This window comes from Balaenoptera musculus, chromosome 5 (assembly GCF_009873245.2).
Source record: "Balaenoptera musculus isolate JJ_BM4_2016_0621 chromosome 5, mBalMus1.pri.v3, whole genome shotgun sequence".
Taxonomy (NCBI): domain Eukaryota; kingdom Metazoa; phylum Chordata; class Mammalia; order Artiodactyla; family Balaenopteridae; genus Balaenoptera; species Balaenoptera musculus.
Genome location: NC_045789.1, coordinates 54,085,164 through 54,373,521, shown reverse-complemented (window position 1 = coordinate 54,373,521; position 288,358 = coordinate 54,085,164). Strand labels below are relative to the sequence as shown.

Below are 288,358 nucleotides of genomic sequence, written 5' to 3'. Positions count from 1 at the left end.
ACTTACTGAAAGATGTACCTCAGATGTAACATTTTTTAAATGCTGGTAAAATATTAAATATTTTTAAAATCTGGTGATTTTCAAAATCTTTCATTTTCAAATTCAAAATGCAAAAATTATCTGATATAAATACAATGTTATAGGGGCGTGTGTCTCCAATGAGAAAGAGACAGAGAGACAGACTCAGAGAAGAGAGACTCACCTTGAGTCTCATTATAACTTCAGCCAATAATACTGCTATATACAGTAATATATTCTTTAATACTTATTGAAGCAACTAGCTCCCAGTCCTCAATCTGCTGTTACACTTAATCTCAATAATCCCCTCCAGCTCTAAAATTCTAATGATTTGTTTGCAAACCTAATTTCAAGGATTCTTTTAAGTAAAGACCGTTCCCTAAACTTCTGAATCTCAAGGCTACACTGCTATGCACAGAACAAGTACTTTTATACAGCCATTGGTTGACTGACTTTAAACAGATGAAAACAACTAAAAAATTATCTGTGCACTATAGTAATCATATATCATTTCTGAGGAAATAGCATTTTTAATGCTTCATCAAGTCCAACAAATCAGAGTTGTGTCAAGAGCAAAACATAAATATATGGAAAAATACACTCACCAATGTGTCTAGGCCTACATGCTGCTTTCCCTTTTCTTGATGTGGTCCTAATATCAATTTTCCAGTAGAAAAAAATGGTGTATCCAATGTTTTATATACTTTCAACTCACCATGTTCAACACAAAATTGGTATGTATCTCGTGGCCTTACAAGATCTAAGGGAAAAAAATTAATATAAGTACAAAGTAATAGCAATGACATTTCTCTGATACAGCATATACACACATATATAGACATAAACCTGCCTCAGAAAGATAGATGTGATTAATATCACTGACTCTGGAGCTAGAATGCCACAGGTCAGATCCTATCTCTGTCTTACAAGCTGTGTGACCATAGCCAAGTTGCTTATCCTCTCTATTTGTGCCTACATTTTCTTTTCTATAAAATGGGATAATAATACTTCAACTATGTTAGAGTTGTGAATATCAAATGACTTAAAGTGTGTAAAGTATTTAAAACACTGGCACAAAGTAAGCATTAGGTAAGTTTTGGCTATTAATAATAACAATGGTAGTATTACTATTTTTCCCATAATAGCTCAGACAGAAAACAAAATCAGCTAAGAGACAAGAAAGGATTCCTATCTTTAAAAAGTTTAACATAGCCACAATACAAATGTATCATCATCATGTCAATAAATTCCTTTGTGCTTGCTTGACTGATTATTAAATAACAAGATTTTTATTTATTTATCAGGTAAAGCCTCTAAGTAACCGGAGTTCTAACTGTAGCTCACAAATTACTATATCACTTTTTAATTTCCCTTTTACTTACAATCTTTTCCAGACCTATAATTAATACATTTTTCTATCATCAGCTTCTGACTGTACTCCCACAGACTACAGGATATAGAAAATACATAGGCTCAAGAAACAAAAAGTGATGAATTCGTGACAACACTCACAACTTTTTTAACCTGATACAGTATAGCAATGTTTTTAGTTAAGACACTTCACTAAACAAAATTCTCTGTGCTTCTACCTCTGTTGCCAAATAAACAATCTGGAATATAGAAATAACTCTGCTACTTAAGATATCAAATGGAACCTATGCCACAGTCAAAATTTTAAGTGTAAATACTGCCTCTCTGGTTTGAGATATCTGTCCTCTCACTTGGGATAAATAGTCCCAAGTACTCACTGGTACAGTCATAACAGTTGTTAAAACATTTAAATATTTCCTGTATGTATATACTCCCTGGTTGGTAAATAGCTGAGTGTCCCCTACTTAACCCCACCACTCTATAGCCCATCCCTTGGGACCTCCCATGTTGTCCTAGACACTAAATGTTTAATGCCTATTAAGTACAGGAGGAGGCTTCTAGGACCCTGTACCAGCCTTAAGGTTCAGCGTAGCATTTGTTTGGCTGACTGATGCCCTTGCTAGTCATCTCCAGAAAGGTTTTATGCCCCAGATACCAATATTGGCATCTCACAGCACCAAAGGCTGTCTAAATCCTGCCACAATCCCCATCTGGTCTCACAGTAAGATTGTATCCGGGAGTCTGCCAGGTAACTTGCTACAGTTCCCCATGAACAGCCCCTGTCTGCTTGTGTCCTCCTGGTCAAAGAAGGCCTGGACCCTATTGGTGGAGGCAACACTCCTGATGGTAGCACTTGTATCACAGAGGACAAATGCATGGTACTGTATGTACCCTGGAGGTTATCTGCCATCAATTCCCCTAGTGTAGTCCTCATACAGGCTGCTTATTTGAATTAGACTCTCTACTAGACTTTGGCTCTGAAAGATCTGGGGAGAGAAAGGGAAAGCAGACAAGCCAGACTTCAAACAAACAGTTTGTCCTTACTAGTTGTTAAATTAAGTATTCTCAATATCAACCCTGATCTTACCCATAAGAATAATCTCTCGTGTTTCTGGGTCCTTTACCCTCGTTGGCTGCAAAGGATCTCCCAGAGGTGTATTCAGATTTACCATGAATTTATTCTCTGTAAAAGAAATACCACTGAAATACTAACTACTTAGTTAAAATTCTTTTCCATTAAAAAAAATCTAGTATGAAATAGAGCTATGGACAAGTTGTAAAGGAAAACTGCCAGAGGCATATCTTTTTTCCTGTTTATCAATGACCACTTTGATAAACAAAAATTCAAAAATCACAATGATTTACCACAGAGGCAAACATCCTAAACTTCTTATTTTCTGACAACTTTTGAACTCTTGCATCATCAAGAAGTTAAATGGTGTTTTGCATATTCTCTAAGAGAACTGAAGTACATAATACCCTTTAAAAAGAATTCTTTAAAATGTTTATTTTAACCATAATTCGAGCATGGAAAAGATAAGCTTCATTTGACAGGGCAATTTACTCAGGTGGAAATGTTTTACACGCTGCTATTAATGATTTTTTTAAAAGAATAAAATTAGTTTACTTTCAAAATCTGAAAAAAAAAGGGGACGTTAAAAAGATAATTCACCCTGAAGTAGTAGTATATCTGAAGCTTTTAGAGATATATTTCAAAATTTGCAAAGAGCTACTTCTCAAAGCACTGTTATTTAAAATAAGGAATAAGTTCATACTTCTTTCATCATTATCAAGACAGATCCTTTTCCTATTAACTATTGTATTGACTCTTCCCAAGTTTCCTTTTGCTTTCCTTTTAGATGATACTTTGTCTGGGGACAGTATTCCACCAATCACAAATCCTCCTGAAATTTAACCAAAAAAAAAAAAAGGTAAATTATCATACCTGGCAAAGTGAAAATCTTGAAACAAAACTCATTAAATTAATACAGCACATTTCCTTTCAAAGTACCAAAGAATGTTAGTTTTACCACACTCTACAGTTAAAAATTCAAACAACACAAATAGCAACCAATTTCACTTATGTCTCTAACTGTCCTAAATCTAGAAGCACTGATGAAACACGACTGAATGATCTCTGTTGCTTGAAATCAAGTCATCAGTGGAAGTGTAAAAAACAAAGACCACAAAGATCAGCAATGAACTATTTATAGTAATCCACATCAGTTTAGTCCTTTGGCTCAGAAATATACATCAAAAGAAAGGAAATAACTTTAAGATAACACTCACTATACTTTCTTTCCCACCCTCTACAATTTTTGTAGAAAAATATAAGAAAATGGAATGAGAATAATAATGGGGAATACTTAATCTTTGACAGTTATAATTTTCTCATGTTCTGATCTAATGCTTCATTTTATGCAATTAAAAACCTTGCTAGGTAGTATAAAAATAATAACACTCTATCAAGCCACATGCTCACCTCAAATTGCTACCAAAAAGAAAACAAATCAGCATCTCTATAGTAATCAGAGAAATCTGGACTTGAATCTATTCTTGTCACATTTTTGGAGGATGATGATTAAATAAAGTAATGTATGTAAATACATAAGACAGTACTTGGCACGTAATGTACCTAAATAAATTGTAGCAATTATCATTATTATTATTTTGAGACACTAAAGCATAAATTTTACCAGATGGCCTTCCTTGATAATCTATTCGCTCCCCTCGCCAGTATTCCAAAGGTTTTGATCGTGTTCTCACGGTCCTGCGAACATTTGGTGTGTTGGAGGGCAATACTGTAAAAAGACATCAGACAAAAAATGCACATATATGTTTAGTTGGATGATACTCTGCAGTGAAAAGATTGATATTACTTTCTAGAACACAAATGTTTCTAGACAAAACACTAGAAAAACAAATTTTAAGACATATTTGTGCTATTAAAGAAATGCCAAGCTACTAGATTGGAAAAGATTTAAAAACATGGTAACATTCATGGTTAATGATGTTAAAGGTATACTGGAATTCTCATATATTGTAGGTGGAAATGTAAACTGATTGATGACAATTTGACAATACCTATAATTGTAATACTCTTTGACGTAGAAATTTCATTTTTAGAAAATGAGTTTGCAAAATATTCACAAAAATGGGCAAAGATATAGGTGTTAAGAACATTCATGGCAGTACTGTTCATAATAGAAACAGACAAGAAAAAGCAAAAAGCAAATTGAAAACCACCTAAATGCTCCACAATAGTAAATTTATAAATCAGGGGTGGTTATGTATACATGTGTTTGTGTGTATACACACATATCTACCCATTTTATCTGAACAATGCAAAGTTCTATATACTAAGTTTGTTGGCTACATAATCAACTTCCTATGTTCTTACTTACTTCTGGTTTGCTGGAGTTGTCCAATTCTGAAAGTGGTTTAACAAAATCTCCCAGTCTAACTCTATTGTTAAAATTAAAATCTCCTTGCTTTTTCTTAGTTTTTTTCCTTTATACATTTTAGTTGCTAGGTTGTTTGGTACATAATAGTTTATGATTTTTCTATCTTCTTCATAAAGTGCTAATTTTATTATTACAAGTCCTTCATCCTGTTCGCACTTTTAACCTTAAATTTCAATTCACCTAATATTAAAAATACACTACTATTTTCTTTCTGTTTATATTAGCCTACTTAATTCTTTGATAATCTTCTATTTTAAAACCTGTTTTAAGTGTTTCTTATAAACACATAGGTAAGTTTGTATTGTTTACCCAAATCTGATAGTCTCTATCTTACTAGAGGAATTCAATCCATTCACACTTATTTAGTATAACAAGTAATATACATCTATTTATTTCTTCTATTTTACTTTATATTTACAGGTTATTTTACATCAGTGATTCTTTTTTTCTCTCATTCTCACTGGTTTAGTCAGAATACCATTTCTTCCCCCACACCCCAAACCTTGGTCATTTCAAAGTTTACTGTGCTTTTTCACTCTAATATTGGTTACCTTCCCATTCCTGACACTCAACAGTCATACTCATTTCTCCATCATTATATTAAAAACTATATCCCCTACCAAGATGTTATCTTCTCCTTTTTCTCATTTAGTAAAATGAAACTTTTAGACTACTTTTATTACCCCTCTTCCACTCCTACTCTCCTCCCCACCACACCAAGTTTTGTTAAGATAGTGTGGATTTCAAGCTATCATTGCAAAAATCCTTACTTAGTACTTATAAATCCCCAATCATATTAGCACTAAGTAGTAGACACATCCTAAGGTGTGAGCAATGAGACACACCTTTATATAATCCCCTTCCCTAGGATACATGTGGAACCTATGACACACTCAACAGAATATGGCAAAAGCAATGGGAAGTCACTTCTGTGATTACATCATGATTATACATATAAGACACTATCTAGCAGAAGGAGAGAAAAATTCTTCCTTGCTCACTTTGGAGAAGCAAGCTGCCATACTGTTAAGGGTCTACGAAAAGGGTCATGCGACAAGGAACTGCAGGTGACCCCTAGAAGTCAAGAGTAGTGGCCCATGGCTCACAGCCACCAAGAAAACATGTACCTCAGTCCTACAATTCCAAGGAACTGAATTCTGCTAATAACTACATGAGCTTGTGGTGGTTAACAGGACCTAGAGCCTCCGGTAAGACCATGGCCCAGGGTGAAACTTTCAACTGCAGCCTGTGAAACCCTTGAACAGAGGACCCAGCTAATTTGTGCCTGAGCTCCTGACCCACGGAAACCAAGGGATAATAATGTGTGTTGTCTAAACAACTAAATTTGTAGTAATCTGGTACACAGCAACAGAAAACAAATATACATTGTTTAAATTTAACCACATATATTGAGAAGCATTCCTCAGCACTGTTTCCTCTCTTTGAACTCAGTTCTGACTTATATGATACTTGGTTAGATTACCTTACATGGATATTTTACAGAGGATGCTAAACTTAATCTTGCATTATCTGCAAAATAAATTCAGTTATCAGAAAGATATCCTGGCTAGTTAAAACAAAGGATTTTAATACATTTCTTTTTTTTTTAACCATCTTTATTGGAGTATAACTGCTTTACAATGTTGTGTTAGTACCTACTGTATAACAAGGTGAATTAGCTATATGTATACATATATCCCCATATCCCCTCCCTCTTGCGCCTCCCTCCCACCCTCCCTATCCCACCCATCAAGGTGGTCACAAAGCACTGAGCTGATTTCGCTGTGCTATGCAGCTGCTTCCCACTAGCTATCTATTTTACATTTCGTAGTGTATATATGTTAATGTTACCCTCTCACTTCGTCCCAGCTTACCCTTCTCCCTCCCCGTGTCCTCAAGTCCATTCTCTACGTCTGCGTCAATATTCCTGTCCTGCCTCTACATTCATCAAAATCATTTTTTTTTAGATTCAATATATGTGTGTTAGCATATGGTATTTGTTTTTCTCTTTCTGACTTACTTCATTCTGTATGACAGACTCTAAGTCCATCCACCTCACTACAAATAACTCAATTTCATTTCTTTTTAATGGCTGAGTAATATTCCATTGTGTGTACATATATATATAAATATATATATGCCACATCTTCTTTATCCGTTCATCTCTTGATGGACACTTAGGTTGCTTCCATATCCTGGCTATTGTAAATAATGCAGCAATGAACACTGGTACATGACTCTTTTTGAATTGTGGTTTTCTCAGGTATGTGACCAGTAGTGGGATTGCTGGGTCATATGGTAGTTCTATTTTTAGTTTTTTAAGGAACCTCCATTCTGTTCACGATAGTGGCTGTATCAATTTACACTCCCACCAACAGTGCAAGAGGGTTCCCTTTTCTCCACACCCTCTCCAGCATTTTATGTTTGTAGATTTTGTGATGATGGCCATTCTGACTGGTGTGAGGTGATATCTCATTGTAGCTTTGATTTGCATTTCTCTATGATTAGTGATGTTGGGCATCTTTCCATGTGTTTGTTGGCAATCTGTATATCTTATTTGGAGAAATATCCATTTAGGTCTTCTGCCCATTTTTGGACTGGGTTTTTTGTTGATATTGAGCTGCATGAGCTGCTTGTATATTTTGGAGAGTAATCCTTTGTCAGTTGCTTCGTTTGCAAATATTTTCTCCCATTCTTAGGATTGTCTTTTCGTCTGGTTTATGGTTTCCTTTGCTGTGCAAAAGCTTTTTTTTTTTTTTTTTTTTTAAATGACTGCTTATATTTATTTATTTATTTATGACTGTGTTGAGTCTTCGTTTCTGCGCGAGGGCTTTCTCTAGTTGCGGCAAGTGGGGACCACTCTTCATCGCGGTGCGTGGGCCTCTCACCATCGTGGCCTCTCTTGTTGTGGAGCACAGGCTCCAGACGCGCAGGCTCAGTAATTGTGGCTCACGGGCCCAGTTGCTCCGTGGCATGTGGGATCTTCCCAGACCAGGGCTCGAACCCGTGTCCCCTGCATTGGCAGGCAGATTCTCAACCACTGCGCCACCAGGGAAGCCCCCTGTGCAAAAGCTTTTAAGTTTCATTAGGTCCAATTGTTTACTTTTGTTTTCATTCCCTTTACTCTAGGAGGTGGGTCAAAAAGGATCTTGCTGTGATTTTTGTCATGGAATGTTCTGCCTATGTTTTCCTCTAAGAGTTTTACAGTGTCTGGCCTTACATTTAGGCCTGTAATCCATTTTGAGTTTATTTTTGTGTATGGTGTTAGGAAGTGTTCTAATATCATTCTTTTACACGTAGGCTGTCCAGTTTTCCCAGCACCACTTATTGAAGAGGCTGTCTTTTCTCCATTGTATATTCTTGCCTCCTTTATCAAAGATAAGGTGACCATATGTGCATGGCTTTACCTCTGGGCCTTCTATCCTGTTCCATTGATCTATATTTCTGTTTTTGTGCCAGTACCATACTGCCTTGATTACTGTACCTTTGTAGTGCAGTCTGAAGTCCGGGAGCCTGATTCCTCCAGCTCTGTTTTTCTTTCTCAAGATTGCTTTGGCTATTCGGGGTCTTTTGTGTTTCCATACAAATTGTGAAATATTTTGTTCTGGTTCTGTGAAAAATGCCATTGGTAGTTTCACAGGGATTGCACTGAATCTGTAGACTGCTTTGCGTAGTATAGTCATTTTCGCAATGTTGATTCTTCCGACCCAAGAACATGATATATCTCTCCATCTGTTTGTATCATCTTTAATTTCTTTCATTAGTGTCTTATATTTTTCTGCATACAGGTCTTTTGTATCCTTAGGTAGGTTTATTCCTAGGTATTTTATTCTTTTTGTTGCAACGGTAAATTGGAGTGTTTCCTTCTCTTTCAGATTTTTCATCATCAGTGTTTAGGAAAACAGGAGATTTCTGTGCATTAATTTTGTATCTTGCTACTCTACCAAATTCATTGATTAGCTCTAGTAGTCTTCTGGTAGCATCTTCAGGATTCTCTGTGTATAGTATCATATCATCTGCAAACAGTGACAGTTTTACTACTTCTTTTCCGCTTTGGATTCCTTTTATTTCTTTTTCTTCTCTGATGGCTGTGGCTAAAGCTTACAAAACTATGTTGAATAACAGTGGTGAGAGTGGGCAACCTTGTCTTGTTCCTGATCTTAGAGGACATGTTTTCAGTTTTTCACCATTGAGAACGATGTTGGCTGTGGATTTGTCATATATAGCTTTTATTATGTTGAGGTAGGTTCCCTCTATGCCTACTTTCCGGAGAGTTTTTGCATAAATGGGTGTTTAATTTTGTCAAAAGCTTTTTCTTCATCTATTGAGATGATCACATGCTTTTATCATTCAGTTTGTTAATATGGTGTATCACATTGATTGATTTGCGTATACTGAAGAATCCTTGCATTCCTGGGGTAAACCCCACTTGATCATGGTGTATGATCCTTTTAATGTGCTGTTGGATTCTGTTTGCTAGTATTTTGTTGAGGATCTTTGCATCTATGTTCATCAGAGATATTGGCCTGTAGTTTTCTTTTTTTGTGACATCTTTGGTTTTGGCATCAGGGTGACGGTAGCTTTGTAGAATGAGTTTGGGAGTATTCCTCCCTCTGCTATATTTTGGAAGAGTCTGAGAAGGATGGGTGTTAGCTCTTATCTAAATGATATAATTTACCTGTGAATCCATCTGGTTCTGGGCTGTTTATTGGAAGATTGTTAATCACAGTTTCAATTTCAGTGCTTGTGATTGTTCTGTTTATATTTTCTATTTCTTCCTGGTTCAGTTTCAGAAGGCTGTACTTTTCTAAGAATGTGTCCATTTCTTCCAGGTTGTCCATTTTATTGGCACAGAGTTGCTTGTAGTAATCTCTCATGATCCTTTGTATTTCTGCAGTGTCAGCTGTTACTTCTCCGTTTTCATTCCTAATTCTGTTGATTTGAGTCTTCTCCCTTTTTTCTTCGTAAGTCTAGCTAACGGTTTATCAATTTTGTTTATCTTCTCAAAGAACCAGCTTTTAGTTTTATTGATCTTTGCTATCGTTTCCTTCATTTCTTTTTCACTTATTTCTGATCTGATCTTTATGAATTCTTTCCTTCTGCTAACTTTGGGTTTTTTTGTCCTTCTTTCTCTAATTGCTTTAGGTGTAAGGTTAGGTTGTTTATTTAAGATGTTTCTTGTTTCTTGAGGTAGGATTGTATTGCTATAAACTTCCCTCATAGAACTGCTTTTACTGCATCTCACAGGTTTTGGGTCATCGTGTTTCCATTGTCATTTGTTTCTAGGTATTTTTTGATTTCCTCTTTGATTTCTTCAGTGACCTCTTGGTTATTTAGCGTATTGTTTAGCCTCCATGTGTTTGTATATTTTACAGTTTTTTTCCCTGTAAATGATATCTAGTCTCACAGCCTTGTGATGAGAAAAGATACTTGATACAATTTCAATTTTCTTAAATTTACCAAGGCTTGATTTGTGACCCAACATATGGTCTATCCTGGAGAATGTTCCATGAGCACTTGAGAAGAAAGTGTATTCTGTTGTTTTTGGATGGAATGTCCTATAAATATCAATTAAGTCAATCTTGTTTATTGTGTCATTTAAAGCTTCTGTTTCCTTATTTATTTTCATTTTGGATAATCTGTCCATTGGTGAAAGTGGGGTGTTAAAGTCCCCTACTATGATTGTGTTACTGTCAATTTCCCCTTTTATGGCTGTTAGCATTTGCCTTATGTATTGAGGAGCTCCTATGTTGGGTGCATATATAGTTACAACTGTTTTATCTTCTTCTTGGATTGATGCCTTGATCATTCTGTAGTGTCCTTCTTTGTCTCCTGTAATAGTCTTTATTTTGAAGTCTATTTTGATATGAGAATTGCTACTCCAGCTTTCCTTTGATTTCCATTTGCATGGAATATCTTTTTCCATCCCCTCACTTTGTCTGTATGTGTCCATAGGTCTGAAGTGGGTCTCTTGTAGACAGCATATACATGGGTATTGTTTTTGTATCCATTCAGCCAGTCTGTGTCTTTTGGTGGGAGCATTTAATCCATTTACATTTAAGGTAATTATCGATATGTATGTTCCTATGACCATTTTCTTAATTGTTGTGGGGTTTTGTAGGTCTTTTCCTTCTCTTGTGTTTCCTGCCTAGAGAAGTTCCTTTAGCATTTGTTGTAAAGCTGGTTTGGTGGTGCTGAATTCTCGTAACTTTTGCTTAGCTGTAAAGGTTTTAATTTCTCCATCGAATCTGAATTAGATCCTTGCTGGGTAGAGTAATCTCGGTTGTAGGTTTTTCCCTTTCATCACTTTAAATATGTCTTGCCACTCCCTTCTGGCTTGCAGAGTTTCTGCTGAAAGATCAGCTATTAACTTTATGGGGATTCCCTTGTATGTTATTTGCTGCTTTTCCCTTGCTGCTTTTAATACTTTTTCTTTGTATTTAATTTTTGATAGTTTAATATGTGTCTTGGCGTGTTTCTCTTTGGGTTTATCCTGTATGGTACTCTCTGTGCTTCCTGGACTTGATTGACTATTTCCTTTCTCATGTTAGGGAAGTTTACAACTATAGTCTCTTAAAATATTTTCTCAGACCCTTTCTTTTTCTCTTCTTCTTCTGGGACCCCTATAATTTGAATGTTGGTGTGTTTAATGTTGTCCCAGAGGTCTCTGAGACTGTCCTCAATTCTTTTCATTCTTTTTTCTTTATTATGCTGACAGTTATTTCCACCATTTTATCTTCTAGCTCACTTGTCTGTTTTTCTGTCTCAGTTATTCTGCTACTGATTCCTTCTACAGTATTTTTAATTTCAGTAATTGTGTTGTTCGTCACTGTTTGTTTGCTCTTTAGTTCTTCTAGATCCTTGTTAAATGTTTCTTGCATTTTCTCCATTCTGTTTCCAAGATTTTAGATCATCTTTACTATCATTACTCTGAATTCTTTTTCAGGTAGACTGCCTATTTCCTCTTCATTTGTTTGGTTTGGTGGGTTTTTACCTTGCTCCTACATCTGTAACATACTTTTTTGTCGTTTTTTTTTTTTGATGGGTGGGGCTGTATTCCTGTCTTACTGGTTGTTTGGCCTGAGACGTCCAGCACTGGAGTTTGCAGGCAGTTGGATAGAGCCAGGTCTTGGTGCTGAGATGAGGACCTCTGGGATGCCTCACTCCGACTGATATTCCGTGGGGGCTGAGGTTCTCTGTTAGTCCAGCGATTTTGACTTGCAGCTCCCACCACAGGAGCTCGGGCATGACCTCTGGCCTGATGACCAAGATCCCACAAGCTTCCTGGTGCATATAAAAAAAAAAGAAAGAAAGAAAAAAGGAGCAGTACAATATCAAAGAATAAAAAACAAAATAAAATTAGAAAGATAAAAAATATATCAGGAAAAATAAAACTATAATCGAAACAACCAGTCGCTGGGGGTTCATCCTGTCCCCTTAGGTGTCCGTGGTCCCCCACCAGTGCCTGGTAGGTGCCCTAGTTGTGAGGAGACATGAATTCCACATGCTCCTAGTATGCCATCTTGACCACGCCCGCCTCTGTAATACATTTCTGAAAGTAGGCTATATATATTATTTTATTCTTCCAGAGTTACATACATGAGTTGTGGTAGTCAGGTTTTTTTTTTTTTTTTTTTTCCTCCTTTATATGTAACTTTTCTGTCTGGAAGCTTTCCTCTATCCTTGAAATTCAGGAATTTTATTCACTTATGTTTAGAGATGTATCTTTTTCATTAATTCTCTCTGGCAGTTGGTAAACTTTCTCAAATTGCAGATCAAGCCTATCTTTATTCCAGGGAAGTTTTAACTAGTACTTTCTTTAACTGTTTTCATTCCTCCATCTGTTTCTTTTTTCTGGAAATCCTGTTATTTGCATGTTTTATCTGCTGTCTCCATGTTATTTCCACTGTGTATTTTTTTCTTCATCGTTTCCATCTTTTTTTATATTTCTGTTCTGATGAATTTCTTCAATGTCAATACCAGCTACTAATTCAGCTCTCAACAGAAAATATCTTTACTTTCAGTTCATGTACTGACTTTTTAAACTGAAAAATTATGCTTTAGCAACCAGAAAGCCTTCTATGATATAACTAGATCTCTGACAGTACTCATATTTCCTTCATTGTTAAAACTGTTATCCATCTACTACAACGGTTCTAGCACACCAGAAGCTGCCTACTGTTGCTAGGCATAATTCTTGATTTTGCTCTCTTGGGTTGCTGGAGCCCCTGCTCAGGGACACTTTTATTTCTCTTTGCCTACTCTGACTCTAGGCATATTCCACTCCAAGACAAGCATTAAGCACCTAGAAGTATAGCAGTCTCTCTTCACATGGGTCTACAAAGTACTAACTGACAAGATGTGAGGTTTTGGTTGAAGCAATTAGAAAAAGCTTCATTCCTACAGGTTCTCTTCAGGTACAAGTGTAGAAGCCTCAAGTATAGGGAGAGAAATAAAAAGTCACTCCAGTTCCACAAAGGTGAGAGGTCCCATGAATCTTGACCGGCAAACATCTTTTTGAAAACCATAGTTTTAATCCTCATGTGAGCCTCTCCGTGGGTTCCTTAGCTCCCAGCTTACTTATCCTAGTTACTGCTTTGTTTAGGTGTGAACTGGAAAAAACGGGAGAAGTTGTCAGGGATGCCATCTACCTAGCAGTTACATTTTATAGAATTCTCCACCCTAGCTTCTTAGCTTATCAGCTCCCTACTATAGAGCAATGAGTGAGAGGATTACAGGCTTCATAAATGGACAATAAAGAAACTCAGTGGCCTGTGATGATTTACCATGAAATTCATGAAAACTAAATACAAGTTTTACTTTCTCTAACAATTAATCCAAATAATATTTTCCCCCTGCCTGAGAAAAAATTAAGTTATATTTAGAAATAAAGGTTTTATAATATGAAAATATTAAGAGAAAAGTAATCTTACCTAATTTGTGATGCACCTTGTTCTCTGGCGTTGAGTTAGACCTTTTTACTCTTGAATCATCTGCAAATTGCAGAAGCAATATCATGAGCAATGGCCGCTAATTTCACGTTGAGTTAAAGTGTGTTACTCGGTCAACTTCAGTATAAATATTTTAAAATAAAATTCAACCTGACAATACATTTTTTTTTCTTAGAAAATAATAGTTCTTTACTTGGATACATACTCCTTTTTTTTTTTATAACATCTTTATTGGAGTATAATTGCTTTACAATGTTGTGTTAGTTTCTGCTATATAACAAAGTGAGTCAGCTATATGCATACATATATCCCCATATCCTCTCCCTCTTGTGTCTGCCTCCCACCCTCCTTATCCCACACATCTAGGTGGTCAAAAAGCACTGAGCTGATCTCGCTGTGCTATGCAGCTGCTTCCCACTAGCTATCTATTTTACATTTCGTAGTATATATATGTCAATGTTACTCTCTCACTTCATCCCAGCTTACCCTTCTCCCTCCCTATATCCTCAAGTCCATTCTCTACGTCTGTGTCTTTATTCCTGTCCTGCCCCTAGGTTTATCAGAACCATTTTTTTTTTTAGATTCAATGTATATGTGTTAGCATACGGTATTTGTTTCTCTCTTTCTGACTTACTTCACTCTGTAGGACAGACTCTAGGTCCATCCACCTCACCACAAATAACTCAATTTCGTTTCTTTTTATGGCTGAGTAATATTCCATTGTATACATGTGCCACATCTTCTTTATCCATTCATGTCAACCTGACAATACATTTTATTACTCCCTTTGCTTTTCACTGCTGAGAAATGAAGGCTAGTGAAAAACAGTATGTCTCTAGATTTTGCTACAGTGAGTATAACTGACGACGATAACAGTTACAAGTAACAAAAAACAAACAGGTTTTCTATTGCTTGTGAACTTTAAGTGAAATAAGCCACTGGTGGATAAAAATGCAAGGTGTGATAATGAATAATTACTGTGTTGATAATGTAATCTATGATTCTTAAAGTTGTAAATAGTGCAACTGTACTGAATTTACTTAGCAGTGTGACAATTAGGTCAAGAGTTCTCAACTTTAGTGTGATAAATAGCATCTAAACATAGCAACCATCAATTCTTTCCCTTCCTATGCACAAACGCTGTTCTTTATCAAGAGGCAAAGTTTAATTGCCTTCTCCTTGAATCACCACTGGCCTTAGTGAGTTGCTTGACTAATGGAATGCGCAGAAATGACATTCTGGGACTTTGAAAGCTAATTCCTCAGAAGACATGCAGGTGCCACCTGGATCTCTTGGAACTTCAGTCTGAGGAAAGAAAGCCATCATTATGAAGACTGATTACCCCAAGACTGCCATGCTGTGAGGAAACCCAAGATAACCAAGTGGAAAGGCCATGTGGAGGAAAAGAGATGCCTGGCCAGCCCCCAATTATTTCAGCCACCCTGGCAGGGTACCAAATATATGAGTAAATAAGTCACCGTGGATTTCCAGTCCAGCTGATATTTCAAAAGACTCCAGCCCCAGCGGCTTGCATCTAACTACAAATGCATGAGAAAGCCAAAATGAGAACTGCCCAGCTAATAAGCTAAGTCAACCCACAGAACCATAAGAGATAAATCGACTGTTGTATTAAGCCACTAAGTTTGGGATGGTAAGTTATGCAGCAATATGAAACTAGAACACTTAATATCCATGAACCACCTTAGATTTTTGATACAATTTTGTGTGTAATATACATTTCCTGAAAAGCAGGTCTAAGTTTTCATTACACTCTCAGCTAAAGAGTAGAAGGTTTCTTTTTTGGGATCATGAAATTATTCTAAAGTTTACTGTGGTGATAATTATAAAGTAGTGAATTATATACTATAAATGGGTTAATTTTATGGTATGTGAAGTACATCCCAATAAAGCTATTCCAAAAAAAAAAAAAAATACAATTTCCCTTGTACTTCCCACTGTAACAAGTAGAGGGCTAGTCGTTCTTGGAAATTTTCCTATAGCAGTGGGCTCTGGAGGGAACTGTTGGAGCCGAGAGAAGGAACAAAGCAAATGAGTAAATATACTGAGGATAATGGGAGCCAGGCTTCTCACTATCCTTGAGAAAGGGTTTATTAAAATGAAAAAGGGAAAGTCGAACATGTTGGACTGGAGTTGGAGGTACCGATGTGAACTCATGGTTTCTAAATACAGACACAACTCAGAGATATTGAGAGTTTGGTTCCAGACCACTGCAATAAAACAAGTTTGGCAATAAAGTGAGTCACATGAATATTTTTGTTTCCCAATACATATAAAAGTTATGTTTACACTATAGTCTGTTAAGTGTGCAAAAGCATTATGCCTAAAAATCAATGTATCTTAAATACTTTATGCTAAAAAATGTTACATATCATCTGCGCCTTCTGCAAGTCGTAATTTTTTTTACAATAGTAACAAAGATCACTGATCACAGATTACCATAATATAATAATAACGAAATATTGTGTGAATTACCAAAATGTGACACAGAGATACTAAGTGAGCAAATGCCATTGGAAAATGGTGCCAAGTGACTTGTTTGATCAGGGCTGCCTGCCACAAAACTTCAATTTGTAAAAAATGCAAAATCTGTGACACACATTAAAGCAAAGAGCAATAAAGCAAGGGATGCCTGAATAAGTACAGAAAGAAGATACAGATGCTTGTGTATGTACAGTGCACATATATATGTATGTGTGTGTTTATCTATTTCCTATCTCAGCCCACTGAGAGAACCTAAAAGCAGTGACATCCCAGTAACAATGAGTACACCAAGCACCCGGATCTAAGTTTCTAAATGTCATCCCTCCACTAGGTTCCTTTGGAGAAATAACTGATTCCAGAGTAGGGGCAGGGGAAGGAGCCTAGAACATCTTCTGCCAAAAAATAAGACAGTATTCAAAAAATGACAGAAACATGACAAAAGGTCTCAGGAACCAGTTGAAAGGATATCTCCTCCTGGCCAAATCTGGCACAATTTGAGTATCAGAATAAATGATAAAGATTATAACCCAGTGAATAAAATAGGAACCCAGTAGTAGTCCATAATAATATAGATAAATGAATAATGAATAAATAAATGGGGAAGGAGTAAGTAAAACTATTTCTTATAGAATGCCAACTAATTAATAGAGAAGAAATTAGGGAAATAGAAAATAGTAATTTGGTACCACCATTAGTGGATTCAGGTGGGAATATTCAAAAGATGCTAATATTGGTGCAGAGGTTTGAAAAGGAACAAGTTATTAAAATAGGATATCGTTCCACAAAATACTTATCAATTACCAAAGAGAAAAACCCTGAGTGGAGAAACCTGGCAGACAATAACTTGAACAGGTGATGAAGATTAAAATCACTAGTAGAGGGGCTTCCCTGGTGACACAGTGGTTAAGAATCCACCTGCCAATGCAGGGGACACTGGTTCGAGCCCTGGTCTGGGAAGATCCCACATGCCGCGGGGCAACTAAGCCTGTGTGCCACAGCTACTGAAGCCCACACACCTAGAGCCCATGCTCTGAAACAAGAGAAGCCACCGCAATGAGAAGCCTGCACACCGCAATGAAGAGTAGCTTCCACTCGCTGCAACTAGAGAAAGCTAGCACACAGCAACAAAGACCCAACACAGCCAAAAATAAATAAATAAAATAAATTTATTTTAAAATTAAATAAATAAATAAATAAAATCACTAGTAGAAGATGAGTCAGCACTGTGTGCCTCCTAATGTGATGCACAAAGAACACAGCATCATCTCTGTAGTATTTCTGTCAAATATGCATGGCTCGCATCTGATCATGAGGAAATATTAGAGACACCCAGGTTGAAGGTCATTCTAAAGAATGAAAAGCTTGTACTCTTTAAAAAAGTGTCAAGGTCAGGAAAGTTAGAAGAAGACTAAAGAACTATTCCTTACTGAAGGAAACTGAAGGGACATGAGACCCAAACACAATCCATGATCCTAGATTGGATCCTGAACCAGAGAGAAAAAGGAACACTGATGGAACTGCTGGTGAAATCTGCATGGAGTCAGTGAAGGAAGACTAGTGTTATATTAATGCTGATTTCCTGACGTGGATGGATGAAGAGTGATTATGTTCTTGTCTTGCATCATGTCTGCACATACTCACACATAATAATATGTATGCGACTTCCACTCGAACAGTCAAAAAAAAAGACTAACAAACATGTATAAACATTTATGTAGAGACGGCAGGGAGGGAAATGAAACAAATATTGTAAAATGTTGACAATTATGGAAACTGGATGAAGGGGATATGGTATTTGAGTAAATTTAAAATTATTTCCCAGAAAAGTATAAAACAAAACAAAGCAAAACACAGAGACAACTCCAGAATTTCAAAGACTAACAAAGCCTAATAAGCATGAAAATGGAAGAAACAGGTTATTTACAAAGGAAAAAAGAAGTAAGGCTGGCTTACAATATCTACTCATAAGCATTAGCTACCATGAGATAAAAGAGCAATAGCCAAATAGTTTAAAGGAAAAAAAGATTGTGACTCAAAAGACTTTTACTATTTGACTAGTTGTTCATTGTGATAAAAAAGAAAGTTCCTGAGTCCTTGCTAGCATATGTGAGACTATCTACCAACTTTACAAAGAAGTAACAAAGCATATCTGTTAAACATTTATTAAAGGAAAAAAATACTAACAGAGCAAATCAAAAATAAAAATTCAATCATGCTGTTTGAAGCCACTCTGCTTTAGTTTGGTAAAAAAAGGTTAAGTAAAAGGAAGAAAAGAAATATAAGAAACAACAACAAACCAAAAGAAAGCAGGGAGTCACAATGTTAATATTAGACAAAAAAAGACTACAAAGTAAAAGCGTTGTAACATGATCAAGAAGATAAATTTGACCAAAACAGGTACATTCCATATGCAAACTTACATGCTCAGTAAGAGCGCTGAAATGTACATAGTAAAGACTGCAGGAAATAGGAGAGACAGACCACTGCAAAGCAAACACTTTACTTCAACTCTGGCAGTCCTTAACAGACCTCACAAACGATAAGGATACAAAGGATAAGAATAATATGAAACACAGAATGTCCAAATCTAAGATTCTGTTCTTTTCCCCCAAATCTGCCCTTCTCTAGTAGTCTCCAAATCAAGAAATGACAACGCCATTCTTCCAGGTGCTCAGGCCAAAAACTTTAAAGTCCATTATCCTTGACACCTCACTTTCTTTTACACCCTACATCCCATCCATCAAGAAATCATGTTGACTCTACCAACAAAAAAACACAAAATCCTACTACTGCTCTCCACCTTCCGCTGCTAACCCCCTAGTCCAAGCTACCACCTCACAAAGGGATTACTAATGTCTCGCCAACTGGTCTCCCTGCTTCCAACCTTTCACCTGCCCCCTTCAAACTTACCAGTCCACCCCTAATGTGTATTCTACAGCAGCCGCAATGATTCTGTTTATAGGTTAGTCATGTCTCTCCTCTGCTCAAAATCCTCCAATGGCTTCCCATCTCTCTCAGTAAAGCCCGAAATCCTTATAGTAGCCTTTAACATCCTATATGATCTTTCATTCTTGTTAGCTCTGTGACATCATCTCCTACTACCCTCTCCCTCTCTTCCTCAACTCCAGCCTTCCCAGCCTCCTTGGTGTTTCTTGATCAAAACCTTTGCCCTTATCTTCCCTCTGCATGAGGCACTATTTCCCCATACAGCTGCATGATTTGATTTCTCACCTCTCTCATATCTTTGCTCAAATTATCACTTCTTCAGTAAGACCTTTTCTGCCCATCTACCTAAAAATGTAACTCCCATTTCCCACTCTAAAAATCCCTGCTTTATTTTTCTACTCTCAACATCCAACAAACCACAAGTTTTGATATCTTTTTCCCTTAGAAGAATGCACAGTAAGTATTCCATAATATTCCATAAATATTTAAGAATTTCATAAATATTCAAAGTATATTAAAAACATATACCCACTTACATTAACAAAATGAGTGTATATATATTTTTAATCCATATCTGTACACAAAAAGTAATATTCTCTTTTTCAAGCATCCATGGAAGAATTATAAAATTCTTCCATGAATTTTATGTGTTTTAAGCATACTCTAGAACACAAAGAAAATTCAAAGAATTAATAATACAGGGCAAAGTTATCAAGAACAATGAAATGAAACTATAAATTATTAACAAAAGAACAAAACAAAACACAACTTCTTAGGATAACAGCCAACAGTGCATAACTAACATATACCGGGTATTAAAACTAAGCAAAGAATGTGTATTCATCTTTGTATCAATCTATGCAATTAGAATTGATATCGCCAGTTTACCAATAAGGAAGTTGAAGCTAAGAACACTGAAATTTCTTACTCAAGATAACATAGCTAATAAGTGGTAAAGCTAGATTCAATCCCAGGTTCCTGACTCTGGAGACCAAACTCTTGACTAATGTACTCTTTTAAATAACACCTGGGTCAAAGAAAAATCACCAATATAATTCAGAGTGTACAACAATAAGAACACTCTATTGAAAAAAAAGACCTTTAATTTTAAACTAAAACTATACTCCAGAAAATTCAGCTTTTTCTTTACCAAATAAAAAGCAGAAAAATAAATATAAAAAGCATTCCACTTACAGGAGAAAAATAATAAAGTAAATCTAAACACAAGGGGAAGAAACTACTTAAATGGAAAAAAAATTAGTGAATTAGGAAAGAAAAAAACAGTATAAGAGATTATATTTCAAGCACATTCTTCAGGGACATAAAAAATTATAAAACTCTCTATTAAGAGGCATTTTAAAAACTTCAACACTTAGTTTCAGTAATCATCAATATATGTCTAATCTTGCTTCATTTATACCCTTATCAGCTTTAAAATACTGTAGTATGTGTCTTAAGTGCCAATTATATTATTATGCCCTACTTCAAAGAAAGGACGGTCATTCATCTCTCTCATTCTTTCTCCCTCTCTCTCTTCTCCCTCCCTCCCTCTCTCACCCAGGTATAAGGTCTTAGAAATCTCTAACCATAAAGTAAGGCTCTTAAGGGTAGGTACTCAATACATATTTGCCACAAAAATGTCACTGGTGATAATTTAAATAAAACATAGCACACCTTACTCCACATGCATAACACTATAAAAATCAAGACAGTAGAAAATAAATCATAACTTACTCGAACTTTCCTGAACTTCATTATCATCCACATCTGAATTACTCATTTCAGACGTTAAATAATTCTTGAGCCTAGAAGGTCCACTTAAGAAAAAAAGATAAACCACAAAATTTGTGCATTTATATCTAATATATCTACCTTAATGGTCATTTTTATCCTAAAACTGCCAAAAGTTTTTTTCTTACAAAATATTAATAGTATACTTATTTGCTGCATAAAACAAAAAATCTACAATTAAAAAAAAAATCTACAATTTAATCCCACATTTGACTTGTCAAACATGATAATACTGAATTTTATAACCTTTTAAACTAACTCATGAATCAGAGTTACAAATTTAAGTCAACTCAAATAACACTCTTTGATAAAAATCAAATCATAAGAAATAAAATTAGAAATAAATCAGCTTATCTTAATTTTTTTTTAAACTACAGGCAAAAACAAGCAATTTAAAATATAGTTCAGAAATTGTTCAGAGATGATTCAGTTTATGCCAGTCCTAGATCCTCTTCCTCCTATTATGAGCCCAAGACAGGCCTAGTGGTCACACGTTCCCAAAGAGTAAAGAAATCTTAGCCATCCCTTCAAAGTCTGAGAATCTGCTATAATTTACCATTCCTTCATTTTGAAAAAGGGTGTATGACTTCAGATATTATGAGACTAGGTTAATTTGGTTTGCTCACTGAGTATGCTCTCTTTAAACTTATATCCACAAATTCTTAGATGATGCCCCTTTCAAAAGGTACAGGCTAATTAATTCTAACTCCCCTATTCTGAGTGTGGTATGGACTTAGTGACTTGTTTCTAGTGAACAGAATAAAGTGGAATACTTCAAAGACTATGTCATCAAAAGACACTATGGCCTCCATCATAGTCACACTTTCTCTTGGATCACCTGCTTTGTGGGAAGCCAGCTAGCTACCATACTGAATACCCCTATGGGGAGAGCAACATGACACGAAACTGTGGCCTCCAGCTACCTTATAAGTGGATCCTCCAAGTTCTAGTCAAACCTTCAAAGGACTGCAAACCAGACAGATATCTTGACTGCTATACCTCATGAGATTCCCTGAGCCAGAACTAGCCAGCTAATTCTCTCCCAGATTTCTACCCACAGAAACTGTGAAATAATGTTTGCAAGGCACTAACAAAATTAAAATTAAGCTTTGAGAGTAATTTGTTACACGGCAATTGATAACAAATACAGTGAGTAAATCCTATTATCCTTAGAACACATGCATACCTTCCTTCCAAAACTGAACTCCCAGGCTCTCTAGAATCCAAGTTTGACTCTGCTGGTGTCTTGCATGTATATCCACTGATCTGAGACTTTTGATGAACATTCTGTACAGCCATACTATCTTGATTCTTTGAGCTTCCTGTACCTCTATGAAAATGAAAAGTTTGTAATTGTTTACATTTCTTCAAAAAATATTTCTTCTAGAAACATTACATAAGGTGGGTAGACAATATAACATTGGCTATAACAAATATCAGATAACCTTGTTCAGGTCCTAATAAAACTTACAACTAGTCCAGGAAGGAAATTTGACTTTAGAACCTACCAAGAGCTCTAATTTGAAAAATTCTGATAAAAGAAATGGTACAGACCTGGCCTAACTAAGATAGACATGATGACAGGAGGGCACTGGGAGACATTACCTACAGGCAGCTTATGATGTATACTACACAGTTAAATCTATCTTTTTGTTGAAAATCCACAAACAACTTAAATTGTTTTATATGATACCTCTACTCAGCCTACTAAGGAACAGCAGAGTGCTCAGAAGGACCTAGGCTCATCTCTATGGTAGCTGCCAGCTAACTAGCTTACCCCAAATATATGCAAACAAGATACATTATTTCTAGACTGCATAATTCTCTCTCCACTCTCACATCTTACAAGTCCTATGTTTTAATTTGTTTCTTGACTCAGTCTACCAGCCTATTCTTATCATTCGTGAAAAAAAAATGTTATGTTTGCAACATAACTAAAGAGCATCCAAACTTCTTAGTATTCTTTGATAGTTCTGGAGTTTCTAGTCTCCCTCTAGGTCCTACCATCAGAGTCAAAAGAAAAAAAAAAGGATTATTAGAGAATATTATAAACAACTGTATGCCAACAAATTAGATAACCTAGATGGAATGGACAAATTCCTAGAACACACAAATTACCAAAACTGATTCAAGAGAAAAATAAACAATTTCAAAAGACTTATAATGAGAATAAATCAGTAATCAAAAAACTACCCAGAAAGAAAAGCCCAGGCCCAGATGGTTTCACCACTGAATTCTACCGTCATTCAAAGACTTAATACGAATGCTTCACAAACTCTTCCAAAAAAGAAAAGAGCACTTCCCAACTCATTTTATGAAGTCAGTGTTACTCTGATAACAAAACTAGACAAAGACATCACGAGAAAACTACAGCCAAAAAAAAAAACCCAAAACAAAACAAAAAACCCTCAAAAAAACTAGCAACATTTTATCAACAACAACAAAAATGTATCACATGATCACCTCAATAGATGCAAAACAGACAAAAAAAAAGCATTTGACAAAACGCATCTTTTCACTACAAAAACACTCAACAAACTAGGAATAAAAAGGAACTTTCTCAACCTGACAAAAGGACATCTATGAAAAACCCACAGCTAATAACATACTGAATGGTGAAAAGACTTGATGCTTTCCCCCTAAAATTAAGAACAAGACAAGGAAGTCTGCTATTGTCACTTCTATTTAGCATAGTACTAAAGATTTCAGCCAGGGCAATAGTGCAAGAAAAAGAAAGAAAAAGCATCCCGATTGGAAAGGGAGAAATAAAACTATCACTATTCACAAATGACATGATCTTGTACTTAGAAAGTCCTACAAATACATGAGTTCAACAAGATTGCAGGATAAAGATCAAAATACAAAGATCAATTGTATGTCTATACATTTGCAATGATCAATCGAAAAAATTTAAAAAGCAATTCCATTCACAACAGCATCAAAAGGGATACTTAGGAATGAACTTAACAAAAGAAGTGTAAAACATATTCTGAAAATACTGTTGAGAGAAATTAAAGATCTAAATAATAGGACAAACACCCCTGTTCATGGATCAATAGACACTGTTAAGATGGAAATATTCCTCAAACCAATAGATTCAATGCAATCCACTTCAGAATTCTAACTGACAGCTTTGCAGAAATTGACATACTGATTCTAAAACTTATATGGAATTGCAAGGGACTTAGAATAGCCAAAATATTCCTGAAAAAGAAAAATCACACTTCCTGACTTCAAAACTTACCTCTAAGCAATGGTAATCAAGACAGTGTGGTTCTAGAACAACAACTGATATATAGACAACAGAATAAAACTGAGAATCCAGAAATAAGCTTATACATCTATGGTCAGCTGATTTTCAAAAATGGTGCTAAGACCATTCAACAAACAGTTATGGGAAAACTGGATAGTCACATGCAAAAGAATGAAGTTGGACTTTTCACAGCATACACAAAAATTAACTCAAAATGGATCAAAGAATTAAATTTAAGAGCTAAAACTACAAAACTCCTAGGAAAAAAACAGGAGTAAATCTTCATGAACTTGGATTGGGCAAAGGATTCTCAGATATGACACCAAAAGTACAAGCAACAATGGACAAAACAGATCAATGGGACTTTATCAAAATTAAAAACTTTTGTGCTTCAAAGGACACCATCAAGAAAGTGAGACAATCCAAAGAATGAGAGAGAAGATTATCAAATATCATTTATTTGATGAGACTTGTATCTAGAATATATTAAAACCTCATACAATTCAATTAAAGAAAAAGACAATCCCAAAAAAATCAGGCAAAGGATCTGAGTAAATCTTTCTCTAAAGATTGGCAAATGGCCAATAAGCACATGAAAAGATGCTCAACATCATTAGTCTTTAAAGAAATGAAAATAAAAACCACAATGAGATGCCATTTCATACCAACCAGGATGGCTAGAATCAAAAAATCAGATAAAAACAAATGTTGGCCAAGGATGTGGAGACATTGGAAGCCTTAAACACTGCTGGTAGGAATATAAAATGGTGCAGATGCTTTGGAAAACAGTCTTACAGCTCCTCAAAGGATTAATGTAAAGTTACCATATGACTCAGCAATTCCATTTGTACACAAATGTTTATACCAGCATTATTCATAATAGCCAAAAGGTAGAAACAACCCAAATGTCCGGCAATGGATGAATGATACAAAACATAATGTAACAGAATGAAATAGCACTCAATCATAAAAAGGGATGATTTACTGATACATGGTACAACATGGATAAAACTTGAAAATACACAAACTGAAAGAAGTCAATGCAAAAAACCTCGTACTATATGATTTCACTCATATGAAAGTCCAGGATAGAGAAATCTGTAGACAGAAAGTAGGTTAGTGGTTCCTTAGAGTTGCTGTGGAGGGGAACAGGGAGATGATAGCTAAAGGACCCTAATGATGAAAATGTTCTAAAACTGACTATTTTGACGGTTTGCACTATCTGTGAATACAATAAAAACCAAAGAATTCTATACATGTCATGAGTGAACTGTATATGAGTTATACCTCAATAAAGCTGTTAAAAAATCTAATGTAGTAAATTTCTGTTCCAAATGGCTTATAGAAATAATATAAAAATTAAGTGCTTATACAAATTTAAAATGAGAGAAATTCAAAGATTTCTAGAGAGTAATTGCTTCTTATACTTTAAATGCACTAGCTCTTTAAGATTTTTTTTTTTTCTAAACGCTTTAAGAGGGGAATAAGGGTGTTAGCTTGTAGTTTAATTAATGACCATGGTTACTAGGTTATAAGAAGCAAAAAATATCACTTTAGACAAGTTAAAATTTTAATATCTGTTACTTGTATAAAGGAGAAGTTCACGTAATATTTTTTTCCACGTAATATTTCTAATCAGGAAGACTCCTTAGACAAATTAGACATATTCATATTTTAATGTAATAATGTCTCTTTTTTTTGCCTTTCCTAAATACAGAACAATAATACTGTAACATGCTTTTTAAATCTAAATTATCTTTGAAGTTTCCATGAGAGCCACTGAGTAACCACAAAGATTTATCTTCCCACCTTATGGCAAGTAGAATACCAAAATAATTACATATTTGATCTTTTATTTATAGTAAGTAGCTTAATGACTATACAGGTTAACTAAACAAATGTCTCAAAGATCTTCCTTTCTATGAATCCAGATACCCAACAGGCTTTCTTAAGCAGATACTGTAGCAACTATCAACTTGTAATATTTCTCATTAGACTAACTCCTTCTCACTGTGCATAAGATAAGATTTGTTTTAGGGGTACTAGCTCAAATTCAGAAACTCAACATAAAAACTCAATTTTTATACCTTAGTATTTCTCTCAACCCATAGCTAAGGCTTATCTGCTTTGTTTAATAAAACAGTGATTTATTATTATTAATACATTCAAGTAAAAACAGTTGGACTAATAAAAGACCTACATATCCAATGACACACTATTTATTTAACCTAAGTGTACCTTCTTCATATGTAAAAATAGAGCTAACACCTGTCCTATCGACCTCTTAAGATTCTTAATGAAAACCAAATGATATTAAGGAACAAGCTAATATAAATATGGAAGTCTGATATAAGACAGAGAGGGCATTACAAATCAGTGGGGGGAAATTCACTACTCAATGAACTGTTTAGATAGTATGCACTATAATGACATACACTAATGTATTTTAGAGCACTCTATCATTTATTTCAATACATCCCCACCACCTGCAGTTTCTCACAAATATGTATTAAGTATTTTTTTAATGAATGAATGAGTGAATGCTCTATCAAAAGGCAAAAATGCATAAGAACAATACTTACCTCAGTAGGCTGTCAGGACTGATGAGAATTCATTGAAAGCATCTAGTGAATACTTGATACATAGTAAGCACTAAAATATGTTAACTATTATCATCTCATGGGGAAAAGAATTAAGATGTATTCCTGATTATTGTAATTATATTAACCTCATTTAAAAGAAAGCAACTCAAACGATACACTTAAAAATGATTAAGATGATAAATTTTATGTTATATGTTTTTATCACAATTTTAAAAAAGGAAGGGATTGTTAGGCAACAATAATGTTTACCTTATTAAATTTATCACTCACACCCCATGTGCTATATATTATTCCCCATTTTAATATGAGGAAACATTCAGAGTACTATTTTGCCTGAGGTGTCACCCAGCTAATGGCAGAGCGTGGATTTACTAGCAGGTCTGTCAGACTGCAGACTCGTTTATGCTAACATTGCCTCTATATACATGATTAAATAACATAGACAAATTATTAAATGCCAAACAAAAATAACTACATTGTACACATAAGAGACATTATTACCCAGAAGGATTAAGGTTTTTCTTCTCAGCTGGGTCTGCCTCACCGCTTTCCAATGGCTCATTCTGGGAACAACCGGAATCTTTAGCATTTAAAACCTTCTGTGCTCTTGAGCTGCCTTCATTAGCTCTCTTCTGCCTTTTAAATGGAATCGTTTTTTTCCCAGTATTCTGAGATGATTGGTTTGTTTTTTCAGCAGGTTTTTGTCTACTGTTATGATACAATGACAATTCATTTCTTACTGAAGAATTGCTAGAAAAAGGACCTAAAGGATTAAATGATAACCTAAAGTTAGTATAATGTTTGATTATTTGGCTCACTAAAATACCAACATGATTTATATTTTACATGTAAACACACACACCCCAATCTCATAGGCTATATTTGTTTTCTTTTTTTTAAGATTTTTTTTGATGTGGACCATTTTTAAAGTCTTTATTGAATTTGTTACAATATTGCTTCTGTTTTATGTTTTGGTTTTTTTGGCCCCGAAGCACGTGGGATCTTAGCTCCCCGACCAGGGATCGAACCTGCACCCCCTACGCTGGAAGGCAAAGTCTCAACCACTGGACTGCCAGGGAAGTCCCTCACAGGCTATATTTGTTTTCAAGTTAAATTCATAAACTATGCAGCTCTTCAGTTTATAGATACATGTACCAAACCTTTTAAATTTATCACGAGTTTCCAAAACCATCCTCTCTGGCTCTGCCCACTACTCTTCTAGTCATCCTTAAGATCCTGGTATTTCCCCAGGGTCCCAGCTTCATCTTCTCACTCTATGTACCTTCTCTGAGGGACCTATCAACCCATAACTTTAATTACTATCTACATGCTGATATCTATAATATTCACCTACCACTCTCCCCCAGATCTGCCACTCTGGTTTTATTTCCTATCTTAATGAAAAGTATAACTAACTACCCAGATGCCTAAATCAGAAATCTGAGTCATCCAAGACTCCTGTCCCTATCCACAAGCAATCCCTAAATCCTGTCATTTTACTTTTTTTAAATGTCTCTCAAATCCTCTTCTTTTAAGCTCTGCTGCCTGTCATTAGCAGGGACTTTTATCATTTCTTATCTGGATCATTAAAACAGCCTCTTAACTGATCTCCTTTCTCTAGCCTTGCCATTCTTCAATCCATCTTTCACACTGCTTCAAGAATCATCCTTGGAAAACACAAACTGAATCATTACAATCCTGGTTAAAATCTTTTTGTGATTACCTATAGTTTAAGGATCAAGTCTAAATATTTTCAATTCTAATTTATTACTACATCTAGAGTGCTTATTTCATTAATCATAACTCTCAACACTCTCCTCCAAACAGACAAATCAAAAAAAAGGCAGCAGTACTGAACTATCTGCATTTCTCCAAAACACTGATCTTAAATAGTCCCTAGACCAGCAGATCACCATCACTTGGGAATTTGTTTGAAATGCAAGTTCTCAGGCCTTACCTCAGACCTACTAACTCAAAACTTTCAGAGTAGGGTCCTATAATTTGTGTTTTAACAACTCCTCCAGATAATTCTAATGAAACAACTTAAAAGATCAAGCTCTCAGCTCCAGATCTCTACACATGCTATTTCTGCTTGAAACATTCCATCTTTTTTCCTCACCACACCCAATCACTTAGCTGACTCCTAATCCAATCTTCAGGAAGCCTTCACTAATTCCCAAGGTTAAATTAGGTAGCTTTCTCTCAGTCCTTTGACAATGTTTATCATACATCTGATTGTTTACTTATCACTCTCTTCCAGCAAACTGGCAATCCTTAAGACCAAGATTGATGTTTTACCTATCTTTATATTCCTCATGCCTAACAGCAAGGGCAGGATTATGGTGAAGCAAGAGTAGCCTAGGGTAGAAAAAAAATTTTTCCCAGTCTTACTGGGAAAAAATTGACATATAACACTGTACAAGTTTAACGTACAGAATACAATAATTAATATATGTATATATTGCAAAATGATTATCAGAGAGTATATCTTAAAAGTTCTCATAAGGAAAAAATAAAAATTCTAACTAGGGTGTAAAATTTAAAAAGGTGTTTACTCCAAGTCACTCACACAACCCTAAGACCAATTGTCTCCTTAAATTTCCCATTCTAGGTTGCTCGTTTGCCTCATCTAGACCTGGCCCAGCCTAACACCATTCCTGCCTCACAGTGGAAACTCAATAAATGTTTCTCGACATATATGAAAAAGCAGGAGGGTCACATGTACACTACAGGTAGTAGATCAAGAGTCAAGAAATCTCGGTTCCATTATTTTCCAATTCTAGCACAAAGGTCTATAACCTTAGGGGGAACTTATGTTGCTTTTCTATGCTTCAGACTTAGTTTCTTCTTCCATCAGATGAAGGAGTTTGGTGATCTGTAAGCATTCCTCCACTTTTGTGACTCCCTACTTGATCAGCAACCCAACACGTCTCAGGACTGATACATTTCAGGTCTTTTTTGGTAAATTTTGGAGTTCCAGCATGCTTATCCAAGCTCTGTAAGATTTTTATTAATCCATATATTTACACGTTCACTGACCACAGTAGTTTCCAGCAACGTGGGGCAAAAAGATGAGTTCTCCATAGGAGTAACAGTAACAGTAGTAGTTAACATTTTAATACTAAGTATATGCCATTTAATACTTATAACAACTTAATGAGGTGGAAGTATTGGTAATCACATTTTACAGAGTGAGAAACTGAAAAAAGTAATCTCCTCAAAGAGGAGGAATCATAATTTGAACTCAGATCTAACTCAAAAATCCAAGAAGAGCTGCACCAGAATAAACATTTCTTACTGGATTACAATTCAATAATTCGTAGCAACAAGACCTCACAGATACAGTGCCACATATGTACTAGTCTCTCACTTACTGATCTAAATGCCCCAGTCGACAGTACCTGCATATGTAAACATTACCTGACCATATACCAATCTTTCCATGATCATCTCCTTTAAAAAATTCTACCAAAACAATAAATGTTTCATATTATACAGAAAAGAGCTGGCATAGCAGGCCTAAGAATGCTATCCTTTGAAAGGCCTGCTTGCAAAGTTAGCCCTTAGCCCTTGGGTAGCGTGTAGGCACTTGAATTTCAGGAGGGTTCCCATCATTTCATAACTGGTAAATGTGGTTTAGTGTGCCTAAACTGCTTGTGCAAAAAATATGGTTTATGACGAATACTTGCTTTTTCTTCAGGGAGCCTGGAATTTTAGGACATGCTAGGCAGGGGGTACCTAGGTGACCATCGCCAATAAAAATCTTGGGAACTAAATCTCTAATGAGCTTCCCTGATAAACATTTTACACACTTGTCAAAACTCATCGCTGTGATACCAAAACCAGACAAAGATGTCACAAAGAAAGAAAACTACAGGCCAATATCACTGATGAACATAGATGCAAAAATCCTCAACAAAATACTAGCAAACAGAATCCAACAGCACATTAAAAGGATCATACACCATGATCAAGTGGGGTTTATCCCAGGAATGCAAGGATTCTTCAACATACGCAAATCAATCAATGTGATACACCATATTAACAAATTGAAGGAGAAAAACCATATGATCATCTCAATAGATGCAGAGAAAGCTTTCGACAAAATTCAACACCCATTTATGATAAAAGCCCTGCAGAAAGTAGGCATAGAGGGAACTTTCCTCAACATAATAAAGGCCATATATGACAAACCCACAGCCAACATTGTCCTCAATGGTGAAAAACTGAAACCATTTCCACTAAGATCAGGAACAAGACAAGGTTGCCCACTCTCACCACTGTTATTCAACATAGTTTTGGAAGTGTTAGCCACAGCAATCAGAGAAGACAAAGAAATAAAAGGAATCCAAATCGGAAAAGAAGAAGTAAAGCTGTCACTATTTGCAGATGACATGATACTATACATAGAGAATCCTAAAGATGCTACCAGAAAACTCCTAGAGCTAATCAATGAATTTGGTAAAGTAGCAGGATACAAAATTAATGCACAGAAATCTCTTGCATTTCTATACACTAATGACGAAAAATCTGAAAGTGAAATTAAGAAAACACTCCCGTTTACCATTGCAACAAAAAGAATAAAATATCTAGGAATAAACCTACCTAAGGAGACAAAAGACCTGTATGCAGAAAATTATAAGACACTGATGAAAGAACTTAAAGATGATACAAATAGATGGAGAGATATACCATGTTCCTGGATTGGAAGAATCAACATTGTGAAAATGACTCTACTACCCAAAGCAATCTACAGATTCAATGCAATCCCTATCAAACTACCACTGGCATTTTTCACAGAACTAGAACAAAAAATTTCACAATTTGTATGGAAACACAAAAGACCCCGAATAGCCAAAGCAATCTTGAGAACGAAAAATGGAGCTGGGGAAATCAGGCTCCCTGACTTCAGACTATATTACAAAGCTACAGTAATCAAGACAGTTTGGTACTGGCACAAAAACAGAAATATAGATCAATGGAACAGGATAGAAAGCCCAGAGATAAACCCACACACGTATGGTCACCTTATCTTTGATAAAGGAGGCAAGCATATACAGTGGAGAAAAGACAGCCTCTTCAATAAGTGGTGCTGGGAAAATTGGACAGATACATGTAAAAGTATGAAATTAGAACACTCCCTGACACCATGCACAAAAATAAACTCAAAATGGATTAAAGACCTAAGTGTAAGGCCAGACACTATCAAACTCTTAGAGGAAAACATAGGCAGAACACTCTATGACATACATCACAGCAAGATTCTTTATGACCCAGCTCCCAGAGAAATGGAAATAAGAACACAAATAAACAAATGGGACCTAATGAAACTTAAAAGCTTTTGCACAGCAAAGGAAACCATAAACAAGACCAAAAGACAACCCTCAGAATGGGAGAAAATATTTGCAAATGAAGCAACTGACAAAGGATTAATCTCCAAGATCTATAAGCAGCTCATGCAGCTCAATAACAAAAAAACGAACAACCCAATCCAAAAATGGGCAGAAGACCTAAATAGACATTTCTCCAAAGAAGATATACAGATTGCCAACAGACACATGAAAGAATGCTCAACATCATTAATCATTAGAGAAATGCAAATCAAAACTACAATGAGATATCATCTCACACCGATCAGAATGGCCATCATCAAAAAATCTAGAAACAATAAATGCTGGAGAGGGTGTGGAGGAAAGGGAACACTCTTGCACTGTTGGTGGGAATGTAAATTGATACAGCCACTATGGAGAACGGTATGGAGGTTCCTTAAAAAACTACAAATAGAACTACCATACGACCCAGCAATCCCACTACTGGGCATATACCCTGAGAAAACCATAGTTCAAAAAGAGTCATGTACCAAAATGTTCATTGCAGCTCTATTTACAATAGCCAGGACATGGAAGCAACCTAAATGTCCATCAACAGATGAATGGATAAAGAAGATGTGGCACATATATACAATGGAATATTACACAGCCATAAAAAGAAATGAAATGGAGGTATTTGTAATGAGGTGGATGGAGTTAGAGTCTGTCATACAGAGTGAAGTAAGTCAGAAAGAGAAAAACAAATACAGTATGCTAACACATATATACGGAATCTAAGGGGAAAAAAAAAAAAAAAAGGCCATGAAGAACCTAGTGGCAAGACGGGAATAAAGACACAGACCTACTAGAGAATGGACTTGAGGATATGGGGAGGGGGTGGGGTGAGATGTGACAGGGTAAGAGAGTGTCATGGACATATATACACTACCAAATGTAAAACAGATAGCTAGTGGGAAGCAGCCACATAGCACAGGGAGATCAGCTCGGTGCTTTGTGACCACCTAGAGGGGTGGGATAGGGAGGGTGGGAGGGAGGGAGATGCAAGAGGGAAGAGATATGGGAACATATTGTATGTGTATAACTGATTCACTTTCTTATAAAGCAGAAGCTAACACACCATTGTAAGGCAATTATACTTCAATAAACATGTTATAAAAAAAAAAAAAACTCATCGCTAGAGGAACTAAGTGCCTCCTGTATGAATGCACTGGGAGAAGACTCTTGGAAGCTTGCACACGATTTCCTTCAGACTTTGTCCATGTAACTTTTTCTCTGCTGATTTTGCTTTGTATCCTATCACTACAAGGTAACTTCAGACTTCCATTATCACCTTTCCCACTTCACTTTTACCTGATGACCCTGCTTACTATTCCACTGAGAAAACAAAAATGTTCAGAAGAGTACATCTTCACTGTGTGGCTGAACTACACTGACTCCATTTTGTCAGCTCCTTCTTAGTCCCACCCCCTTCCCCTCAGTGTGAATGAGCTTTAGCCTCCTCAAAAGGAATGTGCCCAAGCCAGATATGTTCCCTATCAACTTTTATCCTTGCCTTAATCTGATATGAAAACTGGAAGAATGCCTTTACTGACTCAGATGGTTAATGGTCATGAGACCAGCGGAGGGGAGGAAAAGCCCTGGTTCCTATCTGTGCAGATGTGCTTCTTGCTAGTAGTCAGAATCTATTTTTAGCTTTGGCCCCTTTAAATCCCCCTGTACCCCTTTTGGCTGTGCGGAGTGCAGCTGCGAATGCCTCTGGATCATCAACCACCTGATCCTGCCTTTACACCCAAAATAAACTTCATAATTGCACTTTATGGAGTTGCCTGGTTTTTCAGTCTCAAAGTTCCTTCTCAGTTTGGAGGATATTATTCAATGTCTCCACTGCCCAACATTTACCTTCGCACCATCAACTCTACCAACCTACTTCTAAGTGTCGCCATATACCCTGCCTTTCCTCTTTTATATGATATACTGTCCTTGCTCCTGTCTAGAGCTAACCCTTTTACGATGGACTGGACCACACCCTACTCCTTGCCTACACAAGGACTGTGATCCTATATTTACCCTCTACCTTTCTACAAGGTCGTTTTAATGAGCAGATAAGCTGATGTAGTATCTTGCATATTAAAAGAGAGACACCTTCCCTTGACCCCATATCTGCTGTGTCCCTTTATCCTACTGTCTTTCCTACCTCACTTCCTACACTCCCTTGAACCCCACCTCCAAATCAGGCTTTTGGTCTCATCATTCTACAGAAACAATTTTTATCAAGGTGACCAACAAACTCCAGTTGCCCAAACCATACTGTCAAGTCTTAGCTCTCATCTAATTCAGGCCATGAGCAGTATTTAAAATAGTTCATCACCCAATACTTAAAATGTTTTCATTACTTCACTTCCATAACCCTAAGTTCTCCTCATTTTCCTTTAATCTCACTAACTGCTCCTTTTCAGTCCTTTTGATGGATCTTCCTTTCTCTTCCCTACTCCTAACATTGGAGTCTCCCAGGACTCAATTATTAGCTTTCTTTCTTCTCCAAGTATAGTCTATTACTAGATGATTTCAAGTAGTCCTGAAGTTTTAACGATCACCTCTATATTGATAACTCCCTAATTACATGTCCTCCCAGATCTTTCCCCCCAACTTTAGACTCATTTTATCAAGCTATCTCCTCAGTATATCTACTTCGATATCTAATTAACATATTACAACCTAAAATCGTGATATTCTTCCCAAATCTGCCTCTCTCATCTCAGTAAACCTTTCCTTACCTCAGCAAACAGTAGATCCATTCTTCTGCTTGTCCAGGCAGAAAAATCTGAATCATCCTTGATGCCAGCTCTCACTCCAATTCATCAGTACTTTCTGTGAGTTACCTTCAAAAATATCCTGAATACAACCATTTCCATTCTCTTCCCTCCAACCACCTCCTAACTACCCTCCATGCTTCCACTTTTGCCCAGTCCTAGTTCCCTCCCTACATTGCAGTAAAAATAATCCTTTTAAAAGATAAGTCAATCAGGTCACTTTATTGCTTAAAATTGTCCAGTAGCTTCCCAATACACTTTTGTCTAAACTCATTATCACAGCCTGCTTCTCTGACTTCATCTGCCCTAGCTTACTCTCTTCTTCAGCCATACTGACTTTTTGACATTCCTCAAGCTTTTCCAGCATGGTCCATCAGTACTTTTATTATACTAATACTGTTCCCTTGGTCTGGAATGCTCCACACCAAATTATTTACATGGCTCCCTCCTTCACTTTATTCATATATGTGCTCTGAAAGATCCTAATCAACTCTTACTGCTACCTTTTACAAAAACAATATTCTGCTCCATCTCCTATCTACTCCCAGTTCTGCCATTTACTTCCCAACTCTAATCTTTATGTGCCTTGTTTTTCTCAATTACCCATCACTGAATGAATTATATATCTATATTGTTGATCTTCCTCCAGTAGAATGTAAGTCCTATAAGAGCAGCAATTTTTCATTTTTGGTTTTATTCTTCCACAGCTGTATCCTTGTATCTAGAATACTGTATATGGTAAAGCCTCATAAATATCTTTATAATTAATTGATTTAATATTTCTATTGATGATCCAATTTAAATTTTTCCTCATGAGATTTTTCTCGAGAATGGGAGTATAAATCAAACACAGAGGCTCTTATAGAATGAACATAATTTAAATAAAAATACTTACTCTGCTCTGATTTTACCACCCACCAATTAGATGGATGTCTGGAAATTCTTCGACTTCTTGTGACAGTTGAAGTCAATTCTTCAGGTACAATTTTGTTCTTCTTGGACCCATCTGAAAAACGCTTCTTTTTGCATTTCTTATCTTTCTTCTGATTCTCTGCATGAGGAACATTGGTGCTACCTTTCTTGCTTCCTAAAATAAAGAATAAAAACAATTCAAAATCTACCGCACCAAAGAATATTCAGAAAACCAGAGCAGATTATAAAAAAAACCCTCTCAATTATAGGAACTTCTTGAATTTATTCTGTGGGCTTCTTTTCATCTCTATTTTTTAAAAGTCACATGTTCTCAATAAAATCTACAACTTTCTGTCAGTTAAATGCAAACTTTTCACATTGCTTGATAACTAACATATACTCCTGAATCAAAAAAAAAAAAAGTATACTCTGAAAAGGAAAAATGAAATATATGACTCCTTCCACTACTAAAGTCCCATGTAAAAAAAGGTTAACTACTGCTTTTCTTTTTTAAAATAATTCATGATTTTTGTCAATCTAATTTATGGAAGAGAATATTTTAAGGAAGTTTTCAATAAAGAGATCTTTCCTATATGAAGGAAAAAAGATTGTTTCTTTAAACAGAATTTAAAGAGGAAAAAGAATTTTTAAAACAATGAATATGGCAAGCAACAAAAAGCTAATGAAAAGGTTTGGCGCCAGTAGTAACTTCATTTTACTACAAAAGCAGGTAGATAAGAAAAGATCTAAGAAAAGGGACAGGTAAATTCTAGTTTTGTTTTTGAGACTGACAACCAGGAAGAAAGGGAAATCAGAGAAATAGAAGCTATTTTAATACAAATATTGCATCTAAAAAATGTACAACCACCAAAATGAGTTTAAAAATGGGAAATTTTCAAAAAAAAATAAAAAAAAAAATAAAAAAAAAAAAAAAAAAAAAAATGGAAATTTTCTTTTTTTCAGAAGGAGATTTAAACATTAGATGTTAGTAGATGTAATGAAAAATTTTCTTGACCAATGAGTAAATCAAGAAACCAGCATTTTTAAGTTTCTGACACAAAGATTTCTATGAGATCCAAAGGAGTTAAAATCATATCAAGTAGGAAACTCAGAGTAAATGAACTGCATAAAAGTATATAAGACCAGGGGCAGTGGCCAAGATGGTGGAGTAGGAAGACCCTGAGCTCACCTCCTCCCACAGGCACACTAAAATTACAACTATTTACAGAGCAACTATTGATGAGAACAATGTGAAGGCTAGCAGAAAAGACCTTCCACAACAAAAGATATAAAGAAGGAACCACAATAAGACAGGCAGAGATAAGGGAGAGTCAAGACCCAGGGTGGGCAACCTACAAACAGGAGGATAATTACAATTGCATGGTTTTTTCCAGGCAGCCACAGGCCTGAGCCCCACACTGGGCTCCCCTGACTAGGGTTCCTGTACCAGGAAGACAAGCCCCCCAAAGTTTGGCTTTGAAGGCCAGTGAGGCTTACTTTCACAAGAACCTGAGGGCTACAGGAAATACATACTCCACTCTTAACAGGCAAAGGCACTGTAATTAAAATGGCAAAATCTCAAATACTCCAAGGCCCAGGGCAGAAGCAGTAATTTGAAAGAAGGCTGTGTCAGAACCACCCGCTGATCTTGGAGACCCTCCCAGAGAGGCAGGAGGCAACTGGAGCTCACCCTGGGGACACAGACACTGGTTGCAGTCATTTTGGGGAGCTTGTTCTATCACAAGGACACTGCTGTTGGCAAGCACAATTTTGGAATCCTCTCTCTAGCTTATTAGTGCCAGAACCCAGATCCTCCCACCAGCTGGTTGGCACCGGTCCTGGGACGCCCGAGGCCAAGAAGCTAGCCTAGTGGGGACCCAGCCCTACTCACCAGTGAGCCACAACTATCCCCTGGACCCCTGGGACCCCACAGCCAACCACCAGGACTCAGCCCTACCCACCATCAGGCTGACACCAGCTCCAGGAATCCCAGGGCCCTACAGCCAAAAATCCCAGGACCCAGATCTGCTCACCAGTGAATTTACACCAGCTCCAGGACACCCTGGGCCTCATAGCCACCCATGTCAGGAACAGGTCCTGCCCACCAGCAGACAACATCAACCCCAGGAACCACCTCCCCAGGCCACAGCCCTGCACACCAGCAGGCCAACACTAGCTCCAAGACCGCCAGCACCACATCCAGCCTCCCCAGGACCTGGCTCTGCCCACCAGCAGCCAGCAGCCTCCACATTATGCAGGGCCAGAAAACCAACCAGATGGGGGCAAGCCTGCCTACCAGTGCACCCACAGTAATCAACCTGCCACAAATGAAGGGCCAACTCAGCCCACACAGGGCACCCCGAGAGCATATAGCTTTGATGACCAGAGGGCAGGTCACTGCTGGGCACCCACTGGACATCTCATAAGGAAGGCCACTTCCCCAAGATTGGAACTGTAACCAACCTACTAAACACATAGAAATAAAAAGAGAATTAGGCAAAATGAGGTGACAGAGGAATATGTTCCAAACAAAGGAACAAGATAAAGCCCTAGAAGAACTAAATGAAATGGAGTTAACCCATTTACCCAATAAAAAGTTCAAGCTTAATAAAGATGCTCAAAGAACTAGGGAGAATGGATGAACACAGTGAGAAATTAGAAGTTTCTAACAAAGACTTAGAAATTATAAAGAAGAACCAAACAGAGCTGAAGAAATACAATAACTAAAACTAAAAATACACTGGAAAGAATCAACAGCAGACAGATGCTACAGAGGTATGGATCAGTGAACTGTAAGACAGAGTAGTGGAAATCATTCAAGCTGAAGAGAAAAAAGAAAAAATAAAAAGAAATGAGAACAGTTTAAGAGATATGTGGGACAAAAACATCAAGCGTACTACCATTCACATTATAAAGGTCCCAGAAAAAGAGAGAGAAAAGGGGCGGAGAACATATTTGAAGACATAATAACTGAAAAGTTCCCTACTGAGGTAAAAGAAACAAACGGTCAGGTTCAGGAAGCACAGAGAGTCCCAAACAAGATCAACCCAAAGAGGACCACAGTAACACACAATGAAATTAAAATGGCATATGACCCAGCAATACCACTCCTGGGCATATACCCAAACAATTATAGTTTAATTAGAAAAGATACATGAACCCCTATGTTCACAGCAGCACTATTTACAATAGCCAAGGCATGGAAACAACCTAAATGTTCACTGAAAGATGAATGGATAAAGATGTTATATATATATGGAATAGAATATTAGTCATAAAAAAGAATGAAATAATGCCATCTGCAGCAACATGGATGGACCTAGAGATTATCATACTAAGTGAAGTCAGAAAGAGAAAGACAAATACCACATGATATCACTTCTATGTGAATCTAAAATACAACACAAATGAACTATCTATGAAACAGAAATAGACTCACAGACATAGCGAACAGACTTGTGGTTGCCAAGGGGGAGGGGGAGGGGGAGTGGGGAGGGAAGGACTGGGAGCTTGGGATTAGCAGATGCAACCTATTATATATAGGATTGATAAACAAGGACCTACTGTATAGCACAGGGAACTATATTCAATATCCTGTGATAAACCATAATAGAAAAGAATATGAAAAGAATGTATATATGTATAACTGAGTCACTGTGCTGTACAGCAGAAAGTAACACAACATTGTAAATCAACTATACGTCAATAAATTTTTTTTTAAAATAAGTTAAAATGGCAAAAAAAAAAAAGATTAAAAAGAGAATATTAAGAGCAGCAAGGGAAAAGCAACTAGTTACATACAAGGGCACTTCCATAAGGCTACTGGCTGACTTTTCAGCAGAAATTCTGCAGGCCAGAAGGGAGTAGCACAATATATTTAAAGTGACAAAAGGGAAAAAACCTACAAACAAGACTATCCGGCAAGGCTATCATTCAGATTTGAAAGAGAGATCAAAAGTTTTATAGACAAGCAAAATCTAAAAGAGTTCAGCACCATGAAACCAGGTTTATAAAAAGTGTTAAAGGGACTTTAAGTAGAAAAGGCCACAACTAGGAATATAAAAATCATGAAAGGAAAAATCTCATTGGTAAAGGCAAATATACAGCAAAGGTAGTAGATCAACCACGTATAAACTTAGTAGAAAGGTTAAAGGACAAAAGTAGTAAGTCGTCTATATCCACAACGAGTAGTTAAGGGATAAATAAAACATGATGTATATACGATGTCAAAAAATTTTAAGCATGGTAAATAGGGGGTAAAATGCAGGGTTGTTAAAATGCGTTCAAACTTAAGAGACGAGCAACTTAAAATAATCATGTAATACATATAGATTGCTATATATAAACTCCATGCTAACCACAAGCCAAAAAGCCATAACAGACATATACACAAAAAGGAAGAAAGAATCCAAACATAACACTAAAGGTAGACATCAAATCACAAGGAAAGAGAGCAAAAGAAGGAACAAAAAATAACTACAAAACTATTAACAGAAAGGCAATAAATAAATACCTATTAATAATTACTTTAAATGTAAATAGACTAAATGCTCCAATCAAAAGAAATAAGAGTGACTGAAAAATAAGACCCATATAGATGCTACCTACAAGAGACTCACTTCAGATCTAAAGACACACACAGACTGAAAGTGAGGGAATGGTATTCCATGCAAATCAAAAGGAAGCTGGGGTAGCAATACTTATTTCAGACAAAACAGACTTTAAAACAAAAACTCTAACAAGAAACAAAGAAGGACATTATATAATAATTAAGGGATCAATCCAAGGAGAAGATATAACAATTGTAAATATATATGCATCCAACATTGGAGCACTTAAATATATAAAGCAAATACTAACAGATATAAAGGGAGAAACTGACAGTAAAAATAATAGTAGGGAACTGTAAACCCCACTTACATCAATGGACAGATCATCCAGACAGAAAATCAACAAGAAAACACTGGCCTTAAATGACATATTAAATCAGATGGAATTAAAAGATATATACAGAACATTCCATCCAAATTTTGCGTGCCCATGGAACATTCTGCAGGCTGGATCACACAGTAGGCCACAAAACAAGTCTCAGTAAATGTAAGAAGACTGCAATCATATTAAGCAACATTTCTGACCACAGTGCTATGAGACTAGAAAACAAGTATAAAAACACAAACATGTGGAGGGGATATGGAAGAAAAGAAATAGGGGAGGGAAATTAAGAGGTACAAAGTTCCAGCTGCAAATAAATGAGTCATGGGTATGAAACATATGGTGTTGGAATATAATCAATAACTATGTAACATCTTTGTATGGTGACAGATCTTAACTAGATGTGTCATGGCAATCAGCTTGAAATGTACAGAAATACTAAATCACTATGTTGTGTAACAAGAACACAGTGTTGTAGTCAATTATACTTCAAAAACAAATAACCTCATAGAAAAACAGATCAGATCTGTGGTTATCAGAGGTTGCGGGGGTGGAAGGAGAATTGTATGAAGGTAGTCAAAAGGTACAAACTTCCAATTATAACAGAAATAATTACTAGGAATGTAATGTACAACATGATAAATATAATTAATACTGCTGTACATTATGTATGATAGTTGTTAAGAGAGTAAATCCAAAGAGTTCTCATCACAAGGAAAATAATTTTTTTCTACTTCCTTAATTCTGTATCTGTATGAGATGATAGATGTTCACTAAACTTGTTGTGGTAATCATTTCATGATGTATGTAAGTGAAATCATTATACTGTATACTTTAAACTTATATAGTGTTGTATGTCAATGATATCTCAATAAAACTGGAAGCAAAAAACAAACAGAAAATAGTATATAAGGCCAACAGAGCAGGCTATATATATAAAACCACATAATTAAGTATTAAATTATACAGAATAAAAAGAAGAAAGGACAGCATAATAGGGGTTGAAATCTGGACATACAAGACTAGAGCTATCACTAAGAAGGTAAATTTGGGGAACTAATTCAGACAGAGTTGATATCTAATGCAAAGAAAAAATGTTCTCAAGGTATGAATGTAACGGAAGAACAGAAGGAAAACTATTAAACTTGGGAAATATAGAGACAGTCATCAAAATTTATAGATGAACTGAGAAAAAGTAATCAATAAAAAGACACAGAAGGAAATCAAACAAAGAACATGCAGAACCAGAATATTATAGTATCAGAAGTTAGCTAGTGCTTAATTAGGCTAGAATGAAAACTACACCTTAGTCATCTTTATTACCTATAACATATAACATTATGTTTGGTACACAGGCTCTCAATAAATAGGCATCAAAATAATGAATTCAGGTTGAAGCCTATATTTCACTAGGCAGTGATACTGGCAAAACTGCTACCCAGCATGAGCTATTTTAGATATTATCTAAATTTTGATACTCAAAATGTGGTTCACAAACCAGCTACACCAGCATCACCTGGAATAGACTGTTTAGAAATACAGAATCTTGGGTCCCACCCCAGACCTACTAAATCAGTTTATTAATCAGTATTTTAACAAGACCCTCAGTGAATTCAAATGCACATGCAAATATGAAAAGCACTGTTCTAGGTGCTTTAGTCATTCTCCCAGTTAAATCTGACTGGGGAGTAGAGGGATAAAGGATAAAATGACCCAAATTCTGTCATGAACCCTTACAGCAGTATCACTCTCTGATTCTACTTTAAGAATAAGTTACAGGATTTGGCAATACTTTAAATTTGGGATAAAATGCTGATAAGAGAGAACTGATTCATGCTTATAAGGTATATTCACCTTAATTATACTGAACCAGGCACAAAATTTTTAATTAAAAAAAGAAAATAATCTATTTTACCAATATTATGCTTAATAGTATCAACCAATACTTTTGAAGTGATGAGAACGGAAAACATTAGAAGAGTTACCACAAAGTAAACCTTGTCAGTAAATAAGATCTTTTAGGGAGTAGATATAGAAAATAATAAAGAGTCAATTTACAAAACACTAAAGCAAGAATGAGAACTTTCAACATGGTTGACAGTGATTAGTAGTTTAAGGAATTATTTGTACAAACAGCAAGAATCCTCACTGATGAGCATCATTTTCCAGCCCCTCTCCAATCTCATCTCTCTTCTCCAACTTATTTTCTTCTATTTCTTCCCTTCTTGTTCTTCCCTTATGCTTCTCAAAAATATCCTCAGGAACTGCTCTAACAAATGAGAGGTGCTTATGATGTCAGAGATTATGGTCCATGTTCATGAATTGACTCAAACAAACACTAATGTGAATAATGATTTAAAGCAAAAGAATGTGAGGGGGAAAATGCTATCATCAAAGATTTATTCAGACAGTGATACAGGAAAAAAAAAATCATACAAAGTAAAAAACAAACCAATTAAGAACATCATTTCAGAATCCAGTTCCAGATCAGGAAAGGTTAAAAACTGAATGACAACAAATTTAGAAAACTAATAAAAAGGAACATATACAGAAAATAAAGCTGATATATCAAACAGCTGGTAATGTGAAGAGAGATGACTTAGAACTGAGGAGACATATGTCATAAGCAGGGAAACAACTAGAAAAGAGGTGACTACTGTAGAAAATTTTGCATATTTACATGTACAGGAATAGTATTCTGAAGGTGGGCATTTTTAAATAAACACTGCAAAAGTATTCATTCAAAACAGAGTAATACTTCTGTCACTGTTGATAATATATTCCAGTGACCCACAGAAATGCTAAGGCTAAGATATGGGGGCTTTTTAGGAATAGGATAGATATAGTCCCTGTTCTCATGGAGCTTTCAGTCCAGATTCTAGAGTACAAGACAAATTCAGCAAGTAATTATATGTCTGAAAATGAAGAGTGATATTAGAGCAAATATAGCAACATACTGGGTTGAGGGATAATTATCAAGGAAAGTGATATTTAAACTGAGTACAAAGCTTGGTAAGGAACCCAGAGTATATTTAGGAAAAATTGTCTAAGTAAAAGGAAGAGGGCTTCCCTGGTGGTGCAGTGGTTAAGAATCCGCCTGCCAATGCAGGGGAAACGGGTTCGAGCCCTGGTCTGGGAAGATCCCACATGCCACAGAGCAACTAAGCCCGTGCGCCACAACTACTGAGCCTGCACTCTAGACCCCGTGAGCCACAACTACTGAAGCCTATGCACCTAGAGCCCGTGCTCCGCAACAAGAAGCCACAGCAGTGAGAAGCCCATGCACTGCAACGAAGAGTAGCTCCCGCTCGCCACAACTAGAGAAAGCGCGTGCACAGCAACGAAGACCCAGTGCAGCCAAAAATTAATTAATTAATTAATTTTTTTAAAAAAAAGGAAGAGCATATTTAAAGGCCCACAGTTGTGAAAGTGGTCTGTTCATGGAACTGGAAAAATAAATAAAATAAATTACTCTAGCTTCGCTAAGGGGAGTAGCAGGAGCAATGGAGAGAAATAACAGATTTGAAAGCTACTTAGGAAGAAGTCAAAAGACTTACTGACTTTATATGGTTTGCTAGGTAAAGAAAACAGGAGCTAAAGATGAATCAGATTTCTTTCTTGAGCTAATAGATTTATTATGGCTCCATTTATGAAGATACTGAAAACGAGAGGAGGAAGAAGTTTGAAGGAATTTAGTTCCCAGCATGTTCAGCTTGAGAAGCCTGTGAGACAACAAAAGTAGAAGAGTTAATTTGCTCAATCCAGGTCATCAGTTTAGGCATTACGAGAGTATGTCAAGTGCTTGTGAACTAAAGGAAAATTATCTTCTGAGTAAAATATCTTTGGAATTAAATTATCTCAATATTTTAGTCTTTGAAAACTGATGTGGTTGGCAGAATAATAGCCTCCTAAAGATGCACCCACCCTAATCACAAAATCTGTGAAAATATTATCTTACATGGCAAGAGACTTTAGAGATATGATTAAGGTTATAAACCTTAAAATAGTGAGATTATCCTGGATTATCCAGGTTGGCCCAATCTAATGACATGTGTCCCTAAAAGCTGTGGTAAGAGGGAGAGAGATGGGATGATGGAAGAGAGGCAAGAGAAATTTGAAACAGTAAAAAGGCTGGCATTGCGGGTTTTGAAGATATAAAAGGAGAACCATGATTTAAGGAACACAGGCGATTTCAAGAAGGCAGAAAAAGCAAGGAAACAGATCCTCTCCTAGAACCACCAAAAAGGAACAAAAAACCTTGTCAACACCTGGATTTTGCCCCAGTAAAATCCATTTCAGACTCCTGACTCACAGAATGGTAAGATAATAAATGTGTGTTGTTTTAAGCCACTAAGTATGTAGTAAGTTGTTATGAGAGCAAAAGAAAAGTAATACAGAATGCTATATTCACTAATGAACCTAGATAAGAAAATTTTAATATACATGGAAATTAGTGTACAACATATAGCAGGTACTCAATAAGTCTTTAACATTTATAATTTCAGAGAGTATCTTGCAAGTACACTTTCTTGATGTAATGTTTTTTCCTAAGAAATTACAGATAAATCAAAATTTTGTACCTTCAAATTTTGTGAATTCACATTCTACTTAAAGAACTAGTAAGAAAAATGCTTTCTTGTAATGTTAACTATCACCTTCAGTTTAGTCAGATTCTCCATGTTGTATTTCCTTAAAATGAACAACTGCTAATAAGAAACTGAAATAAGCAAAAAAATAAAGAATAATTCCAATAAAAAAGATGTGGTACACATCTGACATTTATAAGAGGAGCACAAAATAGGTCACTTTTCCTCCTATTCTAAGCAGAATTTTTCAAATATGCAAAGGCACATACAGGCAAAATTGAAGTCTGACAACTATTATTTCAGGTGATATAAAGTCTATGTTATAGACTATACAAAAAGAAAGCTAAAATAACTGAGTGGTAACTATATTAAAGTGAAACTTTTTATATTAAAAACTAGCTTAAATATTGTGCTTTAATATACTCTCTCTTCCCTTTATATCCACAGTAGAGTATAGTATATTTAGAACCTTCAGGCGCAAAACCATTTTTGGTCAAGAAAATTTCCCCATTAAATAACAGTTTTTCCATTTGAACATCAAAAACGTTTTCACTTATTTCAAAACTTCTTGACACAGCTGAGAAAATATGGGCTCTATGTTGGGACAGATCCTGGACCAATATTTAACTTCTTTTGAGTGTTATCTCCTACCATATAGGATTGTCGAGAAGGATTAAATTATATTATGCACACATAAAGTGCAATTACATTTGGTAAGTGTTTTCTATTCCATTAACTATTCCGGAGAAAATTCTTTCTGTAAGAAATACCTTTTCTCTCTATTACTTAAAAAGTGATATATTTCAACACCATTTATGATAAAAACTCTCCAGAAAGTGGGCACAGAGGGAACATTCCTCAACATAACAAAGGCCATATATGACAAACCCACAGCCAACACCATACTCAACAGTGAAAAGCTGAAAGCACTTCCTCTAAAATCAGGAACAAGACAAGGATGCCAATTCTCACCACTTTTATTCAACATAGTTTTGGAAGTCATAGCCACAGCAATCAGGAAACAAAAAGAAATAAAAGGAATCCAAATTGGAAAGAAAGAAAGAAAACTGTCACTGTCTGCAGATGACATGATACTATATATAGAAAATCCTAAAGATGCTACCAGAAAACTACTAGAGCTCATCAATGAATTCAGTAAAGTTGCAGGATACAAAATTAAAACACAAACCTGTTGCATTTCTATACATTAACAACAAAAGATCAGAAAGAGAAATTAAGGAAACAATCCCATTTACCATTGCATCAAAAAGAATAAAATACCTAGCAATAAACCACCTAAGGAGACAGAAGACCTGTACTCCAAAAACTATAAGATGCTGACGAAAGAAATCGAAGATGACACAAACAGATGGAAAGATATACCATGTTCTTGGATTGGAAGAATCAGTATTGTCAAAATGACTATCCTACCCAAGGCAATCTACAGAGTCAATGCAATCCCTATCAAATTACCAATGGCATTTTTCACAGAACCAGAACAAAAAATTTTACAATTTGTATGGAAACACAGAAGACCCCGAATAGCCAAAGCAATCTTGAGAAAGAAAAACAGAGCTGGAGGAATCAGGCTCCTTGACTTCAGACTATACTACAAAGCTACAGTAATCAAAACAGTATGGTACTGGAACAAAAACAGACATACAGATAAATGGAACAAGACAAAAATCCCAGAAATAAACCCACACACCTATGGTCAATTAATTTTACAAAGAAGGCAAGAATATACAACAGAGAAAAGACAATCTCTTCAATAAGTGGTGCTGGGAAAACTTGTCAGCCACAGATAGAGAATGTTCTAATTTCATTCTTTTAACACTATACACAAAAATAAACTCAAAAGAGATTACAGACCTAAATGTAAGACTGGATACTATGAAACTCCTAGAGGAAAACATAGGCAGGCACTCTTTGACATAAATCACAGCAATATCTTTTTGGATCCACCTCCTAGAGTAATGAAAATAAAAACAAAAATAAACAAATAGGACCTAATTAAACTTAAAAGCTTTTGCACAGTAAAGGAAACCATAAACAAAACAAAAAGACAACCCACAGAATGGAAGAAAATATTTCCCCATTGGAAATATTTGGTTGGAAACGAAGCAACCAACAAGAGATTAATCTCCAAAATATACAAACACTTCATGAAGCTCAGTATCAAAAAAACAAACAACTTCAATCAAAAAATGGGCAGAAGATCTAAACAGACGTTTCTCCAAGGAAGACATACAGATGGCCAAGAGGCACATGAAAAGATGTTCAACACTGTTAATTATCAGAGAAATGCAAATCAAAACTACAATGAGGTATCACCTCACACCAGTGTGAATGGCCATCATCAAAAAGTCTACAAATAGCAAATGCTGGAGAGGGTGTGGAGGAAAAGGAACCCTCCTACCCTGTTGGTGGGAATGTAAATTGGTGCAGCCACTGTGGAGTACAGTATGGAAGTTCCTTAAAAAACTAAAGACAGCAATAATACTCCAATAAAGATGTTAAAAAAAAAAAAAAAACTAAAGATAGTGTTACCATATGATCTGCAATCCCACTCTTGGGCATATATCCAGAGAAAACTGTAATTGGAAAAGATACATGCACCCCAATGTTCACTGCAGCACTATTTACTATAGCCAAGACATGGAAGCAACCTAAATGTCCATCCACAGATGAATGGATAAAGAAGGTGTGATGTATAAATATGTGTGTGTGTGTGTATTATATATATATATATATATATATATATATACACACACACACACACACATATACATACACACATACACTATGGAATATTACTCAGCCATAAAAAAAGAATGAAATAATGCCATTTGCAGCAACATGGATGGACCTAGAGATTATCATACTAAGCAAAGTAAGCCAGACAAAGACAAATATCATATAACATCCCTTATACGTGGATCTACAAAAAAAAAAAAAAAAGATACAAATGAACTTATTTTCAAAACAGAAATAGACTCACAGACATACAAAACAAACTTATGGTTATCAAAGGGGAAAGGTGGGGGGAAGGGTGGATAAATTAGGAGTTTGGAATTAACATATACACACTACTATATATGAAATAGATAACCAACAAGTACCTATTATATAGCACAGGGAACTATACTCAATATTTTGTAATATTTTGTAATAACCTATAAGGGAAAAGAACATGAAAAAGAATATATATGTGTGTGTGTGTGCATGTATAACTGATTCACTTTGCTGTACACCTGAAACACGACTATACTTCAATAAAAAAAAGTGATACAAAAAGCACAAATTGATCTTTTCTTCATGATAGTGTCAACATTAAAAATCTTAATCACTATACAGTGATGACATAAGGAGAATGGCCATATTTCAGGTTTGACGGGACAATCCCAGTTTATGCTTACTGTCCTGACCTCCTCTCCCATTCTCAAATGTCCCAGTTTGTATAATAAATAAATAATGAGTAAATAATGGAATAGAAGAGTATTAATTTTTATCTACAAGAACTAGCCCCACTAGCTTAATTTTTTCCCAATTTATATTTTAATAAGCCTCAAGAATATATGATGCTGTCTTATTTGTGTTCTGGTAACTACCTGGTTTACTAAGCCTTTACCTTTTACTTTTCCCTTTATATATGCTGCCATTTTAGAAGCTACACAAAAGTCAAGTGACCTGGAGTTGACCTGGAGTTGAATTATATGTAAAATAAAGAGATTCTAGAAAAGAGTTTGTAGGCTTTTGAGGCCCTGTATAGATTTAAGTTTACTTTGCCTACTTTCCAAAGCTAAATAGGAGTATCACAAAAACACAAAGTGGTAGAATAATATTCTACCACTTTACATTACATATAAATACTCACATTATAAGTATTTATACATATAAATTAAATATAAACACTTACCCAGAGGTAGCAACTGTTTTTTGGAAGTGTGAACACTTATCTCTTCACTCTCATCCATATTTCGGTCTGAATTTCTTTGTAACCTGTCTTGAGCAATATGTGATATATTTATATTTTTACCTTTAGATTGTTCCATGTCAACTTCTTCTTCAACTACACTGGCCTTAAATTTTGTTCCCCGTTTTTGTTTTAAAGTCCTTTTGTTTCCAGATGACTTTTTTGCATTCTCAGAATACATTTCATATTTTGAAGATTCACAATTATTTTCCATTTCATCTGTCAAAGCACAACTCCCACCCAGTATTTTTTGTTCAGAGGACTGAGATTTCTCTACTGGGTGAGCTTTGCCAGGATGTTTGTCACTTTTCGAACTTGTAGATGATACACTGTCATGTTTTTCTCTGGACTTCTTCCTTTGAAGGAGTACAGTGCTCTCATTAGGAGATACTGTGCATTGTTTCAGAGGCCCAGTCTTTCTTGGTATAGTAATCCATGGTTGATTGGCGAAACTTTTATCTGATTCATCAATTATAAATTCATCTTCTAATAACTTCATATTATTTGCAGGAGATAAATGAGGTGGAGCAGTTGCTATATGCCTAACAACAGAACTAAAACAGAATGTTACAATAAATAACAGCTCAAAAAGTAAAGCTTTTACCTTTGCTTTAAATAGCAGTTCACATGTCTCCTCAATTTTTCCTTCTCCATTAAAATCCTTCCTGGGACTTCCCCGGTGGTCCAGTGGTTAAGAATCCGCCTTTCAACGCAGGGGATGTGGATTCGGTCCCTGGTTGGGAAACTAAGATCTCACATGCCATGGGGCAACTAAGCCTGCACGCCACAACTACTGAGCCCATGTGCTGCAACTACTGAGCCCGCACGCCACAACTAGAGAGAAGCCCATGCACCACAATGAAGAGCCCGCGCGCCACAACGAATGATCCCGTTTGCCGCAACTAAGACCCAACTCAGCCAAATATAAATAAGTAAATAAATATTTTTTTTAAAAACCCTTCCCTCCTTTTACATTTCTATAATATCTGAGCATACTCATTTATTACAATAATGGGATCATAGAAATTTAGAGCTGGAAGGAATCTCTACTGCATCAACTAATTTGATGTTCCCCCATTCATTACATACATTAAACAGATAAAACCCAGAGATGTATAAATACAGCCCAGATACATTGACTTACAGTACAAAAATGCATGCCATTATTATATATAATGTTATATTAAATTTTGTTTATATAGATGTCTCTTGGGGCCTGAATCTCTTAACATCCAAAACAAGATTATTTCTGAGATACCTTCTAGTCTAATAGTCTAAGAAAATGCTACAAAATTACAGACTAAATTATATTATGTAAAAATTCACTCCAAGTTGGATAATTCACACATTTTCATATGTGTTTTAATACTGTAATCAGAGTATAGAAATAAATGAAGTGTATCTAGAAAGGTAAGCACACTGGGATTACACAGCATCTCTTCCAATTAGTTGGAAAAGTTTTCTAAAGAAGGATGGAATTATTCAAAAGACGGTAATCTGATGGAGTCATTTTGCATTTCCCTCCTTTTTATGACAACAGCCTTGAGCAAACCACATATTGGAGTGAATATGCAAAAATAAACACCTAGGGTAAACATCTAAATTCCAAAGCCAGCATATACACTCCTGTTTCTGCCTTTTTCACTTGAGTAAGGATGCTTAACTATTTTTATACACAGTAGAAGAAAAGGAAGAATGGAAGAACTGGATTATCATGTCTAGTTTTTTTCTCATTTTTAAGATATAAAAAAAGATTATAAAATGAAAATGCCTTCTCTACTTCTCTAATCTCAAACCCCTGATAAATCTTATAATGTAAAAAATATATACACATATATGCTAAGAAATATACTGTCTTCTAATAGGTAGAGTCTTACAAGTATATATAATTAGAAAACTCTACAAAATCTAATAAAAAAGCAAAGTCAATATAAATAGACCACATAATATATAAATAGAAGACCATGTTTAAACAGAAATATTTTTCAGCACTTAAAGAAAAAGCCAATCTGATATAAATATGTTTAATTTGCTTTATTGTATGTTATCTGTAATATCTATTAATTCTATATATTAAAGAAGTAATGCTAAGTATTTAAAAATAAAGCCTTCCCAAACCGCCAACAAGAACTCTCTAAATCTACTCCTCTATTCAAGAGACTTCCATAACTTCAAGGTTATTCAAACCAAAGATATCCTTAGGAAACAACTTTGATACTTACTATAGATCAAATGTTTATACCCTTCAAAAATTCATAAATTGAAACCTAATCCCCAATGTGATGGTATTTGAGGGTGGGGACTTTAGGAAGTGATTAGGTCATTAGGGTGGAATGGCTCATGAATGAATTAGTATCTTTATAAAAGAGACCCCAGAAAGTCCCCTCACTACCTTCTACCATTTGAGGTTTTAACAATAAGATAGACATACATGAACCAGGAAGCAAGTCTCACCAGACAGTGAATCTACCTGAGCCATGATCTTGGACTTCCCAGCCTCCAGCACTGTGAAATGTAAGTTTCTGTTGTTTGTAAGCCACCCAGACTGTGATGGTCTGTTTAGCAGCCCAAATGGACTAAGACAACACTTTGAGACTAGAGAAAGATGATTTCTGGCTAGGTGGAAAAAATCAAGACTCTGTGGCATTTGAGTTGGATCTTGAAGAATGGATATGATTTGGTCATGAGGAAATACAAGAAAGACAATCATAAGGAAGAGCATAAGCAAAGAAAAGGAGCAGGAAAGCACAAGTAATAGTGAGTAGTTACATCTGGCTACATCAATTAAACATACACTTTACTCACTAGTTTATCAAAAAAAAAAAAAAACCAGCACATTAAAAAATACTTAATTACTTTTTTGGACATAGATATAATTAGCCCCTAAGTGTAACATATTTCTATCAGATTATGGGGACAACAGCCATACAAGGGATAAAAGATGCCACATATATATATGTATATATATACTGTATATATATATACACACACACACAGAAAGGCGAGGGGAGAGGGAGGAAGACTGGAGGGGTGGGGGGAGGGAGGAGTCAACTATGGAACACAGACTGAACCAAAGAGGAATTTCATTCATTCAATATGTTTTTTATAAAACCTTCCTAATATATTCACTAGCATTCTGATAGATCTCACAGAAAATACAAAAGAAACTAAACTCCTGGAAAGAAGGGCTTATGTCCTAACCTACTAAGAAAGATATATAAAATAGCTAAACTATAATACAAGGCAAGAAACTATTTTAAAAAACACTGGAGTGGGACTTGGAAAAAATCAGAAGCCTACCATGGACCTTAGAAGAAAATATAAATTGGCATACGACAAGGGGAAAAGGTGTGCCAAAGCCAGGACAACTGCAAATATGTATGACAAGTTAGCAGAAACAGTTCACTAGTGACAGTGAAGGCCTTAAATACCAGCTGACAAATCTCAAGTTTATTCTATAGACCAGTGGTTCTCAACCCTATCTGCTATTAATTCTAGTTAACTCTAATGTGCAGCCAGTTCAGAATCACTGTATGGATACTGTAGAACCACTGAAGGTTTTTAAGTAGGCAAGAACAGATTAAAACTTATTTTAGGACTATCCTTTTACTAACACAATCAAAAGAAATAGAACAAATATTTAAAACACTTAATATTGAAATACAGGCACCCTGACATAATTTTATTTCTAAATACGGTCTTTATTCTTTGATCTCATACATACTAGAAAGTGCTGATGAACAGAAGCAATGAAAGCTGAATAAACTTTTCTTTCACATCTAATGCAATATCCCTTAAATGATGGCTTTGGGATTAATTTACTGGTAAGAAACTACTCTCTCCTTATGGGTTAGACATAATTTCAATTAAAAATTGTGTCAATTAAGATTAACTTCTAGTTAAATATCATTAAGAATCCTTAGATACTATTCAAAGAATGTGAAAGAAAAATGTGGACCATTTCTTAATAACTCACCTGGATTCACTTTTTCTTTTTACAGTTTCTAAAAACAATGTTGAAAAACTCTTTCTATCTTGTGGGTGATCTTCACATTCTGAATCTTGTATTCTTTTTTGAGATGTTCCTAACTGTTTCCTCTCTTGTGGTCCTTCTGATACTTTATCCTCTATTTCTGATACTTTATTCGTTACTTCTACTTTCTTCAAATCATCTTTATCTTCAAAGTTTAACCTAAAAGGTTAAAAGGAAGACATGATGAATGTTCCCACCATTTGTTGAGTTATGAGTGTTCCTGAACTCCCTTACAGTGACAATACAACTGCTTACAAAATTTTCCAGTGGGCCTTTATTTAAAATTTATAAATGCTGATGTGTTTCTCTTACACAAAATACACAAGGCAAATTGCTCAGAAAAATTAAATTTTATATTTGTTGATAGAAAAAAATGAGAGAAAAAGAATGGCTAAATCATATAACAAGGAAATGTGTAGCTTAGAACACTAGTTCTCAAACATTTAATATGAATTTGAATCATCTGGAGAATCTTATTAAAATGTAGATTCTGATTCAGTAGGTCTAGCATAGGGTTTGAGATTCTATATTTCTAACAGGCTTCCAGATAATGCCACTGCTCTCGATCCTGAGCTGCAGAGCACACTGTGAATAGCAAAATCTTAGAAGGTACTTAACTCCTCAGCTCCAAGAACCACACAAGACCCTAGAAAGATATTACACTCATGGCAGAGGTTCCCAATAGCAAAGGACCTTGAACAATCTGTTTTGCTTCTTAAAGGCCAAAGGGAAAGCCCCAAGAAATGGATGTGGGTTTACCACAACTCATCCTCAACAAATCTTACTCTTTGCTACCCTCAGATGACCTGATATATACCTACCCTTATAATTAGAAATAACATAGAGAAAATACAAATTGTTTCTCTTAGGAAGTTATAGAAAACTTATTATAAGGAAAAAAAACACATCCTGTGATAAACCATAAAGGAAAAGAATATGAAAAAGAATGTATATATGTATAACTGAGACACTATGCTGTACAGCAGTAATTAACACAACATTGTAATTCAACTATACTTCAATTAAAAAAATTTGTTTAAAAAGAGAAAGATCTGAATATAACAAAATATTCACATATGTCAAATCTGAATACGTGAGTGCCTATTGTGTTATCTTCTGTATGTCTACAGTATTTTAAAATATAAATCTTAAAGAAAAGAAAAAAGAAAAAAACATGCTTTTCCATAGACCATAGAAAAGTTTACCCCCAAACTTCTCTGAAGAACACTTTAAGGCCTTCCATATTAAATATAAACTGAATGTATACTGAATGCATGTTATGTTTTTCTCAAAACATGTTAATATTCCTCAATACTTACTATAAAATACCTAAAGACTAAATTACCCACTTTTTAACATAAAAGATAAAATAGCTACAGTAAGATTAGTATCTTTTAAATAAACAAAAATTCACCTTTTTTTGGTTTTATGAGAAATCTCTGTACTTGAAGGCAGCATATTTACTGAATTTTCAGAAGTATAGGTTTCTCTCTTTTGGGCAACAGATGGAATAGTCTTTTGCAATGAAGATGCTTTTGCATCCAGAAGATCAGAAGGTAAGCCAATAGATAAGTAAAATTCCTCATCAGCTTCATTGTGATGATCTTTTAGTTTTTTACTTGACATTTTTCTCGAGTCAGATGTATTGTTAGAATGAACATCAGTTGCCAAAATTTTCTGATGAACCTCATGGGCCTGAACTAGAAGAAAATTACATGAAGATATTAAAAACTCTTTAAATAATAATACTAGAACGAAATGTGCTTTTTAAAATTCAGCAACAATTTAATTAGAAAGTTTCCAGAAGACTCACAGGTCATTAAGTTTATAATCAAAGATCCAGGATTAAAATACACAAGTACTTTAAGAGTTCTAATTTATGAAATTAATAAACTGAAAGGTGTATTTGGTCCATGCTCCACAGTTCTAAAATGAATAAAATCCTCAAACAGAAAATTCACAGTTTTATTGATATAGTAAATTTATTCAAGATTTGAATATAGTCAAACTCAGAGAAGGAGAGATTTGAATAATGGTTGCCAGGGACTAGGAGAAGGGAGAAATTCGGAGTTGTTAATTAACAGGTATAAAGTTTCAGTTATACAAGATAAATAAGTTTTAGAGATCTAGAGTACAACATTGTGCCTATACATAACAATACTCTATTGTACACTTAAAAATCTGTTGAGAGGGAAGATCTCATGTAAAAATGTTCTTACTGGGACTTCCCAGGTGGTGCAGTGGTTAAGAGTCCACCTGCCAATGCAGAGGACACAGGTTCGAGCCCTGGTCTAGGAAGATCCCACATGCCGCAGAGCAACTAAGCCCATGCACCACAACTAGAGCCCACAAGCCACAACTACTGAGGCCATGTGCCACAACTCCTGAGCCCGCGTGCTGCAACTACTGAAGCCCGTGAGCTCTACGGCCCATGCGCCACAACTCCTGAGCCCGCGTGCTGCAACTACTGAAGCCCGCGTGCCTAGAGCCCATGCTCTGCAACAAGAGAAGCCACCGCAATGAGAACACTGCAACGAAGAGTAGCCCCCGCCTGCCGCAACTAGAGAAAGCCCATGCACAGCAACAAAGACCCAATGCAGCCAAAAATAAATAAAATTTTAAAAAATAAATAAATAAAATAAAATGTTCTTAGCACAATAAAGTAAAAATTCTTTTAAAGATTTAAATAAATCTTTACATAGCTAAAATAAGTAACAGGTAATCCTAGAGAAATTATGAGATTCAATCTTTAGGTTAAGAGTTGGGTAAACTAGGGCAGCTAGATGAGCACACTTGTATACATATACATATAGAACAGATACATATATAGATATATAAAATATATGTATATATAGGGAGAATATTTATATACACATACATCTTTATATCTATACAAAGAGAATATATATCATACACATATGTCTTTATATCTATATAAAGAGAAATATATATTCTTTTAACCCTTAACCTTTAAATATCAAAGAAAAAGTAGAATGGCTGGGTAGTAATCATACTGATTCATACTCTCAAAAAGAAAAGATTAAAAATTTAAAATAAGTCAAAATGGGCTTTTGGTTCTGGAACAAAATTACATAGACTCACTTTTTCCTGCTTCTCCCTTTAAGTACAACTTAAACAAACAAACAGAACTCTGAAAGCTGGAAGAAGGTATATTTGCTAGGAACCTCAAACCTTAAGCAACAACGGATAATGTGGTGAATCCCCTGTAGCATCAGATAATGAAACAAACCAAAATACCACTGCTAGAACTCTAAACACTTAATGTCATTGGAAATAAACTCCACAAAAATAGGCAAGAGCCTTCACATTAAACCAAAACAGGGCAACTATAACAAAAGACTGAAATACAATGAAGAGTCCCTTAACATAATAACCAAAATGTTGAGGATACAATCAAAATGACTCATCATAATAAAAATTTTAAAAAAAGAAAAAACACAATCTGAAGAAGAAAATACGATCAATGGATGCAAATGGACAAGATGAATCAGATGCTGGAATTATTTAACGAGAATTTATTTAAAGCAACCACCATAAAAATGTCTTAACGTTCAATTATAAATTCTCTTGAAACAAATGAAAAGACAGAAACTCTCAAAGAAATAGGAGTTACAAAAAGAGACCCAGCATTTGGATCTTAGCCATTATAGTTGTGTAGTGGTATCTAACTGTTGTTTTAATTTAAAATTCCCTAATGACGATAACGATGAACAAATCAAAACCACAATGAGATACTACTTCACACCCATTAGGATGGGAAGGGAGGGAGGGAGGGAGGGAGAAAATAACAAGTTAACAAGTGTTGGTGAGGATATAGAAAAACTGGAACCCTTGCGCACAGCTGATGGGAATGTAAAATGATGCAGCCACTATGGAAGATAGCTTGGTCATTCCTCAGGAAATTAAAAATGCAATTACCATATGATCTAGTAATTCCTCTTTTGCCTATATATCCAAAAAGATTGAAAGCAGGGGCTGCAAGAGGTACTTGTACATCTGTGCTCACAGCAACATTATTCACAAAAGACAAAAGGTGGAAACCACCTAAATGTCCATCAATGGATAAATGGACAAAACAAAATATTGTATACATACGGTGAAATATTATTCAGCTTTATAAAGGAAGGAAAACGTGACACACGCTACAAGCTGGCTGACACTTGAGGACATTATGCTAAGTGAAATAAGCCAGTTGCAAAAGGACAAAAGCTGCACAATTCCACTCATATGAGGTATTTAGAGTAGTCAAATTCAAAAACAGAATGTAGAAGCGTGGTTACCAGAGGCTGGGGGGTAGAGGGAGACTGTTTAATGGGTTCAGTTTTGCAAGATGAATAAGTTCTGTGGATGGATGGTGGTGACAGTTGGACAACCTGACTGTCCTTAATGCCAAAGAACTGTACACTTAAAAATGTTTAAAATGGTAAATTTTATGTTATATTATTTTACCGTAATTTTTTTAAATCATTTTTTAAAAAGGAATAAAGAGCACAAACAGTGATGTATGTGTAAATATAAACACTGACTGATTAAAGCAAAAATAAAGTCTTATAGAGATAAAAGATACCAAAATACACAGCAGAATTACAATACAGGATAACAGGAATAAAATATATGACAACAGTATGTCAGTTGGGAATTAGGGAGTTGTTCTAGTTACTCTGTCTGCATAATAAGTAACTCCATGCCTTGGCTGCATAAAACAACCATATATTATGTTCATGAATTCTGTGGGGCCAGAATTTGGCAGGGCACAGCAGGGATGACTTGTCTCTACTCCATGAAGTCTGGGGCCTGGAATGATTTGAAAACTTGCTTACTCGCATGTCTAACATCTGAGGCTGGCTGCAGGCCGAAGGAATATTGCTGTCTATGTATGTCTGCAAGTAGGCTAGTTTGGGCTTTCTCACAGCATGATGTCTGGGTTATAAGGTAGAGTATCCTAAGAGGGAAACAAGGAGAAAGGGAGGGAGCCAAGCAGAAGCCTTTTATGTCCTAACCTTGGAAGTCACACAGTATTACATATACCACATTCTATGATATATCATATGATACAATATATGATGTGATATATGATATGATATGTACAAACAACCTCACTTACGGGGGTGAGGAAAAATGCTGACCTAAGTAAGGTTAGAAATGAATGGAGTCTGTAAAACTAAAAGCTAAAGAAATTGTACATTACATTGTCATACTAAGTGAAGTAAGTCAGATAGACAAAGACAAATATTATATGATATCACTTATATGTGAAATCTGAAAAATAAAACAAAACAGAAACAGACTCACAGACACAGAAAACAAACTTATGGTTACCGAAGAGGCAGGAGGGTGAGGGATAAATTAGGAGTACGGGATTAACAGATATACATTACCATATATAAAATAGATAAACAACAAGGATTTGTTGTATAGCACAGGGACTATATTCAATATCTTATAATAACCTATAATGGAAAAGAATCAAGAAAAAAGTATATGTATGTGTACATATATACATATTTATATAACCAAATCACTTTGCTGTACACCTGAAACTAACACAATATTGTAAATTAAGTACAATAAAGAAATTGTACATAAGCACTGTACTCCAGTAGATAAAATTGTTTTCCACGGGTTTAAGTCAACAATTCTGATACTGTTATACATGTATATAGGAATAAAAAGTTAAGTAGGTGGATGGTGAATGGTAAGTGCCAAGTTTCTTACACACAGAGTGGACGTTTACAGATAAGCAAGGCAAAGAAACAAGAGTAATCCATGTGGTAATAAATTACAGTTGGAAACATCAATATGAATTCATGTTTAACTTAATACAGATACAGTTACACAGAAAAATATTTATAGATATGTGTATATATACCGGTTACCATACACACATATATTTCCTTGCTCTGTCAGTTGAGACAGTCTTGAAGCATTAACACCCCAGGAGTAACAGCACACCTAGCACCCAGATCTTGGTTCCTAATACCATTCTCCAGTAAAAGGAACCACTGGTTCCTTGGAGAAATGGCTGATTCTAGGGTAAGTTGAGCCTGGAGCATCCTGTAGTTCCAGAAGGTAAGGAAGTGTTCAAAAACAACAGCAATAACAACAAAGATGGGGTCCATCAAAGGGGCACAGGAGCCAGTGAAAGAGCTTTCTAATGGCCAAAGCTGGAACAGTTTGAGTAACAAATTTAATAAAATAGTACTGGATTATAAACCAAAGTATAAAATAAAGTTTCTACCTCAAAAACTAAAAAAAAGAGCAAAATAAACCCAAACCAAGGACAAGAATGGAAAAAATAGAGCAGAAATCAATGAAACTAAAAACAGGAAAACAACACAAAAACTTACTGAAACAAGAAGCTAGTTCATTTAAAACAGTGAATAAAAATGATAATCCTGTAACAAAATTAACAAAGGCAAAAAGACAAGACACAAATCAACAATATCCAGAATAAAATGGTATATCACAACAGATCCTGCAGCCATTAAAAGGATAACAAAGTAATACTATGTACAACTTTATGCTGATAAACTCAACAACTTAGAAGAAATGGACCAATTCTTCAAAAACCATAAACAAAAATGTGCCAAGATAAAATAAATAACCTAAATAGTCCTATAACTATTAAAGAATTGAATTTGTAACTTAAAAGCTCTTGAAAAAGAAATGCCACAGACCAGATGATATCACTGGAGAATATTATACCAAAAAATCAGAGAATTAAAATCAATTTTACATAATCCCTTCTAGGAATTAGAAGGGGGAATAATTTCCAACTCATTTTATAAGGTTGGTGAGCATTACCTTGATACCAAAACCATACAAATACAGCATAAAAAAGAAAACTACAGATCACTATCTCTCATTAACTTAGATGCAAAAAATTCTCAAAATTTTAGCAAACTGCATCAAACAATGTATAAAAATTAGTAATACAACATAATTGACATTTATGGTCAACTGCACTCAACAACGGAATACTTGTTTTTCAAGTGCCCATGAAGCATGCATAAAGGCAGACAATATCTTGGGTCATAAAACAAATAAAACAAATCTTCACAAATTTAAAAGAACTAAAATGACATAGTGTATATATGCTATGCCATAAAGAAATCAAGACTAGAAATCACTAAGGGAAAGACAACAGGAAAGTCCAGAAGTATATTCATTTAGCATAATGTTTCTAAGGTTCTTTCATGTTGTAGCATGTATCAGAACTTCATTCCTTTTTTTGGTTGAATAATATTCCACTCTACACATGTACCACATGTTGTTTGTCCATTCACTTGTTCATGGGACACTTTGGTTGTTTCCACCTTTTGGGTATTATGAATCATACTGCTATGAACATTGGGGTATAAGTATCTGTTTGAGTCCCTGTTTTCAATTCTTTTGAATATAAACCTAGGAGTAGAAATGCTACTTAATACCTAATTTTTTGAGGAACCACCAAACTGTTTTCCACTGGCTGCATAATACATGTGGGTTTCTATAAATTCCACATCCTCAACATGTTTTATTTTATTTAAAAAATAATAATATCCATCCTAATATGCATAAAGTGGTATCTCTGTGGGGTTTTGATTTGTATTTCTCTAATGACTAACAATGTTGAACAACTTTTCATGCAGTTGTTATCAGCTTGCCAGATGCATAGCAAGCCAAAACGCTGAGACAACAAGGTTTGCAGCAAAGAGAGGGTTTATTTGCAAGGCAGCCAAGCAAGATGGTCTGAGGCGTGGGGAGCTTGGGGAAAGGTGACTGAAAAAAAGTTGCAATAATCATCACTCTGCACAGGCCTCTGCATGGTCAAAAGGTTACTGGAGTGGACCCTTAAGCATAACCAGTTGAAGGGTGGTCCTATTCAGTCTTAACCAGCTCAGCACAAACTAGATGCAGCTGACTTCAAGTTCCCAGAAAACAACTCAGGCAAGTATCTTGTTCAGGTTACATGCCACTTGAAGGACATGCAAGTCTGAAAGCAAACTCAATTAGTGAAGGCAGGTAAAACACATTCACTGGCCAACTGGAGAAATGTCTATTCAAGTCCTTTGCCCTTTTCAGTTGGGATGTTTATTTTTGTTGTTGTTGAGTTACAGGAAGTCTTTATGTATTCTGGATATAAATCCCGTATTACAGGGGTCCCCAACTCCCAGGCCACGGACCGGTACCGGTCCACGGCCTGTTAGGAACCGGGCCACACAGCAGGAGGTGAGCAGTAGGTGAGTGAGCAACGCTTCACCTGTATTTACAGCCGCTCCCCATCGCTCGCATTACCACCTGAGCCCCACCTCCTGTCAGATCATCGGTGGCATTAGATTCTCATAGGAGCACAAACCCTACTGTGAACTGCACATGCAAGGGATCTAGCCTGCATGCTCCTTATGAGAATCTAATGTGAGGTAGAACAGAGGTGGTGACTCTAGCGCTGGGGAGCAGATGCAAATACAGATTATCATTAGCAGAGAGGTCTGACTGCACAGAGACCATAATAAATCAATTGCTTGCAGACTCATATCAAAACCCTATTAGTGACTGGCAAGTGAAAACAAGCTCAGGGCTCCCACTGATGCTGCATTATGGTGAGTTGTATAATTATTTCATTATATCTTACAATGTAATAATAACAGAAATAAAGTGCACAATGAATGTAATGCGCTTGAATCATACCAAAACCACCCGCCCCCCCCCCCCGCCCCCAGTCCATGGTAAAATTGTCTTCCACAAAACCTCTCCTTGGTACCAAAAAGGTTGGAGCCCACTGCCTTATGAGATATACTATATGCAATTATTTTCCCCCATTTTGTGGGTTATCCTTTCATGCTCTTGATAGTACCCTTCACACACTTTTGAAGGACATAAATATGTAAGACATATTTGTTCTTAAGTAGAAAACCTAAATGATGCAAAAATATGAATTTTCACAAAATTACTATACAAATTAAATGCAACTTTAGTTAAAATCACAACAAAATTTTATTGGAAACTGAACAAACAAAATTCATAGAAATTAAAAAGGTCTAAGAACAGCAGAATAGTGGCATGTATCAGAACTAGATATATATAAATAGATACCTTTATATCAGCATATGCTATAAAACTACAATTAGTAAAAAACAGTATTGTGTTGACATTAAGAATAAACAAATAGACCAAAATTCAAAAGCATATTGAATGATATATGAGATTTAATACATGATAAAAGTAGCACATTCATATGAGAATGGATTATATAATTAATAAAAGGAACTAGCACAACTGACCATAAGGAAGAAAATAAAATTATAACTTTATGCCACATTATACACCGAAGCACATTCCAGATAGATTAAAAATTTAAATTAAAAAGAAAAAAAGATGTTAAGATGAAAATCTAAGATATTACATATACCATTAGGATAAAACAGACCTTTTAACCAAAACAGGACACTCAAAAGCTATTTTAAAAAAAAACCACACACACATTTGACAATTAAAATAAAAAATGTTATCCATCATATAAGATACTATAACCAAAATCTGTAATAGTCTAGGGATCATTTGGAAAAATATCTGATAAATGACAGATAAATTACACAAATTACAGATAAACAGTTACAGATACTCAATTTAAAGATCTCTCATAAACTAGAAAAAACAAATGTGCAAAGGATATGAAAAGATAAAAAAGGAATTTCAAATAGCCAGTAAACTTATGAAAAGGTGTTCAAACTCAGTGGTAATCACTAAAGTAACACTGAGATCATTTAATACTGATCAAATTGGCAAAAAGTTCAATAGAATAGTAAATACTCTATCAGGTGAAAGGCACTTTCTTACATTGCTGGTATAAAAGGAAATTGTAAAAGCCTCTTCTGAAAACATGTGCACACACACACACGTTTATATATGTGTTCGTTCAGGAGCACCAATGAAGATATGGAAGGATTCAAGGCTACCTCAGCAGGATGAGGGGAGTAATGATTAGTAGCTTTTTCTTTTAAATCTTTGACTCACCTCAAATGAAGGACTTTTCTAATTTGAAAAATGCAAAAAAATTTAAAAACTGGCAGCACATATAAAATGACTGAAGGAAATGCAACAAAATGCAACAGAGAGAAAAAGAACATTGACCACATATATTCAAATATCAAATCATTATGCTGTATTCCTGAAACTAATATTATGTAAATTATACCTTAGTTAAAAAAAAAATGCTCAAGGAGTCCATGGAGGGGCCCACATGGGAGGAAATTAAGGTTTCCTGCCAGCAACCAGACCCACATGAGTGTCAACTTGGAAATACATCCTTAGCCCCAGTCAAGCCTTCAGATGACTGCAACCCTGGCCATCATCTTGACTACCACCTCATGAGAGATTACAAGCCAGCACCACCTAACTAAGCTGCTTCTGAATTCCTGACCCATAGAAACTGTATGAGATAATAAATATTTTTTTAAAAAAAAGAAGAAAGAAAAGAAAAGAAGAAAAATGTATTTGAAAACTCTTAAAGCTATGGTCCCTATAATAATTCTTAAGTTAATGTCTCTTACCACATGCTATTAACAACGCTCCTACCACTAAAACAAAAAACCATATAATAATCAGATAAAACTTATTATTCCACAAATCAAAACAATAACGAGGTACCACCTCACACCGGTCGGAATGGCCATCATTAAAAAGTCTACAAATAATAAATGCTGGAGAGGGTGTGGAGAAAGGGAACCCTCTTACACTGTTGGTAGGAATGTAGATTGGTGAAGCCACTATAGAAAACAGTATGAAGGTTCCTCAAAAAACTAAAAATAGAGTTGCCAAATGATCCAGCAATCCCACTCCTGGTCACATACCCAGACAAAAAGATAATTCGAAAAGATACATGCACCCCTATGTTCATAGCAGCACTATTTACAATAGCCAAGACATGGAAACAACCTAAATGTCCACTGTCGGATGAATGGATAAAGAAGATGTGCCACATATATACAATGGAATATTACTCAGCCATTAAGAAGAAAGAAGTAATGCCACTTGCAGCAACATGGATAGACCTAGAGATTATCAGACTAAGTGAAGTAAGTCAGAAAGACAAATACCATATATCACTTATACGTGGAATCTAAAATACAACATGAATGAACATATCTATGAAACAAAAATGAACTCACAGATATAAAGAACACACTTGTGGTTGCCGGGGGGTGGGGGGGGAGGGAAGGATTGGGAGCTTGGGATTAGCAGATGCAAACTATTATATATGGAACGGATAAACAACGAGGTCCTACTATATAGCACAGGGAACTATATTCAATATCCTATGATAAACCATAATGGAAAAGAATATATATGTATAACTGAGTCACTCTGCTGTGCAGCAGAAATTAAACACAACATTGTAAATCAACTATACTTCAATAAAATTAAAAAAAAAAAACTTATTCATGTTTTGTTAAAAAAAAATACACTGACAGTGGACTTGAGAGGGACTCAAAAACAACTTCATCCATTTCACAATTCTGCCTAGGCTGACCCTGACCTTGTCACTCAAGCCGACATATGTGCTACCTTCAGCATTTCTAACTCTTTAAATATATGTAGGCAAATATCACCCATGGGGATGCTACCAACCTGATTTGTTGACAGCTTCACTTGGTTCCACAATTAACTGCAGAGGGGTTTCTTTCTTCCTTGAAGAAACTGTACCTGACTTTGGATGTGATTTCTGGCACTGAGTCTAAAAGAGATACAACATTAGATCTATTCTATTAAATTACCAATTTTGATTAAATACATTTGTTTTTAAATTGAAAAAAAAAAGTATCTTTAAAAACAATAAACCAGCTGGTAAAGTTGCATACTTAACTCCTTAGAAACCAATTTCATATTATCTAGCAAAGCTGAAATTTCATATAACCTACCACAGAAACAATGCTGCTCTGAACAGCTTTTAAAAGCCTATTCTCCCAGAAGATTGGATAAGTAAATTACCGTATAGTCATATATCACAATATCACAAATACAACAGTGAAAGGAATAAACTACAGCATACATGAATGATTATGTTAATAAAAGCAAGTCACACGAGTATATAATCTCATTTATGTAAAGTTCAGAATAGATGCAAAAACATGTAAAACACTAAATATATATAGTATTTAGAGATTCACTCTATGCAGGAAAGAGTTAATGCACCCGGCCTGATCACTTAAAAACCTGCTTACAGGGCTTCCCTGGTGGCGCAGTGGTTGAGAATCTGCCTGCTAATGCAGGGGACATGGGTTCAAGCCCTGGTCTGGGAAGATCCCACATGCCGCGGAGCAACTAGGCCCGTGAGCCACAACTGCTGAGCTTGCGCGTCTGGAGCCTGTGCTCCGCAACAAGAGAGGCCGTGACAGTGAGAGGCCCGCGCACCGCGATGAAGAGTGGCCCCCACTTGCCACAACTAGAGAAAGCCCTCGCACAGAAACGAAGACCCAACACAGCCAAAAATAAATAAATAAAATTAAAAAAAAAAAAAAAAAGCCTGCTTACAAGACTAGCCCTTGGCTGGCACACAGAGTCTTGGCTTTCAGAATGTTTCCTCCATTACCAACTGGAACCTGCTATGCCAGCCTGCCTAGACTGTTTGTATAAACAATGTGATTTATGGTGAACATCTTCCTTCTTTCCTTCAGGGAATACAGAATTTTGGTGGGCAGAGGGTACCAATATAACCAGCTCCCAATAAAAACAGGCTAAATCTCAAAAGGCTTCCCAGGGCAGAAAGACTGTACATGTTTTATAGCATTTTACTGCTGGATGCAAAGAGTGCACTCTGTGTGGCCCCTCTGGAGAGCCTGACATAGATTCCACCATACTCTGCCTGATGCGTACTTTTCTCTTACTGATCTGGCTGTGCATCCTGACTATACGCCTATAACAAATCTCAGTCATGAGTACAACTAACTACAAGTGGAGTCTCATGAGTCCTATTTAGTGAAGCACCCAACATGTGAATGGTAGTAGGACCTATGTCTTAAGTAGTGAAAGAAATACTGACACAAATGTCAGCACACGCCCACATGTGGTAAAGCTATAAAGCAAAGGATGGGAATGATGAACGTGAAATTCAACACAGTGGTTACCTCTGTGCAGGGAGGAGAGGCAAAAGAATAAGATCACAAAGGGGCATATAGGTGCTTCAAAGGTACTGGTATTTCTGACATTGAGAAATGGGCACATGGGTGTTCCTTTATGTTATTTTTAATACCTTATGTACATAACATGCTTTCTTTTGAAAATTTGAAATATATCAAGTCATAATTTTTTAATTCTAGAAAAGAGAAAACTCATTCACACATTACAGGTGGGAAAGTGAACTAATAGACCATTCTGCAGAAAAGATTGACAATACTTAACAATTTCGTTTCAAAAATACATATCCTAGAGAAATTCAATTTACAAATGCAAACAAGGAGGCATAAACAAAGGTTGTTCACTACATCACTGTTATAATGAATAGAGGGAAAAAATCTAAAAATCTACCAATAGGGAAATATGTAAATAATGGAGCCACTACATTGCTAGTTCAGCGGATATACTATGGAACTCAATTACGTGAAGTAACAAAAGCAAGTTTTCATTATATTCTACTCCCTCTTGAAACCTCACCAAGGATTTTTTTAATGCATTCTTTTTTTTTTAATTTTTTTTTTATTTATTTATTTTTGTCTGCATTGGGTCTTTGCTGCTGTGCGCAGGCTTTCTCTAGTTGTGGCGAGCGGGGGCTACTCTTCATTGCAGTGTGCAGGCTTCTCATTGAAGTGGTTCTCTTGTTGCGGAGCACAAGCTCTAGGCGCACAGGCTTCAGTAGTTGTGGCTTGCGGGATCTAGAGTGCAGGTTCAGTAGCTGTGGCACACAGGCTTAGTTGCTCCACGGCATGTGGGATCTTCCCGGACCAGGGATCAAACTCGTGTCCCCTGCACTGGCAGGCAGATTCTTAAGCAATGCATCACCAGGGAAGTCCCACTAAGGATTTTTTTAAATGTATAAACCCAGAAGGATGAAAAGAAAGAGAAGAGAGTAGATGAGAGACATCAATAAACTTTTTTAGGTTGGAAAGCAGATCAGTAGCAACTAAGCAGCCCAGAAAGACCAGAAACATGCTAACAATGAAATAAGCCCAGAAGCAGACAGATTTATGTTTAAGGAGAAACCCATAAGTTCAGTTTTTCAAGGTACAATGCACCTCTAAAAGAGGGGCTCCAGGTAGGGCCTGCCAACAGAAGAGTTGTTAAAGGATGTATGGGGGGAGCAGAGTCAAGATGGCGGAGTAGGAGAACATGGAATTCGTGTCTCCACACAGCTAGAGCACCTACCAGGCACTAGTGGGGGACCTCAGACAGCTATGGGGACAGGAGGAACCCCCAAGTGACCCAGTAGGACATGTGGGGAGGAAAGGTAGAGCCTAGACGGGACCAGTGCCCCTGAGGTGTGGCTGTGGGAGGGGAGGAGTTCCAATGCTCAGGAGGGGCCCACCCACAGTGAGGGGATTGGCAGGACAAGGAGAGACCTTCAGGGGACTGGGGAATCAGAGGGGAACATGGCCAGGGTTTCCCCCAACCTCTCCGCCCCCAGCTAGTCTGCTGGGGTCCCAGGCCAAAACCTCTACACTCAAGGTCCCCTCAGGGACTTTTCCAGCCGCATGGGTCTTGAACCTAGGTCCTGCCACCCCACAGCAAAGGCCTTCTCTGGTTTGTTTTTTTTTTCTTTTTTCCTGTTCTGGTTCTGTTTTACCTTGTTGTTGCTGTTTCATTTATATATATTTTTTCTAATAAATTTTTTACTTTTCTAATTTTATTTTATTTTTTATTCTTTGTTATACTTTTGCCTTTTGGGTTTTTTTTTTTTGTTTTTCTGCCACACCGTGCAGCTTGCAGGATCTTGGCTCCCAAGCTGGGGGTCAGGCATGAGCTCCTGTAGTGGGAGCACCGAGTCCAAACTGCTAGACTAACAGAGAACCTCATACCCCAGGGATTATTAATCAGAGTGAGGTTTCCCAGAAGTCCTCATCTTGGCACCAAGACCCAGCTCCACCCAACTGCTTGCAAGCTCCAGTGCTGGACGCCTCAGGCCAAACAACCAGTAAGACAGGAACACAGCCCCACCCACCAAAAAAATAAAAAGATGAGACAACAAAAAAATATGTTACAGATGAAGAAGCAAGGTAAAAACCTACAAGACCAAATAAATGAAGAAGAAATAGGCAACCAACCTGAAAAAGAATTCAGAGAAATGATGGTAAAGATGTTCCAAAATCTCAGAAATAGGATGGAGGCATGGATCAAGAAAATACAAGAAATATATAACAAAGACCTAGAAGAACTAAAAAACAAACAGTGATGAACAACACAATAACTAGAATGAAAAATACTCTAGAAGGAATCAATAGCGGAATAGCTGAGGCAGAAGAACAAATAAATGAGCTGAAAGATAGAATGGTGGAAATAACTGCCGAACAGCAGAATAAAGAAAAAAGAAAGAAGAGAATTGAGAAGAGGCTCAGAGACCTCTGGGACAACATTAACTGCACCAACATCTGAATTATAGGGGTCCCAGAAGAAGAAAACAAAGAGAAAGGGTCGGAAAAAATATTTGAAGAGATTATAGTTAAAAACTTCCCTAACATGGGAAAGGAAATAGCCACCCAAGACCAGGAAGCACAGAGAGTCCTATACAGGATAAACCCTAGGAGAAACACACCAAGACACATATTAATCAAACTAACAAAAATTAAATTTAAAGAAAAAATACTAAAAGCAGCAAGGGTAAAGCAACAAATAACATACAAAGGAATCCCCATACAGTTATCAGCTTATTTTTCAGCAGAAACTCTGCAGGCCAGAAGGGAGTGGCAGGATATATTTCAAGTGATAAAAGGGAAAAACCTACAACCAAGATTACTCTACCCAGCAATGATCTCATTCAAATTTGATGGACAAATCAAAAGCTTTATAGATAAGCAAAAGTTAAGAGAATTCAGCACCACCAAACCAGCTTTATGACAAATGTGAAACGAACTTCTCTAGGAGGAAAAGAAAAAGACTCACAAAAACAAACCAGGACAATTAAGAAAATGGTAATAGGAACATAGGTATCAATAATTACCTTGAATGTAAATGGATTAAATGCTCCAACCAAAATACACAGACTGGCTGAATGGATACAAAAACAAGACCCATATATATGCTGTCTACAAGAGACCCACTTCAGACCTAGGGACACACACAGACTGAAAGTGAGGGGATGAAAAAAGACATTCCATGAAGATGGAAGTCAAAAGAAAGCTGAAGTAGCAATACTCATATAAGACAAAACAGACTTTAAAATGAAGACTGTTGGGGCTTCCCTGGTGGCGCAGTGGTTGAGAATCTGCCTGCTAATGCAGGGGACACGGGTTCGAGCCCTGGTCTGGGAAGATCCCACATGCCGCGGAGCAACTGGGCCCATGAGCCACAACTACTGAGCCTGCGTGTCTGGAGCCTGTGCTCCGCAACAGGAGAGGCCGCGATAGTGAGAGGCCCGCGCACCGCGATGAAGAGCGGTCCCCGCACCGCGAAGAAGAGTGGCCCCCACTTGCTGCAACTAGAGAAAGCCCTCGCACAGAAACGAAGACCCAACACAGCCAAAAAAATAAATAAATAAGTAAATAATAATTAAAAAAAAAAAATGAAGACTGTTACAAGAGATAAGGAAGGAAACTACATAACGATCAAGAGATCAATCCAAGAAAAAGATATAACAATTATAAATATTTATGTACCCAACATAGGAGCACCTCAAAACATAAGGCAGGGCTTCCCTGGTGGTGCAGTGGTTGAGAGTCTGCCTGCCAATGCAGGGGACACAGGTTTGGGACCTGGTCTGGGAGGATCCCACGTGCCGCGGAGCAACTGGGCCCATGATCCACAACTACTGAGCCTGCGCGTCTGGAGCCTGTGCTCCGCAACAAGAGAGGCCGCGACAGTGAGAGGCCTGCGCACTGCGATGAGGAGTGGCCCCCGCTTGCCGCAACTGGAGGAAGCCCTCGCACAGAAACGAAGACCCAACACAGCCATAAATAAACAAATAAATAAATAAATTTAAAAAAAAAACAGAAACCTTATTTAAAATACAGTCAGGAGGAGGGCTTCCCTGCTGGTGCAGTGGTTGGGAATCTGCCTGCTAATGCAGGGGACACGGGTTCGAGCCCTGGTCTGGGAAGAACCCACATGCCGCGGAGCAACTGGGCCCGTGATCCACAACTACTGAGACTGCGCATCTGGAGCCTGTGCTCCGCAACAAGAGAGGCCGCAATAGTGAGAGGCCCGCGCACCGCGATGAAGAGTGGCCCCCACTTGCCGCAACTAGAGAAAGCCCTCGCACAGAAACGAAGACCCAACACAGCCAAAAATAAATTAATTAATTAATTAATTAATTAATTTAAAAAAAAAGAAAAAATACAGTCAGGAGGCCACAAGGGGGAGACCTCACCCCCTACTGTGCAGCCTCAATTAAAAAAAAAAAAAAAACATAAGGCAAATGCTAACAGCCATAAAAGGGGAAAACAACAGTAACACAATAATAGTGGGGGACTTAAAACACCCCACTCACACCAGAGGACAGATCGTCCAGACAGAAAATAAGTAATGAAATACCAGCTTTAAATGACACAACAGAACAGACAGATTTAACTGATATTTATAGGACATTCCACCCAAAAGCAGCAGAATACACTTTCTTCTCAAGTGCACATGGAACATTCTCCAGGATAGATCACATCTTGGGTCACAAATCAAGCCTCAGATTATTTAAGAAAATTGAAATCGTATCAAGCATCTTTTCCGACCACAATGCTATGAGATTAGAAATCAATTACAGGAAAAAAACTGTAAAAAAAAAAAAACAAAAAACATATGGAAGATAAACAGTGTGCTGCTAAATAACCAACAGATCACTGAAGAAATGAAAGAGAAAATAAAAAATACATAGAAACAAATGACAATGAAAACACAATGGCCCCAAACCTATGGGACGCAGCAAAAGCAGTTCCAAGAGGGAAGTTTATACCAATTCAATGTCATCTCAAGAAACAAAAAAACTCTCAAATAAATGATCTAATCTTACACCTAAAGCAACAAGAGAAAGAAGAACAAAGAAAACCCAAAATTAGTAGAAGGAAAGAAGTCATAAAGATCAGACCAGAAATAAATGAAATAGAAATGAAGAAAACAATAGCAAAGATCAATAAAACTAAAAGTTGGTTCCTTAAGAAGATAAACAAAATTGATAAACCTTTAGCCAGGATCATCAAGAAAAAAAGGGAGAGAACTCAAATCAATAAAATTAGAAATGAGGGACTTCCCTGGTGGCACAGTGGTTAAGAATCACGCCTGCCAACGCAGGGGACACAGGTACAAGCCCTGGTCCAGGAATATCCCACATGCTGCGGAGCAACTAAGCCCGTGCGCCACAACTACTGAGCCTGCACTCCAGAGCTCGTGAGTCACAACTACTGAGCCCGTGAATCACAACTACTGAAGCCACTCATTCTAGGGCCTGTGCTTCGCAACAAAAGAAGCCATCGCAATGAAAAGCATGTGCAGCGCAATGAAGAGTAGCCCCCGCTCACCAAAACTAGAGAAAGCCCACGTGCAGCAATGAAGACCCAATGCAGACAAAAATAAATAAATTAAATAAATAAATTTGTAAAAAAAAAATGAGAAATGAAAAAGGAGCAATTACAACTGACACCACAGAAATACAAAGAATCATAAGACACTACTACAAGCAACTATATGCCAATAAAATGGAAAACCCAGAAGAAATGGACAAATGCTTGGACAGGTGCAAACTTCCAAGACTGAACCAAGAAGAAATAGAAAATATAAACAGACCAATCACAAGTAATGAAATCAAAACTGTAATTAAAAATCTTCCAACAAACAAAAGTCCAGGACAAGATGGCTTCACAGGTGAATTCTACCCAGCGTTTACAGAAGAGTTAACACCTATCATTCTCAAACTCTTCCAAAAAATTGCACAGAGATGAACACTCCCAAACTCATTCTGTGAGGCCACCATCACCCTGATACCAAAACCAGACAAAGATATCACAAAAAAAGAAAATTACAGACCAATATCACTGCTGAACATAGATGCAAAAATCCTCAACAAAATACTAGCAAACAGAATCTAACAACACATTAAAAGGATCATACACCATGACCAAGTGGGATTTATCCCAGGGATGCAAGGATTCTTCAATATATGCAAATCAATCAAGGTGATACACCACATTAACAAACTGAAGAATAAAAACCATATGGTCATCTCAATAGATGCAGAAAAAGCTTTTGACAAAATTCAATACCCATTTATGATAAAAACCCTCCAGAAAGTGGACATAGAGGGAACCTACCTCAACATAATAAAGGCCATATATGACAAACCCACAGCAAACATCATTCTCAATGGTGAAAAACTGAAAGCATTTCCTCTAAGATCAGGAACGAGACAAGGATGTCTACTCTCACCACTATTATTCAACATAGTTTTGGAAGTCCTAGCCACAGAAATCAGAGAAGAAAAATAAATAAGAGGAATCCAAATTGGAAAAGAAGAAGTAAAACTGTCACTGTTTGCAGATGACATGATACTATACATAGAGAATCCTAAAGATGCCACCAGAAAACTACTAGAGCTAATCAATGAATTTGGTAAAGTTGCAGGATACAAAAGTAAGGCACAGAAATCTCTTGCATTCCTATACACTAACAACGAAAGATCAGAAAGAGAAATTAAGGAAACAATCCCATTCAGCATTGCAACAAAAAGAATAAAATACCTAGGAATAAACCTACCTAAGGAGGCAAAAGACCTGTACGCAGAAAACTGTAAAACACTGATGAAAGAAATCAAAGATGACACAAACAGATGGAGATATATACCATGTTCTTGGATGGGAAGCATCAATACTGTGAAAATGACTGTACTACACAAAGCAATCTACAGATTCAATGCAATCCCTATCAAATTACCAATGACATTTTTCACAGAACTAGAACAAAAAAATTTTTAATTTGTATGGAAGCACAAAAGACCCCAAATAGCCAGAGCAATCTTGAGAAAGAAAGATGGAGATGGAGGAATCAGGCTCCCTGACTTCAGACTGTACTACATAGCTAGAGTCATCAAGACAGTATGGTACTGGCACAAAAACAGAAATACAGATCAATGGTACACGATAGAAAACTCAGAGATAAACCCACGCACTTATGGTCAACTAATTTATGACAAAGGAGGCAAGAATATACAATGGAGAAAAGACAGCCTCTTCAATAAGTGGTGTTGGGAAAACTGGACAGCTACATATAAAAGAATGAAATTAGAACACTCCCTAACACCATACACAAAAATAAACTCAAAATGGATTACAGACCTAAACGTAAGGCCAGACACTATAAAACTCTTAGAGGAAAACATAGGAAGAACACTCTATGACATAAATCACAGCAAGGTCCTTTTTGACCCACCTCCTAGAGTAATGAAAATAAAAACAAAAATAAACAAATGGTACCTAATTAAACTTAAAAGCTTTTACACAGCAAAGGAAACCATAAACAAGATGAAAAGACAACCTTCAAAATGGGAGAAAATATTTGCAATGAAACAACAGACAAAGGATTAATCTCCAAAATATACAAATAGCTCAGGCAGCTCAATATCAAAAAAAACCCAACCCAATCAAAAAATGAGCAGAAGACCTAAATAGACATTTCTCAGAAGAAGATATACAGATAGCCAACAAACATATGAAAAGATGCTCAACATCACTAATCATTAGAGAAATGCACATCAAAACTATAATGAGGTATCATCTCACACCAGTCAGAATGGCCATCATCAAAAAATCTACAAACAATAAATGCTGGAAAGGGTGAGGAGAAAAGGGAACCCTCCTGCACTGTTGGTGGGAATGTAAATTGATACAGCCACTGTGGAGAACAGTATGGAGGTTCCTTAAAAAACTAAAAATAGAACTACCATATAACCCAGCAATCCCACTACCGGGCATATACCCTGAGAACCCATAATTCAAAAAGACACATGTACCCCAATGTTCACTGCAGCACTATTTACAATAGCCAGGTCATGGAAACAACCTAAATGTCCACTGACAGATGAATGGATAAAGAAGATGTGGTACATATATATACATACAATGGAATATTACTTAGCCATAAAAAGGAATGAAATTGGGTCATTTGTGGAAATGTGGATGGAACTAGAGTCTGTCATACAGAGTGAAGTAAGTCAGAAAGAGAAAAACAAATTTCATATATTAATGCATATATGTGGAATCTAGAAAAAATAGTACAGATGAACCTATTTCCAGGGCAGGAATAGAGACGAAGATGTAGAGGATGGACGTGTAACATAGAGGCGGAAGGGGAGGGTGGGATGAATTGGGAGATTAGGTTTGATATAAATACACTACCACGTGTAAAATAGACAGCTAGTGGGAACCTGCAGTATAGCACAGGGAGGACAGCTTGGTGCTCTGTGATGACCTAGAAGGGCGGGATGGTGGGGGATGCGAGGGAGGTCCAAGAGGCAGGGGATATATGTATACATATAGCTGATTCACTTTGTTGTACAGCAGAAACTAACACAACATTGTAAAGCAATTATACTCCAATAGGAACTTGCCTGGTGGCGCAGTGGTTAAGAATCCGCCTGCCAATGCAGGGGACATGGGTTTAAGCCCTGGTCCGGGAAAATCCCACATGCCGCAGAGCAACTAAGCCCATGCACCACAACTACTGAGCCTGAGCTCTAGAGCCCGCGAGCCACAACTACTGAAGCCCACGTGCCTAGAGCCCATGCTCTGCAACAAGAAAAGCCACCGCAATGAGAAGCCTGCACACTGCAATGAAGAGTAACCCCAGCTCGCCACAACTAGAGAAAGCCCGCACGCAGCAATGAAGACCCAACGCAGCCAAAAATAAAAATAATAAAATTAAATAAAAATTTTAAAAATTATACTCCAATAAAAAAAATTTCTGTAATAAAAATTTTTTTAAATGTAAGTATAGGAAGCAGTCAGTCACTGAGTCCCTCCTCTTCCTACCCAAAGAGAAGATTAGATGTTTACTCCCTTGAGTTTTGAATCAGAGAGACTGTGAGCTCAAAGTCAGGAAACATAACTGAAGGTAAGAGTAACACATTGAAAACAGAAATATTAAGTGCAAGTATTCAAATTGCACCTTTCCCCTTGCCCACCTGGCTGAGAACACTCACAGTTAGAATCAGACCCCTAAGCAGGAAAGAAGATTTCTTTGTCAGAAAAACTTATCAAGTCAAGAGAAAAAAACCTGCAGATATTAACAACTGGACATCCACAATGATGTGGCCCAGACAAATCATACCATGGTGAAATCTACCAATGTACAACTCTAACTCTGCAAATACAGCTTCCAATCACCATTTTAGTTTTTCATCCTTAAAAGTGAGACCGATAAGGATCACTGGACCACTGGACATTTGACAAAAAGCTCTAGTGTAAAAAGTAATGAGCAAAGTAAGCAAAAAAGGTACTTGTATGAAACAGAAACTCTAAGAAGAAATCTTAATTAAAAGAATTAGAAGAACCTAACATCGAGGAATATCATGAAATTTCAAATCAATAAAGACAGATGACAAGATTCTAAAAGCCTGCAAACATGAAAAAATAGTGGCTCACAAAGGATCAAGGAATCAGAGCAATATTCTCAACAACACAAGAAGCTTTAAAAAAAATAGAGCATGTCTTTAGAAGTCTGAAAGAGAATCATTTCCAGCCTAGAATTCTATACACATAATTACCCATCATGAGGGTAAAGTCATGGTATTTTCAAACATTTAAGGTCTTAAATTCTCAGGAAGCTACTAAAGGATGAGCCCCACCAAAAAAAAAAAAAAAAGAGCGCAAGAAATATGAGCTACAGAAAAGGACAAAAGAGAAGGGACTTCCCTGGATGATAAAGGGAAATCACATTGGCAACACTTACGTGACAGGCCTAAAGGTGGACAGAAACAAAAAATAGAGAAGAGAGATCTAGGAAGGATAGTTCCAGAAAAAAACTGAAAATGATAAATTACTTGATGTGTCTACATACACTGAGGAAACATTGATAACTCTGTCACAGAAATTGGTGATAAATTAGTCAGAGGTGCACAGAATATCAACAAATTTAAAAACCAAGACAACTAAATCAAGAGAAAACTAAGAGATAAGCAAATGGCTAAGCAAACTGTGGTATATCCATACCATGAAATACCACTCAGCAATAAAAAGAAACAAATTATTGATACACACAAAAACCTGGATGAATCACCAGAGAATTATCCTGAGTGAAAAAGACAATTCCAAAAAGTTATATACTATATGACTCCATTTAAACAACATTCTTGAAATGACAAAACTGTAAAAATGAAGAACAGTTAGGGGTTTTAGGAGTTGAGGGAGTAAGGGTGAGAGAGAAGTAACTTGTTATAAAAGGATAAGAGGGATCCTATAGTGGTGGAATTTTTCTGTATCCTGTCTGTATCAATGTCAGTATCCTGGTTGTAATGTTGTACTATAGTTTTGTGAGATGTTACCTTTAGAGGAAACTAGGTAAATCATACACAGTCCTGAACTCTATTTGTTACAGCTGCTATAAATCTACAATTATCTCAAAACAAAAGGCTTGATATAAAAAAAAAAAAGTAGAAGCTCCCAGTAATATCTCTCTATAGAGAAGGTTCTCCTTTTCTCCTTTTAAACAGATTGGATTGAAATGATTAGATCCTCACTCTCAAGGACTGAGCTGGGTCTGATATGACATTTTAGTAAGACTCAGTCCACTCGTAACCTGCCCTGTTCTTCAGAATGCCCTCTCCTGGGTTACTGAGAGCCTAGTGAGCCTATTTAGCCCTTAAAGGTTGTGAGATATTCAATTCAGCCCTTTAGAGATTTTTGCTCAACTTTTTAGCCTCTGGCCTCAAATTGTTCAAAATGTGTCAAATGCCTATTTGTGGTGGGCCACTTTCCTGCAGTAGGACTTTACCTTCTTAGCATAGCAAGACTACATGTTTCACTCCACCATTCTGGCCTAAAGTTCTTCACTACCTCAGAACTTACAAATGTTCTTTAAGGAAAAGTGGCTATCCATTTGAGGCGCCTCCAGAATTCCAATTTGTCATGCCATCCCTGCACAAGTGACAAAATCTCTGCTTTCCCTCAGTGGACTCACACTGTCTGGACCAACCTAAAATCCTCAGCTTTTGCCCAAAATTAACAGATACTCTCAGGGAAGAAAATGACCAACAGTCATCAACTCATATTCTAAGGATTCCACTCTCTTTGAAATTTTAGTTCATCTAGTCCTTGTTGCTTCCACAGCTCCACATGTCTCTAAAAACATGATTTGTTTGCATTTTATTATTTTGTTTTTAACCAGCTCTTCAGCAGGAGTGTTGACCTAATGCAATCTGTTACATCCTTCCTAAAAGTGGAACCTCTACCATAACCTTGATACCAAAGCTCAACAAGAACATTTTGAGAAAAGAAAAAAAAAAGACAATATTGTTCATGAACATAGATGCAAACATCTTAAATATTGGCAAACCAAATCAAAACAGGTTAATACTTTTTGACCAAGTCAGGATTATCCCAGGAAACTTAGTTGATTTAACTTTCAAAAATCAATATAATTTATCACATTAAAGAAGGTCTCTCAATTCTGACAGAAATGGATGTCTTCATTTCTTGGAACAAAAAGGCTGTATGTGTTTATTTGTTTATACAAGTTTCTAGTGAATGTTATTTCTATAACTACAGGTATTCCTCAGAGATATTGCAGGGTCAGTTCCAGACCACCCCAATAAAGCGAGTACTGCAATAAAGCAAGTCACATGAATTTTTTGATTTCCCAGTGCATATAAAAGTTATGTTTACACTATACTGTAGTATATTAAGTGTACAATAGCATTATGTCTAAAAAAAAGTACATACCTTAATTTAAAAATATTTAATGTTAACCATCATCTGAGCCTTCTGGAAGTCATAATTTTTTTGCAATGGTAACATCAAAGATCTCTGATCACAGATCATCATAACAAATATAATTATAATGAAAATGTCTGAAATATTGTAAGAATTACCAAAATATGACATAGAAACATGAAGTGAGCAAATGCTGTCGGAATAATGGCGCTGACAGAATTGCTTGACACAGGGTTGCCACAAACCTTCAATTTGTAAAAAATGCACTATCTGTGAAGGGCAATAAAGCAAAGCACAATAAAACAAGGTATGTCTACATACAATTCTTCTCTCCAATTAGTATTGTGCTTTTGAATAATTTGTCTTTAATCATTAGCTTCAAAAACTCTATTCCAAAGTCTGCTATTTTGTAGAGTTAGATCAACCTATCCTCTTAAGATACATAATCAATAAAAGATTGATTCCCCTGTTTAGCAAATTGCCTTCAGTTTTCAGAAAATAACCAAACTTGCCAACCTGGATTAGGAACTTCAGTAGTTGCCCACTTTCCTAAAAACCTAATTTAGGCATCATTTAAGTAAGAGTGAAAAATAATTGTGTTAAAATTTGATAATTCTAATTCTCAGACCTCCAATTTCAAACACAGGAAATGTCAGACCAAAATTTTCACCAAGTACCTCTAAATTTTATATAAACTCAATGGGAATATAGGGTTCCTTTTTAAGAATAAGACTTACAAACAACTAAAATGTATCTAACTATATATTGTGTATTGTTCACTCACTAAATTATTAAATTTGTACCATTTCTCCTTTTTGACTTACCTCTTCACTTGGAGACTGAACACAAATGTCTTTTATTTTAGGTGTTGAATAAAGCACTGATTTTGTGGAATTTGTGCTAAAATCATTGGCAAGACCTAAAAAAAGTTAAAACAAAACATGTATAAAATTTTTTGGTTACAATTAAAAGAAGCCCCACATGATATGTGAAGAAGTCTTTTGACTCTTTTAAGCGCAATTAGTTTAACTGTAGTACAGACATCAATTCAATATTCAAATGTTCCTAGAAGGCATCAGGACTGAAAAAGACAAACAAGATTCCTGAAGAAATATGTGCCAGTTTTTCTTTCAGAACTTGTAAAGAAAAGATACTTTTCCACTATCTGTGTTTTTCTTTGGTTGGCCTATTCTTTTATTCCAATACCTTCTGACGCCAACCAGCACTAGGAAAAGTTTTTGCCATTATACATCTTTTCTTTAGAAAGGGGTGCAAATCACCAAACATTATCTCAAGCTCTCCAGTGATCCCAAGAATTCTGCACATTTATTTCCATTAATGAAATACTTTCTCTTGTGTATGATAATTATTTATGGAATTCCAGACTATAGGAATCTAGTGTGAACTAAAGGGAATAACAAATTATTCTCATTTTTGCCAGTATTATCTTCAGTATACCAGAAGGTACATGAAGGACTGCACTTGTACTCAAAATTCCTGGGAAAATATTTTATATATTGAAATGCTAGAACAAATTTGCTGAATTTGGTATTAATGGACAAATTTACATTTTCATCCATCCCAACCCTCAAAGTCCATCTATAAATGAAACCTTACTTTTTTCTTCAAAACAGTCTAGTAAGATTTCCAGTATATTCTGGCCTTGCTCCGTATTAATGTCAGGTGCCCTAATAAGAAGGAAAGAAGGGAAAATGTTAACATATCATCTCCAAAAGATATTTGCTACTTATTAACATCTACCTTGAAAATTCCATCTCTTTATTATAAAATCTTAAGTTTTACTTAATGAAAAATATCACCTTTACTATCTGAGAACAAAACAAGTATTTGACAGTCCAAGAGTTCCCAGAAAAGTATGTGAAGTAGTATGTCATTGTCTACATTAACAATTATATACCCTGCCTGAATAGCCATGTCTAAAGCTGTTTTAGACTACTGCTCTATCTAAACAAGAACATAAACTTTTTTGAAGATATTCAATCAATCCTGAAATGCTTCTTTAATAAAGACTCTATGGTCACAAGTCCTATCAGCTCCAAGTAACACAGTCTTCCCTACAAGATCTCAAATGCACTTCTGATTCAATACCTTTAATCTTAAGGAGCTAATGAATCAGTAAAAATTTTTTAATTAATATTTGTATTGAGATAATTGTAGATTCACATACAGTTGTAAGAAATAATATAGAAGAGACCCCTTGTTCACTTTATCCAGTTTCCTGCAATGGTAACATTTCACAAAGCCATATAGTATACTATCACAACCAGGATACTGATGTTGACAGAATCCACTAATCTTATTCAGATTCCTCCAGTTCTACATGTACTCATTTGCGTGTTTATGTTTGTGTATACAGTTAGTTCTATACACTTTATTACATTTGAAGGTTCAGATATGACCACCATAGTCAAAATACTGAACAGTTCCATCACCACGAAGATCCTTCTATTGCCCTTTTAGAACCACACCCACCTTTTCTTTTAGCCCCATGGAATAAACTGCATCTTTCTATTATTTCCATTCAATCCACTCTAGAGTGCTTTCCCCATAGCTGTCATTTAGTCAGAATTGAAACTGCCTCTTCCTGGTCCATCATTTATCAGGCGAATTTCTTTTCTCACTTCCATTAAGTCATTGAACTGTCTGCATTAATATTTCTCTGTTAATATAAAATAACTAAGATGACTATACTTAACCAGTGGGTATATAAATCATTATTTTAGTCAGAGGTAATAGTTCTTCCTTTCTTCATTTAAAAATTCCACTTTCCAAAGACGCAAATAAAAATCATCTTAAAAGTTTAAGTACAGGGGCTTCCCTGGTGGCGCAGTGGTTGAGAATCCGCCTGCTAATGCAGGGGACACGGGTTCGAGCCCTGGTCTGGGAAGATCCCACATGCCATGGAGCAACTGGGCCCATGAGCCACAACTACTGAGCCTGCGCGTCTGGAGCTTGGGCTCCGCAACAAGAGAGGCCGCGATAGTGAGAGGCCCGCGCACCGCGATGAAGAGTGGCCCCCGCTTGCCGCAACTAGAGAAAGCCCTCGCACAGAAACGAAGACCCAACACAGCCAAAAATAAATAAATAAATAAATTTAAAAAAAAAAAAAAGTTTAAGTACATAAATCACCTGGAAGGTCGGCAAAATCTTCTTCTATAGTCATTTTTGAGATGATCCTGAAAGAAAAGTAAATCATCAATTTGGTGAAAGTTTAAGTTCTTTATTTATTCATTCAGCAAGTATTTGCTGACTGCCTATTATAATATTACAAAGAGGAATATCTTCTGGATCAAGTGAAAAAGAACTTGTCTCATATCCATTATTTCCAAGTGTTTGTTTATACTATTCCTTACTCTGGATTTATTCCATCTTCTTCCTCCTCTTCCTCCTCTTCTTCCTCCTCCTCCACCTCCCCCCATACCTCTTCCGTCATCAAAATCACACTATCTGGGCTTCCAATAATTCAAGTTGGTTGACCAACAATATCTATTTATCTCCTTTTCCTGCAAGGAGATCCCTCTGAAGTAATAGTAAAGGACTAAACTGGCATAAAACGACAATGAAAAAAGAGAATGGAAAAAAGGGCCATCTGTGGACAAACAAATATAACAGATTTCTGGAAGATGGAAAACAAATGAAACATGATAATTGATGAAACAGAAGAAAAGCAGCAGCCTAAAGTAAGCTCAGAGGATATTGTCCTGGATGAGGAGTGAATGGCCAGCATAAGATAAATACCTAGGAAGTTAAGAATGAAATATCAGAAAAACTGAGGATAAAAAGATGTTAGAATGTTTCCAGAAAGAGAAAAGAGGTAACCCCAACAAAGAAGCAGCCCCAATAAATGGAAGCAACAGGAAAAATAAAACACACAAACATGCTGAAATTGGAGGTGGAGAGCATATTTGAGATACTTTGGGTCCTATCTTTTAATTGTAAAACCTATAAAGTTAAATTTTCTAGTTGAAAATTTGGTGGTAATAGGAAGAACAGTATGCTTTTTAAAATAAATAAATTACTATCAATACAAAATGTTTAGTAAGCTGCACTCTGCCTTGGCCCAATGGGATATAAATGACCCCACCCCATGTGAACACTCTCTTTACCCCACTCATGCTCTGACATCCTGAGCTGAGCCTCGCTCTTGACTCTACTAAGGCTCCTACACACAACTCTGGACCACTGTAGTTTCCCACCCACGTGGACTGCTGCTACCTTGCTTCACTTTTGGATTGAATTATTCAGAAAGATGAAGACCTCTATTAGATTTTAAGAAACTTGAGAGCAGAAACTTTGTCTTAAGCTAGCTTATATTCTTCCCAGAGCCTTGCCTAGTGCATTGTATACCACACAAACACCATTTTTTGTTATCTTTTTGACGTGCCAAATAAATAAGACCAAAAATTTATGAGATAAAAGTGTCTTTCTTTAAAGAAGGTGAGAGTGTTTCACATAGCCTGTTATCTTCAGGAGGTACCTAAGGAGCAAAAGATTAAATCTATTTTATAGATAGCAAACTAAGGAACAAAGACACCTAACAAGTCTGCATTTTATCACAAGTCATTTGATGGAAAATTAACTCAAGCACTTAGGTCTCTCATCAGTACTCAGCATTCTGAAACACTTAGGTAAACCCCTGAGAATGTTAGTTAACTCCCTTCTAAGACCTCATTTAAGGTCACTCTTCTCCTAATTTAATACAATAAAATGATAGTCATCATATTTGCACACTAAATGTTTTTGAACATTAAATAACACCTGTAAAGTACTCTGTTCCTCTTTTAAATAGAAAAATTTTAAGGCTAAGACAGTTCTTTCCTTCAGCAAACATGAAATTGAGCACCTACTACAAGGCCAAATGCTATTTAGGCACACTAGAAAACAAGTGGTGAATAAGACAAAAGAGGTCTCTTAATTCTAAAAAGTTAGAACACAAAATTTTTTGATTTTCAAAATAAATACACATTCAAAAACTTGCCATTTCAACTCATTTTTCACTCAATTTCAATTTTAGTTTCTTCCATTCACTGTGAGATTCTTCTTCTCAAAGAAAATAATATACAATACAGCAGGGTTTCTCAACCCTAGCACTAATGACATTTTGGGCTGAGTGACTCTCTTTGTTGTGAGGGCCTGTCCTGTGCATTGGGAGGATGCTTGCAGCATCCCTGGCCTCCACCTAGATGCCCTTAGCACCCCCTCACCCATGCTTTCTCAGGACAACCAGAACTTTTTCCAGACAACACCAAACGTCTCCTACAGGGCAAAATCACACCCAGTTAGAAACCACTTAAGTACAGGAATGACTGAGGATAATCTTTCAACTCCCTTCTCCCCTTGTCTTTTAAATGAGTTATGACGCAAAGTCAGATGTTAGAACTAAAAGGCTCAAAACAATTCTAAGGTTATGATAGGTATTTTAAAAGTGAACTGTGGGAATTTGCTCCTAGCCATGTCTTCTCACCAGACTTTAAAGATCAAGTGATTCCTGGCCAAGGAACAAAAGCAGAATCAACCCATTCCCCGGTGGATCTGAATGAAAACTGGTAATAAAATCAGGTACAACTCCAAGAGAAGACACCGGAGAAGAACCAAGCTGGGTCTATAAGGAGCCCTGCACATGAGGTGGCACACATATTTATGCTGTGTCAAGGACACTTGCACCTTACCATATCACTCTGAAGAATCACTACTATCTGAACAGCTGGATGTGTTTTATCGGGAAAATGATTTTTCTCTTTGTGTCAGTGTGTCTGCACTAGTGCTCTGGTGAGACCTTTTGTTGTAAAATAAAATAAAATAAAAGTGAACTGTGGTCAAAAGAATGAGAACACAGCAGAGTGGACCAGCAGCTGCTCTTCCAGCTTCAGTTTTGTCTATCTCTCTCCTGCTCAGTCTGAAAAGCCAAGTGCAATAGCCCGGGAGAAGGAAAGAGAACTTTGAAATAAGGAGACACAAGGGCAATGATTACAGAAGGTTGACTGGAGGCATGAAAAGCAGGAAAAGCAGTCAATGTGAGAACTAAGACAAGCTTCAACCAGTCTAAGCTTCCCATATTCTGAAGGGCATCATCTTAAAGATAGGAGAAATTCATAACAGAAAGGTAGAGATCACAGTGAGAAAATAAGTTGTTTATTAATAATATCATTAATATTATTATTATTAATCATATATTTTAAACACATACCAACACTGATACAAATAAAACACAGATCATGGTTTTAAAAAAGAGAGAGAAAGATAAAGAATGAGAAGACAAGCCACAGACCAGGAGAAAATAGTTGCAAAAGGCACATCTGATAAGGACTGTTATCCAAAATACAAAAGAACACTTAAAACTCAACAAAAAGAAAACCCAATTAAAAAATAAATGGTTCAAAGACCTTAACAGACACCTCACTTAAGAAAATATACAGATGACAAATAAGCATAAGAAAAGATGCTCCACATTGTATGTCAAGCAGTAATGCAAATTAAAACCAGATACCACTACCCATCTGGCTGTGTGACCAAACTCTGGAACAATGACAACTCCAAATGTGGAACAACGGGAACTCTCATGTTAGAAGGCAAAACAGTACAGCCACTTTGGAGGACAGCTTGGTGGTTTCTTACAAAAGTAAACATACTCTTACCATATGACCCAGCAATCATGCATTTTTCTTTAGTCAACAGTATGAAAGGGTGGTATAGGAGTCCTTTTTACTATGAGCACCTGCATTGTTTACATTATATATAACTGTCAACTGAAAAAAAATGGACAACTTAAAATTTGCAAGTTAAGTTTTATTCGGGGACCTTACTTAGGACTACAGCCCAGGAGACAGGGTCTCAGCGAGCTCTGAGGAACTGCTCCAAAGAGGTAAGGGGGGGACCAGGATATATAGGAGTTTGGGCTGGGAAAAAAAAGGTAGTCAAACATCAAAATCAGACACCTCAAGTTAATGATTTTTAGTGCTGCTCTATAAATGGGAAGATGCAAGAGTCTCGGCTCATTGAAGTTATTCCTTATATAAGTCTCTTAACTATCTAGGGCCAGTGTCCTGTTTTTCTCCATTCTGAATTCCCCTTAGGCACACCCTGCAGGCAGCTGCAGTTGCTGGTGGCTTGAAGGTGGGTAACATTCGTTGTTTACTGAAATGGCAGGTAACAGTTTTTCTCCACAATACATCTTTTTATGCACACAAGCATACATATATAACTTTATTATAACTGGGAAGATCTTATTCATCCATGCTGAAGATCTTAAAAGGGGAGATAAAGTAGAAAACACAAGTTTAGGATAGGGGCTGCTATGGGTTGTATAAGGTATAGTAACCATAAGCGAAGTCTTAAATCTACAACAGTGAATACCAAGGAAGTCCAGAAATAGGCCAACAAAAAAATGAGTTCCCGCCCACTTCAGCCATTCACAGCTTGCACTTTTTTTTAACTAGTAGCTGCCTCTCAGAAAACTGTCAATAACAGACGTCTCTCTACACTAGCAACTCTGAAGCAAAGGCACACTTTCAAGGCGTTTCAATACCTCTAAGGACAGAAAATTATTTGGAGGACTAGGAACTGGAGTTAGGCTAAAAAGTAGAAATCACAAGATTCTCTGAAGAGAAAGACGAGTTAGGCTAAAAAGTAGAAATCACAAGATTCTCTGAAGAGAAAGACGCCGTCACGCCCGGGATTACAAAAAGACTTGAGGAAACACGACAAGTAAATTAACTCTAGCTATCGGCACCCGATCACTCCCGAGCTCAAAAAACTCGCGCGGCTTCCCCACTGAAACCCCCCAGAAGCCACAACACCGGCCCAACGCTTCACTCTCCCCGCCTCGCGGGGTCCGCGGCCTGCACTTACCAGCCCCCACGCGGCCATGTTCCGGCCCGGCTCAGCCCGCGCAGGGGTTGGGGGCGGAAGTCCACACGGACCGCAGCTCCAGGCAGCCCAGCGAGGACGGAGTCACCCGAAGAGCAGCCAGGCGGAAACCCAGTAGCACCTTAAGCGAAAGACGGCGGGAGATGGCGGGAACTAAGGAGCCGCGACCCAGCGAGCGCACCCAGGAGCGCGCCCACTGCCGCGCATCCACCTACGCAATTTAAAAAGGGCTGCACATGCGCAAAATGGGCCCTTCGACTCCACAGGAAGAAAGCCGTTAGGGGCCCGCCCCCTCACTGGTACTCTCCCACAGTCCGGCCTTCCTCCTCCCAAGAGCCCCGCCCCATCACGTGGTAGCCCTGCCACCATCTCACGCGTCCGCTAGTCCCTTACTCCCACAGCTTCATAGTCTCTCTCTCCCTCCCTCCCTCCCTCTCCTTCCCTCCCTCCCTCCCTCTCCCTCTCTCTCTCTCTCTCCCTCCCTCCCTCCCACAGCTTCATTCTTTCCCTCTCTCTCTCTCTCTCCTTCCCACGCAGAGAAGGTGTAAAACTTCCTGACGGTTCTCTTATAAAGTAAAAAGTAACACTTGGAAGGATAAGAGGCAGAAATTGCAGAAGACGTTTGAAGAGTAATGTTTTACTGTGTAGGCTCGTCACCCACACCCCAGCCCGTTTATGCACCATCTCTGAAAGCAATAATGGTATAGTAAAAATGGTGATGGACGATGTATTCTTTTTTCCCAATATGTGGGTAATGTGGGTAATATTTTTGTGAGGCATTGCCAACAAAATGATCTGTGTAAGTATATATCATTTAAGTATGACATCCTGAAAGGAGCCGTAAATCAGGAGTCTGGAAACCTGCTCAGTGGACCAGCTAGGTCATGTAGGACAAGCTCTGGCACCGTTCTGGCAGTTTCCTGAATTACATAATAGGAAAGTTAAGTTAGATGCTCTGAAGACTAGACCTGACCATTTTATGATTCTAAGAAACTATGACCTATTTTTATGATTTAATAAAAATTCGCAAGGGAGTTTTCATCAGAAAATGGATTACTTTCTCCTCAGGCAAAGGAGACAAAAGCAAAAATAAATAAATGGGACCACATCAAGCTAAAAACTTTTGCACAGCGAAGGAAATTATAAACTAAATGAAAAGGCCACCTACTGATTGGGAGAAGATATTTACAAGTGATATATGCAATAAGAAGTAAATATCCAAAATGTACAAAGAACTCATACAACTCAACATCAAAGAAACAACCCAATTAAAAAATGAGCAGAGGAACTGAATACACATTTTTCCAAAGAAGCCATACAGATGGCTAATAGGCACATTAAAAGATGCTCAACATCACTAATCATCAGGGAAGTGCAAATCAAAACCATAAGGAGATATCACTTCAGGATATCACTTGCAGACAAACTGCAAGCACATGTCAGAATGGCTATTATCAAAAAGACAACAAAAATCATGTGTTGGCAAAGATGTGGAGAAAAGGGAACTCTGGCGCACAGTTGGTGGGACTGTAAATTGGTACAGCCACTATGGAAAACAGAATGGATATTCCTCAAAAAATTAAAAATAGAACTATCATATGATCCAGCAATTCCACTCCTGGGTATTTAATCCAAGGAAAAGAAAAACACTAATTCAAAAAGATTTATGCATCTCAATATTCATAGCAGCATTGTTTACAATAGCCAAGATATGGAAGCTGCCTAAGTGCCCATCGACAGATGAATGAATGAAGAAGATGGCATATATATATATTTATTTATTTATATATATTTATATACATATATAAATAATGGAATACTACTGGACCATAAAAAAGAATGAAATTTTACCTTTTCCAACAACAGGGATGGACCTAGAGGGTATTATGCTATATGAAATAAGTCAGACAAGAGAAGAATGCTGTATGATTTCACTTATATGTGGAATCTAAGAAACAAAACAAATGAGCAAACTTAAGACATAAAAAGTTATAGATACAGAGAACAAAGAGGTGGTTGCCAGAGGGGAGGGGTGTGGGAGGAGGAGAGAAATAGGTGACGAAGATTAAGAGGTACAAACTTCCAGTTGCAAAGTAAATGTCACAGGTATGAAATGTACAGTGTAGGGAATATAGTCAATAACTAGGTAAAAAAAATGCATCACTTGTTGAATAAATTCATTAACCAAGAGTTGAGCAAATAAATTTTTTAAAACTTGTAATGCTTTAACAAATGTTATCACCTGCTAAGACCTGTTTTTCTTTTTCCTTTTTTTTTTTTTTTTTTGGAAAGAGGAATCGAGAATTAACTCTGAAATCAGACAAGCCCGAGTTCCACTCTCCTCCACTAATTCTGCCATAATGGGCAAGTTAATTAAACTATAAGTTTCTCAACTCTCTTGTCTGTAAAATGGGAACAATGTTAAAGTTGTTGAGATATGGATTAATTCCTTTTAAGATCTAGTTGAAATGCCTAGAACATAGTGAGAATTCAATAAATAATGCTATTGGTGTTATCAATATTATGGATATTTTTAGACTTGGTCTAGGAGAAGTTTTGCCAACCAGACTACATTATTTAATTTGGTCTCACATTTGGAATAGTTAATAATATACACTATCATTTATTGAGTGCATACTGTATGGCAAGTTCTGTCATAAATGCTCTCCATGAAGTAACCTATTTCATTCTGAGAACATTCCTATGAGAAAAGACGACTAAGATCCACATTTTACAGACAACAGAACTGGGACAGTCTTCAAGTAACTTGCCCAAGATCACACTACCGTTAAACAGCAGAGCTGGGGATGAACCCCAGCATTCTGACTCCAGAACTGAGCACTTAATCACTATACTCTCAGTGAGAAATTTTAGCAAGCATGATCATAGATGTAAAGTTCCACGTGTAAAATTGTATCCCCCAGCTTCCACTGGAAACAGTAACTCTCAGAGGTATTTTGAGAAACTTGAAATGAAATGACATACCGGTATAAAATGCAGGGGGGTGTAGGTAATGAACTGGTCTGTTCTAGAGAGAAATTGGAGCTGCACCCTTATGAAAACAAAAAGTTATGCAGACTCCACAGTTCCCAAACTTTTCAGTTCCCTCTGCATCTGTCCTAGTATTTAATAGCCCCTCCATAATTTTAGCATCATAAAATAGGGTTGCTAGCTGATGGAGTAATGTTTATAAAATCCAGATTTGTCATTACAGGCCCCTACCCTCCAAAAAAAAACATTAAGATCAATCCCTATGAATTGCTATGACAGCTGACTAAAATCTTGAAGTTTTCCATCACAACTACTTACCTATGTAAGGGGTGTGTGTGTGTGTGTGTTTATGTATCCATGGAACTATGTGTATTAGATGTGTATATGGAGAAAAAGGTATACAGAAATTTAGCTTGAAGGAGAAGTAGAAACTTTTAGTTACTTATGATTTTATGTTGCAGATAATTTCAAATTTGTAATTGTTAAAATTATCTTAAAGAATAGACCTTAAAAATGACACTCCAAAAATCAATTAGTTCTAGAAATTATAACATAGTTGCAATTACAACTTAAAATTTTCTTTATTCATAATGGACCCAAACTGGCAACGTGCCCATCAACTGGTGAATGAATAAATAAATTGCGATGCATCCATACTGTGGAATACTCCTCAGCAGTAAAAACAAACTACTGAGGCGTGCAACAACACAGATGAATCTCAGAACATACTGAGGGCTTCCTTGGTGGTCCAGTGGTTAAGACTGTGAGCTCCCAATGATAAAGAAGATGTGGTACATATATACAATGGAATATTACTCAGCCATAAAAAGGAATGAAATTGGGTCATTTGTAGAGACGTGGATGGATCCTGAGACTGTCATACAGAGTGAAGTAAGTCAGAAAGAGAAAAACAAATATCATATATTAACGCATATATGTGGAACCTAGAAAAATGGTACAGATGAACCGGTTTGCAGGGCAGAAATAGAGACACAGATGTGGAGAACAAATGTATGGACACTAAGCGGGGAAAGTGGCGGGGGGGGGGGGGGTGGGGGGGGGATGAATTAGGAGATTGGGATTGACATATATACAGTAATATGTATAAAATAGATAACTAATAAGAACCTGCTGTATAAAAAAATAAAATTTAAAAAATTTAAAAAAAAAAAAAAGACTGCGCTCCCAATGCAGGGGGCCCGGGTTTGATCCCTGGTCAGGAAACTAGATCCTGCATGCCACAACCAAGAGCACGCATGCCACAACTGAGACCCGGCGCAGCCAAATAAATAAATAAATAAATATTTAAAAAACAAAAAAATCATGCTAAGTGAAAGAAGCCAGACATCAAAGGCCATCTGCTGTATGAGTCCATGTACATGACTATATAAAACTGTATGAACAGAAATGAGATCACTGGTTACCAGACGATGATGTCATAGCGGAAGAAGACGCTGACTGCAAAGAGCCAGGAGGGAACTTTTTGCAGTGGTGGAAATAACTTATGTCTTGATTATGGTGGTGGTTACATGACTATATGTATTTGTCAGAACTCTTAGGACTGTGCTCCTCAAAAAATGGTAACTTTTGCTGTAAATTATACCTCAATTAACTTGACTTGAAAAATTAAAACATGAGAGAGAGAGACAGAGAGAGAGAGAAAAACGTAGCAACCAAATGCAATGTGTGAGTTTTGATCAGAGTCTGGTTCAGATCAAAGAAGCTATACAGAGCTTTAAGCAACAGTGGGAAACTAAAATATTGATTATCGCATGACAGGGAATTGTAAATTTTCTTAGATATTACAATGCTATTGTTGATGTAAGAGAATGTCCTTACTCTTCATGTTCTTACTCCATCTGTTAAGTACAATCACTTTAGTAGCCCTTTCTGACAAAATTATTCTCGGAGTCAAAGTTCTACTGGACTGTAATTGCCAAGTTAATAAAATATGCTTGCAATATGCAGATAGGTGGCAGCAACGTTCACAAAAAAACAAAAACAAACAAACCAAAAAAAAAACAATGTTATGCACAGGGTCTTAAAGGTCTGCAATGAGTTGGTAATTTTAAAGTGCTGAATAAACTGACCAGCTTTAAGTTTCCTAAGTTACCTTGGCACCAACCATTTGATTCTTAGTTGCAATTATACTTTATTTTATATACATTGTTTCTCTTAACAGGAACACGGGGGGACAACAAATCTCTATTCTTTAGGTTTCCATTCTGTAGCCTCTAGTTTACTTCTAGTCAATGTAATTCTTATCTCATAAAAAGGAGCTTTTGTAATTTAACACATACTTACATTTTCAAAAGTTTAATATAGTTCTGCATTATAATTTTAACCTTGCAAAGACTTAAATTACTTTGATAGTACTAGGCAAAAATTTAAATAATGTACCTTCATACTTATTGACATAGAAATGTGCTCTGGATACACTATTTGAAAAATGCAGTTTATCAAGTATCATTACGGTATTTACTTGATTACATACATATATACAAATAGAGAAAAAGTGCCCAAAAAGTGATTGGTACCCATCCAAACAGTGCTAATGGTGTGGATGGTGAAATAACATGTGATTTTCATTGTTTCTCTATTTTGTCTGAGACATATATAAGTTTGCCACTTATAATTAGAAAAAAATAAGAAATTATTTTAAGCTAAGTATGCATAGGAAATGATATATAAGATATTTGTAAATTCAAGTGCCTATAGAAATTTGTAAACAATAAAATGCCAAAACTGTAGCTTGCTGGCAATACCTAACAGAAAGAGATTTACAAGATGAAAGAAATAGGAAGACAAACTGCAAGCAAAGATGTGAGGCAGAAATGATGTGCTGTTGACACAGAGAAAATTTGTGCGATATTGAAAAAGTGCTTATGTTTGCAAAATGGAACTAGATTATGGAGCACCTCCAATGTTAGGATAACTTTTCACCTCTTCCTATAGACACTGGAAAACTGTATTGATCTGGGTAAGTTACATAAATTCATGATAGCTAATTTAGGCATTTATCTGCTTACAGAATTGTTGGGAGGGATGGAGAAATAATGTATTTGGGGCTTTCAGGAATGATTCCCAAAGATACACTGCAGAACTGACCCACCAAGAGCCAGCTGCATGAAGCAAACTGAAAACTGGGAAGTTGGTCCTAATGCTAGAGTCTGCAGAACCATATTGACATGGCATAATCAGAAAGCCACCATGATTACAAAATTGCCATGTCAAGGAAGCCACCACAGATAAGAAGACTCCTGAGCAAGAAGCCTCCTTACTGCTTCTGGCTTCAGAACCACACTGTACTTCACACCGATCATTATCACAAAACCAATGTTCCATGCCTTGACTATCAACACCCATGAAACTAGTGATCAGACACTGGGACTTCTTATAACATTGCCACAGAAAAATCAGATGCCTACAGACCGTGATCGTCTATAGAAAAACCAAAGGCTGGGAAAGAATGAATTCTGTCTCTCCTCTGCCTTGCCAACATTGAATGCATGCCCCCTCTAGCTGCAAAGAAGTCTGGAAAATGTAGTTTTTAGCTTTTCAGTCTTTGTGGTAAAGAATGGCACACTAGAAGGGGTTGGAATGGAGGTAAGGCACCAACCTACAGTTAATAAGATTAGCGAGTTAAACCACTCTGACGGCTACTAATGTCACTTCACTAACAGTGATTCTTTACCTTTTTTTTTTCTGTCCCAAAAGACCTAGCAGAAACATTTTCTGAGTAATAATGACTCACTATGGCACAAAGTTTTCACATAATCATTAAAATTAAAGCTGTGTTTTCACTTATGGATTGTAAACATAAATGTATACAGTTCACATATCTTCAAAATTTACTGCAATGAATTGTGATGCAAATGACAATAAATTATCAATAAACATTAAGTAAAACAAAGGTCAGAAATTTAGAAGTACTGGAAAGGGATTGGAGGCTCCTATTCACATTTACTTATTTAATCAAATGGAAAGTAAAGTATTTTAGAGATCCTTAAATATTATAAAAAATGTGCATTCATTCACTTTAATTGTATTATAACATAGATGGCTCAAAAGAGCACTGAGATTTTGATTTTATATGAGTTAATCCATTATACTTCACTCAAAGTTTTCAGTTATATTTTTCATATATCCTGATGTATAGCAAATTCCTGTGACACAGATGCTGATGATGGCTATAATAGTTGGATTTTGGTGTATTTTCAAGAATTTGATAATAACATGATTGTTATACATGGCAACAAAAGAATCATATGTCAACCAATGTTCACACATATCAGAAAAAAGAAACTCCTGTCACAGTGGAGGCTAAGAACTCTCCAAATTAGAATCATAAAACTTTTCAGCTGGAAGTTATTCATTTAATAAATGGTTACTGCAATCTACTTCTTATCAACCTTGACTTCAACACAATCCCTGTATTTGAAAACCTCCGTTTCCTATTGATGCAGAGGCTATACCAATAACTAAAATACAATGGGGCAAACATTGTAATAAAAAATGCATAAAATGCTATGGGAATGCAGGGTAAGAGTGATAAACATTCCTCTTGGGAATGGGGAAGGCTTCAGGAAATCTTCATAGACAAGGATATATTCAATCTGGGTCTTCAAGGATAAGTAGCGAGTTGTACTAACAAGAAGAAGGAAGGGCACTGAAGCAAGGTGTACAGTGATTGGAAAGGTATGAGGTGAGATGGGAAAGACCATGAGGTATTAAGACAACTGGGAGTAACCAAATTTACTAGAAGAGAGAGTATTTTTAAGGAGTCTCGATTTAAAAGGGCCCTATTACAAATGACCTTGTGATGCTTGAGCACGTTGTTAGTACTCAATAAATATTTAGTGCTGATGAAAAAATAAAAGAATGAATCTGAAAGCACTGAGAATTCATTAAAATGTTTGAAACCGGGGAATAACTTGACTACACTACATTTTAAATGAATCAGAGAGAAAAAGAGTGGAAAGTAAGAGGCTGCTTGGAAAGAAGCCTATTGCAGCTCTTCAGACAAGAAGTGAAGAAGCTGTTGTCCCAGAGAAGTTAACTGGTTTGTTCAAGGTCTAGAGCTGGTTACCAGCAAAATTGGCTTCTCTCCCTCTGCCCAAACACTTTTTCTGCTACATTTTCTTGCCTATAAATTCATTATTCACCACCTAAAACTTGAGATCTCTATAAGAGGATTTCTATTGTAATGGTGCAGTGGTACAATGATGTTGGAAGTTGTGGACAGGTCTAACTGGATAATAATATTTCAGCAGGATTTTTGCCATTTTGTAGGTTTGGGGCTGGGGGGAGACATAATTTGAACATTGGTATATTAAGGATTAATTTGACTTGCAAACTGACAAACCAAAGCAACTTACAGTGGCTGTTGAACTGGTTTTCCATTAATTTGGTTTATTTATTTGTATTTTTGTTTATTTTTTATTTTTTGGTCGTGCCACGTGGCTTACCGGATCCTAGTTCCCTGACCAGGAATCGAACCCATGCCCTCAGCAGTGAAAGCGTGCAGTCCTAACTATTGGACTGCCAGGGAATTCCCTAATTTGATTTATTTTTTTAAAAGGTAAGAAAGCCATAATTAACTAGATGATTATTTCTCAAAAATATTCCTATCTTTACATTTTTCTAGAGACATTCTTTTCTCCCATGAAACTCTGTGGCCATAAAGCCAGTGACTACTTTTTTCCTATTCCAACCACTGATGATTCCCAGCATCCTGAATCCTGCTCCCCTTCTTTTCATTTCTCAGTTCTCATCCCTCCGTTCACTGCCCCCGTTTTACGCCAGCTACCAGCTACCAAGAAGGTGGATTAGGCCATTTATCAAATCAGAAGGTTTTCCTTTGTCATTCAAATCACTTTCTTAGTACACTGAGACTAGGAATTAATTCAGGTTTTGTCTCAAAAAATTAACTTGGACTTATATTTTATCATTTAAAGTTTGGGGTAGCAGGGAACAGGTCTCAACTTAATATAAAGGCAAGGCAGCAATTCAGAATCTTCTCCCAATTTCAGTTTCAAACTGTTTTTATTTTGATAATGCACCTGAACACTCTTCTCTAGTTTACTAATCATCAGTCTGTATTGTTCTACCTGAGCAGAATTTACTTGAAATTCTATGCAATTGCAATGAGGTTCTCTATAGGACCGCTACATATCACAATGATTAATCCTCAGACATTTCCACTAAGTTCTCAGTCACCTGAGAAGACCTTGTGGCCAGAAGGAACAAATGTCCCTTGTTCTTTTTTTTTTTAAATAAATTTATTTATTTGTTTATTTATTTTTGGCTGCGTTGGGTCTTTGTTGCTGTGACGGGCTTTCTCTGGTTGCAGCAATCAGGGGCTACTCTTCGTTGTGGTGCTCGGGCTTCTCATTGCGGTGGTTTCTCTTGTTGCAGGGCACGGGCTCTAGGCACGTGGGCTTCAGTAGTTGTAGCGTGTGGGCTTCAGTAGTTGTGGCTCGTGGGCTCTAGAGCACAGGCTCAGTAGTTGTGGCACACGGGCTTAGTTGCTCTACGGCATGTGGAATCTTCCCAGACCAGGGATCGAACCCGTGTCCCCTGTGTTGGCAGGTGGATTCTTAACCACTGCGCCACCAGGGAAGTCCCTCCCTTGTTCTTTAGAGCTGAATAATTCAGTCTCTCATTTCACTAGCAAAAGTTTCGTTCAGACCATGTATCAACTTGTTTTTGTTTTTGTTTTTTCCAATTTAAGCCAAATTTAACAAAAAACCAACCACTCATGTTTCCCTGGGCCTCCTGCCCAGATTCCCGTAGGTCCTTGCCTAGGAAATGCACCAGTGTCCCTTAAGACTCCAAGTCTTAAGTAAAACTAGCTCAAATAAAATTTTTAGGCTCATCACTTAAAAGCAATGAGATCCAGATATCAGGAGAACTCACTGGAACACCTGAGGAGTACGGAGAAGCCAGTGGGGCTCGATGGGCTCATACTAGTGCAGCGTGCTGGTCAGGGAAGAATTCAGGTGTCCTCTAGTGGGTTATCTCTTATATCTTGCCAATTAAACCTGCATGTGGATGAAAAAACTTAATCAATAGTCTATCTAAGAAAGAAATGGAAAATTTTATTTGAGCCAACCTGAGGATAATAACCTGGGAGACAGTCTTTCAGAAAGTTCTGAGGACTGTTCTGCCTATTAGAGATCAAAGCGCAGTTATATAAGTTCTTGAGACAAAGATTTTTAGGTCAAATGACATTGACAGTTTGCACAAGCCAGATCTGCATGCACAAAGCTAGTAGTGGGTCATCATGTCCCCTTACAAGATTAAGAAGGAAGGTTATCTCCTAAGGAGGTCTTGTTAATGCAGATGCACAATACACACTAAAGGGGAAGGAAGAGGCCCAAATGGGCGGAGAAAATTTTTGTTTAAATTTTTCTTGTCTTGCTATAAAATATGAATTTTATTCATCATACCTCACTTTGTAGACAATTTGACTCCTCACATCTACAGCTGCAGATCCAATAGAACCAAACTGGTGGGAAAACCACATGGCCTTTCCATTAAGAAAGGAGGATCAGACTGGAGATTCGTGGCTTGCTTTGACTGATGAGAATATGCTAGTGTAACAGGGGAGAATGCCCAGGCCTGGGTCATAGACCTAGAGTAATTCTGAAATCTTAAGGGTGAAATAGCAAATGGTGGAACCTCTCAGGACCCCTGCAGAACAAATCAGAATTCCTTCCAATGTTCCCTTCCCCCATCATTCTTTGCACAGTGCGGCACCAAATCCAGTCTCTCAAGGACCATTTCCTGCATGCAACTATTGAATGCATTTTGGCCCCAGTGTATCTGTATAAATCTCACTAGATAGCTGTACCCCATCTGTGCATCATAGCTTCAGTGATCCAGTGCTTAGAAAGCATAAAAGAACAAAATGAAAGTTTGAAAATTTACAGCTTTCTCTGCCAGGCATATTTTGCCATATACACAGTGGTAAACTACCAACTCAAAATACTGACAAAAAAGTTTAAAAATCGCATGTTCCCGTAACTATAGTTTACATTTAGTGAACCATCAAAATGGGCATGGAATAAATTTCCCATTTTTCTTTTTTTAAATTTATTTATTTATTTATTTATTTATCTGGCTGCACCTGGTCTTAGTTGCAGCACGCGGGATCTTCATTGCTGCATGCAGGATCTTTCAGTTGCAGTATGTGGGGATCTAGTTCCCTGACCAGGGATCGAACCCAGGCCCCTTACATTGGGAGCTCTTAACCACTGGACCACCAGGGAAGTCCCAATAGCTCCATTTTTCTAAAAAATTTAAACGAAGCTCAATTCTGAAATACAGTTGTCCCTTGCTATCAGTAGAGGATCAGTTCCAGGGACCCCACAGATACCAAAATCCTTGAATGCTCAACTTTCTTAGATAAAATGACATAGCATTTGCATATAACATACAAAATCCTCCTGTATACTTTAAATCATCTCTAGATTATTTATTACACCTAATACAATGTAGATGCTATGAAAATCGTTTTCAGCAAGTGGAAAATTCAAGTTTTGCTTTTTGGAACTTTTTGAATTTTTTTTCTAATATTTTCTATGTATAGTTGGCTGAACCACAGATGTGGAATCTGTTGATACAGAGGGCCAACTGTACTTAAAACAGAAATAGTATTTATAAGATTATCCTATGAAGTAATTTTTAATGAAGTGGAGTTAATTCAAGTCATGTCTTCTGGGGATAAAAATGGACACCAACAAACAAACAAAAAAAAAGGTGGAAGAAAAGAAATGTGACCTTGATGTCTCCTCAAATGTCCATAATCTCCACAGCTGTTCCTTTCATCCTCTGGTGATATTAATCTTCTGTTTATTTTGCTACTGTAATTCTAAACACACATTGTTTCCTCAGAGCTTACCCTCTCCAAGTTGGTCTATGCCTGTTCTTTCTTACCACAGAAAAAGTAAAGAAAAAAAAGTGCGTGTGTGTGTCCTGTTGGTGGTTTAAAATCGAGTTGGGACTTCCTCTTTGAACAGTTAGTTGCCTTTTCCTCTCACACAAGGGAGATCTCATCTTGTCTGAGACTAGATTCAGTTGAAACAAACCACACACCAACGAGAGGGTATGATGGCTGAGAAGCCCCCAAAACCAGCCCCTCGCAGGATCTTCCAAGAAAGGTCAAAGATTACTGCTCTACCCTTGTACTTTGAAGGTTTTTTATTAGTCAAGCGGTCAGAATACCAGGTAAGTCCACAGATGATAATGTTAAACTAGAAACTTCTGTCTTAATATAAAATTTATTTTATGGTGATATGATGTGACAAGGGCCTTCTTGTCTCTGCTGGGACTGAACCCTCTTCCCTGAGGTCAGAAATATGATTCCAATTTGCATAATTTAAATACAACGTATGGCTTAAACACATATATGTGTATATATAAGCTTCTAATGTTGAGTCACTAATGTAAAAAAATTCCTAAATTTCTAAAGAATTTATTTAAACATCACAGAAGAGTTTAGCTTAGAAGATAAAATGTTTCCTATATATTTTCTCTGCAATTTACTACTATGATGACAAGTACTATTAAGATGAAATGATACTATGATTGAAATTAAACCTTCTGCTCCCATTTGCAGTTGATTGAAGCTTACAAATAATGATCAGAAAATGATAAAATTGATACTGTTTAACATTGTATATAGTTAGTTATATGTTCTAAGACACTGTTCAAGATAGTGATTTTAAAAGATACTACTTAGGGTGCTCTATGGGTACATGTACATTAAGCTACATAAATACATTCACTCTAAGAAAATTCACAAAGCATTCTTTATTTTTTAAACATAAAAATAAAAACTTATAATTAGTTAAAATCAGTGCTTTTGAAATACTAATTGTGGATACTTTGAAATGAATGAGAGAAATAAACTTGGAAGTGTCTGTTACTAAAGAAAAAAGAAATCATTAACTTAGGTCAAATTTTATGAAATGCTAATATGAATTGAAACTAGAAAAAAATAGTGTTTTGAGAAATGCCTTAAGGAATGTTTAATAACAATTACAAAAATATTTTTTCTGAGGATTTATTAATGCTTATAGAAAATGTGTGCATGTAAAAATATCTGTAATAGCACATTCATATTTCTTGCATATATAATCAGATCATTTACTATTGGAGAGTAAAGACATGGTAATTTGTATTCTGTTATGGGTGTTAAACATGTATTAGTAATATCTGTCAGTTACATTGGAACATTTTTTAGTTGATCCTATATGCTTTTAAAATGAATTCAATCTTATTACTATGGGTTAGCTACATTATTACACTTTGCCAGGAAAGGGGAGTGGGAAAAAGAAATTTCTAGATTGTAATTTAAATTTGTCTATTCACTGAATTTTTTCCAAAGTGTTTATAATAACTGTTTCTGATACTGGGTTCCTTTTAATGTTTAAAAAAGGCAATCCCTTGGTATGGTTAGCAGAAAAAGAAAAGGATTTTAGGGTGTCAGTAAAACATGCCTTTACCTGATGGTTTTGCCACTTATAGCCTGGAGTTAATACAAGTTACTCAATCTCCTTGAGGCTAAATTTCCTCAACTGTAAAATGGAGAGAATATGAGTCACCTCTCAAGGTATAAAGCCTGGGATACAGCGGTGCTTAATCAATTCATTCATTTAAGCAGTGTATATTTCGTGTTTCCTATGTACCACGTAACACACTCAGTTCTGGAGAATATGAATAAAATACAAAAACCCTACCTTCATGAGGTTTAGTTTAGTAAGGAGTGATGACTCACTTACCCGAATGCTAGTCTAATTTTTCTTGGAAAGCATGCCTTGAAATGGAAAGAAAAAACTACAGGTGTAAAAATTTCAGATGAAATCATAGCAAAGTATCTTTTACTTATATGTCAGGGAGAAGAGATCAAGAGGATGACAGTAATGTCTACTAACAAGGTGATTTCAAGGATTAAAGGGATAACATGTAAACCACCTGGCTCATACTAGAGATTAGATTCATTCTCCTTCCATTTTATTATTCATCACATTCTTATTAACATACTAAAATCAGTTTTGAATCCACAAGTAATCCGGCTCAAAGGAGAGCCACAGTGATAATTAGAGTGCTGGAAAACAGAAGCAATGAGAAAAAGCTAAGGAAAAATAGTCAGGTTTCTAGGCAAGTGGTAACAAAGTACCAGGGAACCTTTGAAAGGGAGGTGAGCCAAGAGTATCAAGAATGTCACCTTTCGATCTGAGGGACAGGAGGAAGTTGGGAGCCTCTACAGAATATTAAGTGAGGTCTCTGCTGAAGGAATTCAAGCTAGAAAAAATATAACTGAGGAGTAACATGTTCTATAAGGAGATTACATGCTGAGAGGTGTTTCTTAGCTATTTTTGTGACAGGGACACTTTTAAGAATTAAGGTGCTTTGCCCCCAGGAAAATGTTCCAATATACACCATTTTAAATGCAATTCCAAGAGGTCCATGGATCCCAGGTCAAGACCCATTAAAAGCACGTAATCTTTATGGAAAAAATGTGGGAAGATTTACTTAACCCACAGTACTAGAATTCTGGATGATTAGGAAGATTTACTAGATAATAAAAGCTATTCAGTGCTACAGTGAGATACCAATGGCATCGCAGTTCTTACAAATGGGGAAAATTCTCAGTTTTCTGGAACTATTTGAACTAAGAGAGCATTTGGGCAACATCTCACAGTCTTCAAACTGTGATGTGCTATAATTAAAAACACTGTATATAATATGTCTTCTAATTATCCTGAACACAGAATATGATCATCATAATAGCATCAAAATAACATTTCTCTGACTAGTCCTCTAACTGCCACTAATTCATCTAGAAAAATTTTAGGGTTCAGTTGTGCTCTCAAACAGTTCTCTATGCTAGTAATCTCCAAATTTTTAAAGTAACACACTCTTTTCAAGAAAACATTTTTGAACACAGATCTCTAAGAAGATTAATTTATTTAGAAATTATATGTATGTACTCCTGTACTACTAGTCCAAACAAATTACTCACTATATGCAGAAAGGGAATTAAGAAAGATGAAATATAATTAGACATTCTAAAAGTTTCTTCCCCAGAGGGATCATCTTGCATGCCTCCGAGGTTTAAGTGCCCCACTTTGGAGACCACTATATAACATCCTTCTTTAAGCAAAGGCACTTTATTCACTCACAAGAAAAAAAAATGGGAGCTTTTTATTGGGGACAGGGGCTGGAGAGGAACTTAACTGGATTTGCACTGTAACCCAGTTTTACTAGTTACATCAAAGAGAAAGAGCCCTGGGAGCCAGGAGATATTAAGTATCAGTCCTACTTTAGAACTTGGGCAAGTCCTTCAGAACTTTTCATCTGTTTCCTGTTTTGTAAAATGGGTAATTACTCTCTTGCATAACTGAACGGGTTGCTGTGATGATCAAACAGACTCTATTAAAATGGGTATATTTTCTTGAGGTGTTGCCATATGGAAGACATGCTAGGTTCTTAATGTCCTATCAGTCTGATCCTTACAGTAATTCTTCTGGGTAGAAATTATTTTATCTACTTCAAGTATTTTATCTACTTCAATGAGTGCATTGTTGCTCACAGAGTTTAAGCTCGAGGTGCCTCACCATTACGGGGCCTAACTTGGATTTTATTGCAAAGCACTTGACATCATGCTGCCTTTCAAACTAAAGTTCTAATTCCATTTGGTGATGGGTTTCTAAAGGTTGGGGATGTCTAATCACTAGATTCTTTATCACATTGAGCTCAACAGTAAGCTCAGTAGACTTTCAAAAACATTTGTTTAATTGAATGAAAATGAGATAGTGACCTTAAACTCTACATACAAGGTCATCTAACGATTATGAAGCTTAGCGAGAAATTCAAGAGGCCTATGTCGGTACCTTTTTTTACTTCAGCAATTGAATGCAAATGATTGCTTAAAAATAAGAAATTTTGTGTTCAGTGTATTTAATCCAAAAATCTGCCCTTCAAAATTAATTTTTAAAATAGGTATGTATCTCTGTAGATATAAATATATACCTAGATGTTGGTCATTGAGATTGATATTGATAGATGACTCCGATTATACCGGTTTTCAGGAGCGCTTATCAGAAACTAAATCAAGCCTGTGACCCGCAGGTCTCTGCGTACTAAATATAAGTTTGATCTGTCCTTGGGTTTGTGGCTCTGGTTCGTGTCCACAGGGTCTACTGACATTTGTAATCTTCCTTTTCCTCCAGGCTGCCTTTTCTTCAACTCAGTGCCTTTATACTTGCTTCTTCCCCCATTTAATAAACCCTCCTTAATCCTTTCTATGAATATATATGTTTGTTTACCAGTAATGCTCCCATTTTTCCCTCATTAACTCTAGGCAATTCATACTATTCGCTCATGGCTGAACACGTCTGTAATTTTTCACAGGAGCACAGATGCATGTCTGCATGTACATAAAGAGCAAATGCAATAAACCTTGACTGCTATTAGTGATTTTAGTTTTCTATCTTGTGGCAGGTTAATACTAATGAGGCTAATTAAGAAGATGAACAGGGTGGTAGACTTTGCAGGCTTTTCTCTTGTTTTCTTTTCCTCTAAGAATCATAGAATCTCGGGTTTGGACTTTATCTTAGACGCCATACTTCAATAAAACTACACAACCCGTGACTAAGTTCTCGAACCAATACGCCTACATTCCAATCTCCTCCCCACTCTCCCTCACTCCCATCCTAGTTCCAAAATACTGTATAATCTTGACTTCCTCCTTGCATTGAGAGACTTACCATTAGAGAAGGATGTGAAAGCCTTTAAAAGAGAGAGATGATTTTTTAAAAGCTCCAAGATAAAATTGAATTGTTTTGGGCTTCCCTGGTGGCGCAGTGGTTGACAATCTGCCTGCCAATGCAGGGCACACGGGTTCGAGCCCTGGTCTGGGAAGATCCCACATACCGTGGAGCAACTAGGCCCGTGAGCCACAGTTACTGAGCCTGCGCGTCTGGAGCCTGTGCTCCGCAACAAGAGAGGCCGCGACAGTGAGAGGCCCGCGCACTGCGATGAAGAGTGGCCCCCACTTGCCCCAACTAGAGAAAGCCCTCGCACAGAAACGAAGACCCAACACAGCCATAAATAAATAAATTTAAAAAAAAAAATTGAATTGTTTTATTATTTCATCTCAAGTCAATTCTCAGAAAGTTCAAGTACTTTTCAACAGAGTGACTATACACTTTCATGGTTTTTATAGAACACCTGCCTAATCATAGTATAGGTTAGCAACTTTTTCAAGCCAAATTTCTCAATGCAGTTTTCTATCTTTTTACTTAAGACAATATGAAAGGGTGATTTTATATAGGAATGACAATGGATTTCATTATTCTAGTTTACAAAATATCTTCTCCTACTTGTACATAATCCCATTGAAAGAGATCTATTTTAGAGATTTTTAGTGGGCATCACCTTCACACACACATACAAATTACCATGTGGAAAGAGTATTATTATATGGATAATAAAATATGCGAAGTACCTGTTAATAATGTGAGTGATGAGGTAATGCTTCCCCACCGCCACTGGCCAATATTGATGGAACCCTTGCTATGTCCCAGGTCCTATGTGCTTTACATACATCATTATTCCATTCAATCCTTCAACAACTCTGAGGATTTGCTACTTATATAGTAAGAGGCTGGTTTCCCTACTTCCATTCTTGGTGCCTTAACACTGAACTCTCACACAGGAGACACATAATAATTATTATTATTATTACAATTCAGTGGTTTTTAATATAGTCACAAAGCTGTGCAACCATCACCACTATCTAGTTCTAGAACATTGAAAATGTTTAAGTTTAATGTTTTAAGTTTTAAGTTTAATGTTTAAGTTTCTGAAAAGAAACGCCGTTAGCTGTTACTCCCAGTTTCCCTACCCTGTACATTTTTTATACCCATTTGTTGGGATTTTTCCTCCCCCAAGTTTGAAAGCAAGTGAAAATTAAGACACAGGAATCACACAAATGAAGATCAATTCATTACTTTCATTATTAATAAAATCTATTGATAGTAGTTTAGATTTAAGGCCAAAACTGTGCTGACACTTTACCCCAGATTTAGGTAGGCTTGACCTACCGTGAGTCACTGACGCAGTTTGAGAGTCACAGCCTGCCTCTTGGAGGCCCTTTGCCACATGGCAGGGAACAGAGCAGAACACCCACTCTGTCCTGGCAGGCTGCTGAGAGAGGACAAGAAGGCGTTGAGTTGAGCTTCCTGCCTCGCAGACTTACCTCTTAGATATTCAGTCCTACCCTCTGCAGAGGCGGTAGTTCTCTCTAGCAGCACCCTGCAGGATAGATTGGAGGGAGAAAGAAAGTAGTGGAGAGACCAGGCAAAGGGCTATTTCAATGCCATTAACATTTTGTATCCTATGTGAAAATAAGGAAAGAAAAGACTTCTGCTGGGGCTGAAATTAAGGTTTGTTCCCTTGCCTTATTGAACTGCTTGACTCAGAGATGTGTCAAGTATATACTGGCATCTGGATTTCAGACAAAAGGAAGAATCTCTTTGCCCAGTTTTACAATTGCTTCTTTGGGGACCATCTGTTGGCTGATCCTTCAATCCTATGCCCTTTTGAATTGTTCTCTTCTTTGGTAATCCATTTTTGATTCAGGAGGCATCAGCATGTTCGTTACGTTACATTATAGCCAGTTCTCTGTTGGGAGGTAGAATGAAGTGGAAAGATCACAGGGCTTGGACAGAGAAACTGTGCTCCAAGTTCCAACTCTACCCCTGAGGTAGACTGCTGCAGGACTACTATCAGTTTGTTCAAGTCTCACTATATACACTCCCCTTGGAAATGTGACTTTTCTGCTCCTGCCATAAAGAGGCTGAGTCTGTTTTTCTGCTCCTTGAATCTGGACTGGGTCATGCTTTGGTAAATGTGACAAAAGCAGAAGATTAGACAGTACTTGCACATTGGGTTTTGCCCTCTCTTACCCCTGAGCATTCTTCTGCTAGCATGTGAACAAGTCTAGGCCAGCTGACTGGAAGATGAGACTGCATGGAGTGTGATTCCAGTTGTCTCAGTAGAGTGGTTTCCAACACCAACAACCACTTCTCTGATTCTCTGGACATCAACTAGGCATTCAACACTTCAGTTCAATTCTGATACTAACTACCTACCCAAATTTAGTGCAGACCCCACAGCTTAATTAAGAGCTGAGTCCCACGAGACTACCCCCTACTTCAGTCACTAGACACAAGTCCCAGATCTCCTGTCCTTCTGACTGACTGGTGATAAATCAGGGGTTCCCATGACCCTCTCCCAAGATTTCATAATTTACTAGAATGGCTCGCAGAACTCAGGAAAACACTTTGCTTACATTTACTGGTAAGGGATACAAATGAACAGCCAGATGAAGAGGGCAAGGTCTGGAAGGATCCCAAGCACGGGTGCTACTGTCTTTGTGGAGATGGGGTACACCACCCTTTTGGCATGTGGAAACTTATCAAATCTTGTTGTTCAAGAGTTTTTACAAAGCATAATCTCCAGGCCCACCTCCTCCTTCCTGGAGGTTGGTAGGTAGGGCTGAAAGTTCCAACCCTCTTAATCATCTGTTCTTTTGGTGACCAGACCCATCCTGAAGATATCTAGGGGTCCCATCCTAAGTTACCTCATTAGTAAAAATTCAGGTATGATGTAAAAGGGTTCACTATGAATAACAAAAGCACTCCTATTACTTAGGAAATTCCAAGTGTTTTAGGATCTCTATGCCAGGAACTAGGAGACAAAGACTAAATATATTTCTTGTTATACCACACCCAGTCATTCTGCATTCCCAGCTAATACCCCAAGCAAGTGAATGAGAGTACCCTAGACCATTAAGTCACAGCCAAGTATACCCAGATCCAAAGAATCATCCGCCAGCCACAGAATGAGGAGAAATATAAAATGCTTGCTGTTTTAGTCCACTAAGTTTTAGGGTGGCTTGTAATACAGCAAAAGCTAATATAGCACCTTATTAGCCATGAAGACAAAGGGAGAAAATAGTTCTATTAAGAACATGAGAAAGATGGTTGCTGTAATTCAGAATGAATTTAATCTTGAACTTCCTGAGAGCCAAGGAAAATAAAAGAAAGATGGGTTATAGAGTTCCCATTATTTGAGAAAATAAGTATATAAATTCTAAAGAGGTGACAAACATTTTGGTGGTTAAAAAAAGAATAAGTGATATGTCATTATCAAAGAGACACAAAATACCATAACATATGAGTGTCTTCACATTTATAAGCAAAAGAAAAAATTTCTTCACCTGATTTTCTTACATTAACCCTCAATATAAATCAAGATAATCCAACATGTTGTGAAAATTCAGCTTATTAAACCCTAAAGGAAGGAATGTTCAACAAGTCTATGAAACTGACTGGAATTTTTAAAAACACACTTTTGCAAAGAACTGGGTATGAAGGTAAGTCTTCAGATATGAAGGATTTTTTTTTTTTATGTTTTAACCACACCCCCTTGCCATTCTTTTGTAATACAGCCAATCTTCATAAAATGTAAGTTCTTATCTAAATAGACTTTCACTTGATTGAGTCTTACTAGGTTATTTAAATATTTTAAACTTAAAAAATTATATTTCTATAGAACTCATAATAATGTGAACATATTAATTATGAAATGTTCAGCACATGAATGAAATTTGAATTCAAAGTTCAGCTTTGATTGTGTTATTTTTATCATTAGCAATTGCTCATATTTCCTTGATCTATATAAATATATTCTATTTATTGAACCTAAACTATGAGCCATGTACTATTCTAAGTGATTTATGTGTATTAATTCATTCAATCTTTTCAACTGTCTTGGAAGGTAGATATTAAATGCTTGTCCCAACCTGGCCCCTTATATGGCCCCTCTTACAGGTGCAAGTTTCCACTGAAAGTGCACAAAAAGTCAAGCATCTTAAATCAATGAGGAAAGTTTTGGAAAATAATTTGCTTAAACACAAATCAAATTACATCCCTACCACACACCTCATACTAAAATTTGTGAAGGATTTAACCAGGAATTAAATGTAAAATTAAGCGATAAAAAAGTAGGTGATTTATCCCAGGAGAAAGAAGAATATTATATCACACAGCAATTAAGAAAGTTACAGAGGGAAATATCAATAGGAAAATAGTTGAATATACATAATGAAATGATGCTTACAATTTCTTTCCCGCAGGATTATAAACATTACTGGACAGAGCTGAGAGGAACTACACTTTTCTTTTATACTGATAAAAAAAGTACAACAGTAAGTAAACGTGTTCAGCTGATTTAATTTTTTCCCGATAAACACTTGTCATATAGTTTATTATTCACTTCTGTCTTCCGAAAGTAAAGATATTCCAGTACAACCAATTTAAATAAGAACATTTATATCTGTGAGGGCTATCAATTACAAGACCTATGGTAAAATTTCCTGGGAAACTCAGAAGGTGTTAACTGATACCCGAAATCTCATAACATACAATATGTCACAATTTAATTTTTCTAGAAAGTACAAACATACTTCATGAGATAAGACTTCTAAGAGTTCAAGCATGAGAATAACAATAAAGAAATTCTGAGATTATTTATTTGTATTAATTTTAAATGATTGATATTTCACTTTAACCACAAAAAAAAATGAAAATGGTGTATTTCATTTTTTCCACAAATAAAATGTAGCATTTTAGTAGCAAATGCATGTCTACCTTGGAATGCTATGCTTATGAGATTTTATGATCCAGTAATTTGTTTAAATATAAACATTTCAGACCATGGATGTAGTAGCCCACACTGCTTAGAACATTGTTATTACATGACCAGATCTAATGAAAGATACAGAAAAAGAGCCTGTGTGATGTATTCTACCTGGAGGTATTTCAGCACCATTAGTGGTAAACTAACCAGAGGTCATTTAAAAAACCAAACAGAAAACAAACTTAAAATGGTCATCTTTGAGGTCAAGGGTTCAAGATGGCGGAGTAGAAGGACGACTCCCTCTTCCGAGAGCATGGGAATCACAACTAACTGCTGAACTATCATCAACAGGAAGACACTGGAACTCACCAAAAAAGATACCCCACATCCAAAGACAAAGGAGAAGCCACAATGAGATGGTAGGAGGGGCGCAATCACAATAAAATCAAATCCCATAACTGTTGGGTGGGTGACTCACAAACTGGAGAACACTTATACCACAGAAGTCCACCCACTGGAGTGAAGGTTCTGAGCCCCACGTCAGGCTTCCCAACCTGGGGGTCCGGCAACAGGAGGAGGCATTCCTTAGAGAATCAGACTTTGAAGACTAGCAGGATTTGACTGCAGGACTTCGACAGGACTGGGGGAAACAGAGACTCCACTCTTGGAGGGCACACACAAAGTGGTGTGCGCATCGGGACCCAGGGGAAGGAGCAGTGACCCCAGGGGAGACTGAACCAGACCTACCTGCTAGTGTTGGAGGGTCTCCTGCAGAGGCGGGGGGTGGCTGTATCTCACCGTGAGGACAAGGACACTGGCAGCAGAAGTTCTGGGAAGTACTCCTTGGCGTGAGCCCTCCCAGAGTCTGCCATTAGCCCCACCAAAGAGCCTGGGTAGGCTCCAGTGTTGGGTCGCCTCAGGTCAAACATTTCAGACCATGGATGTAGTAGCCCACACTACTGTGTGGCTAATACCCCCTTGCTTGGGGTATTAGCTGGGAATGCAGAATGACTGGGTGTGGTATAACCAACAAAGAGGGGACCCAGCCCCACCCATCAGCAGACAAGTGGATTAAAGTTTTACTGAGCTCTGCCCACCAGAGCAACAGCCAGCTCTACCCACCACCAGTCCCTCCCATCAGGAAACTTGCACAAGCCTCTTAGATAGCCTCAACCAGAGGGCAGACAGCAGAAGCAGGAAGACCTACAATCCTGCAGCCTGTGGAACAAAAAACACATTCACAGAAAGATAGACAAGATGAAAAGGCAGAGGCCTATGTACCAGATGAAGGAACAAGATAAAACCTCAGAAAAACAACTAAATGAAGTGGAGATAGGCAACCTTCCAGAAAAAGAATTCAGAATAATGATAGTGAAGATGATCCAGGACCTCGGAAAAAGAATGGAGGCAAAGATCGAGAAGATGCAAGAAATGTTTTAAAAAGACCAAGAAGAATTAAAGAACAAACAGAGATGAACAATACAATAACTGAAACAAAAAATACACTAGAAGGAATCAATAGCAGAATAACTGAGGCAGAAGAACGGATAAGTGACCTGGAAGACAGCATAGTGGAATTCACTGCTGCAGAACAGAATAAAGAAAAAAGAATGAAAAGAAATGAAGACAGCCTAAGAGACCTCTGAGACAACACTAAATGCAACAACATTCGCATTATAGGGGTCCCAGAAGGAGAAGAGAGAGAGAAAGGACCCGAGAAAATATTTGAAGAGATTACAGTTGAAAAATTCCCCAACATGGGAAAGGAAATAGGCACCCAAGTCCAGGAAGCACAGAGAGTCCCATATAGGATAAACCCAAGGAGAAACAAGCCGAGACACATAGCAATCAAATTGACAAAAATTAAAGGCAAAGAAAAATTATTAAAAGCAACAAAGGGAAAATGACAACATACAACAGAACTCCCATAAGGTTAACAGCTGATCTCTCAGAAGAAACTCTATGAGCCAGAAGGGAGTGGCATGACATATTTAAAGTGATGAAAGGGAATAAACTACAACCAAGATTACTCTAGCCAGCAAGGATCTCATTCAGATTTGATGGAGAAATCAAAAGCTTTACAGACAAGCAAAAGCTAAGAGAATTCAGCACCACCAAACAAGCTCTACAACAAATGCTAAAGGAACTTCTTTAAGTGGAAAACACAAGGGAAGAAAAGGACCTACAAAAACAAACCCAAAACAATTAAGAAAATGGTCATAGGAACATACATATCGATAATTACCTTAAACGTGAATGGATTAAATGCTCCAACCAAAAGATACAGGCTCTCTGAATGGATACATAAACAAAACCCATATATATGCTGTCTACAAGAGACCCACTTCAGACCTAGGGACACATACAGACTGAAAGTGAGGGGATGGAAAAAGATATTCCATGAAAATTGAAATCAAAAGAAAGCTGGAGTAGCAATACTCGTATCAGATAAAATAGACTTTAAAATAAAGAATGTTACAAGAGACAAGGAAGGACACTACATAATGATCAAGGGATCAATCCAAGAAGAAGATATAACAATTATAAATATATATGCACCCAACATAGGAGCACCTCAATACATAAGGCAACTGCTAACAGCTGTAAGAAAGGAAATCGACAGTAACACAATAATAGTGGGGGATTTTAACACCTCACTTACACCAATGGGCAGATCATCCAAACAGAAAATTAATAAGGAAACACAAGCTTTAAATGACACAATAGACCAGATAGATTTAATTGATATTTATAGAATATTCCATTCAAAAAGATCAGATTACACTTTCTTCTCAAATGCACACAGAACATTCTGCAGGATAGATCACATCTTAGATCACAAATCAAGCCTCAGTAAATTTAAGAAAATGAAATCATATCAAGCATCTTTTCTGACCACAATGCTCTTCTCAAACTCTTCCAAAAAATTGCAGAGGAAGGAACACTCCCAAATTCATTCTATGAGGCCACCATCACCCTGATACCAAAACCAGAAAAAGATACTACAAAAAAAGAAAACTACAGACCAATATCACCAATGAATATAGATTCAAAAATCCTCAACAGAATACTAGCAAACAGAATCCAACAGCACATTAAAAGGATCATATACCATGAGAAGTGGGATTTATCCCACGGATGCAACGATTCTTCAATATATGCAAATCAATCAATGTGATACACCATATTAACAAATTGAAGAAGGAAAACCATATGATCATCTCAATAGACGCAGAAAAAGCTTTTGACAAAATTCAACACCCATTTATGATAAAAACTCTCCAGAAAGTGGACATAGAGGGAACCTACCTCAACATAATAAAGGCCATATACGACAAACCCACAGCAAACATCATTCTCAATGGTGAAAAACTGAAAGCATTTCCTCTGAGATCAGGAACAAGACAAGGATGTCCACTCTCACCACTATTATTCAACATAGTTTTGGAAGTCCTAGCCACAGAAATCAGAGAAGAAAAATAAATAAAAGGGATCCAAATTGGAAAAGAAGATGTAAAACTGTCACTGTTTGCAGATGGCATGATACTATACATAGAGAATCCTAAAGAGGCCACCAGAAAACTACTAGAGCTAATCAATGAATTTGGTAAAGTTGCAGGATACAAAAGTAAGGCACAGAAATCTCTTGCAGTCCTATACACTAACAACGAAAGATCAGAAAGAGAAATTAAGGAAACAATCCCATTCAGCATTGCAACAAAAAGAATAAAATACCTAGGAATAAACCTACCTAAGGAGGCAAAAGACCTGTACACAGAAAAGTATAAGACACTGATGAAAGAAATTAAAGATGATACCAACAGATGGAGAGATATACCTAGGTATAAACCTACCTAAGGAGGCAAAAGACCTGTATGCAGAAAAGTATAAGACACTGATGAAAGAAATTAAAGATGATACCAACAGATGGAGAGATATACCATGTTCTTGGATTGGAAGAATCAATATTGTGAAAATGACTATACCACACAAAGCATTCTACAGATTCAATGCCATCCCTATGAAACTACCAATGGCATTTTTCACAGAACGAGAAGAAAAAATTTCACAATTTGTACGGAGACACAAATGACCCCAAATAGCCAAAGCAGTCTTGAGGGAAAAAAGCGGAGGTGGAGGAATCAGACTCCCTGAGTTCAGACTTTACTACAAAGCTACAGTAATCACGACAGTATGGTACTGGCACAGAAACAGAAATATAGATCAATGGAACAGGATAGAAAGCCCAGAGATAAACCCATGCACCTATGGTCAACTAATCTATGACAAAGGAGGCAAGGATATACAATGGAGAAAAGACAGTCTCTTCAATAAGTGGTGCTGGGAGAACTGGACAGCTACATGTAAAAGAATGACATTAGAACACTCCCTAACACCATACACAAAAATAAACTCAAAATGGATTAGAGACCTAAATGTAAGACTGGACACTATAAAACTCTTAGAGGAAAACATAGGAAGAACACTCTTTGACATAAATCACAGCAAGATCTTTTGGATCCACCTCTTAGAGTAATGAAAATAAAAACAAAAATAAACAAATGGGACCTAATGAAACTTCAAAGCTTTTGCACAGCAAAGGAAACTACAAACAAGACAAAAAGACAACCCTCAGAATGGGAGAAATATTTGCAAATGAATCAACGGACAAAGGCTTAATCTCCAAAATATATAAACAGCTCATGCAGCTCAACATTAAAAAAACAAACAACCCAATCCAAAAATGTGCAGAAGACGTATATAGACATTTCTCCAAAGAAGACATACAGATGGCCAAGAAGTACATGAAAAGCTGCTCAACATCACTAATTATTAGAGAAATGGAAATCAGAACTACAATGAGGTATCACCTCACACCAGTTAGAATGGGCATCACCAGAAAATCTACAAACAACAAATGCTGGATAGGGTGTGGAGAAAAGGGAACCCTCTTGCACTGTTGGTCGGAATGTAAACTGATACAGCCACTATGGAGAACAGTATGGAGGTTCCTTAAAAAACTAAAAATAGAATTACCATATGACCCAGCAATCCCACTACTGGGCATATACCCAGAGAAAACCATAATTCCAAAAGACACATGCACCCCAATGTTCACTGCAGCACTATTTACAATAGCCAGGAGATGGAAGCAACCTAAATGCCCATCAACAGACGAATGGGTAAAGAAGATTTGGTACATATATACAGAGGAATATTACTCAGCCATAAAAAGGAACGAAATTGGGTCATTTGTAGAGACGTGGATGGATCTAGAGACTTCATACAGAGTGAAGTAAGTCAGAAAAAGAAAACAAATATCGTATATTAACACATATATATGGAATCTGGAAAAATGGTACAGATGAACCTGTTTGCAGGGCAGAAATTGAGACACAGACGTAGAGGACAAACGTATGGACACCAAGGGGGGAAAGTGGGGGGGGATGGTGGTGTGATGAATTGGGAGATAAGGACTGACATGTATACACTAATATGTATAAAATGGATAACTAGTAAGAAACTGCTGTATAAAAAAATAAATAAAATTCAAAAAAATAAACTAAAAAACAAAAACAAAAAACAACAAAAAAAGAAAGTAAATGACAGCCTAAATTGCCAACTGTAAGCAGTTATCTGACTTCATTTCTTCAAGGCCTCTGACAATTTCTGGCCTCATCTCCTGCCATTTCCCACTTGAGCATAATGCTTTTACCCATTCCTCTATTACATCAGACTCTTGCCTGAAGATGGACTTCCCATTTGCTTTTCTTTAGGCCTGGAAGGCTCTCCTCTCTTCAATACCATCTTCTGAGAGAGGGCTTCACTTTTCACCCACTGTAAGTTAGGTTTCTGCAACCCTTTCTTACCAGTTACTATCTCTCTCTCTATTCTGTCATGCTTTTGGAAAATTACCTTCTGATATTTTCGCTCAATTCAGCATTAATATTTTTTTGCTTTATCTCCACTCTACTAAAATAATAACCTAATCTGGGTTCTTTACCTTCAATCTTTCTTATGCTTAATTCATCTTACAGCTAGAATGCACTGATCCCAACACCTTGTTTGGCCATGTCATTCCCCCATTCTCCTACCAAAATATGTCACCCCAATATTTGATAAACACCCCATGCCTAGAAGATAAAAGTCTGTAGCCTTTTGTTCAAGGTCACCCTGTACAGCCTCTACCTACAGCCCTAAACCATAACTTCTACTACTCCTTTAGAAGGAATGCTCTGCCTCATGGAATAAAAAATCATGTTTACATACATTCCTGCCTGTTCAGTTCAGTTTCACATCATTTCTCTTGTGTGTTTCATTCTCTCATTCACCCTTCTACACTTCTAAATCTTTGTTCTTTATTTCAGGCCTACGTCAAGTTCTAGCACTTCAGTGAACACTTCTCCAACTCCTACAGAATTTAATGACCATTCCCTTTTTCTTCATACTTATTCAGATCTAAGCAGAGTTTTATGTTCCTGACTATGAATTTAAAATAGTCTTACAAATTGTTGCATGAAAGAAATGTCTTATAAGTACTGTTTATGTTTGATATAATAAAGTTGCAAAATAAAAAGCCAGGAAAAAAATGGTCATCTTTCACCAGATCTCTGGGTAGACAAGATTATATAAAGGTGTTTTCAAATACCATAAAATAAATTTTAACATAATTAACTTCTCTGTTGTGTCCCTAGCTTCCCACTGATGTCAGTGAAAATACAAAAGACCCTGGCCTAAACCTTGTATAATACACATATGTGAGAGAGTTAATAGTTACTATTCACCTACTACATGGCAAGGGAGGTACAACTTAGTGATTGGGAGCCTGGTCCTTAGGTAGACTACCTGGATTTTTGTCCTGGCCCTGCCACTGTTCACTGTGCCATTTTGGGATCTTGGGCTATTTACCTAACCTCTCTGTGTCTCAGTGTATCAGTTAGGGTACTGGTAGGAAACAGATGACCTCTCAAATTAGGTAATTTGAAGACAGTTTAGTGAAGATATTATATTCAAAGCAGTGGACAGGATGTAGGAAAACCACAAAGGATAGTACAGAACCCTGAGGCTTTGTAACAGTGCCCCATTACCATACCTAGGAGTAAAGGAAAGAGAGGGAGAATAGTGGGAGAGCTGTGTGAAGATGACTGCCTTGAAAAGAGTATGATCTTTGACAGAGGAAGCAATTGCATAGAGTAATAAATACCTGACCTCACTCTCCTCGCTCTTCTGATCTCCTGCCAGTGTTCACCAGCGGTCCAACCCAACAGAAGTCAGAGGTTAAGGAAGCCCTTCATGTTGTCCATATAGTTCCCACTCCTGGTGCACAGTGTTGGATGGTGAAGGGATAAAAGTGAATCTAGAGGAGCAAATATCAATAAAAGATCTCCAACACAATCAGTTTCAAAAAAAAATTAGGATGAAAACAGTAGCCCATCTCATAAACTTATCAAAAAGATTAAATGCAATAGTAAGTAAAAGGACTTAAGATTGAGTCTAAAGACTTAAGAGAGCAGCTGGCACATAGTAAGCATTTAAGCATTTTACACGTATTATCTCATTTAATTCTCACAACATCCCTGCAGAGTGGGTACTATTTTAATGCCTACTTTATAGATGAGAATAGTCAAGTTTAAGATTAAAAAATTGTACAAGATCAGAAAGCTAATGATCTTGTTCCTGAGCCAGCATTCTTAACCACTACGTCATGAAGAGACTGTTACAACAAAATGCTGTGGAATTGCCCATCTACCAATTTTGTTAAAAGAGGATGCAGACTTTGGGGGAATTTTTTTCGGTGATAGTCTTAGGAGAAAGCACAGGGATGGAACAAGCAACAACTGTAGATACTTAGCCTATAAGTAGGGAAGAATTTAAAGCTGTCTTTAAACATTTGAAAGGCTGTCAGGAGGTCATGTGAAAGAGTCACTGAATTTGTTTAGTGTTATTCCAGGGGAAGGGGACTAGGACCATGGATGGAAATTGCCTGGAGAAAAACTGTAGCTTTAAGACAAGAGAGATCTTGCCACAGGCACAGCTGTATAGGATGTATGAGTTCCATGTTGTTCGAGATGTTCCAGCATAGGCTGGATGACTGCATGCAGGAGTACCCCGGGGGGAGATTCAGGCATCAGAGGGCAGCTAGATTAGGCAGATGACTTTTAAGGCTCTTTCAATACTACAATTAAAACTAAAAAGATATGACTTCCTTTCTTCTAATCAACAGATCAGCTTACAGCACTCTAATTCCACCATTTCTTCCTCTGTTGCTTCCTCCTTTAGCTTGATCTAGACAAGTTATCAAAAAAAGATCCCTGTGTAATTTAAAATTTTGTCCTCCTTCCCTTATACTTCCCCTTCCATTTTTAATTGCTCTTTGTTCATTGAAAATAAATAGGTCAACCCAAACTTACCCTCAACCCCATCAATATAAGAATAGCTCTGGAAAAAAATGTGCTATTTTTACACCTTACCTTATTCATAAAACTAGAATAAGCACACTTATAAGAATACAGTAAAATAAGTTGTATTGGGCATAACAGAGAGAGGAAAATAAAAGGAGATTAAAAAGAAGTCAACAATGAGGCTGATTTAGCAAAAAATTATACCATTAAAAACTCTACTATACTTAGAGTTGGTCCTAATCTTTCTAATACTGCAGAGCAAGTCTGGTCAGTTGTATGCAGATCAGTTCATATAGACCAACTGCTCAGAAGAAATATTTTTATTATACTGGAATAAGATAGAAATTTCCTAATAGGATCCTCATAACCAGTAGCATGTGGTACATGCTGAACAATGGCTTTCTAGAAAAAATTTATGTATGTATATATATATTATATATATATATTACAAATATTACTGATATAAAGAATGTGTAGTACACAGTTAAAAAAATAAAATACACAATACTCTTTACTGTAACTTCCATAAAGGCAATTGATTCTCATAGAATACTTTCACTGATTTTTCTGAACCTGTATCCGTAGCCAACTATGATTTGACAAACTGAGTTGTTTTCCAATCTGCTGTTTCCCTAATAACTTTATTGACATTAAATATCATATTTGACATGAATGTTGGCCAATGTTTTTGTTTACATTAACGAGTAAGAGGAAAGTAAAGCAACAATTATGTATGTTGGAACGTCACCCATTTGTCAATGACATGAACAACTTCTCTGTTAAATGAGATAATGATTTTTGAATTAGGAAAGAATATTTTGTCATTTTTTGTTCTGTTTATGATGAAAAAGCTTCAGACACAGCAAACTTTAAAATTTCACCTGCATTGCCACATAGCACAGGGAGATCAACTCGGTGCTTTGTGACCACCTAGAGGGGTGGGGTAGGGAGGGTGGGAGGGAGACACAAGAGGGAGGGAATATGGGGATATATGTATACGTATAGCTGATTCACTTTGTTATACAGCAGAAACTAACACACCATTGTAAAGCAATTATACTCCAATAAAGATGTTAAAAAAAAAAAATTTCACCTGCATTATTGACATTTTCCCCTTCACTTTCTGAAGTCTAGACCAGAGGCCAGCAAGCTGTGGCTCTTGAGCCAAATTTAGCCTGTGGCCTGATCTGGTACAGTATATGAGCTAAGAATATTTTTTACATTTTTAAAGTGTTAAAAACAAACAAACAAGCAAGAATTTGCAACAAAGACTGTATGTGGTCCACAAAGCCTAAAACATTTACTATCTAGCCTTTGTAGAAGAAGTTTGATGACCCTTTGGACAATTAACAAAACAATAAATCAACTTGTAATTTATAGGATTTGCCAATTTCCATGATGTAAAAACTCCCACCATGACCAATTTCAACCTATCAGTGTTACCTCACTGTACATGGAGTTGGAAAGAAAGGAACAGCAGCACACCATCACAGTATATATACAGCATTTTCACCACACAGAAATGAAGATGTAAATAAACACAAGAGCATAGAGAATGCTATGTAGTAATATAACCAGAAAATGATGTTTTGAATTTTAATTCCCTTTGTTGTTAATATAATTTATTTAATTGTATGTTCATATAATTTAATTTTTAATAATGGCTATGTTTAACAAGTGGCTTGCAAAATTCCTGAAAATTTCTCAATTGACTTTTGCAAAATATGAGCCAGTCAAGCCCACCACCATGTAATACATTTCCCAGTGCCCTCTGGGTTGGGAAGGGGTGCCATGTCCACCTGAAAAGCAGAATATCATGCCAAGTACAAATAAGTTGAAAGGAAGATATTATGTATTTTCCTTCCTGCTAGAACTAATATATATTACCCATGAAATAATTTAATGAGATTTTCCTTTACCTTTTCAGTATGTTGACAAGTTAGACATAATAGACCTCACATGCCTTACTGACCAGAATTCAACTGAAAAGAATTGTGCAAAATTCACCCTTGTTTTGCCAAAAGAGGAAGTGCAATTGAAGGTGAGTGAAGAGAAGAAATTAGTCTGAAACTAGTCGTGGTTATAAATAGCGTTCACCTCTTCAAAGCCTAGTGGCTGAGGTAAAAAGGAATTATAAGAGGAGTGCCAAGTCTTATATTTTGTTAATATTTCTTGCCTTTTGCCAAGAGCCATGGTTTTCTAAATAGGGATTTAAAAGGGCACGTTCACTGTTTAGTATCCAAGCACATTGAAACCGTATACTTCTGTCCTCTGACAAAGTCAGAGATCCATCCCACCTGGTGTTTTTAGAAAGTTGTTTTTGAATTGGCATCCAAGAACTTGGCATTCACTGAGTTCCCAGATGATTCTGAGACATGTCCAACATGATATATGTTTGGAACCACTGAATTAGACAAACTCATATTTCACAAATTGAGAGACATTCTGTAAAGCAATTGGCCTATGCTCATCAAAAATACCAGCGTAAGAAAAGACAAAGAAAGACTGGACACCTGCTCCCATTTATGGAGACTATGGGGTCAAGACAACTGAATGCAATGTGTGATCCTGGACTGAATACTGGATCAGAAAACAAAACAAAACAAAAGCTTTAAAGAACAATTAGAAAATTTGAATAAGAATTGTATATTAGATATACACAATTTGTGAAATATGGAATTAATCTCAAAAAACGCTAAATTCCACACAGGCAGAGATCTGTTTGTTAAACTCACCACTGTATACCCAGCACCTATATAGGAAAAGATTTTTTTCTTGGATTGGCATTGAAAGTGAGCCAAGGAAAGTCAACCAACAACTACAACATAAAGAGAATAACTTGCAACTGAATAAGATATAGTTGGATTTAACCTTGAAAGCAGTGGTCATAAAGCTTTAGTGTACTAGGAATCACTTGTAGGTAGGAAATATAAGGCCCCATCCCCAAACCTGGGCCTCTGAATCTGCGTTTTAAGCAAGCTCCCTGGATGATTCCGATGTGGTGGTTTAGAGCACAGGATTGGAATCAAATGCCTAGATTTGAACTCTGGCTGTTTTGTTTGTTAGTATGTAATTGTAGACAACTTACTTAACCTCTTTATTGACTTGGTGTCTTCATCCAGAAGTAAGTCTTTACTCAGATGTAACCCTCTTACTGAGGCCTACATGGACCACTTTATTAAAATTGCAACTCTTTTCCCCTCCCCAAACCGTTAATGGCATTCCCAATCTCTATTAACCCTGCTCTACATTTTCTCATTTATTTCCATCTGACACTATAACATTTACTCACTATTATGTTTATTATTTATTGCCCCTTGCTAGACCCTAAACCCTATGAGAATAAGGATTTTTGTTTTATTCTCTGACGTAAACCAGCACATAGAATAGTGCCCAGAACTTAAAGACACTCAATGAGTATCTGCTAAATGAATAAATCTATAAAATGAAATTTTAAAAAGAGTACTTTTTGCAAAAATGTCATGATTAAATCAGCTAATATATGTGAAGCACTTAGAACAGTGCCACTTGTAAGCACTTAATAAATGTTGGCTGTATTAGTAATATTTAGAGCTAAGAATTGGAAGTTTTTAAGGTAACTTACTAACTACTAAGGTAATGGGAAGTAACTACATTGGTCCTACCTGGTTGCCTCAAACTTAAAGCCAGTTAGTGTTAAATACCAATGGGGGGAGTAACCATGAACTGACATACTAAAGAAATAAGTGTGCTAACATTTAAATTTTTTCGAGCTAAGTAAATATGTAAAATTTTACTTGTTTAATAAGCAAACAGATTAAAGCTATGTACTTCCTACAAAAGAAAATATTATTGAAATATTTCATAACAAATACACATTAATAATTCTAAGCATAAAGAAAAATGAATTATTTCTTCCTTTTAACTGTAAGTGGTTTAAAAAATACAATTGACTTTTTAAAACAATGTGCTTCAATAGAAGAATATGCATTTTGTCAATCTTGCCGGGTTTTGACGGCTTACACTATTTCGAGACTTATAAAACAATCATATGAAATTCTAAAGTTATTTGAAGTTAATAAAAGTATTAATGTTCATAGTCATTCATGTCTTTTTTTTGTCTTTATCTGTTTTTGTCTACATCTTTAGACAGAGAACACAGAAAGTGGGGCAGAATGGAGAGGCTTCATTCTCACAATAACAGAGGTAGGAAGGACATTATTTTTTATTGATTCACTCATTCAACAAATATTTACTGCCTGAACACTTACTATGAACCATGCTGAGTGAAGGGGGTTGAAGTTATAGCAGTTGAAAAGGACAGATATAAACCCTTATACTTACTCATGAAATTTATATTTTTATTGGGTGAATGAAAAGGAGAAAGAAAATAAACAAGAAAACAAATAAGATAATTTAAAATTGTGATAATTGTTTTGAAGAAAATCAACAGGGTAATGATTCTAGCTAGTCAATAACAGGTGGTCAGGGAGACCTACTTTTTGGTTTCATCCTTTAGACGCAGTGGTCTTTTGTGTATTCTGATATTTGTAGCTTACAGAGCATCTTATAAAAGCTTTCCAATTCCTTTTTTATTCATTTGATACATATTTATAAAATGCTGAGATGGATTTTATGAATAACATAGACAATATAACAGGAAGAGACCATCAAAATGAAGTCAGCTTTCAACATTTGTTTAGTGAGTCTTAAGACAAAGGGATGCTTATCTGTTCAACTCTGTGGCATCTTACCTGAGACAAATCGTAAGATCTACTTACTAACAGTTATAGTTAACTGTTGCAGCAAGATAACTACCATTATTTTAAATAAAACTACTGTAGCAACTGTCTAATAAACATGAGGTGCTTTGATAACCAGCTCCCTAAGGAGCACCATGTTTTCTAATACTCTTAGAGGACATGAAAACTTCCTATGTTTGTTAGGGACAGTTAAATACAGACTTTATCCAAAGCTAGTTTCTAAGTAAAGGCTTTGCATTCACATGAAATAAGGACTGCACTTTACCAAGATGATGGATGCTGGTTCTTTCTCTCAGCCAAAAACAAGTAAAAGTTGGAGGGTCAACTACCATGTAGGAAAGTCATAGGAAGGTAGAAGAGTGGGCCCGTTAGAGATGTGAAAGGCATATTGACTGAAGGGGAGGGAGAAACGCATTCCCTCCCTCTGTTGTGGAAAGGCATTGTTGTGTGTTTGGCCTGGCACTTCTTACACTGGGATACAGATATACCAAGTGTATGTGATTAGGTGTCAAGGAATACACTAAAACCACCGGAAAAAACTTGGGGTGCATCTTCCTAGAACACTAATTATACTTGACATTTTGGCCAAAAAGATTTGTTCTTAGTTTTTTCCTTGAGGTAAGGATAAAAAGCATTATTTTTTAAATTAAAATGTACATAGATATGGTACAGAATTAAAATAAAATTCATGTGAATTATCAAAAGATAACAATTTGCTTCTAATGTTGTGCTCTATAAATATTGTCTTTTACTACGTTCCCAGATCACTCTGTATATACATTCATACCATGCTGTTGTTAGGGCAACTTTAGTAGAAGTTTGAGAAGCACAGGCTATAGTTCAAAGTGCAGAGACATTGCTTTTGAATTAATTAAACTGGAGTTTGAGTCCTGGTTCCACAACTTTCTAGCTATGTGACTCTGGACTAGTTATTTAATCTTTCTGAGCCTGTTTTTTACATTTGTAAAGTAGGGATAACAATACCTATCTTGTAGCATTGCTGTGAGGATTTGCAATAGCATAATGCTTGGGACATAATAGGTAACTAATAAGGAACAGCTGCTTCATTAGTTTTTCCTCATTCTATTATTTTTTTCAGGATTGGTATATAAGGGAAATAGACTTACTGATTATTAGTTATGCAGAAGGATAGTCTCAAATTTCATATATATACACACATGTGATAAAATATAAACAATAATAGGAATTAATAAGATAATGTGTAAATAGAAAATGAAGTTCTAGAGTTTTCTTCCCAGACTCCAAAGGACTTTCTTATACACCCCCTGGAAAGCATGCACCCCACTCTGGAGATCAAGATGATATTCAGACACAGCTGCCTCAAAATATAGGCTAGGTTGTGTCACATGAAGAAAAATATTCTACCATTTAGATTATAACTTCTAAGAGTACATAGCTGGTCATAATGAAGTCTAAATTAGGGGTATAAATATAGATCAGGAGAATATAGGTGACTCAATCCAAACACATTTCTAGAAGAGATTTTTTAAAAACTTGATAGAGCAGTATCATAATCCTAATGTGTGAGTGAAAATTCAAAATACAAACACAAACACACGAAAATATAGACCTCTCATTGCTGATTCTCAGTCATCTAACGGATAGTTCCATCTCGACCCCATGTTGCCATATGGTTGGTGGAGCTTATTCCAGGTTATCTGTGGGATAGCTGGGCAACTTGCAGGCACTCTAGGACTTCCCTGGCAGTGAGATCCAGCGAGCTCAGAATAAAAAATGAGAGGTTTGATGTTACTTGAATCAGCTTGTGGTGCCAGGTGCGTGTACTTAGCTTTGGACCAGATCAAAAGGAATGTTTCTTGGAAGAAAGTCAGGCGCCCTGTGCAGGTTCTAGCTGGTTTAGAGGCAGTTCTAAAACACCAAGATCGTCTGTCATACAGAGTGAAGTAAGTCAGAAAGAGAAAAACAAATACAGTATGCTAACACATATATATGGAATCTAAGGAAAAAAAAAAAAAAAGGTCATGAAGAACCTAGTGGCAAGATGGGAATAAAGACACAGACCTACTAGAGAATGGACTTGAGGATATGGGGGGGGGAAGGGTAAGCTGTGACAAAGTGAGTGGCATGGACATATATACACTACCAAATGTAAAATAGATAGCTACTGGGAAGCAGCCGCATAGCACAGGGAGATCAGCTCCGTGCTTTGTGACCACCTAGAGGGGTGGGATAGGGAGGGTGGGAGGGAGGGAGATGCAAGAGGGAAGAGATATGGGAACATATGTATATGTATAACTGATTCACTTTGTTATACAGCAGAAACTAACACACCGTTGTAAAGCAATTATACTCCAATAAAGATGTTAAAGAAAAAAAAAAGCAAAGAGGAAAAATAAAAAAATAAAAAAAATAAAAAATAAAACACCAAGACCCTCTCTTCATGATACTATCCATCCACCTCTGTCAGGTAACAGAAGCTCCTTAGGACCAGCACAGGCTCATCTTTGCTAAAACCAGTTACTCTGCTGTCTTTCTTGTTTGCCTGCTGCTTTAATTGGTTTCAGCTGTCAGTTCCCCTACATGGGTCACTCCCTCCTGGGCAAGTAATTAGACTGCATGAAGTCCTAGAGAGAGAAAAGAAAAGGAGGATTGAGACAGAGCGGACATCGAGTTCATTTCCGGAAAAAGGGAAGGAACCAATTGAAGATTATGTGGATGTATTGAACCCTATGCCAGCGTAAGTGCACCATGAACTTCAGTTTACTTATTAGATTGTTAAAATTAATTTCTAATTATCAAGGAGAGTTGGTCACTGGACTCGTTAAACCAGGGACAATAAGCTGTCTTGTGGATATACAGTATATCTATGAGTACATGTCACATTTCCTCTTCTATGTCATATCACGAAATGCAAAATGCAGATTTGAACCAAGCCTCTTACCACACAGGAAATCTCCCTCCACCCACACAGTTAGACTAAATAGATTTTTTTCCAAAGAACAAACCTAAATAAAACTGCTATGTAGAAGGAAGGAAAGAGGTTTTTTCACCATGCAACTCTATGATTGACTGAGTTTCTATCAGGAAATTATACCAAAGATTTAAAATACCTGAATGCTTTATTCAATTGATCAATCAATGATTAGTCTTGGGCTCGTACTTTGAGGAAGACATGTGCAAAGTGGTAAGGTGTTGTTGGAAATGAAGAGGCACAGAACATCCTGAAGTCAGCAACAGCCTACATTTGTTTTTTAACTCTTATATTGTTGAAAAATGTGACTAAGACTGTGAACCCTGGAATCTTCATCTTCTTGTCAATGAAACTTGTCCTGGTACCATCTTTGACATCAGGTTCTGATGTGTATTCTCTCTGTACTATAATCACTGAAACCTGCTAGCCATCACTCAACTGAAACCAGGGACAACTGATGGACTGATAGGCACCTAGACTACTTCTTTTTCTTTTTTTTTTGCTCAGTAAAAAAGTAATGCATATTTATTACAGATAAATAAAAGAAAATTAAAATCATTCCTTGTCCCACCACTCAGAGATATTCTCTTTCAACATCTTGGTATACTGTATATACTGCCAAATATTTTTCTGCTGAAAAAACAGACTTTTCATTGACTATAATATTTACTATAAAATAAGAAGTGCAAAAAAAATGAGATGTGCTTTCTTAAAAATTTTACACATAAAAATGCCACCAATGCCATTAGAAAGCCATATTATACCAAAAGGAGTGAATTCAGACATACCCTTAAATATGTTATTTAAAACAGAGATCATACAAGAGAAGCATATATATATACATATATGTGTGTGTGTATATATATATATATATATATATATATATATATATATATATATATATATATATAGTATCCCTGAAAAGAAACCACCAACAAATATTATTTATCCAAGAGACTATTATAAACTGAGACTGGGATATATTGTAAATTCTTGTCTTAGATTTTCAAGTGGTAATGGTAAATATATACTGATCAGTAGATAACTTTTCAGGTCTTCACTGTTTAAAAAGAAAGAGGCTTTGGAGGAATGAGGGAAGGAGGGCCTTAAGTATAAGCATACTCATAGTGGCACAGGCTTGTAATAATAGTAATTATAATTATATCAAATTAACTGTAATAATAAAGCTGGAAATTTTAAGAAAACTTAATAACTGTAGCTGTAGGAGTTATTTTAGTAGCATTTTTTCAAGTAATGATCTTCATCAGTTAAAAAAAATTCTGTTTTTTATCTCACCTCTGTAGATGTTTTTATACAGTATCCCGGAAAGAAGCAACAGAGATGCTTGAGACGAACCCTTCCTTGGGAAATATGATCCTGAGGCCTGGTAGTGACAGCAGAAACTATTCTATCACCATCCGGCAGGAGACAGCGTATGTTTAATTTAAAAATGTATGGAATTGTTAAAAGCATGATATCACTTTAGAAAGCAAAGTCACACAAGTTCCGATCAGCATCTGCTATTTGTTTCATTGGGGATAAAAATGTGAACACAAGAATAGGGAGGGAATGTTATATAAACAATGCTAAAGACAGCCAAAGCTAACACTTGTAGTAGGGAAGAAGAAGAATGAGCAGATTACTTGGTCCTGGATATAGTTCTATTATTCATTCACTCATTCATTTCAACAAATATTTATTGAGCAGCTATGAGCTCAAGTAATACTCTAGGTACTGAGGATACAGCAGTGAACAAAACAACATCCCTGGTTTAAGGCGTCTACATTCTAGTAAGGTCACACATACTATAAATACATAACTAAAAATATCATGTATATGATGATAAGGTCTATGGAAGTAATAAAGCAGGATGACAGAGATGGGAACTCTCAGAGGTGATATAGAGGGAAATTTTTTCTGGTTGCTGTTGTTGTTTATTTCATATAGAGTGGTCAAGGAAATCCTCCTTTGTTAACTGACATTTAAGCAGAGACCTGAAGGAAGTGAGGGAACAAACCATACCAATATGTAGGACAAGAGCATTCCAGGCAGCCAGTGCATAAGGCTAGAGGTAGGAGAAGACTTGGGTTGTTCAAAAACAAGAGGCCACTGGGACTACAGTGGAGTGAGCAAGGAGAAAGGGTTAGGAGATGAGATTCCAGAGGTGGGGGAAGGGCTGACAGCTCTAAGCCCTACTGGTCATTGTAGGGAAAGGGGTTATACTGTGAATGATAATGAGAGGCCATTGGCCTCTGATGAATAAAGAAGTGACATGATCTGACTTTTCTATAAAAAGAATCACTTAGGAGCCTCTTGTTAAGGTTAATAATTTCTTTCTAGTGAAATGGTTTACCTTTGATAGTCAGTAACATTTACATGCAAAAGTTGATTTTTCTGTGTAGCCACGGTGGTTGTATCTTTTAAAGTCTACTCCTTCCCTCAGAGTCTATAAAAACTTGCATTTCAATAGGGACTCTGGCTTAGTTAACATTTTTACAACTGATAATATAATTGAAATATAGTGATTTTTGTCCTAAATGAAAATATTCAGTACATGATTATCTTTCATATAAGAGCTTAAACAGAACTTTGATTCTTGAATTTGACATTCTTTCTGTGGATAATATTCTATTTTTTTTTTTTTTTTTTTTTTTAGCTATAACACATCTATCTAGGAATCTAGCTACTGATCCATATATAAATATCAATAATTCTGAATAGATTAAATATGAAGACACTGGCAAGTGAATAAAGGCAGTAAAAAGAAAATAGTCACTTGGGCTTCCCTGGTGGTGCAGTGGTTGAGAATCTGCCTGCCAATGCAGGGGACACGGGTTCGAGCCCTGGTCTGGGAAGATCCCACATGCCACGGAGCAACTGGGCCCGTGAGCCACAATTACTGAGCCTGCGTATCTGAAGCCTGTGCTCCGCAACAAGAGAGGCCGCGATAGTGAGAGGCCCGCGCACCGCGATGAAGAGTGGTCCCCGCTTGCCGCAACTAGAGAAAGCCCTCGCACAGAAACGAAGACCCAACACAGCCATAAATAAATTAATTAATTAATTAAAAAATAAAAGAAAATAGTCACTTACAGGACAAAATTAAAATTATGGCATGTGGCTGCAATGCTAGTATGAGCTACAACCCAAGAAGCTTCATTCACTTGCCAATTACTTCATATAAAGAGACTTGTCTTTATACACTAGCCATGTGGCAAGAACGTTAGATGGTAAATCAGATCCTGAGTCTGTGTGTGAAGTAAGAGAATCTGTGTGTGTGTGTGTGTGTGTGTGTGTGTGTGTGTGTGTATTTTTCCACAATATGAATATCTATGTCAGCTTAATCATCTTGTGGTTTCATTATTTTTTCTGTTTATCATAGGCTAACATTTGGAATTAAAGGATTTTCAACTAATATGGTAGAATATCATGGATTACTCATGATAATTTACTTGATTTATAATTTAATTGGCTACCTTGAAACCAATCCAAAATAAATAAAAGTTATGACTGGCATTAAATCTCAGTGAGCTTGTAAGAACTCCTGGGAGAAAAGTGAAATTTTCTATTTAGTATATCCTGGTCAAGGAGTCTGTCCTTTTTTGGGTTTAGGAAATTGAATATCACATAAAATACAGAATGTCTTTAACTGTTTACTTCCACTTTAAAAAATAAGAGTATACAAAACTGAATTCAAATTTATTCCACATACCATCCCATTTTACACAATGAGACAATGAAACCTGTGGAGGGCAGCAGCCTGCCCGAAGTCACACAGCTGAACCCAGGTCCACTGCGAGGTGGCTCCTGAGCCCGCCTCTTACCTGCAGAGCATCTGATCAGGGCAGTGACAGGATGGGGCCGGTCTCAGCTAGGAGCTGGCTCGAGGGCGGCGGTAGGGGTCGGGGTGGGAGGCAGGTGGAGGCAGGTACCCTGAGCCTCTGGCCCTTCTCCACCAGCAGTCCACGAACTTGGCATGGAGCCTAGAGGAATTGTTAGCGTCAGATCTGAAGCTGAGACTGCCGTGTTTCAAATCCTAGCTGTGACAAACCAAACACTCCATATCTGCCCGACTCCCGCCAAACGCATTCCCCACCCCCAACCACTGTCCTGGGAAGGTACACACTTTGGGTTACTTTCTCCTTTTTCTACATATGTTTGTCCCACAGTTATTGTATAGCATTGTTTTATGTTTTTAAGTTTTATGGAAGTGATATATTGTACTCACCAACCCACAACTTCATGTTTACCCTGAGGACATGCTTTTGGATTAGTCCATATTGTTACCTGGAGATCTTGTCCTCTTGTGTGTCAATATTTAACTCTTCTTTAATGCCCTTCAATGACGTTTTACATATTTTTTAATAATGTACTGCATATCTTTTGGATTTTATTCTGAGCCACTTTAAGGTTTTGTAAATGAAATTTTAAAAAATTTTAATAAAATAATTCTTAATTAGCAAAAAAATTTATCTCACAGATTTTTTTTTAAGATCTTTATTGCAGTATAATTGCTTTACAATTGTGTGTTATCAGCTATACATATACATATATTCCCATATCTCCTCCCTCTTGCATCTCCCTCCCACCATCCCTATCCCACCACTCTAGGTGGTCACAAAGCACCAAGCTGATCTCCCTGTGCTATGCAGCTCTCACAGATTTTTAAAAAAAGGAATTTAATCTAACTGATTGAAAGTTAAATTAGATCACACAAGAAAGTGACTTTTTTCTTTCATACTTTTCTTTTCTTGGTTGGATTGAGTGTTTGATCCATTTGTATGTGAACCCTGTGCTACTGTTCTGCATGAAATGAACAAAATCCTGAGATCTAATGGCTCTTTAAAGACTGTATATTTCCTGCACAATAGCAGCAAGATCTCTTTTAAGGTGGTCTAAATTAGTCCAACTTTTGATTTGCATTTTCCGAACGAGTGAGCTATGAGAAATAACAGCGTTTTCTGTTGTAAATATGGGTTGTGACCAAATGCAATGAGTTTCTATACTTAGGATATAGATCTGATGTCACAGTTTTTATTCATATTGTATTTGTTATATTTAACCTCATTAGAAAGAGTCTGGCAAAGGAGTTCATATCAAAATTACATAAGTCTATTTTTAGTAAACATACTTCCAGTTTAAATTCACATAGAAATTCATGCTTGTACAGCTAATGGTCATAAAAGTTTATGACATTTCATAAAACTGATCATCCCTCCACTCTCAAGAAAAGTTTATATTTAGAAAGCAAGGAGTGAGGTAGAGTGGTCAAACTAGAGCATTCTAACACTGGAGTCAGTATGTGCTTATTTAGGCTTTGGGGAATAGTTTATACCTGAAAGTGGCTAGGAAAAATTTTAACTGTTTTTGCACAAATATTCCTTATGAGCCAGATATATCTATGATGTTAAGGATTATCATATGTGTTCTCTAATGCCTCAAAATAGGTCTTTTGGAATGCCTGGATTTAATATATTCTGTTTAACAGGTCACAATTTTAAAGAATAGCAATTGTAGAGAGTAGTAGAAGTTTAGCTGGTTAGACTGTATCGCAGTAGTCTGTAAAGACTTTGGCAGAAGTCTAGACCATTAGGAAGCACCTGTGTTGCCCACAAAACCAATTCACTCTCTTACAGGTTGTAGGAGAAATGTTCAGCCATGCAAGTTTAGACCAGTGTGCCTGGTAAAACACTAGCTAAAAAGGATAAGTTGGTTTACAAAGCAGTACTTGAAAGTAAAATTATCTCCATCTGTTAACAAATCAACTGTGGGAGAAAAGATTTTAGTTCTCAGGAAGAAGCAAAAGTCCTTCAATGACAAATTATCAGGTGACTCCTCTCTTGATGTAAAATATCATCCACTTTTACCCAGCCCAGTGGTGTGTGACTTCATAAGACATAAAGCTATTCTTACACCAAACTTCATAATTTGGTTTTGTTTTCTTAAAATTGTTATGAGTACGTGGCAAGCTAGATGTATAAACACTTTGGAAAGCCATTAGCCAAGAAAGCAATAGAAAATATTTACCCAAAATTCATTCCTCTGCAAAAATCGGGGTCAGGAGCTAAGAACAGTATTTATAACCATATTTAAAGCCACATATATTTTTTTAAAGACAGGTTACTTCTTTTATGAGGTGGTAATCAGGAAACCTCAATATAGCAAATTTTATCAATCTAGATTTTTCCCCTCTCTCTTTATTCTTTTGGGAAAAAAAATATGAAAGAAAAACACAGGTCTGAAATGAGAGTCAAAACCTAAGTGACTTCAATGGAATTTTTTTTCTACCTTATTTTCTGCCTTAGCACTTAGTCCTATTAGTCAAAAGTTCCAAGAGACTCTGTTAACTATTGCTGCTTTTCCTCCCACAGCTTTGCCATGGATGATGATGATGATGATGATGATGATGATGATGATGATATGATGGCTATTATTAACAACAACAATCACTGTCCCCACTTATGGGGTACTTTTGTGGGTCCTCTGTTAAGTGCTTGACAAACATTTCCTTCAGGCACAATAAAAACTGAGACAGACAGTATTTTCCATGTTTCACAAGTGAAGAAACTGAGAATTACAGAAACTACTAAAAAACTGCATTTAAAAAGTAGTAAAACATAGTTATAATTTACTGTCTACATGTGACAGACATTGTACAATACTAAGGATTTTTCAAACATTAATTCACAACAGCACTGTGAAACAGGCATCACCATTTCCATTTTATAGATGAAGAAATGAGGCTCAGAGAGTTCATACAGCAGAACCAGAATTTGAACCTAGATCTTTCTGGTTATAAAGGCCATGCCTTTCAAGCTTTCTATCAGTCTTCCAAGGAATAATAATCACTTACGTCATAGGAATAAAAAAAATCTAATGGGAATTGGTGAGAGTTTTCAAAAGTATGATTATAAAGGTCTTTTCATGTAGGGACAAAGACAAAGACAAAGCCAGAGTCAGCCACCCCAAAAAAGGGTAGTTGTAGGATTTCCTCCATCCAAAGTTTTCCTTCACCAGCCCGTGACTGATTCCTGAAGGTTCAGCACTAGGAAATAATTTTTGGTTTTCCTTAGGAGGGAAGAGGGTAGGTTAGGTTTTATCCCACGTTTTGAGAATAAAGCTCTAAAGTGATTGGAAAAAATTGTTAGCTGTTTTCCAATGTGATATCCAATTAAGAGAAGATTTGGATATTACAGTAGATGATGAGAGTCCCTTAAGTAGAACTGTAGTTCAGTCCCAGAGGAATGTGACCTGGAAATGGAGAGAGGAGTGATGAAAAAGAACGTGGGAGGCCTTGTAGACAAACTTAACCTGATAAACAATTTTGCTTAGGCAGCTTCTGTAAACTGGACAGATGTTGAATTAGTTTGTCTTTCAAGCAATGGAGGCGTAATAAATGCTATTAACTTTTCAACATTAGAAAAAGTCTTGGTCCTGACACTACTGCCATATGAATCAAGGCAAACATACTGACTTCTGCTCTCAGTATAAATTAGTTCTAGCAAACAGCACTATTAGATGGGTTCCTAATATTTTTTAAAAAAAATAAATTTATTTATTTATTTTGGCTGTGTTGGGTCTTTGTTGCTGCACGTGGGCTTTCTCTAGTTGTGGCGAGTGGGGGCTACTCTTCGTTGCAGTGTGTAGGCTTCTCGTTGTGGTGGCTTCTCTTGTTGCAGAGCGCGGGCTCTAGGCGCGCGGGCTTCAGTAGTTGTGGCGTGTGGGCTTCAGTAGTTGTGGCTCACGGGCTCTAGAGCACAGGCTCAGTAGTTGTGGTGCACAGGCTCAGTTGCTCCGCAGCATGTGGGATCTTCCCGGAGCAGGGCTTGAACCTGTGTCCCCTGCATTGGCAGGTGGATCCTTAACCACTGCGCCACCAGGGAAGTCCCCCAAATATTTTTTAAAATTCAGTTTTATAAATATTTACTGTGTGCCTAACGCTGGAGTACAAAAGGGAATTGAATGTGCTCCTTATTCTTAAGCAGTTCTAGTCAAAAAATACCATATATCTAGGGTGGTAATAATTTAGTGCTGTGTCACTACAGAAGAGGAAGACATTAGGATTCATCTACTATACTTACATTCTCACCTACATGTTCGTATAATATTTAACACCTACCATTTTCCATATCTCTAAGTCAGCCCTGAAGTTAGCAGATTATCCACGGTGGTATACGGCTAGCAGGAAGAACAGCTACTGAGGGCATTCTCATAGGAATAGTGATGAAGAAAGGAATTTGCTTTCAGTTAATTCTTTCTACTTCCCTTTTAATATAGAGAATATAGATTTGACGTGTATATGCCTACATAGGATTTTATAATATTGTCTATTTTATATCTTGGTTATTCTTTCTCATTCACCCACTCAATGACCCAGGTTTCCTATATCCCTAGTGTATAAACCCCCAAAACGAGACATAGAAAACTAGAGTAATGGGAACATAGTTTTACTGTACAGGTGATATTTTATACTCACTTTAGTTTGATTTGACCCAATAGTAAGTATACTTAAATGAAGATGAACTTTTTTTTTTAGCCTGCCAAGAATCAAGCACTACAAAGTGCTGAGTGTAGGAAAAAACTACACGATTGAATTGGAAAAACCTGTAAGTAACTATTTCTTTTTTGTTGATTAATTTTCTCCTGCTTCCTCCCAAACCTACCTTATAGAATTCAAAGTAAGGTGGAAAAGCAGACTCCTTGCCTAGGAACATAGTGCTGGCGAAAAACAGCCATGTTAAGGGGTCCTGAAGGTAGCAGACATCCAGGGTGAGAAACGAGATGCAAGAGCAGGTGGGGGAGGCAGAGTAGAAGATCATCTGCTATCAATTCTTTCCACTTCTTTCTTTCTCTGAAGATCTTTATCAATATAATTGTCTCAGGGAGAGAAAAATATTTTTGTTAAGCATCTATTTTACATACTCCAATTAGAAGTATGTAAGTATTCCAATGTACTTATTTATTTATTTATAAATTTATTTATTTTTGGCTGCGTTGGGTCTTCGTTGTTGTGCGCAGGCTTTCTCTAGTTGCAGAGAGCAGGGGCTACTCTTCGTTGCGGTGCACAGGCTTCTCATTGCGGTGGCTTCTCTTGTTGCGGAGTATGGGCTCTAGGCGCGCGGGGCTTCAGTAGTTGTGGCTCACAGGCTCGGTAGTTTGTGGCGCAAGGGTTTTAGTTGCTCCGTGGCACGTGGGATCTTCCCGGACCAGGGCTCGAACCTGTGTCCCCTGCATTGGCAGGCGGATTCCTAACCACTGTGCCACCAGGGAAGCCCCTGGGAAGCCCCCAATGTGCTTATTTCTAATGGGAAAAAAAATCTTTAAATGCCTGGTCCTTTAATACCCACCATCCAGAAGTTCAGAAATTCCCCTCTTAATAGTAACAAGTAGTGAAGAGAGGATTTCTTCCTTGTCTTCAACCCCTCTCCTACCCCAGCTGACTTGTAGTCATAACTATTCGATACTATGTTAGGCACAGAGCCAAATACTTCACACACGCCATCTAATTTAATCTTTATCATTACCCTGAGGTAACACCTATTATACAGGTGGAAAAACTGGTATTTACACTGGTTTCAGCCAATGACAATGAAGTAATGTGGCCTGTGGTCCAGGATGCTGGGGAAAGGAAGCATCTGTAATCTCAGGCTGCAGTGGTGGGAAGACTGGGTCAGGAAAGTGCTATCACTTAAATGGATTCGATGGGTCTTGAAGATGTTTATGATATCTTCTCTAAAACTGAGCTCCTATTTCCTCTGCCTCTCTAGGCCCATTGTACTGACCAGAGAAAGGGAGTGTAGTGTTGAATTTCTTATGGTCTGGCCATAACCCTTAGAGTGCAGACCTTTACCAAGAGCAAGACAGCTGCTGCTTCATATACCCCACTTACATCTTTGCCATAAATGCCTCCCAGAGATTTTCAGTTCTCATGTCCACGCCTGACTGGGCTTTTTCAGAAATTCTAATGAAGGAAACAGAGAATTAGATTGCTGAAGGATAATCCAAATAACCAAGTGACTGGAAGCAATGGCTGGGGAGGAAGAATGTGCCTCTGCAACCGGTGAACTGGGGCTCATTTATCTGTCATTAGCCCCAACAGTCCCTAGTGTACACAAAGTGAACAGCCTGGATTATTCTTTCACCTTTCATACTCCCCAATCCTACCCTTCAACCAGGTTGTCATTCCGTGAATTCTTTTTCCTCTTTAAGTTTACCAGGGATATTCAGGTTTAACCTGGTTTTACTTGTCAAAAAATATTGGCTTAGGGGGTAGCAAGACATTTTAGTTACTCCTAGCCAAGTAAATTAGCCTGTTACAATGAGATATTAAAATGCTAAGTTCTCTGGCTTTAAAGGGGTCTTTAGTTTCAAGCAGAAGAAAGCAATTATGGTTAACAAGCAAAAAAAAAGAATTTAAGAACATAGGAAGCCCACAGAATGACTGGAAGGCAAGAAAACCTTCAGGGACTAGGAAGCAGTTACTTGTACTAAGCATCATCTGATTAGGAATCTGCTTTCTTGATCCTCTACTCAAGTTCAAATTTCAGGAAGGGAGCTTTTTTGGGCCTAACTTGAATCACATTCTCATACAGTAACTGGGAAAGAGCAGAGTAACTAATTATTATCCACCAAATTGTATACAATAGGAAAGGGGTAATTTCTTAATAGGGAATTAGATACGGTTATAAAGGAGAAAGAAAATGCATGGGTAGGTAAAACCTTGGCCATTTAGCAAGCTGTTAAAGTGAGGAATTGACACGATTTTCTGGAGGATAGGAAATACACAGTAATCTCCATTAAATTTCATTTGAGCTTTCTCTTACTCTATCTTTACACAGGTGACACTGAGCCTTCTCTCATTCTCTGTATACAGGTAACACTCCAAATCTTTTCAGCGTCATTGATTATTTCGTGAAGGAGACTCGAGGAAATTTACGGCCATTTATATATCAACTGATGAAACCCTTGGTATGTTCTTCATTTCATTGCTATATTAAGAAAAGGAAAACAAAACAACACCAAAAAAACCTATATATGATTTGTAATACCAACCAGGTAGGATTATATAGTTCAGCCTTTAAATTTATCCATTTGGAAATCATTTTGTCATTGACCCTGTGAAAATAAGGGAAGTACCAATAATTCCTGGTGGATAGAGTATATGCCCACTCTAGAGAAACAAATCTTGAGGCATGTATTGTGACTATTAACTTCATTCCATCATTCTACTCAATTTTATCAACTTTATCAAACAAATTTGATGAGAAGAAAGCCATACAGAGTCACGGAAACCAAACAGGGAATTTAAAGGTATGGTCCTGTCACAAGGTCAGATGCTTGAGACATGAAAATGGACGAGGATTAAGGGGACACTATGGGGATTGGTCATTAGGCAATAGATGACTTGAGAGTGCGATCTTATTCCACTGTAAAGGCAGAAGGCAGAGTGCAAGATAACAAGTAGTGGGTGGGTAGTGAGGAACTACAGATGAAGATCGTAGTTAGGATTGGCTGTGGGGCCCCTTGTTCATAAGTTATGAAGAATTTCAAAACAGTGGTAGCAGACCATTAAACCAAGCATGAGACCCAGTGCAAGTACACAGTTCACATGACCACAAAGCTGGCCCTGTTTGTAGTCCAGTTTTTGGCAAAGCAGGGCAGGCTGGACGTGACAGTTTCTTTCCATCCTTTGAAACAATCCCTGGTGCACATGGTCACTGACAAGCTGTAAGCAGGAGAGAAAAAAATATCTACAGATTATGAGGCAAAACAACTTGGTTTGGTTACCGGCATCAGGGCATATCTGGAAAGTCTCACTAATTAAAAGGACGGCAAGCTTTAAAGGTCCAAGTTTTAAAACATGGGTATGACTCTTGTGATGCCAAATAATTTTAGTAACTCAGATGTCTGAAGGAACTTAGAAATTATCTAGTATAGTGTCTCATTCTGTATAGGAATCACCTGCACACTCAATACAGAAAACATCTCTAAGACGTGACCAGTTTGTAAATTCTTAATGACAGCCACCTCACTGATTTTTGACGCAGCATTGTTCACTTTTGGTCAGCTCTCATTTTAGATAATTATTCTACTTCTGAGTCTGAAACATTCTTCCTTTAACTTATACATATTAATCCAACTTTTGGCTTAAAACAACACATGGTTTTAAAAAGCCATCAAATATTTAAAAACTGCCACCATGTCCCCCCTTAGTCTCACTTTGTCAACTACAGATTATTGGTCCCGTCAGCTCTCTTCTTCTCATGTTTGACCTTCTCTATCTTAAAATATAACCACAAAGGATGAACATGTTATTATAGATATGTCAGCATAATTACATTGCCTGGGCTTTATGCAGGAAAATACACCTAATAGAAAATCTCTGGGAATGTGCTATTAATGTGGTTTTCTTTTTTTTCCCCCCAGAGATGAAAGGATTTCCTTGTAACATCTCTAAAATAATAATAATAAAAAAAAAAACAGGGGTGAGGGATCCAATATAATTTGCCTCCTCTATGGATGATATTGTGTCAGTTATCTAATGCTGTGTAACAAACCGCCCCTAAACCATGGTGGTTAAATCAACAACCGCTTTATTTGCTCATGACTCTGCACATCAGCAGTTTGGACTGGATTCAGTTGGGCAGTTCTTCTGCTAGTCTCACCTGGTGTCATTCACAGGACTATAACCAGCTGGTGGCTTGACTGGAGCTGCAGGGTCCAAGTTGGGCTCATTCACACATCTGGTGCTGGTGGTCATCTGGGGCTGGCTGAACCTCTCTCTTCATGTGGTCTCTAATCCTGGAGGAGGTTAGCCCATGTTCTCTCACATGAGAACTCGGAGTAGTTAAGGAGGGAAGGGTAGCTGCATGTACTTGGGCTAGGAATTCTTAGTGTTGAGAACAAAGTATGGCCCTCTTGGAGCTTTTCATATAGAAGCTGTGAACTGAATGATTCCAATGATTATGTTCCTACCCTTTTGCCAACAGCACACTATCTTGATTACTGTATCTTATGTACAGGGGTTATTTTTCTTCCTTTCTTTTAAAAAATTATCTAATTTGTATAAATAAAATTCTTTTTGGTGTATAGTTCTGAGTTTTGACAACTATCACCACAATCAAGGCACAGAAAGTTGCATCATCTCAAAAAAAGCCCTAATGTTCTTCCTTTTTAGTCAACCCTTCTTCTCACACACAATCCCTGGCAACCACTGATCTGTTTCCATTCCTATAGTTTAGCATTTTTCCAGAATGTCATATAAATGGAATCACAGTATGGAACCTTCTGAGATTGATTTCTTTCACTCATTATAATGTATAGATTCACACAAGTGTTGTGTATTAGAGCTCACTCTTTTTTATTTATGAACAGTATTTTTCTGTAGGGAGGTACCAGTTTGTTTATCCATTCACCAATTTAAATATATTAGGGTTGTTTCCAGTTTTGTGAAATTATTAAGCTATATAAATATTCATATGCAGATTTTTGTGTGAAAATAAGTCTTCATTTCACTTTGGTAAAATATCTAGGAATGAGATTACTGGGTCATAAGTATATGTCTAACTTTTTATAAGAAACTGTAAAACTCTTCTCACAGGTGGTCCCACCTTTTTACATCTCTACCATCAATGTCTGAAAGCTCTGGTTGCATCCTTGCCAGCACTTCATATTATCTTTAAAAAAGTTATTCTAGACGCAGATGTAGAGAATGGACTTGAGGACATGGGGAGGGGGAAGGGTAAGCTGGGACAGACTGAGAGAGTGGCATGGACATATATACACTACCAAATGTAAAATAGATAGCTAGTGGGAAGCACCTGCATAGCACAGGGAGATCAGCTCGGTGTTTTGTGACCACCTAGAGGGTGGGATGGGGGGGGGGGGGAGGCGCAAGAGGGAAGGGATATGGGTATATATGTATACATATAGCTGAGTCACTTTGTTATACAGCAGAAACTAACACAACATTGTAAAGCAATTATACTCCTATAAAGATGTTTAAAAAAAAGTTATTCTAGTAAGTTTGTAGTGGTATCTCTGTAATTTTAATATGCATTTCCCTAACAATTAAGGACACTGAGCATCTTTTCATGTGCTATTTGCCATTCATATATCTAATTTGGTAAAATATCGGCCTAAATATCTTGCCCATATTTTTATTGGGTTGTTTTCTTATGGTGGAATTTTGACAGTTCTGTTCATATTCTGAATACAAGTCCTTTGTCAGATATGTGATTAACAATTTTTTTTTCATTCTTTTAACAGCATCTTTTGCAAAGCAGAGTCTTAAATTTTGACGAAGTACAATTTATCAATTTTTGCTTCTATGGATTGAACTTTTGGTGTTGTAGCTGAGAATTCTTTGCCTAACCCAAGATCATGAAGACTTTTTTCTTATGTTTTCTTTTAGAAGTGTTACAGTTTTATTTATTTTTGGCCATACCATGCAGCTTGTGGGATCTTAGTTCCCCGACCAGTGATCGAACCCAGGCCCTGGCAGTGAAAGTGCTGAGTCCTAACCACTGGATTGCCAGGGAATTCCTAGTTTTATGTTTTAATTTAGGTCTATGATCCATTTGGAATTTTTGTTTAAGGTGTGAGGGATGAGTCAAGGTTCATTTGCATTTAGATATGTAATTGTTCTAGGACCATTTGTTTATAAAGATCATCCTTTCTTCATTAAATAGCCTCTACGCCTTCATAAAAAATCGATTCAACATATTTTTTGTGAATCAGTTTCCAATGATTATGTTCCTACCCTTGTGCCAACAGCACACTATCTTGATTACTGTAGCTTTACAGTAATTCTTGAAATCAAGAGGTATAAGTCTAACTTTTTTCTTCTTAAAATTGTTTGGACCAATCTAGTTTCTTTGCCTTTTAGTATAAGTTTTAGAATCAGCTTGTTGTTATCTACAGAAAAATTCTCCTGGGTTTTGATTTGGATTTTGTTGAATCTTATAAATCATTCAGGGAGAAGTGACATCTTGCGAATACTGAGTCTTCCAATCGAGAAAGAAGTATATCCCTCCATTTATTTATGTTGTCTTTCTTTTACAATGCTTTTGTAGTTTTCAGCATACAGAGCCTGCACATATTTCGTTACATTAATAGCTAAGTATTTAATTTTTTGGTGCTACTCTAAATGGTACTGTTGAAAAATTCTGAACTCCAATTGTTCATTGGTATTATATAGAAATATAATTTTGTATATTGATCTTATATTCCAAGATTTTGCTAATATCACTTATTCATTCTAAAAGCTTTTTTTTGGTTGTTGATTCCTTGGAATTTTATATGTAGAAATCATGTTATCTGTGACTAGAGACAGTTTCAGTTCATGTTGTCCAATCTGGATACCTTTTATTTATTTTTCTTGTATTATTGTACTTACTGGCTGGACTGTCTAGAACAATGATGAATTGAAATGGTAAGAGTGGACATCCTTGTCTTTCTCCCAGTTTTAAAGGAAAAACATTCCACCTTTTACTAATAAGTATGATGTTGGCTATAGTTTTTTTTTATTATTATTATTTTTAAAATGCCCTTTATCAAACTGAGGAAGTTTCCTTCAATTCCTGGTTTGCTGAAGTAGTTTTATTTTTGTTTTTGAATCATGAAAGGATGTTGAATTTTGCCAAATGATTTTTCTGTACCTATTGAGATGATCATGATTTTTCCTTTTATTTGATTAATATGGTGAATTGATAGATTTTCCATTTTTGAACCAGCCTTGCATATACCCACTTGATCATATGTATTATCTGTTTTTCAAAACAATTTTGTCTAGTTTTGGTATTAATGCAATGCTGGCATCAAAAAATGAGCTGAGAAGTATTCTCTTTTCTTTATAGTCTGTAAGATGTGTGTAGAATTGGTATTATTTCTTCCTTAAATATTTGGTAGAATTCACCCTATAGGCCTGAAGATTTCTTTGCTGGAAGGTTTTAAACTATGAATTCAGTTTCTTTAATTGAATTTAGATGTAGGACAATTCAGGTTATCTATTTTTTTCTGAGAGTATTTTGGTAGTGTCTTTCAAGGAACTGGTTCATTTTTTCTGAGTCTTCAATAAATAGTCCTTCTGACCCAGGGCCTGGTACAGAGTGGAAACTGATGGATGTTGGTGGAATAACTGGATGACTGAATGCCTAAGCATAGCATTGGGGAAGGAGGGAAGCAATATTCTCTGTTTCCAGAGGAAAACTGTCACTCTCAGAAACACAAAAGGACCATCACAATTATCTGTACATGTCCTACATTCCAGGCTCTATGTGAAGAGCCAGGATTACATGAATCATCTCGCCTTACTGCTCCCAAGAATCTTATGAGGAAGATATACTATCTATCTCCATTTTATAATCAAGAAAAGCAACACTTTAGTTTTCACATACATTTAAGAAGTCACACACGAAGCTAGTAAGTGAAGCTTAAATCCAAATCCATGTTCATTTCTGAAACCTCTTTAAAAAACCTTCTTAGTGGTTCTGCAGCTCCAGTGATAAATATTTGTGTATATTCATATTCTCTCTCCCCTCACTCCATCCTTTCCTGTGTCTGTGGGTTAGGAGTCTGGACCTGGCTTAGCTGGGCTTTTGCAAGTTGCGATCAAGGTGTTGGCTAGGACTGGGTTTTCATCTGAGACTTGACCTGGAAGGATCCATTTCAAATCAGGTTGTTTGGAGAATTCACTTCTTGCAGCTCTAGGATTCATAGCAGCCAGCTTCTTCAAAGATACCAATGGAGGTGGAGGTAGGGAGAAGGAAGTAGGGACTATTGAGCAAATCTACTAGCAAGGCGGAGTCTTATGCAATGTACGTAACGATGGTATTGACATCCCATCACCTTTGCCATATTCTATTGGTTACCACGATTCCCATTTCTGGTATTCACACACTGTGTAAACCCTGTATCTTGAGGGTGGGTTGCAACTGTAACTTGTTTGTAACCAATAGTGACTTGCAACCATATAGGTCCCTTTACTCTCCCCTCCATGTATAGTTGTCATATATATTACGTCTACCTAACACTGAAAACCCCAATAAGCATTATAATTTTGCTTTCAATTGTTATAAACATATTAAAGAATGTGAGAAAGTAGTCTATTATTACCTAGATAACTCCTACCTATGCTCTTTCTTTTTCCTGTGGTATCATTTATCTTCAACTTGAAGAACTTTTACTGAATCTATCCAGTGATCTTTTTAATTTCAGTTTTATTTTGAAAATTTCTGCTTGGTATAATTTTTCTTCCTTTGTAGAGAACATCTATCCTACTGTTTGTTTCAAGAATATTTATCACCACCTCATGGAGCATAGCTCTTCAAAATCTTTGACAATTTCAATATCTTGGTTATTTTAGTGTTGGCATCTGTTGTCTTTTCCCTTAAGAAGTGGTCTCGTTTTTTTGCCTCTTTGTTTACCAAGTAATTTTGAATTGTATCTTGGATATTTTAATTTGAATATTATGTCATGAGCCTCTGGGTCCTATTAAAATCCTCCGGAGATTTTTCTTTTAAGCAGGCAATCATCCTGATTAGACTGAATTAATTTTGCCTTACTTTCTCTGGGAAGTGTTCCAATATCAGTTCAGTTTCAAAACCTTTGGTACGTTGCTTTGGGGCTCTCTTACGCATGTATATCTCAGGAATTAGCCTGGGACTTAGGCAGTGGTTTCTTTAGTTTAGTTCTCTGCTATTACTATTATTCTGGTGGCTCAACTGGTTCAGCTTGCTTTGTGATCAGGAACAAATTATCAACCTCCCTGCATTTTAGATTCCCTTGTTATAGGAGTAGGGAATGACAGATGAACAGAGTTAGAAGGAAACATGAAGAGAGACTTCAGATAGTCACACTGTCTTCTGTAGAGTAATATATTTTCTTTCAAAAGCAGAATGATGATGGAAGAGTAAACTGGAAGAGTAAATGACAGTGGAAATAGGACTTTCTAAGAAAAACTACAAAAAGGTAAAAATCCACTCTGACATATACTGCTGAAGCTTTCAAGTACAAGCAGGAAAAATTGTTCATGTTGAAAAATAAAGAACTACCTCTCCAATTGGTTCAATCAAGCTTTCCCACCCACAATTTCTAGGCCAAGAACCCACCACAGAAGGGAGGAGAGGTTGAAGAAAAATCTACATATTGCATAAAATAAAATGGTAAAACTATTATACTTTCATGTATCTTGGTAATTTATTATTTTCAAAAGGAAGATATTACTTTAAAGAAAATTATCTCTATCTTCCTGATCCTGATTACAAAGTCACTTACTTGGATACCAGAATTAAACACTGCAGCATACAATTTCATTATCTTATCAGAATGAAAACAATTTACTAGAAACCATAGTATATGGCTGTGAGGGTAACTCATAGATATATGCATTCCCATGCACTGATATAAGTTGAAAACATATGGTTCTTTCTAAATGGAGTTTTTATTTCCCAGGGCTTCAGTTTAATACATTTACCTCTATACAATCTCCACAGCAGATTCTCTAGTTCTCATAAATTCTAGCAAGTCCAAAAAAGCCTCATAAGATTTTGTTAAAATCTGATTTGACCAATTTATGAAATGTTAAGTTATTTTAATTACCCAGCTAAAAAACTAGAGACATGAAAAGTACTAGGAGAAGTCCTTTCCCAACGGAAATACTCTATGCCACACTTTTTGGTTATTGGCAATAAGTGAAATTTATCATTTTCCATGTTTCCCTCAAGTTGTCTCTTCGCTGGCTCAAAGTCAACCCATACCTCCTTTTGTAAAAAACATTAATTTATAAGGATGGTAAAAGGCTACATAATCACCCATTCACAAATACAACACAGTATGAGACTAATCCACTTAGAATTCCTTAAAAATACTAATTCTTCAGCCCCACACAAGATCTACTGAACTAAAATCTCAGGGACATTTTTTCATAAACTTTTTTTTTCTTGAAAAACAGGCTTCTAAATTGATGGTCATTCAAATTGGGAATCAACTAAGAATCAAAAGATATGGCTTATATTCTTCTACTTCCTGGTTCTAATTATTTCAATGTTTGGCTTCTTTGGTTCTTCATCTGAAAAAATGAAGGGGTTAGCAATGGATTCTTAAGGTCCTCTTAGCTCCAACACCTTATAAAGATGTATCTTTATAAGAAGAAGAGAGTAGATCACAAACACACACAGAAGAAAGACTACGTGAGACAGAGGGAGAAGATGACCATCAACAAAGCCAACCAGAAAGGCCTCAGAAGAAATCCAACTCTACTGAACACATCAATCTTGGACTTTTAGCCCTCTGCAACTGAAGAAATATATTTCTGTTGTTTAAGCCACTCAGTCTGTGGTATTTGTTACGGCAGCCCTAGCAAACTCATTCAATGAGTTATCTAGGATGCCTAAAAATATGCAGACTCCTAAGCTGCCCTCAGACTGAGTGAATTAATTTCTGGGGGTTGGTCCAATAATCTGCTCTTTTAAAAACACATCACAATAAAGTTTACTACACACAATAAAGTTTGTGAAACTACTTCTCTGAAATCTACCATAATATCAACTGTTAATTGATGCATAGATTACAAAAGATCGACCTATCTATCTCTTATTCTCAAGGGCCTCACAATTAAGTTAGTCCAAATATAGATAAGCAACAAGAGACTCAAGAGCTCCAATTTGTTACCATCTCAAATGTTAAGAATGAATTCTTGCAATCTAAAAGAAATGCAGTTCTTAATATAGGACGCTTAAAAAAAATGGACTCGAAGATAGTGAGGCAAAGTGGTTGACTGCAATAAAGTGAAAGGAATGGACAGGGAGAAAGAAATCAAAGCCCAGGGCCTGACCAAGGTGGAGAGTCTAATAGAAGGCCACCAACACATTAAGCTGGGAGAAACAACAGGAAAAGAGCCACAAAAACTGCAGAAATTGAAATTGACGAAACCATAAAATGGCCCTCATAGTTTTAAATACATGTTAGACAATATCTGCAGAGGATGCGAAACTATAAAAAGTGTTCTAGCAGTTTTAAAAAAGAGAACCAAATAGAACTTATAGGACTGAAAAATACAACCAAAATTAAAAACAAAATGGATGGATTTAATAGTATGTATGAAACAGATGAAGAGAAGTAAAGTAGAATATGTCAGAAGAAATTATACAGTATAAATCCTGACAAGACAAAAACAATTGGTAAATACAGAAGAGAGGGTGATAAATATATGGAAGGCAGAGTAAGTCTGCCACGTGTAATGAGAATCCTCATATAAGAAAAGAGAATGGGGATATAGGCAATATGTGAAGGAGTAATGAACTAACAAAACACACAAATCTAGATTCAAAGAGCTGAACAAATCCTAAACAGGATTAACAAAAGAAATCCATACCCAGACACATAATTATACCACATACAATGAAAGCAGATATTTGTTTTCGAGATGTAATATTTTAGCTTGACAGTTGACTCAAGAGCCAAAGAGGAAGTCGTAAGAGAGTTAGAAAAATATTTCCAACGTGTTGAAAGATAATAAAGGCCAAATTAGAATTTTTACATTCAGCAAACATACCTCTGCAGAATGAGAGCAAAATAAAGATATTTTCAGACAAAGAAATCATGAGCAAGTATGCTACCAGTGGACTGTCACAATATGAAATTCTAGAGGAAATATTTCAGGTAGAAAGAAATTGATCCCAGATGGTAAGCCTGAGGCACAAAGAGAATAAAGAGTAAAGAAAGTGATATATATGTGTGTGTATAAATATAAACATTGACTATATAAGAAAATAATAAAGTCTATAGAATTAAAAGACGTTGAAGTACTTGACAATGGAATTAAAATACAAACAAATAAAATACATGACCATAGTATGCAAGCTGCTAGTTAGACAGTTGTTCTAGTTATTACGTCTGGGTAACAAATAATCCCCAAACTAAGTTGCATGAACAATCCATGTCACAGATTCTGTGGGGCAGGAATCAGCTGGGCACAGCAGGGATGGCTTGTCTCTGCTCCATGAAGTCTGGGGCCTGGAATCACTTGAAAACTTGCTTACTCATATGTCTGACACCTGATGCTGACTGTAGGTTAGGGGTCTCAGTTTCTCTCCTGGGGGCTAGTTTAGGCTTCCTCACAACATGGTATCTGGATTACAAGGGTGAGCTTTCCAAGAGGGAAAGAGCAAGCAAAAGAGATTGAGAGCCAGCCATGCAGATGCCATATAATCTTTTATGATCTAACCTTGAAGTTGTGCAATAACATATGCTGCATTCTGTTGTATTAGTTGAGGTAGTCATAAATTCTTGTTTCAAAGTAAGTGGAAACATTCTGTTGCTTGATGGTGATTGGGGGTGGCAAGCTTCTAGAAAAGCATGTGAGACTACAAATATCGCTGTGGCTATCTTTGGAAATTATAATCTTCCCAAATGTAAAGATAATGATTAACTTTGGTCTGACTTAATCTGAATATGCATGTTGTAATATAGGGTAATCATCAAAAAATAAAAGCCACTAAAGTAGTAAAGAAAAAAATGTGTATAGTTCAGGAAAAGAGAAACCGTATTATTTATATTAAGAAAGAATTTAACATAAGGAATTGGTTAAACAGGTTTTGTGAGAAGTCAAAATGTCGGCAAGGGACACAACTATTAAAGGGAAGAAAGTAGGATTATTAGAACCTGGAAACCTAGAACAGATACCCTGCAGAGAGCCAGAAAAAAGGTAGACCCTGGGAACCAACCACAACTACTGGGAGAAAAGCCATTGCTGAGGTGATGCTGATGATCAGGAAGCAAATGGCAATGGTCAAAGTCTCTTCTCCCATTCTCCAGCTTTCCAGTCTCCTTCTAGTGCCCCCTATTTGTGGAACCTAAAGGAAGCTAGATGGTGAAGGAGAAATATAGTTTGCAAAGTTCCAGAATACAGAAGGGTGTCTAGAATTGAGAGACAGTTAATAATTGGCATAAATGGAATTAAAAAACAAAAGTAAATACAAATTTTAAAAGGCAAGAAAATAGAGAAAAAGAATCATAGAACAAGCTAGACAAAAAACAAACCCCCATAAAATAAAATGGCAGACATAAATCTATTAGTCATGATATTAAATGTAAATGGCTTTAGTGTTCCAGTTAAAAGACAAAGAATATCAAATTGGATTTAAAAAAAAACCCCAAATCCAAACTCTATGTCAGTAGTGAAGGAACACTCTCCTAAAAAACCAAGAGTTGAAGAGGAACAACCTCTAATGAAAAAATGGAAATAAAGGCTGAAAATGAATGAGGTAAGCATCTACCGCAAGAAATTAGAAACAAGAACAATAAAAAACTCCAAACAAATAGAAAAAATAAGTAATATTGATAAAGCAGAAATAATGAAACAGAAAACAAACATAGAGAGGATTAATAAAACCAAAATTTGGATCTCAGAAAAAAACAAATCACTGTCCCCATTTAAAGATGATGTAGACTATCCAAAAGAATTTGCAAATAACTTACAAGCATCATTAGAGTTTAGTAAGTTTCTAGATACAGAAGCAATACAAAGATATCAATTACACTTTACACATAATCAACAGGAAATAAAGTGGGCTGAGTAATTTGGATTTAACATTCTCACTTGAGAATATTTAGAAATATTTCAAATATATTTGAAAAAGTATTGGATGATATTAGAAAGCTAAGTTAGTGAATAATTATCAAGTTAATATCTGGGAGACATAGAAATTCATACAGGAAATGAATTCTCATTTGTGACCACTTGTACCCTGGGAGATTTCGCAGATTTTTAAGAGGCTACTGAGAAGCTGAGCAGAGCTAAGGGACTTGGGATTCAAAGGTAGAATGTAGTGCCAGCCAAGAGGTGGGGCACTAGCTCTGGTAACCCAATCCACACTTAGTAAGCCTGAAGAGTTTCTGAAGTAAGGATTAACAGGAAGTAAGGGCACTAGTACAGTTAGCTCAGCTCTGAGTCACATGGATGACTCAGAAAATCTCAGTTTCTGAAATTGGGTCAAAATGATCCTGAATTACTAGTGCCCAAGTGCCTAGTAGAGCACATAAAAAAACTCTGTGGAGGATGAAAATATCTTATTGGGCATCAAATTGCAGTTGATCTTTGAACAACGCGGGAATTAGGACACTAACCCTCTGCACAGTTGAAAATCTGCTTATGACTTTACAGTCAGTCCTCTGTAACCAAAGTTCCATTTCCACAAATCATATAATACTGTAGTATGTAGTATTTAGTGAAAAAAAAATCCACACATAAGTGGACCCAGGCAGTTCAAATTTGTGTTGTTCAAGGGTCAACTATATTTCTACAAGCAAGCTTTCAAATATAATATTGGCATACAATTAAAGATAACCACACAGACTTTCTGTTTGAATTAAAAAAAAAAAATCCCACAAGGACTCAGAGGCAAAGAATATACAAATCAATTTTCACTGCAAAGTAAAGGAGCTGTTACAGTGGAGGATTACTGGACTGAATGTCAATATTATGACCTAGTATGAGTGTGTTTCATGTTTGGTAATTGCAATCATTGTTGCTTTTGTTGTGGTCATCCATGTACAATGCTTGGTGTCAGTCTATTTTTCTCTTGTAAAAATAAAATACAGTGTGTGTGTGTGTGAAAAAAAAAAAAAAGATAACCACACATACAAGGATACAAGATAAATAAGAATTAACAGAAACAAAAATATAAAAAGAGACCCCAGGAGAGCTTCAGATTTGGGAATTATTAAACACAGACTATAAAATAATCATGCTTTTCATGTCCAGGTAGATAAAAGATATAAAATTTCAGCAGGACAATTAGAAACTGCTAAGTGATAGATTTACATGTTTGAAATTAGAAATTTGAGAACTGAAAATACAAAGGGCTAAAAATAACCAAGACACTTTTACAGAACTATAAGTTGGGAGGACTTGTTCTGCCAAATATCAAAAACAATGTATCAGCTATTGTGATGAAGAAGTATACCATCACAGGGATAGAAAAGAAGGAACAAGAAATCCAGCAAGAGACGTATACATATATGGATATGACATAAGACTTTGGTGGCACTGCAGAAAAGAACAGACTTCAGTAAATGGTGGTGAGACACTTCCTAGCATACACAAAATTAATTACTCTTGAATTAAAAACTTAAAATGGGGAAGTCAAAATTAAAGCTTTAGAAGACAATATAGAGGAGTATCTTCATGACTTTGTGGCTCTAGAGAACAGTTTTTTTAAAACTCACAAAAAAATCTAGCCTTAAAACAAAAAATTGACACTTCGCAGTACCTGACCATTAACAAATTCTTTTTAACAAAGAGCATCATAAAGAGAGGGAAAGGCAAGCCAGAGTGGGAAAAAATATTTGCAATTATATAGCCAACTAAGAACAGGATTTATAAAGATCTTTTATGAATCAAGGAGGAAGAAAAACCTGCCAACACAACCAAAAAATGGACAAAAGAATTGAAAAGTCACTTCACAAAAAAGAAAGAGTGGCCAACAAACATATAAAAAGGTGCTTAATTTCAAGAGTAATTAGGGAAATGCAGAGTAAAACTTCAACGAGATATAACTGCACAGCCAACAGATTGGCAAAATTAAAAAAAAAATCTGTTAACACCAGAGATGAGTAAAGTGGGAAAACACGACATCTCTATTGCTCAGGAAAAACTTTGTTATTATCTAATAAAATTTAAGACGTGAATATCCTATGACCAAGGAATTCCATTCCTAGGCACATATACCTTAGTTACACTAGGCAATACATAAAATAATGTTCATTGTGGAACTGTGATTACCCACCCCCCAAACATCCCAATTGTCCACAGTCAATAGAATGAATAAATAAATAGTTGTATATTAACACAAAGGTAAAATTATACATCAATGACGATGAATGAAGTATTGTTACAAGCAACCACATGGATGAATCCCATGTTGAATGAAAGAAGCAGCCACAAATGAATGTATTGATTCTATTTACATAAAGTTCAAAAACAACAAAAGTAAACTGTATGTATTGTTTAGGTACATACATAGGTGGTAACACTATAAATAAAAACAAAGACACAGTTATCACAAAAGGTAGAAAAGTGCTAACTGCTAGAGAGTATGTGTGGGGAAGCTGGTTGTGATTGGGAAGGGACCACAAGGGGAGTTTCTGGGCTGCTGCCAATGTTCTATTGATTTGAGAGCTGGTTATGCAAGTAGTTACTTCAAAGTTATTCCTTAAACTGTGTATTTGTATTTTATATACTCTTTTGAATAGATGTATATACACACACACACATACATATATGTATATATATATGAATATATATTTCTTAAATAAACAAAGCTAAGACAAGGCAAGACAAAAATGAACAAATTACCTACTGATTACTTCCTGTGACCCCCAAGATTGCAACTTCCTGATTTATGTTTTGAATTTGTTAAAAGTAAAATAGTTAAGCCCATACCTAATGATTGTATACTAAATGGTTATATATTTACAATCACAATGAATTTTTGATAATATTCATTGCAGTTGAAAGGATTATTAGGTAAAGAGAATATTTCCCTCAAGATCTCAAGAGAACAATTTTCTTTCTGTCTTCATTTTACTAATTATAAAAATAGTGGACTCTAAACACTGCTGACGTTTTTATGTCTTGTCACTGGCACCACCAGGAGTGCCATGATACATAAAAAATAAAAATAAGATACACATCTACATCCAAGTTCTTTGGGACAATTTAGAGGAACTTATAGATGTGTAACATACTGCTGTGAACTCTAAAAAGGAATGGACTTCGGAAATCCCCAACCAACAGTCTGGGATTTACCAGATCTTCTAGGTTTTACAATTTCTCAATTGTTTTAAAAGAATTTCCAGGAGCTAAAAGCACTTTGAAGTAATGTCTCTCCATATCCAGTGAGTGTTCTATCTCCATGATTGCAAAACTTGAAAACTAGGAAACACCAAAGCAACACTACTCACAAAATGAATAATAAAATTGGAATCTCTGGAGTCAACTACGGAACAGAATTTACAAAGATATCGTCAAATTTCTTAATTTATTTTTAATAAGTAAAAAATCACTCAGTGGTACCATACAAAATCAAATCATTAATTTTTGTACCTGGTATTTCAATCACCAGCACTGATCTCATGGTACAGAAATAAAACAGATAATGAAAAAGAACTGTCATTAAATTCACGCTGGCTTTCCAGCCTACTAGAACTATACAGAAGAAACTAATGGCAATAACCGTTACAGAAAAAAAAGCAATGACAAAATGGTTTCAGATTTAATCACAAAATGAACTTAATCCTTACTGATTTTATTTATATCTGCTAAAGCTCTGATCTCTATAAATAAGAATTGATAGCACGGTTTTGTTCTAAATTTACTTCTGAAGAGATGTGGAGATTTAGATCAAATATAAGCAAGCTACTAGATCATAGTTGAGAATTACTGAATGGCTACCTGGAAAATATCAGTTATTGTCATAGAGCACAAAACAAAAAAGTGGGAACAGACTTCTTATAGGAAAGTGCTTTTACTGCTGCTGGCCTCTAAAGTTCCAAACCATAGAACTTTGATATTCCTGGATTCAATTTTAAGTAATATTAATTTTAAGCATTATATTTGCAATATACATGATAGGAGAGGGTAGGATATGACGAACCAAAATTAATTGCTTATTTCAAAGGTAGCCATTTCCTTTAAACTTATCCTGTCCACTTATCCTCACCTCCAACACAGACTACCCTTTAATCATACAAATTCACCCTCCACTCCTAAATATATTTTCCCAATTGGATGATACTTTTACAAAAGAATGAAACAATACAGCTGGTTGGCTAAGTAATTTAAACTATTTGTAAGTGGAATAAAAGGAAAGTTAGGTAGAGAATATAAAAAGATACCAAACTGGAGTAATACTGATGTGAATCTAGTTTTTAATTTATCAAAGTACCTATTAATGGTTTGAACAGAAGAGCAGAAGAAAAGCAGCTAGAGGGAAATGACTTTCTGTGGTTACAAAATGCCAATTGCTTTAGAATGCATGACAGCCTTGGAAATAAAAGAAACACTTGCTGTTTTCACTGAGTTTACAGTGTTGAGTACACTTTATGTTATTTTAATGAAAGCATTTCTATGAACCTATGCAATAGCTCATATCAGAAAACAGAAAGTTTCTATCAGTAAAGACCTAAAAAAATAAATTTTTATCTTTGTCAACTCCCTTTCTGGGAATGTAGAATTAAATAATACATTTCCCTTTAAAATAAAATATTAATTTATTATTATTTTTTCTGTCCATTAGGCTGCTGGAAGAAAAAAAAATCAAGACTCAACTAGTGATAATTTTTTAATTTCTACTTTTCATCTACTTCTAAGGACACTCCCTTTACAAAACCTTTTAGTCTTATATACTATGACAATCAGGTTTAGAGTTCCAAATAAATAAAATAGCCACACTAGAAGGCATACTAAAGAATCAAATGACTAGCCATATTTATCTGTTCACATTCATGGATTCTCTAAGCAGGTTGTCAGAGTCCATATGCTATTGTTAACATTTAGTCCCAGTTAACACCTGTCATCTGATGTGCTCATGACTTACAACACTGGTGCTATCAGAAAAGATCCTGATTTTGGGGAGACAGTGATATAACAAACTCTGGTTAAATCAGCAGAGGTAACATGTCAGTAAACTGTAACTTTTAAAGTTTTAAGAGTAACTACTCTTCATCCACTGCTACCATCCCTCCTCCATTGGTGTTAAATTCAAAGCCTCATCATGAGAGGTGCAGGAAGCCAAACACTGTTTGTATAGAAAAATGGGCCTCAGATACTAAACAAAAAGAATTTCATAAAATGGGATTAAACTTTTTGGATAGTTGCATTTGTTATTTTCAATTTCTTGATCTTTTATTTCTTCTGGTCTTAGATACATATTTTTTTCCTTCTTTTCATCCAAAGAGGTTAATACACAATTTTTTGGTAAGCATTGTAAAACAGCATTCCAGTTTGAAGTTGCTTGTGGGCACATCCACATATGAAGCACTACACATGTGTATACTATGCTTCAAAATGCTTTACAATTCTTCACTGTAGTTTTTTACTGATGTTTCCCTTAAATTAAGGCTTCATCAAAGAGAAATCCATAGCGTTATGAGCTGACTTTTTAAGCTCCTGAATAAGTGCATTCTTTCCAAAATCAAGTAGTCCTAAATTTAAGACAACTTCTGTTAATCAGTGTCATGACTAAAGTAGTATCTTACTGGAGGTCCAGGTAAATCTTCATCTCCATCAGTATCTGGAGCAAATGACACAGTAAGATCCACATATTTCTTTTCAGTAGAAGGTTTCACAAGTTTATGCATTCTAAGGAAAAATAAGCAAGGAAAATGATTTGGTAAATTCTGTAAAATGAAAGAGTGATTTGGTGATAATGTTGTCCAAAGAATCTGGGCTTGTTTAAATTTATTTTTAAATCTAATAATTCACCTGCTTTCATATAATTATTTTCTTTACTAAAAGCTCTAAAATCAAGACATTCTTTTACCTAACAGTTAATCAATTTTTACCTTTGCTGGTAATGATAAGGAATACAGACCACTTATTTAAAAACAAAAACAAAAACCAAAAACTCCACAGAAAAAAACCTAAAATGTGAGAAATGCTTTTAAAAAATGAATATATCAAATATAGATCCCTGCCCTTGTGAATGAAGCTTATATTGGTGGGAGGGGAGAGACAATAAATAATACAGTAACTGTTAGACAGTGATAAATGCTATGAGAAAGAGGAAAAGTAGAGTAGTGTAAAAGGGATTAGGCATGCTAGGCTGGGGTACCAGACAGGATGCAGTATTAAATAGGGTTCAGAGAGGCCTCTTCAGGAAGTGCAAAGACCAGAGGTGAGAGTTAGTCAGATGGCCATCTCAGAAAGAGTTGCAAGCAGAGGGAAAAACTAGAGCAAAGGTCGCATGTTGGAGACTGGAATGTTCAAGGAAAAGTAAGGAGGCCAGTATAACTGGAATATTGTGAGCAAGGAGAGAGAAGTATGAAAGGAACTTGGAAGGGTAAGTGGGAACTAGATAATTTAGGGCCTTGCAGACCACTGTAAAGACGGGCTGTTTTCCTCCCTCTCTTCCTTTAGGTCTCTGCTCAAATGTCAGCCTTTCACATCAGAATATGACAGGCAGGGACTTCCCTAGTGGCGCAGTGGTTAAGAATCTGCTTGCCAATGCAGGGGACACGGGTTCGAGCCCTGGTCCGGAAAGATCCCACATGCCTCGGAGCAACTAAGCCTGTGCGCCACAACTACTGAGCCTGTGCTCTAGAGCCCGTGAGCCACAACTACTGAGCCCACGAGCCATAACTACTGAAGCCCGCATGCCTAGAGCCTGTGCTCCGCAAGAGAAGCCACCGTAATGAGAAGCACGCGCAGCGCAATGAAGAGTAGCCTCCTCTCGCCACAACTAGAGAAAGCCTACACGCAGCAACAAAGACCCAACACAGCCAAAAATAAGTATAAAATAAATAAATAAATCTTTAACCAAAAAAAAAAAAAAATGACAGGCAGAGGGAATACCTAGATTGCCCAATATACTGTAGCAACTTAACACCCCCTTATTCTGCTTTATTTTTCCACAGCACTTATCACCATCTGACATACATATTTAATTGTTATGCAAACTCCTCGAGCAGGGCAGGGACTCTGCTTTGCTCACTGCTGTATCCCTAATGTTTACAAAAGTACCTGGTACATAGCAGGCATTCTTTAAAAAAATCTGTTGAATAAATGAAAATAACAATTCGGCATTTTAAAAAAACACTTCAGTCTCACAAGCCTAGTCCTTATGTGTTTGCATATAAGAGGTGGATCTACTTTTACTTGGTATATTGACCAAATCAGGTTTCTAAGCCTATTAGCTTATAAGCTGACCCTGAACGATAATAAACTCACAAGGGTATTATAATCCTATAAATCTCACTTGATAGGTAGCCTGTGGAGCTTGGCAGATTCACTGTCTTTATTACTGCCATTAGATAGGAGTAAATCACATATTTTTATCTGAACTTCAATAACCTCTATATTTAATTTTCTAGTGTGCATCCAACTTATATTTCAACTTTTGAGAATCTCTTGCATATAATGTTCAATACTTACGTTAACTTCAATCTTTTTGCATGACCAGGCATTACAGGAACATAAAGCATTTTGACTCCCTGTACCACCATTGTTGGCTCAATTCCGTACTTCTCCTAAAAGTGAATACCCAAAAGAGAAACAATCAAAGCTCCACCCAAATATAAAATGCTGAATGACAATGTTTTACAACCAGTAAAAAGAGAGAAAACTCCTGCTAAATAATATTTATAAAAACCTCTAATGAAATTATGTATAAAACTAACAGACTCAAAGTAACTAATGAATAATTGTCTCACTTTGACTGCATTTATGAAATCCAAGAGGGTGAACTCTTCTTTTCCATGTATAATCCATCTGTCCCAAATTGTAAATGATATTCCATTTCTGTTGTAGAAAAATATTCAGAACAAAAACATTTAAATTTTCTTCCCTTTACTAATAATAAAAAACCCCAGAAGTCCACTATTTGTGATTTAGCTAGATATTAATGTGGGAATAAAAAAGGAAAATATAACAAAATATTCCATAATTCCATCTTACTTCCCCATCACACCACACAGGTAACCACTTTCATCAGTACCTTGTTTATCTTTCCAGTGTCTTATTATAGATCAGTATGTCTTAGCAAGAGAGTTCCATTTCTCTCTTTAAACAGTTGCATGAGTTTCACTGTGTGGATGTTCCAGTCTCCTATTACGAGACACTTAGGTTGTTCCAATCTTTGGCTATGATAAACAATGCCAGAATGAATATCCTGTACATATATCATTTGAGATGAGTGCAAATGTATTTGCAAGTTTGAAATATAGTGCTATATTTGCCTTAATATGGGTTATATTATTTTATACTCTCATCAGTAATGTATGAGAGTGCTTTCTCACACTCTTGCCAAGGTAATAGTTTTCAAATTTTTGGTTGTTACCAATTGAAAAATTGAAAAATGGAAGTCCAGGGGAATTGATTTGCTTTGTCATACAACTTTTGGAACTAGATTCTTAATCTCATTATCCATTAGTCAGACACTAGAATGGCTTCTAATTAATCTGAATTAGGCAGACATAGATGAAACCATAGAAAGTACAATGCTAAACAGTGTGGCACATTATGTGTTGTGAGAGTTCTATGGCTAGTTTAGTCAGCAATGCTTCATGCTACATGCAAAAGAATGAAATTGGACTCCTATCTTACACCACACACAAAAATTACCTCAGAATAGACTGAAGACTTGAATGTAAGACCTGAAACCATAAAACTCCTAGAAGAAAACTTAGGTGGTAAGCTCCTTGACACTGGTTTTGGTGATGATTTTTTAGATTTGACACCAAAAGCAAAGGCAACAAAAGCAAAAATAAACAAGTGGGACTACATCAAACTAAAAATCTTCTGCACAGCAAAGAAAACCACTAACAAACTGAAAAGGCAACCTACAGACTGGGAGAAAATATTTGCAAATCATAAATCTGGTAAGGGGTTAATATCCAAAATATATAACAAATACATACAACTCTACAGCAAAAAACCCAAACAATCCAATAATAAAATACGCAGAGGACCTGAACAGACATTTTTCCAAAGCAGACATACAGATGGCCAACAGGTACATGAAAAGATGCTTAATTATCACTAATTATCAGGGAAATACAAATCGAAACCACAATGAGATATCACCGCACACTTGTTAGGATGGCTATCATCAAAAAACAGAAGACAACAAGTGTTGACAAGGATGTGAAGGAACTGGAACTCTTGTACATTCTTGGTGGGAATGTAAAAATGATACAGCCACTATGGAAAGCAGTATGTAGGTTCTTTAAAAAATTAAAAACAGAACTATCATATGATCTAGCAATTCCACTCCTGGGTATTTATCCAAAGAAAATGCAAACACTAACTTGAAAAGATATCTGTACTCCCATGTTCACTGCAGCATTACCTGTAATACCTAAGACATGGAATCAATCTAAGTGTCCACTGATGAATGGATAAAGAAAGTGTGGTTCTATATATAATGAAGTATTATACAGCCATAAAAGGAATGAAATCCTGCCATTTGTGACAACATGGATGGACCTTGAAGACGTTACGCTAAGTGAAATAAGTCAGACAGAGAAAGACAGATACCTTATCATCTCATGTATATGTGGAATCTAAAACAAACAAATCCCACAAAAAACTCAACCAACCAACCAGACCAAAACCAAAAAAATCCCAAGCTCATAGATATAGAGAACACTGATAGTGCCAGAAACAGATGGTGAGGGTGGGCAAATGGATAAAGGGAGTCAAAAGGTACAAACTTCTGGTTTTAAGATGAGTAAATCATCGATATATAATGTGAAGCATGGTGACTATAGTTAATGATACTCTACTGCATATTTGAAAGTTGCTGAGTGAGTGAATCCTAAATGTTCTCATCATCAGAAAAAAAAATTCTGTAACTATGTATGATAATGGATGGTGACTGGGCTTATTATGGTAATCATTTCACAGCATATACCAGTGTTGAATCATTGTGTTGTACACTTGAAACTAATTTAATGCTGTATGTCAATTATACAATAAAAAAGAAAAAAGAAAAAAAAGAAATGCTACATGAAGATGGGGTTTTGACCTCATCATGAAGTGATGGAAGAGTTTATATATATTGGAGAAAAGGAGCAATAAAGCTATTATTTTTCCCTTTTAAAAGGTAAAAAAATTATTTCATTCTCATTATGCAAGAGAAACACACCTTCATGCATACCTGATTTCAGTTTTTCTTACTTCAGATGTCTCTGTAAACACTATAATTGGAATGGCTAAGTTAAAGAAACAATTTTTGTAAGCTTCAAATGGATAGTCACCAGCTACTTTGATCATCTCCAATGCAACCTAGATAAAAGAAGGTGATCTGATTATATAAATAGCCTAAAACTATTCATGACTTTAATTGCATCTATATAATTTTCCTGAATTCTTCTCAAGCATTTCTGTGTAGAGAATAAAAGCAGCTATTGGACTGGAGTAATATAAATTTCTTATAAGCCTCTAATTAATTTGACCATGTAATCTTCCTACTTTGAAAGCAGATATCAGAAGTCAAGCAATACAGCAGTCTAAAATCATTTAATAATAGGAACAATAATTACATAGCTTCTAAGAATAACACTACAGTACGGTATAATAACTAGGGCCATCCTAAAGATTCTAAATCATTAAGGAAAGACTAAATTTAAAGAAATCCAAATCACTAACAGAAATTACATTTATTTTAAGACAAAGAACTAAAATCCAATATAATCAAAGAGTAAAGATTAGGGTAGTTCATTTTATTCAAGAAAAATAGAGCATTTGGATTGTACAGAGGATACAAAGATGATGAAGAGGATTATTGTCTGTAAGAAAAGTTATACTCTATCTTGACAGAGCTTATTTTTTTACATTAAAATGTCTGTATTATCTGTAAAAGTTCAAAATACAGATTACTGTATTTTCAGAAATATCTTACAATTTTAAATTATAAGATCAATATGTATCCCTCCTTCTCTAAGATCTCTGAGTGAATGGTTTGGGGTGGTGTAATAGGGAAGACAGAAAAGAAGCAATGAATAACAAGCATTTTCAAAGAATCATAATCTCACCAAGCCAGAAACTGCAGCAGTGGATGTTGCTATAGCAGGTATAATTCTACCTGCTATGCGTTTTGTTTTCAAACGGTCAGCTGGTTCAATGTTATACATTTTGGCACGAAGATTTGATGCAGCTGTGATGAAATCTATGTGTCCATTACGATCATCATCTTTTTCAAATGAAAGCGCTGCCATCTGAAGGTCACCTGATGACAACAACCAGAAAAACAAAGTTTCCTACTAAGTGATAAAGGCTTTACTAGGTAAAAAGCAAGGCAGTGTGGGTTCACTACTGTTAAAGATTCCTTTTTGTTTAGGTTTGCAAATGACTGAAAAATACAACAACAACAACATCCAGGGAACTGAAGTTACTGAAGGATATGAAAATGATGGCTTTAAAACCACTGAATTAGAAGTTTTAATATTTAAAAAAAAAACCTTTCTAAAAAAACATAAAAATAAGAAAGCCATGTACATCTGCTATTAAGTGGCTTACAATAAAAAAGTCAACACTGGGTACTGTTCAAAAATTGATTTCATAAATACTACTCTGAAACATTTTACCTCTGATAACTAAGAATAGGGTATATTGGTCAAATAAAAATAAGTGTCTTTATGAAAGATTTCCAGATTAGTGGTTCCCCAAATCATTCTGTAGACAGGTGTAGTTTAATCTGTGATGAAATGAGAAAGTAAGAAATGGTAATATGTTTTTTCTAGAATTATAATTATTAACTTAGGATATAAACCTTTTACTTGCAAAATAAATAGTTGGCTAATCTAGGCTTTTCTCCTGAATTTTACTGGTCTTTGTGTAAAATCTCAAAAGTTTGGAAACTGCTGATTTATGTAGTAGAAAGGTGCTGAGCGGGTCTAAAAACATGAGCTAATACAGATCTGTTTTTAAGGAATTAAAAGTTCAGTTTCCCTATATTTAAGACCATTTAGCAAGGGTGTACATAGGTCAGGTTTGTATTCCCTGTGTGTAATTATGGAGACTAAGAAGCCAAGAAGAAATCTGTCTATGATATTTTTTCCTAAAGTGATTTCACTGGATCTCAGGGTTAGTCTCCAAAGGACTCCATGTGTTCTTCATTATGCTAGCCATAAGTTAAAAAGGAATCACACAATAGAATCTCAAGAACTAAAACAATCAGAACAGCAAAAACAAAGCAGACTTACATTTCAGTCTTCTACGGTAGGGAAATGGTGGAGAAAGTTATGAATTTAGTCACAGTTAAAGATGAACAGTGACTTTCATATGATCATGGAATCAAGTAATATCATTATTATTGTTGTTGTTATGATTTAATCCCACAACCTTCTGAGTGTACAGCTTAGTGAAAATAAAAATCCCTTTAGTTCAAAACATTTTTATAAAGATTTCCCCTTACTTGCGGTAGCTTCACTAGATGAAATAGCCTTTTCCAGTTGGAAAACAGCATTCCTCTCATCTTCACTGCTAACAGGAACATGGTCTGGTTTCCTTGCAGTTTCATCTGTTTGAACAACCTTTAAATATATGTATGTGTATTCATTAATGATATCACATCCTACACCTAAGTTTGACTAACAAATCTGTTTTTATCAAATAAGTCACAAAGCGAAAACATTCTATTGGTTTAATTAGATTATTAATCATTATGGTCCAATGTATTTTACACCTTCTATTGTTAAGTAATATTATGTTATTTACATATTTATTATCTACTGCCTCACATTGACATGTAAACTCTATGAGAACAGGGATTTTATCTTGTTCACTGAGATAACCTCAATATATCTAAAATAAACCGCTCATAGTGGGTGTTAAAAATACTCCTGAATAGTTTATAAGATCTAAGTTCATACAACTCTCTCTTAAAATTCCACACTAAAATAAAGTTAATGTTAATCAACAGTTTGTGATTCTGACAAATCAACTTCAAACCAAATTATATACCTCTAACTAGTGCAGAGCTGTCTTCTGTCTCCAAAGAAATTGAAGAAATCCACAAAATATATAATATGGGCATCTTTTAAATATTTATTGACTGCTGAAAAGAAGTTCTATCCCAAAGAATATGTCTTCCTTCATATAGTTGCATGCTTAGGGCAGCACATATAAGTAATTTATCTTTAAGAAATTACTTATTAAACACAAGGGCAGTGAAGTTAATATTCTCAAACCAAGAAACTAGCTACACATCATCATTAAAATACTATTTCTTATTAAAGAAACACATTCAATTCACATTTTTACATATTAAATATGATTATAAATATTTGAGAAATATTAAGGAGTCAGGGAAGCCGTAATTTTTATTTGCCAGAATGTGTAGTTGATATTTTTTGGCTGTGGCATCTTTTAACTAGGAGTGCCAGACGCTGAAGCTTCAGTGGGAACTGCTTCAAGGAGTGGTGAAAAAGCTCATAAGTCATGTTAAAATTGCTCAGGGTAATTTATGACGCCAAAACTTCGACACAGAAAGAAGCAATTCAAGCTAGAAAACATATTGAAGAGCAGTAGAGACCTGTAAAGTTATTGATGCATATTTCCTTGGCTTTTGTCTAGCAGTTTTGCCCATTAGAAACATGGGCTAGGAATCTTCTTTATATAGGAATTTTGTTTTTCCTTTCTGTACTTTTGTTCTTGATAAACTACAAGTCATGAACATTTCATTCAGAAAACCTATTTACTTGCACAAAATGAACTGCCTACAAGTTTTCCTTGCCCCTAAAATAAAAATGCAGAGTGGAAGACTGCACACACCACTTCCTACTTGAATTTTGCAGGGAGGCACTCATTACTCCACATTTTCCAGTATAGCTAAAGGTAAAGGGAACAGCAGGTTGTTCTGTGGTTTATTTTTTAGAGTGCATATGAAAAGGCACATAATGAACATGTGAAAAAGAAAAATATTTAGTATTTTCAAACTTTTTTATTTACCCTGCCTAAATTTCATGTTCCATCTTTATTAATACTCCCTTTCTCCTTCTAACATATTTGCCTGACAAAATCACAACCCTTGTTACAATCCGATTTACCAGCTATTCTACAGTAGCACCCAAGCAGCTAAATGCCTTTTCTCCAGCCACATGTAGTGGAATACATTAAGTGGAATTAACATTAAGTGGATCTTAAATATTATCTCGAAATTCTACAACATCTTCTAATTTCCCACTTTTCCCACTCCCCTAGGCAATTATTTCACATCTTTTTTTTCTCTGCTCAAACTTCTTCTATCTTCTCCCTGTCACTCGGAGTGATTAAGCTTGCTTCTTTTTTTCAACTAAGAAAATAATCTTTTTTTCTTACACACTCAAATCAATTCCTTACAAATCCTGTCAGGGCTACTGCAAAATGTGCACAATATCCAACCTCTTACCACAACTTCCCTGTTACCCACTACCCCTGTTTGATGGTTCATTCAAACTACCATCATCTTTTTTTTTTTTTTACATCTTTATTGGAGTATAATTGCTTTAAAATGGTGTGTTAGTTTCTGCTTTATAACAAAGTGAATCAGTTATACATATACATATGTTCCCATATCTCTTCCCTTTTGCGTCTCCCTCCCTCCCACCCTCCCTATCCCACCCCTCTAGGTGGTCACAAAGCACCGAGTTGATCTCCCTGTGCTATGTGGCTGCTTCCCACTAGCTATCTGTTTTACATTTGGTAGTGTATATATGTCCATGCCACTCTCTCACTTTGTCACAGCTTACCCTTCCCCTCCCCATATCCTCAAGTCCATTCTCTAGTAAGTCTGTGTCTTTATTCCCGTCTTTCCCCTAGGTTCTTCATGACTTTTTTTTTTTTTTTTTAGATTCCATATATATGTGTTAGCATATGGTATTTGTTTTTCTCTTTCTGACTTACTTCACTCTGTATGACAGACTCTAGGTCCATCCACCTCACTACAAATAACTCAATTTCATTTCTTTTTATGGCTGAGTAATATTCCATTGTATATATGTGCCACATGTTCTTTATCCATTCATCTGTTGATGGACACTTCGGTTGCTTCCATGTCCTGGCTATTGTAAATAGAGCTGCAATGAACATTTTGGTACATGACTCTTTTTGAATTCTGGTGTTCTCAGGGTATATGCCCAGTAGTGGGATTGCTTGCCTATAACCTAATAGCTATTTCTGCTTCCTCTCTCATGTCCTAATCATTCTTAACACAATTGCTAGGGTCATCCTTTTAAATATGTCAGGTTGTGTCCTCTGCTTAAAATCCTCAACTGGCTTCTTATCTCATAATAATACATGAAGTACTTATAACCCTCACTACCTCTCCAATCTCGCTATCTCCCACTCTCCTCTTGCATATTCTCCTCCAGAAAAATTCTGGCCTTCAAAGTCTTTCAAGGCCTTTCTCTGAACTTGTTCCTGCCGTCTGTACTGCTCTTTCACCAGATAACAGTATGGCTCACTCCCTCACTTCCTTCAGGCTTCTGCTCGAATGTTACCATATCAGAGAAGCTTTCCCCTTTTATCTCATATAAGATGACACCAGCTCCATCACCCTTTGTTTTCCCTGTTTTATTTTTTCTTATTAGCACTTATGCCCATAATGCAATATTACATAATTATTGGCACTTTTTTTTATAGTCTGCCTCTGGCCCAACTTGCACAAGAACAAGAATTTTGTTTTGTTCCTATGGGCTTCTCCAGGTTTAGAATGAGACTTGACACAAGCAGAAGTTCAATAACTATTTGCTAAATGAATGAACTTGTACACATACCTTGTTGGAAGGTTTGAATTCCTGAATCTTTACTTCGGAAAGAATATTCAACAGGGTATCTGCTGATAAGTCCTGGTTTTTAAAACAGTAATTTTATCAGCATATTCTTAAAATTCTGAATTCTAAACCTTAAAAACAACCTAAAAAAGGTCCTTTATCATACGAAATATTTGAATAATTTATGATATAACTGTTTAGACCACATCTGTTTGTGACATTTACTTTTATTTATATAGAAATACCATCCACAAAGGCTGGGAAGTGGGGGTGTTGTGTGTGTAAAAAAGTACTTGTTAGTTAACAAACATGAAATCTTAGTTCTTTCCACAAATTTTTTTTTTTTTTGGCCGTGCCATGCAGCAGGTGGGATCTTCCCCGACCAGGGATCGAACCCATGCCCCCTGCACTGAGAGCACGGAGTCTTAACCACTGGACTGCCAGGGAAGTCCATCCACAAATTTTTAAAAAGGTAGTTTTAGGACTGGTTGTATCAGACAGAGTGCCTTGAGATCAGGAACTATCTCTTCATTGTTTTACAAAGTTCCCTGCGGAAAGTTACACTCAATATACATTGACTCACAGTAAATGGAATTCATACCTTTGGAAGCAGGAAAATATTTAAATGGTTCAGGATAAACTTAGATGAATTTAAGGCTACATACATGTTTATTATTAAGAATCTACTTAGGAAAAACTGAGACACAGTGCTTTTGAGGTCACCTACAACTCATCACAAAATTATCACTCTTTTCACAAAAAGAATACCCAACTGAATGCCACTATTTTTACCAGATATTTATGGTATATTTTACTGCGTGTTAATTCCAAAAGGGATTAATGTACAACAGGCATTTTTATCTAGATCCAAAATAGCCAATTCTAGTTATGGATCTGGCTCATATTTCCCATTCAGCCTAGTACCTAAAAGTATAGCAATTTATTTAGCTCTATTATGCATTTGAGAAGGAAAATTCACTAATGCAGACCTGCCTTTCAAATAAAACTGTATTAGATCCCTTTACATATGAGTCAATGAAGACGATGTCTAAGAGAAAAGGTAAAAATGATAAAAGTTAAGAAATTTCAATGTAGGGTAGCATTTTCAAATCTCCTGAAAAGCAGGTTAATTTCACAAAAATTAGCCAAACAAATGTTAACAAACAGAATCACTAAGAAATATTTTAAAATTGTTATGAAATAGGTCACTTTGGGTTTTCAGAGTAATTACAATAATTAAAGTTAGTAGGTTATAAATGTTTTAAAAATAAAGTAAGACTGCTTTTACAAATATTTGTTTTACTACTTAAGTTCAGAAAAAAAAGTGACTTTCTTCTACTTAGTGATGCTGCAATGAGATTTTAGCTTCTGCTTTATTAGAATGGGCAACACTACAACAAAATGAGAAGTTTATATCGAAGAACGATTCTTATAACATAAAACACATTTTGATGATGCAACTAGCTAAGTCATCTAATTCTAACCTTTTCTATTACTTGTTAGGGCTTGAAGAATATCTTACCTCTTCTGTAAATGGAATGCAATAGACTGTAGCATATAATTTTGCAGCATTCAGAAGGAAACTGAAGTGCCTTTTGAAATTAAAAAATAAAGTGTGAATGCACGGTTTCAAAGATGTTTACCAGAAACTATAGCCTTTAAAATGCTGAAGATAAGTAATTACAGAATTTTTGTTACAGGATTATTTTTTTTAAAGTTAGGCAATGAAATTCTGGTGTAGACCAAGGCATTGTAGAAGCTATAAAAGAAAAAACATCACATGTTTATCCTCATAAGCACTAATATTCAGGTAGTGATCAAGACTACTTTGGGAAAAGAAGTGGCCAGAAGTAGAAAAATTATTGAAAGAAAATTCATTTTAATTCATAAGAAAATATTACAAACTTGGTTTTAAAGAGTGTACAATAAGTTCAAACTAAGCAAATGAGTTTGTTTAAAAACAAAAAAGGTAAGTTTTATAGAAGCAATCAGGGCTTCCCTGGTGGCGCAGTGGTTAAGAATCCACCTGCCAGTGCAGGGGACATGGGTTCGAGCCCTGGTCCGGGAAGATCCCACATGCCGCGGAGTAACTAAGCCCAGGCGCCACAACTACTGAGCCTGTGCTCTAGAGCCACAACTACTGAAGCCCGTGCACCTAGAGCCCATGCTCTGCAACAAGAGAAGCCACCGCAATGAGAAGCCCGCGCACCACAACGAAGAGTAGCCCCCGCTCACCACAACTAGAGAAAGCCCGAGCGCAGCAACAAAGCCCCAGTGCAGCCAAAAATAAATAAATAAATAAATGTATTAAAAAAAAAGAAGCAGCAATCAGGATAAGATGACTAGAATAAGCACCAGAGGAAAAAACTAAGCACAGAATTACTTGTTGAAAGGAAGGTTAACAAGGTAAGTGTTTAATTAAAATATATACATATAAGTGTGTTTGTGTATAAAATGCATATCTAATATAGATAGGATATACAGGTATTTACTCAAAGATCAACTCCTTTGAAAATTAACCTGAGATTATTTAGGGAGTTATTTAGTAGTGATCATTTTCCCCCATTTAACTAAAGTTTCTTATATACTGACTTCATTAAATAGGAAAACATCTGTCTTCATTTTACTTTTTTAATGAATAAAGTCAAGGAGATGACACTTTGGTTGTACTTTAGAGAAGACAAAAATAATAAGATTATTTACCATGTAAATAAATAGATTCACCTATGTGTGGGGAGAAGAACTGTGGCTGGCTTTGTTGGCCAAAATGCTATGCTAACTCTTAGATTAACAGGGATGCAATAATTTAACATTAAAGAGACTGCAGTTTTCACCCTGCAGTGTAAACCTATACAGTTAAGAAGTTTACAATGAAGGATGTATATAAAACTGGATATATATACTTACAAAGGTTCATTTAGATCAAATTTTAATGGAGAGGGGGGCCTTTTTGGTGACTGCCAAAACAAACCTAACAAAATACAAAATACAAAATATTATTTTCAGTGTCAGCAGTCAGTAATAAATTGCATTAAACTTTCTTCTCAACACTGATATATACTTACTGCCATCTTTTAATCGTGTGTCCAGAGGGAAACAGTGAAGAAGCTGAAGAGCCTAAAGAAAAAATAGAATTTAAAAAAATCACTACTTAATATTAAATGAAGTAAAAAAAAACCAAAAAACAACATACATAAAAAGATATACAGTGAAGTCTTCCAGTCACCGTTGTACTCAATCTGTCCATTCTCCTGTCACTGCCCCCCACCCCAACTCGGAATAATCTCTATTGCTATTTTTTATCAACACTTATAGATTTTTTTCTTTTTTTTGTATCTATGGCAAACATGAATATAGATTATTTTATCCCTTTTACACAAATGGTGGCATATTTTACATATCATTCTGCTCCTTTCAAAGAGCTAATCCTTAAAACAAGCAAAAAAAAAAACAGTAAAAATACATAGTATTTTATATTTTGAAATGATATGCTGCTTGAGATTTGCTTCAAAACCATCTAGGGGGAGGGTATATTAGGTGGGATTATAGATGAAATAAGATTTTCTATGAGCTGGTAATTGTTAAACCTGGGTGACAAATATATGAGGAATACATGGATATTAATTATATGCTATTTTCTCTATTATTTCTGTGGTTGAATTTTTCCACAATAAAAAAAAGTTAAAAAACCCATAGAAGATAAGGACAAAAAAGAGTTCTGTAGATTTTGAAACATGAGGTCATTGATAGTCATGGTAAGAATAATTTCAATAGTCGTGGGGAAAGAAGACACATTTACTGGATGAAGACATGGCAACAGTTAGTATAGACCACTTTTCCAAGAAGCAGAGCAAAAAAGGAAGTGAAAAACAGGAATAAGTATAATTTAAAGACTTTAAAAAGATGAGCTTATTTTATATTCCAATAGGTAAGAGCCTAAAGAGAGGGAGAGACTAAACAGAGTGCAGGACACATTCAAACTTCTGTATGTAACTGGAGTAAGAATAACAGCTAATATTTCACTAAATATTTATGGGATGGACCAGGTTCTATGCTAAAGACTTTGCATGTATTAACTCATTTGATCCTCACCACTATGCTATGAGTCAGGCACCAATTTATTACTCCCATTTTACAATGAGGAAACAGACAAAATGTGATTATTAGATATATATGGGGAAGGCAAAATTCCAACAAAATTTCTGATGGAATCTCTATTCTCTCAGTCTCTTGCTTTACTCTGAACAACAAACTTCTTTATGATTACTGATTAAATGTATTCCTTCTTCTCTAGAAGGAACCCCTATTTTATTAAAACCCATTTTGTACACAGAAAGACAAGGATTAGTTAAATGTATAACTGACAAGCCAATGGGTGGAGTTTAAATGCATTCTTTAATCAGTAATATTCAGGGAGAAATTAGTTGTGTGCCCTTCACTTGTTCTCAGTTAACTTACTAATTTCTGAAAAGCTTCCTGAAAGAAAGAGCACACATTTCAGGTCAATGAAATTAATTTCATAGTAATTAAATGAGCCAAGTTTAGACTTTTTCTTAATGTTTTATAATGTACACTTACCTTATGGTTAAAATATTTTTCAAACTTTAATCTTGCTAATTCTACACAGTGGGACCAATTTCTAGGTCTTTTGCTAAGTAACTTAATAACTTGAAAACAGCCTTCTAAACTGTGTCCAGTTTGTATCTTCTAGAATGAGAGGAAAAAAGAAAACAAAGCAAATACATGTCCAATTAATCACACAAACACACACGCACATATTCCCAGGAAATGTCAGCCAAAGTTTGAAGTGCCAGCTCATGTGTCTTATGATTTTATTATTTTCACCTCAAGCTCCCTGTCCTCGTCTTTCTACTTTCCCTCTTTCTTTTCTTTTCTGGAGGGGAAATGGGAAAAGATAGCATGTAAAATGTTAACTCTAAAGTTTCTTATCTCCCAAGTTATCCTCATGTCTTGCTAGTGGTAAGTTAGTACTATATATGTACTTACTATATGAAGTGCTATGAATAATATTTTACACTAAAAAGTTGGCCTTTTTAGTGTAGGATTACAGGAAAGTGAAAAAACAGCTTTGAAGTTGCCCTCACCATGAGACTAATAAATCTGAGACCATTCCTACTCCTGAAATTTTCACTAAAACTTACCTCAGTTTTTTCCAAAGAGCTTAACAATCTGTTTTATTATTTGTAGCTCTCTTATCATTTATCAAATTCTTATTAGGTTGAACCATATGAATTGCTGTTCTGTGAGTCAAACATGGTAAAATATTTGCAACTCCATATAGTTTGACCAAATTAAAAATGAAGGGTTATTTGTGACCTGCTAACTTCGAGATTCCCCATATACTTACTATATACAATATTAATGTATAATCTCTGTTTGAGGTAAACTATTTATAGGCAACTTGAAAATAAGATTACACTGACATAAAGTGTCGGAGTTAGCAGATGCAAACTACTATATACAGAATGGATAAACGACAAGGTTCTACTGTATAAGACAAGGAACTAAACTCAAAATCCTGTGATAAACCATAATGGAAAAGAATATGAAAAAGAATGTATATACATACAACTGAATCATTTTGCCGTACAGAAGAAATTACCACAACATTGTAAATCAACTATACTTCAATTAAAAAAAAAAGTGTATTGATTTTTACCTTTAAGACTACTTCTGCAGATGGATAGGTTTGCCAAAATTTGTTAAACAACGAAGGCTTGTAGGAAAAGGAACTTTCAAACTATAAGGGAAAAGAGGAAAACACATTACAAATAAAAGTATGTTTAAAAGTTGGAAAGATCTGATGAATTGGGCAATTGGGATTGACATGTATACACTGATGTGTATAAAATTGATGACTAATAAGAACCTGCTGTATAAAAAAATAAATAAAATAAAATTCAAAAATTAAAAAAAAAGTTGGAAATATCATCTTTCCTACTTCAAAGAAAAATTTCTTAAAAAATATCTTTATTACCTTATCTCTTGCCCATTGTATAGTGTGTTCAATAGCAGCTGGAAAGGATTTTAGGGTACAAAATGGTATTTCCTCTTCTGGGGGATCCCGCTATTTTATAAAATATGACAACAGTTAAGAGAAGCAATGATAATTTTTTATGGAATGAATTTACTTGAGTGTTTTAAGACCATTAAAAAATAAAATTCAAAAATAAAATAAATCCAACATTTTTTAATCTTCTTTCTCCTACACATTAAGAGGAAAAGTTTATTCTTTTGACACTTAACCCACGTGTTTATAGCAATGTAACAACAATCACGAATTCTATTGTCACTTATTATCTGTGCACTCCTTTGGTATCATGTAGTACTCATATAGCAGACTATCATATATAATTACCTTTTTTTTTTTCTCCAAGTATTAAGGTGACATTTAACACTTTAAATATTCCACATTTTGAAAAGTAATTCAAGAATTCCCAATATAGTGCCCACATACCGTGAGTTTCTTTCTCCAGGGAGAAAAAATATTTGTAAGCAGGAATCGTATGTTCTTGATGGTTGGTATAGTTTCTTGCAGAAATTGTGTATTAAATAAATGGCAAATGTCCATGTTGTGTCATGTGAAAAAGTACCATTGAAGAAATCCATATTCTCTTAAAGGGTACATTTGGTACATTTAGTCTTATTGGCTTACCCAATCTAAAACAACTCACTTTGTATCTTTTTACTTAGAGATTTTATTTTAGTGTGTTGATCTATAAAATACCACGGAATATTTTATAAACCAAAAAGGAAAGCCAGATGGAGTATTCAATTCTAGTTTTTCTGAGTATGAAGTTAGAGAATATATGTATAGGAGAAGGGAAAGATGTGGCAGAATGAGAGAATCAAGGGAACTTTCAGAATTTTGTAACATCCCCTACTTTGAAAATCTTCTAGTATGATCCCAGCATATCATGATTTTCTCCACCTAATTTCCTTCAAATCAAACTTATCAATTTTGTCTATTATAGTGTTTTTATTATATAAACTTCTGATTGCATGAGAGTAAAGGGGAAAACAAATTTTATTAAAATTTAAAAAATTTTCTAAACCAAACATATCCATTAAATAAAGGGATATTTATGCTTGTAAAATAATATTCTTCTTTCAATTTTACAACTTGGGTTGACCTTCTTTTTTAAATCCCCAAGCCTACATTTCTTAGACCAGTGATTTTCAAATTTGGCAGTATCTCAAAATCACTTGTGGAGGTTAAAAAAAAAGTTACACCTGTCACTTGTATAAAATATATGGTTATAAATGGCTTGGTCCCTCATATGGAGAAACTGAGTCTTCAGTAAGATTTTGGGTGGGTCACCAGTTCAAAGGTTGCTAAAAACTAATCAAGCAGCTCTGAGAAACAAACAGTAAACACAAGAATAATATTCCAGAAAGACCGGAAACAAAATTTTGATGATTAAAAAAATAAGTTCAGCTACATTTAAAAAAATGTCTATACACATATGCACAGACATCATTGGCAGATCAAAAACAGAAGGGATTAGGAATGCTAAACCAAATTTGCTGACTAATGAAGAGAAATAAACCATGAGATATAAAAATGATGAGATATAAAGAAGAGATATTTACTTTAAAAAACTGGTTCACTTACATGACTATTATAGGATTCAGTTAAATGAGGTACAATAACTTCAGTGTGTCCCTTAGTGCCCATTGTTCCAGAATCTAAGAGGGGCCGTAGATTTGCTAAGCAACGGCTATGTGAAAAGAAAATGGGTAACAAACATAAAAGTGAGCAGTAACAATGTAAGCAGAGGACAACTTACCAATTTCTACTGACCATTTCACATGTTGATCACTTCTTGGATATAACACTTTAGGAAACAGATACATGACCACCAAACAACCCATTTATTATTACCATCCCCTTCCTCCCACAAACTTTGTTGCTCACCCTAGCAATTTTTGTCTCTACCTTCCATTCCCAAAGTTTGGTAGTTTTAGAACAAGACACATTACGTTTATCTTGTTCTAAAACTCCTACACAGAATGGATAAACAAGGTCCTAATGTGTAGCACAGGGAACTATATTCAATACCCTGTGATAAACCATAATGGAAAAGAATACAAAAAACGAATGTCTCTATGTGAATAACTGAGTCACTGCTGTACAGCAGAGATTGCCACAACATTGTAAATCAACTATACTTCAATAAGAAAAAAGAAAAAACAAAATAAAACCTCCTATCAAATTTTGGGCTTCAACTTTTTTTCCTCTGGGTTAACTCTTAATGTGTTACCCTTTCTTTTCCTGTTTTCTATTTCTTCTTTGGTTATTTTCTGACTATAAGTTCTACCTCACTATATCTTTTCAACATTTTCTTCATCCCAAACCTTCTTTCTCAATACTTATGATACCTATATTCAACACACTTTAATTTCTTAAAGTTTCTTTCTTGCCTTTCTCTGCTCAAGTTTACAAACTTTCCACCGTACTCTCAACTGGTAAATTTTCCTGCTAATAAATCTGCTCTAGCACCCTAACATTAGAGAGTCATACAAAGATATAAGAAAGATTATGTAAGGTGTATACATCATAGTCATTTATTCATCTACTTATTTAACAAATACTTACTGAATGACACCATGTATTGGGCACTGAGGATAGAGTGATGGGAAAATAAATAATAACTGAATAAATGATTTAGTGAGGAAACAAATATTAAATAAATGTGCATGTCAATAAAAAATAAGTGATATGAAAGAAAAATGAGTGCTGTGAAAGATTATCTTAGGAGGATCTAATTTAGAATTCAGGGGTTAAAGAAAGTCTGTTTGAATAAAGACATTCAGGCTGAAACTGAAAGGATGAGAGAAAAAACTAAAGGAAGTGAAGAGTAAGTAAGCAGATTTGAGGTCAGGAGTTTTAGAACAAGATAAACATAATTTCCTGAGGTTGAAAGAGTGCATGTACAAGTCCCTGAGGTGAAAAGTGTTAGATGCCCCCACTGTAAGAACTGAAAGAAAGAATGTGTGGCTAGAATAAGGGGAGCCAGGGAGAAATAGTAAATTTTAAGCTGGAGTGGTGGACAGGTGGCAGATACTCTATGACAAACATTTAGGCCATTTTAAAGATTTTTAATTTTATCCTGTCTCTAATGGGAAATCATCAAAAGGCTTGGGTTCGAGGAGAACTATAATAGGAACATAAAGAATAATCAGAAAATTCAGTAACTTTTCCATAAATAGGTATGAGAAATGAAGTGAAAACAAAAGAAAGACAATTTCTATGAACCTGAATTTCAAGAACATACCTGTCTACATATCTCCTGGCTTCCACATTATCTAATGCTGTAATAATTATATCCTGCTTAGTATAGAACTCATCATTGTAAATCACCTCAGTGGCTGGACATACTTTGTTCAAGTGTGCATCTATCTTTAATTGAGGATTTATTTTCAGGGTTGCATCAGCAGCAGTATAGCTTTTAGGTTTCTAGACAAATAACATATAAAAACAGAAGAAATAAATGGTAAACAGGAAAAATAGACCATGATTGAACTTAAAACATTTTTTATATGAAGAATAACATAATGAGACCAGTTTTCATTTTTAATTTGTGGAAATTACATTCATTGTGGTCATGCTGCATTTAGTAATGCACATTAGAATAATTCATACATTATTAATAAAAATATAAACAACCTCTATTTTATAGCTAAGTGCTTTGTAATTCTTAAAATATTAGTTAAAAGTCTAATTAAAAGTACATTTTTCCCTAGTAATGAGGTTTGAATCAAGTAAGTGCCTAGAAAAAAAATGAGAACACATTCAGTAAAATATTAGAAATCCAAGTTCTACAGAATATGAACTCTCAGAGGTATGGTAACTTAATATCAATATTTTGATACTAAAATCTTTAAAAAATTTTACCATTTCTGGATGGAAATATTTAAAAAATTATATATGTTTCAGTTTTATAAAAAGAGTACTCTTTCTTTTCTTTTAGAGTTAGCGATCATTTTTAAATCACTGGTGTCATTTCAGGTGCTATCATAGTTTATTTGGGAGTACTGGCTCTGACACTAAGTATCTATAGATCATTCAGCTTGAACGAATGCATCTACTGTTAGACGGACATGTTTTTACTTCTCAGTGCTATTAGCATTCATACATACAAACTGTAAACTTTGTTAGAAGTGTAAAACAAACAGGCTTTAACAGTTCTTTTATAAGTAAAATGCACAAAGGTCAGTGAATGAATCTTATCACATAAATTTTAGTTCATGAGAGACCCTGTTACTTAGTTCTTTGTATTTGGATAGGTGAGGTCATTTGGTTAACTATGCCACTACATAACTATACAAAAGTATGCTTTAATTACTTTTCTGTTCATGACATTTCTTAGTTTACTAAGATTCTCAATGAGTTGTAGGACAACAAAGTGAAAAAAATTTCTGAAGAGCAAATTTACTTGACTGACTAAATTGTTTCTTTTACTGACTTAAATATTTTGACCTTCATAAAAAAGAAGACTGAAAATAAGCATTATTTTATAATAAAAAGGGATGTTAAATAATCAAACAAGATCAAAAGAGCAAAAAATTCTCAAACTTTACCTGTTTTGTAATAAAGGTTAACAAAAAAGACAGTGCCAAATTTGTCATCTATAAAAACTTCAAATTAGGGAACCTGTTTTTATATCCTAAGATGTTTCTAAAATTAAATACATAGATAGATCTTGATTATAAAATGAAAAAAATACTGCTCATCATTCACAACTCAGATTTTAACACCCAAAATCAACGCAAAAACTAATTTTTATATTAAAAAATTATATATTTTCTCTATTGTCATTCCCATTATTTGATAATTTGAGAGATTCTAGTAAAATAAGACACTATGCTTGTTCAAGCACCATTTTCTATTTATAAAAAGGAAACTCTCTTCTTTTTTGTATAACATAACAGATGATTCAAATTTGAAACAGTATAACAACACACCTGTATGTGATGAGGACGAAATAGGAACTGTCTATTCAAGTTGGATTTTTCTATCAAGTCAGGATCTGTTACTGTAACCTAATACCAAGGAAAAAAATGGCTGAAATTACATAAGAGATAAATTTAAATCTACTTTGCTTTTCTCTGAATGACTAAAACTCCCACAAGTTATTCTAAATTATTTTGGCTGGTGAAAGTTATAAGAATACAAACACTCCAAAACTGGTTACCAATACTACTGTTTTTACACTTATATTTAATGATAATGTTTAGCATAGGAACATGTCAAACAAAACAGCTGAAACCAATTGCAACTCCTACTCAAAACTTTTTTTTAACTATTCGTAACAAAATAAAGGCTTAACATCACTATCACATTTTAGAAACGTAATGGATTAGCCATAGAGGAGTTAGCTCTTCTTTCTATACATATTTATTCTCAATCTCAATTGATTGGGAAAGAAAGCCTCCATGTTTCAATTTGAAAGGAGCTCTTGCTAAAGCAGAGGTCTACAAACTACAGTGCAGGCAGGCTGCCTGATTTTGTAAATAAATTTTACTCAACACTGTCACGCCACTTTATGGCTGTTTTCATACTGCAATGGCAGAGCTCAGCAGCTGTGACAGAGCCTTAAGATCCACAAGCCTAAAACAGTTACAATCTGGTTAAGAAAAAGTTTGCAGACCCCCATTCTAAAGGATGCGAGATTAAAGTAAACAGATCCAAGATAATCTAAAAAGTACTCATAACGCATTTGCCACTTAAGCTAGTATTTGTAAAAGATTTCACTAGAAGCAGTACTTCTCAGAGTGTGTTCCAGCTGTTACATGTTGATTTGTATTCACAAACACATTCACTTTCTTTTAGCTGGCATTTCCGATACATATATATATATATATATACACGTATATATATATAGATATGTGTGTATATATATATGTATATATATATATATACTTTGTTTTGTTTTCAACAGTTCTTTGTAATTATGTGTTAGAGGGTATCTCTTTGAAATGGGGAAAAAAAAAAGCACAGAAAATGTCCTTTAAGAAAAAGCTTAATCAGCGTATACTTACTGTGATTCCTGATTAAAGAGCTTTTTCTTCTACCTCCCCCAACCCTACTTTTTATCCACTCTTTTTTTTTTTTTTTTTTTGTTCTTCTACTGGATTGATCAAGTATTCTTGATTCTAATCCTCCCTCAACGCCCCTGTCAACCCCTCACCAAACTGATTTGTAAGTTAAATCTCTATTTTTATGTGGTGATATTCAAAATTTTAACATGTACATGTGACTTAAGATCTAAAATTAAAATCTCCATCTTCCTCCTGAACAACTGGAGGATATTTGAACTCTCCCTTCTATTTTCCATGATATCAATGAACATTTTACTTATTCTTAACCAGCCTACCCCCAAACTGGTCAATATTTTAATTAAAGGTTTTAAAAATCAATGTTTATTTAAATCTAAGAATGTTGATAAATGCCTCTACTTACCCTTGCTTCACACATTGCCTATATTAATCCATAGTTCTTTCAGTGAGAATAAGCAGTAATCTTTCATCATTTTAATAGTCAATTATCTTTTTTTTTTTTCCTCTTAACAGATAATTTAGCTGGGTATAGAAATCTAGGTTGATAATCCCTTGCACTATGAAGATATGCTTCTCTATCTTCAGGTGTGCATTTATTGCTGATGAGAAGTCTACTAAGTAATCTCTCTTTCTATCTTTGCTTTTGATTTGTTTGGGATTAGTTCACCTTTTCAACCTGAACACACTTGTCTCTTCAACTCTGGAAACTTGTCATTATCCTTGGAATATATTACTTCTTCTCCCTTATCTTTATTCTCTGGAAATTCTACTACACTTATGTTGGACCACGCAAATGTATCCTCTTTCATTAAAAAAAAAAGAATCTTTCTATACTATATTTTGGGTATTTATCTTCTTTTCATCAATTCTCACTTCAGCTATATTTGAATTTTAAGTTCACTGATTATACAAAAATTCTTCCTTGGCTTTTTGTGAAAATTTCAGTGCCTTTTCCCCTCATGTTTCCATTCCTCTTTCTATGTCTTCGGTCATTTTTAACTTTACAGTTTGTTTGTTCTATTATCTGTAGCACTCCTATTACCTATGTTCTTAGAGAGCTAATTCTTCTATTTTCATTGGCTGATTCTTCCAGGTGGTACCTTTTTCTAGTAGACTGTCATTTTTCATTGTGAATTGTCTTGAATGGATGTTGATTTCTCTGCATAGTCCTATGTACTCTCAGTGTGTAAGTATCACCATGATGCGGTTTTACATTTGTTTTAATCAGAGCTCTAGAGGTTTCAACAGCCCTAAATTTGTTATATTCATTTCTCTTCTTGAAGTTTTTTTTTTTTAAGATTTTTTTTTTAATTAATTTATTTAATTTATTTATTTTTGGCTGTGTTGGATCTTCGTTTCTGTGCAAGGGCTTTCTCCAGTTGCGGCAAGCAGGGGCCACTCTTCATCGCGGCGCGCGGGCCTCTCACTATCGCGGCCTCTCTTGTTGCTGAGCACAGGCTCCAGACACGCAGGCTCAGTAGTTGTGGCTCACGGGCCCAGTTGCTCCGCGGCATGTGGGATCTTCCCAGACCAGGGCTCGAACCCGTGTCCCCTGCATTGGCAGGCGGATTCTCAACCACTGCACCACCAGGGAAGCCCTTGAAGTTTTTATATGATATAATTTTGGACCCCATACACCAGTGTGGTGCAGCTCTGAGTTATGATTTCTCACAAATGACTTTCTTTCTAGTTAATGTATTGGACATATATTCAAGACAGAAACACTTGTGAGTCACCACAGCTTTTAGCTCAGGAATTAATTTCCCTCTTGGTTCCTGGAACCTGGGGATTTCTCTTTCCTTCCTTCTAGTTAGTCTGGCTACATATGTAAACACTTTAAAAAAGAATAATTTATATAGCAAGACTATGCATTTGCAGTAGGCTAGAAATCTGTCCACATTAACTTATCTTGTTTTGTTACCTGAAGTAAGTAGGTTTATTTACTATAGTTCTTTTCCTGACTTTTATATGCTGATATGTATTATGAATTTCCAAGGAGTAAAGTAGGTGATATCCAAACTTGTGTAACCAAGGATTTTTTTTTTTTTTTAAGAAATACTTTAAAAACTACCAGAACTCATAGTCATTTGTGGAACACAATTTAGGAAATGCTGAGCAGAAATAATATAACTGTAGGACATCTGCCTGTAACTGTGAGAGTAAGTTTAATAAACTATAAAATGTGAACTATTAAATAAATTTTAGTCATTTAATTACTATTAGTCACCATGATAAATCTATGACATCACCACTGTAGTGTACATCTTAAAGGCAAACAGCATCAATGAAATACATTTTTATTTAAATATATGACATGGCTTTCCAGTTAACTGCCATTTATCATCTTAAGAATTTATATTGTATACCAAAGTTTACAGTACTCACTCTTCTTTTGATACTCACCAATTGAAACAATATCTGAGTACTCTGCAACTTTCTAATGTTAGCTTCACCCATCTTAAATATTTATTTAATAATAAGTAGTATCTAATAGAAATAACAGTATTAATGTGCTTTATTGTTTGAAAAGCCCTTTCACATTTGATCTTCATAATTATATTATGAGGCAGGTAGTACAGATAATAGTTTCACAATATTAAAGAAAGAAACTGAGGAGCAGAGAACTCAAGTTATTTGTCACAAGGTCACATAAATTTTGAAAAATGGTCAGGGTAGAATCAGAATCTTCCAATTTCTAGCCTAGTGGCCCTATCCTCAAAAATCAATACTTCAGATCCATGCAGTCAAATACGATTCAAAACTGGGCAGCAAAAGAAATATAAACTTTTAACTCTCAAGGATTTATATCTTACCATTCCCTTCTCTTTGCCTGTGCCAACACCTAGCAAAGCAAAATTTTTTAACATTTCACAGCCTATGGCTCCACATCCTACCTATGGAGAAGAAAAATAAAATGTATCAGATTAAATAAAATTAAAACATCTACTTACTAAAGAGCAATTTCATCTTAATTTTCTTCAAATGCTAAGTTACAATAAATACATACTTTTAAAAATAATTTGAACTTTTAAAGTAACTTAAAAATCATTTTACTTTAAAATATTTAGTGGTTCATGATATCATTATAAGTGTCTCAATTTAAAAAATGTATAAATCATAGAAGGAAAAGCATAATATTTATAATTCCTTTACAAAGAAGACATTTTAATATTCCACACAAAAGCCAAAGTTTGAACTAATTTTTTATATAAGATGGAAACAAACAGCACGAAACAGTGCATTATAATTAAAAAGATTACTTGTTTATAGAAACTCATTTGATGAATATAACTATTCTAAGACTTTTAAGTAAAAATTAATAATAAATTCTACATGCACGTAAAAGCTCAGGAATACTGATTTTCAAAGTATTATTTAAAAAATGAATAATAAAAATCAGTAGTACTTTTAGGACTGATTACAATAATTAAAAAAACTAAGTGGCAGGAGAAGTCGTCTTATGCTATTGGGGAGAGCTTCCCTGCCAATGCACTAAGACATTTAAGAAAGACAGATCCACCTACATATTCCTACATTTGGTAAGAAAAAACAAAAAAACCCCCAAAACCCACAATTTTTAATGTATTTCTAGAAAATCATTTAATGTTCAAAACTATTATACTCGTATTTTAACTTTACATGTAGTAATTCTCTAGACGATGGGTTGGCAAACGTCTTCTATAAAGGGTCAGACAGTGAATGTTTTCAGCTTTGTAAGCGATATGGTCTTTTTCACAACTACTCAGCTCCACTATTATAGTATGAAAGAAGCCATAGACAATATTTGAATAAATGGGCTTGGCCGTGTTCTTGTGAAACTTTATTTATAAAAACAGGCAGCAGGATGGATTTGGTCTGCAGGTACAGTTTACAAATTCCTGTTTTAAACGCTTCCTGAATGTCTACTATGTTAGAAACTGTACTCAAATTTCCTTTAATAAATTAATTTGATATACAATAGCAGTTTGACTGTACTATTTATTCTCATTATTATTCCTACTTACTAAAAAGATATTCAAATTTTGTAGCTTCCGACACAAAGTGTCTCCAATGCAGGCTCGTAAGGCATCATATCTATCTCCTCTGTAGAAAACAATACAAACCAAGAATATAGAATGGCATAAAAAAACATTATTAAGATTAGTTTCATTGCTGCTATACCAATATAATGAGTTTCTTCCAAACTAACAGATAAATTATCTTATTTGAAAGAGAAGAAACTTCATAAAGAAACCAGTTGATTCTTTTTTCCATTTGACTTAATATTCTAAGTCCAAATGACTTAAGTGAAGGTCACTTTAGTTTATCTGGAAAAAAATTTTTAAGGCAGGGATTTTTAATAAAGGTTTGTAGAGAAGACTATGGTTGGGCTTTGAAGTTGTTAACCCACTTAAATTGAAGGCAGAACTTTGGGTTATGTGTATTTTTGGGAGAATGAATTCATAAGCTTTTATCAGATTCTCAAAGAGATATGTGACCCAAAAGGTAAAGAATGACTGATATAAATAAAAGCTGCAGGTAGCAATTGTTTTCATCTAAAATCAGAATGGTGTTCTGAAACCTAACCATTCTCATGATATAAATTTAACACTTTATATTCATTATTTATAAAGTGGTAAAGAGATACTGCATTATTATGACATAATCTCTAAGTAGAGAAGAAATGACTGAAGAAGTGAGCTAGGAGAAAAGACATCGAAAACAAATGCATGTTTGCACAAAAACTCTTTTAATCTAGTTGCTTCTTATAAACATACAACTAAGAAAAAAGCAACAAAAAGGTCAGTATTACCGTGGGAGAAATTCTTCACGTTCAGGTTTGCCTAGGGATTCGACAATATCTGCTGCTTCAATATATAACTTAAAGTAGAAGATAAAAACATAACTTACTATGTAGAAAACTAAATTGCTAGAAAAAGTAATTATCTTCTGTAGTTATTTAATGATCATTAAAGAAAACAATGATAAACATGCTGCTTCAGAGTAAAATAATGGATTAAAAAATATAATTGTTTCTTATGCAATAAACATTCCTTACATTCTTTCACTGAAACAATGGTTAAATCTGGAGGAACTGTAAAAAGATATAATTTGATTCATGTCATTTAGCCATCTTACAGATGATATATTCTAATATTAACAAACAAAAGGAAATTTCACCTCCAAATCTATTTTTTTTTATAACTACATAAAAACTTCTGGAAGCTTCATTCAATTTCAGCTACATTTGAATAATTTGTTTACTTTTGATAGGAAAGTACCTAGTCCATATTTAGTTTCCAACTTGGAAACTGTTGTAATTATTACATACACTACAGAGGAAATGGTCTAGGAAGCCACAATTTCAGCATTTAAAATAATATCAAACAGAATTAGTCCAGGTTAATGAAAAAAACCCCTGAGTCTCATTCTCATTTTCATTTTCAGTAACTTATATGGCTAAAAAACGTAAACATGACCATGAACATGAATAAATGGTTATTTATTTAATTATAACATAGAATCTATATTAATAACATAATTTATATTCCCCATGCTGCTAATAGTTATATCTAAACCAGACTTTTACAATTGAACTTGTACACTGTGTTAAAATAAACCAAATAATCCAGCAGCAAAATAACATTAATTAATAGCATAATTAAATTATAATAGAATTATAATATATTAATATATATAATATATATTATATAATTATTATAATATATATAATTATTATATATTATATATAATATATAATATATTATAATATAATAATTATAAACTATAATAAATTTACAAATTTTAATTATTAAAGCTAAATTTAAACTTTTTAAAACATAAAAAACAAGATCAATGTTATATTCAAATGTTTAAAATTAAAAAAAAAATAAAGGGCCTGAACAGTATCCTTTGATACACTTTGCCAATTATTCCTTCTGGTAATAGAAACCAGGGTTTTTCCATCTTGTGATGCTTTTACCCTATATAGTTCTCAAACTTTTACCATTCCTATGCTTTCTACCTTTAGAAGTTTATACCTAGAAACTAGGGAATCTGAAGATTCATGATACCAAAAGACTCCATGGAACAGTTCAAGAGTCCTGAAAGCATATGACTGCTAAACTAACAGTAGTGGAAACTAAATATAAGGATAAGAAAATTCATTCCTTCACTCTCACAAATGAGGGGAATACATCCTAGAATGCAACTTTGGGTTACATGCCAATAGCCTTAACAAATGATCTTGTCAGTTTCCACTACAGAATTAAGTTTTGGTGGCATATCACATCTGACTCATGCATCAAAAAATATTTTAAGGTTGCTTTTATAATATATTAATTAATACTATGTTATAATTCATAACAGACATTCATTATATGGGTGAATAATTCAACCTTAAGTACAAAAAAATATTAAAATAGAGAACTAACCCACTGGCACAAAGGAGAAAACTTTCCTGTCACAGCTTTCAATACTTCTTGGCTGGCAACACCTCCTACTGCTGCAGCAAGTGGGGGTAAAAAGCCTTGGGCAGTCCAAGAGAGCCAACGCACAATGTCATAATTTACTTCAGGCTGAAACACAAGCCACGAAAGACAATAATCTTAACAGTATTCACATGGTATACTCAAAATTTCAATAAATAATTATACCTTAACTTCTAAAAGAGCTACTCAATTTCCCTAATAGTTTTTAAGTCCTAAAAAAAAGTCCCAATCTCATAATAAAAGATCCAATTCCATGTCAGTTACCTTAAGCAGTATATTTCATTACCAGTACCTGCCCAATTTTGCTTTTTGACTCTTTACATTACACTAGGGAACAATTTAGAATTAACTGGATTATCTACCGTGATGTCGGACAAACAACCAGAATTTTAAAAAACATGTTTTAATGAAAACTATGGAAAAAACCTTGCACCTACATAAAAAAAAAAAAAAAAAAAATGACCCATAAAAGATGATGAGCTATCATTTGTGCTTGAAGTGGCAAATAAAAAGTAAAACTGTAAAAAATGAGGCAATACATTGTAGGAAAAGGCAGTTTAGGAAAAAAATTGAGAGTAATGGCACTTTTGCATACAAATCTAAGAGCCAGTCATCACAAAGTTCTCATTATCATACTTAAACTGAAATGATGTTTCTCAAAATAAAATTTATTAGTTTCTCAAAATAAAATTTATTACTATTTTTAAGGAAAAAACTGGATTTTGGAGCTATTATTTTAGCACAATTTCTTATTTGTCACAAAGATCTCTTCATGAGCTCTGGCTTCTCTTTCTCTTCCTGTTCTTTCAACATCAGTAACTAGAATCTTAACCTAGGATTCAAGTAGGGCTCAATTAATCTCTTGAAATTCTATGTAAAATAACAGTACTTGTACATTTAGGGGAAGAAGGAAGGCTTTTATTACATTATCAAAGATATCTATGATACAAAAAGAGGTTACTATCTACTCACCACTCCACCCACTCCATTTCAATTTTCTATATCTCACTATTTTACAACTATTTAGCACTAAACTCAACTCAGATTACAATTTCATTTAAGATGTGGCATTTCTGAATGCAGAGATATTGGTGGTACTAATAATATTAAAAACAATGACAAGAATGCTAACAGAATCAGGTAATTTGATTGAGCATCTATTTTGAGTTGTACATTAAGTCCACATGTAATCTTCAAAATAATCCTAGGAAATATAATTTCTATCATACAAATTAGAAAACTGAGTCTTTGAAAGATTAAGTAATTTACTCAAGATTTTACTGCTAGTAAGTGGTGAAACCAGGATCTGAACCCAAAAAGTCCAACTCTCCAGCTCTATTCTTACCATTAGGTTACACTATCTTTCAAGATTGTATAGTTTTTAATAAACAAACATCCAAATCTGGGGAGTTTTTCATCACCCTAGGATAATGACTAAGGCCTATATCTGAATTTCTCCACACGGTCTCCAAAAGATGATACATATCCACAAGAAGAGAAATAAACCAGTGGCAGGGCTTCAGCATTACTAAGAAACAGAAAATATGAACTTCAAATTGCCTGTAAATAGAAAAACAAACACCAAACCCCAAATGAACTATTTCTGGACTTCATATTGCTGCAAGCCTGAACAGAGAGCAGGAAGCGTGTAACCACAGAAAAGAGGATGAAAGGCCTAATGTCACAAAGCACAGTCAAAATCATCCTGAGAAAACAGAAGGCCCATACTAAGTGCAAAAAATACTGAACATGTATGAAGTCTGGCAGATCTCAACAGTGGCTATGGTGAAAGAACTTCCCTGGGGAGAATGATGTAAATAGAAAGGGGGAGATATCCCTTGACAGAGAAGGCTAAAAAAGGAAGTAAGAGAGGAAGTTAAGTAGGATTTGGCAGAAATCAAAGAGATGCACAAGATATATCAACACGTATCCACCAAAAAATTATTTTTAATTAAAAAAAAAATCACCTATTAAAGAAACTCCTTTTCAGGAAGAGAAGAGGAAGAGGGGCTCTAGAAACAGAAATCTGAAAAAGCACCCAAAACCCTTACCTGTCCAAAAGCATATACAGAAAAATCAGTTTACCAAACAAAGCAGATGTAAAAAGGAGACAGAAAATTAGAATCAAACATTTCAGTACTGAAAATTTCTCCCCCAAACTGATTACAAGGCGGAGTAAATTTGACTGAGTGAATTATATATCAACAAACACTTGGAGATGTGGAAAACAAACACAAAAAACCCCACCTTGAATCAGAAATTTAATAACTAAGAACCAAAATGATCCATTCCACCTCCCCCAAAGGGGAAAAATAAATAAATAAAAGAAAATATGAATCTATGAATCAAAATGGGCTCATGGTATACCTGGAAAAATTGACTGAATGATCAATCTTGAGTTATAACCTGGTTAAACTATTAGATTTCACAGATGAAAAAATACACAGAAGAAAAAAATATACAGGGCCCCAAGGCAAAAAGACCAGATTATTTATAAAAAGTAAGAAAAGTAAGCTGACATCGTATTTCTCAACTATTAGATACAAAGCAAGATATCAAGGAAGAAAGTTAACAGCCTTGAATTTTACTTTCAGCCAGGCTCCTTTCAAGCATAAAGGTTACAGAAAAAATTTGAAATGTGTAAGAACTCAGGGAATACGGTTAATTCTAAGCTCCTTCTGAGAAATGCACCAGAGACTAAACCTGATTTCAAGTCTTACTATAAAGCTACAGTAATCAAAATAGGATGGTATTATCAAAAGGATAGAAACAACCAATGGAAGATAACATTGAGTTCAGAAAGAGCCCTACACATATGTGGTCAATAAATATCTGACAAAGGTGCCAAAAAAACTGAATAAAGAAAAAACTGTGTTTTCAATAAATGGGCTAGAATTACTGGATATTCATACACAAAAAAATTAACCTTGATCTATGCCTGGCAAGATAGAAAAAAACAAATTAATAAAAGTACAAAACTGTACACAATGAGTTCAAAATGTATAGTCATGTACACGATCTATACTTTGTATGGTATAGAAAAATAAACTCACAAAACAATAAACCTACTAGAAGAAAATACAGGGGAAAAGCTTTGTGATTTTGAGTTAAAAAAGGGCACAAACCATAAAAAAGAAAAACTGATAAACTGAACTTTATCAAAATTAAACACCTGTGCTCCTCAAAAGACACTGTATTGATAGTAAAACGAAAAGACAACCCACAGACTGGAAGAAAATATCTGTAAAATGTGTGTCTGATAAAGGACTAATTTCCAGATTATATAAAGAATGCTCTCAACTAATAAGAAAACCACCTAATTAAAAAACAGGCAAAGATTTGAAAAACTGAAGTAGAATAATGTCAAGTAACTTGCTTACTGTCACAGAGTCAATAAGTAGCAAAACTGGAATTTTCAGGATAAGAGAACAGTAATATATAGAAGATTTATATGTTACATAATTTTTGATGGCCATAACTTTGAACATTCACCTGCTCTTCCAAGGTTTCACTTATAGATGTTGCTAGTTTCAGTAGCTCTTCTGAATCTTGCTGGCATCTAGGATTCAAAATAAAACACCCCAATTTCAATGTTCTCAACTGAAATTTAAGAAATATGTTGAAAAACTGTGGATTACAAAGTGCTTACTGACTTTAAGGTAACTGGATAACTAGGATACATTACTTCAAAATTACTTCAAAATCATGCTCACCTAAGAACAGTATATAAATAATGTTTAGTTTTAAATATACATGGCAAAAACTTTTTGCAACAGTACTAGGAGGTAAAAAATTCTATAGCGGATTCATAATGTAATAATTCTCAGATTTTTTATTTTAAAAAGTTATAGCTTTTGAAGACTTCAAAATGGGAAAATTCTTATTTAGTATAACTCCATTTTTATAAATTGATCTCTCCACTCCTACCAGAAAAAAGACCAGGTCAGAAGTGTTTATACAGTTTGGTGTATCTAGTGGTATTACAGTAAAAAAAAAAAAAAGTTATTTCAAACAAAGAACATTACCCAATATTTGGCTTGCGACTATAGTTCTCCTGAAACTGGTCCAAGGCAAGCATGGCTGAGTGAATCTCTAAAGGTGCCTATTTAGAACATTAAAAATTGGTCAATATTTATTGAGTGTGTAATATGTGTCAGGCACTGTGCTAATGCTTTTAAGACATTATTTAATTTAATCATTATAATAAATGTATTAGCTTATTACTATTATTATCTTTATATAATAGATAAGGAAGCTGAGACTTGACTTCAAGGTCATAAAGCTATATCTAAACAAAGATCTAAGTTTTAATCCCAGGCTCTATGACTAGTTTTTATTAGGTTATCCATATGAAACAAAGTATTACCAACTGAACAAAGGAAACAAAATGTCTGTACAAGAGCACCGAATTCCTTTTCTTTATCAACATTTACAAATTTGGAAACTGTTAATATTGAATATAATTCTTTACTTATCACAAATATATCCATTGCTACAAAACTGATCCAGTGATTTAAAAAAAAACAGAATAAATGCTTCCAAGGTTTTTACGGAAGAACTATGTATTATATAAAACTCTACATGGTTCAGAAAATCTTTTAACGTGATCACCTTTGCATAAATTAATGAAACCACCTTTACACTATCAAACCTGGTATATCATTACAAAAGTAAACCTTTTTCCTATTATTCTAACATTTCCATTATATAAATTCCTATTTTTAATCCTTGGGCATCAGCTCTAGATACATGAATACAACTTTTATTTTTAAAAAATCCGACAGTCTGACAGAAATCTTCATAATCTCTTACCAATCCCCACCCGCCTTTCTCAAACCTGCAAAGCATTTATTTACCTCAGGTTTGCTAAAATCCGCAATAAGGCACTTTGGATGTTTTATCTGCTTCTCTAATGGTTCCTAACAGAAAAAAAACAAACAAAACAAACAACAGAAAATAATCCACTATTACTTCGGAGCAAGCACATGATTACTTGACAAACTATACAGAGCACTAAACAATGGCTCCCTCCCAAAGGTCTGAAATAAATAAGGTTGGGCTAATATGTTTTAACTGAAATATAAAATAGCTACCATTCACTGGTTACCCCTTTTCATATTATCACACTTTATTTTTTTAATGTTACATGCAACTAGATAACCTGTTCCAAATAGTAAATTTGGGAAGAATTGGTACAAACATTTGTATACTTGAAAAAATCTATAATCTTAGTCAAAGAGCTACCATATTTTTTTGATACCAAGTTATCAGGACTTGTTATGCCTGACATAACTTGAATAAATACCCAGTTAAAATTTTCTGTGTGGAGCAAAGAACACACCAAGGCCAAAAAACCCAACCAACCAACCAACACTCCACCACCACCTCTGCCCCCCCCAAAAAACAAACCCAATCTGAAATTTACTTGAGGCATAATTAAAAACTGGGGACAATGGCAAGAGGAAGTAATGCACAAATCTTCCTACAGCAGATATGACTAGCTGTAGCATTTTAATCTGTTTAGCTCTAACTTTGGCTTGAACAAAACCTTGTAGAGAACTTTAGTTAATAATTGTTCTGGAAAAGAAAAGGCAGTCAAGTTAAAACCTTGAGAACTTGCAAGAAAAAACAGAGATGTGTTAGACAGCTTATACTGAGAAGTGGCCTAAGGATTTAAGCAGCAAGAGGCTCCTTGGTTCCTTGATACAAGTAGCCTCTACATTCTCTCTATACAGATACTTATCTTTCCTTTCAATGCCAGTTTATGGGAATTATTTAACATTTCCAACATATTACACTATTTCTTGAAATCCAAAAAATTAAAAATTTAGAAACCTGGATTAACAAATATGATAAATAAAAGAAATACTCCTTTTACTTCAAAAATGTAAATAACTAAATAATAAAACAGAACATATACTGAATCAATGCTTATTAAATCTTTCAAATATATATTAGTTACATCTTTTGTCTTAGGAAGTAATTATAAGTAGTATAATCAACTCTTTGATGATTCACAAAGGAGTAGTTCCTTTGAGGTAACTTATATACCTTAACTATATGGATGGGTATTATAGCTGTAAATTTTTTTGCTGCTATCAGTTTATTTCCATAGATCGATTCCATTTTCCTGAAAGTGGGTACAAATTAAAAAACAAAATCTGTTCAGCCTCTGAATTACTTTTATTGCTTTTTTCTCCCCGCCATTCTTCTGTAAAGAAACATATTTTTAATCAGAAAAAAAAAATACTTACAAAGCAGAATGTTTTAGGAGTCTTAACTTGAACAGCTATCCCTCCATGTAAATAAGGTTCCAGTTCTCTAGTATCACCAATGCTAAAAGAAAATGGTGATACCACTAAAAGGAGGAAAAAAGAAAACCATTATATACTGATATAAGTATTTAAATTTGAAGGTTTATCATCATAAAGATGTTAATGTTTCACAGTTTACAAAATTAAGAAGATCTCGGTATAAATCATTTTATTTGGTGGTGGGTGGAAGTGTGGGGAGCTAGACAGATTATTCTTCCCATACAAGTGTAAGGACTTAAGCAAAAATGGCCACGAAAACTTGGAAGGAAAAAAAGGGAATGAGAGGTGCTTATTATTAGATATTAAAATACTTTATAAAGACTCAATAATTAATATACTGATACTTTTTATATATATAGTTCATAATAATTAAAATAGTATGATACTGGCTCATGAATAGACAGGCAGACAAACAGAATAGATTATTCAGTAACAGACCCACAAGGGACACAATTAAGGTGGTACCTCAAACCAGCGAAGAAAAGATACTCAATAAATCTTTTGGAAAAAAAGCCATCTGGGAAGTATTCCAAATGGATAAAAGTTTTAAGTATCAAAAAAGATGACAAAAAAATTATTAGATAAGAGCATAGGAGAAAAATTTCTTTAAAACTTTGCAGTAAGGAAGGCTTTTCTAATTATGACTCAAAAGAAAAAACTGAAAGCTTTGACATCATATACACATAGAGCCATCACAAGCAAAGTCAAATGCCAAACTACAAAAAAATTTTTGCGACTCATATTAAAAAAAAAAACTCAGCAAATATGCCCTATATATTAGGAGTTCTGGGGAAAAATAATCAACAACTCAATGAGAAAGTGGGCAAAGGACAGATGATTCACATTAAAGGAAAAAGAAATAGCTCTAAAATTTAAGAAAAGATACTTAATCTCATTCATAAAATGTAAAATGCAAATCAAAATTATACTATACCATTTTCAATCATACAGGAGACTATTCTACAATTACTGATGTGAAAAGACCATCTAGATGTTTAGTTTAATGAAAAGGCAAAGGGTAGCTCTAGTCATAATATGTTACCTTGCATGTAAAAATGCATAAGGAAATCTGGAAGGGCACACAATAAACTAAGAATAGTGGACAGGTAAGAATGAGTGGGAGCCATAGGTGGGCAATAAAGTTTTCACTATAAACATTTGCCTTCTATTTTTTTAAAAAATTTATTTATTTATTTATTTTTGGCTGCATTGGGTCTTCGTTGTGCACGGGCTTTCTCTAGTTGCGGTGAGCGGGTCTACTCTTCATTGCGGTGCATGGGCTTCTCATTGCGGTGGCTTGTCTTGTTGTGGAGCACAGGCTCCAGGTGTGCAGGCTTCACTAGTTGTGGCATGCAGGCTCAGTAGTTGTGGCTCGCGGGCTCTAGAGCACAGGCTCAGCAGTTGTGGTGCACGGGCTTAGTTGCTCCGTGGCATGTGGTATCCTCCCGGATAAGGGATCGAACCCGTGTCCCCTGCATTGGCAGGTGGATCCTTAACCACTGTGCCACCAGGGAAGTCTCCCTTCTACTGTTTTTGAACGATTTGCTTATTCACAAAATTAAATTAAATAAACAAGGTTTATATATTAAGTAGACAGAAAAGGTCAGCAGAGTAAACATCAAACTTAGCTGCTGTTACTTCTGGAGTAGAGGGGAGGTCTGAACTAGTACTCATTTTTAACTCTACCTAAACATATATACATATGTATATCTAGAATAAGCATATATTGTTTTAGCTATTTAAAAATGTTTTTCAAATAACAGAAAATTACTTTAGAGCAGTAAGTACCAACTAATAAATGTTAAGAAAAAAAAAGTTTCATAAACTGCTACTCTATTCAAATATTCTCTCTCTGCCCAAAGAATTTTTGGTACAAAATGTGGGTTTTCTTTATTTTCATTCCTTGATATCCAGTGGCTTCTCCTGTTAATATATACATATAGTCTCAAGATTCGGATCCAGCACCACAATCTATCATTGCATGGCCCCCAACACAACAAAGGATAATCCTAAATAGTTAGTTGAGTCAATTTATGCAAAAACAGATAAAAATTCTTTAATATCAGTGATCTGAATCTGTATTTTACTTATTTAGATATAGTCTGGGAAACATAATCCAACAGTTTTGTTACCAAAGATTCTTTTTTAAAAAATGTTTATTTATTTATTTATTTGGTTGCACCGGGTCTTAGTTGCAGCAGGTGGGCTCCTTAGTTGTGGCTCGTGGGCTCCTTAGTTGCAGCTTGTGGGCTCCCTAGTTGTGGCATGCAAACTTTTAGTTGCGGCATGCATGTGGGATCTAGTTCCCTGACCAGGGATCGAACCCTGGCCCCCTGCACTGGGAGCAGAGTCTCAACCATTGTGCCACCAGGGAAGTCCCCAAAGACTCTTAAATATAGATCCAAAGTTGTTTTGGTATAAAGAGCTCGTAACAGGGACTGATTTTTTTTTTTTCTCTCCTAAGGATTCATCTTGTAGTCATTAAAAGAAAAATAAAAGTAATCCATTTACTAGTCTATACACTAATCACATAATTATACTTTTAGATGCCCTAAAGATAAAACTGAATCACTCTCAGCTGAACAGGTGTAAGCATGCTGTCTCTGAGTTACAAGACATCTAGCAATGTCTTTAACTCTTTTAAACATGGCTGGAGGAAAATCACAAACTACGCAGACTAATGCTGCTATAAATTCATTATTTTCAACTTCAAATGGGCCCTAAATGAAGCCTGATGATTTTTTGATTTTTTAAAATGTTTACTCTCCTCACATCTCTGGCCTTACCACCTTACCTCTCCTTTCGGTCACGATTTCATCTCAGTCCACTGACAAAACAGATTCCTGCAGCTTCTTGCCAATAAATCCACAAATCTGCCTGCAGTAACATCCATTCATCCCTTTATCCAAGCCACTGAACAAAAACATATATCTTCACTTGAATACTTCACTGTCACCTCACCCAACAAGCCTAGACTGTACTCATTATCTCTCTCCAAAACCTGCTCCTCTTCTTGCACTCCCTAATGTGTAAACAAATAAGGTGCCAGAATCTTCGCTCACCTACCATAAAGTTTCCTCTTAAATGCCTTAAGACTCTTGCTATCTCAACTCCCACTGTCACCCCTGCTATATTATATCTTTAAGTTCCTTGAATTCTATTTTGCTTCTTACTGTTTGTCTCTGCACAGAATATTCTTTTCATCATCTTTGTAAGCCAATGCAATCAATTTTAATCAAGACACCCTGTCCCCACTGCTGCTGTACCAAAAGTGAGTAGGTTTCCTTGCTAAGGTTAGAGATCCCAGAATGCCTTTTCTCTCTTTATACCATCATTGCTGAATGTTAGTATCCCCTCACTTGGATTAAATGTCTTGAGGCCAAGAATTGGATCATGTCTATCTGAGCTGATGGTGTGTTCTCGACACTGAGTATAGTGTCTGAACTGTAAACATGCTAAATAATGGATAAGTATAAATGAATTAATTAAACTTACCAGTTATTTGTTGTGTACATCCATTTAAGCCTGTCATTCCATTAATTTCTCGAAATGTTAGGAATTGTCCTGTTTCAAGTTTGTGAGGACGATTTTCAAGGCAAGTGACAATGCCAGGATTAGCCTAGAAATAAGAGTAATATACTAAAAAACAAGTCCATGTATTCCTTTTTTGTACAAATTCCAAATCTCACACAAAAAGGAGCATGTTATCATAAAATTCTCAAAATAACCAAAATTCCAAGCCATTCTTCTCCTTCCATATTAAAAGCAATGCTTTAAAGAATTGTCACAAAATAGTAACTTATCATTTTATTATGTGATTTTGAAACTTATTTTATTATGAATGTTTAAAATATAATTTCTATGTTTGGGGGAAATAGATTCCACAAGGGAGTTCAAATATTTCACAGATGCAAAGATTCTTGTGATTTATAAAAAACATTCGAAGTGACTGAATGGTAAGTTTCAAAGTCATTCATGACAGACTCTGTGTACACAAAAGATGACTCTAACTTTGAAGATCAAAGAAATGTAAGAACGTAGGATGGAAATTTAAAGCCAGGAAAGTGGTAGTTTAAAGCTTATCCAACACTTTAAAGCAAAGAAATATTATGTACCCCTGCTTATCAAGATAAAAACAGGAAGGAATTGGTTTATCTCATCTAAAAGGTGGATGAGATAGGTCAGACACCAGGAAATTTCCTAACTGCATATAATCCATCACATTGCGTGAATAATGTGATAATAATTTAATTTACATAAAACCTAATGGAATTATAATTCTCTCTTTCATAAATATGTAGATTCTAAAAATTCTCTTGCTGTTTAAGGGCTTGAGAAATACAATTATGATCACAAACATGTAGATAAAATTAATGTAATGTGGGTTTACTAGTATCTCAACAAGAATAGAATTCATAAGGGCTTTAAGAAGGAGAAATAATTTATAGATAAGTTAAATGGGAACGTTTATGATATTTTTCTAATTTTTTATGGATAACCTCCATATTTCCTGCACTATTCAATAAAAGACAATATCAGTGCAATACAAGATCCCTTGGAGTTTATTCTAACTCTATAATATTCTTAGGGACAAACTAACAATAACTAGAGAAGGTAAAAGGCTGAACAATAACCATTCTGTAAGCAAAGAGATACAAAAAATGATTTTTCAATGAATTTTTTCTTAAAAAGGGGTGAGAAAGGCAACATTACACTGGGTTTAAAAAGAAAGCATAAAGATAGAAGCACAAATACTATTCGGTCAAAGTATATTATCATTTCCTTATGTTTGGTTTCTTTTGAGCTTTAATGTAAATTGATTATTAAGAGTGCAAATAAAGTTAATGATTTAGGCTAAACTACAGAAAGAGTAGTAAAAATGGATCATAATTTCTCCAATTCTTTCAGGGAATAAAAAATTAAGCTTGCATGATATTAAGAGAACATGGTTAGAAAATTCAGAGTTTTTGATTTGAAGGTTAATTAATTCTTAAACTTTTATCATCCTCCAAATAATGTTTTAGAAATATAACAAATTAGAAAAGTTTTTGTTTATGATGATTTAAGTGTCCATCTTCCTGGAGTCAGAGTGTTGGGCCAAGTGACTTAAGACATACTTAGTACATCTATGATCTGACACAATCAACAGTTCAGTAAACACTGACTCACAATTCATGTCCCATAGGAACATGACAGAGAACAAAATTAAAATTAATGACATAAGCAAATGTTCATCAATTGTTAAAAAATGTTAGATGGAATCCAGAATACTCTCTCTTAATATTCTAACTTCAATTTTAAACAAATAAAAAATACTGCATATTATAATATTTTGCTAATATCACCTTTTAAAAAATAGTTTTCACATCAACTTAAGAAAATCAATCATATACATATACAATAATATACGTATATAATCATACTTGCGTTATATTTGAAATGAAAATCTCTTTTGGTTCTTCTCCTGTTGTATCTAAAACTTCAAATTCATCACCGAAATCACAAAACAACCGTGACCAAATTCCATGTATATCTGCACTGATGAACTGTGAAATGAAGAAACAAGTTCAAGCTTATACATTTATATAAAGAAAAAAAACCCCTCAACTATCTTAGGCCTTTTGGTGACAATTTTATTTACAATTAAGCATATTATTTGAGGTATAAAGTGACCACAAATATGATAATTTATTTGTAAATTGGTTTTTGGAATCAAGGATTTTGGTATTTCAGACTGGATATCTGGTGTTAACAAAATCAGAAGCAACATCAGCACACCATCATTGTACATTCTATAATTTTTAAATAACAAAAATTTGTGCCTTGCCCTAAAAATCAAGCACAGAATATAAGAAAGATATCTTGGTTTGACGGTCTAGCAGTGAATTCTTACCTTTCATTTTAGAAAAGAAGAATGGAGTGTCCATTCACCAAAAGCGGTAGAGTTGAAGGAAAATAAAACAGCTAAAAACTGAGAGTGGCGTCAACAGGAAAGGGGCTGAGGAACTAACAGTGCACGTTGAAATTATGAAAGGTAAGAATCAGATTCTTAAACACAATCATAAATGTTTTATTGAAAGTGATTTTTATAACATATATACATTCTCCAGTCTAAGAAAATGTAAAGAAATTATTTTTGTGCTCAGTTATTTTTAGACATACTGATAATAAAGAAAAAGTCTTAATCTGTAACACATATGACCCTGTATAAGGTGATATTTTTCTAACAAAAACTAAAGTCTATTCATATTTGGGCATAAGAATGTAGCCCATTAAAATAATTTATACCACCTATTATATGAGGTAGTGAAATAGCTAACAGAAGACTACCTCCTACTTGATCATGCACTGCATTTACTATCAAAATAGGTACCTACAGCATTTTTTATGAGACATAAAACTGAGAAGAAATTTATAACCTTTTTTTTTAAGTTTAAAAGCTGCAAACTCAAGGACAATTTCTTTCTCTGCAAAACAACTTTAAAGTATGAATATATGCATCAATCACATAAAGATTTTAGTTTACAACCTTGTGTAATCATTTTGTAAAACTTTTTTGTTCTGTTCTAAGTTTACTGACTACTCTGTCTTATTCATCTACTTAATTTGTGAAACAGAACACACATGTTCTACAGAGTATAAATATGCTATGTAAGTACCACAATCCAAAGATTTTCAGCACATCTACTTTATACAGTATGATGATAGTTTAGTGCCTATCTCAAAGGAACAAATAGCATTTTCCTTTTGCCAAAAGAACAAAGGACCCCATGAAGGAGGTGGAGTCAGTAATATGTATGCAGTTGCAGGGGATGATTTTTCCCATCTAGACCTCTTTCCAGTCTTCTCAATGTCATCACTACTTAACAATACTTAATTACTCTGGACAAAAATCTAGGAGTCATTCTTTATCATTCTTTCCTTCACAACTCTTATTCATCCATTCTCAATCCCATTAGTCTGTTTTTACAAAAGATACCTCAAATTCAATGACTTCTCACACTCTCTACTCCCATCAAGGCACAAGTATCTCTCACTTGGACTACTTACTGCATTAGCCCCTAACTGGTCTAGCCACCTCTACTCTACTGTTACAATTCAACAGTTCTCTTTCTTTTTGGTTTCACGATCCCTTCACATTCTTAAAAATTATTGATGACCCAATTAGCTTTTGTTTATGTGGGTTATACCTACTGATATTTACTGTGTTCGAAAGTAAAACCAAGAAACACTTAAAACACAAGAACACACACACACATTCAATTAGCTGTCAGAGCAATGATATCACCACGTATCAAGTAGACTTTGTAAACTCTACTACACCCCGTAAGAGAATCAGAGGGAAAAAAGCAAATAACATTTCAGTAATATTATAATAGTTTGACTTTGCAGACCCTATGAAAGGGTCTCTGGGACCCTCAGTGTCCTTGGACCACACTTCGAAAACCAAAATTAAAAAGTATTATTGTGATTGTCCTCATATAAAAAGTTTCTTATATAACTCACTGAAAAGCTATGAATTCTAATACTGAAAGTGCTTTTCCTCTGGTAAACTATATGTCATTATTAAGTGATACTATTACCTTTACTGGAGGGCACTGAGAACGGCAAAAGTCATTGATCTTCTTCTGCAATGATAGTTTGATCTCAGTCAATACTACACACTGTTGAGAAGAATACAAGATTAAAAAATAAACAATTATTTTGGTAATGTACAACTTCTAAATCAGAAGCATTTCAGTTTGCACTATGCTAAAAATACTTTTCTTTGTAAAAAATACTATCGTATTGTACTCCATTTTAAGGTTAATACCTTCAGAGGTACCAAATAGCAAAAGTAAAAGTAACATATACAGCCATCTCTAGGTATCCGCAGGGGATTGGTTCTAGAACTCCCTGTGGATACCAAAATCTGCAGATACTCAAGTCCCTTACATAAAATGGCATAGTATATACAGGACAAAACCTGCCCACACTAAATTCAATTATCATCACAATTAGAAGCAAACCTTAATATCCTATGTGGCATTTACACAACCCAAATGGTTGGAGATTTTATTTTACCTGTTACTGCCATGGAAATGCTTAGTCATCAAAATATTAATTAAATGCTAGCTTAAAACAATTACATTTTCAAAGAGATACATTAGTTGGCTGAGCTTTCTTTTACTTTTACTTCAGAGATTCAACAGATTCAAAATATTACAACTTTTATTTATGACAGTGCCACCAAGTTCTGTTATTTAAGATAGCAAATTATAATTTTCAATGCTTACTTTAATTTTTTATCATCACCCTGTGAGATAAGTAGAGAAGGTTTTATCATAGCTAACTTAAACTCATAAAGGTCAAATATTTTCTTAGGGTCATTCATCTATCAAGTGGTAAGAGCAGGTTGACACACTCAGTCCAGAGCTTTCCTTGCTGCTGGTTTCCATGAAATGGATAACTCAGTTTCACTACAAATAACCAGGTGTGGATTTAGTTTTATCTAGCTTAGAATAGGGTGTGATTCCTACAGAGCGGTAATCCTCCATGGATCTCTTAATGTTTATATATCTCTCACTGGGTATGCCACGAATGCAAGGCTCTGACCATTCTTTACGTGGGCTGTTTCTCAGGATTGTATTTGCCTTGTGCAAACTTGAGAAATGAGGTAATGTCTCCCTCTGGGACAAAGAGCAAGCTTGTTCACTGCTTGCTATAAAACAGCCAAGTTCCCCGAGCTCAATGTTCCTTTCCTCTAAAGGAACCCACTACATGTGCAGGCATCCATTGAGCCCTCTGCACTGCACAGGTGGGATTTGGAGGAATGCAGGAGGAAACAAGGCAAATATCATGCTCACACATTTACCATGCTCTGAGTAGTAAAGTCCTTAGTCTCTGATCCAGGAATCTCATGTTTTCTGCCAGCATCCATGAAACTGTAACAGGCTAACTTATTAGCTTGCAATTAGGGTAAAATGAAATCCTATTAGACCCAGTATATATTGAGTCTAATTTGTGTTTCATCAGTGCTAGAAAATTCCCAACCATAATTTATTTGAATATGCCTTTTTCTAGAAGTCCAATCTCATGAATTAGACCTTTTTATTCAAGCTCTCATTTCTTTTAATTTCTCTTTAGTATATTCTCTTATTACTGTGTGCTATAGTTTTTATTTTTAGATTTAATTCTATTTATTTATTTATTTATTTTGGCTGCGTCTGGCCTTTGTTGCTGCGCGTGGGCCTTCTCTAGCTGTGGCAAGCAGAGGTCACTCTTCGTTGCTGTGCGCAGGCTTCTCATTGCGGTGGCTTCTCTTCTTGCAGAGCACGGGCTCTAGGCGTGGGGGCTTCAGTAGTTGCAGCACGCGGGCTCAGCAGTTGTGGCACACGGGCTCTAGAGCACAGGCTTGGTAATTGTGGTGCATGGGCTTAGCTGCTCTGCAGCATGTGGGATCTTCCCGGACGAGGGCTCGAACCCCTGTCCCCTGCACTGGCAGGCGGATTCTTATCCACTGCACCACCAGGGAAGTCCCTGTAGTTTCACTAATCTCCTCAGCTCTATCTTTCGATTTATTAATTCTTATTCCAGTTGTATATAGCCACTGTTTAATCTATTCATTGTTTTAATTTTTAGGACTATATTTTTCATTTCTAAAAGTTCTATTTGAAAAAAAAAAAGTTCTATTTGGTTATATCTGCCTGATTGCTTTCAATAGTGTCTTATTTTCCTGTTGTATATTTAATCCCTTCTTGTAAGATTTAGTCTGTTTGAACATCTATATTTTATAGTCCCTATCCAATAATTCTATTATCTGAAATTCCTGGAGGTTTAATTCTATTGTTTGTTATATCCACTGACTCTTGATCATGCTGAACTGCTTTTTCCTGTCTTACTATTTTATATTATGAACACAACCTCATAGGAGCTTTATATATTAGAATATACTGTGGCCTGGTTGAGGGTATATTCCTCTAGATCTTTTGTTTCTGTCTGGCATTCCAGCATATCACCAGCTTAGTACTATGCTTTTTGTGTGTGTGTGTGTGTTTGTGTGTCAAGATATTTATTGTGTACAAGATAGTTTACTGTCTTTTTCAAATTCTAAGCCCTGTATAATTCATTCACTCATTAGGCTAAAAGAGGCCTTAAGAAGTTATTCAATATAATCTCCTGAATCCAGGCAAGTCTACATGATAATGTGCATAGAAGTTAAATCAAGACTTAAAATCTTTAAAATCACAAGGCAACTTCACAGCTTTCTCAATCACCCTTGTTTCAAGACATAACAATCATCTCAAATAGGTTATACACAAAAAATTACCGATCAGACATTCACAAAATATGCTTTGAATGAAAATAACATAGCAACAATTCACTCAGAGACACCTATATGGCAAAAACTATACCATAATACAAATCAGAAATAAGAGTTTAGGATGAAAATTTGAAAAAGGTACAAATTTAAGGGCTGATAACCTAACTTTTCTTAAACTTACTGCTCTCTGTCTCCAAAGTTGTGCTGTATCAATAACAGTCTTCCACAGTGCCTCTTCTCTATAAAGGCGAATATACCAAAAACCAGTCCAACTGGGTAGTCACAGATTGTAACTAATGCAAGTCAGTTTTGTAAGGTATATTTGATATTCCATCTACATAACCAGGAACTGTCTTAAATAATAACCACCCTATATTTAACCACAACCATAAATCTCATTCTGAATCAATTGAAGAAAATGCCCCCAAATTCAGATTTAATTCAATTTGAAAACCAATTCATTTCCATATAAACCATTTTTTAAAAAAGAAGCTGGAATAACATTCTGAATTATTCATAATCCTGGGAAATCATTAATTTGGGCAGTGGTTTGAAACAGCATAAAAGAAATTATCAACCAACTTTTCTCACCTCTTATGTAAGAAAGAAATGTTACTTTAATAGTTAAGAAGGCAATGAATTGGCTGACAAGGGCCCACGGTCTATGGATGAATATAGAGATGGGATTAGGGAATGGGACATCAACTTGTGTTGAGATGTAGAATCTTCAATATTTACCAAATCTTTTCCAGAGGTAATACCTTTGTTGGCTTGTCTTTCTTTTTTTTTCTCTCTGGTGAAACTATAAATTCTGAACTACCAATGCTCAATTTCTGTGACATTTCCACCACTGACACTGGAAAAAGCTTTGTTTTACAAAAAAATACACAAAGTACATTTTTCTGAGAAGCAGATGAACAGTTGGGGCATTCTGTGGATTTTTTACCACAGCTGCTATCAGACATTTGCTTAACTCTGCAACAAAAGCAACTTGAAAGAAAGATGTTTCCACAGTTTGAGGAAAAGAACCAGACCAAAAACAATAAGGCAAGCTGATGGAGAAAACTGTAACATCCAAATGGTGAGGTCATTAGGTTAATGATGCACTAGACTTACAGTCACACATTAGAGTTCACTCAGTATGACACACTCTAGGTCCATCCACCTCACTACAAATAACTCAATTTCGTTTCTGTTTATGGCTGAGTAATATTCCATTGCATATATGTGCCACATCTTCTTTATCCATTCATCTGTTGAGGGACACTTAGGGTGCTTCCAGGTCCTGGCTAGTGTAAATAGAGCTGCAATGAACATTGTGGTACATGACTCTTTTTGAACTATGGTTTTCTCAGGGTATACGCCCAGTAGTGGGATTGATGGGTCATATGGTAGTTCTATTTTTAGTTTTTAAGGAACCTCCATACTGTTCTCCATAGTGGCTGTTATCAATTTACATTCCCACCAACAGTGCAAGAGGGTTCCCTTTTCTCCACACCCTCTCTAGCATTTAATGTCTGTAGATTTTTTTGATGATGGCCATTCTGACTGCTGTGATGTGATACCTCATTGTAGTTTTGATTTGCATTTCTCTAATGATTAGTAATGTTGAGCATCCTTTCATGTGTTTGTTGGCAACCTGTATATCTTTGGAGAAATGTCTATTTAGGTCTTCTGCCCATTTTGGGATAGGGTTGTTTTTTTGATATTGAGCTGCATGAGCTGCTTGTATATTTTGGAGATTAATCCTTTGTCAGTTGCTTCATTTGCAAATATTTTCTCCCATTCTGAGAGTTGTCTTTTCGTCTTATGTTTTCCTTTCCAGTGCAAAAGCTTTTAAGTTCCATTAGGTCTCATTTGTTTATTTTTCTTTTTATTTCCATTTCTCAAAGACATGGGGTCAAAAAGGATCTTGCTGTGACTTATGTGAGGGCAGGCCTATTGTTATGAACTCCCAGAGAAGATCTTTTTTTTTATTCAGAGCTCAAGAGAAAACAGACAAGCGTCTTGTTCTGATGGGCAAAGACTGTTCTCCTACACCCTTTCATTAAGGGTGTAGCTTTCTGAGGTTCCAGAGAGCTACAAAAGGTGGTATGTCTCAATTACACTTTTCTATCACATATAAACAAATTTTTATCATTTTTGTGTGACCATTAATTCACAGGAAATGTGGTTACTGAGACAGGCAAACCCTGTCCCTGAAAATGACCACAGCCAACAGTTAACTGGTCTTCTGTTAGCTACCTATTCATTTTTGGTCTCTGAGCACCTCTCTTACATATTTTGACCTCATGTAATCATTGAAAAGGAAGTCTATTAAGCAATTCTATCGTAGACAGTCTATGAAGCATCTTTGTAGCAGGATGGATTTCAAGCTATCCAGTCAAGAATGGAAGTCTACACTGATTTTTAAGTGGGTGTGATATTGTGATTATAGTAAGAAATATATATTTTGGTCTTCCTGCCACATAGCTCCTACCACACTTGTAATTTCCTATATAAGAGCTATAGATGCATCTTTTGTTATAATATTTAGTTTTGTCCTATTTCCTGAAATAGCTTCAGAGTGATAAAGATGAAGTGAACGTCTTGTTATTCATAACAAGCCCTTTCATCCACACCTGAGTTTATGTTAATGAGGAGACTTTTGGAAAGCCCCTAAAGATGGGGGCTGATTGTTAGAGGAACCAACCTTAGGATGGGAGGTTCAGAACTTTCAGCCCTATCTCCCAGACCTCTGGGGCTGGAGACTGACTTAATCACCAACGGCCAATGTGTTACTCATTCGTGCTTACATAATGAAGCCTCCATAAAAATCCCTGAACCAGGAGCTTAAGAGAGCTTCCAAGTTTGTGAACATGGCATACCTGGAGAGGGCATGGGAACTCGACAACCCTTACCCCATACCTTGACCTATGCATCTCTTCTATCTGGCTGTTCCTGAGTTACAGCCTTTTACAAAAAACTGGTGATCTAGTAAGTAAACTCTTTTCCTAAGTCTGTGCGCTGCTCTGGCAAATTAACTGAACCTGGGGAAGGGGATGTGGAAACCTCTGATTTATAGCCAGTCCTCAGAAGCACAAGTAACAACCTGGACTTGAAATTGGCGTCAGAAAGGGGTTGGGGAGTGTGGGTTCTTGTGGGACTGAGCCCTTAACCTGTGGAATCTAACACTATTTCTCCGGGCAGACAGTATCAGAACTGGATTAAACTGTAGGACACCAAGCTAGGTGTCCAGAGAGTTGGAGAATTGTTTGGTGTTGGGGGGAACACCCATATGCATATAGTCACACAAGTGCCAGAAGTATTGAGATCTTAAAGAAACACAGGAGTGCTTTTCCCTAGACGATGGGGGAACATCGTAATTTAATCACAGGGAAAATCAGGGTCAATCTAGTCACTTTTAGAACTTCCAAGGTGCTGAGAAATTTTGTTTTTATTCGTTACCTGACTTACACTGAATTGTTGGTCCACATTATTTACTTCCTTGTTCCTGGGTTATATATTACTCTCTGCCCATGGCCTTAGGAAGAGTATAGTGTGCTTTCCTGCTCCTTCACTTTGGGCTTGACCATGTGACCTGCTTTGGCCAACAGACTATTAATGGAAGCAACACAAACAGAGGCTTAAAATGTGCTTGAATGGTTGCACTCGCTCCTTTGCATTTCTGCTATTGCTATGAGACCATGTCTCAGGTAGCCTCCCGGTCCCAGAAGAGAGGTACACGGACCAGAACCCAGACTGTGGAGTTCAAGTTTAGCCTAGAACAGCAGAACTCAAACTGACATGCAGATGCATGAGAAAGAAATACATGTTGCTATAAACCACTAAATTTGGGTAGTTTTTCATGTACATTACTGTGAAAATAGCTGACCAATATATTTACTTTGTGAGTAGTTCTTAGGCCCCTTCCCTAAAACGAAGCACTTGAAATGTATTAGTCTAAGTCTTTTAACCTGAAATTTTTTGATCTGCTCAACAGACTACGTTAAATTAGTTATACTATATTAATACATAATGATTTGCCTTGGAGTCTGTCAATAACATCTAATATAAAATGGAGTACCAACCTGGTATTTATCTAAGAAGGAAAGATCGGTAGTTTCATTTAAAGGAATAGAAGATGATGTGACATGAACATATGGATTTAATTCTGCAATATGTTGAAGTACAGCTTCAGCCCTAAAAAAAGAAAAGAAAAGAAAAAAGACTTTTACTACTCTTTTGTTCAATAAATATACTCAATCTTTCAAACTTGGACACTTTGATGACATCAGAAGAACCTGAATGTTACAAAATTTCATGGGAATTTAAACTGGAGAGGAATAAAAGAAGTTAAAACTTATTTTTACTATACAATCTTGAGATGTAGCATACTGTCATATTCCATAGTTAAGTCACATAATCTCAAAGTGTACCCTTATAGGTCAATGCTCCTTAAGGCTCAATGATTCAGCAATAATAAAGACCTACTTAAACAATCTTAAAGAAATGCATTTCTAGGTAGCAATGTGAATGTATTAAATTTTTGACAAATATAAATAATTAAATGTCAACACTTACTTATCTACAGTAGAGTGAATTTATGGTGATGAGTTAAACAACTATGACTGAACTGGTGTTCTGGATATAGAAAATATTCTAAGTAACTACAACAGTAAAAAAAAAAAAATCCTATGATAATACATCAAAATATCTTATCTTCACCTGTTTCTCATACTAACAACATCATCTTCACAGAGAAAGAAGTTGGTTCCTAGATCCCATGCTTGGCATTCTTCTGTATCATGAATTGTAAGTGCCTTCAAAAAAGAGAAAAATATCTGTTAAAGTCAGGAGTAAGACAAGGATGCTCACTATTTCCAATACTATTACACTGACTTGGAAGAATTATGTAATTAGACAATAGAAAGTAATTAAAGTCCTAGTAATTGGAAAGGTTATAAAGTTACATCCATTCACAGATGATATGACTATATACAACTGGAAACCCAGAAAAGTTCATGGAAAAACTACTTTATTATTATTTTTTTTATAATGCAAAATAATTTTTTAATGCTAGTATATGATTTTTTTGGCAGAGATTACTGTTACATTAACTTGAATATAGCTTCATTATTCAACTGTGAAGTGAGATAAGACAAATGTTAAAAGCAGGGTTTTGATTACTTAACACAGTAAAATTGTAATTCCAAGTTACAGAGACACTCATGTAACGATATTTTTAAGCTACTAATAGCTGTATACTGATGACAATAAGAATTAATAATATTTTCCACTTACGACATTTATCAATAACAATTCTCAATTAATTAAGTAAAAAATAATTAACATGATGGTCATATTGTAATTCCAAATAAATATACTATATGCTTGCTGTAGGTGTGTGTATATGTACTCTATTTTTCAAATAGTACTGAAACCTAGTTGACTTTAAAAAATGAATAAATTAGGCATATTACCATGCACTTACATCACCAGGGTGCCTTTATGCTATGTGAAAAACTACTTTAAAAAACAGAGAATTTAAGTTTAGAAAAGTAGCACATTATACAGATCAACATATATACAAAGATTTTAAAAATTCACATAAACTAACATTTCCAAATGGTCATGTTCTAAGTAAGAAAGAAAACTGACTAACTGGAAAATATATTTTTAACTTATATTTCAAGCCACAAATCTTATAGAAAAAGGGGCAAGGTATATGAACGCAGAGTACACTGAAAAAGAAATACATAGGGCCCTTTAAAATATTTAAGCATGTTCAACCTTGCTCAAGAATGAAACACCTTTTTTCATTCATCAGAATGGCATAAATCCAAATTGGTGAGAGTGAAGTAAATCAGGTATTCTCATATATTACTGGTGGGAATATGAAGTAGCACAAAACCTCAAAAGAAAAAAAACTGGCATTCTTTAGCAAAATGACAAGTACTTTTCTCCTTTGACACAGCAATTCCACTTTTAAGAATCTATTACAAAGACACACTGGAAATAATACAAAAATACATATGTACAAGACTCTTAGCTGCAGCACTATGTGTAATAGCAACAGACTGGAAATAATCAAAATGTCCACCAATGAGGAACTGGGTATAATTACGTATGATACATCAACACAACATGTATCCATGCAGCTATGAAAAAAATAAGTGAAAAAATATATTTACCACTATGGAGTAATACCAGGATATGCTGGTATGTGATAAAAAGCAAAGAAGTATGGCACTTTACCTAAGAAAGGCAGGTGGGGATAAATATGTACACACACACGTACAGATTTGCATGTCTATAGGTATGTATTTGCTTATATTTAAAAACAGATTAAAAAAAGAAGGCAATCTAATAAGGGAAGGAGGAAATAGGGTAGAGAGATGCTAAACTTACCTGAATATACTTCGCTTTATAAATTTGACTTTGAATTATATGTCTCATATAATAATAAAACTAAATCAAATTTAAAAAGCAATCCCTAAAAATCCAAAGTAAAATGAATAAATGGACAAAACTATCTACTTGAATTTGTTGCATAATTACACACAGGAATTATTTAAAGTGACTTAAGAAAGCAGTTAATTTGTCTGCCAAATCCAGATGGGATACTAAGGATAAAAAAACTTATCTTAAACTGTTTTCAATAATCATATTGTTATTAATAATGCTGGAACTGTTATTCCAAAACTATGTCATAGATATAATAGGATATAATATAGGATAAAGCAAATAAGTAGTCAGGTTCATGTCATTAAGACCCAAAACCTTATAGTAAGAGAAGAGATACAAATATAAAATCTAAGAAGTAAATAAGTAAATACCCTGTAATCCTAAACTTGAAACTCAGAAATTTCAGTGTTCATTCACAATGAATGTTCTAGCTCTGTCCACTGGTAAGACTTTACAGGCAGTGACAACCAAAGACCACTGGGGTAGTGTCAAAAGGACTCAAGGACTTCAAGAAGATCCCCCAAAGCAAAGATGAAACAATCTGAGCATCAATGAAAATAACAAGCACAATGGCTCAAAACACATCAAATACGTTTAAATCCATCATGATGTTCACATACACACATACCACCCAAGTTTCACCTGTCACTGTTATGGGATCATAGAAAACCAGTGATTTTGAAAAGTAGTAAATAAAGGGGGGAAATCAAGTATTTATCTTGTCTTTTACACATGCACTAACTATATGTAGCGAAACCAAACAAGTGATGAATGGAAACTTTTCTTTCTAAAATATTATTCCCATTAATAAATGAAATAGAAATGACAGAAATAGAATATCACAGCCCCAATAAAATAATGATCTAGGCAATGATCATTAATAGGTAGTAATAATCACAAAAAAAAAGATAACAGAATATTATTTCCTCCTAATGGGAGAACACAGTATCACTTGTGAAGCAGCAGTGCCAAAAGAATCAAATCTGAATCTGATTCTCTGGATATAATGACCAGTTTATAAGAAATACAGAGATGGAGGTACACGTGACAAATGACCTGATTTCTTTAACAAGTAAATTGAAAGGAAGAAAAAAAATCAGAGAAGGGAAATCTATTGATTCAAAGAAACCAAGTTCAGTATATGGACTTTACTTGGATCCTGATTAGAACAAAACAAATTAAAGAAAAATTCTTTTAGACGACTGGGAAAATACGGACTCTAACTAGATACTTGACGATTGTGGTAGGCAGGCTTCAAAGATACCCCAATGATTCCCACTTCCTGATATTCAGGCCGTTGTGCAATCCCGTCTCCTCCTAGTGACTTGCTTTTAAGGACTACAGCATAGGTGATGGAATGTCACTTCTGAAATTAGGTTACAAAAGACTGCGATTTATCTTGCTAGCACGTTCCCTTTCTTGTCTTTTGCTTGCTTACTCCGATGAAACAAGCTGCCATATTGTGAGCTGCCCTATGAAGAGGGCTACATGGCAAGGAACTGAGGGTGACCTCCGACTAATAGCCAGCAAGGGACTGAGGTGGGAACGACACAACCTTGCCACTGAATCCTATCAATAACTACATGGGCAGGTTTGGGAAGCAGATCCTTTCCCTAGCCTCAAGATGACTGCAGGCCCTGCCAATATCGGTGACTGGAGCTTTGTGAGAGATCCTCAGAGGAATCTGCTAAGTTGCACCTGATTCCTGCCCCAAAGAAACTGAGGTAAAGGCTGTTGTTTAAGTTGCTAAGTTTTGTTTAAAGATAACAATGATCTTAAAAAAACTGTTAACGTTTTCTGGTGTGGAAGTGATACTGTGGTTATGTTTTCAAAAGGCACCCTTATCTTTTAGAGCTATATAGTAAAATATTTAAGAATGATATAATAGGATGTCTGAGATTGATATTAAAATAATTTGGCAGTTGGGGGCAGTGGGGAATGGGAAGAAGATACATGAAACAAATTTGTCTATGAGCTAATAACTGCAGGTGCATGATGGATACATGGGGTTTTGCTAACACTATTCTCTTTTTTTGGATAATTTTCAAATTTTCTGTAATAAGAAGTTTTTTAAAAGGAGGAAAATAGAGAATTATGACAATTTTGCTACTAAATGAAGAAGCAATAATTAGGCCAAAGGGTAACTAATATTACCACTACGGATGAGGGGAAAAAAAAAAGAGTTCATAACAAACAAACAATTCTTCTTACCAAGGACATTTACTCACCTTAATCCCTGCAAGAACAAGATTCTTTGCTATAAAGGGGGAAGAAAAAGAAAGGAATAGCTTAATATTAGGAATTGTATATTAGATATGTCTTCATGGAGTTTGGTTAAATCTCTGACTGAATAATTTTAACTTTTTACTACCTAAGAAATATAGGTTCCTTAGAAAATATGGATGAACAAAAAGAAAAAAATAAAATTTTCCATAATCAAGCCACACTGAGATAATCATTCTTAAAATTTCAGTGTATGCTTCCAGACATGCTGTTATGAATGTGTGTAGGTGTGCTCTCCATAATGAATTAATGGATACAGGGAAAGATCATTAATACCTATCAACATCACAAAAAGAGAAGCAGGAGAGTCATTACTGGTTCCTTGTGGAAGAATGTTAACAGTATGAAATACTCTTGCCCCAGCTGTCCCCCCACCCAAAATGAAAACTGAATCTCATCAAGGTTTTGGATCTAATTTCCTTTATAGAAAATAATACAAGGGAAAGGAATTAAATTCTTTAAATTATGTTGCTCAAAGGCATCATATATAATTATGAATAAAAACACTGCTTACCAATTTCCAAACCAAGACCACCCATACCACTTAAGAAAACATGGGACTTGGCCATCTTCTGCATTGCTGTGTCTCCAAGAACATACCTCTGTCGACTACATGTAAAACACAATGAAAAATTATTTTACCAGAATTGTATATCCTTTTAAAATCATTTGCAAACTAATAACCTGGCAGCTAGATCCTGCCCACAGACTTGTTTTGGATCACTTGCACAGTGCTTAAAAGTTCTGAATTAATGCCAAGTATGTGACATATTTTGAAAAATTAGAAGATTTGGCACCACAGTCCACATTCCCTCATGGCTACCGAGTTGAGTAGGAGTTGCCCTGTTCAGAGAGGGAGGACTACGTGATCTAGCTTTGCCACAGCTCCCATCCTTCCCCTCTCATTTACTACCTCGGTGGCCACCACAGGCATCTGAGTTCGCCACTTCCACTTAAAGCCTTTCACTGGGAAAAGGATTTCTCAGGCAAAAAACTGGTTTCCTTCTTGGAGTTTAGATGACTTAAAGTTAAGTAGTTTTCAAACATTATTTTAAATATAAAAGCTGATAAATTATATAAAGGACCTTGTTAAGTCATCCGTCCTAACAGTCACAAGGCAGTATCAGGATGGGAATTTCAAAAAATACACATTGGCAATTAAAAAAAGTTAGATATAGTAATAAAGTCAATAGTAAGAGTTTATTTGAAAGAACATTGATTAACTTGATGCTATACTAGTTTTTGAAGATAAGGGCATTCCAATGGCTTCTCACCAGAATTATTTTGAAACATGAGTTCAGTATAAATAAATAATTCCAGAGCCCCTTGGGTTGCAAGTATTTCTTTTGGAATTGACACACACGCACATTTACAGATGCTGGTTTAATGTATGTTTGTTTAATATATAGATGTTTATTTAATTTCCATATTTCATCTATTGATATTCAATATAAAAGCCTGAAAAGGGGTCTCTTGTTTAGTAAGAAGAAACTTTATAAACACAAGCTATCTTTACTATTTCCATCCTTATTCCCTACAATATATAATAAAAGCTAGACTTTTCTTGTTCTTTTAAAATTTATTTTAGTGAAGTATAGTTAACTTACATGTTGTTAGTTTCTGCTATACAACAAAGTGATTCAGTTATACATACATATATATTCTTTTTTATATTCTTTTCTATCATGGCTTATTATAGGATATTGAATATAGTTCCCTGTCTTATACAGTAGGACCTTGTTGTTTAACCATTCTATATATGTAAGTTTGCGTCTGCTAATCCGAAACTTCCAATCCATCCCTTCCCCACGGCAACCACAAGTCTGTTCTCTATTAGACTTTTCTTTTTAAATTGGTATTCACCATTTCTGCTTCACACATAAAATCGATTTATTTATGAAATATTTATTGAACATCTACTATGGTATGTATGGAACAGTGTATTATATAGTCTTACAACCCTTATTTGTGCATTCCTAAACAATATATTTAAGTTTTGTCTCTTTTGGAACTTTATATAAACAGGATCATTTGAATACTTTTATGAGTTATTCATATCCATGTAGCTGTTCATTAATTTTCATTTCATGTTGTATTCTATTACACTGTACTATTCTATTGTGATAATATACCATAATTTAGCTATTCTACAGTTTTGGACAGTTACCAATAATGAGACTATGAGTATTCTTATATATGTGTCATGGTACAAGTGTAGTAGTTTCTATAGCACGTATATCTAGGAGAGGAAATGCAGGGTTAACTATTAGATAATGCCAGACTGTTTTCCAAAGTGGATGTACCAATTTACTCTCCTCCTGGCAGTGTATCAAAGCCCCAATAGTTTCAAATCCTTAACGTGCTGGAAAAAGTTAACATAGCAGGTCTGATCTTTAGCCTGCTTATGGGGGCTAGCCTTTGGCCACTGCCTGTGAACTTGGCTTTTGAAATGTTTCCTACGCTAATAATTCTACTTTTCTATTTTTATTCCCTGAGTTTCCTGAAATAAAAACTCCTTAATTTTTAGGTTTTCTATTCTAAAATACACATGTAGAACTTTAACTGATCTTAAACAGCATCCCAAATTTTGATCCATAGTACTTTAAATTACTATTCTCCAATTTTAATCATGATTCTTCTTTTGACTTATGGGTTCATCTGAAGTGTATTTTTAAATTTATAATTTTATGAGGAATTTTACAATTATCTTTTGTGTTGACTATTAGCTTAAATGTATTGTGAATAGACATCACCATCTATATAATTTTCACTCTTTAATATTTGAGAATTTCTTTGGTCAATTTTACAAATGTTCCATGTGTTCTTGAAAAGAATGTGTACTCTACAGTTGTTAGATACAACACTCCTTATATGTGCATTAGATTAATCTTAATAATCATGTTGATGAAATCTATACCTGTTCTGACTTTTTTGTTCGCTTGTTCTCTTGATTACTAAAAGCAACATTTAAAAAATGCCCCACTATGATTGTAAATTTGTCTATTCTCCTTATATATCAGTACCTGAACAGTGCTGACATGTAAGAATAACAGCTAAAACTCAGTGTTTATTACACGCCATGCACTGTTTTAGTGTTTTATTTGTATTAACTCATTTAATCCTCACAAAAATTCTATAAGTTCTATTATTATTCCCATTTTTACAGAGAGGAAAACTTAATCATAGAGAAATTAAGCAACTTATAAATAGTGGAGGCAAGATTCAACCCAGGCAGTCTGGTCTTAGCATCCATATTCTTAACCACTATACTACACTGCACATAGATTAAGAAAGTTAAATCATTCTACAAGGCTTACAGGAAGAAAAAAAAATCAGTTCCTGACCTAACTCTTCCCTACCCTGATTCCCAAGTCCTAAGAACAACCACCCTCAATTCTTTTAGTTATTTCTTCTAATATTAACCCCCTTCTTTCTCAATAACATGTTTGTACTTCTATTTCTTGATTTTTCAGTTTTACATATTACCTATTAACTTCCAACTAAGAAAGACAGAATGACTTTTCTGAATACAAATCTGGTCAAATCATTTTCCTGCTTTAAAAACTCCAGTGGTTTCCTATTTCCCTTAAGATAAAGTCTAGACTCTAATATTAGTCACAAAGCTGTTCATAATCTAGTCCCTGCTTGGCTCTCCAGTCTCATTTTTGTCACTCTACCATCAAACTCCATGTTCCAGGTGTACTAAAGGTTTCCAGTTCTCCAAACGTATTTTCTCTTTGGCTGTTAGACGTTTTTCTGGAATATTCCTCTCCCCCACTATTTTATGCCTGAATAACTCCTACGTGTCCTCAGGTCTCAAATTATATATTATTTTCCCCCATGATACTTCCCCTGATACCCCTAAACTTTCTTAAAACAGTGTTAGATCATCTTTTGTGTGCATCCATAACACCCTACATTCAATCTATTATAACAATTAACACAGTGTATTTTCACTATTTGTCTATTTTTCCTAGGAGATGTAGATTCCTTAAGACAGGGCCTGCCTTATTTACTACTGTATCCCCATTGACTAACAGGGCCTGGCGCATAACAGACACACAAAACCAATTTGCTAAATTAATGAAAGAAATGAATTGGCACACAAGAACAACACTTTTATGCTCTACTAAGCAGAGGGCTTGAATTCTTTTTTCTACATTCACAGTCACAAAAACTACATTAGAAAAATATGTTTTTCATCTCACACTTGTCTTCATCAATTATTTTTAAGATTACTTAGGTAAATAATGAATAGCCGTGACACAAACATGGTTATAAATGACAAAGAACATCCAGATAAAAGAATAAAATTAAGATATATGAGCCAAGGTTTTCAAAGAATCATATAATCTCAGACAAATTCTCAACAGTTGATTAAATTACCTGCCTTTTCAATGTTGGCCACCAAGGGGAAGGGTACTAAGTAAGTGCCTACTTTGTGCTAGGCAATGGCAGGTACTCTGCAATTGACCCTTAAATCCTATCGGATGGGATTTAAAGAGCTGAGAGTGTAACTTCAAGCCCAGCATTGATACATTACAGCTGAGTGTATTAAATGGACATGCAACATATCAGTGAATGTACCCAGTAAAAAAGAAATTTCCAAGGCTAACTACTTACTCTACTTTTAAAGAGCCCTATTTATTAAAGATTCTCCCTTTAATGAAGGTACAATATCCCCCTGTAGTTTTCACCACTAGTCCTAATTTTACCTCCTTGGGGCCATAGGGAACTTGTCTAATCCCTCTTTGATGTGACAGCCCTCCAAACATTTGAAGATGGTATTCAGGTTCCTCCAGGTTCCTCCAGGCTAAACATCTCCAGTTCCTTAAACAATTCCAAACATGGCATCGTTCTGAGTCCCCCTCAACACTCTAATCACTATCTTCTGGATGTACTTCAATTATCTTCAGGCATTCATAAATTTATTAAAATATCTATTTCAAGGCAGGCACTGGCACTGTGTGGGGATCAAGATAGCAACAACCTCATGAGGTACTGTGAAAATTAAATTATTTAAAATAAAATATATAAAATACCTAGGAGGATGCCTGTGACATGTTATTGGTGGGGGGGGGGATAAATAATCAAATAATCCATTATTAAGTACTATATACAGAAGTACCAGAAACCACGGGAACCTGAAATACAGAAGAGAAAGTGATTATCTCTATCAGTGGAGGTCATGGTAAGCTTCACAAATGAGGTTCAGGTTGAAATCTGAAGACTTAAGAGGAGTTAAATTAATCAAAGAAGGAAAAGCATTCTATGCTAGGAAAAAGAAAAGCATGAAAAAGAATGGCAGGTAAGAGATACATAGTATGTACCTAAGACTTCCACTTCTGGCCTTGGTTAAGTAACAGGGACCGGATTTATCCTCTTTCTGCCTTAAACAACTGAAAACTGGACAATATAAATGAAACAACAGATTTGAGACACTGGAAAATAGGTAACTGAGGACAGTAATCTCAGAGAAGAAAAATAAATGAGGTGAGTTTTATGATTGCCTAGCCACTACCTGGAGAGTTTCCAGGAGACAGAGCAGGAAGGGAAACCCAAGAAGAGCCTGGTGGTCTCCTTGTTGAATTGAAGAGACAGAGCTGTGAATTCAAGGCTAGAATTTGTGAGCAGAAAGATGCACAGAGAGAACACCAGACATCTGTAGAGGGTTCTCCTTGAGTCTTCAGCTAAGTTAAGATGAGGAAACAACCTCAAGCTGGGGAAAGAACCAGGTGACAAGTGCAAGTGAAACAATCACTGTTTTTAAACAGGGTCAGAAACAGTTTGTGTTCCTCTCCAGCCAAATGGAAAACCTTATAATACAGAGGGCACTGGATAGAATACTCTGAAAAATATTACATCAATACTGGGGGAAAAGTAGCCTCAGAATTGAGTCTCCTCTCATCTCACCTAACAAAGCTTAAAAGTAAGTAAGCCTTGAGAAAATAAAATTGTTTTCAAGTAATTTAACTGTGTCCCTGAAAAAGCTCAAGAATATTTAAAGGAATTCAAGATTATCCAGCAACCAAAAAAGTAAAATTCATAATGTCTGACATATACTAAAAAATTACAGATATGCAAAAGAGCAAGAAAATACAACTTACAGTGAACAGAAAAATCAACAATAGAACACATTTAGAAATGACAGATGATAGAATGTGTAAACAGACATTAAAATAATTAAAAATATAATTCATATGCTCAAGAAGCAGCAAAACTTTTAGAGATGAGAACTATAAAATCTAAGATGAAAAATACTCTAAATGGAATTAACGACAGATTCGACACTGCAGAAGTGAACCTGAAGACATGGCGATAGACTTTACAAAATGAAACACAGAGATGAAAACAAAAAAGACTGGGAAAAAAACCCAAACAAACCCCAAAACCCAGAGCTTAAATGAGCTGCGGCACAACTTCACTTGGTCTAATATATATGAAACTGAGGTCCCTGAAAGAGACTAGAGAAAGGGGGAGAGAAAAACATAACTGAAGAACTAAACAGTTAAAAATTTTCCAGGAACACAATAAACTCACAGACCATGATGCAAACAGAGAACAAGATGTATAAAGAAAACTATACCAAGGCATATCATAATTGTTTAAAACTGGGGATGATGAGGAAATATTTAAAAAATCAGAGAAAACAGATCATGCAGAGGAAAGGTACAAATGACAACTTTCTCCCAGGAAAGCAGTACAAATCAGATGGCAGCGGCACAACATTTTTAGAACACTGAAAGGAAGACACTGTCAACCTAAAATTCTATACTCAATTTCAAAAAAAGGAAGTAAAGACTTCATTTGACACACAAAAGGTGAAAGAATTCATTGCTGGCAGACCTTCACTATAAGAAATGTTATAGCAAATCCTCAGGCAGAAGGAAAATGATACCAGATGGAAATCTTAATTTACACAAAGGAATAGAGAATATCAGAAATGACAAATCTATGGATAAATACAAAACCCCCTTTTCTTTATTTTTTAAATCTCTTTTAATGATAATTGACTGCTTAAGCCAAAAACAATAATGTACTGTGAGTTTATAACATAAGTAGAAGTAAAATGTTAAGACAACAATAACTCAAATCCTGGAACAGGAAAAACAGAAGTACACTGTTGTAACATTCTTATGTCATACAGGAAGTGACAGAATAAGATTTGAACATACACTGTGACACATTAAAGATGTACACTATAAACCACAAAGTAATCACTAAAAAAGGCAAAAGAAAAAAGTACAGTTGACTCTTGAACAACACAGGTTTGAACTGTGTGGGTCCACTTATATGTTGATTTTTTTCAATAAATATACAGTCAGCCCTCCATATTCACATCTGAGGATATGGAGGGCCAACTGTATTCATTGTACTACATCACTTGATGTAAGAGGCTTGAGCATCCATGGATTTTGGTGTACATGGAGGCTCCTGGAACCAATCCTCCCCGGATAGTGAGGGACACCTGTAGAGTAACATGCCAATTAAAGGAGATAAAATATTAAAATACTCAATTATTCAACAAAAAAAAAGGAGAGAGAGAAAAAAAGGAACACCAGTAACAGAATAAGCAATTAGAAAACAAACAGCAAAAACAGTATCAACATTCCACATTAAATACAAATGGTGTAAACACTCCATTAAAAGACAAACTGTCAGGGACTTCCCTGGTGGTCCAATGGTGAAGAAAATGCCTTTCAATGCAGGGGACGTGGGTTTGATCCCTCATCAGGGAACTAAGATCCTACAAGCTGTGGGGCAACTAAACCCTCGTGCCACAACTACTGAGCCTTCGCGCTCTGGAGCCCGCATGCCACAACTAGAGAGAAGCCTGTGCGCCACAACTAAAGAAGCCCCCACGCTGCAATGAAGAGCCTGCGCGCCACGACTAAGACCCAATGCAGCCTAATTAATTAATTAAAAAAAAAAAAGACTGTCAGATTGAATAAAAAGAAAAATCTGACTATATTCTATCTATAAGGAGCCCAATTTAAATATACAAATGAAAGTCAAAGGGTGGAAAAAGATATCATGCTACCAATAATCAAGAGAAAAGCAGACTTTTAATATCAGATGAACAGATTTCAGAGCAAAGAAAATCACCAGGATACAGAGGGCCATTTCATAATGATAAAATGGTCAATACATCAAGAGGACATAACAATTCTAAATGTTTATGCACTAATAACAGAGCTTCAACCTACGTGAAGCAAAAACTGGTAGAACTGAAATAAGAAATATACAAACAGGAAATTATGAACAACACAACTCTCTCAGTAACTGATATAAAGAATGACAGAAAATCAGTAATGATACAGAAGAGCTGAACAACACTATTAATCATTTGACCTAATTGACATTGATAGGACAATCCAATAAATAACAGAATACACATTCTTTCCAAATACACACAGAACATTGACCAAGATAGACCATATTCTGCACTAAAAAACTTAAAAAAAAAATTTAAGTCACACAAATTATGCCCACTGATAACAGTGGAGTTATTAGAGATCAAGCATAGAAAGATCTCTGGAAAAATTCCTCAATATTTGGAAAACAAATAAGACACTTCTAAATGAAGCATGTGTCAAAGAAATCAAAAGAAAATTACAAGTTTTCCGAACTGAATGAAAATGAACACATACCTGTCAAATACATACAAAGCAGTGCTCAAAAGAAAAATTTTAGCATGAAATGGATATATTAAAAAAGAAGGGTCTCAAAAATCAATGATCTCAACTTCTACCTTAAGAAATTAGAAAAAGAGCAAATTAAACTAAAAATAAGCAGGAAAAAACCCTCAAAAGAACAGAAATCACTGAAATACAAAACAGAAGAAGTACTAAAAAATTAATTAAACTAAAAGCTGGTTCTCTGAAAAGACAATAAAATTGATAAACCTCTAGCCAGAATGATCAGGAAAAAAGAGAAGACAGAAAAATTACCATTATCAGGAATGAGCAAGGGAACATCATTCAGATCTTACAGACACTGAAAAGGATATTCTGGGAATATTACAAACAACTTTATGCCACTAATTTCAACCACTAAGATAAATGAACACATTCTTTGAAAGACACAAACTATTAAAGTTCACTCAAGAAAAAATATATTACCTGAATATCCGTTTATCTATTAGCTGTTTAATATGTAGTTAAAAACTTTCCCACAAAGAAAACTCCAAAGACAGCTTCGTTGTGAATTCTACCAAAAATTTAAGAAAAAAATACCAATTCTACACAAACTTTCTAGAAATTTGAAGAAGAAACACCTCTCAGCTTATTCTGTGAGGTCAGCATCACCCTGATACCAAAACCAGACAAAATCATTCAAGTTAAAAATACTCAACACCAGTATCCCTCACGTACATAGTTGCAAAACTTCTTAACAGATTTTTTATATATACATGTAAAAATACATCATGATCAAGTGAGCTTTATCCTAGAAACAGAATGCAAGGGTACTATAATACTCTAAAAGACACAATTGTAATTCACAACATTAAAAGACTAAAGAAGAAAAACCATATAATCACTTCCATGAATGCAGAAAAAGTGTTTGACAAACAATACCGATTTCTGATTTTAAAAAACAACAAAACTCTAAGCAAACCAGTAATAGAAGGGCACTTCCTCAACCTAATAGGGTATCTATGAAAAACCTGTAGCTAACATCATACTCCTTATGGAGGAATGAATGTTTTCCACCAAAGATCAGGAAGAAAGAGAGGTTGCCTGCCTTTACCTCTTCCATTCAACACTGTATTGAAGGTTCTAGCCACTGTAATAAAGCAAGACATAGAAACAAAAGGCACCCAAACTGTAAAAGAGGAAGTAAAATTTCTTTATTTTCAAACAACACGACTGTCTAGAAAATGCTATGGAATTTGCAGAAAATTTTACTAGAACTAATAAGTGAGATTAGCAAGATTGCAAGATAAGAAGTAAATATGCAAAAATCAATTGTGCTCCAATTTAAGAATAATGAATAACTAGAAATTGAAATTCAAAAATTACCATTTACTTTACAATAGTATAAAAAATACAAATACTTAGGGATTAATTTGATAAAAATTATGCAAGATCTTTGCACTGGTAACTATATAACACTACTAAAGACAGTACAGAAATAAACTGACAGACATACCATATTAAAGATTCTTAAAGCATGCTCCCAATTGAAGGAGACTAAACAGGCTTGACAAGTGAATGTAATATGTGATCTGGGATTTTCATTTCTGTAAAAGATATTTTTAGGACAACTGATGAAATGCGAATAAGCCTGGAAAATTAGCTAATAGTCCTGTATTGATGTTAATTTCCTGATTTTCATCATTATGCTGTGTTTATATAAGAGAATGTTCTTGTTTTTAGGAAATACACACTGAAGTATTTAGCGGTAAAAAAAAAAAAAATTCTTGAAGTTCAACAGTTAAAACATCAATGTTCTCAGAACTGAACTACAGACTCAACACAATCTCAAACAAAATTCCAGGATTTTTTTTTTTTTAAAGAATTGACAAGCTGTAGAAATTCAGAGAACCTAACAGAGCCCAACAAACTTTGCAAAAGAAATCAAAGTTGGAGAAATTTTACTCCCAGATTCCACAATTTATGATAAACCCACGGTAATCAAGACAGTGTGGTACTGGCATGAAGAGAGACACATATATCACTGAAATAGAAGATTCCAGAAATAAAGCCAAAGATATTTAATTTATTGAATTCTGCCAAAGATATGCAGGGAATTCAATGGGAATGGAAAAATCTTCAACATATGGTGCTGAGACATCGGAGAGCAATATGGAAAAAAATAAACCTTGACCCCCCACTTCACACCATGTACAAAAATTAACTTGAAATGGATCATACACCTAAATTTAAGAGTTAATTCCACGAAACTTCAAAAAGATAACACTGGAGAAAGTCTTAGTGTCCTTGAGTTTTGCAAACACCTTTTATTTTTTAATTTAATTAATTAATTTATTTATTTATTTTGGCTGAGCTGCACAGCGTGCAGGATTTCAGTTCCCTAACCAGGGACTGAACCCGGGCCAAAGCACTGGAAGCCTGGAATCCTAACCACTAGGCCACCAGGAAACGCCCACAAACATATTTTAAGTAGGACAACAAAAAGCAGGCAGTATATACTAAAAAGTTGTATCTCACTAGAATTAAAAATGTTGCTCTGCAAGACACTGTTATAAAAAAAAAGACAAGTCACAAACTAGGAGAAAATATCTGCAATCATATAGATAACAAAGGACACTCTCATAGATGTCCTCATAGAGAATATACACCATAAAGAACTCACTAAGACAAACAACCTAACAAAAACAAGAGAGGCAAAAGATTTAGAGAGACATTTCACCAAAGTAGATAGATGGCAAATAGGCTCATGAAAAGATGCTCAAGATCGTTAGTCATTAATGCAAATTAAACCACAACATAATACTATTATATACACCCTAGAATGCCAAAATTAAAAAGACTGACCATAGCAGGTGCTCAGTGAACATGTGGGGCAATTCCAACCCTCATACGCTACTGGTAAGAATGTAAAGTGGTACAAGCATTTGGAAAACATTTTGGCATTTCTTCCTTTTTTTTTTTAACATCTTTATTGTAGTATAATTACTTTACATTGTTGTGTTAGTTGATGCTGTATAACAAAGTGAACCAGCTATATGTATACATATATCCCCATATCCCCTCCCTCTTGAGTCTCCCTCCGACCCTCCCTATCCCACCTCTCTAGGTGGACACAAAGCACCGAGCAGATCTTCCTGTGCTATGTGGCTTCTTCCCACTAGCTATCTATTTTACATTTGGTAGTGTATATATGTCAGTGTCACACTCTCATTTCGTCTCAGCTTACCCTTCCCCCTCCCCATGTCCTCAAGTCCATTCTCTAGTAGGTCTGCGTCTTTATTCCCGTCCTGCCCCTAGATTCTTCATAACCATTTTATATATTCCATATATATGTGTTAGCATACGGTATTTGTTTTTCTCTTTCTGACTTACTTCACTCTGTACGACAGACTCTAGGTCCATCCACCTCACTACAAATAACTGCATTTCGTTTCTTTTTATGGCTGAGGAATATTCCATTGTATATATGTGCCACATCTTCTTTATCCATTCAGCTCTCGATGGACACTTAGGTTGCTTCCATGTCCTGACTATTGTAAATAGAGCTGCAATGAACATTGTGGTACATGACTCTTTTTGAATTATGGTTTTCTCAGGGTATATGCCCAGTAGTGGGATTACTGGGTGGTAAGGCAGTTCTATTTTTAGTTTTTTAAGGAACCTCCATACTGTTCTCCATAGTGGCTGTATCAATTTACATTCCCACCAACAGTGCAAGAGGGTTCCCTCTTCTCCACACCCTCTCCAGCATGTATTGTTGGTAGATTTCTTGAGGATGGCCATTCTGACTGGTGTGAGGTGATACTTCACTGTAGTTTTGATTTGCATTTCACTAATGATTAGCGATGTTGAGCATACTTTCACGCATTTGTTGGCAATCTGTATATCTTCTTTGAAGAAATGTCTATTTAGTTCTTCTGCCTATTTCTGGATTGGGTTGTTTGTTTTTTTAATATTGAGCTGCTTGTAAATTTTGGAGATTAATTCCTTGTCAGTTGCTTCATTTGCAAATATTTTCTCCCATTCTGAGGGTTGTCTTTTCGACTTCTTTATGGTTTCCTTTCCTGTGCAAAAGCTTTTAAGTTTCATTAGGTCCCATTTGTTTATTTTTGTTTTTATTTCCATTTCTCTAGGAGGTGGGTCAAAAAGGATCTTGCTGTGATTTATGTCATAGGGCGTTCTGCCTATGTTTTCCTCTAAGAGTTTTACAGTCTCTGGCCTTACATTTAGGTCTTTAATATATTTTGAGTTTATTTTTGTGTATGGTGTTAGGGAGTGTTTTAATTTCATTCTTTTACATGTAGCCGTCCAGTTTCCCCAGCACCACTTATTGAAAAGGCTATCTTTTCTCCATTGTATATCCTTGCCTCCTTTATCAAAGATAAGGTGACCATATGTGCGTGGGTTTATCTCTGGGCTTTCTATCCTGTTCCATTGATCTATATTTCTGTTTTCGTGCCAGTACCATACTGTCTTGATTACCGTAGCTTTGTAGTATAGTCTGAAGTCAGGGAGCCTGATTCCTCCAGCTCCGTTTTTCTTTCTCAAGATTGCTTTGGCTATTCAGGTCTTTTGTGTTTCCAGACAAATTGTGAAATTTTTTGTTCTCGTTCTGTGAAAAATGCCATTGGTAGTTTGATAGGGATTGCATTGAATCTGTAGATTGCTTTGGGTAGTATAGTCATTTTCACAATGTTGAATCTTCCAGTCCAAGAACATGGTATATCTCTCCATCTGTCTGTATCATCTTTAATTTCTTTCATCAGTGTCTTACAGTTTTCTGCATTCAGGTCTTTTGTCTCCCTAGGTAGGTTTATTCCTAGGTATTTTATTCTCTTTGTTGCAATGGTAAATGGGAGTGCTTGCTTAATTTCTCTTTCAGATTTTTCATCATTAGTGTATAGGAATACAAGAGATTTCTGTGCATTAATTTTTATCCTACTACTTTACCAAATTCATTGATTAGCTCTAGTAGTTTTCAGGTAGCATCTTTAGGATGCTCTATGTATAGTATCATGTCATCTGCAAACAGTGACAGCTTTACTCCTTCTTTTCCGATTTGGATTCCTTTTATTTCTTTCTCTTCTCTGATTGCTGTGGCTAAAACTTCCAAAACATTGTTGAATAACAGTGGTGAGAGTGGGCAACCTTGTCTTGTTCCTGATCTTAGCGGAAATGGTTTCAGTTTTTCACCACTGAGGACGATGTTGGCTGTGGGTTTGTCATATATGGCCTTTATTGTGTTGAGATAAGTTCCCTCTATGCCTACTTTCTGGAGGGTTTTTTATCATAAATGGGTGTTAAATTTTGTTGAAAGCTTTTTCTGCATCTATTGAGATGATCATATGGTTTTTATTCTTCAATTTGTTAATATGGTGTATCACATTGATTGATTTGTGAATACTGAAGAATCCTTGCATTCCTGGGATAAACCCCACTTAATCACGGTGTATGATCCTTATAATGTGCTATTGGATTCCGTTTGCTAGTATTTTGTTAAGGATTTTTGCACCTATGTTCATCAGTGATATTGGCCTGTAGTTTTCTTTCTTTGTGACATCTTCGTCTGGTTTTGGTATCAGGGTGATCGTGGCCACGTAGAGTGAGCTTGGGAGTGTTCCTCCCTCTGCTATATTTTGGAAGAGTTTGAGAAGGATAGGTGTTAGCTCTTCTCTAAATGTTTGATAGAATTCGCCTGTGAAGCCATCTGGTCCTGGGCTTTGGATTGTTGGAAGATTTTTAATCACAGTTTCAATTTCAGTGCTTGTGATCGGTCTGTTCATATTTTCTATTTCTTCTTGGTTCAGTCTCGGAAGGTTGTGCATTTCTACGAATTTGTCCATTTCTTCCAGGTTGTCCATTTTATTGGCATAGTTGCTTGTAGTAATCTTTCATGATCCTTTGTATTTCCACAGTATCAGTCGTTACTTCTCCTTTTTCATTCCTAATTCTGTTGATTTGAGTCTTCTCCCTTGTTTTCTTGATGAGTCTGGCTAATGGTTTATCAATTTCATCTTCTCAAAGAACCAGCTTTTAGTTTTACTGATATTTGCTATTGTTTCCTTCATTTCTTTTTCACTTATTTCTGATCTGATCTTTATGATTTCTTTCCTTCGCTAACTTTGGGGTTTTTTTGTTCTTTTTTCTCTATTGCTTCAGATGTAAGGTTAGGTTGTTTATTTGAGATTTTTCCTGTTTTTTCAGGTAGGATTGTATTGCTATAAACTTCCCTATTAGAACTGCTTTTGCTGCATCCCATAGGTTTTGGGCCATCATGTTTTCATTATCATTTGTTTCTAGTTATTTTTTGATTTCCTCTTTCATTTCTTCAGTGATCTCTTGGTTACTTAGTAGCATACTGTTTAGCTTTCATGTGTTTGTATTTTTTACAGTTTTTTTCCTGTAATTGATATATAGTCTCATATCACTGTGGTCCGAAAAGACACTTGACAGGATTTCAATTTACTTAAATTTACCAAGGCTTGATTTGTGACCCAAGATATGATCTATCCTGGAGAATGTTCCGTGAGCACTTGCGAAGAAAGTGTATTCTGTTGTTTTTGGATGGAATGTCCTATAAATATCAATTAAGTCCATCTTGTTTAATGTATCATTTAAAGCTTGTGTTTTCTTATTTAGTTTCATTTTGGTTTATCTGTCCATTGGTGAAAGTGGAGTGTTAAAGTACCCTGGTATTATTGTGTTACTGTCGATTTCCCCTTTTATGGTTGTTAGCATTTGGCTTATATATTGAGGTACTCCCATGTTGGGTGCATAAATATTTACAACTGTTGTATCTTCTTCTTGGATTGATCCCTTGAGCATTATGTAGTGTCCTTCTTTGTCCCTTGTAGTAGTCTTTATTTTAAAGTCTATTTTGTCTGATATGAGAATTTCTACTCCAGCTTTCTTTTGATTCCATCTGCATGGAATATCTTTTTCCATCCCCTCAGTTTCAGTCTGTATGTGTTGCTAGGTCTGAAGTGCGTCTCTTGTAGACAGCATATATATGGGTCTTGTTTTTGTATCCATTTAGCCAGTCTATGTCTTTTGGTTGGAGCATTTAATCCATTTACATTTAAGGTAATTATTGATATACATGTTCCTATTACCATTTTCTTAATTGTTTTGGGTTTGCTATTGTAGGTCTTTTCCTCCTCTTGTGTTTCCTGCCTAGAGAAGTTCTTTTAGCATTTGCTGTAAAGCTGGTTTGGTGGTGCTGAATTCTCTTAGCTTTTGCTTCTCTGTAAAGGTTTTAATTTCTCCGTCGGATCTGAATAAGATCCTGGCTGGGTAGAGTAATCTTGGTTGTAGGTTTTTCCCTTTCATCACTTTAAATATGTCCTGCCACTCCCTTCTGGCTTGCAGAGTTTCTGCTGAAAGATCAGCTGTTAACATTATGGGGATTCCCTTGTATGTTATTTGTTGCTTTTCTGTTGTTGCCTTTAATATTTTTTCTTTGTATTTAATTTTTGATACTTTGATTAATATGTGTCTTGGCATGTTTCTCCTTGGATTCATCCTGTATGGGACTCTGTGTGCTTCCTGGACATGATTGACTATTTCCTTCCCCATATTAGGGAAGTTTCAACTATAATCTCTTCAAATATTTTCTCAGTCCCTTTCTTTTTCTCTTCTTCTTCTGGGACCCCTATAATTGGCATGTTGGTACGTTTAATGTTGTCCCAGAGGTCCCTGAGACTGTCTTCAATTCTTTTCATTCTTTTTTCTTTATTCTGCTCTGCGGTAGTTATTTCCACTCTTTTATCTTCCAGGTCACTTATTTGTTCTTCTTCATCAGTTATTCTGCTATTGATTCCTTCTAGAGAATTTTTAATTTCATTTATTGTGGTGTTCATAATTTTTTGTTTGCTCTTTAGTTCTTCTAGGTCCTTGTTAAACGTTTCTTGTATTTTCTCCATTCTATTTCCAAGATTTTAGATCATCTTTATTATCATTACTCTGAATTCTTGTTTGGTCTGGTGGGTTTTTACCTTGCTCCTTCATCTGCTGCATATTTCTCTGTCTTCTCATTTTGCTTAACTTACTGTGTTTGGGGTCTCCTTTTCGCAGGCTTTTACTCCTTTTCGTAGTTCCTGTTGTTTTTGGTGTCTGTCCTCAGTGGCTAAGGTTGGTTCAGTGGGTTGTGTAGGCTTCCTGGTGGAGGGGACTGGTGCCTGTGTTCTGGTGGATGAGGCTGCCTCCTGTCTTTCTGGTGGGCAGGACCATGTCCAGTGGTGTGTTTTGGAGTGTCTGTGACCTTTTTATGATTTTAGGCAGCCTCTCTTTTAAATGTGTGGGGTTGTGTTCCTGTCTTGCTAGTTGTTTGGCATGGGGTGTCCAGCACTGGAGCTTGCTCGTCATTGAGTGGAGCTGGGTCTTAGCGTGAGACAGAGATCTCTGGGAGAGTTCTCGCTGATTGATATTACGTGGGGCTGGGACGACTCTGGTGGTCCAATGTCCTGAACTCGGCTCTCCCACCTCAGAGGCTCAGGCCTGACACGCCGGCGGAGCACCAAGACCCTGTCAGCCACATGGCTGTTTGGAAGTCTGAGGTCTTTTGCCAGTGTTCAGTAGGTGTTCTGTAGGAGTTGTTCCACATGTAGATGTATTTTTGATGTATTCGTGGGGAGGAAGGTGATCTCCACGTCTCAATCCTCCGCCACCTTGAAGGTCTCCTCCTAGGCAAACTTCTTAAATCCAGCATTTCTTAAAAAGTTAAGAAATACACCTACCATACAACTCAGCATTCATTTCTAGGTATTTATCTAAGAATACATGAAAGCATATGTCTACCCTAAAACTTGTATATAAATTCTCATGGCAGCCTTATCTGTAATAGCCAAAACCTGGAAACAACCCAAATGCCCATCAAAAATTATTAAGCGGTTAAATAAATTGCAGTATATCCATACAATAGAATATAACTCAGCAATAAAAAGGAACAGATTATTGATACGACATCATATATGAGTCTCAAAATCATTAGGCTAAGTGAAAGAAGCCAGACCTCCCAAAGGTGTACATACTGTATTATTCCATTTATATAAAATTCTAGAAAATGAAAACTATTCTACACTACAAAAAGCAGATGAGTGGTTGCCTGGGGCAAATGGTAGCTGGAGAGAGAAGAGAGGAAGGGATTACAATGGAGCACAAAGAAAATGTTTAGCTTTGATCGATGTTATCTAGGTTGTGGTGATGATTTCATGAGTATATACACATGTCAAAACACATCAAATTGTACACTTTAAATATGTACAGTTTACTTTATATTAATTTATACCTCAATAAAACTGTGGAAAAATATGTATTTATGTTGGGAGACACTCCTTCATGGGTCTTTCAACTCCTAGATGTCTCTCTAGGTATGCCTAGTGGGCAATGTCCTGACTACTCTTCACTTGGCCTTTTCTCAGGGTTGTATTTAACTTTGAGGTATAAGGTGAATCTCTCTCCAAGACAAAGAGCAGGCTTGATTACTGCTTTGGGTGAGTCCCCCAAATTCAGTGTTCCTCAGCAGTGATATATGTACCAAGCATCCATCTGGGCCCATGGCATCACTCCCATGGGACGTGAGAGCAAGGAGAACCAATACCAGGCTGATGCCCATGCTGTTTGCTATAAGTAATGAAATCCTCTCTCTGACCCAGATGTTTCACACCTTACACTATCACCCACTAAACAATAATAGGCTAGCTTTTAGCTTGTAAATAGGGCAAGATCAAATCCTAGACCTTGACAATATATACATAAATTCTGAACAAGGCTAAAGAATAGGATGTCAGAGTGTAAAGTGGTGAGAAGTGACATGGAGGCTAAAAAGAAAGATATGGCCATAACTCATGGTAAATTAGAAGCTACTGAATTCATAGGTACAGTACTAGTCTTCATAATTTATTTGCAATTTGTGCACATTTTCTCATTAAATATTTAATGAATAAATGAAAGAAATGATTGGACTTAAAGGTTAAGTAACCTAAGATCATACACTAATAAATGATGGAGAATGATTCAAATTCAGATCTAATACCTAAGTTCAAACTGTCAGCCACTGTTATGCTGTATCCATAAAAGGGCTTAAATGTATATTGTACAGTTTGGCCTCATCAATGTAGATTATAGGGAATCATTTAAGGATTTTAAGCCAAGAAGCCATGGACTCCAAGGTAAGTGCCAAAAATACAACTTTGAATAACTTATGAAAGATGGATTAGAGACAAGAATAGTTCTAAAGAGAACACATAAGAGAATATTATAATAGTTCAATTGAGAGATTCCAAATGCAGGGAGAGAAAATGAAAGAACTGGAATTAAGCGTTGTTTAGGGCTTCCCTGGTGGCGCAGTGGTTGGGAGTCTGCCTGCCAATGCAGGGGACATGGGTTCGAGCCCTGGTCTGGGAGGATCCCACATGCCGCGGAGCAGCTGGGCCCGTGAGCCACAATTGCTGAGCCTGCGCGTCTGGAGCCTGTGCTCCACAGCAAGAGAGGCCGCGATGGTGAGAGGCCTGCGCACCGCGATGAAGAGTGGCCCCCGCTTGCCACAACTGGGGAAAGCCCTCGCACAGAAACGAAGACCCAACACAGCCATAAATAAATAAATAAATAAATTAAAAAGGCAAATAGAAACTACTTAAAAAAAAAAAAAAGAGTTGTTTAAAAAGAACTGAAAGGATTTAAAAAATTTAATTTGGAAGATGACAAATAGGGAATAACCTAAGATGACACCAAGGTTTCTAGCTTAGGTTACTGAGTGGGTGTGGCACCATTTAATTAAGCTTGGGAATGGGAAGAGGGAAGGAAAAGGATTCCAATGGTGTTGAGTGTTACTTAATGCTGAAAATTTTATATTAAGTTTTTGGGTGAACACTTTAAGACTTAGATATTATTCTTAAGAGATGTTATTATTCTTATTTACACATGAGAAGTATGAGAAGCAGAAAGATTAAATAACTAGTTTCGGTTCATATAAATGTCAGGATTGGATGTGAACTTTCTCCTCTAAATCCAGAGACCATGTTCATTTCACTGTACCATAGTGTTTCTCTAAGAAGTAGATATTCTAACACAACATTGTAAATCAACTATACGTCAATTAAAAAAAAAAGTAGTTATTTGCTGAACATCTGCCTGGTTTACCTTTAAAGCACCTTGTGGGACTTCCCTGGTGGTCCAGTGGTAAAGAATCCGCCTTCCAATGCAGGGGATGCGGGTTCAATCCCTGGTCGGGGAACTAAGGTCCCACATGCCATGGGGCAACTAAGCCCACGTGCCACAACTGTTGAGCTTGCTCACCTCGACGAGAGAGGCCATGTGCTGCAACCTACAGAGCCCATGTGCCCTGGAGCCTGTGTGCCACAACTAGAGAGAGAAAACCTGCACATCACAACTAGAGAGAAACCTGAGCAGACTGTGTGCCGTCATGAAAAGATCCCGCATGCCTCAACTAAGACCCGACACAGCCAAAACAAACAAACAAAAAAACAGCACCTTGTGTGCATTTAAAAACAAAGGTCTTGAGCTTGGAAGAAGAAAGCTGAAGAAAGGGACTCAAATATAGACAGAAAGCTAAAATCATGGAAATGGATGTGAACTAGAGTATGAACTGAGAGAAAAATCCTCAAATTGGAACCTGGCATTTATAGTGCAGGCAAAGCAAGAGCAGACTAAGAAAAGTCTGAGAAAGAAGTCAAGAGGAGTAGAAGCAAATCCAGAAAAACTGTTATCTCAAAAGCCAGAGAAGTTTCCTCTAGTATTACACGAGAATACACACAGTTTTGATACTATTATGACTGTATTAATCCAGAAAGCTAAGAATGCCCTGATGCTGCTCTGATATTCACGCCTTGTTCATATAGTGATCTCTACATAGGAACCTATATGCAAGGAGCATAAAAAAAGAGACAGCAAAGTATCATTTTATCACTATCTGAATTAGTTTTAATTACCTCCAACAGAGAGTTCTTTGGTAAAAGGAGAGTTAGAAAACCAAGGCTTGAGTCCTAAATTGGGACTCATTCATTTCTTTAGATAAATCTTGGGATTAGCAGGCTCAGGCATATCTTCAGAGGAAAAGAAATGGGCAGATCTACAGAACTGGCTCAAGTCTAACTAGCTGTCTAACTCACCCAACAATTTACTGGCCATAAAGATGCAAAATTAAAGAGAGATGGGGCCCAGAATGCTGTTAGAAGTGCTCCACCACCCCAAAAAAGAAATCTTTAGATTCTGAGAATAATTTCAGGTTTAGCTGATCAGTAACTATGAGGTAATTTAAGATTGAGTAATAAGAAAAAAGTGAAATATATTTAGCAAGCCACTTTGTTAAAGTAAGTATTGAAACTGCCCTAAAAATATTTCCTATCTAAATATATGTACAAATATCAGACAAATATGTACAAATTCAAGATTTGTAGATTTTATAGAGTTTCAGTTTCATAGGAAAGCCTAAATGTTTACAAATAATTATAACCTGAGATTCAGTTATTCATATCTGGGAAAAACTTTTATACCTAGTAAATATTAAACAAATTTCAATGACAGTATTTAGGAATAAATAAATAGTATTTAAAGTATTGACCTTGGGGACTTCCCTGGTGGTGCAGTGGTTGGGAATCTGCCTGCCAATGTAGGGGCACGGGTTCGAGCCCTGGTCTGGGAAGATCCCACATGCTGCGGAACAACTGGGCCCATGCACCACAACTACTGAAGCCTGCGCGCCTAGAGCCCGTGCTCCACAACAAGAGAAGCCACCACAATAAGAAGCCCGTGCACTGCAATGAAGAGTAGCCCCCGCTCACCGCAACTAGAGAAAGCCATCACGCAGCAATGAAGACCCAACCCAGCCAAAAATAAACTAAAAAGAAAAAAGAAAAGACAGCAGGTGTAAATGCATAAACTATGGTAAGAAGTAGTCTAGTATGGCCAGTGTACTCAGAGGAAAACGTAGGTTTGGACTAACAAAGAGCATTGGGAAAATTGGATTTCCAAAACAAAAGATGAAAAGATTAGAATTTAGACCTCTACCTTACATCATCCACAAAATCAACTCAAAATGGCTTAAAAACTTAGACAAAAGACCTGAAACTATAAAACTTCTAGAAGAAAACATAGGAGGGAAACTTCTCAGCATTGGTTTTGGCAAGGATTTCCTGGATATGACACCAAAAGCACAGCAATAAAAGCAAAAACAGACAAGTGAGACTACCTCAGACTCAAAAGCTTCTGCATAGCGAAGCAAACAATCAGCAAAATGAAAACTCAAACTATGGAATGGGAGAAAATATTTGCAAACCAGGTATCTGATAAGGGGTTTAATGTCTAAAATATATAAGAAACTACAACTCAATAGCAACCCCACCCCGACCCTGCCTATAACCTGATTAAAAAATGGGCAAGGACTAGACTAGACATTTCTCCAACAACAACACACAAATGGCGAACAGGAATATGAAAAGGTGCTCAACATCACAAATCATCAGGGAAATGCAAAAACACAACGAGATAGCACCTCACACCTGGAAGGATGGCTATAATATAACAAAAATAAAACCCGAGAAAATAAGTGTTGGTGAGAATGTGGAGAAACTGGAATTCTTGTGCACTGTTGGTGGGAATGTAAAATGGTCCAGCTGCAATGGAAAACAGTATGGAGGTTCCTTAAAAAATTAAAAACAGAACTACCTTATAATCCAGCAATACCTGATCATATATGAACTGCTATATATGATACCTAAATTGCTATATTCTGTAACTTTCAGTCCAGCAAACTGACTACAAGTGAACTGTAAGCCGACTTACCTAGCTTTGCAAATGGAAAATTTAATCTCTGGTTTACTGAAAATTATGTTCATTAATCAGCCATTATAGGATTGGAGGGATATAAAAATGTTTCACAAGGACTGCAACAAATAATGAAAAAAATTAGCCAATGCTATCTCAAGGAGCTGCCATTTGTTATCCCAAGAATATGATCAGAAGGACATTAAGAACATCGTAACTACAGATAGAGTCCAAATTTAAGATGACTTCTGAAGTACAATCAGAGTCAGGAGACCACATGGTAAAACAGTTTTCACGTAAGCAAAATCAAGTTAGTCTTTATCTCTTCTTCCAAGGTATAGCACAAAATGTGACTTGAAATCAACATACCAGGTGGTATATATCAGCTCCTCCTAAACTGCTCAAAATTGACTCTGCATCCCACATAAAAAAATATAGAAAGAAATCCAAAATACATGATGAGCCTATTGTTCCAAATTCTACCTACATAAAATTTATTTTTTCATGATTACTTATAGAGGAAATCTAAAAACTTTTAAACTGAGAGTATACTATCTTCCATGCAAACATCTCAAAGTATCTACTAGAAATGACAGCAATTTATGTGTTTTTAATTTTTCTTTAATTTTGAAAAAAGTATTTTTATTTCATGAAAAAATATGGTAAAAAAAGTCCCACTAAATTCCATTCAAATCACAGCTCTTCAATCACAAAATACTTCTCCACTGTCTATACAGTGCAAACATGCAATGTTGTTAATGAGATTACACTGAAGTTAACATGGTCTCTAGATGCTACTGTATAACTAACTAAAGTGAAATGAATTGTCTTTCATGAGACTCCTGCACTATCAAGGACATAAATATGTACTCCTGTCCAGAAACAAGAGGTATATTTTGTAGTGGATAGCAAAATCATTCTTAGTCATATCACCTAAACCTAATGCAACCAAGATTTAAATATTATTCAAGCTTTCAGCCTACAGTAAAAAAAACAAAAAAAGAAACCCAAATTTTTAACTTGAGTAGAACTCTTAGAATATATATTACAAAATTCTGCATAGGCCTAATGGTGTCTTTGAATAAAACTACTCCGTTACTGGAGAACAATGAATGGGGAAAATGTTTCAGTTTCCATAAGGTTCTTACCTGTATAATGCATCATCAATCTCCACAGATTCTGTTGGCATATTGGGCAAATTTGTATTCACACTGAAAAAAGAAAACATAACTTATAAGGGCCAGTATGGCTATTCAATATTCATATTCTGTAATGTAAAATTCAATTATACATGGGATCAGATTCACTAGTTACTAAAACAGGTTTTACAAACCAGATATATATTTTATTATTTACCACTTTATTTAGATTTTAAAAATAGGTCAAGATTAAATTCACTGACTGCCTACCCTGTGTGTATTATAAAATTAAGAGCCCATGGTTGTTTTATTCTCAGGTGTTGTTTATCATTGCTACATATTTTCTGATGCATCTATATTTTAGCAATTTTATTTGCGTGCCCCATAAACCTTCTATAATATACACACTCGGAATTTACCATATAATGATATCTAAGCTTATTTCTACATGTTTGATCTCTCCTCTGCCCTCCAGATTTTATGCATCTGCCAGAACAGTATCTCTATTCTGATGTCTAACTGGTATCACAAACATAACAAGCCTCAAATAGAATTCAATTTCCCTTGCTTAATCTATTCTTCCCCAGTGTTTCCCAACTCACTTGGGACCACCAAGCAAATGATGCCACCACTTACTCACATGCTCAGGCCAAAAATCTAAGGATCTTCTTAACTTTTCCCTTATTTTCTCTATCTGTGAGTGCTGTTAGTTCTACCTTCAAAAGGGATCTCAAATCTGATCACTTCTCACTATTTCAGTCAATACAATCTCAGGCCAAACCATCATCATATCTCATGTGAACTACTTCAAAGGCCTCTTAACTATTCTATTTCTATTGCCCTTCCCTTTATTTTCCATCTAACGGCCTAAAACTTTTAGAATGTAGTCAGACATTACTCCCTAACTTAGAATTATCCTTCAGTAAGTTTTCTTTACCCTTAGAACAAAATTCAAACACCTTAACATACATAATAGGGCCTTTATGTATGTCTCCCAGTTACCTGTCCAACCTCAACGCCCACACCTCTCCCTCTTGCTCACTATCTTCAGCTACACTGGCCTATTTGATGGTCCTCAAAAAGCCAGGCTTGCTATCACTTCAGTGTTTTTATACTTGCTATTCCCTTTGCTTCAAATGTCCTTCCTTCAGATCTCTGAATAACTGACTCTTATCATTTAAGCCTCTATTAAAATATTGCTTCACAAATATCACATAGACCATTTGGGATCACCCTACTGAAACTGAGGAGGACCCTGTGGGACCTTCCCTGGGACAGACTTCCCCTCCCCGCTTGTTTGTACAAAAGTTTTAGCCTCCTAGGCTTTCCCCGAGTTCCAAAGAGCAAATTTAATCAGAGAGGTGAGAAAATGTAGAAACAAAGGAAAGCAGTCAAGCACGGCAAAGTAATAATAGTTTAGCCATAAAACAAAGTCAAGGACCTTTCCTTGTCTTGCAGATGCTAAAACTCCCACCAGGTGTAGGAAGTTAACTGTGTGCTGAACTGCTGATCAGTTGGAACCACAAGGCTGATGACTGAGGTTCCAAAAACATTACCCTGTTACCTCACCGGCAAGCAATCAGAGAACTGAGCATGGATCACACACCCCACGACCCTCTTCCTCAGACTGTCTTTAAAAACCCTTCCCTGAAAGCCAATGGGGAGTTTCTGTCTTTTGAGCATGAGCTGCCCATTCTCTTTGCTTGGCCCTGCAATAAACTGTACTTTTCTTCACCATTACCTGGTGTCAGGAGATTGGCTTTGGTGTGCATTGGGTAAGCAGACCAAGTTTGGTTTGGTAACACAATCAACGAAGTAGCTCCCTAACTTGTTAACCTGCTGTATTTTCTTTCAAATCATTAACTATGTATTTTTTTCATTATCGTTAACTATCACCTGCCTTCCCCTATAGAATACATGATCCATTAGGAATTCACTACTGTATTCCAAATCCCTAAAACAGTACCTGGCATTTAATAACAAGAGCAAACATGTGCCACACACTGCTTTAACTGCTTTAGATGTACTAACTCAGTTAACCCTTTCAACAACTTTATGAGATAGACACTATTACTATCTCCATTGAACAGAGGAAAAAACCTGAGACTGACAGAGATTAACTTAAATAATATGCCCATGGTCACAGAGCAGGTAAATGGCTGAGCCCTGAATCTAATCAGTCTAGCTCCTGACAACCACATTATACTGCCTACTGCCTCTCACAGTAGGCATGAAGAAAGCACTAAAAAAAAAAAATCTGTTAAATGAATTTTAAAAATTAAAAAAAGGTTAAACATACTAGTGTAACAAGACACAAAGTGATGTATCATTTACTGCAGTTCATTCCAATTTTTTCACAGCATGGCACAGAAAGAAAAATGATAATAGGTAAACACTGGGAAACAGAAATAGTTCCTGGGCAGAGGGAACCAGCTGGGACATTTGGGCCTGAGCCACGGTGACAGCTAAGATCAATATCATCTTGGCAAAAGTGGGATCCATTCTAGGTTTTGCGAAGCTCTAATTATCAATTACAGTATTCTAAAAACAACGTGATAGCACAAAATTCAGTTTTGGAATCTTATTTTCTAGGCCTGGTGTTGCTATACAAGCCAAAGGATTTGAAAATATAATATCAAAATGTGACTATTTCTGTTATCAAATATTGATTAGATGATCAAGTGATATCAGCTTCTAGCTAATAAAAACACACAAATACACAATATACCCTGGCACTGTAACAAAAATTTTTATTACAGCTTTCTTATTCCTGGTATACTTTCACTAGCTATCTTCCTTGCATGGAGGGCAATAGTCTAGTGGGTAAAGCTCTTAAGTAAACATGAGAAGAGCTACATTCTAACCCGTTCTGTCACTTAATGATACCACTGGCACCTACTTTTCAGAAAGTTCTGCCTTACTGGAATATTTCAAAAATCATTCTTATGATAAGGTCTACATGGCAATCAAAAGTGCTTTAAATAAGGAGAGGTTTTGTTTGTATTACATAATATCTCCCAAGTAAATTTGGCAATGCTGGCAATGTCATGTAATACGATGGTACCAAAAGCATCCCTTCAGTCTGAAGCTGGTGAAAATGCTACAGGTTTGTGAACATTCACATTAGCTCAAAATCAAATATGCGCCACTTTTATCTTTGGCATATTGTATTCTGGTAGTGGGCAGAATATAACTATCCGCTTTATCAATTACGAAATGATTGAAACAGGAACTACACGCACATTTCCCCTCTATTTTTGCCGGAATGGAAAAGACATGAACCTCAACACCAACTGGGAAATAAGAATGGGTAACTCGTGTTTTTTTCCTGGATTTCTTTTTCTCTCTTTCTTTCTTTTTAAAGTGCAGTCAACGGAGGCCTCAGACTGTCCTGACTACCACTGATTAATTATTACCAAGTTCCCTCTGGTAATAGTTTTCAAAGGAGGATCTCAGCGGAGGACAGCGCACAGCAGAGCTTAGCTTTCACTTTATCGAAAGGAGGGAAGGTGTCCGGCACCAGGTCTGGGAAGCTCACACCGAGCGACTCGGACCAGAACTCTCCGCCGGAGCCCCTTCCTCCCCTCCACGTCCGGTGACTGGGGGGAAGGAGGATGGCAGACCCCAACCAGAACCGAGAAAGCGCTGAAAGGGGCGATAAGTGGGCTTTTTCCTCAGCGAAGCCGGCAGTCGCAGAGGCCGGAGTCCACGCCGCCACACCCACACCGCGCGCTCCCCTAGCCGCCCAGGGCCGGCTCTGGCCAGCCCCGCGGCCTCTCGCGCGCTCCCTGCCCGCCTTAGGGGGAGAAGCAGAAAGCCGGCCCCTGGGTCCTGCCCGCCACGCCTTGCTTCTTCGCGCCCACACACGTCCTCTCACCTGCCGGCCCCCCAGGCGGAGCAGGACGCCTCTTCCCCCTGACGTGCGGCCACCGGCTGGGAGCCCTCCATCGCCTCCCGAGACGCAGCCGCCGCTGGACACTGGGAGGCAGGGAAGGGGGCAGGACCGCGAGGTCAAGGGGCGGGCGGTGACGTCACCGGAGGGGGCGGGCCTGGGGGAGCGCGCAGCCCGGCGGCGCCTTCCCGTCAAGCCCAGAGGCGTCCTGGCTTCCGGTTTGGGTGTGGTCGTGGAGTGGGCTTTGCTGCAGGTGATTGCAGGGAGTGGACTGTTGCGACTGGGGTCTGGCAGATGTAAACCGAACCAAATCACTGAAGGTACGAGTCACCTACCAAGCACAGAGGATTCCAGTGGCCAGCGAAGTGATGGGATTGCGTAGCAAAATCCTTAAGAGTTTTATAGCAGGAAGAAGAAACCCCTTCCATTTTATACTTTTAAAAAACCCGAAGGCTAGTAATAAGTAGCTCCGGATTTCCAGTCTGAGATTCCATTTTAAGACGTTACACGTTTAACAAATAATTTTGGACGTCTACGTGTCAAGCACTGTCACAAATTTGATAGAATCGTGATTTTATGAGCCATGAATGGCATATGGCATCCAGGTTGCCCCCTTAACTTTGTGAGGGACAGAAATTTACGGTTGGTGTGACTTGCCAGATTAAGTACCTGAACATATGTGTAAGGACCTCTCATCTAATTCCCTTTCCATTGACTCCCCTTTCACTTTTCTTGGAAAACAACAAGAATTAGTGTGACTCAATAATATTACGATTTATCTTTCATTCTAAATAAGTGTATGTTTGGAGAAATGTCTGTAGGATTTTAAAAACTGACAAATACTTTGACTCTATATTTATATCATCTGTAATGTATGATATTTTTACTTAGAATTTCTTCCCATTCTGGTGTGGAGAGAGGGTCCAGGCAAAAGGGCATTATCCTTCGTGCCTCTGTTCTCTTTTCAACTTGCACATCTCCAAATACCTGGAAACTTCTTATTGCTCACCTATGCCGTCATTCAGATTTCTCAGTCAAGTTGTGTACCTTTTCTACATAATCATGAAAATGAACTTGGTCTGTGTCCCATTCTTTCAAGGTTCTGCTCTAGGATTGGACTTATCCCCTGTCTTCTCTCTTTATTCTAAAATTAATAGATATAAATATCTTTGAAAGGTTCACTCCGCAAATAACACCAGTTTCTCTCCTAATTTCTTTCCCCTGTTTCTTTCTTTCTTAAATATTTATTGAATGCCTGTTAAACATTAGGGCCTAATGACTAGACAATGATTGGGTGATAGAGATACAGTGATCCCTGATTTCATCAGTCTCATTGTGGGAAGGCAAAAAATGGAAAATAAATGAAAAATAACATTAGAAAGTAAATACGATGAAGAAAACTTTATAAGGTGGAGAAAGAGACTTGGGGAGGAGGAGAGAGACAATTTTAGACATAGTAGTCAAAGGTGGCCTCTTTGAAGAAGTGACATTTGAGCTAAAAACCTAAGTGTGTGAGTCCTGTGAATATCTAGCAGAAGAGCATTCTAGACTGAGGGAAAATCAAGTGTACACTTTAAAATTTTTATTTTTTGAGATTTGTCACCTTCTGGTGTATGTTTGTTATTTGTAAATTGCCTCTCTACCTTTAAAAGAGACTGGTCTTTTCCTGGAGAAAGAGATTCAGAGTGTGAGGAGGAATTTGTTGGGAGGGAAAATCTCCATTGCTGGCTTCGAAAAGGGAAGGGGGCACATAGAAAGGAATGGGAATGACCTCTAGGGGCTTACAGTGGCCTCCAGCTTCCAGCCAATAAGGAGAAGGGGACCTTGGCCTACAGCTGCAAGGAACTAAATTTGGTCAACACCTACATGACCTTGGAAGAAAACCCCAAGTTCCAGATCACAACAGGTCTGCTAGTACCTTGATTTCAACTTTGTGAGGCCCTGGGCAGAGAACCCAGCTGTGATGGGCCCACAATTATGACCTTAGAACTGTGAGCTAATAAATTTGTGTTGTTTTAAGCCACTATGTTTACGGTAAGTTGTTATACAGCAATAGAAAATGAATATACTGAATATTATCTAAGACCCACATTTTTCTACATTTTAACTTCCTTGGAATTGCAATGTATTTTTTTCTTTTTTATCAGGACAGAAAATAATGGTGTTCTTAAAATTGAGGTCATGATAGATTTGGTGAAGTATAGTGTGAATTATTTCAAACAAACAATGTAACAGATACCCAGATTTAACAGATTTTAGTGTATTCTTACATTTGCAAAATGGGGAAGAAAATTGGAATATCACTGGACTTTTCACAGTGAAACTTTTGCCAGAAGAAAGTGGAACAACATATTTTGGGTACTCAAGGGACAAAGCATGCACTAAGGATTTTATATCCAGCAAAACTAACTCTCACGTACAAAGGGTATAAACTATTATCAACACTTGATATGATATCAGTATTTGATGAGACTTTCATTTTCATGAGCCCTTACTGGAGAATTACTAGAGAATGAGCGTCAGACAACGAAAATGATGAGAAAAACATTGACCTAAGGATTGGTTCAGGTTCTTAATGGAAAATCATAATCTGTTGTGTGTAATTAATTCTTTATTACTAATTCTCCTGAGTTCTGTCACCTTAACTTCTGAGTTTTTCTATTTTCTTCCCAGCTTTATCAAGATATAATTGACAAATAAAATTGTAAGATATTTAAAGTGTGCAATGTGATGATCTGATATACGTATACAGGGTGAAAGGATTCCCTCCATAGAATTAATTGTGTTTTTCTAATTCTGAATCATGTTGTTCTTTCATACCTTGTATCATTTTCTTAATGTCATTTAGCTAGTTTAAAAACAGTAACTTTCAGTTTTGATCTATTTTGTGACACATGTTTGAGGCATGCTTTCATTATCTGTAATCATGATGTTATACTCCTTATTCTCTCTTTTTTGATAATAATTTTGTATAGTATTTGAACTTGATAGTTTTTGGCAGCTCAGTTTTATGTGAAATTACTGTTCTTTAACTTTTAGTATGAGGCAGGCTTTCTAGTCCAATAAGACTACATCCATCAGAAACAAAACTGTATTCCAAGAATGTCAGGTTTCTGGCTCATTGCAAGGAGGGAGGCCACATTCCATGGAGCCCACCATGGGATGCCTCATCAAACAAAGGAAAAGGTAGGTTTATTACAGGAATTTGGGGAAGTGTAGAATTTAGGAGAAATTAAAATGAAGTAGTATTTTGATGGACTCAAAAGAAAGGAAGGATGTATGTAAAGGGGTCTACCTTAGGTCTGGACTGTAACATGGACCCTGTTTTATTGGAAGCTACAAAGTCAAAGTAGGTGAGGAATGTGTCCACAAACCCCTTTTCTGAAGTTCTGGAAGTAGAGGCTGTGTCTCTATCACATAACTCAGATCATCTAGCCAAAAATGGGATATTTCAATCTTAATGAAAGATTTCAAAGAGCAAGTTTTTTGACAACCTATGATTTTAGAGAAAAGAGTTCTCTGTGAGTAAAAAAAGCAGCAGTTACTCATAGTGGGTTTTTTTGGTGACACTACAGCATGTTCTTGGGAGAAATATTATTTTCTGTTAACTTTACAGCTGGCTTTATCTGTGTTTATTATCTATACCTGATGAATGGCAAAGCAGATTTTTACTTTCTTAGTCCAAGCTCATTTTTCCTTTCTCACAGGTTTCAGGAAAACTTTTCTAACACCAGAGAGCTCCTTTTTTGATGCTTTGGTGTAGTGCTGAAAAATATGGTGGCTTGATTTCTGTGATTTCCTTCATTTCTGTTGTCCCTGTGCTGCATGTGTTTATAGTTACATTCTCAAGGCATAGTACAATAATTTGATTTTAAAATCTTTATTTTGGGTAATTTTAGATTTACAGAAAATTTGCAAAGTTAAAACAATTTCTGTATATACTTCACTCAGCTTCCTCTAATGATAACATCTTACATAACCGTGGTCCATTTGTCAAAACTAAGAAATTAATACTGGTACAATACTATTAACTAGCTACATACTTTATCTGGATTTCACCAGTTTTTCACTAATGTCCTTTTTTCTGTATGGATCCAATCCAGGATACCACAATACATTTAGAATTGCCCCATCTTGATCATCATGTAAGTGTACATTGTAATGAATATCTTCCTGAAATTTTATGTACAAATTGGATTTCTGCAAATTAAATAGTTCACATCATAAATTATAAAGATAAGAAATAACATCTATATTGTGTTTTATAATTACAGAGGCTATTTACATGCATTTTTTACTTCATTCTCCTAAGTTATTGACTATTAGCACAGAAAGGATATTTAGCAGTCACCTCAGTATACAACCCTGTTGCTTTACAGAGGATGAATCAAAGAGGTAAAGAGTTTAAATGTCTCGGATAAATTCACATCATTACAGGTACAGAGCCACAACTAGCTTCATCCCTTGTTGAGTATTTCTCTAGTATATTATACCCAGATCCCAACAATTGGAAAACCTGTTCCGTGACTATCATAAAGAATAGGGAGTACTACGTCCTGAGGTCAGGCCTTCATGAACATGGTTGGAAAGCAGCCAACCTCCTGAGTTTTGAAGCAGGCGTCTTTGTCCAAAGATGTTGCGGTAACACTTGAACTGGCTTGAAGCTGATTATTAGAGGCTATTTAGAAGAACCTAGAGGGAATTCCTTTGCGAAGGAAATAAACCTTTTCAAAATGTGAATAATTATCACCTTAAGTGGTCTATGAATTAGGATATATGCATATCACATTTTCCTGAAATATTTTTTAAAAATTGCCCATAGAGCAATAAAAAGACAAGTCACTGTAGATTAACGATTGAAAGATATTTTTCAAGACACGTTATTGTTTGATTTAACTGCTTATGCAACAGTGACTAGAGATAAAATATAATAAATCATGCTCCTAAGTTTAACCTTCTTCTAATATTGGTAGAAAACAGATGACAAACCTGAAAATCCCTAAGTGGGACTTCATGTTTTTGTGTCTTTCTAGGCACTATGCTGTAAATGCATCTGGATGTGCCCTAATTGGGTGATAAAGGCACCTCAACCCCTTTATGAAAGAGGATGCTCAGAGCCCTACTCCAAAGATCCGAATTCAGCCACAGTCACTGTTCACCATAGACTCAAACTATACTATCCAATTTCACATCTTTTTTCTTGACTGAAACAATGTTCAGATCATCTCCCTTCTCATCTTCGGCTTGTTTTCTCATCTTTAGTTTGGCAGCCAGCACCTCTAGCCTGGAGGCATCAAACTTCAGCACACACCAGAATCTCCTGGCCTGCCTATTAAAGCAGATTGTTGGACCCCCACTAGCATTTATGCCGCAGTATGCTTGGGTAGGGGCTGAGAATTTGCATTTCTGACAAGTTCCCTGGTGATCTGTGCGCTGCTAGACCTAGGACCAAATTTTGCGCTGCTCTAACTCGCTTCCTCTAACCATTCTTTGGGCTACCTCTAAACCTCCTTTCAGTACAGCTTTCCTTATTGCGTTCTGGACTGCACCGATCTTTGTGTTAGTCTTTTGTTTCTGTTGCTTAGTTTATTTGCGGTCCCATTCCTCTTGGCTCTGATGTCATTTTATACTCTGGATCCTGCCTTTAGACATGCCTTATATTTACCATTACAAGGTAATAGAAAAAGAATTAGTAATTTCTGCTACAGAAAATGTTTGTGATTGGTTTTTCTAGCAAAGATAACTGGGATATATGTGGACAGAGGGAGGTAGGTATGGAGATAGAGAAAAAGTTAGTATGGAATTCTGTCACATAAATGTGCAAGGCATCATAAAATCTGAGGGAAGCAGTGATGGAGAATACAATCCTGTTGATAATGTGGTTAAGGTTATTGTATACTGAGTGCCTGTAATTAAGGTTTTTACACAAATATAGGTAGCCCCATTATCTCATATAAAAGCACAATCATAATACTCCAGAGTAGATGAAGTTGAAGACTTCAGATACAGCTAAGAAAAACTAAGAAGCTGAGTAAATGGAGAACTGTTCCTATAATCAACTATCAGCAGGAATGAGAAATAGAAACTGGCTTTACAACCAACCAGCAGAAATCCAAGAAAGCCTGAACCTACACTCAGGTCAGCTAGCTTCTGAATCCTGTCCAACACTAGGTCACTGATTTCCTCTTCAATGGTGTAGTGCCTAGAGGCTCAGCTACTTGCAACATCTTCTTTGCCAGTGATGGCATTCTAGAGAGACCTTCATCACTTACAATTCATTGTAGGTCTATAAACATTCTTGTGGGGACATACTAGACAACACTATTCTCACTGAAGAAGGTATTGAAAGAGTCATCTCTCACAATCCTCTTATCACTGGGCTTTGGGTGGGATGCTGGATTTTATATTCCAGGAAATAGAGCTCCCAGCAGCTATTTCTATTCTGGACACTAACCTCACCAATGTGATTAGGGATGCTTTAATGCAGGGTGGTAGAAACAGGAAGCAGCGGTGAGGGAATAGATACTGAGTCCAGGTTATCATCTCCAATAAGGTAGGAAGAGAGATATCTGATTTAATAATTAGTAAAATGACAAGTTTAGAATAAACATACTCTAAAGATTCTTTATTATCAATTAAGATAATATTAAGTAACAATGGCAACAACAACAAATTACCTGCATGAATCCTCAGCCCTCTGCTGGTGAGATTTGTTTAGTGCCAAATGTTGGGCAATTCTGGATGAAAGGAATAGGCAAGAAATAGATTTGCCTACCACCAAGTTTCGTGGATAGATCTGGTGATTGCTTCAAAATGGGAGATGCTCCCATCACTTTTAATACTTCTACTGAACAGAAATGATGGTCATAGATGCCATCTAATCACAGCTTCTCTTTATTCATTCAAATTGCTGAAAGACGGGTTGACAGACATCATACTCCTTCTTTCTTGGTAAGAGATCTCTCTTCTTTCTTGTTAACAGAATATCAATTTTGTTCAGACATAAGGCTGCCATGAGCTTCACGGGAGGCTAGATTTCTCCCTAACCCTAGATACTGAGTTATGATTGGTCTAAAATAGTCAATATCCCAAGCTCCTTAGAGTTGACTGGTTTAGGCATTGGCATGTTAGGCGATTCAGGATAATAAGTGAGAGGTAGTCCTATGGATGGGTTTCTGAAGAAGATTCTCCCTGTTGATAAGAATAGACACATCATGGAAATATTCCCTTTTGTGTCTTCGGACTTACTCTGTGAGGAGATGACTCCTGCAGCCGTTTCAAGTTTTTCCTGGCCAAAATGGACAAGCCTGAGATCAAAAAAACTGATACAGTGCATATGCCAAAATCCTAAATTTCCTGGAACTCTGAGTCAGCTAAGCTCTGGAATGCTTGTTATGTGAAATAGTTTATTTTTGTTTAAGCCATTTTTAATTGGGTTTCTCATTCTTCTAGCTTAAAGCATCCTAATTGATAAAGGTAGTATTTCTCTCCATTACTGAATAGAAACATTAAGGCAGCAAACTTGTATTACATCTGCACTCTGAAGTATCACAAAGAATTTTGCAGAGTTTTACATATTTCATTTCTCTTAGCATATACATGTAAATATATATACAAAATTATAAATATATAAAATATATATTACACACACACACACACACACACACACACACAGAGACATATATTTCCTTGAACCACAGTGTGGGTCTTGCTGTGTCACTCTTTAGGGACAATGATGATATTATACTAATTCCATCCTTTTACTGAAGAAGGAAAAAAGTTAACATTGGCAATGTCCCACAGCCTCTCAGCCTGAAGTCAGAATTGATCATTCAGAGTTGCTCAAGAACACCAAGATAAGAAATTTGGATTTTGTTTTAAGTGGGATGTGGAGTCATTAGAGAGTAAGCAGAGGAGTGACGTTTTAATTATATTTAAAACGAGCATTCTGGCTGCTTTGTGGAGAATGGATTATAGCAGAGCAAGAGGAATTTGGTGAGAAGTTTGTGGCTTTAATCAGGTTGAGAGATGATGCTGGATTAGACTAGGTCAATGACAATAGGAATAGAGAAATAGACAGATTTGGAAAATATTTTGAAGACTGAACTTATTGATGGATTAGATATAAGATACTATGGAGAGATAAATTAAGAATAAATCCTGGATTTTGGCTTGAACAAGTTAGGCATACTTTGGTGCCAGCATTGAGATGGAAAGAATAAATGAGAAAGTGATTTAGGGAAGAAATAAAGAGTTCATTATAACATAATAAAGATATATTGAGTTTAAGATGTGCATGTAGAGGAATCAAGTATAAATTTGGATCTATGAACTTGTAGCTTAGAGAAGTCTGAGCTAAATATATAAATTTAATAATATATAGTATATAAATATATGTGTGTACATGTGCATGTGTTTGTATATGTGTGTATATATATACATATATACACACATATATGTATATATACACACACACACACACAGGACTGGGTGATATCCCCAAGGGGGAGAGGGTAGACAGATAAACCAAGAATCCCTAGATCTGAGCCCATATAAATATTAGGTAGAATAGAAGGAGAAAAAAATGAAACTGAGAAAGAACTCCTAGTGAGATAGGAGAAAAACTGGGAGGGGATGGTTTCACAGAGCTAAGAGGAGTGTCTCAAGTGGGAAGCGAATTGGTATAGGAATTCATCACTGTCCAGTTCCACTCAAGTATTGATGCTGGGCTTTGTTCTTAATCTGTTAAGGAATTACCACCCCCTCTTTTCAGTGGAATTAAAAATATACTAGACTGCTGAAAGTTGGATTTCTACCCAGAATAGTTATTCAGATGGGGGCTCAGCCTTGTTTTAGGATGATGACTGTTTTCATGAATGGCCAAGGGATATTGTGCTGATATCTGAAAATGGAAGGCCATTCACCAGATAGTGATAAGAAAAGCAGCAATGGGGCTCCTCTGTGACGGCAATATTATTTACTCACTTGAAGAGGGAGGGATGACCCTCAGACATCAATTAAGCTTCCATGTAGCTCCCTGGTGCTTGACAATTTCCCAACCCACCTCTTTGTCTTGTGGTCTCTCCCAAGTTAAGCTTTCTCTTTCAACTCCTGCCACTCCAGTATTCTCCAAGATATGGCCCAGTCCTCCTTCACCTGAGCTCCTTACAGAGAGAATGAACAATTGTTTGAATGTTGATGAAAATTACAGTAAGTCAAGAACAGAGAAATCACCATTAGTTTTCATAGTAGGGTGATCTTTGGTGACCTTTACTAGAGTTTCACTGGAGTAGTAAGGACAGACTACAAGGTGACAGGTGTTGAGGATTAAAAGGGAAGTCAGGAAGAGGAGTTATCAGGTGTGGACAACTCTTGAGAAGTTTTCTGGGAGGGAGAGTAGAGAAATGGATTGTGGGAGGTGAAGCTGAAATTGAATATATAGCTGAGGAGGATTTTTTTTTAAGATGCAAGATAAAAAGCATTTTCATACAGCAATGGGAATGGTTTAGTAGAAAGGGGGAGATTGATGGTGTAGGAGGACAAGGGGATATCTGAAGTGATGTCCTGGAAAGGTGAGAGAGAATGGTATCCACAACACAAGGGGAGGAATTGGCTTTTAAGAGGAGCAGGGACAAGTCTTCCATTGTAATAGGAGAACACAGAGAACAGGATATAGTTTAGGGAGGTTTAATAGTGGGAAGTTGAGAGAGCGCTCCTCTGATAAATCTTTGTCAGCTTCTGCATTTCTATTTCTTTGGGATCTGTTTTCTATTGAATTTGACAGTGCTATTCTGATAGTGGTTGCATTTTGTCAAATAGCTTGTCATGGGATTGTTATCTGCAATGGACTTGGAGACCTTGTGAAGGTATTCCTGGGAACTACATCTATTGGGGCAAGCAATTGTTGTAGAGGAACCAGCTATCAGTGAATATGGTAAGTGCATCCTAGAAAGTAGAACACATCCAGCATGTTTAGTGATAGATAATTACTAGTTCCAGAGATCAACTAGTAATAGAGAAAGCAGTGGATGAGAGTGCAGCAAGATACATCCTATCAGGTGGGTGGAGCATAGGAATTAAAAATCTATAAAAGTAGGGAGCATTAGAGATTTTGGTACACAGACCAGTATAGTTTGCAGCAGAGATGCCTGAAATAAAATAGCATGTTCTCCTTAGTTAAAGTTGGTTTAGGAGCAGACTTCAGTCCCATTCTAATGGAGAGGAGGCATTAGAATGGTAAGAATAAGGCAGGACCCCATTCTAGCAAGTCTAGCTTTCTGAAGAGATCACTGGGATAGTAAATTTGGCAAGAAAATAAGATTTGAATCCTTTTACCAGAACTAGTGTATAAGTTTGGAAAGTGGAAAGTGGTCTTAGAAATAATGCAGGGGCTTAGTTCCTATCAGAAGGATTCATGTTTTCTGGGGCCTGAAGTTTTTACAAACATCACAAAATCTAAAAAAAAAGTAATAATTTTAAGCATTAACTGCTTGACATAACTCTAAAGTACTTTTTCCACTAAATTATTTTGGCTGCATACTCCCTAATTATGTCTTAGTATAACAATGTTTTATAATATAATGTTTTATATATTGATAGTTTTAAATTTTTTCTTTCAATTTCAAAATTCTTTGTAAGTAATGACATCCTAACATTTAATCGCATACATTGAGATGCATGAAACAGATGTACTCACTGGCTTTAGTACTGCTACCGTTTTGTACCCTACAAACACAGGAATTCTGATAAATTTTACATTTCTAGTCAAAAAGAAAAAATAATGTAGGCATTTATAATTGTATATGCTGCATTGTTGAGTATATTTCTGAAAGGAGAGAATTTCTATTTTAACTAGGATTTGATGAGGACCCAATCTTTTTCTTATAATTTTACATGCTAAGTATATTAGTTTTCCATTGTTGCATAATAAATTACCACAAGCATAGTGATCTGAAACGACACACATTTATCTCACAGTTTCTGTGGGTGTGGAGTCCAGGCATGAGACTGGGTCTTCTGTTTCGGGTGTCAGCAGGCTGTAATCAAGATGTTGGCCAGGCTGTGCTCTTCTCTGTAGGCTTGACTAAGGACAAATCCACTTGCAGGCTATCAGGTTGTTGGCAGAATTCGTTTCCTTGCAACTGTATGACTGAGGGTCCCAGCTTCTCATTAGCTGTCCACCAGAGGCTACCCTCAGGTCCTAGAGGCTGCCCACAATTCCCTGCCACGTACTCTCTGCAAAAGTAGTTCACAGCGTGGCTGTTTGCTTCTTCAAGGGCAGCAGGAGAATTTCGGGCTCAGCTAAGATAATCATATATAATGTAACAATAGTCATGGGAGGAACATCCTATCACCTTTACCTTATAGCTTAATCAAAGAAATGATATCCCATTACCTTTTCCATAGGTAAAGCATGGTTGGAAGCAAGAGTAGCTTATACAGGGGTGTGATTTATTGGGAATCACTTTAGGGTGGACATGCTAAGGAATGAAATAATTTCTGTAGACCAGTTTCTGTACGTTTTATACCCTACTTTTCCTCCACTACTCAAATAGTTCTGGCGCCATACTCTAGACACCTCCATATCATGATATGACCTCTGGCCCTACACTTTCCTGTCACTATGCCAGGTAAGTCAGTATGGGGATAACAATATTTTATCTAGTACTATGCCTAGATGCTTACTGTGATGGTTAGCAGTGACTTAACTACACATCAAAGTGACCAAGAACCACAAAATATCCCTCTAGATTCAATGTAAATATATACCTAATTCAAGTTCCCCTTGGCTGGATCCCAAAGCTATCCATGGCCATTCCAACACCACCTCATCTGAGGGATGAGTGTGACAGAGAGGAAGTAAAAGTGAAAAGAGTCTTAATTATTGCAATTATAATATCTTATTTTTATGAATTTTATAAAAACATGTACCCACGGGAAGACTTCTTTTCCAGGGCTCATGAGGGGGCTAAATGAGGATCTTTGAAATTAAGTTTCATTAGCTTCATGGGAAATCCACTTCAGGTTGCCACATTTTTTTTTATTTTATTATTTTTTAATTTTTTTAGTTTTGATCACATTTTAAAATTATTAATTTATTTGACAATTATTCTCTTGATCTGAAGTGATAGTTAGAATTTTTAAAACTTATGCAAATTTCTTATCCAATGGACTAGTTATAAAAGAAAGTCAATAATTGGGTGGAAGTTACCCTCTATGCATCAGTTGAAGATTCCAACCACAGGAGTTTAAATGTTTGGATTTAGATTGTGAAAAACAATAAAGTTTGTTCTTTTCCCTTAGGGCTACATTTATTGTATAATTACAATGTACCAAGACTATATTTAGCCTTTATTCTTTGTGTTTAAATTGTGTGCTATTTAAATTTTGTGATATACATAGTCCTGATTTTATTTTGAGAAGGTAATTGGTGATTGTAGCAGGTACTTCTGCCTTCTGATCCCCAAAACATTCCCCTCTTGCTCTCACAAAAAAAGAAAAAAAAAGAGAGAAGAAAAAAAGAACTAAATTTTTTTTTAAAGTTATCAGGTGACTAAATGTTCAGGGAAATTGAGTGCTGCTCTCCATAAGATAAAACATACCCTTAAGGTGTTTAGGGTAATCCCTTTCTCCTTTGCTAGTGATAGTTTAGAGGTGGTCATGTGCTCCAGTTCTAGCCAATCTAAGAGGAAGTGCTGAGGGTTCTGGGAAAGAGAGATGTATGGTGAGAAGCCACCCTTTCTTTATGCCTTTGAGACTTCTAGTTGGTGACAAGTAGTTTCTGATCACGAAAGCCTAGAGGAAGCAGAGAAAATGACTCAAAGCTCTGAACTAACCAACTCTGCATGCTTTCTTCTGGACTTCCTGTAACGTGAAATGGAAACATGCCACGTCTAGTCTGACATGTCTATTGCTTACGGCAGAAAGCACTCTAACAGAAACAGCACAAAAGTCATACAAACACACATATAATATTTATTGTACCTTTTTCTCTTAGAAAAGCAATATATGTTCATTCTGGAAATTTGGTATACAGGTATTCACAAGAAATTTAAAAATCATTCAGAGGTAACTATATCAACACTTTTTGCACATATTCTATTTTTCCTATTCATGCACTTTGTATATTATATAATTTTAAAAATTAGACTTATTGTTTTATACCTAATTTTTAAACTTAATAACCAAAAGAATTAAATTGAAGATTTAAATCAATTAATCTTAGAAATTAAATTGAATCTTATTCTATTTAGTCTCCTATGGACACTATTTATAGTAACTAGACAACAAGAATTGGTTCGACATTTGAAACTAGGCTAAAGGTAAAATAGATGAAATTCAAATGTATTTTAACTGCTCATAATATTATCTCTTTGTGACTACCAAGTAAGTTCTGAGATCAGGGCACTTAAAATATTTTTCTAACTCATTTACACTGATTTATGCTGCTGGGAAGATTATGTTTGTAGTACTCCAACATTTTTGGTTTGTTTGTTTTAAGCTATGATATCTCTGTTTTGTAGGCTGAAATTGAATTTGCACAATCTTTTAATTCATTGTTGTTTGTTCATGTCATGTATTACTAAATTGAATTTAGCAAGAGGAAATCCATTTTTTAACCAGTTTTATATGCCAAATAGAAGAGGAGATATCCAAGATAGAATCTTAATTATCTGATATATTGGATTAACTCTGCAGAATGTATCCTTTTTTACAAGGAATCCTCATCTTTTATTATGACTGAAAATAGAGTATATGACTGTAATACCAAATATGAAATACTCTATATTGAGTGATGTATCTTTAACTTAAAAGCCACATTTACCTTTTGCACTATTAATTTTGGTATAAATCCATATCCACATTATAATTTACAGACGGCAACATTTATATAATATACTTACTTCTGCCAAGTTTTTCATTACATGTTGAGCCTTAAGAGAGTTTTTAAGGTTGAAAATGGTGAGTGATCAAATTGAAACAATCCAGTACAGTTTCAATATTAACATTATTATGAATATATATATATATATATATATATATATATATATAAATGTATCAGGTGAATACATTCTGATACATTTTTATTGTAATAAACTTCTTTATGAATGTACAGAATCAGTTGGGAATTCCTAACCTTTTTTGTGACATTGGCTCCTTTGGCAGTGTGGGATGGCCAAAAACCCTTCTCAGGATAATGTTTTTAAATGCATAAAATAATACAAATAGGAATAAAAGTAAAGCAGTTGCATTGTAATACAGTTTTGTGAATGGCCCACAGTTTAAAAACACCTGCATCAAGATTTTGAATAGCCCTTTAGTTAATGTATTAAAAAATGCCTGAGAGTGTATCTAAGTAGAGCAGTTTCTTGAATGTGTAAAAGCCAAACTGACATATGTTCAATAAACACATATCTAACAAAGCCCTTAGATTGTATCTTGTATATTTTTGCCTTTAAATCCATATGTAAGAATTGTTATCAGTTTGGGAATAAGAATACGTATGACAAAGAGACGGTAGAGAAGAATGGTTTTGTTGTGACTTATCTATATTCCTGTGTCATCTAGTGGAACTTTAAATTCTTGGTATTAGTATACACACCTTTAAAGTTAACTTTGAGCATTTTAGCACATTACAAATTTGAGTTCAGCCCAATTCAACTGTAGAGTTGGGGCATTGATTGGCTAATTAAAGGTATGAGTTTAGTAAAAAGATATGAATGAAAGAGTAGAAGGAAGGAGTTCAATAGTGACAGAAATAGGACCAATGGAGACAGAATTGGAAAATAACCTAGAATGTGGAAAAATAACTACTACACACTACAACACTAAAAGACAAAGTATGAGAAGAGAAAAATAAGGAAAGGAAAGACCTACCATTAGTTTAATTAGTAGTTTACTTATCACAGTTCCACAGGGCCTGGAATGTGTGGAAATGACATTTCATCTTTTGTGTGGCACTACATACCTCATGTGAATATAATAATATTTTACCTATTTCTTTTAAAAAATAAGTTAAAGAGTGGTTTAATTTCTTTTAATTCCCTTATACGGTTTTCTTATTTAATGGATATTATAGAACCCTTTCATCCTATCCCCTTTTTCATGGAATGGGTGGAAATAGGCCTGAATTAAAAGAGGTATTGTGCTGACATATTTTGGAAACCATACCACTCAATGTGAACATCAGCAGGTATTAGTTATACATTTACAGAGAGTTTTTCTTATCCCTTTTCTAATAGCCTTCTGTCTCCTTTGACCTATATATAGTGAAACTGAGGTTTTCAGAGTTAATTTTACATATCAAATAACTTTTTGCTTGTGCATTTGCTTGATTTCTTATTTTTTTTTTTTTTTAGTGATTTGTGGATTATGGATTTAGAAAGATCAGAAGATAGAAAAAAATCCCTGATATTAGAAGAGAAGGTATGTTATTTATAAAACATAATCAGTATATATCTTTTCATGATTGCATTTTAAAACAGTGTTATTATTACTACACTTAATTACCACAAAATCCATAGACTACACAGCCCAAGAGGAATGTTCTAACCCCCTGTCCAAATCTGAGCCCCTCTGAAACTCCCTTTTATATGGAGGCACTTCACAACCTGTACCAAGTGAAGAATGGGATGAAAGAGAACTATTTATAAGTCTTGTCAGGTTGGAGCAGTGGACGGTGGGTTGGTTGCTGAATACTCCAAACATCAGAATGCTTTTGAAGCCAAGGAAAAAATTTGATTCATTGCATTTTGTTTTTTTAAACCATAGAAGGGAAAACAGATCACATGGGCAGGGGAAATACTATCTCTGTGCTCTATGTATTTATTGTTTTAGCATAAGATCGTAATTGCTGCTAAGCCCCTTTGGAGAAAAACTCTCCAAGGCATGCTGAGGTTAGGACTGTGTTTCTCAGCGTTACTTTTTGGCATCTGTTTGCCTTAGGCCATGGCTATTTTAAATATTTATATATTATACAAGAAGAAAGTGATTTAAAAACCCATATAATGTGTTATAGGAGCTCAGTAAGTGAAGAGATTAATTTAGAAGCTAATGGTTAAGAGGAAATATTTAATTATTTTTCCTGAAAAAAATTTTCCTAGTAATTGAGTTTCTGACAATGTGATTTCCAAAGGAATAAATATAATACCATAATCTGAAACTCTGCTTTGTTTGTATGTAAATGTGCTGGAATATGCTTTGTGTTTATCATTTCCAAAAGGGGAAATTCATTACCTTGTCCTCCATAGTTTACGTGTATGTTTACGTGACTTCCTATGTAGTCTTAACAATTACAGAGAGAAATATCCATATATAAGTGGATCAAAGCATGGATTTAAAAAAGCAAAGAGAAAGAAGAAGTGATTTACTGGATCTGACACCCTGTTTACCATTTCAGGATCAAACCAATACCAAATTCCAAGGACATAGTAGGGAGTCCAGCAGACAGTAAATGAAGTGGCAAATGCAACCGTCATCTTTAGGGTCCTCAGTCGAGCTTGTGGTATATTATTCTTGGATTGATTCAGTTGTAGTTCTTTTAGATAGAGAAAAGAGAAGGCATTTAACAACCAGTTTTATTACAAAACCAAAGTAGACAAAAAGGAAGAGAGAATCATAATTCAACCTGATGAATATAATGGAAGCAAATTTCTAATATTTTTAATAATGACAATTTGTTTGAAAAGCTTGTTTATATTTCAAGTTTTCCACTATGTTACATAATAAATAGAAAATATTAAAGATAGTAGTACTCTTAAAATAAATTTTCCATCAAACTAATATGGATTTGAAATAAGGGGCTACTCAAATTCTTAAAATATAAATTTAAGAGAGCAGACTGAGGTTGAGCTGAGTTGAATTCCCTGCCTTTTGGTTGTCATGCCAACATAACCATGTTTACTTTATAAATTTATAAATTCCCCCTCTTTCCCGACTGGCCACGCAGGAGGTGCCATCGCCATTGTGGGAGGCAATGTAAGCTTGGCACATGGAAGAAACACATGCATTGGAACTGGTGTCAGAATCCTAGTTGGCATTAAGGACATTGAAGGACGAGGACAAGATGGTGGAGTAGAAGAATGTGAGCTCACCTCTTCTTACAGAAACACCAAAATCACAACTAACTGCTGAACAAAACATGCTGGAACCTACCCCAAAAGATACCCTACATCCAAAGACAAAGAAGAAGACTCAATGAGACGGTAGGAGGGGCTCAGTCGTGATAAAAACAAATCCCATACATGCTGGGTTGGCAGCCCACAAATTGGAAAGAAATTATACCACAGAAGTTCTCCCATAGGAGTGAAAGTTTTGAGCCCCATGTATGGCTCCCCAGCCTGTGGGTCAGGCAATGGAAAGAGGATCTCCCAGAGGGTCTGGCTTTGAAAGCCAGGGGTTTGATCACAGGAATTCCAAAGGCTGGGGGGAAACAGAAACTCCACTGTTGGAGGGTGCACACAGGGTCTTGTGCACACCAGGACTCAGGGGAAAAAACAATGACCTCATAAGAGACTGAGCCAGAATTACCTGCTAGTAGGGGAGGGTCTCTTGTGGAGATGTGTGGTAGCTGTGGCTCACTGTGGGAGCAAGGACACTGGCGGTGGTAGTTCTGGGGAGTACTCATTGGCATGAGCCCTCTTGGAGGCTGCCATTTTCTCACCAAGACCTGGCCCCACCCAACAGCCTGTAGGCTCCAGTGCTGGGATGCCTCAGGCCAAACAACCAGTAGGGCAGGGACACAGTCCCACCCATCAACAGACAGGCTGCTTAAAGTCTTCCCAAGCACACTGCTGCCTGCTAAACACACCCCGTGACACAGCCCTGCCCACCAGAAGGACAAGACCCAGCTCCACCCACCAGCAGACAGGTACCAGTCCCTCCCACCAGGAAGCCTGCACAAGCCTCTTAGACAGCTTCGTCCACCAGGGGACAGACAGCAGAAGCAAGAAGAACTACAACCCTGCAGCCTGTGGAACAGAAACTGCAATCACAGAAAGTTAGACAAAATGAGATGGCAGAAGAATATGTCCCAGATGAAGGATCAAGATGGAACCTCAGAATAACAATTAAGTGAAGTGAAGATAGGCAATCTACCTGAAAAAGAATTCAGAGTAATGGTAGTAAAGATGATCCAAGATCTTGGAAAAAGAATAGAGGCACAGATCAAGACGATACAAAAAATGTTTAACAAAGACCTAAAGAACTAAAGAACAGTGAAACAGAGATGAACAATACAGTAACTAAAAAGAAAGATACTCTAGAAGGAATCAATAGCAGAATAACTAAGGCAGAAGAATGGATAAGTGAGCTGGAAGACAGAATGGTGGAAATCACTGCCACAGATCAGAATAAAGAAAAAAGAATGAAAAGAAATGAGGACAGTCTAAGAGACCTCTGGGACAACATTCAATGCACCAACATTCAAATTAGGAGAGGAGAGAGAGAGAGAGAAAGGACTTGAGAAAGATTTGAAGAGGTAATAGCTGAAAACTTCCCTAACATGGGAAAGGAAACAGTCACCCAAGTCCAGGAAGCACAGAGTTGCAGGATAAGCCCAAGAAGGAATAAGCTGATACACATAGTAATCAAATTGACAAAAAATTAAAGACAAAGAGTAAATATTAAAAGCAACAAGGGAAAAGCAACAAATAACATACAAGGGAAGCCACATAAGGTTATCAGCTGGTTTTTCAGCAGAAACTCTGCAGGCCAGAGGAGAGTGGCATGATATATTTAAAGTGATGAAAGGGAAGAACCTACAACCAAGAATACTCTACCCAGCAAGGCTCTCATTCAGATTCAACAGAGAAATCAAAGCTTCACAGACAAGCAAAAGCTAAGAGAATTCAGCACCACCAGACTGGATTTGCAACAATGCTAAAGGAACTTCTCTCGGCAGAAAAGAAAAGGCCACAAGTAGAATAAAGAAAATTATGAATGGAAAAGCTCACAAGTAAAGGCATACATACAGTAAAGGTAGGAAATCATCTGCACACAAATATGATATCAAACCCAGCAATCGTGAGGAGAGCACAAATGCAGGATATTGGAAGTGCATTTGAAATTAAAAGACCAGCAACTTAAAACAATCTTGTTTATATATAGACAGCTATATCAAAAGCTCATGGAAACTGCAAATTGAAAATCTGCAGTAGATACACACACAAAAAAGAAAAAGGAATCCAAATACAACACTAAAGTTAGTCATCAAATCACAAGAGAAGTGAACAAAAGAGGAAGGGAAGAAAAGACCTACAAAAACAAATCCAAAACAATTAACAAAATGGCAATAAGAACATACATATCGAAAGTTACCTTAAACATGAATGGATTAAATGCTCCAACAAAAAAGACAGAGTGGCTGAAGGGATACAAAAACAAGACCCATATATATGCTGTCTACAGGAGACCCACTTCAGATCTAGGGACGCATACAGACTGAAAGTGAGGGGATGGAAGAAGGTATTCCATGCAAATGGAAATCAAAAGAAAGCTGGAGTAGCAATACTCATATCAGACAAAATAGACTTTAAAATAAAGACTGTTACAAGAGACAAAGAAGAACACTACGTAATGATCAAGGGATCAATCCAAGAAGAAAATATAACAATTGTAAATATATATGCACCCAACGTAGGAGCACCTCAATATATAAGGCAAATACTAACAGCCATAAAAGGGGAAACTGACAGTAACACAATAATAATGGAGGACTATAACACCCCATTTTCATCAATAGACAGATCATCCAGACAGAAAATCAATAAGGAAACACAGGCCTTAAGTGACACATTAGACCAGATACACTTAATTGATATTTATAGGGCTTTCCATCCAAAAGCAGCAGAATACATATTCTTCTCAAGTGCACATGGAACATTCTCCAGAATTTATCACATGCTGGGCCACCAAGTGAGCCTCGGTAAATTAAAGAAAATTGAAATCATATCAAGCATCTTTTCCGACCACAATGCTATGAGATTAGAAATCGACTACAAGAAAAAATAAAACTGTAAAAAACACAAGCACTTGGAGGTTAACCAACATGTTATTAAACAACCAATGGATCACTGCAGAAATCAAAGAGTAAATTAAAAAATTCCTAGAGACAAATGAAAATGAAAGCATGATGATCCAAAACCTATGGGAGGCAGCAAAAGCAGTTCTAAGAGGGAAGTTTATAGCAATGCAATCTTACCTCAGGAAATAAGAAAAATCTCAAATAAACAACCTAACCTTACACCTTAAACAACTAGGGAAAGAAGAACAAACAAAACCCAAAGTTAGTATAAGGAAACAAATCATAAAGATCAGAACAGAAATAAATGAAATAAAGATGAAGAAAACAGTAGAAAAGGTCAATGACACTAAAAACTGGTTCTTTGAAAAGATAAACAAAAAACCTTTAGCTAGACTCATCAGGAAAAAGAGGTAGAGGGCTCAAATCAATAAAATTAGAAATGGAAGAGGAGAAAGCTATTATACAATTGACAGCACAGAAATACAGAGGATCTTAAGAGACTACTACAAGCAACTATATGCCAATAAAATAAACACCTAGAAGAAATGGACAAATTCTTAGAAAGGTACAATCTCCCAAGACTGAACCAGGAAGAAATAGAAAATATGAATAGACCAATCACAAGTATTGAAATTGAAACTGTAATTTAAAAACTCCCAACAAACAAAAGTCTGGGACTGGATGGCTTCACAGGCAAATTCTATCAAACATTTAGAGAAGAGCTAACACCCATCCTTCTGAAACTCTTCCAAAAAATTTCAGAGGGAGAAACACTCCCAAACTCATTCTATGAGACCAGCATCACCCTGATACCAAAACCAGACAAAGATACCACACAAAAAAGGAAAATTACAGGCCAATATCACTGATGAGCATAGACGCAAAAATCCTCAACAAAATACTAGCAAACAGAATCCAATAACACACTAAAAGGATCACACATGATGATCAAGTGTGATTTATCCCAGGGATGCAAGGATTTTTCAATACCTGCAAATCAATCTGTGTGATACATCATATCAACAAATTGAAGAATAAAATCCATATGATCATCTCAATACATGCAGAAAAAGCTTTTGACAAAATTCAACACCCTTTTATGAGAAAAACTCTCCAGAAAGTCAGCATAGAGGGAACATACCTCAACATAATAAAGGCCATATATGACAAACCTACAACTAACATCATGCTTAATGGTGAAAAGCTGAAAACATTTCCTCTAAGATCAAGAAAAAACAAAGATGTCCACTCTCGCCACTTTTTTCAACATATTTTTGGAAGTCCTAGCCATGGCAATCAGAGAAGAAAAAGAAATAAAGGGAATCCACATTGGAAAAAAGGAAGTAAAACTGTCACTGTTTGCAGATGACATGATACTATACATAGAAAAACCTAAAGATGCTAACAGAAAACTATGAGAACTCGTCAATTAATTTGGTAAAGTTGCAGGGTACAAAATTAATGCACAGAGACCTTCAAGATGGTGGAGGAGTAAGACGTGGAGATCACAAATACATCAGAAATATATCTACATGTAGAACAACTCCTGCAGAACACCTACTGAATGCAGGCAGAAGACCTCAGACTTCCCAAAAGGCAAGAAACTCCACATGTACCTGGGTAGGGCAGAAGAAAAACGAAAAAACAGAGAAAAAAGAATAGGGACAGGACCTGCACCTCTGGGAGGGAGCTGTGAAGGAGGAAAACTTTCCACACACTAGGAAGCCACTTCACTGGTGGAGACAGGGTGTGGAGGGGGGGAAGCTTCAGAGCCATGGAGGAGAGCGCAGCAACAGGGTGCGGAGGGCAAAGCGGAGAGATTCCCACACAGAGGATCGGTGCCGACCAACACTCACCAGCCTGAGAGGCTTGTCTGCTCACCCGCCAGGGCAGGTGGGGGCTGGGAGCTGAGGCTCCGGCTTCCGAGGTCAGATCCCAAGGAGAGGACTGGGGTTGGCTGCGTGAACACAGCCTGAAGGGGGCTAGTGCGCCACAGCTAGCCGGGACAGAGTCTGGGAAAAAGTCTGGAGCTGCCTAAGAGGCAAGAGACAATTGTTTCCGGCTGCGTGAGGAGAGGGGATTCAGAGCACTGCCTAAACAAGCTCCAGAGACGGGCACAAGCCACGGCTATCAGCACAGATACCAGAGACAGGCATGAAACGCTAAGGCTGCTGCTGCAGCCACCAAGAAGCCTGTGTGCAAGCACAGGTCACTATCCACACCTCCCCTCCCAGGAGCCTGTGCAGCCCGCCACTGCCAGGTTCCCATGATCCAGGAACAACTTCCCTGGGAGAACGCACGGCGTGCCTCAGGCTGGTGCAACGTCAAGCCCATCACGCTGGCCTCTGCCGCAGCAGGCTCGCCCCGCATTCTGTACCCCTCCCTCCCCCCGGCCTGAGTGAGCCAGAGCCCCCTAATCAGCTGCTTCTCTAACCCCCTCCTGTCTGAGCAAAGAACAGACGCCCTAAGGAAACCTATGCGCAGAGGCGGGGCCAAATCCAAAGCTGAACCCCAGGAGCTGTGCAAACAAAGAAGAGAAAGGAAAATCTCTCCCAGCAGCCACAGGAGCAGCAGATTAAAACTCCACAATCAACTTGATGTACCCTGCATCTGTGGAATACCTGAATAGACAACGAATCATCCCAAAATTGAGGTGGTGGACTTCGGGAGCAACTGTAGACTTGGGGTTTGCATTCTGTATCTAATTTGTTTCTGGTCTTAAGTTTATCTTAGTTTAGTATTTAGTTTATCATCATTGATAGATTTGATTTGGTTGCTCTCTTCCTTTTTTAAATATATATAGATATATATATTTTTTCCTTTTTCTCTTTTTGTGGGCGTGTATGTGTATGCTTCTTTGTGATTTTGTCTGTATAGCTTTGCTTTTACAATTTGTCCTACAGTTCTGTCTGTCCGTTATTCTTATTATTTTTTTGTATAGATTTTAGTGCTTGTAATCATTGGTGGATTTGTTTTCTGGTTTGGTTGCTCTCTTCTTTCTTTCTGTCTTTTTAAAATTTTTTAATAATTTTTTTAAATTAAAAACATTTTATTTTATTTTATTTATCTTTCCTTCCTTCCTTCCTTCCTTCCTTCCTTCCTTCCTTCCTTCCTTCCTTCCTTCCTTCCTTCCTTCCTTCCTTCCTTCCTTCCTTTTCTCCCATTTCTTATGAGGCATGTGGCTGACAGGGTCTTGATGCTCTGGCCAGGTATCAGGCCTGTGCCTCTGAGGTGGGAGAGCCGAGTTCAGGACATGGGTCGTCCAGAGACTTCCCGGCTCCATGTAATTTCAAATGGTGAAAGCTCTGCCAGAGACCTCCTTCTAAATGCTAAGACCCAGCTCCACTCAACAACCAGCAAGCTACAGTGCTGGACACCCCATGCCAAACAACTAGCAGGAAAAGAACACAACTCCACCCATAAGCAGAGAGGCTGCCTAAAATCATAATAAGATCACAGACACCCCAAAACACACCACCAGACGTGGTTCTGCCCACCAGAAAGACAAGATCCAGCCTCATCCACCAGAACACAGGCACTAGTCCCCTCCACCAGGAAGCCTACACAACCCACTGAACCAACCTTAGCCACTGGGGGCAGACACCAAAAACAACAGGAACTATGAACCTGCAGCCCACGAAAAGGATACCCCAAACACAGTAAGGTAAGCAAAATGAGAAGACAGAAATATGCAGCAGATGAAGTAGAAAGGTAAAAACCCACCAGACCAAACAAATGAAGAGGAAATAGGCAGTCTACCTGAAAAAGAGTTCAGAGTAATAACAGTAAAGATGATCCAAAATCTTGGAAATAGAATGGAAAAAATACAAGAAATTTTTAACAAGGACCTAGAAGAACTAAAGAGCAAACAAACAATGATGAGCAACATAATAAATGAAATTAAAAATTCTCTAGGGGCTTCCCTGATGGTGCAGTGGTTGAGAATCTGCCTGCCAATGCAGGGGACCCAGGTTCGAGCCCTGGTCTGGGAGGATCCCACATGCCGTGGAGCAACTAGGCCTGTGAGCCACAATTACTGAGCCTGCACGTCTGGAGCCTGTGCTCCGCAGCAAGAGAGGCCGTGATAGTGAGAGGCCCATGCACCGCGAAGAGTGGCCCCCACTTGCCGCAAGTGGAGAAAGCCCTCACACAGAAACGAAGACCCAACACAGCCATAAATAAATAAATAAATAAATAAAATTAAAAAAAATTCTCTAGAAGGAATCAATAGCAGAATAACTGAGGCAGAAGAACGGATAAGTGACCTGGAAGATAAAATAGTGGAAATAACTACTGCAGAGCAGAATAAAGAAACAAGAATGAAAAGAATTGAGGACAGTCTCAGAGCCCTCTGGGACAACATTAAACACACCAACATTTGAATTATAGGGGTCGCATTAGAAGAGGAGAAAGAGAAAAGGACTGAGAAAATATTGGAAGAGATTATAGTTGAAAACTTCCCTAATACAGGAAAGGAAATAGTCAATCAAGTCCAGGAAGCACAGAGAGTCCCATACAGGATAAATCCAAGGAGAAACATGCAAGACACATATTAATCAGACTATCAAAAATTAAATACAAAGAAAAAATATGAAAAGCAGCAAGGAAAAAAAATAACATACAAGGGAATCCCCATAAGGTTAACAGCTGATCTTTCAGCAGAAACTCTGCAAGCCAGAAGGGAGTGGCAGGACATATTTAAAGTGATGAAAGGGAAAAACCTACAACCAATATTACTCTACCCAGCAAGGATCTCATTCAGATTCGATGGAGAAATTAAAACCTTTACAGAGAAGCAAAAGCTAAGCGAATACAGCACCACCAAACCAGCTTTACAACAAATGCTAAAGGAACTTCTCTAGGGAGGAAACACAAGAGGAGGAAAAGACCTACAATAGTAAACACAAAACAATTAAGAAAATGGCAATAGGAACATACATATCGATAACTACCTTAAATGTAAACGGATGAAATGCTCCAACCAAAAGATATAGGCTGGCTGAATGGATACAAAAACATTACCCATATATATACTGACTACAAGAGACCCACTTCAGACCTAGGGACACATACAGACTGAAAGTGAGGGGATGGAAAAAGGTATTCCATGCAAATGGAAATCAAAAGAAAGCTAGAGTAGCAATTCTCATATCCACAAAATAGACTTGAAAATAAAGACTATTACAAAAGACAAAGAAAGATACTACATAATGATCAAGGGATCAATCCAAGAAGAAGATATAACAATTGTAAATATTTATGCACCCAACATAGGAGCACCTCAATACATAAGCCAAATGCTAACAGCTGTAAAAGGGGAAATCGACAGTAACACCATCATAGTAGGGGGCATTTACACCCCACTTTCACCAATGGACAGATCATCCAAAATGAAAATAAATAAGGAAGCACAAGCTTTAAATGATACATTAAACAAGATGGACTTAATTGATATTTATAGGACATTCCATCCAAAACAACAGAATACACTTTCTTATCAAGTGCTCATGGAATATTCTCCAGGATAGATCATATCTTGGGTCACAAAGCCTTGGTAAGTTTAAGAAAACTGAAATTGTATCAAGTATCTTTTCCAACCACAACGCTATGAAACTAGATATCAATTATAGGAAGAAATCTGTAAAAAATACAAACACATGGAGGCTAAATAATACATTACTAAATAACTAAGAGGTCACTGAAGAAATCAAAGAGAAAATCAAAAAATACCTACAGACAAATGACAACGAAAACACGATGATCCAATACCGCTGGGATGCAGCAAAAGCAGTTCGAAGAGGAAAGTTTATAGCAATACAATCCTACCTCAAGAAACAGGAAACATCTCAAATAAACAACCTAAGCTTACACCTAAAGCAATTAGAGAACGAAGAACAAAAAACCCCCAAAGTTAGCAGAAGGAAAGAAATCATAAGGATCAGATCAGAAATAAATGAAAAAGAAATGAAGGAAACGATAGCAAAGATCAATAAAACTAAAAGCTGGTTCTTTGAGAAGATAAACAAAATTGATAAACCATTAGCCAGACTCATCAAGAAAAAAATGGAGAAGACTCAAATCAATAGAATTAGAAATGAAAAAGGAGAAGTAACAACTGACACTACAGAAATACAAAGGATCATGAGAGATTACTACAAGCAACTATATGCCAATAAAATGGACAACCTGGAAGAAATGGACAAATGCTTAGAAAAGCACAACCTTCCAAGACTGCTACAGGAAGAAATAGAAAATATAAACAGACCAATCACAAGCCCGGAAATTGAGACTGTGATTAAAAATCTTGTACCAAACAAAGGCCCACGACCAGATGGCTTCACAGGAGAATTCTATAAACATTTAGAGAAGAGCTAACACCTATCCTTCTCAAACTCTTCCAAAATATAGCAGAGGGAGGAACACTCCCAAACTCATTTTACAAGGCCACCATCACCCTGATACGAAAACCAAAGATGTCACAAAGAAAGAAAAGTATAGGCCAATATCCCTGATGAACATAGAGCAAAAATCTTTAACAAAATACTAGCAAACAGAATCCAACAGCACATTATAAGGATCATACACCATGATCAAGTGGGGTTTATCCCAGGAATGCAAGGATTCTTTAATATATGCAAATCAATCAATGTGATACACCATATTAACAAATTGAAAGAGAAAAACCATATGATCATCTCAGTAGATGCAGAAAAAGCTTTTGACAAAATTCTCAACACCCATTTATGATAAAAACCCTCCAGAAAGTAGGCATCGAGGGTACTTACCTCAACATAATAAAGGCCATATATGAAAAACCCACAGCCAACATCATTCTCAATGGCGAAAAGCTGAAACCGTTTCCTCTAATATCAGGAACAAAACAAGATGGTCCACTTTCACCACTATTATTCAACATAGTTTTGGAAGTTTTAGCCACAGCAATCAGAGAAGAGAAAGAAATAAAAGGAACCCAAATCGGAAAAGAAGTAAAGGTGTAACTGTTTGCAGATGACATGATACTTTACATAGAGAATCCAAAAGATGCTAGCAGAAAACTACTAGAGCTAATCAATGAACTTGGTAAAGTAGCAGGATACAAAATTAATGCACAGAAGTATCTTGCATTCCTATACTTTAATGATGAAAAATCTGAAAGAGAAATTAAGGAAACACTTCTCTTTACCATTGCAACAAAAATAATAAAATACCTAGGAATAAACCTACCTAAGGAGACAGAAGACCTGAATGCAGAAAACTGTAAGACACTGATGAAAGAAATTAAAGATGATACCAACAGATGGAGAGATATACCATGTTCTTGGATTGGAAGAATCAATATTGTGAAAATGACTATAACACCCAAAGCAATCTAGGGATTCAGTGCCATCCCTATGAAACTACCACTGGCATTTTTCACAGAATGAGAACAAAAAATTTCACAATTTGTATGGAGACAGAGAAGACCCCGAATAGCCAAAGCAGTCTTGAGGGAAAAAAGTGGAGGTGGAGGAATCAGACTCCCTGAGTTCAGACTTTACTACAAAGCTACAGTAATCAAGACAGTATGGTACTGGCACAAAAACAGAAATATAGATCAATGGAACAGGATAAAAAGCCCAGAGATAAACCCATGCACCTATGGTCAACTAATCTATGACAAAGGAGGCAAGGATATACAATGGAGAAAAGACAGTCTCTTCAATAAGTGGTGCTGGGAGAACTGGACAGCTACATGTAAAAGAATGACATTAGAACACTCCCTAACACCATACACAAAAATAAACTCAAAATGGATTAGAGACCTAAATGTAAGACCGGACACTATAAAACTCTTAGAGGAAAACATAGGAAGAACACTCTTTGACATAAATCACAGCAAGATCTTTTTGGATCCACCTCCTAGAGCAATGGAAATAAAAACAAAAATAAACAAATGGGACCTAATGAATCTTAAAAGCTTTTGCCCAGCAAAGGAAACCATAAACAATATGAAAAGACAACCCTCAGAATGGGAGAAAATATTTACAAATGAAGCAACTGACAAAGGATTAATCTCCAAAATTTACAAGCAGCTCATGCAGCTCAATATCAATGAAACAAACAACCCAATCCAAAAATGGGCAGAAGACCTAAATAGACATTTCCTCAAAGAAGATATACAGATTGCCAACAAACACATGAAAAGATGCTCAACATCACCAATCATTAGAGAAATGCAAATCAAAACTACAATGAGGTATCACCTCACAGCAGTCAGAATGGCCATCATCAAAAAATCTACAAACAATAAATGCTGGAGAGGGTGTGGAGAAAAGGGAAACCTCTTGCATTGTTGGTGGGAATGTAAATTGATACACCCACTATGGAGAACAGTATGGAGGTTCCTTAAAAACTAAAAATAGAACTACCATGTGACCCAGCAATCCCACTACTGGGCATATACCCTGAGAAAGCCATAATTTAAAAAGACACATGCACCCCAATGTTTATTGCAGCACTATTTATAATAACCAGGACATGAGAGCAACCTAAATGTCCATCAATAGATGAATGGATAAAGAAGGTGTAGTATATATATACAATGGAATATTACTCAGCCATAAAAGGGAATGAAATTGGGTCATTTGCAGAGACGTGGATGGACCTAGAGACTGTCATACAGAGTGAAGTAAGTCAGAAAAAGAAAAACAATTATTGTATATTAATGCATATATGTGGAATCTAGAAAGATGGTCCAGATGAACCTATTTGCAAAGCAGAAATAGAGACCCAGCTGTACAGAAGAAATGTATGAACACCAAGGTGAAATGAGTTGGGAGACTGGGATTGACATATATACACTAATATGTATAAAATAGATAACTAATGAGAACCTGCTGTGTAGCACAGGGAATTCTACTCAATGCTCTGTGGTATCCTAAATGGGAAGGAAATCCAAAAAAGAGAGGATATATGTATACATATTGCTGATTCACTTCACTGTACAGCAGAAATTAACACAACATTGTAAAGCAACTATACCCCAATTAAAAAAAAAAAAAAAGATAACCAACAAGGACCTGCTATATAGCACAGGGAACTGTGCTCCATACTCTGTAATAACCTAAATGGGAAAAGAATTTGAAAAAGAATAGATACATGTATCTGTATAACTGAATCACTTTGCTGTACATCTGAAACTAACACAGCATTGTTAATCAACTATACTACAATATAAAATTCAAAAAATTCATAAATTTTAGTATTTGAGAATGCACCAGATTCTTAAAGCAAAAAGGCACAACTGCATCTGTGAAGTTAAAGATGAAATAGTCAATTACACGTTCACGTTCGCATACTCAACACACACACAACACACAAATGTGCATAGTGTGTGGATACATTTTGTGGGTACAGGAGATTTGAATGTGATACAGAAATGCTTAACTTTAACAAGTCTATTGGCTACCATTTAACGAGTTGTACTTTGCTATTCTAGACATTAGGTGTTTGATAGAGCTTTGTGATGGACCAGCAGGAACAAGTTGCCAATGCTTCTATCGGGTAATTGGAGTAACTGTCCTTTCATTTTTAATTTCATGCTGTAAATTTATAATATTGGGAGTATTAAATTACCTCGTCTCTAAATTGGGGATAATAAAAGTATTGCTTCATGGGTTGATTCTGAATATTAAAAGAGTTAATTAATATACATAAACTGCTTAGAACAGTATCTAGCACATAGTAAGTGCCACTCTGCTTCTGTACTTTGAGTATTGCTGTTAAAAGCTGTCTACCCCCAATTAACACCAAATCTAAGGAATACGTACTGTGGGGATCCTGATGAAGGACGCTTGTCAGGGTGAAGATAATTTTTGCATTGCAGATCAACATGATGAGAAGAGGGATGATGAAGAGGCAGGTGAAGGTGAAGAAGTTATAAAAGGCTTGATGCCACCATTGTGGAAAACTGCAGTGTGTTACACATTGAGAGAAACCTTCTGTCTGTCCAGAGTCATCTGCTAAATGGATCATCCTGAAGATGTATAACTGTATGAGAAAAATTTTTAAAAAGTGATGTTGCTTATTTTCAAACAGTATTTGCAAGTTTTCTTGAAAATTTTCTCTTCTGTATTCTGCTAACCTTCTAACATGTTGTTGCCCAAAGCAACTGCTAAGCATCTTGATATTCTTTTGGCATTTCTATAAAAAGTTATAAATGGATTTTACTTAAAATATGTTTGGGTAATGTGAATGGATCTGTAGGATTTTGGATTTCTTTTGCAGTTATTTCAACCTTGCAGCACAATCATCAACCAAAGATTTAAACCTTGTTTGTATTTCAATTTCAGATGCTGAGTAAACTTTTTGCAAGTGATTTTGCAAGTGATTTTATTGTTATAGCCTCAGCACATAAAACTGTGTCTGGTATTTAGAATATACCCTCAAAATACAAATTTAAATTTTATTTTTGAGACACAAAATATCATTAAAATGGTCATAAAACATGAACAGACAGTTCACAGAAAAGATATAACAGTGGCCCTTAAGCATATGAAAAGACGTTCAATCTCACTTATGAGAGCAGTGCCAACCAATTAAGGCTACAATGATATGCCATCTTCTACTATCAAGACTGGCAAAATTAAAAAAAAACTAGCACACTTTCATGGCAAGGCTGTAGGGAAACAGGGACTCTCATACATTGCTAATGGGCATGCAAATTGGTACAACCACTAAGGAGGGGAATTTGGCAATAACTAGCATAACTACATATGCATTTACCTTTGACTCAGCAATCTGACATTCAGGAATTTACCCTGAAGATATACCCCTGCTTCCATTATATGAAAATACATATGCACAAGATTATCCATTGATGCATTGCTTATAATTGAAAAACATTGAAAATAATCTAAATAACAAATCATTGAATAGTAACTGAATAAACTACAGTTGGCCACACAATGGGGTGCTGTACAATTGTAAAAAAAGAGTAAGGGTAATTTATCTGTGTGTGTGTGCATGTGTACACATAAATACATTTATTCCAGCTCTGCCTGTGGAGAGAGCCTAGGAATAATGACATCTGAGTAGCAATGAGCACACCCAGCACTCCAGCACCCAGATCTTGTTTTCTAAGCATCATTCTCTACCAAAAGGAACCAGACCTAACTGGAGAAATGGGTGATCCCAAGGCTGGGGAAAGCAAAGTACAATATGTCCTTGGAACAGCTCTTTTGCTGAGAAGTCAGGAAATGCCCAGAGAATGATGGAGCATGTGAAAAATGTTCAGGCACCAGCTAGAAAGAGCTTCAGTTGGCCAAATCTGGGATAGTTTAAGCATGAAAACAAACACTGATAGAAAAGAATGATAAACTATCGAATAAAGAAAGAAACCATGACTCCATGCTGATATAAATTACAAATCAACAATGACAAATAAATGGGGAGAGGAAAAAGCTCTTTACTGTAGAAAGTCAATTAATAAATGTAAAAGGTATAGTGGAAGTAGTGAGTACCATTTTGTAATCACTATAATAATAATTGATTCAGGCAAGAGTCACCAATGGATGGTAAAAATATGGGTGTAAGTTTGAGGAGAGTAGTTTATTTATATCATCTCAAAGTATCTACCTGCAGGATACATGTCATTATAACGTTATTATAAAATAACTTTACTAGTCGAGAAATAACCAAATAATTAACATCGCCAATAATGGGACCAATCGACAGCTTCTGCTACCTTCTAGAATGTGCTGTGAAGAAAGTGTCACCTCTTAGGTATTTTTTGCTAAAAGTGTGTGGATGAAGAATGTCACCTACCATATCAGTAAACAAAGGATGTTGCAGCCATCAAGCCATAGCCACTGCAGCCACCCCCGACTGTGCACACTGAGGGGATTCAGGATGGAAAAGGGCAGGATACTGGCTCTAGATAGTTAAGGTGCATTTCAAAGGGATGATTTCAATAAGTCTGGACTCTTGTACCTTCCCATACTTAGAAAAGCGCTAAGTTCATTAACTTGAGATGTATCATTTTTCTTTAATTAACAATAATCTTTTGATGTTCCGACCACCTCGTTTTTGTTGCAAAAAAACCTATACATCCTGGCTGCTCCCTTGCTTCTTGGGAACAGTCCATCAGAGTTATCTGAGAGGCTGTCTTCAGGGCTACGTCCTCAGAAAATCTACTGAATAAAACATAATTCTCAACTTTTAGGTTGTACATTTTTCTTCAGTCGACAAGTGCATAACCTGAATCTACCCACGAGCAAACATCAGACAAACTCAAATTGAGGGGCATTCTACAAAATAATTGGCCTGCACTCTTCAAAAATGTCAGCATCATGAAATTCAAAGGAAGACCAAGGAATGGTTCCAGTTTAAAGGAGACTAAAAAGACATGGGAACCGAATCCCTCGCATAGTCTTGGATTTTCTTTTGCTAAAAGGGATATTATTGAGACAGCGAGTGAGATATGGATAAGGTATATAGATAAAAAGTAGCACTGTATTAGTGATAATTTCCTGATTTTGATAATTTGTATTGTGGTTATGTGCTAGAAAAAACACAATGAAGTATTGAAAGGGACATCATGTCTGAACTTACTTTTAAACAATCCAGAAAAAAATGTATACGAGAGAGAATAAGGCAAATAAGCAAATGTAGTAAAATGTTAATATTTGGGGAATCCAAGGGAAAGGTATCCTAGAAATCTTTGTATGATTCCTGCAACCTTTCTCTAAGTGTGAACTTATGTTAAAAAAAGAACAAGTTGAGTTAACTACTAAGGAAACGTTGCAAGTGGTTTTCAAAAACAAGTTCTAGTGGACATTTATCCATCCTTTCCCCATCCGTCAAGCACATTTCTTACTTCGGCATTTCCAAGATTTTCTATTGAAAAACTTCATTTTACCATGAAACATTATTAAAATGAAAAGAGTGCCCAAGCACTTTAAAACTGATAGCAAGTTAATTCAAGCAAAAATGTTACGGGATTTTTTCTTTTATTTTAAGCAAATGAGGCAGAGTATACATTTTCTTTAGCTGTTGATTAAATTAGTAAATTTAAATTACATTTAATTAACTTAATAGGCCCAGAATTTCTTTCGTTTTTGGGAGGGGTGGAGTAGGAGTAGATAATGCCTTAAAAAAAATACTGTTTTTCCTCTTCGCTTGTAGAGTAGAAAAATTTTACTAAATGTAAAATATAAATATAATAAAATATATACAAATGTAATAAAATGTAAGTAAGTATAATACAAAATATAAACCTATTTCTTTTATTTGTAATTAAAATGTTGATTTTCAGTTTCAGATCTTTTCAGCGTCAAGGGCAAAAAAGAATTTTGAAATAAATCCACTAGAGGGCGCCAATGATCATATTATCTATCATAAAGTCGAAAAAACATACATTCAGCTAATTCTATTTTATGATCCAGACCAACTTTTCCCACATTACCAAGTGACCCTTTCAGTTTTTCCATACTTATTTGCAAACTGACCTTATTTAAAGTTCAGTTTGAATTTGACTCAATAGGTGTTGTGAGTTGAAATCCTTGGAAGGGTTCCTTCGCATAGAATCCGAGAGTCCTGTATTTCTTAAAAATATTTTTCTCTCTACCTCCCCAATCAGCCTTGGAACCAGATGACCTGAATTTGATTTTCTGCTCTGCACTGGGTCACATTTTCACTTTAATACTTTATGTTTTTAAGTTATAACGATGAAACTTTCAATAAAACTTTCAATAAAATTGACTTTATAGTACTATGATTTGAATTTGGTTGTCATCTTTATTTATGTAACAAATGCTAGTTTTTAAAGCAACTCAAAAAACTATACTAGGCACACTCTGTTGTAAAAGATGAACTACATATGTCCTGCCATCAGGGAATTAAATTTTTAGTAGGGGAGATATAGCATGTATGTGACACCTGTAATACAAGATAGACAGTGATAAGTTCCAAAGGAGAGGTATAGTGTTATGAAAATTCAGAATCTTACTTGCCCATAAATTAATTTGTTTTAGGCTTGGTTCCGTTCATTTTCAGCTCCAAGGCCATGTTCATTTGAATGATTAATATAAGGATCCACTTTACTTCCTGTGGTTCTTTTGTCCTTGGATCATATTTTTAAAATTTCTTTATGTTTCTTTACTCTCATGCCTGGCCCCAGTTCTCATCAGTGTTTGCTTTACTTTGCCCTCAACAATAGCAATCTGTTTTCCATATTTACAGTCCTTGCAGATGCTATTCCTCATAGCATATTATTTTTAACCTTCACCTTACCCACTCTAGTGACAACATGACCTAATCTTTTCCAAAGGTGATTAACTTTAGATGATGTGCTTCAGGTTCCTCTCATCTACAAAAGGGATATATTAATAGTATCTGCTTCTAGGAGCTGTCCTGACAATTAACAAGTGAATACTTGCACTTAGAGTAGTGCCTGGCACACAACACTATGTAAATTATAATCATTATTAAAATAAAAATTTAGAGGCACACAACTTATAAATATGTATCATATATATATGATATATATGTGTGTGTGTGTGTGTGTGTGTGTCTGTGTTTTTTGGCCGTGCCATGGGGCATGTGAGATCTTAGTTCCCTGACCAGGGATTGAACCTGTACCCCCTGCATTGGGAGCACAGAGTCTTAACTACTGGACTGCCAGGGAAGTCCCTCTGATATCTCTCTCTCTCTTCTTTTTTTTATAATTTGTAAGAGTCTTTTTAAAATAATTAATTAATTAATTAATTAATTTTTGTCTGCTTTGGGTTTTCGTTGCTGTGCACAGGCTTTTCTCTACCTGTGGCAAGCGGGGGCTACTCTCTTTGTTGTGGTGCGTGGACTTCTCATTGCGGTGGCTTCTCTTGTTGCAGAGCATGGGCTCTAGGTGCACTGGCTTCAGTAGTTGTGGCACATAGGCTTAGTTGCTCCGCGGCATGTAGGATCTTCCTGGACCAGGGATCGAACCTTGTCCCCTGCATCGACAGGCAGATTCTTAACCACTGCGCCACCAGGGAAGTCCGTCCCTCTGATATCTCTTAACTATCTATTCTCACCTTAAGAATTTCCTGTCTTTTTCTTCTTCAGCCTCCTACAGGAAGAAAGAAAATAGACAATATTGTATAGTGTGATACGTTGTAGTCATTAAAAACTCTGGGTATGGAGTTAACTGGATGTACTGACACCTCCACTTACTAGATGGTAATCTTGGGCATGTTACATAGCATTCATGATCTTAGGTTATTCATGAATAAAATAAAAATAATAAGTGTATCTAATTTATACAGTTATTGGGAGCCTTACATGAAGTAATGAACACAGAAGGGAGTTCCCTGGTGGCCTAGTGGTTAGGATTCTGGGCTTTCACTGCTGCGGCCTGGGTTCAATCCTTGCTCGGGGAGCTGAGACCCCTCAATCTGTGCAGCATGGTTGAAAAAAACAAGACAAAACAAAAACACAATACAGAAGAGGGACTTTCCTGGTGGTCCAGTGGTTAAGACTCTGCACTCCCAATGCAGGGAGGCCACATTCGAACTAGATTCCTCATGCTGCAACTAAAAGATCCCCCATCCCGCATGCTGCAACTAAAGATCCCACAGGCGGCAAAGAAGAGATCCCTCGTGCCTCAACTAAGACCTGGCGCAGCTAAATAAATAAATAAATAAATATTAAAAAACCCCAACAGAAGCATTTAGCACAATTCCTGGCACATATTTATGTACTGAATAACTATTATTTATCAAAATCATCATCATTATTGTTATTTTTGCTACTAGCATGCTATTACTATGTTCCAGTACTGTTTTGGGCATATTGTACACGTGTAACGAGTATTTATTGAATTTAAACTGCTTGTCAAGTTCAGAAGTGCATTCTAGCCCTGTAAATTCTGTGTGTAACAGGAAAGCCTCCACATTTATTCAGACCACATGTCTTCACACCAAAGAATAAAGGATTGCTCATATACAACAGACCCTCCAAATCTGTGGGTTCCACATCTGCAGATTCAACCAACTGCAGATGGAAAAATATTTGGAAAAAAAATTTCAGAAAGTTCCAAAAAGCAAAACTTGAATTTGCCAAGCTACAGCAACTATTTACATAACACTTACATTGTATTACACTTACATTTGAGTAGGACAGCTTGGTGACTAGGGAGTACATTGGCCAAATTTACTTATCAGTCAGAATAAATGTCATAATTTGAGAAATATGAAGTAATCTTTATATAAGCAAATTTCTTTGCTGTTTCTTAAATAATTATTTAACTTTCATACTCATATTTCCCTATTATTTTTTTCTCCTGACTTCAAAAACTCTGTTATGAAGGAAGTAATGAAGACAGGAAAAGAGGAAGGAATGAACATTGAGTGTTTAAGTGTAAAGTCTTGTACTGGATGATTTTATATATCTTACTCGTTACAATTGAAAATTACAAAAGAATTGTAATTCTTTAAAGTTATCCTTTTAAACTTAGTTAACTAATTTACTCAGATAGCTGGTAAGAGACAGCATTGAGATCTGAAACCAGCTTTGTTTAAATCCAGTAACCATGCTATTTTGACTATCCCATTGCCTTTCAGACTTGCAATGGGATCTGAGGTCTTCAGAGACTATGACCAAGCAGAAGACTGGGGCTCCTTTATCCCTATTTGACCAGAGCAAGTCCACTTATATCTGTTTCATTTACTGAAGCTCCACATAGAATTCCGTTTTAAAAGAAAATTCCATTACTAGCAAAAAGTATGACATTTTGGCCACACTATGCTAAAACTTCTGAAAATATATCCCCAAATCGTCACAGAACTCTGAGGTTATTAGGAAGGTGGAGAAGCCAGGTGGTCAGTTTGAAATTTGGTCATTCTGAGCTCTAGCAAAATGTCATAAATTCTTAGATTCCCGGCAATGTGACAACTAGCTCGTTAGTTTATTTCTTTTCTCAACTTAGGTATGAATTACTCAAGTGATAGAATATCGATATATGCACCAAAAGATGAAGATAAAAGTCATCCTTTCAATGTGAATTAGCCATGACAGGATACGCCTTTGCCAATGGGCTTCTCCGTGGAGCGTGGTGAAGTGTGATGTGTACTCACTGTGTATCACATAGTCTGGAAATAAAAAGCCCTCCCTACCTCTTATCTTCCCCATCAGATACACATAACATTAGTCACAGGGTTGAAACCTCTTTTATTCAGAGAGATAGCAGAGAGCTATAATAAAAAGATAAACTGGACTTAGTAAAAAGACAGGAGTCCAACAGGCCAAGTGGCATTGGGCAAACAATGAATCCCTTTAAACCAGTGCTTTTCAAACTGCGGGTTGTACCCATCAGTTGGTTGTAATCAACATTAAAAAAATGAAATGGAACAGAGTAGAATATTTATTTTATGAAAACTTTTCTCAGTTATAAGTGTGTGAGAGAGACAAAGTCTTTAAGTAGTATGTATATCTTTCTGTTACTGTCAAAAAAGTTTGAAGGACATTGCTTTCAAAGGTTCTCTTTGTTCTCTTATATGTGAAATGGGGACAATAACACAGCTTTTATGTACCTCACAGAGTCAGTGTAAATACCAAATAAGATTATGACTGTGCGGTTTTTCAGGAAACTTCAGCAAAGTGCTTTATAAATTTAAAGTGTTGCTGAAATCAAAAATGGGTCATTTGTTTTACAAAATGAAAGAGTACTACCATTTTCTGTGGCCCGCATTTACACAAATCTCTCAGGTAGAGTAATGTATTTGAGCTCAGGCTATTACATGAAATTCCTAAACAATTCGAAATTAATTTCAGATTTTCTTTTCATTACATCAAGACAGATCAGTATTTTGCATTTTCTTTCTGTTATTGCTGTGATAGACTTAGATGAAAATAATTGAATTAATACATCAATATTTTATTCATAGTCTCTGGGAGAGTCCTTTAAAAGAAAGTGAAATTGTGGGTTTGTGTTTGTCATTATCACAAATTGACTTATTTAGACTTCTGTCTAGACTTCCATCTGCATCAATATCCCAAATTACCAAATGCTTTCCAAATAGCTCTTTTACTAGCCTGCCTTCTCTCCCCCTTCAAACAAATGGACAGGCAGACAAACAAACAAACCCTTCTGTTCCCAACCTACCTGTCTATTCCAATGGTTTTAAAACTCCTCGGCTAAAAATATTGGAACTTTATTTTACTTTGGTCTATTACTAACCCCCCTAAATCCAATTTGTTGCCAAGCTTTGTTTTTTTGGTTGAAACGTCCCTCATAAATACTATCAACCTCCTCTAACACCATCCTAGCCTCCAGCCTAATCATCTCATCACCAGATGACCTGAAAAGGCTTCTTTGCCTCTCTCCACTCTATTTGGTTTATGTAATTTTCTGAAAACATTTTTGTTAAAAATCATTTTAGTAATGTACAACATGATGGCTACAGTTAACACTGATGTATGATGTATAGAAAAGTTGTTGAGAGTAAATCCTATGCATTCTCATCCCAAGGAGAAAAAAATTTTTTTTCTTTTCTTTTCTTTTTACTGTATCAATATGAGATGATGGATGTTAGCGGAACCTATTGTGGTAATCATTTCACAATATACGTAAATCAAACTATCATGCTGTACCCCTTAAACTTATACAGTGATGTATATCAATTATTTCTCAATAAAATTGGAAATAAGAAAAAAAAAACAAAAGAAATATTTTACTACTTGCACAGGACTCATGAAGGCTATATGGCTTCTGCATTATTTTCAGAATTTCCCCTGGATATTGGTGTCTTCTGTTATATACATCCATTCCACCCCCAATGATTGATTCATTTATCCAAACTTTTTTTTTTTCTTTCTTTCTTTCTTTGTTTTTTTTTGTAAAAGTGAAAGGTCTACTTGATCTGGAGAGAAACGGGAGTATCCAAACATTTAAAATTTCTATTTTTGTTGGGTATCTCATTGTGTACTGTGAATATTAAGTTGAACATAACAGTCTTCACTGTTGTAAGAGCAAATACCATAATGGCAAAGACAAACAAATACATAATCATAATGTTTCCTGACAAAGAAATAATGTGCCATGAGGTCAAAGGAAAGACAGCAACCACCAAATCAAATTTCCTGCTACTCTCAACTCTCAGTCTTTCACTTCAGCCAAACAAGTCTCCTATGAAAATTAATCACTTTTCAACCTTTGCTGAGAAATATATGTGATCCTTGGCTTACTTTTTCCATCCAAACATCATTCATCTTTAAAAATTCTGTTCATCCTTCTTTTACCCTAAAACCTTCCTTCACCATTTCAACTCTTGTTCATCTCTCTCTCTCTTCTTACACTTCTAGTACGTTTAAAAAGTTTTTGGTACATAGTTATATTCATTTTATGTAAGTTTTGTCTCTACAACTGAATGACACTTTCTTTGAGGGCTGTTTCTTTGTTTCATCAGTACCCGGCTCAGTGTTAGGAGCCTAACTTGTGTTTATCTTTTCTAAGAAAACTGGACAATACACAGCACTCCTACTTTAAAGAAGTAAAATGGAAAATTTCAGAGCATAAGCCTTTGCTAAGTAACCTCATTTTAAGTGACATATTTGCTAAACTAATTCTTGTATATGCAGTCACTGTGAGAATAATTGTAACATGCTTTTTTCCAGGGAAATGAAAGCATTTTGGTTTTTCCCATTTCTTCTTCAATAAAACACACACTGATATACAAAAAATGTTAAGTGAGGAATTGGTGGGAGAATTTAGATATCTAGCTTTCTAGTGTAAGAAAATGCACTAGAAAGAAAGAAAAAAAAATTTTAAGGGTTACAAATATTCAGATTTTATTATAAATAAAATACTATTTTTTTTAAACATAAAAAAATGTCAAATGTTGCCTTTTATTTACTACCCTGGAGAGCAAGACTGTAGATTTTAAGGCAAACAGCTAAAGTGAAGGCACATGGAAAAGGGCCACAGTTGGAATTAAAAGGGAGAATTTCAGGGAATAGCTATGTATGTTCCCTGTGACACCCAGCATTCTGCCGCAGCCACCTTGTCAATTTTATTAATAAAATACAGATAACTAGAACTATAGAATAAAATAATGGCTATATTGCAGGAGTGTAATTAAGGTATCATCTTATAAATAACTTTTATTTTAAATATAAAATTCTGCTTATGTGTCCTGGCTAGTGTAAATAGAGCTGCAATGAACATTGTGGTACATGACGCTTTTTGAATTATGGTTTTCTCAGGGTATATGCTCAGTAGTGGGATTGCTGGGTCATATGGTAGTTCTATTTTTAGTTTTTTAAGGAACCTCCATACTGTTCTCCATAGTGGCTGTATCAATTTACATTCCCACCAACAGTGCAAGAGGGTTCCCTTTTCTCCACACCCTCTCCAGCATTTATTGTTTGTAGATTTTTGATGATGGCCATTCTGACTGGTGTGAGGTGATATCTCATTGTAGTTTTGATTTGCATTTCTCTAATGATTAGTGATGGTGAGCATTCTTTCATGTGTTTGTTGGCAATCTGTATACCTTCTTTGAAGAAATGTCTATTTAGGTCTTCTGCCCATTTTTTGGATTGGGTTGTTTGTTTTATTGATATTGAGCTGCATGAGCTGCTCATAAAGTTTGGAGATTAATCCTTTGTCAGTTGCTTTATTTGCAAATATTTTCTCCCATTCTGAGGGTTGTCTTGTCATCTTCTTTATGGTTTCCTTTGCTGTGCAAAAGCTTTTAAGTTTCATTAGGTCCCATTTGTTTATTTTTGTTTTTATTTCCATTTCTCTAGTATATATGGACATATATACACTACCAAATGTAAAATAGATAGCTAGTGGGAAGCAGCCACATAGCACAGGGAGATCAGCTCGGTGCTTTGTGACCACCTAGAGGGGTGGGATAGGGAGGGTGGGAGGGAGGGAGATGCAAGAGGGAAGAGATATGGGGATATATGTATATGTATAACTGATTCACTTTGTTATAAAGCAGAAACTAACACACCATTGTAAAGCAATTATACTCCAATAAAAATGTTAAAAAAAATAAAATAAAAATAAAATTCTGTTTAAAAATATACCACACAGATGGAAAAGGAGAAAAGAAACAACAACAACAACAACAAACCCTCAAAATTTCACTTTGGCCTAAGACTTACTGGAGTGAACCTGACCCATAGGCTAGATGGAAAACTACCTTAACAGTGTATCTTCAGTCCTTTTCCTTCAACCTTGACCAAAACATCTGTTAGGATGTGGCCACTTAACAAGAGGAACTAGCTAGGAAACACTGATGTGAACACTTGGCAAGAAAGAGCCATGCTTCCTGTTATAAAAGAGGCCTGAGAGGAGGAACAGAGTGGAAGCTTAGGAGGATGCCAGGTCAAAACACTGGTAAGTCAAATCTGGGATGCAAGGAGGAGATGGAAAGGGGAAGAACTAGGTTAGACCACCTCTCCCTCTCTGCGTTTCCGTAGCACAATCCCTGATGCCCTACAATACTCAGTAATTATGCAGCCCCTCATCAAAATGATCCATCCAGCTCAAACAATTGCCAGAGGGTTTTAATGTCTTGCACTATTTAGTGAGTCCTGTGTGACAGTTTTTGTTTGTTTGATTTTTGTTTTTATGCCACCTGGCCAGTTTAGAATGTCTAGATAAATTTCCATTTGTAGTGATAAGTTTTTGGAGAATCACAGTAAACTCTGACTTTACTTCTTGACACATCCTTGTACCCTGGGTTCACCATAGAGTACATTTACAAGCATAGAGACAACTTGTTCATCTGTTATTAAAGGATCTTTGCCATTTTCAAGAATGTGTCCTTTTCTTCAGAGATCTGACTGTTGAAGAGGCAGATTCTGCAGGTCAATCAACCAGGTTGCCTCTGATGAAGACAGTCTGGAGAGATATCTGCTTTCTATAGGAGAGGGCCTTGCCTGAACCAACAGTCTTATAGTTTTGCTAACAGCCTCTTACAGTCTAGCCTACCTCCAGAAAAGCTCAAGTCAACTTCAGGGAAATGTTCAAATTTCCAAAAGTCTGAGATTTCCCACATTTCCTCTTTATTCAATCCCACATAGCTGCAAACTGCAGAACAACATACTAATCAAGGATAGTTCTCTCTAAGCTGCAATGACAGAAGACTCAAGAAGCCCCAAATAAAACAAGTTATCTGTACTTTCTACCTATGCAAATTTCATTGTTCCTAAAGATTCTCTCAATTTACCATGTCAACCTGAGTGAAAGGAAAAGTAGATGGAAGAATAGAATGGGGATGAGGTCAAATTTGAGAATAGCTACATTTTCAGGGAGCATTTACTAGGTACCGGAGATTATGCTAGACACTTTAACACACTATTCATTTAATCATCACAAAAGGTGCATAAAGTAGGCATTACCTCCATTTTATAAATGAAGGAACTGAAACCCAGAGGGGTCAAGACATTTGCCCAAGGTAACAGAGCAGAGCCAGGATTAAATTCCACACTCTGACTTCTAGAACCCAAGCTCTTAGAGATAATACAGCACTGCCTTTGACAAGACCTTCATTCAAATTTATATAGGAAATCTGTGATCTCCATGTCCTAAAAAGTTTATGATACTGGTTTACCTGTGGTCCAGCAAAGATGCTACTGAGGAGCCAGGCCAAGCCAATCAGGAGCTGTCCGAGCTTGTTGTTGCTTTTCACAGCTAGGGGCCTCGTGATGGCCAGGGAGCGGTCCAGGCTGATCACCACCATCACGAAGGCGGGGGCGTACATGGAGAAAAGCTTCAGATAGCTGAGGACTTTGCAGAGGAGTTCTCCAGCATACCATTGCACAGTAATGTTCCACATTCCGTCCAGTGGCATGACAATCAGAGTCTCCAACAGGTTGGCTAAGGTCAAATGTTTTAAAAGCACTTTCATTCTTGAGAGTTTTTTCCCTTTCTCTTTCCTTTGAGTCCACTTCTGAAGTTTCAACAAGAAAGAAGCATTGAAAGTTGTGGAGAGTAGAAAAAGGAAGAAAGTAACTGTCACTCGAATCTTTCCAGATAAGGTCAGTGTGGGGAGGTTGCCCTGTGTCAGCGGGATGCTGCTGTTGATTGCTGAGCAGTGATTTTGATTCTGTTCAGGAGAGGCACTGTTTGCCATCCTTCACGGCTGATATAGCTTCAAAACTTGTGTTTCGGGCACTTCTGATGTTTTCATTGTAATTGCACTCAAAGTCCTGTTTTATTTCAGCCTTCTTCGAAGAGAAACGTCACGGGTTTATATTTATGTCAAATTTTGTCCCTGAGATACTTTATATTTAAAGTGAAAGATCAAGGTGAACTTGTTTTGTGGGCTTATAATCCAACAGAGTGCTAAAGCGAGCAAACACTTTCTGAGGGCCAAATGTAACTGTAGTATCTCAGCAGATGGCCTGGTTTCCACAACATTTTTCTTAAGTGAAGAAGGACGTTTGAAACTTAATTTTATATTTAAAATTCACTTATGATACTGTTCAAATAACTCTAATGAAGAGATTTTCTAAAAACTATTACATGTCAACAGATGCAAAATGAAAAAGAAGAAAAATACTAAAAAAAGAACTTGATCCAGTTAAAATTTGTTGTTTTAAGAAACTAATATATTTCTCAAAAACATTTGTTTTCTTTTCAATCACACACTGATGAGCATTCAAACACTAGATAAATAGATTTATTTAAAACCATCCTCCACGAAACACCAAATTAATACCTTAACAGAATCAATTTGATCTGATATAAATTGGGCTGCATTCAAATTTATCAATCAGTCTTAACAGTCAGATTATCCATGCTTAAGTTAGTAAAATCATTAACTATTTTTTAGGTTATTGCCTTGATTTCATAATTGTCTAAATATTGTACCTGCCATTATTGTACATATTGCATAATGTGACTAGGTATTGGAGGGAATACTGTATAAATGCTGTAACCACATCTATGTATGTTTATATATACTATGAATATTTGTTTATATCCCTTTATATGCAATCTGATTGTTTCACATTAGGGTCACTTAGAAACTTTCTCTGAGTTGTTGCTTTAACTTTCATGATGAGTGCTTGATGATGTTGTTTACTAATACTGGTATGACTTAGATTGGAATTGATTAAATCACCAGCTTGATTTGTCTTATATCAACTAGTTTGCTTCTGTGGCAGCCAAAGAAGGAATAATGTTAAGAATAAAGGTGGCTATTTTAATTTAGATGGTCCATTCTTGTTGGTTCATTTATTTGTTTGTTCTGTCTTCTATTCATTTATTTAATAAATAATTACTAAATACCTGCTATATATACTCTCTTGGCCTTAGCAGGTGATTAAAACGTGAATACGGCATCATCCAGGCCCTGAAGGAACCTATTTGGTACTATAGAAGATTAGACAAGGGTACTGGATTTACCTTATGTGCCTCCTCAGTTCCTGCTGTGCTGGCTCCTTGGTCTTGAGCAGCTTAGACCAGTTGCTTACCTGGGTTCCCCTTTGGTTGTCACCACATGCCCAGACATACTGGTTTTTCTCACTACTTCTAGACTTGGATGAAATATTATACTGCAGGACATGAAATATGGCTTCTTAAGTGCCTTTCTGAAGGTTCTAGAAATATTTTCAAATGGATTATTTTGGTCCTGAAATAAACTACTTTAGAAAAATTAGTGGGAGGAATAGATGGGTCAGAAATCAAGAGGCACGTGTTTTTTAGCAAAATGTAACAATGCATTTTTAAGCAGAAGTATAGCATAAGTATACAGTTCATGCTACTCATTATTTGTGGTAATTCTGTTCTACAGAGTTGCCATGAATTCTGAGTTAGTGAATACTGAACCGTTGCTGCTAGTGAAGATACAGGGTTAGGTTTCTCCAAACCAAAAACATCACTTACATCATACAGATTCATCTGCCAATGTCTTTGTAAAACAAGCCCAAACTCATCAGTGTTGAACACCTGCTCCTCCACATAACCCTTTTCCTGTATAACACAGAGCAGATATTTTAAAAATTCTGTAATATAATATTGTAAATCAACTATACTTCATTAAAAAATTCTTCCCAAGATGCGATGCCTGATTTGCAGAAATTGCCTCACCTGCAAGTGTGACATTTTTCACACTATATAACCTTTCATAATGTGCAAACCGGTTACCATAAGTTTCTTTGGCTTTCAGTCTCATAACAGTGCTGTCCACTCTACTTTAAAAAATCAGCCCTCATCTCATGAATCCACAAATTTCACCACTTGTGCAGGTTTTCTGTGGTTTCATCACAAACTATAGATTTCACCTTAGCACTCTCCGAAGCAGCCTCATGTACAGATCAGAAAATTTCCTCTTCCTTTTTCTGGGTATACCATGGTTTTGAGTCATTGACATTGAACTCATGGGCAGAGCACTATACCTTTTGCCTGACAAGGCCCATATAACACACCCATTTTCTCCATAAGGCACATCACAGCCTTCTTGTGCTTAGGAACACTGGACAGGATTTCAGCACTATGCTTGGGGGGCCATTTTAACAGTGAAATCACCAACAAAAAGCACAAACATGGTACTATATATACCATGAAAAACGTGGTACTAAATATACCATGAAAAGGATGCTAACTTGGAATATAAGAGCTGAAACAAGGAGGCAGAGCATTGCCTTTTTCATCCTTGGCTGGGAAATTGCACCATGGGCAACTCAAGTATTTCCCTATTCTGTGCATGTACATGCCTGGGAATAATCACAAAATCACTATGAATATGATTTTGGGGTTTGAAAGAAATTTTAGCAAATAGATATATTTGCAAATAATAAAGATCAACCGTAAATAAGAATTGATGTCAAATAGAATAAAGAAAAATTAAAATTCCCACTAGAACTTCCAAATAATTTAAACTGTATTACAAACGAAAATGTTCATAACATTAAAAATAATAGTGTTTTAATCTAGAAGTTCTCAATACATTAAAATATATTTGTTGAACTTGCAGCCATTTTGACTTTATATAGCATATTGAAGAAAGGCATTTTTTTTTTCACATCTGATACTTGTGAACATAAATTTTGTACCTACTGCATTAGCTATAGTAGGTTCCTTAAAATCAAACAGTCTTGATTATAAGAGTTTATTATTCTGAAAAACTCAAGAGACTTTGCATATATATCATGCCAGTTAATCTGATCAAGGCCATATGCTTGAGACAAAACAAAACAAGGTAACCATTGGATAGATTTTATAAATCTGAAAAGCTATTATATGTGGGTCAGCAACCTAAAGAATAAAGGAAAAAATGTTCATGGTAAAATCTGATTACACTGAGGTATATTTTGCCCTTGCCTTCTACATTTAGGGAGAGAAAAACTGACGCATAAAAGCTTCATTGTATCTTTCCTTTCTATTTCTTTCCCTTTCTCTTTCCAAGGTTCAGCTTGGTTGAAACTTCTTCCAACATGTATTAGTCCATCAAAGTAAGAAAAAGGAAGTAAAGGAAGATTCCAAAAGAAAGAAAGAAAGGAAGAAAAGAGAAAGAAAGAAAAAAAGGAAGGAAGAAAGGAAGGAAGAAAAAGAAATGAAGGAAGGAAGGAAAGGAGAAAGAAAGAGAAAGAGAACTTATGACGAAGGCAAAAAGGTGATTGGGGGATGAAGTAGATGGATGGGGAGGGCATTCTCAGAAGCTGGAAGAACATGCTCAAATACAATGTTAGGATATTCAGTGTGGCTGGAAAACGGAATCCGAGAACAGGAGTGGAAAAGATGAAGCAGCCATCAGATCAGGAAAATCTATATCACATACTAAGAAGTCTGGGCTTTACCTATGCACAGTGTCTTGAAGGATGGAGTAATACAGTGTAGATATGGCCAGAGAGAAAAAGTGCACTTCAACAAACAGTACTTACTTGTAGTGTTATCTGTGTAATATTGAACTTACCTATTTAATAAACTTGGTAATAATTTATTTATATTCAGTGTATTGAGTTTTCAGTATTATTTCAAAGCTCTCATCATGAACTCTTGCCAGGTACTATTTATAGAAGAAATGCCTGAATCTGAAGAGACTCAGTAGTTAAGACACTGATGCCAGATGGGGAGGCACCATTATCATTGACATTACCTATTGTTTTGTCTCTCTTGTAGAGAGGGAAATAGAGTCTATGATCACATAGTATATTATCATGCAGATTAGTTCACTTAAACCATCCCTATTTGGAACTGGCATACTTCTTAAATGTGCTAACAATGTAGCTATTTTCATGTCAAATTATTTTCAAAACACAAATAATAAGTGTTTTGTACTTTTTTCCCCTCCACAGGAATTTTATATACCTGCTATACACAAGGAAATTAGATAAAGAGGAGTACTATGCCTTAAAGTATTAGTCCACCTTGCTTTTTTCCAAGATATCAAAATATGCATAGTGTGACATTGTTTTATGGAAAATCTGATTAAGACAATAAACACATGAAAACATAGAATCTCTGTTGTGAAGTAATATGATTTTGAATAACATATCGATTCAGAAGATAGTACATTTTCCATTGGATAATAAACAACTTTTTTTTTTGGTCTACTAGCATTCTTTTTCTGGAAAAGCCCTTCCCTGACCTGAGAGGCTATCAGTAAAAGGCCCCACCTCCTCCACCATGAGTGGTTCCCTGGGCCAATCATAGGTATCTCAGGACTTCTTTCTTTACTCAAGGCAATGAGTAGGAGGGCTCTATTTTTGAGGGACTGTTAGCCTACCACTAAGGAAAATCTAAGTCTAGAGCCAAGAAGCCTGTCTTTACCACCTTAGTGGGTAGTATCTGGCCATGAATGAAGACAGAGGAGAGGAAAGTTAAGATGTGGCTAGAGATCAAGACATTGTTTGAGCTCCTGGATCTAGCCTCAACTCTGCCATTTGTAGATCCTTATATTTTTAATTAGATGAGTCAATATATTTCTTCTTTTCATTTAAGCTACTGTTAATTGAGTTTCTGTCACTTACAACCAAAGAATTCTGGCCAAAATGCATACAGTTTTTTGTTTATTCTTAATTTCTAGACAATAAAAATATAGAAATATTAATTCTGATAAATTTATAACTCAAGATATATCAAAATATTTTAAAACCAATCAAATAATAAACTTACTATATTAACTCATCCCAAAATTTTATGACAAATATTTCATTTTAGAATACTATGCTAGGCAGATACTTAGTTACAACCATATCACATAACATAGCATAGTTGTTATTAAGTGTGGGCTCTGGAATTCAGTTGTCTGATTTTTAATCCCAGCTCAGCTAATTATAAACTCTCTGATCTTGACTTTTCCCTACCTCAGTTTCCTTATTTATAAGATTAAGTTTACAAGGGGACAATCCTTACAGTGTTGTGGTGAGAGTTCAATGTAATAATACATGTAAAGTGTGCCTGGCACATAGTAAGTGGTCTATGAATGTTAGCTACTATTATTAATGCAATTATTCTTTGGGTCCTTGAAAAAAATTATATCATAATGAAGGCTATTAGTGGTAGCTGTAGGAATGTCAGTGATGAAAAGAGAAGGGAAAACTGCTATAGAGATACTGGTGGACTGCAGTCTCGGAAAGCACCCTGATGAAATAGTATTCCAGATAAAAGCCAACTGATCTGCTTATTTGGCAAGTTGGCATGAGGCATAACAGTGCATTTTATAGATATATATGCCATCATCTAGAGTCTTTCTGTATGGGCAAAAGGAAAGTAAAGTAGAAGCAACATTTTCATATTATTTATTCTGTTTGATAATTTGTATTGTTGAGGAATTTTAAGAGATTGGAGACACGTAATATGGTGTTATTGACATAGTGTATTTAAGCCTAATAATGAAATATAGCCCATGTGTCTGAGGATAATTTTACTATTGTATGTGTATATGTGAGAACTGTCTTCTAGCCTCACTTTCACATGAAAGAGAAATAGGGACAAATCAACAGTCATCAGCATACGTCAAGGGATCCATCAACGATTATCATGCTATTGTGCGTCACTCAAGGTGAGGAAGCCATAAATAGAGAAGGGATTAGCGTTGGTACAAAGACTAGAAAGAAAACAGGTAGACAGATTTTCCTGAAAAATTTTTATAGTCAGTATTATTGCAACTCACTAGCCAAAAACCCACCAATATTGGGATCTTGTGGAGTCCATGTGATTCAGCAGGGGATTGTTTATACACTCGGAAGGTAGTTTATTGCTAACACCTAGTCTGTGATTTCTCAAGGGACCTGGATCTGCAAATCAATAGAGAAAAACTCCTTAGTAAAGTGTAATCCACATTTACTCATACGATTCCCTTCAGTCTAGAAAGGGTAAAAGGGGAATTATATGGCCTGGTCCATCATTATCACTAAACCCTTGTCAAAGTCTAATACACAAAAATTTTTCATAATTCTAAAATTATATATGTTTAAATTTGAGACATTAAATGTACATAAAGAGAGGTGATTCTAAGTTAAATGTGGTTTGAAATTACAAACATATTTAATAAAGGTATAATTTTTGAACTTTAATCTACAAAGCATTTATGCACTAGAGACCAGTTTTGGACATGATCCAGTCTCTATAGTATATCACTCGAGTGTAGACTCCAGGTTTGTTTGGAAGGGCACACTCATCTCCCCAGCTTATAATACCAGCAAGGAACCAAGTGCCTATATAATCTGTACCAACCAGAGGTCCACCAGAGTCACCCTAGAGAGAAAAAGGAAATATACAATTAATATAAAGATGAATACTGCTTATTTTTCTCTTCTGTAGTAAAGACAAGGAGAAGCAGAAGGAAAAAAACCCTAGATATTTCAATATTAAAATGATTCTAGTCAAGAACACTTTTGTTTTGTTTTGTTTTGTTGCTGTGCCACACAGCATATGGGATCTTAGTTCCCTGATCAGGGATTGAAACTGTGCCTCTTGCAGTGGAAGTGTGGAGTCAACCACTGGACCTCTAGGGAAGTCCCCAAGAACATTTTTGAATTCTATAATCATTTATTTAAATCAAAGACATCAGTACATGTCTTTGGATATAACAATATAATAATAAGAAATATGTCTGAAAAATTTCAACTCAATTATTACCCAAAAGAGATATTTAAGGTATTGTTGCTTATGGCATCATCAGTATGCTGAGGAATTCTCTGATTATCTCCCCAAACTCTCCTATTTTCACTCAGATGTTGAAAAAAGAAGTAGTTTATATTTACTCACCACCAGCACTGGGCTACTGCTCTTCCAATCTTGTGGAAACATCGCTCCAGTTCTCAGAATTGTGTAATTTGGCTAAACTACCCTCTATACTCCTTTATGGTTTTCATTTACTGGTGTTTAGCCCATTCTTCCAGAATGATGGGACACCTTGGCATCTGGATTTTCCTTTGCTCTAATCTTTCCTATCATCCTGGATAACTTCAACACCCATTGGATGAAAGCATAGTCTTTTGGTTTCTTTGATTCTAATCATCTTCATATTTATTAAACATTTCTATGTCACTCCTTGTCATCACCTGGACCAGCTCCACCTCTGAAATGCTACTACTAGCATTACAATTGCAGTGTTTTCACTCCACTACTTTTTAACTCTACTTCTGCCCTTCAACCTCTCAACCATTAAGAATGCTAATTTTTGACTCCTCCGTTTTCTCCTAGTATATTAACTTACCTCTTACTTTCCATCTTTCTTTATGTGACAATATTCCATAATTTATCCATACCACTACTCTTTCAACAAGATTCTTAGCTTCTTACCTTCCTCCCTACTGTAATCTGGACCAACCATACACTGTGAAAGAAAACCATGTTACAAATTTACATCCTCAAACCAACACCTCTCCCCAGTAGTTATGTGTCCCTAACCATATTCCTTTCTCATTTTTAAAAAAATCACTATTTATTTTTTAATTGTGTAAAATGCACATAACATAAAAATTACCATTTTAACCATTTTAAGTATGCAGTTCAATGGCATTATATACATTCATATTGTGCGATCATCACCACCATCCATTTTCAGAACATTTTTCCATCTTGCAAAACTGAAACTCTATACCCATTGAACAATTACTCCCCATTGTACCCTTCCCCCAGCTCCTGGCAAACACCATTCTACTTTTGGTCTCTATGAATCTGACTACTTTAAGTACCTCATATGAGTGGAGTTGTACAGTATTTGTACTTTTGTGACTGGCTTATTTCACTTAGCATAATGTCTTCAAGTTCATCCATGTTGTAGCATGTCTCAGAATTTCCTTCTTTTTAAGGCTGAATAATGTTTAATTTTATGCGTATATCACATTTTGCTTATCCATTTACCCGTCAATGGAAATTTGTGTTGCTTCAATCTTTTGGCTATTATGAATAATGCTGCTATGAATATGGATGTAAAAATATCTGTGTCCCTGCTTTTAATTCTTTTGGGTAAATACCTAGAAATGGAAATGCTGGATCATATGGTAATCTATTTTTAATTTTTTTGAAAAATTGCCATGCTGCTTTTTGTATAGGCTCACCATGTTATGCTCCCACCAGCAACATACAAGGCTCATTTCATAATTTTTAAATTTCTCACTCTGAACCTAGTGTCTTACTTCATTTTAAATTCATAGAATAAGTAGAGAGTAACAGGTAGCAATCTCTCCGTTTCTTGTCCTTGCCCCTTTTGATTTCCCAGCTCAACTACATCAGCCTACCATCTGTATTTACTCTCCTTTTCAGACAAATGGATGTATTTGGTTCTTTCCAAGGTTAATCCCCCCATCTGTTCTTTGATTCAAGGACCTTGTTCTATCAATAATTGTTTTGTGTATTTGTTTTTTCCTAATATGTCTTCATTTCCTCCACTGTCATTTATCTCCAGGAATATACATTTTTTTGTTTGTTTGTTTTTGGTCTTGCCTGCCTGAAAAATGACAAACTTTCTGGATTTTAAGACCTCCTCTATTGCCCTAATTATCTTTCTCTCATAGCTAAGTGACTTGAAGTAGTAGTCTATACTGAAGTTTCCAGTTTCTCATTCCATTCTCCACTTACTTCTTTTTTTATTTTAAAATTGAGTTATGATTAACATACAATATTATGTTTCAGGTGTATAACATAGTGATTTGATTTTTTATACATTATGAAATGATCACTACAGTAAGTCCAGGTACCATCTGTCACCGTACAAAGTTGTTACAATATTATTGACTACATTTCCTATGTGTATGTTACAACCTTATTTATTTTATAGTTGGAATTTTGTATCTCTTAATCCCCTTCACCTATTTCATCAGTCCCCCCACCCCCTCCCCTCTGGCAACCACCAGATTGTTCTCTGTTCCTATAAGTCTGCTTCTGTTTTGTTTTTCAGATTCCACATGTAAGTGAAATCATATGGTAATTGTTGTTCTGTCTGGCTTATTACACCTAGCACAATACCCTTCAGGTCCATCCATGTTGCTGCAAATGGCAAGATTTCATTCTTTTTTTATGGCTGAATAATATTCCAGTGTGTGTGTGTGTTTGTGGGTGTGTGTGTTTGTGTGTGTGTGTGTGTATACACCACATCTTCTTTATCCATTCACCTACTGATGGACACTTATGTTGCTTCCATGTCATATGGTAGTTCTATTTTTTATTTTTTGAGGAACCTCCATACTGTTTTCCATAATGGCTGCACCAATTTACATTCCCACCAACAGTGCACAAGGGTTTCCTTGTCTTCACATTCTCTCCATCACTTGTTTCTTGTCTTTTTCATAATTGCCATTATGACAGGTGTGAGGTGATATCTCATTGTGGTTTTGATTTGCATTTCTCTAATGATTAGTGATGTTGAGCATGTTTTCATGTGGCAAGAATAGTATGCAATGGGGAAAAGACAGTTGTCTCTTTAATAAATGGCTCTGCGGAAACTGGACAGCTACATGCAAAAGAATGAAGCTGAACCATTTTCTTACACTATATACAAAAATAAACTCAAAATGGGTTAAAGACTTAAATGTAAGACCTGAAACCATAAAACTCCTAGAAGAAAACATTGGCGGTAACCTCTTTGACATTGATCTTAGCAATATTTTTTTGGATATGTCTCCTCAGGCAAGAGCAATAAAAGCAAACATAAATGAGACTATAGCAAACTAAAAATCTTTTACTCAACTTACTTCTAAATGGTTTTTCCACCAATGCACCTTTCCAAACTTTACCAATAAGCAATTGTTGAATTTGATAGACACTTTCCAGCACTTACCTTACTTGACTTCTTGATGTCATGTGTCACTATTAACCATCCCCTTTTTTTCTGATCCCTGGACCCCCGTGAGACCAATTTCTTATGCTTTTCTGTCTTTCTGATCTTTCTTATCTCTTACTGTTAGCCCTTTAAAAGCATGTGTACCTGAGTTCTGTTACTTAGCTGCTTCTTATTTTATATACTTTATCTGAGCTATTGTATCCATACTCATGAATTTAACTACCACCCAGATGACAATGACTTTTAGGTATATATCTCTAGCCAAACTCTTTCCTGAGCTCAAGGTTTTTATTTACAATGATATAATGGACATATGTACCTGGATATTCCACAGGCACCTCAAATTTAGCAAACCCCAAACTGAACTTTTACCCGCCTTAAACCTGCTCTTTCTCCTATATACCCTCTCTCCAGTTGCTCAGGGAAAAATATAGAGTTAGCAGGTATAACTCCATTTTCTTCTTCCTCACATCTAATCAGTCTCACAGTCCTGGTCACTCAACTGTCTTATGGTCTTTTCATTCTTACTGTGTCTTAGTTGAAGCCCTTATTACCTTTCACAGGCAACATATTTTAATAGAGCCCACTATCTCTAGCTTTCTTGCTTCTGGTCCATCTGACACTCTGCGTGTATTGAATCTGGCAGTTAGAAAATCATTAGTAATCTTGGCTAGAATACTTTCAGTGGACTAGTAGGGCAAAAGTCTGCAAGCAGTGGGTCAGAGAGTGAATAAATTGAGAATGTGAAACATTGTTGTAAACTATTCTTTAAAGATTTGACCAAGAAGGGAATAAGAAAGACAGAGTAGGATATATTAAAGGAGAGACCTAATAATGTTTGCAGAATATGTGCAAGAGTGTATTAGAGTGGAAGTTTGGAAAATATGGGAAAAGTTCAAAATTAATGAAAAGTTCAAATACCTGTGTAGATGAAAACAGAGTGGATAAAGAACACAGGTAAGAGATTAGCTTTTCTTTTCTTCCTAATAGATTTATATTTGTACTTATCCTTACCTTCTAAGCTGAGGAGGAACAAGTTTCTTCTACTATTCAATCAG

The 288,358-nt window shown here is 36.0% G+C and overlaps 4 protein-coding genes, 1 long non-coding RNA gene and 1 pseudogene across 10 annotated transcripts in view; 3 read left to right on the top strand and 3 right to left on the bottom strand.

Moving 5' to 3' along the window:
• Window positions 1–86,683, bottom strand: part of CENPC (centromere protein C) — a 92,905-nt gene extending 6,222 nt beyond the window's left edge. The window contains exons 1-17 of one of the 4 annotated variants that reach the window (XM_036852709.1): window positions 86,400–86,683; window positions 81,681–81,727; window positions 80,148–80,218; window positions 79,355–79,449; window positions 65,110–65,215; window positions 54,893–55,178; window positions 53,422–53,637; window positions 49,389–49,999; window positions 35,935–36,126; window positions 27,401–27,662; window positions 22,230–22,373; window positions 20,987–21,069; window positions 13,787–13,846; window positions 4,086–4,190; window positions 3,165–3,293; window positions 2,477–2,572; window positions 624–778 (exon numbers count right to left, since the gene is read on the bottom strand). In XM_036852709.1, the coding sequence (XP_036708604.1) occupies window positions 624–778; window positions 2,477–2,572; window positions 3,165–3,293; window positions 4,086–4,190; window positions 13,787–13,846; window positions 20,987–21,069; window positions 22,230–22,373; window positions 27,401–27,662; window positions 35,935–36,126; window positions 49,389–49,999; window positions 53,422–53,637; window positions 54,893–55,178; window positions 65,110–65,215; window positions 79,355–79,449; window positions 80,148–80,218; window positions 81,681–81,727; window positions 86,400–86,417 (2,676 nt within the window). In that variant the 5' untranslated portion in view covers window positions 86,418–86,683. The remainder of the gene's footprint in view (window positions 1–623; window positions 779–2,476; window positions 2,573–3,164; window positions 3,294–4,085; window positions 4,191–13,786; window positions 13,847–20,986; window positions 21,070–22,229; window positions 22,374–27,400; window positions 27,663–35,934; window positions 36,127–49,388; window positions 50,000–53,421; window positions 53,638–54,892; window positions 55,179–65,109; window positions 65,216–79,354; window positions 79,450–80,147; window positions 80,219–81,680; window positions 81,728–86,399) is intronic. The other 3 variants (XM_036852712.1, XM_036852711.1, XM_036852710.1) reach the window with 3 other exon arrangements.
• LOC118895521 lies at window positions 84,004–84,159 on the top strand (annotated as a pseudogene).
• An 11,836-nt stretch (window positions 86,684–98,519) lies between the features above and the next one.
• Window positions 98,520–138,519, top strand: STAP1 (signal transducing adaptor family member 1). Its single transcript, XM_036852238.1, is given in 10 exon segments — window positions 98,520–98,639; window positions 107,623–107,694; window positions 118,455–118,568; window positions 120,656–120,712; window positions 123,816–123,988; window positions 125,527–125,655; window positions 132,756–132,829; window positions 135,093–135,164; window positions 135,167–135,187; window positions 138,488–138,519. Coding segments are annotated over 10 exon segments (864 nt in total).
• Window positions 138,520–150,242: 11,723 nt separating this feature from the next.
• UBA6 (ubiquitin like modifier activating enzyme 6) lies at window positions 150,243–234,172 on the bottom strand. 2 transcript variants are annotated; one of them, XM_036853097.1, is made up of 33 exons: window positions 234,051–234,154; window positions 230,183–230,245; window positions 207,110–207,204; window positions 206,541–206,569; window positions 202,573–202,667; window positions 201,936–202,047; window positions 195,146–195,226; window positions 192,986–193,108; window positions 191,058–191,181; window positions 187,503–187,606; window positions 186,105–186,167; window positions 185,274–185,350; window positions 184,741–184,807; window positions 181,192–181,335; window positions 179,571–179,638; window positions 178,783–178,861; window positions 177,592–177,672; window positions 173,684–173,761; window positions 171,994–172,175; window positions 170,331–170,436; window positions 168,693–168,782; window positions 168,375–168,455; window positions 167,273–167,401; window positions 165,760–165,811; window positions 165,602–165,665; window positions 164,217–164,286; window positions 162,698–162,769; window positions 159,358–159,475; window positions 157,976–158,169; window positions 157,099–157,226; window positions 154,652–154,739; window positions 154,374–154,468; window positions 150,243–152,582 (listed from the first exon to the last, which is right to left on the bottom strand). In XM_036853097.1, exons 1-33 carry the CDS (start codon window positions 234,119–234,121, stop codon window positions 152,447–152,449), a joined length of 3,159 nt encoding a protein of 1,052 aa, XP_036708992.1. In that variant the 5' UTR covers window positions 234,122–234,154; the 3' UTR covers window positions 150,243–152,446. The 2 variants fall into 2 exon arrangements, with proteins under 2 accessions (XP_036708992.1, XP_036708993.1); XM_036853098.1 differs by lacking the exons at window positions 206,541–206,569; window positions 207,110–207,204 and having other exon boundaries at window positions 150,253–152,582; window positions 234,051–234,172.
• Window positions 234,173–234,272: 100 nt separating this feature from the next.
• Window positions 234,273–251,916, top strand: LOC118895194. Its single transcript, XR_005019902.1, has 3 exons — window positions 234,273–234,385; window positions 249,425–249,491; window positions 251,014–251,916. It is a non-coding gene; the product is annotated as an uncharacterized LOC118895194 (long non-coding RNA).
• On the bottom strand, window positions 249,297–277,276 carry GNRHR (gonadotropin releasing hormone receptor). Of its 2 annotated transcripts, none has more exons than XM_036852039.1 (3): window positions 276,675–277,276; window positions 263,898–264,117; window positions 249,297–250,602 (listed from the first exon to the last, which is right to left on the bottom strand). In XM_036852039.1, the coding sequence occupies exons 1-3, from the start codon at window positions 277,194–277,196 to the stop codon at window positions 250,358–250,360; spliced, it is 987 nt and encodes a 328-aa protein (XP_036707934.1). In that variant the 5' UTR covers window positions 277,197–277,276; the 3' UTR covers window positions 249,297–250,357. The 2 variants fall into 2 exon arrangements, with proteins under 2 accessions (XP_036707934.1, XP_036707935.1); XM_036852040.1 differs by having other exon boundaries at window positions 250,575–250,602; window positions 263,898–263,989; window positions 276,675–277,196.
• Between the last annotated feature and the right edge of the window lie 11,082 nt (window positions 277,277–288,358).

Coding starts and splice junctions, on each gene's coding strand:
- UBA6 (XM_036853097.1), bottom strand. CDS start 234,121: ATGGAGGGCTCCCAGCCGGTGGCCGCACGTCAGGGGGAAGAGGCGTCC. Junction 178,862..179,570: donor CGTGAAGAATTTCTCCCACG/GTAATACTGACC, acceptor TGTTTTCTACAG/AGGAGATAGATATGATGCCT. Junction 168,456..168,692: donor TACAATGGGCAAGAGATAAG/GTAATAAAGATA, acceptor TTTCCCTTATAG/TTTGAAAGTTCCTTTTCCTA.
- GNRHR (XM_036852039.1), bottom strand. CDS start 277,196: ATGGCAAACAGTGCCTCTCCTGAACAGAATCAAAATCACTGCTCAGCA. Junction 264,118..276,674: donor GCATCTTTGCTGGACCACAG/GTAAACCAGTAT, acceptor TTTCTCATACAG/TTATACATCTTCAGGATGAT. Junction 250,603..263,897: donor CCTTCATCAGGATCCCCACA/GTACGTATTCCT, acceptor TCTATCTAAAAG/AACTACAACTGAATCAATCC.